Source organism: Dipteris shenzhenensis, chromosome 4 (genome assembly GCF_047967505.1).
Source record: "Dipteris shenzhenensis isolate YYH24624 ecotype China chromosome 4, Dip_SZ_1.0, whole genome shotgun sequence".
NCBI classification, from domain to species: Eukaryota; Viridiplantae; Streptophyta; class Polypodiopsida; order Gleicheniales; family Dipteridaceae; genus Dipteris; species Dipteris shenzhenensis.
The window spans coordinates 34,979,928-35,268,285 of NC_141599.1; the positions used below are offsets into that span (position 1 = coordinate 34,979,928).

The 288,358-nt window shown below is 42.6% G+C and overlaps 2 protein-coding genes and 1 pseudogene across 4 annotated transcripts; 2 read left to right on the forward strand and 1 right to left on the reverse strand.

Moving 5' to 3' along the window:
• Positions 1-88,288: 88,288 nt before the first annotated feature.
• On the reverse strand, positions 88,289-217,409 carry LOC147902764 (uncharacterized). Of its 3 annotated transcripts, none has more exons than XM_087373545.1 (11): positions 217,171-217,409; positions 216,937-216,974; positions 216,763-216,799; positions 180,961-181,039; positions 180,376-180,437; positions 179,700-179,876; positions 146,477-146,635; positions 145,819-145,937; positions 89,379-89,595; positions 88,937-89,101; positions 88,289-88,728 (listed from the first exon to the last, which is right to left on the reverse strand). In XM_087373545.1, exons 1-11 carry the CDS (start codon positions 217,288-217,290, stop codon positions 88,648-88,650), a joined length of 1,254 nt encoding a protein of 417 aa, XP_087229671.1. In that variant the 5' UTR covers positions 217,291-217,409; the 3' UTR covers positions 88,289-88,647. The 3 variants fall into 3 exon arrangements, with proteins under 3 accessions (XP_087229671.1, XP_087229670.1, XP_087229672.1); XM_087373544.1 differs by having other exon boundaries at positions 216,937-216,980; XM_087373546.1 differs by having other exon boundaries at positions 88,607-89,101; positions 216,937-216,980; positions 217,171-217,408.
• Positions 174,288-175,013, forward strand: LOC147902765 (uncharacterized; annotated as a pseudogene).
• Positions 217,410-249,698: 32,289 nt separating the features above from the next.
• Positions 249,699-251,597, forward strand: LOC147902766 (trans-cinnamate 4-monooxygenase-like). The gene is made up of 3 exons (XM_087373770.1): positions 249,699-250,538; positions 250,665-250,795; positions 250,898-251,597. The coding sequence occupies exons 1-3, from the start codon at positions 249,763-249,765 to the stop codon at positions 251,488-251,490; spliced, it is 1,500 nt and encodes a 499-aa protein (XP_087229896.1). The 5' UTR covers positions 249,699-249,762; the 3' UTR covers positions 251,491-251,597.
• The last annotated feature ends 36,761 nt before the right edge of the window (positions 251,598-288,358 follow it).

The window sequence follows — 288,358 nt, forward strand, 5'->3', positions numbered from 1 at the left end:
GACCTATGTATGTAATATTAGTTTTGTGTGTTTTCATTTTACCATGTTATATGTACTGATGTTATTGACATTTTATTTTTATCTTAGCATAGTTGATTTTGGTAACCATCATTTATTACTTGATGCTAAGTATATGTGATTTTGAGTTTAGAGATTTTGTATGCAATAGGGATTCTATTTTTGTTATGTTGCTTGTTGATTTCAATATTATATTATGTTAGGTGTAAAGTGTATAAAACCATGGAGGCCCTCAGGAAAAAGAAAAAGGTGGACATCCATTTTTTGATTGATGCAAGAGAAATGAATCCTTCTTAGCAAGTGAAAGTGATTTAGTAGCTCTTCAAAATTAGGAAAAACACATATGGATTTGTGATTAGATGGGAATATATATCTAGTAGATCCACAAACTTGTCAAGCTCCTCAATTCCATGGGTTTATTAGCTTTATAAACTAATTATATAAGGGTGAGGATGGTTTTTTATGATATTTTCAAAAGTTGATTGCTCATGGAGCAAGTAAACTTCACACTCACTACCAATCTTTGCTTAACAAAAGAGACAAAAGGATTGCAATGTTAGAGTCTTAGAATCAACATCTCATATCATCTATGCAAGCTACAAGCATGGATGATTTTTTCAAGTTAGTTTCATTAAGAAGCTAAACTTTTATATTAATGTTGAAAGTTTCTATGCCCTAGTAAAATAAACATTTGAAAGATTTGCCAACATTTGAAATTTTTATCCCCAAAAATTTAAAGTTTCACAAGGATTAAATACAATTTTTACTTAAAAATTCAAAGGATATATATATAAGTATATTATATCCTATCAATATTGTGAAACTAAAAAAATGGGCTCGATCAACTTTCCCCAAATTTTTATATAAATATATAAGCATAGATTTGATAAAAACATCCATGGCCAATTTTCAGATGGCTATGAAAGAAAAATAGTATGATGGCATAGAGAATAAAATTCAAAAAATATAGGTGAAGGTTCAAACATTAGATGCTCAATTGGGAGAGCCACTGTAAATGCAACTCACTTACAGATGCAAAACACATCTCTAAAAGATGAGATTGGGAAATTGGAAAAAACATTAGCATTCATGAAGGATACTCCTATGGTTCCAAGACTTCAAACAGGAAATTTCATCTAGTGGATGAAATATCCAAGAAAAGTGGTCAGTGGAAGCATCAAGTGAGAGCTTGTAGGATTGTTTCAAAACTCATGTCTATCCATGATGAACTCTTTAGTGCTATAGGCAAAGTGTTTACAAAAAATGTTGGAGTCTGCTATACAACATCCCAAATTCAAAAGTCTAAAATCAAAGATTAAGTTGTGGATCAATTCAATATAACTGATGCATAGGGAGCCTATGATACTATAGGGATCAGTACAAGGGCATATCGGCTCATATTTAAGAGCTCAAATAAAGCATGTCTTTGTATAGGAACAAAAGTTAAAGCCCTACTTCCAAAACCAACCGATATTGATAAGGCAAGGCATGCTCTCAGTTTGGGTCTACTTGAGCCTCAACATGTGTGTAGTACCCCTCAATGAAAAAATAGGAGAAATATGTGAAAATAGACTAGATAGCCATTCATGAAGTGTGAAATATCAACTACATTCTCAAATAATAAATAGAATATCAGTGTCTAAACTACGTTATCATCAACAAAATAATAAACTTTGGAACCCATTTGAGTTAGATTCATCTCGTGAGCCATAGTGATGTTCAAAACACCTTCATAATAGCGAGTCTCTAGAATTTCCATTGATATTGAGGCTCGCTTTTGTTGTGAGCATTCTCATTTGAAAATCTCCAAAACACCGTTTAAAAAATGTAGAGTGTAATTAATAACCATGAGTGTTGCAATGAAAACGCATAGGCTCTTTAACTTAGTAAGATATGATGGAAAATCAAGATATATAGTTGAGGAGAATGAATGCAAGATATGTAGTTGATGGAAAATCAATGGGCAATGACAAGCATTTGATGTAATTTCAGTGGCAATGACAATCATTTATTGTGCACTTTCAATGTTTAGACTGACTAGCATTATTGTAAAAGGATAACTTTACACGTCATGTTCATCACTCATTGCAAAGTAAAAAAGTACACTTTAGGATGAAAACATAACAACTTGTTGATGCACCATTGAAATCCCTGAAATAAATCATGATTCCAAAGAAACTCTCAATTTCTAGCCCCAAAGAGAATGGCACCAGAAAGAATGGCACGAGAGACACTCCTTCAAAATACATTATGAATGTAGTTATGAACATGTTTGCATATTATTCACACACAACAATTACGCACCAATTTACATAGCTGGCAAGAAAGTAGTAATTCCCATAAGTAATGATTGTATAAAGAAATACAATGTTGTTATTCAAAACTCATAGTCTGCAAATAGCTCCTCTCCTGCATGTATGTCATCTATGGATTCAATACAAATGTGATCATATTCTGCAATATCTATGTTCATCATGGGGTCATACCAAGGTGGAACATTAGGGGGAAATACATAACAAACGTTTGGCTTTACATTGGTATTTCTATTGCTGTTAATAAATGCTGCCACATTGCCATATTGAACATCACCAACAATATGCACCATATCCTTCATAGGGACAGTAGGGTCCTCTTGGATAGAGTACTTCTTTAGCCTTGGATGAACTCTACATAATTCCTTCCAGTCTCTGTAGGAGTACTTGTCACCTGCATAATGGAGAATAGTAGTCCCTCTCTTGATGGAGTCATGCACAAACAAGCCCAAGCGAGCACCTATAATGGTTGACTCATGCACCTCGAAAGCCACATTTTTTATCCAGAACACTTCGTTGATAGGGACAGGTAACTTTGGTGGTCCAAATGGATCTCGTTCTGGTATGTACCTACTCAAGCTTGATTTGAACGTACATCTATCTACATCACAAAAGACAAATTCAATTAGCTGCAACAACAGTTATATAGACTTGAGATAAAATCAAAAAACACTTTGACATATGTACCTTCATGAAAAATACGCATTCTGTAGTCGGTTTATGTAGCCCTTAGCAATATATTTCTTGATATAGCGACCTTTGCACCCTAGGTCTATAGCCAATTGAGAAACTTGCATAGCATTCATGCTAGAGAGTTGCGGAGCATTCCTTAAAAGTCTTATTTGGGATGCATTGAGTTTAGCCACCTGGCCATCACCACCATGGGTTGGCCTAGGGTGTACACCCTTTGGTTCTGTATTACCACCTATATCCCTCTCTCTTAGTTGATCTGCAAGAGGAAGATTTCTTGTTTTATATTCCTACTTGGTGACATCACACTGTAGCATTGTGATAGCAAAGAGAATGTTTCAGACATATTTACCAAACCACTCGGTGAAGGGCTTTTCGAGAAACATCGACAAGCTCTTGGTTTGACGCAGAGGAAGGACATTCCTATTAAAGGGGTGTGATGGAATGTGATGCTCAGTCCTTCTTCGATTCCCAAGAATCATCATCTTGAGGGAAGGCCTACTTCATGATGTTTATCTTTAGGAAAGGTGTTGAGAGATCACGCTCAACATCATGTGATTACATGTGCTCAATCTCTGCTTGAAGTGCACGTACATCTTCATCTTCCAATCCTAGCAGACACCTCATATATGTTATTATGGGATTTTGACCCTCAAGATCACCCTGCTTCACCAATGTCAAAATCCTAATCCATTGTTCATAGATGTCATCATCGTATGTGACCATGTGTGTGTCCTTGGTAGCAAAGTTTGCGCCCATCGATACGCTTGCAACTCCTACAAAATTCAATTAAAAAAAATCAAAATCATCTTAGACATTCTTCTAATCCAAATCATGTAATAGAGATAATAATGACACTAGTGCGATTCTCCCATTACCATGTCAAAAGCATGACTTGGTAACTAGAAGAATGGCACTAGTGCCATTCTCACATCAGGGAATTGACACTACTATCATTTCTTTTACAAAGCCATAAACATTCTTGAAATAAAAAATGCATACAAAACAAAGTTTATTACTCACATCCCAACTTTGTCAAGAAATAGTCTTGGTCAAGTCAAGCAAAGACAAGGACTCCATTGAAATGTCTCAACGGGAAATGGAGATTAAGCATGATAGAGCCTTGAAAGAAGCGCTCATCAAGGAGTTCAACTCACGTCACCCTTCACCCCAACATCAAACATGGGATGCCCTTGCAACTTACTTCAAAATTGATTCAATTGTTTATCAGAGCTTCAAGGGTTCATGTGAGTCATGGGTCAAAGAGAAGCTGCAAGTTGGCAAGTCCACACCTGATTTCCCAGAAGCTGCATCAATCTATGTTGATTGGGTGATTAGTTCAATAGAGGGTAACAAGTCTACATCGCAGTCTTGTTTTCCTTGGACAATTATTCAAGTGAACATGGAGATGGAGGGGGAGAGCTTTCTAACACGTCACTCCAAGGGACAACTTCCAATCAGCTTGTGTGTGCTTGACACCTCAGAGGGATCTGCCAAAGGCATGTGTTGGGATAAGGATGCCTTCAAGAAGTTGCTCTGTGGCTTGATGGAGACTGTTGCCACTCCATCATAGTATGTATTGCTATTATTTATGACAATGACAGAGATGGTAAATCTCAAGGAAGCAATGATAGAGGCTCAATTTTGGCATAGAAGGTTTGTGGGTGTTATCCATGAATCGGATAGTGCACAAAAGGGTTTGTCTGAGACCTTCTGTTTTTTGTCATTTGTAAGCTCACATGATGGGTTTGATGGATTTGAGCACATGTTAGAAAACACAAGGTCATACACAATAATTGAGGACAATATTCTTTATTATGATGAGGATGATGAGTATGAAAAAGAGGCGGTTGTGAAGCATGGCATCATCAAGGAGTGCATCAGGTGCTATTGTAGTAGGGAACATGAAGTTGTTGTTGACGTATTTACTAATGGATATGTGGCATTACAAGCATTGTCAAGCAAAAGAAAAGTGATCTCACTGGTGAAGACATCCCAACAGGTGACAGAGGTCAAGGCTATGTGTGTGGCACATGCATCAAATAATCCCCATATTATGACTTGTGACCTTTAACTGAAGCAGATCTTGAAGCTATCCCAAAGATTACATTGGAAGATTTGGAGCAAGGTCTTTAGCTACTCATTTATGCCTTGTGTATTCAGTTTCAAAATAATATGACTTTTATGGATTTTCTCGATTGCACATACTCTCATTATATTAAAGAGATTAAACATTAGGTATGATAAAATTGTGTGACATAATGACATGGGGAATGGTACTAGTTTCATTCTCCCTATGTCGGGTTATACGTAAGAGGTACTATTAACATTTTATGTGACCTCATATGGAGAATGGCACTAGTGCCATTCTCTCTTTGTGGTTATGTAGAAATGGTAATACTATTATGTTCCTTTCTTGAATCTATGTTAGTTGAAAGCATTACAGAGATTAAAAATTGTATAGTATTAACTATGCTACCAAAGTTTGGATTTGGGTGCTTTCTACAAATCTATTGGACCAAAGTAATACAATATCTATGCTTTCAGATCATGCATTGTACATTTCTTTTGGGACATGGGGGGAGGCACTAGTAGTATTCTCTCCTCCCAATGAGGATATAGAGAAAGGCACTAGTGGCATTCTCCATAACCTTATATGTAAAATGGCACTAGCACCACCCCAAGAGAAGAATGGCACTAGTGCCATTCTCTCTATGAGTTCAGAGAGAAAGGTTGCACTATTTGCATTCTCAATTGACCTTTAGAGAGATTGGCACCAATGCCATTCCCCAAAAAGAGAATGGAATCAGTGAACGGCGATGGATAATGTTCGTACTTTATTTTTATTTATTAGTTTCATATGCTTTTGTGCTTCGACATTGTTGAATACACTCTAAAGAATCAAAATATTTCTATATTCCTCAACTTCCACAGGGACCAATGATGCATGGAAGGATATGGAGACATCAAATGTAGAGGACAACATACCACCCAAAATGGGGACTATCAATTATGCGATGGATAAAGGAGGTATAGAAGAAAACATAACCCCAAAAATGGAGAAAATGTCAAGGAATATCATGAATCCTATACTTTTAGAAGAGAACATGGATGAACGTACTGTCTCAACATTGGGGACAAGACTAGATAATCTTATTGTTGTTGCAAACATGTATGAAAACATAGCACCTGACAATTTGGATGAGTCAGAAGCTAGCAACTTCAAGGAGAATTTGGATCTATATCCACATACAATTTCTTTGGATATGCCACGATTAACAATCATATTAGACTTGAATGGCCTGTTATTAAGTCGCTGCCTATTCAAGTCTCCAATACATCCGTCTATTATGCATGGCAAAAATAGTTATATGGTTGTACGTCCTGGGTGCATAGAATTTCTTAAAATCTTGCTACAAAGATTTAATGTAGGTATCTGGTCAATTGCGATGGAGTATAACATACTTGATATGGTAGGAAAGATGCAAAATTATGCAAATGAGAGCCTCCCTTTCTTTGTTATATGGTCTCAGCAAGGATGCTACACTTACAGTAAGATGAGGATAAATAGGCCTGACAAGGTTGGTGTTGAGGCAATGTTCAAACCCTTAGCAAAAATCTCAAAGGCATTTGGATGTGATGCTAGAAGGACAATCCTTGTTGATGACTCCCCATACAAGGCTTGCATTAGCCCTCCATCAAATTGCATATTTCCTTCAACGTTTGATGTACAAGACAAGGATGATAATATTCTACTGAGAGCCAATTGAGCCTAATCGACTATGACTGGTGACTATATAACGAGCTATATAAGAGCAAGCCCGTGAAGCCCATTTCATCACTGGCTATAGCAACCCTGATTCCTTAGCATCTAGCCTCCGTCTTCTACTGTTTCCAGCATGCCATCGAAGCTTCTTTCACAGGAGCACATAGTTGGGAGGCCGTGCCATCTATTGTATCAGTTCTACAGGAATCAAATTTTTGATTCTCCATACTATCTTGTTTTCTCTCTTGCATACGAGATCCTGTTATCTGTTGAGTAGAGACGTGTTATTTTCTTACATGGTATCAGAGCCTGGACTCTAGCAAGAAGATTTGGTAGTGTGTTTCTGTTTGCGAGCAAATTGTGAGAGATGGTCCAGCCCGCAAGACTGCGAATCCCACCCCTCCATTCATAAATTACTTTCTGGACAAGGTTGAAATCCTTACGCCCCTCCATCACAGGTAATTGTCCATACCGATTTGTCTCAATCATGCTGCGCACATCTTTAGTTTCATCGAGTTGTAGTAAGTACGGCATCAACTTACAGAGTTTTTCTCGAGCAGGGACATGGACAAAAATTCCACCAATCGTGAGAGCCATTTGGTTGGTGGAAAGGCCAAAGGGCAAATGCCTGTTGAGGAAATCAGTACCGATGACGATATCGACTCTCTGGGATTCAGAACTCATTACATGTGGCAAGAATTGAAAAGGCATTTATCTATGACGTCCTTGACAATGGAACACAGTTCATGTATAAGATTGACCCCAATTTGCTTTCACAATAATATTCAAGTCAGCCTCTTCAAAACGGTCTGTGCCTCCATGTTGGCCATTGATGATATCTTACAACTTGCTTCAACTGGTGCATTGACAACAATTCTCGCCTTCCTCCGTGTATAGAAACCTTTTCGTTGATTGAAGGCTTCTCCACGTGCTTTAGTTATAAACATCCTTGTAGCATAAATCGAATGTTGCCCTGCGAGAATCCAATAATTATACTCCTTTAACTTTTCCACCTTTATCTCTTCCTTGCACATCGGAGTATTTGTGCATGTGTGGTAAGGCATAAGATATGCACATGTTGCAGGAGGTCGTGCATTCATTGCAAAACTCTTGACCAAGTCATTGACATAGCTGAGGGTCAATGTCCTGTACACATATTGGCTTGGTGCTCTAAAGCAATTCATCACTGGGATCAACACCTCAAACTCCAAACCAAATGGGAAGTACTCTACGTACTCCATCAAGCCTGTCATACTTGTGTCCTTCCTTTCCAATTTCTTTTGTAGTGCCTTAAAGTCAACATCTGGCTGGATTTTCTTATACAGGATGATAGTTGCTTCAGATGATTTCTCACCATGTCCTGTTATATGTGTCTCACCACTCCCCGTTGCATCACCTCCACTTCCAGTTCCATCAGTGACTATTCCCATACCTCCTTGTTTTCCTCCTAAAGTTGTCTCTTTGCCTTTAGCTTCTTCATCTAGTTTATCCCCAATGCTTGTTTTTCCATCTGACCTTATTTCCTTCTCACCTGTTGTTTCCTCCTCACCGGCGGTCTCTCTAGCCTTCTCTTTCAATGTGTTCTGAGACACTTGAGAGCTTGATCCCTCAACATCACTTTTCTTGGTTCTTTTCAAAACTTTTCTACTCTTTTTTATATCTTGCTTTATCCCTTTTGTTACCAAATCAAAGCTTTCTAATATCTGTTGGTTGGTATAATTTTCTGGCTCATTAATCCAACCCCTAGATATCATCGTGTCCTCCCCAGTAGCATTCATCCTCGCATGATCAAAACAAGCAGGATCCAATTGATACACATTGCCACCCAATGTATGAATTTTGAGACAAGGAATGTTGTCTTTCTTGGTATCCTCCATCTCTTTAACTTGTCCAACATCTTCAAAAGTTGTTCCTTGGATGTTCACAAAACAATGCACTTTATGGAGTTTTTGGAGTTCGTTATTGTATATATCCAAAAACCATCCTCTTCCAGAACTAACTCCATCATAAACTGACACCTCTCGAACCTTTCTCTTTCCCTTGCTAGCCATTCTTGCAATGTTCTGTTAACAAAAGAACCAAGGACACAATGAAATGTATAATAGAAAATCATAAGTGTAGTAGGAAATATTACAACTACAATGCAAATTCTATTAACAAAATAACCAAGGCGAAGCAACTTATATATGCATTATGAAAAACTACACCAACACAGTAAGCAAATATACACAATATCAAAGTTAAGATGGTTATAATAAAGAATGGTATTCGTGCCATTCTCCAACATAATATGATGTTAGAAGAGTGTCACAAATGCCATTGAACACATGGATTGTGAGTTTGTTCAGAATGGCACAAGTGCCATCCTCCGTGAGAGTTTGAGAATAATGCCACTGGTGCCATCCTCCATGATGTTAAGGAGAATGGCAGAAGTTCGATTCATCACATGGATTGCAGAGAATCAGAGAATGGCACCAGTGCCATTCTCCTTATGTGAAGGTTATCACATGAGAGTTTTCTCACCTGACCTTCTATTCCAGTGATCATAGGAGAGTGGTGTCCGATTCCATTCCACATGTGAGTTTGATGATCTCAGTGTCATTATGTAGTTGCCAGCATGAGATTGGCATCACTGCCATTCTCCACTAGTGGTAATCTAGACAAACTAAACCTGTAGATTGACATTTCACTAATTTTATTGGCTGCAGTAGGATAATGGCAAAAGTTTCAATGCACATGTGAGTTTGATGATCTCAGTGTCATTATGTAGTTGCCAGCATGAGATTGGCATCACTGCCATTCTCCACTAGTGGTAGTGCCAATGCACATGTGAGTTTAGGATTCCTTGTGCATGTTTTCAGGTCATGGTATGAGATTGGCACCACTGCCATTCTCCACTGGTGGCATTCTCCATAGAGATTGACACAATTCCATATGATATCTACACAGCAGAGACAGTGATCACTACATAGAAGAATGCACATGTGAGGTTAGGCTTCTCCACTAGTGGTAATCTAGACAAACTAAACCTATAGATTGACATTCCACTAATTTTATTGGCTGCACATGTGAGTTTAGTCTTCACAGTGCCATTTTCTAGGGCCTAATAAGAGATTGGCACCACTGCCATTCTCTGCTTGTACAAATGTTTACCCTAATATTCTAGGAGGGGTATTCCAAGGATCATAGGAGAATGGTGCCCAATTCCAATCCACATGTGAGTTTGAGGATCTCAGTGTCATTATGTAGTTGCCTGCATGAGATTGGCATCACTTCAATTCTCCACTGGTGGCAGTCTAGATAAACTAAACCTGTAGATTGACATTCCACAAATTTTATTGGCTAAAGTAGTATAATGGCAAAAGTGCCAATGCACATGTGAGTTTAGGATTCCTTGTGCCATTTTTAAGGTCTTGGTATGAGATTGGCACCACTGCCATTCTCCACTGCTGGCATTCTCCACAAAGATTGACACAAATCCATTCTCCAGTGGTGCCAATCTCTTATTAAGCCCTAGAAAATGGCATTGAGAAGCATGCACATGTGAGTTTAGGCTTCTCAATGCCATTTTCTAGGGCCTAATAATAGATTGGCACCCTGCCATTCTCCACTTGTACAAATGTTTACCCTACTATTCTAGGTGGGCTATTCCAGTGATCATAGGAGAATGGTGTCTGATTCCAATCCACATGTGAGTTTGATGATCTTAGTGTCATTATGTAGGTGCCTACATGAGATTGGCATCACTGCTATTCTCCACTAGTGGTAATCTAGACAAACTAAACCTATAGATTGACATTCCACTAATTTTATTGGCTGCAGTAGGATGATGGCAAAAGTGCCAATGCACATGTGAGTTTAGGATTCCTTGTGCATGTTTTAGAGAATGGCACCACTGCCATTCTCCACTGGTGGAACATAGAAGAATGCACATGTGAGTTTAGTCTTCTTAGTGCCATTTTCTAGGGCCTAATAAGAGATTGGCACCACTGCCATTCTCCCTTGGTACAGTTGTTTACCCTAATATTCTAGGAGGGGTATTCCAGTGATCATGCGATTCCATTCCACATGTGAGTTTGATGATCTCAGTGTCATTATGTAGTTGCCAGCATGAGATTGGCATCACTGCCATTCTCCACTAGTGGTAATCTAGACAAACTAAACCTATAGATTGACATTCCACTAATTCCAATGGGAGAATGGCACTGGTGCCCTTCTACCTTTGTGAAGCCAAAATTTTGAATCAGGACATTCCATTGGGAGAATGGCACTAGTGCCATTCTCCATTTTCCTATTACAAAGCCAAAAATTTTAAATTTTAAATCTGCACCACTGCCATTCTCCCGTTGCAATATCCCGATTCAAAACTTTGGTTGTGCCATTCTCCCCATGCAATGTCGTGATTCAAAATTTCTACTTCACAAAGACAGTATGGCGCTAGTGCCATTCTCCCATTGCAATGTCACGATTCAGAATCTTGGCTTTGCAAAGGGAAAATGGCACGAGTGCCAGTCTCCCAATGCAATGTCTTGATTCAAAGTTTGCCTTCATAAAGGGAGAATGGCACCAGTGCCATTCTCCCATTGCAATGTCCTAATATAAAATTTTGGCTTTGCAAAGGGAGCATGGCACCATTGGCATTCTCCCAAGGCAAAGTCCTAAGTCAAAATTTTGTCTTCCAAAGGAAGAATGGCACTAGTCTGTTCTCCTCTTATGAAGACAAATGTTTTTCTCAAGTCAATGCATGGGGAGAATGGCACTGGTGCCATTCCCCTTTTCAAAGATGGGATATGCAAAGGAAAGCCGAATTCACATGGAGAATGGCACCAATGCCATTCTCCACAATCCCACATGGAGAATGGCACTGGTGCCATTCTCCCCCCGCTACAAGGACAACTTTGTTGGTCTTATGAAATTCTTTGGTTGTAGTTTGTTCATAATCAATTTCCTGTCATCATAATGAGAGGGGATGGCTACTATTAGATGCATGAATCAGGTCATGACAATGGTGAAAATAATTCATGCTTTAGAAAAAATTTTATCAAATTGCTAAAATTTTTAGGGAAATAATTCATGCTTTCATGAAAATTTTGTATAGACTCATTCATGCATTCTAGAGATTTGCACCAATGCCATTCTTCCCCTCTAGAAGGACATATTTGATGGTCTTATGAAATTCTTTGGTTTTAATTTGTTCATAATTAATTCTCCGTAATCGTAATGACAGGGGATGGCTATCAGAAGCGGGGACAAGGTCATGATGATGGTGGGGAATGAAGTGGTTGGAATTGGTGGAGTGTGTGCAATAGATCCGGAGGCCTACTGTAGTGGTGTGAAGACTGGGACAGAAAATGTATCGGTGATAGTGGAGAAGTCTATTAATAGTGAAATGCTCTTGCCATTTCCCACTATGGATGCAGTGCTTGTTGGTGAGGCAATTTGGAGTGTTGTCAAGTGGCCTAAGGGCTCTCTAAAACATGTTGGTGATTCTTTAGATGATGCGGTAATTGAAGAAGCTGCACCAAGCGAGCCTGAGCGACCTTATGTTGAGGCAATGCTAGTTTCTTCATTGGAAACTAAAAATTTCATTCGTGAATCTTGGAAAGAGAAAAAGGTTGTCTTATGGGATGAGAGCAAAACAAAGACCGTGGGGGAAGGTGTGATCTTATATGTTTTCCCGGGAGACTCTATAAACTTTGACCTATTGGGTAACGATTGCATTGGTGTGGGTATTGAAAAGAAAGAACAAATTAGAGGAAGTGACTTAGGGTCTTCTATGCAAGATGTCAGCGAGCTCTCAGCCTAGTAAAGTGGCCCATCAAGCAGATTACCTTACTTGAAGGAAGCCCATTGCAACAATATGTGCCCATGGACCATGTTGCTAGTATAGATGAGTTGGTCAATGATCAAATGTTGAAAAGGGATGATCCAACATCAAAGAAAAGAAGGTACACTTTCATTAACAGGTTGCCTAAACAAAGAGAGCCTCCAACACCAATGTACAAAATGTCACTAGATTCGGTGCAGCAGGTTTCTTCCATCGATTGTTGTGGGAGTAGGTGTTGCCAACATGCAGAGCGAGATCTCTTAATGAATCTAAGGAAGAACTTTTGGGGCAGCTCCTTGGAGTCTCGTACAAACTTTATATACGATGTGTTGTCAACGGCTTGGCATCATGACTACACAAGGAGGATATGCTACAACTTCAGGATAAACGGTCGGATGTCTGTTGTAGAGCATGGTATGAGATGCATGGAATTCCAAGGACATCATTTTATCGATACAGGGAGCAATTTGAGAGTGGTGTGCAGTGATATGTACATGGCAATTCAAGGATTATGAGGAGGAGCAGGGAGCACATAGGTATGGGAAGGGCTCTCATTCAACACTTTGTGGATAATAGCACAGAGCATATGCCTCACAAGAGTAGAACCATGTAGGATGGTTCTAGAGAGACACAGCAAGTGATATCTGAAGTGTATAAGAAGATAGACGTCCTACATGAGGTCAACACTTCACTTAATCAACGTGGTTATCAGAGCCTATCCACATCCACATTTGGCAGGATTTGGAAATCAGACTTAAAAATGTAGCCCTTGCTAAGACGAGTGAATTCTCTAAATGTAGCTTGTGCAGCCAGATCAAGGCTCAATTGGCAGCTACAAAAAGTCAAGATGAGCGCAATTCGCTGATGGAAGAGAGAAAGATGCATATGATACAGCAACAAAGTTGTAGGAACTTATACTATGCATGGCGTAGGTACTCCGAGATGGATCCAAAAAAGTATGTATGCATAATCCATGATAAGATGGACCAAAAAAGATGGCAATTCCAAGACTTTGGGTGAGGTCCGAGGACACCGATTTCGCATGGCAATTACAGGTCTCGCTCATTGGAATGATTACCCATGGGCATGGAAACGGTCATTATGGACACTTCACCCTCAATGGTTTGTGGCCATCTCCTGATGATTGGATCGCTCTCAATTTGTTTGTGCAACCTCGAGAGGATGGATATGCATGACCTTGGAGACCTTGCTACCAATGGGATTCCTAGAAGCAATGCTCGCCTTTTGAATGCTCTATGTTCAAGAAACACTTTGGACTCCCATTATAGTTCTAAAGGTGCACATGTTTCCACAAGTGGAGCTAGCTTGTCTGAAAATGTAGATGTCACGATCACAAATGCAAATCTAGAAACTGTATCGGAAAGTGACCTGAAGTCTATCACAGAGGCCATGACAACTTCCATTGCAAGGGCTACAGACACATGTATGAATTTTTTTCCATCAAATACAAGAGAAAACCCACCCTCTTTATAGAGGAGTGTTGCTATTGAGCAACCATTCCAAAAGTGGCCAGAGAACTTGCTACTCCAACTAAAAATAGATACTTGTTTGCATACCTTCTCTTCTTGTAGCAAGGGGCACTTTCAAGACAGTTCAATTGGGCTTCTTGATGGTAGGGCACACACATGAGGACATTGATGCAATGTTCAGCAGGTTTTCTGAGAGCTTGCGGGTGGGACAAACATTCACTTTCCCGCATCTGATGGATACATTCAAAAAATGTACATCATCTTCACCGGCACCATTTGTTCTTACACGGGTTCCTAACTTCAAGGATTATGTGGATGGCTACCTATGTGATGGGCAAGAAATGCTACTTGGACATGCAAAGCCATTACAATTTCGATTTTACATGCAAGGTGATAGACCAATGATGCAGTACAAGGTGCATCCAAAATCACCGAATTGGATGCCCATTGAAGGGGGAATTGAGCTATGGAAGAAAGATAGTGAGGGTCGATCATTGTTGCCAACAGGTTGTTCGGATATACTGCCAATGGATGCATTTGTGAGAGATCACTTGCAAGTAATATCAGGGATAAAGGATTACACTAAGTTTTGGGAGAGATGTGTAAGTGGAAAGAATGCATCCTATGAGTCCTACATTAGGCTAGTGATAGACTATTGGAAAACCATGATCGGTGAGCTCGAACAGGAAAACATCTCAGAGATAGGAGTGTATAGAGAGTTTTGGCCAAGAACACAATCTCCTGATGAGGAGGATGATATAGATGCTTGCATTAATGATTTCCAAGGCTATGAGGAATGGAATGATCACTATTGTGGGCCTCTAAAAGGTTCAGCCGAGGGAAGAGTTTAGACCAATGGTGGATGTTAAGCAAGGTGACTTCGTCTTGGTGAGGCCATCAGATCCTATATACCCCATATGGCTTGGGGTTGCCATATCAAGTGTCGAGATGGATGCTGCTTCTCCTAATTTCAAGAAATTATTAATTCAGTATTGGGCACCATCAGTTAAGAGAAAGGGGCTCAGTGATGCAGATGCCTATGTTGATTGCTGGAACAAGTATTGGGCAGAGAATAGGTTGGATCCACAGGTATGGGAGTGTATTGATGCAATTGTCTGGTCATGGACATCAAAATCCATAAATAGACCCAAGAAGATCAAGATTCCACAGAGTGTATATATCAAAGCACAGGAGAGCTTGCTTGGTATCAGAGCGTAGAAAATGGTGTCGATTTTCTCCCTCACCGATTGGCCCTAAGGCATTGGTAGAGATCTATGCAACTCCACAAAGACCCTTAGTGGGTGCTCCTAGAATCAATCCTTGGGAGCTAGAACCATTCGATGAAGTAGAGAAGAAAAGACATTGGAGAATGTTTTCTCAATGGAGTAGTTCTTTGGCATGCCAAATTTATGTGTGATAGGGATAAGGATTTTCATGCCTCCATCTTCCTAACCAAGGAAGCTAAACTATGGCAAAAGCACTACAAAGGTGAGTCTCTCTTAGAGAGTATATACACCTTCTTACTAGTAAAATATACCATCTATATACAAAATGAAATTCCTCAAGAGCATTCATACAAATCAATAACAAATCCAAAGTAATTAACATCCTAACAAAATAAACCATACAATAATTCACTCAAATAAATGATTGCTTTATATTTAAGTTGATTTTACATTGAACATAATCTATGTTTGACTTGTTCTTTGTTTCCTAAGCCTCTTATTTTATGGTATGGGGGAGAGAGAGAGAGAGAGGAAAGAAAGTTTTATTAACATCTTTAGGAGGACTCACGAGCCTATGAGACAAAGTACAATTAGTAGAACGACTCATACAACTTGCAGGGTTTTTTTTTTAATGTTTTTTTTTCAAAAAATTCTTTTAAATCGTATTTAATTCCATAAATCCCTAATTAATTCTTAAAAAACGTTATTTCTTATCAGGTCAAAGAAAACCTGAAAACCTGCTACCTTCCACAAGGGACTTTACGAATCCCTTATGGGATATGCTCTAATCATGTAAGGGATCTCTAAATTCCTCAATGGGACTTCAAATCCCTTGTGGGGCATGGATCAAATCTCATAAGGAACCCAAAAACTCCTATGTGGGACTTCAAATCCCATGAGGGACCTTGAACTCCTATATGTAACGTTAAATCCCTTATAGAACATAGATCGGATCTCATAAGAGCCTTTGAAATTCCTATGTGGGACTTGAAATCTCATAAGGGACCCAAAAACTCCTATGTGGGACTTCAAATTCCATAAGGAATCTCCAAACTCCTATACAGGACTTTAAATCTCCCATTTGGAAATTCAAATATTCTGTGTGGGACATTGATTCGCTCCCAAAGTGGACTGCTAAACTTGTATGTGGGACTTTAAACATGATGTTTAGGACTTCAAACATTCCATGTGGGATATTGATACATTCTTATATGGGAGTACCAATTCATATATGGGACTTCAAATGTCATGTTCAACAAGATTTCAAATCTCTTTAATTAACCCTTTTGGAAATTCAAATATTCCATGTGGGATATCTATTTGCTCCCAAATTAGGCTTCTAAACTTGTGTGCTAGACTTTAAATTGATGTTTAGGACTTCAAAGATTCTATGTGGGATATTGATCCACTCCTATATGGGAGTACCAAAGTGATATGTGGGACTTTGTCATATTCAACAAGATTTAAAATATTCATGCAAGATTTTGATTTAATCCATCAAGTGCTATTGGCTAAAGACTTCAAATATTCACACGCGATATTGATTCAAATGTTATGTTTAAGAGTTAAAATATATATGTGGGATATTGATTCAAATTTCATGTATTATTATGCCCTTCTTTATTAGTATTCATCTATTGCTGTGTTCTTCAGCATCTTGAAGTCTCCCACATTGAGCTTCCACGACTACAAAGTTTTCATCTTGGAATTCTAATTTTGTCGTGGGTTAATAATTTGTTGTTTTTCAACTCCTTGCATCTTTCCAAAACCTTGGCAAATCTAGGAAACTTGATCACACATGTAACTCACATATAAAGGAGTTGGCTAGACTAGAGCCAGGCTAAACTTGGGATTATTGAGAGAAAATTCAAGAAACTAGTGCTCTAAGTCCCATGACAAATAGCTCTACTTACCATTTTTTATTATAAAAAAAGAAAATTACATCATTTTTCCAACAATGTGATATTTGTAACTGTAAAATATTCTTGATCCAAAAGTTTTTAATCCATGATTCTATGTAAAAGTAGGGGTTCCTAGACGAGGAAAATAATAAGAAAGAGAAATCTGCATGTTTAGACAGATGGAATTCAAGAAGGGATTTGAAGGCTTGTCAGACATGAAATCTTTGATATTAGATATTCATTGAGAGCTTTCTTGAGTCCTCAAAGTTCCCTTATCTCTTAAGCATGTTTTGATATTCTGTATCCTTAGCTTCCATGCATCTTGGAAGTTCCCTCATCTCTCCAGCATGTTCTAATCTTTTATCACTTATAGCATACCATTACGCAACCTATTGTGTCCTAACTCCCTATCAAAGTGGTCATTCTTAACTTTACCAAGGATAGCGGCATTCTTGTTCTTGTTCGAGTGATTGGTATGACTTTATTTTTTTGGTTGTGGGATTTGGAGGCTGCTACTCTTGGGGCATTCTCTCATTTGAGATGTGATCATAGGCCAGGTATGTGATCATCATGTATGCTTACTTTTTGTTTTTAATCCCTTTATGGTTGTTTCTTCTTAACTCTATGGTGGTCAAGCTTGCAACATTTGTGTTTGGAATGCTTGTCCTCCCACGTGCTCCTCTTCAATGCTAGCAAAATTCTTGCACGGTGCATTTATTTAATATAGGAAATCTCTCGTTCTTTTGTTTCTTGATCCTATCATAGTAGAATGTCATGCTGCCAAGATCAATCATTGTTGTTCTTTGGATTGGATCCATGTAGGTAGCTCCTTCTAGTATAGATCTACATCTATGGCAATATTTCTAATGTAACTTGCTTCTAGTCAACCAATTGATTGGCTTGATAGTCCCTTTCTTTCTATTTCAATTTTCCATCCCATTGTGACTTTGGTCAGGGTCATATTTTTGCATTAAAGTTCTCTACTAAGTATATGAATGTTTATATTTTGAATTTTTTGCTCTTTTAATTGTATTTCCAATCTTTGTACTTGAAAATCTGTACTGTTTGTTGTTTTTAATTTTTGAATTTCCTCTTGCAAGCATAAGTTTTGTTTTTGAAGATTTGCAATCTCATCATTCAATTGCACAATTATTTCTTGATGTACTCAATCCTTTTTTATAGCTTCACTAGTCACTTCATGGAGTGCATCGCACAACAAGATAGAAGGAAATGTAAGTGTTGCTGTATTTGGTGATGTTTGCATACTTGCACAATTTAACTCTTCATCATCATTATGTTGTTCGATTGTGGCATTACATATCTCATCCTCTAATGCATGCTCTATGTATGGTGTATCATGAGTTGTGCCTATTGCATATATTCAAAGAAAAAACAATATTTAGAAATGAAATAAAACATCAAAATGTAATGATTTCAAGTTAACTTGTCAAACTTACCTCCCCTTGATGTACTTCCCGCCGGCTCTGAGACACGTCTTCTCTCATAAGGAGCCCTACTACAGAAGTCTACCTCCCTTCCCATCTCAAACTTTGCATACGATTGTTGTGCAAAGAACATTGGAATGCAACCTGAATGAGCAACTCTTCCACGGAATGAAGTAAAAATCTCAAAAGCATGCTTTCGTATTAATGCATGTGTGCAGTCTTTTATAGCCCAATGTGCATGCCCAGCATAACCCTTTGTCCAAAGTTGCTAGACAACATCCTTGGGGGCAATCTTTTTCACTTCTAGCCATTTGAGTCCATTTGGATTGGAAAAAGGACTTACCATTGCAAAAACACTTTCGACGTCCATATCATGTGTTGCAAAGCAAGCAGCTTCCACTTTAGCATGCAATATGAGAAGAGCCTTTGTACCATCATGTATGCTATGATTGTCTCCTACTTGGATAGAAGAACTTGCCATGACTGATGACCTGTAAGAATCAACAAGTTTTTGACATGATAATCAATTCATATTTAGTTATTGATATTCAAGGTATAGATACACAATTTTAAGGATGCCCAAGAAATAGATACATGAACAAGGGAAAATTGATGATGCTTAGAAACATAAGAAAGATTTTATCACCAAAATATTCTTCCTAATTGAAGCATAATACTATTTTCCTTATCATTTTAATATATATATAAAGAAGATAATATTTCAAAAACTTAATCAACATGTCAATACAACCAAAATGGAAAAATACCAAAGATCTATAATATTACATATGATAACATCCCAAGGAATGTTTTTCATGATACCAAATAATTCAGTTACAAGTATTTGATCTGAAAACCATTGTAGGATCCATTTCATGTCGAGGATGCATGGCAAGAAACCCTTTGAAACCAAGACCTGCAAAGAAGCTATCCACTTGTTCTAAAGGGTAACGAACACATGGATCTCCATTCATCACATTGTCTATAATCCATTCTTTGACCTTGTTTATGAGTTGGATATCTGGGAGTCTAGACACCTTCTCAAGAAGGTGTCTAGAATCCTCATCTCTTTTAGAATCCAACCTAATGCATAGACATCCGTTGCTCGAGAATAGCGTACACTTTTCAATGGATTATGTAGTTCTAGGGCTATCCACTTCATTCCACACCTCCTTCGTACTTCTATTGAAACTTGAGCTTGGAAAGATTCATCACTCTCTTTTTCATTCTTTCTCATTACATCAAATGCCGCTCTGTCCTCTGTGACATCAAGTGCCCTTCCCCAGTCTATGATGCCTATTCTAGAGTCTCCACTAGAAGTGAAGTCGAGGATGATGTTGCTTGCATGCAAATCAATATGCATCCATCGTCCATCATGTAGTGCATGCATTCCTTGTACAAGGGCATGCAAAAAGCTTGGTAAAGCCTTACCAAAATTGCTAATTTGCTCAAGGTCCTTTGGTGCAATCTCTAGTTTAGGAAGCTTCCCTTGAAACCTTTCAAACTTTCTTTTTTCAATTCCTTTTCTATGGATGTATCTAGTGTAACTCCCTTTTTTGAATGGAAGTTGAAGCATGACTTAGTGTAAGCTTCCTCCATTAAATAATGGTGTGATATTCCAAAAAGGTCTTACACTAATGGATGCAATCACACGGACAAGAACAGGATGCATAATTTGCATCACTTATTCTCGTCTTGCTTCACTAGCTTGCCTTGTTGGACTGACCCTTGAATTGTTTTCCTGCATACCAAGTAAAATCCATAAGCCATGTATTGCCTATGATTTTGACTTTATAAGCATTCCCATATCCTCCCTCACCAAGCTTATCTCCCTTTATAATCTCCTTTTTTGTCAGAAATACCATTATATGACAATTCTCAAAGTGAGAATAAGATGCATGTAACTTCAGCTTTAGGCTATGTTCCTCATCTCCAATGCTATCATTTATTCTTTGAGACTTACAATAAGCCATCCTGGCTTTTACAAGTGTTGCATCAATGTCCAACAATCTTTTCTTAGCTTCTTTTGTTTTTGCTTTCATATTCTTCCATGCTGAATCCCATAAATACAAGTTAGAAACATTTATCGAGTCCTTTATTGCCGTTGATGATTCCTCATATGTGGTGATGCTGCATCCTATAAAACTTTCAATCCAGTTCATGACTTGATTCTTCCAATCAAGATTTTCTTGAAGTTCTTTTAAATCCTCTTCTATGAATTCTCTTTGAGATATAGCTATAATTTTATCTTTGAAGAGATGCAAGTTTGCTGAGCTGTTTATTCTTTCCTCCATTTGTGATTGATTTAGTTACCCAATCTCCCTAAGTGTCACCATACACAATATGCATATTGTATTTTCCTTGTTTGCTTGTCCAAGCCTTTATCTCACATTCATTTCTTCTACACATGTATTGCCATTTGATGCCTTATGCACAAGGTGGAGCAATTCTTCAAATTAAATCTGCATAACAAGTAAGAAATAACTCATGATTTAAAAATCAAATAAATGATTAGACATCCTATACTAGAAGCACATAATCATGTAGAAAGAGACAATCATGTACAATATCACTGAGTTTATCCTCTCAGTTCAAAAATAGAAATTAAAATTCACTCAAATATAGAAAATTACATCTTAACATCCAAAAAAAAAAAAAACATTATAAATTTTAAACGGTTTTGCCAAGCAGTGAACTAATTTCATCATCTAAGTTTTCTTCCACTTCTTCTCCCTCAACTACTTGAATTGCATTATCCTAGTCCTCGAGCCATGAAATATACCCTAACAAAAGTTGCACTTCCATTTGGATGATGATAGCATAGTGACATATCTTCTGCTATCATCACTTTTACGTCCTTGTGTCTTAGGAGCCATGATATCTTACTAATAGTTGGGTGTAGTACATATCAAGAATACCATAATTAGCCATTCATTCAATTATTTCATTCATGAAACTATAAGAAGAATGACTTGAAAAAACATTTCTATGGATGATGATGCCTCACAATTCAAGCGATTGTAGCTTACCACTAATGCCCTGTTGAATCCTACATATAAGTCAGGATTGCAGATTAGCCCTAATGCCCCACAACTCCTAGCAATGCTGAACCAAAAGCCAAGAATGAAGGTTAAATTAGAATCCCTATTGAATGATTGTAGTAGCAAGTAGAAGGATTGCATCTTTATCCTCATGCCCCATGACTCCGAGCTTACTGATAAGCTTGGAAGTCAAGCATAAAGGCCAAGCCATAATCAGAAAGAAATTGCCATATGTAAGACAAAGATAGCTTGCTTGAAGTGATTACAACTTGGATTTGATGCCCTATAACCCCTAGCTCATTGATAAGCTAGAAGTCAAGCATAAAATACAAACCTATATTGTACCAAGACGAGTTAAATAAATCCATATAGGCATCATACTTAATTGACTCATCAAGTTTGCATAGGACATTTTGTGAACGATCTCCTTAGACAATACAATCCTAGATTACTATGGAGAAAGCTCATGGTAGGCAACAGAGAATCAAGAAAGAACTAGCAAACGTGGGAGTTTTCTAGAGCAAGTTTCTATCATAATCTCCACTAGCTAAAGATAATCATTTGAAGTAAATACATGATGAATAGCAACGGATGCGTCAATTTTACGAGCAAAAACATATGAGCAGGTTTATCCGAGCGTGTTTTTCAAGAGATTTTAAAAAAAAAGTATTTCTTTAGGAAACATGGTTTTTACACTTTTATTTTCACTAGAAGTAGATCCCTTTATCATAAAAATATCTGAGACTACTAGTCACTCATTCATTTTTACATAACATAATTTTCTTATTTATAGACATCCCTTTGTACCCTTGTTATTACCTTAAAAATGTGTTGAAAAATAATTCCTTTAAGAAACATCCCTCATAATCACTCTCAATGTAATAATACTATACACATTTAATTACTTATGAACACATTTATATCATATGGCAATATCTTTCTAGTGTTTTTATAGCATAAATAACAAGATATTTATGGACATGTTTCTAAAGAAGTTTAAATTACTATAAATAAGTATTAACTTGGTCTTATATATCACTCTCATAAAATACATGTAATATTTAATACTATATATACAAGATTTTCCAAAATATAACCCCATAAATGTGCTCAAATGGGGTGTTCCGATCAATTTGAGTGGCTGAATGACTATATTTGGACATTGGATGTGAAAGTTATGTCACTTTTAAAAGTGCTATCCAAGGTAATTTTGCCAGCGAAACTATCTTTGAAGACCTACTTCAAAGGGGTTTCACTGGCGAAACTAACTGGATGGCTTGCTTCAATGAGTTTTCTTTGAAGAAACCCTTTCATGAAGATAGGTTGAGAGAGGTTTTCAATGTCACCCCCTATTAAGTAAAAGTTATACAAAGGATCATAAGGGAATTTTCATAGAGAAGCCTACTCTACATGTGGGTTTCTTTAAAAGCCATCCCATTATGTTCTCACCATTCCTAAAGATTCACGTAAAGATTTTTGTATAAAATATGCATTGATATAATACTTTGCATATTTCTAAGTGAAACTATGTTTTCTTCTGATCCGTTTTTGCCATAATTTTGCATAGTTGGAAGCTTTCTTTTTCCTTCGCTCGGATGTTCGAAAGATTTTGCTCGAAAAATGCTCGTCCCCAATAGCTGACAAGGTGTAGATTAGTTTAGGAATATGCATAAAGATAATCATTTGAAGTCAATTCATGATGAATAGTTTACTAGTACAAATTAGTTTTAGGAGTATTGAAGAGACTGTTGTGTTTAAGATATACATGATAGAGAAGCTATTTAGTTGGGCATGAGCACGGAACATGTGTGCCTAATTATTATATTTGATGTACTAATCAATCAATGAATTAACTAACTAGTTGATGAATTCAATAAGTTTAATAGCCTAGAATGAGATATAGCCTACCATGGAGGATGCCATGCAATGCTACGTGAAACAAGAGGATTCTTATAATGCACAGAGAAACACCCGTAGGTCACTCTAATGATAGTACTTTGGAGGGTACCACACAAGCTCACATACATGAATGCAATGGCACAAACACAGAGGATGGTTTACTCTCGTGTTTTTTATTTTGATCATGACATGGTGGGACTAGCAGTAAGAAGACCATCAACTCTGCCAATTGCACTGGTGATCAATCCAAATGGTCCTATATGTCCAATATGCCATGATCCTTTTGATAGTAGCATTGGATGGTACACACTTTCATGTGAGCATAGCTATCATTTGGTGTGCTTGGCAAATTCTTTGAAGGCAAGAAGCGCATGTTTCTTATGCAATACACGCATATCAAAGGATTTGTATGATGTGTTGGGTATATCTGAGACTTATTATTCAGATCTCCAAATTAAAGGCATTCGAACAAGCCGTCCTATGGATCACAATTTTATACCTGACTTTGTCGATGGTATGAGCATGGGTTATATCTCTCCTTTATTTCAATAAATCAAATCTATTTTCTGACATTATACGGTGTTGATATTACAATATTATTTCATTTATAATGTGATTTTGTAATCGTTTGTAGCAAAATTCATGTCTAATGGTTATGATTTTCTCTAAATTCCTTGAGGAGAATTTGTGTCCCTCAATGATGATGGTCTTTACATATGGAATTCATTGCAATCTGGAAATCCATGAAAGAAAAAAAAAGCATCATTTTAGAAATATTATTAGACATTGACTCTCTCTCTCTCTCTCTCTCTCTCTCTCTCTCTCTCTCTCTCTCTCTCTCTCTCTCTCATGTCTTCACATGCATGCATACGTGCATACACACACACACGTGTGCACACACACACACACAAATCTTGCTAAATTTTGAAAAGGCTGATTATTTATTATTTAATTGCATACAAGATATTTAAAGTCAATATCATGTCATTGAAACATGTTTTCAAGTAGGGCACCTTCCAATTCAAATTGAAGCACTTTATGGTACCCCAAAAGGTCCCTTATGGTATCCCAAAAAGTCCCTGGGGGACCCTAAAAAGTATATTATGGTATCCAAAAAGTCCCTTGTGGAATATCAAAAGTTTCTTATGAAACCCCAAAACTTCCCTTGTGGTACCCCTAAAAGTCCCCTATGGTACCTAAAATATTCCCTTGTGATGGTACCCTAATACATTCATTATGGTACTCCAAAAGTCCCTTGTGGTTCCCCAAAAGTTATCTTATATTACTTAGAAAGGCCCATGTGTCAACCTACAAATCACCTCTTGGTACCTCTTCAATGTATCTAATTGCACCTTTCGTCGAAGTATCTTATAGAGTCAAAGTGCTCCAACATACCATCTAAGGACTAAGGTACATTGTAGAGTATCCCAAAAAGTTTTTTGCAATACCACCTAATGTTCTTTATGGTACCTTAATAATTCCTTATGGTATCTCAAAAATTCCCTCACGGTACCCTAGAAACTCCCTTATGGTACCCCAAAAGGTCCTTGTGGTACCCTGAAAGTTCCCTTGTGGTATTTGAAAAAGTATCTTATGGTAATCTATAAATAACCTCTTGGTACCTCTTCAAGGTACCAGATTGTACCTTTTGATGTACCTTATAGAATCAAAGTACCCCAACATACCATCTAAAGTACATTGTAGAAGTCAAAGTACCCTAAGGTATGTTGAACTAAAAGTACCATATTGTACCTTTGAAGTACCTTATGAAACTCAAAGTACCTCAAGGTACTATCCAAATTATCTTGGGGTATGGCATTAGCTGGTCAACTGGTCATCCAAATTAAATTCCCAAATTTTATAGAGAATTTTATTCAAAAAAAATGTTTTAATAGTTTTTAATTCCTGAATTAATTCCCATCGATTTAATTCCAGGGTCAACCCCTACATACAAGCCATCATGGGCTGAAGAAAAGGGATCACTAAGGCCCTTGCTGAGTGATATGCTAAGCTAATGATCTCAAAAGCTCAACTCTCAAAAAAGAAACACACTCTTTGAGGCTCTCAAGAGTTTCCAATAGGCAGTGCAAAAGCTCAGAGGCCATATCTAGGACTCATGGTATCTATCTAATAGGATGCAAAGATGTCATGTATCTATATTTGTTGGGTTGTCTCTTGCCATTGGTGGGGGGGTGCAGTCTCCAAGATCTTTATATGTGGTGGGAGACATCAAGGGTGACACCTCGGGTCAGTCAGTTTCCTTTGAGTAGAGCAGGGATGGGTTAGACCTCTATCATGCATGCTCAGACCACCCTCTATGGTACCTGCTCTACTAGTACTCTTCGTCATCTCTGCCCACTGATCCATGCTGCCCTCATGTCGGCTATCTCCTAATCCTCTACTTTGATGTGCTCGTGGCTAACTCAAAGACATAAAAATCCACCCGATTAGTTCTCTATGGTACTTTTTTCTCAACCGATCAGTTCTCTATGGTACTTTCTCCTCCTACTATCTAATCAAATGTAGCAAAGTCTCCCTATAACAAATGTAACAAAGTCTCTCTGTATTACCACATCTCCATCAAAAAAACTCCAACACATACTTGGTCATAGAAGTGGATTAGACAGGAGAGTGGACCAAATCCATGTCCTGCCTGAAAGAACCAGTGGTGGCAACACCCTCAGATTGCATAGTAAGTAGGGCAAACACATAGGAACTGCTTCTCTACCTCACTATTACCAGTGTACATAGTTTGCAAGTCTATTGTTCTCTAGGTATACTACCTGCAACTCTCCTTGCCTCAATCCTCAACTGATGAGATGAGACCCACATCTGTCCTATGGCAATCCTCAAAGCATGGGTGACTCATTTTCCCTTATATTGAGTCCTGATGATCAGTCCATACTCTGATACTCTCATGAAGTGGTCCTGGTAAAACTAGATCTTGGTGGGGAGCTGTTGGTCTCCACCTCAAGACCACGATGTGTATAATTGAAGTAGGTCCAACCATATGATATTATTGATCTCATCGCATAAGGTCAAAAGGGATGGGGAGTCCAAACTATACTGAAATGTGGGGAGGTTCCCATCCGAATTCCCGAAGATTGAAACCATTTAGACATGTGTGAATACCAGGCTTTGTTGTCCTCGTGCTTAGCTAGCCATCGAGATGACTCTAGTGCCAATCTAGGAAGGGTTGATACTCTATGTGGATATGTCAATGTCTGGAAGATGGCATCAATCTATAGTGGTGTAATAGTGAACTCAGATTGTGTATTTAGTGAGGGATTGACAGCTTACTCCTAATCATCTTAGACCCCATGGGAGCCCCATGGTAATTTTTACCCTCTCAAACTTCCACCACTTAGCTACTATCGGTAGGTCACATCCCCAGAAGGGTGCTACATACATGGCCATAGGTCTCACTTTTGTATCAAAGAACCACCCCTTTGTTGGGTGATCTTGAAAGTGTTCTTGGAAGCACTGTCTCTCTAATCATGCTAGAGCCCCCTGCCCTCATGTGAGTCAATAGTGAACTCAGCTTGTGTATTTAGTGAGGGATTGACAGCTTACTCCTAATCATCTTAGACCCCATGGGAGCCCCATGGTAATTTTTACCCTCTCAAACTTCCACCACTTAGCTACTATCGGTAGGTCACATCCCCAGAAGGGTGCTACATACATGTGTTGAGATATCGAGCTCCACTCGGGATATGCCAGGGTGACTGTTGTGCATTTATGTCACCGACCTGTTAGCTGGAGATGCGGTTGGTACACCGCCCACGAATAATAGCTGGATGACAGCTATCCTTATCTACTCTAGTTTGTGGCTCAGTTAGTATGCCACCTTAGTTAGTTGAGTTTGGTTTGAGACCCACATATAGGGTTCTTCTATTTCTTTGTACTAGAGTTCTTTTGGCTTTTACAACTAAGAAGAGGAAAACTGTTTTCAGCCTCCACCTTTGTGTGTATTCCCCCATTGTGCATGTGAGAAAGCCTCAAGTGAGCCTCCTTCCCTCTCTCCCACAATCTTCACATGGTATCAGAGCCTTGTTCGTGGTAAGGAGCTCAAGAAAGCAAGCCAATTTCGTGGTATCCTGGTAAGAGGACCAGTGTTGCTTTCCTATTTCGAGTTTGGGAGCAAATCTCTGCAGGTAGCACAGCCAGAAGTGCAGGAGTGCACTGTTTTAGATTGAGACGCCCTTCGCGGTGTGGCGAAAGCGCAGTATATGCTGCGGGCGAGGCCCTCAGTGACTTTATTTTTCTGATTTGAGGCCGTTTCGGGGCCCGTTTTGAAGGCGGAAGTTCTTCGCAGGCACTCAGAAAAAGGCCCTATTTTTTGCTATGCGACCACTGCTGCGCGGCTAGTCGGTGGTAAGGTGCCACAGAAATTGCATCGTATGCCTGTGTGCAGAGATATTGGGAGTTACAGATTCATGCCTGTTGCCTGTTGATGCAAAATCGTCACTAGGAAGTGACTATGTGGTGAAATACCACTTTCGCCAGTTTTGCAGATCTGCCCGTGTGAGGCAAAAAGCTGTGTTTTTTGCAGTGACAGAATATTTTGCAGTGTTTTGTAATGGCATCTGATTCTCTTTCACAGATTGTCACTGAAAAGCTTGACAAGAATAACTTCCAGGCATGGAAGTTTAGAATGACGAATTTCTTGATGGGAAAAGGCTATTGGGAATTCAGTACAGGAAATGAAGAAGAACCTGTTCTTCCTAATGTTCCCAGTCAACAGGAAATGCAGGCATTCAAAGGATGGCATGAGAGAGCCAGGAAAGTTATGTACTGGCTGTCTATCAGTATTTCGGACTCCATGATTGTGCATATTCAGGATGCAAATACGCCAAAGGAGGCATGGGATACTTTGGCAAAAATGTATAGCACAAATACGCAAGCCAGGAAAATGCAACTCAAACAGGAGTTGCACAATGTGCAGAGAGAAAATTTGAGCATAAATGACTACCACATGAAAGTGAAGAAAATTGCAGATGCACTTGCTTCCATTGGGTCGCCAGTGGATGATGACGATTTGGTTTCTGTGACCTTGAATGGTCTAGGAAAGGATTATGCACAGTTTCGGACATCCATTGCCGTCCGTGAAAACTTTCCTGATTTTGAGGAGTTGATTGCTCTTCTAATTTCTGAAGAGCAGAGAAATGGGGGTGCATCTTCTTCAGCAGGAACTTCAAAAGAAACTGTCTTCTACTCAAATGCTGGTAGAGGTAGAGGCAGAGGTAGAGGAGGCCGATCTGCACGCCGTGGTAGAAATCAGAATATGCAGCAAACGCAAGAAAACCAGTCCTATGCAGGAGGACGTGGGAACTCTAGAGGCAGGGGGAGCCAAAGAGGCCGTGGTGGATGGCAGAGAGGCCAAAATGCAAACAGCAATATTGAATGCTACTATTGTGGCAAAATGGGTCATATGGCTAAGGACTGCTACAAAAAGCAGAATGACATTATGAGTGGAAAATTGCAGCAAGGCAATTATGCATCCTCTAGTAGACAAGGCGATGACAGAAATGAGCATTTGTTTATGGTGCAGCATATGACAAATTCTGTAACAAGTGCAGAAGAAAGCAATGATGTGTGGTATGTTGACTCGGGTGCGTCAAACCACATGACAGGTCACGCTGAATGGATGCAGGATGCAAGAAAAATGGAAAAACCAGGATTTGTGGAGACTGGTGATGATACTGCACATCCTATTGTGCAGATTGGCAAAATTCCTTTGTCTATGCAGGATGGGAAAAAGAAATACTTGTCTGATGTATTTCATGTCCCGAACATCACCAAGAACCTGGTTTTTGTTGGTCAGATGGTTGAGCAGGGCTTGCAGGTCAGATTTAATCCTCATGGATGCTTTGTTGAGGATATGAAAAATAATGGTCGCTTGATAGCAAAAGGAAAGAAGAAGGGCAGGATGTTTACGTTGGATGCAGACATGCCTGAATTGAGTGCAGCAATGTTTGCACATGGGACCGGTGTAGTTGCAGATATTGATATCTGGCATAAACGCATTGGTCATGTTAATATACAGCGACTTAAATCAATGCAAGCCCAAAATATTGTTGCAGGATTGCCAAAATTCAAGGTTGCAGAAATGCACAAGATTTGTGAAGCCTGTCAATTTGGGAAACAGGCAAGGAAACCTTTTCCTAGGCATGTTCAAGAGAGTAAAAAGCCATTGGAATTAATCCACTCTGATGTGTGGACTACAAAAGCTGCATCTATTGGAGGCTGTCACTATTTTGTCACATTTATTGATGACTTCAGCAGAAAACTGTGGGTGTATTTTATGAAAAAGAAAAGTGAAGTGTTTGGGCACTTCAAAGCTTTCAAAGCTATGGTTGAAAAAGAAACAGGCCTGCAAATAAAATGCCTAAGGTCAGATGGAGGGGGAGAGTACCTCTCAAATGAGTTTGCAAGGTTCTTGCAGGAGCATGGTATAAAGCAGCAATATTCATGCAGTCATACCCCACAGCAAAATGGAATTGCAGAAAGAAAAAACAGGCATATTGGAGAGGTATCTCAGGCTATGCTAAATGAAAAAGATCTACCAGATTATTATTGGGCTGAAGCAGTTGCTACAGCAGTCTATATAATGAACAGGACTCCCACTGCAGCAATACATGGCATGACGCCAGAGGAGATGTATACTGGATCCAAAAGCTGAGAAGTGCGTCTTTATTGGTTATTCTCTGCAGCAGAAAGGGTATAGATGCTATAACCCTTCTACACTTAAGTTCATAGTGAGCAGAGATGTTGTTTTTGATGAGATGAGCAGCTGGTATAAACCAGTAAATGTGATGATTGATGTAGATGCACAAAATGGTAATGCTGCACAGAATGCACAGCAGCAATCACAAAATATCAGTGGACCTGGAGTGTCCTCTACCAGTGGTTCACATACTTCGCCATGGACAGGCAGATTGAGATCAGGAGAATCCCCTCAAAGCAATGCAGATAGTGGTATGCAGGTATCACGAAAAGGAAAAGAGAAGGTAGATCAGCCCATGTTTGATGTGAATGCAGGTCACTCTTATGTGGATGGTGAATCCAGTGGCTCAGAACAGAGCATTGATGATGAGTTGGGTATTCCTTCTATTGTTACACCTGGAGTAAGGAAGACCAGGGATGTTTTGAGAGCACCTGGGAGTGAGCCTATTTTGCGCAGGTCTACCAAGGTTAGGTATCCTGTGGATAGGCTGAAATATGACGGATTTACAGCCATTCACTATGCCTATATGGTCAAAGTGATACAGGAACCAGAACCCACTTCTTTTGAGCAGGCCATGGGAAATGAAAAATGGGAGAAAGCCATGGATGAAGAAATGGATGCCTTGGATGCTAATGCTACATGGGAATTGGTGCCTTTGCCTAAAGGCAAGAATGCAATTGGTTGTAAGTGGGTTTATAAGATCAAGCACAATGCAGATGGTTCTGTGAATAGATACAAGGCAAGATTAGTTGTCAAGGGGTATGCACAGACATATGGCATTGATTATGAAGAAACTTTCAGCCCGGTTGCAAGGATGGCAACCGTAAGAGCAGCCATTGCTATGGCTGCATCAAAGGTATGGTCTTTACATCAGATGGATGTAAAGAATGCCTTCTTGCATGGTGATTTGCAAGAAGAGGTCTTTATGGAGCAGCCAGCAGGTTATGTTCATGCTACTCATCCTGAGTTTGTTTGCAGGTTGAAGAAAGCCTTGTATGGCTTGAAGCAAGCACCTAGAGCATGGTCTGACAAGATAGGACAGTATCTTGTCACTATTGGCTTTCAGATTTCCAAGGCAGATTTCTCACTCTATGTGAGAAAAACAAAGAAAGGGATTATGCTGCTGGTCATTTATGTTGATGATTTGATCATCACAGGTGATAGTGATGAAGATATCCTTCATGTGAAAATGCTATTGAGGCAGAAGTTTGAGATGAAGGATTTGGGAGAGCTGCGTTATTTCCTGGGCATTGAGGTGATCAGATCACCAAGTGGGATACAGCTCTTGCAGAGGCAGTATGGATTGGACATGCTGTCCAAATATGGGATGACAGGCTGTAAGCCTATTTCAGTTCCTTTGGAGCAGAATGTGAAGCTGAGCGCAGATGCAGGTGAGCTTCTGGAAGACCCTACTATGTACAGACGCATAGTAGGAAGTTTGATTTACATGACTATTACCAGGCTAGATTTGAGCTATGCTGTTGGGTTGGTAAGTCAGTTTATGCAGGCTCCAAGGAAACCGCATTTGGATGCGGCTAGACGCATACTCAGGTATGTGAAGTCCACATTGCAGTATGGACTATTTTATGAGGCTGGGGTTCAGATACAGTTGCATGGATACACTGATGCTAATTGGGCTGGTAGCATTTCTGATAGACGATCTACCAGTGGATATGTGTTCTCTTTTGGGAGTGCTGCAGTCACTTGGAGCAGCAAGAAACAGCCTACAGTTGCCTTGTCGAGCACAGAGGCTGAGTACAGGGGTGCAGCAATGGCTGCATGTGAGTGGCTGCATGTGAGGTAGCTTGGTTGCATAAGCTACTCTATGATATGCATCAATCTACAGATGGGCCGGTTGTCATTTATTGTGACAACATGAGTAGTATACATTTGGCAAAGAACCCAGTCTTTCATGCCAGAACAAAGCACATTGAGGTGCATTATCACTATGTGCAGGAGAAGGTTTTACTAGGTCTCATTGATCTAGTTTATGTCAGCACAGAGGATCAGGTAGTTGACATCTTCACGAAAGCATTGGGCACAGAGAAGCTGCGCAAGTTCAGAGACCTGCTTGGTGTGCAAGAATTGGGATTGAGCTCGAGGGGGAGTGTTGAGATATCGAGCTCCACTCGGGATATGCCAGGGTGACTGTTGTGCATTTATGTCACCGACCTGTTAGCTGGAGATGCGGTTGGTACACCACCCACGACGAATAATAGCTGGATGACAGCTATCCTTATCTACTCTAGTTTGTGGCTCAGTTAGTATGCCACCTTAGTTAGTTGAGTTTGGTTTGAGACCCACATATAGGGTTCTTCTATTTCTTTGTACTAGAGTTCTTTTGGCTTTTACAACTAAGAAGAGGAAAACTGTTTTCAGCCTCCACCTTTGTGTGTATTCCCCCATTGTGCATGTGAGAAAGCCTCAAGTGAGCCTCCTTCCCTCTCTCCCACAATCTTCACAACATGGCCATAGGTCTCACTTTTGTATCAAAGAACCACCCCTTTGTTGGGTGATCTTGAAAGTGTTCTTGGAAGCACTGTCTCTCTAATCATGCTAGAGCCCCCTGCCCTCATGTGAGTCATGCTTGAGCTATGTGTGTCATTGTAAAGATAGGCCCTGGTAAAATTGCTCCAAGATAGATGTATGGATGTACTATTTCCACTGGCTCCCCTCGGTATGTGAAACTATGTTGCTGAAGTACCGCTCATGATGCGTTGAAGATCATGAACTTGGTTTTGCCAAGGTTAACCATCAAGTCTCTCTCCCTACAAAACAATCAAGAGCCTCAAGATGTTGCTGTAGACTTGTAGCATAGTAGGAGATGAGAACTATGTCATCTGCATATAGTAATATATGTATCATCAAATTTGTAAGCAAGGATCCCTCTCCACCTAGGCAGTCATTCCAGTCATAATGTCATCAATGTAGAGCCCAAAAAGTGATTCCCATATATATCATGTTACTATAGGTTGATTCCCATAGATACCCTATTACTACAAGAAATCCTCTCTCTGGGCTCTGATGAGACTCTGTGTAAAAGATCACATACCCAACCCTTTAGACCTTATGCGATGTTTCTATGCATGTCTCTGAGAAACCCCCTAGATTGGACCAAAGGGTTCCATTGCAATTCCATACAAACATTTGTATTCTACTTTGTGTTCTCATTTCCAATCCTCGACACTATCATATGCTGACTATTTCACCTTCCTCCTTCTCTTCACTTTCTGTTCTATCTTTCTCTCTTCAATGTTCTTATTGTAGGAGGGTGATATCATCATCTAGACAAGTCGTGATACCCTTAATCTTTCCCTCATGCTCATAATAGTAGACTCTATCCCAAAATATCACCACTAATGGCCTTGCTGGTGCGTCCTCTCGACCCACTCTCCAAGCTTCCTCATAAGTTAGATTGATTCCCATTTTGGTGAACCGCATCTGCCATTAGAGTATCCCCTACCGGTAGGCCTCTAATGATTACATTAAAAGATTTGTTATCTCGTCAATTATCCTCTTCATGGGCATCCAATATGATCTCTTTTTTAGGGATAGATGTACCTTTCTTATCCACATCCTTCCATTCCAATATTTTGGCTTCCCCTTTATCAATTTTCTATTTAAGTTCAGCATATGCTTTCCTTGCATTATGGCTTACATGGCTACTATAAGCCTATATCATTCTTGAGATTGGCATTCTCAATTTTGAGATCTTCCACCATTTTTCCTGTCCCATCTAGAGCCCTGTTTCATCTCTTTGACTTGCTACAATCCAATCTCCAATGCATGTATTTTGTCTTGAAGGCTGGTTTTGGGAGATTCCCACTCCATTTTTTCTCTCTTGCACCTCTCTCTTAGATTTCTCCTTCTTCCATTCTTCCTCCAACTTCCCTCCCTACCATTTAGGGCCTTGTCCATGTGTGTTTTCTTAGCCAATGATGCCACATTTGAGGCTTCCAGACTCTCCACCTTCTTAATGAGGGCAACACAAATTTTATTGATGCAAGTGAGTACATTCTCCATAGCCTTATTGGTTTTCCCTACTAAATATGTCTTCATGGCATTCTCCAAATCTTGCGTTCCCCATTTGTCTTCCACACATCCTCACATAGGCATTGGATATAACAACCAACACCCCTTTGTGAAAAGATGTTGCTACTTATTCTTCACTCAGAGCTGATCTCGTTCTTTTTGTTGATGTCTTCTTGCAAGTCTACTACTTTTGGGGGAGGTGGTGTGGTGGCTGGGAGTCCCCTATTTGCTATTTGAGGGGAGTTTGAGGGTGCAAAGTGGATAGGGGAGCCTGTATGAGGGCACATAGTGGAGGCAGCTCTCATGGTACAATAGTGGGCCTAGAACGTGTTGAGTGGCTAGATGTGGGGCTACAAAGCCCCTATGCTATAGTAGGCACCTCTGAAAGACCAATAGGCCCATTGGAGAAGGTTGAAGGTGGAGAATCAGGCTATATGCCCTACAACAAGTAGGATGTAGAGGGGGTCATGACAAGTAGTAGCCATGAAGGCAAGGGCTAGAGAGTCTCAAGATGTTGACGGGTCTGTAAGCGAAGACTGGACTGAGGGTGAATGGAGAGAGAGAGAGAGAGAGAGAGAGAGAGAGAGAGAGAGAGAGAGAGGGAGGGAGGGAGGGAGGGAGGGAGGGAGAGAGGGAGGGAGAGAGAGAGAGCTAAAGAGGAGGGTAGGAAACTAGGGAGAGCCTAAGAGGAGGAGAATGAGGAATTGTGGAAATATGAGGAGATAGTGAGGAGTTTATAGGAATGGATGTGTAGCTTTTGGGTTTCTAAATTTAGGATTTTGTATTTTTGGGTTTTAGGGTCTATGGACTACAACACCCATACCTCATGTCAACATCCTCAAAGTTCTCTCTACATCTCAACCTAATGCTCTTGTTTAGAAAATTGGCAACAACAAGTTGCAAAAACTACCCAACCTATTGTGTAAGCAACACCTTAAAAATCAAAAAGAGATTTAAAGAAATTCTCCTCTAGATCCATTTTCCTCATGGTCAGCTTTTGGAGACAGCTACCCCCACGAGCTTCATCCCAAACATGAGGGATAGTTAGGAATTGATTCTTGACCCGTGTCAATGAACTAGTTCATTGCATCCCCAAAAACCTAATATATGCACAAATGTTGGGGGGATTTCTAACCCCCTCCCTTATCTTTCTCTTCCCCACTTCTTCATGCAATCATTTATTTGAGTCAATTGTTGTATGGTTAATTTTGTTAGTGTATTGATTTCTTTGGCTATACCATTGATTTCTATTTATTTAAATGGTGTATTTTCATACCAAGAAAGTGGATATATATGCCACCTTCCCAAGAGAGAACTCGTCTTTCACTACATTTCATGATTGAATTAACCATATCCAAGTGGGCGTATAAAGTTTGAAATAGATTTTTGTTTTCAAAGAGTCTTTGTTGAGATGCTCAAGTTTATATTTAAAATCATATGTTTTTAGCACCAAGAATGTGACCACCTTTCCAAGAAACTACTGATCTTTTGCTTTTTCCATACAATGAAAATTACCCTATGCAAATAGATGGTTAAATTTATATAGTGTCCTTGGAAGTCCCCACCCATGCCTATGTCATCGTTTTGAGTGCCATCAAATGCATTACCATGAGGTTTCTAAGCACACACCATGGTGCACTGTATCTATTTGAGTTTAGCTTCAATTGTTGAAGTATATGGTGTGGCAAGCCATATGTGAGATTGCCACATGGCCAAAGTCAATTTGAGATCTCCCACATGCAAATTTGGAACTCATGGATGAAGCCATAAAATGTCTTGAGGGTGGAGGCCCTCATATCCCTAGATCCATTTTGAGGGAGAGAAACCCTGTGTGATAGTTGAAGATGCCAAAAGAGTCTACAAAATGAAGGGGAGTAGAAGGTGCACCATGCATTGAAAAGCCTCACATAATGGCATGGACCACTAAAGAGGTTGCATCTCATAAAAGAAACCATACATGCATGGCGATTGGCAAGGAATCACATGGCAATTGAGGTGATAGCACACAAACGACACAAGAAAAGTAGCAGAGTAGTAGCATGTAGATTAATAGCGCATAGACTAATAAGTACAAATGGCAACCCACCAAGCCATGGACAGCTAGTAGTAGCAACCAGTGAAAATGGAAGACCCAACTAGGTAGACTACGGATTAGGAACCAGCAATAGCTAGGGGACCAACAGGGCACGTGCTACACATGCAAACATTAATATGGAAAAGGCACATAGAGAGAGACAGAGGTGCACCATACTATTAATGAGATCAGCAAAAGGCATAATGCAGCAATAGCCAGTTAGGATAGCCAGTTAGGATATAGAATAGTTTGTCATGTGGGGTGGTACACAAAAGTAGAACTGTTCGCTCACACAAGACTGGTAGCACCAAATAGAATAACGTTGACTTGGATGCATATGCAGCCACACATAGTGCAATTCTCAACAAATATGAGGCAAGAGAAACCCATGGTAGCAGTAAATGACCATAGAGCCAAGAGTGTATATACATGTGGTAATAGTCCAAGGCATATGACATGGTATCTTGCCACCATAAAGCAACGAGTTGATCATGTGGCAAATGACAAAGGAGTACCACATATCTAGACTAGGTAGTGCAGAGGTGGAACAAGGACATAACATGTGATCCTGCATATGCAAGGTGGTAGTGATGCACGGATGAGGTACAAGTGTCAAAGGCGATATGAGAAATTGCCTACTGACACGTGGTATGTGTTGCCAAGGTTGAGGAGTGGCAATCGTACCTCTCTCATTAACATAACTCAAGACCATAGATGGGTGGCTTTAGGAGGGGTGTTGAGACATTGGTGTGGCAAGCCATATGTGAGACTACCAAATGGACAAATTCCAATTGAGATATCCCACATGCAAAGTGGAAACTCATAAAGGAATCCATAAAATGTCTTGAGGGTGGAGGCCCTCATATTCCCTTATCTATTTTGGGGGATTCTTCCTCCATGGGTGGCTATGCGGTGGGATTGGGAGCCCCACATGCAACCCATTGACATGTGGCCCAATGAGAGGGCAGCATGTCTCAAGATCTATGATAGTCATTTGATGTGTGGACCAATCAAGGGTGACAAGCATGGGGACAATGAGAGCAAGCAGAGAGTTTGGAGGGAGAGATGAGTAGGGAACCGAGGGAGGGAGGGGTTGAGGGCAAGGAGGGAGTGGGACAGGAAGGACTCAATGTAAGGGGGGAAGCGAGGGGAGGAAGCAGAGGGGTGCCAAGGGTGGAGACAAAGGTGGGAGGGGGTGTGAGAGAAGAAGGTTTCATGTAGTAACAATATGTATACATTGATTAGAGGAAAAACATATGTGTCTACTCCTTGAGCTTATACAAAAATTCAATGAAGCAAGGGCATACCTTGGGTCATAATTGGTGGTTGACTCAATAGAAACTTTATCATTGAGCTGCCTAGTGACCCTAAGGAAAAATTGGTCCTTCCAAGAAAATGTTTTTTGGAGCCTAGAAAAAGCATGATCCAAGAAAGTAAGGTTGATATTTAGGATCCTCAATTGAATTGAGGAAAGGACTAATGGGAGCACTAAAAAATAATGGGACTCTTAAAGCCAAAACATCTATACAAGGAGATGTCTCAATGACTCTTGTAGGTAGTATGTCAATAAAATTTACACAAGGATCAAGAGAATTGGTGGGCAAGATGAGCTAAGAAATGGTTGCAACTAGAATAGCAAAGAAGAGGTGACAAGGAGGCTAGAGATTGAGAAATTGAAGACCCTATAGAGGGCAAGGGATCTAGCCATAGTAGTATGAGCTCTTCAAGTAGCAACTTTGTGAGCATTGCTCAATCCAATTTTTTTCAAGTAGGCAAGAATGGGTAGCTAGAGAATCTAGGCAACATCCAGCTTAAATGCCAACGAATGACAACCAACAACCCTCTAACTCTATATGAATAGGTTGATCCAATGCCCAAAGTGCAAACACTAACAAACTAATCTTCAAGAATGGATCATCACAAATAGGCCAAAAGAGATGATTGGGAGAGCTCTAAGTAAAATGATACATCATAGAGCCAGCCATTTGATGGAATCTACACACTTTCATGTGACAATCAGAGCATCCCTTTCTTCTCCTCACTCTCACTTGCTGTCTCATGATCCACCCTTTCTTTTACCAATTACAAATCCTTATTCTCCCACATTGGAACCATTTTGGTGCCATGTCATAAAGTTCAACCACACATCTATTCCTTCACACCACTCAAGCACGACATCATGCATAGGTTCCACTATGTCATTCAAGCACAACATCATGCATTGGTTCCTCCACATATTCAAGCACAATGTCATGCATGGGTTTATACACATTTTGCTAGTGGCTTGAGAGTTATATAGCACTAGACAATTAACCAAGAGATTCTATTGGACTTTCTCACTTCATTTGGACTTTTTTCTAGAATGGTTACCTCTAGTCAATAATGATCTCCCAGCTCTACATCTGAGTAAAATTATGACACTAGATAGGTCACCTAATCATGGATTGAGCTTTCCTATGTACTAATCACATACTATCTAAGGAGTGTGAAACCTAATTTGCAACAACATGATCAATACCTGCCCTAGGTTCTTGCATAACTACTTTGAGTTGTTCAAGTTTGATGAAAAACTAGGATTGCTTCTTTGCACTAGAGAAGTGAGTTGTTGTGGGAGTCCCAATCCTCTTTTCTTGACGATGAAGCCTCCTTAATGTTGACTTCATGTTTCTAAGAGCCATTTCATTTTGGACCTTTTTTTGTTCCTGGAAAAAGCCTAAAAATTATTCCCAATTGAAAATTTTACTTTTGGAAAATATTCGTCCCAAATCAAAAGTTTACTTTTTCGTACTATCCTTTCCAGGTAAAAAGTTTTTTTACTCACACTATCATTTTACACTTGTAATACAAAGACTAGGAAACATAATTCGTACCTTACTCTATCTTTTAAAAATCCTAATATAAATTCTTATTTTTAAGAATTCACCTTTTAAAAAATAATATTTTTTAAAATTATTAATAATTTAAAATAAAAAGACAAACTAAATCCATGGAAAAACTATCATCGTCTCTCTTGAAAGGATAAATTAAAAAGTAAGTAAATTTTGGAAGTTTATTTAAGCAAGTAAATTTATAGGAGCTGATGAGATTCATTTACCATGAGAGTCCTCTAAAATCTCTGAGATTTAACAATAGTATCAATAAATATCTTTCAGAGTTTTCGAACTCTTAAATCTCTAAGTAAGACTTAATAATAGTGTCAATAAACACCTTTTAGAGTTTTAGAGGCAATAATGGTAAAATCTCAAAGGACTTTATATTGGTATTAACAAACACCTTGCGATAGTTACAAAGGTTTTTTAAGAAATACAAAGTAAAATTACATAAATGAGATGTTTTTTAATTTAACAAAAATTAATTTTACTTTTATTATTTTATTTAGAAAATAAAATAAAATAATTAAATCATTGTTTGATTGATTAACATTTCATTCCCCCCCCCCCCTCTCTCTCTCTCTCTCTCTCTCTCTCTCACCCTTCCCTTGTCCTTCCATTCCCCTCTCCTTCTTCCCTTCCCACTCTCTCTCCTCTCTCCCCCCCTTCCCGTCCCAGCACCTCTTTCCCTTTCCTTCCCCTATCCTCCTCCACTATATTCTCTCTCTGTGTTGCCGCATGCTCCCCTTCCCTTCTCCCCCTTTCTCTCCCTTCATCTTCCCCTCTCTCTCTCCCCCATCCTTCCTTTCATTTCTCCAACCCCCTCCCCCTCTCCTCTCGTAGGCAGTCAAAAATAAAAAAGGGTTTGCACTACCATGGGTAGAATGAGAGGGGAGGGGAGAGGGGGGGTTGGTATGATACTTTGTACAAGACTTAAAATGTATAAGTTTAAGGCCCTTGTACATTATCATGCCCATCAGAGACATGTACATAGGATAGAAGCTCCCCAATGCATAGTTTTTAGCACTCATGCATGATGTATAGTAAGAAACAAGGAAATATGTATGCCCAATCAGGCATAATCTCTTGGGATGACTTTTTAAGCATGGATCTAAATATGTTGCTGCTATCAAGGAATTATCCACTTTTCAAAATAGGGAAGGGTTGTTTGCATATACAAGAATACGAGACCGATGTTTATTGCCAAATACATGAGAATATATATTGCCCAATACATGGGAATATATATTGCCCGATATATATTGCCATTTATATTGTTCGATACGAAATGGCCTTAGCAAAATAAGAAAAATACATGGGAATATATATTTCTCAATATATATTGCGATTTATATTGTTTGATACGAAATGGCCTCAGCAAAAAAATAAGCCAATAGAGAGCTCCACGCATATAAGATGAGGATCAAAATAAGATGTTCTCTAGCTGGCTCATGCGACAATGGGTGGTTGGTGGGTGCCCTGGGCCCCTAGTAAAATGTGTAGCCCATGGCGATATAGTACCACGAAGCAGGCGCAAACACCGAGCAGGGTGCTGGCAATGATCATGAGAACAGCAAGGAGGATCGCCATGACGATGATTGATTACTAAAATAAAATATTACGCTTTATGAGAATAAGATCCATTTCCATTATCATCGTAAACAAATTCCTCGCTAATTGAAAATAATAGGAATATTAATTCAATACACCATTGTAACAAACCTTCAAAACAATTATTGCAAATAGATAATACATGTCCGAAAAATAATTTTATATTATAAATATGTTTGTATACAAAATTCTTCCTCTCCTTATCAATTATGTACGTAGCCTTGGATCAGGAGAGTAGGTTGCACTGATGCCGAGCATGTCATACAACTCACATGCCACAGGAGCGTTGCATGCCGCACATGCACTTCTCACCTTTAAAGTATTCATCACAAGATAGACAAGGTGAAAGCGATGATAACAAGGGAGGGAATATTATCCTATGGCCCTGTTAAAACAATCTTGGTAGATTGGACAACATGACCTGTCCATGATGTATTATAATGTTACAGGTATCGTGGACGGTTTGCACATGGTGAGGCCAATAAAATTGTGACTGATTGCCAAGACTATGCCCCCTTCTTCGATATGTTGCAAGGCGGCTTATGCATGCCTGTTGAGAATAATTGGTTGCTAATATGCACATCTCTGTGTATGCATTGTCGATATCAAGCCACTGGCTGGTTTGAGATAATAATGCATGCAATCTTTCATTGTCACTTTTCACCCGCTCAAGTTCTCACAGCACTCGTCGATGCTCCATAGTTGCATCTCGTATAGTTGCAGCCCTAAATGTGACATCTCGCTTGACACATGCTCCTTGTCTAGCTCCCTCTTCGATATTCATATAGAGGTCTTCAGTTGTGATAGAGGCTACATGTCCAATAAGGTCACATGTAAACTCATCAATTGATGTTGCGTTGGAATTCTTCAAAAAAACCTACAAGTAAATACTCGACATATTTAAATATTATATTCACCTCACATTGGAATTTTGATGCTTTGTGGAGGTTCGACTACCACAGGTCTAGTGCTTAGTGTATGTGGCTCCTCGCATACTCGAGTCAGTTAGGCAAAGTCCACTTCATGACCAAGCACAAACTTTGCACATAGCATCTTTGCAAAGTATTTAAGAATTTCAGAGTGACACTTCTTAGCAAAAATAATCTTCTAGATGCAGGCTACATTCTCTTTCATGGCTTTTTTATAACACCGCAAAATGGGCCATGCCCGTGTCCTGGGGCAACTGTGCCACAATCCCATATAGCCTCTAAATCGTCATTCGAGAAGAGGGCCTTTATAGCCAAGTACTTCATGCCATTAGGGTTGTGGAAAATACTGGCAACGGCAATTGCCTTTGTTTTCTCTGTTAGTGGCAGTTGCATGTTGTCATTAGCCATGTCCATCATAAACTTCATCGCTTCACTAAGGCATGTGCATTCGTGTTGGGCTTTGTACTCGACCTATGTGGATGGTCGAGAGGGTGTTCTTGATGATGATGCCATTGTTTTGGTGAAATTCTAAAGCCTAAACATAATAGCAAAGATACGAGTTCGGGACATGATACATACATACATACAAACACATTTGCTTCTCATCCTATTGTAGAAGACTGTTTTCTCAAAATATCAAAACATAAACCCTAAACAACCAATGACGTTATCCAACATCCATTTCAAAACAGTGTAAAATATAATTTAGGAAAATTTAAAAAGTATAGGACTTGCAAATGGGAATATGATGACATGTCAAAATTGTAATTTATAGATAAGTTTTCATATCGTCCATTGGACGCATTGCATCATTTTCATCAACACGGTGTGCATGAAGTTTAGTTAGCAACAAGTCCATTGTCATCTGTTCCTGAGGCTCATTCTGGCACAAGTGGAGTTTACAATCCCATAATAGCTTTATTGCATGCCCTGAGTATAGTTCATCACTTGACAGTGCGGACCTACATCCCACAAGGAAGTTGGCTATTTCGGCAAGTAACTAACCGACAGCTTAGCAATCTGACATGTCTGACCATGCGCCATTTGATTGAGGTACAGCATCATTTCTTACATAAAGATCTGGTGCAAACCAAGGAAATCTTAACTTTGGAGCAAGTGCTTGAACCTTCTCAGGCTTGCTCTCAATTCTGTGGAGACACCTTCCCCAATCAATAATGCTCACCAGCACAGATTTCCCATCTGGTGTGAAATCTAGCACATAGTTTTCGACATTCAAATCAGTGTGTTTGAACCCCCTCTCATGCACTTCTTTTATACAATAGTGGTGTAAATGGCAAGAGCATTCTTACAGAACAAGTGTGCTTGCATCTGACTCCGTGTATCATGCCATGCATTATGAGGTTGCTCGTGGGGTTGCCTCGCCTTGCCCAGTTTGGATAATCATGATACATGGAAGGTAGGCTCATGAGCATGTCATGAATACTACCTCCATTGAAGTATGGATTGATTAACCAAAGATCGCTAACGTGTGTATAATTAATTGCATGACACATGGCCCTATGCATTGCAGTCATTGCCAGCTCTATCTTCAATGATTATGTGCATGTGTAGTATCATGCCTCAACTTCTTGCTAGCATAAGATAGGGTTGGTTTGAAACCTGTCACACTCTCTATCTTAACCCGATACACTTTTCCTTCCATTCCCCCACCTAATTCCTCAAGAATTATCAATGCAACTAGTGGGAAGTGTACCGTTGTAGAGCACATGTCGGCAAACTTCGTGCAGAGGTCTATTTGTGCCTTGCCATTTTGACTTCTTGTATCTATTCTTTCTAAGGAGCCACTAGAAATTTGGGTATAATATTGCATGGCGACATTCGATAGTCTATCGACGACTGCACCTTTTTCCTTTTGGTTTTTCCTATGAATGGTAGTGCGAGATTCTTTCCGTTCTATGAGCCACCTATCCAGATTCAACGTTGCTGCGTCTCTCAAGGGCTCTTACTTCTTTACCATTTCCCATTGTACAACTATATCACCTAGCACTCTAGGTAGGAAATTTAGTACAGCCTCTTTCTCCTCTTTCCGCTCCACCTCTCTGCCCCTCGTCCAGCTACAATCAAATTGAGCAAGTATGGGCTCATGCATTTCATCCAGTTTAGACTTGGTATGTGGAATCTCTCTTATTTGCTCCTCGTGTAATAATATGTCGAACGCACACCCTGTGGACAAGGTGTTGCAACTCGATTCTCCAAGTGTCTCTCTCTCTCTTTGAAGGGGTGGTTGCCATGAGGAAGGCACAAGTATAGATCTAATTCACACACCAATCATTATGTAAGCACTCGTGAGGTTCTACTACCACGACGATGTGTACATACAAAAACCAACACATAGCAATGAAGTAATTCAGACATTTAGGCCCAATCGTAATGCATTACATTAACACTCAACAATCATTACAAAAACAAAAGCAAAAAAATCAAGAAATAAAATTGAGATCTATGCACACATGCTAACATGAATTTCTAATAGATAATTATAACTTGGACCCTACAAGCAATAGCGCACCTCATACAAATTGTTCCAAGAAACCCTATCAGGCTATAAAAGGAGGATAGGTTATAAAAGATGAAATAGGAAAACATATAACAACAATCACGATGTAACGAACCAATATTATCTAGATCAACATTGTGTGATCACACATCTTGAGCTCATTGGGAAGGTCGTCATCGAGATGAATCCATTCGGCCAAAGCGAGCTATCATCCGAGCAATAACTAGCTCTATTGACAACTACGTACAATATATATGAATATATGATAGTAGACCAAAGCAAGGTGAATCAAACCGACTGAAGCGAGCCATCACTCGGCCTTGATCATGATACTACCTAATTGAACATCACTCAAGACGAGATTAATCCAACCGACCGAAGCGAGTCATCATCTAACCCCTAGTGATAGACATGATACATGCAAACACATATAAGCAAGCATTAATAAGCATCACACATATTCCTCTCTCTCTTTTTGTCTCTCAATTGGGGCAAGGTGAATCCAGCCGGCCGAAGCAAGCCATCACCTGGCCTTAATCATGATACTATTAGAATGTCACTCGAGGTGAGATGAATCTAACCGGCCAAAGCGAGTCATCATCCAGCCCCAAGTGATACACATCATGCAAGCACACACACAAAAGCAAGCAAGCACAAACATATCACATATTTCTCTCTCTTTTCTCTCAGCTGAGGCGAGGTGAATCCAGCCAACCGAAGCGACCTAACTGAAAACAATAGTGAGGCTAGAAGCTCACCAAAAGCCTAAAGGAGAAGGCGGCAAGTAGTGGAAAATAGCAAGGATGCGGGAAACAATGGAAATCAGTGGTGAATTTTGGTGGAAGGTGAAAAAAAATGCTACAAAGGCACCCTTTTATAGAACCCAACTCCACATACCAACTTGTAGGTCTCCACACCAATCAGTGTTTGTGGTCAATGCATGCATGCCACGTGTTTAATCGATGCACACCAATCGGTGTAATCCCAATACACTAACTGGTGTAGTGCTACACTGGTCGGTGTATTGGATACTCGTTTGTATAGTGACACCGATCGGTGTTTTTTTCACTGCTTGGTGTATCCCAACACCATTTGGTATTTTCAAGAAAATACTAGTCAGTGTTGGGATACACCAGGCAGTATATAGCTGATCAACTGGTGTGTGTTGATCAATTATTAAAAACATGGTTTTTGCATTTCGAACGTCCACAAGTGTTTTCAATTCGAAAAACACTTTCTTTTCTCAAAAAAAACGTACTAAAAAAAGTCCCAGCAATGAACTCATCCACTCCCGACAAGATATCCCTTCTATAGTCAAGTGCAATGAAATCATCCAAGTTTGAGTGAACAACACCAATGATATCTTTATCCTTCTCGATGTGTGTGAATTCATCAACCCCAAATAAGACATTGCTTCTGAAATCTTTTGCCTTCATAGTACCACTAAACTCATACACTCGTGATAAGATGTCACTTCTATAGGGATGATTGCATTGAAATTGTCTAATTCTAAAGAGACAACACTTTTGATGTCTTTGCCTTTCTCAATCTACATGAATTCATCCACTCCAGAGTAGGCATTGCTTCTAGATTCTTTCTTGGTACCAATGAACTCATCCACTCCTGATAAGATGTCACTTCTATACTTGAGTCCATTAAAATCATCCACGTTTGAAGGATAAAGCTTGGCTCATTGGCATATTCTTCAAGTCCTTTGAAATTGTAGTATACCTTATCGAATATTGGAATCAACGAGAGAGGAGCTCCCCCCCTGCTACTTCCCGCCATCAGCTATCACCATCACCCACCCCCCACTCTCTAGCTACCTTCCGCCCTGCTGCCTCACGCCTCGCGCCTTGCTGCCTCGACCGTGCCCTGTGCCTTGCACCTTGCGCCCTACTGCCCTGCGCCCGTACGCCCTGTGCCTTGTGCCCTTGCGGCCTGCTACCCTGCGCCCCTGCGCCCTACACCTAGGCCCTGCGTCCTGCGCCCTGCTGCCTCGGCACCCTGCTGCCCTGCGACCTTGCACTCTACGCCCCCGGCCCTACGCCCTGCGCCCTACTGCCTTAGCTGAGCAGGCCTTTTGGCAGCGCCCTACCCAGGTCGCCTGCTGCCTTGGCTACGTAGGCATTCTAGGTAGCGTCCCCCCTTCAGCCAGGGGGTTTTTTTTGTGCCCCCCCTTCAGCCTACTAGCCACCTTTCAAGTCCTCTCCATTACTATTTGCCCACCCCCCCTCCCTTGCTTTAGGTTAGGCAGTTTCAGGGCCCTCTCCAGAATTGTTCGATTCGTGTTCTGGGGAGCTGAGATCCTAGCTGTTTCCAGGCATTGGCGGAGTTGTCTGTTTCAACATTGAGCGATCTGTTTGCATCCCACACAGGCTGAAGACTGGAGCTTTACAGGTTTCTTTTGGGGATTTACTTGTGGTTGGTTGCGAGTTCTTGGTGGGTATTTTCAGTAGGGGTAGCTCCTCCCCTCAGAACAGTGTAAGCTAAGACAATGGAGGACACTAACGCCACTCCCGTCGCCGAACTTGAGGAGATTGAAGTCACAATTTCTTTTCCTCCTGACATTGTGCAAATGATTGAGGTAGTAGAGGAGGGTTTTCATTCTACACACATCATTGGCTTTCTACCCGGTAGAGGCCAACAGTTACGTGATTGGGTGTACACCAGCATGGCCTCTTTGGGTGTCTCAGTTACGATTTTTTGATTGCTTGGCAGAGGGTACTTTTCTTTTGGCCTTCAGTTTGCAGAGCAGGATCAAAGAGTACTTATGAGCTCACCGATTCAGTTTCAGAGCAGAGTCATCCATTTGTGGCCTTGGCGAAAGCACTTCAGTTCTACTTCCCCTGGACCGTGTCAGGTCTCCTTTTGGATTCTTTTCCTTGGACTTCTTGATGAGGTCAGCTCTTGTCGCAGAGCTGTGGAGCATATGGCTAGTGTGGCAGGTACAATCATCCCTTTAGGTGCTAGACCTTCTTATGCTGTCACTTACTGGTACAGGTGTTACAAGGGTTAGACTCATTTCACATTTCCCCCCTCCTCGACCTTTGCCTACTTTGATTTCATACTCTACTGGAGATGGGGTCCAAATGTAGCTCCAGATGCAGCAGAGGGTTTTGTACGAGGGTCTTCCTAATCAGTGTCTTTTCTGTCGGAAGAGAGGTCACTTTATTAGGGATTGCCCCAGTCATCGGCATCGATTAGAGTCTCTGGATACATCTCATCGTCCGAGTGACCCAAAACCTACAGCTCAGCCTCCAGGGGTCTCTGAGCCTGCTTCGACTCATCCAGCAGAGCGAGGAGAGATTCCTCTGGGGGGGTCTCTTGTGAACTCAGAGGACTTGGAGATGCCTCCAGCGAAACAGATTTCACGAAGAGCTCAGAGGAGATGGAGATAGAGGGAGAGTCAGCAGTACGAGCAGCCTCCAAGGGTCTCTGAGCTTGCTTCGACTCTTTCAGCAGAGCGAGAGGAGACCTCTTTGGGGGAGACTCCAGTGAACTCAGAGGACTTGGGGAGGTGCCTCCAGTGGAATAGCTTTCACGGAGAGCTCAGAGGAGACAGAGACAGAGGGAGAGTCAGTAGTACGAGCAGCCCCAGGTACGAGCTCACAGTTGGCAGAGAGTTGAGACACAGGTGCAGGAGACCCCGGAAAGGGGAGATACAGAGCACCATCCATAGACAGGTCTTGACACTGTATAGGAGATAGTAGCTCAGGGAGTTGAGATTTACGTGCAGGAGACCCCGGAAAGGGGAGATGTAGAGGACCATCCGCAGGCAGGGCCTTACACTGTGCAGGAGACAGTAGTTCATGATTTGATGACTCTTGACACTTCTACCCCGGAGGTTCATATTTTGGTTTCTAAGATAGTTATCCAGCAGGAGACTGCTCAGGCTATGGACACGGTGATAGATGCCTCTTCACAGCAGTCCAGTGAGAGAGAGGTATTTCATGACACAGGTCAGAGTCAGAGTCCGCCCCAGGATCTCATGCACCTATATGAGGTTCCCTCGAGACCTCTTTCTCTTCCGTGTCACACAGTACCTTCCTTTGTTGCTATGCGAAGCGTCCTCTCAGACAGCCCTCCCAGTACAGCCTCGTCCTTGTAGCTTTTCACTCCTGGTTTATCCAGATTGTTTGCGAGTGCAGTCACAGATTTCACTCAGTACCCAGACAGGCGTGAGGGTTGGGAGATCCTAGCAGAGGATATTGAGCGAGATTTTCAGTCACCCATGCGTGCAGGCACCTCGTCACAGATTCTTCCTCTCCATCTGACCTATTCCAGGTATAGAGTTAGGACAGCTCAACCCCCTTTTTCAGCTCTTCTCACTCCTAGACCTGACCCCAGGATGGTTGACAGAGATCTGCCTGTGGAGTTTTGGTCCTATTTGGCTCGAGGGGTTTCCACAGACTCCCTCACTAGATTGGAACTTCTCTCGGTATTTTGTCGACGGTCAGAGGAGGTACAGTAGTACTTGGGATCTGTTACTCTATCCAGAGAGGGGCACATTCTTCGTTTCTCCACAGGTAGCTTTCATTTTCGAGGGAGCAAAAGCTAGTCAGCTGAGCTACTTGACAGTGAGATCGATAGACAGCTTTTGAGTATGACTCAGTTTTCATTGGTTCAGCGTATTGTCGGCTCGCAGATTCACTCTTGCCCTAGGACTCTTCGACCTGGCTTCGGTGGCAGGGCCTTTTTGTTTCTGTTCTTTGAGGTTTAGGGAGACCTCGATTTGCCCAGGAGTGCTGGTTGGTTTGACTTTTAGCTCCTCAGTTCACACCAGAGTATTATTCCCTTGGATGGAGCCATTTTGCATGAGTTGGGGCAGATTTGGAGCTTGATCAGAGACCGACTTTGGATTGCGCCGTCAGAGAGAGTCATTTGTGCCACTGCCACTGGCACCCCCTCACTTCCATCCGATGTCTAGGCTGTCCATCATTTCTTGGAATGTGAGAGGACTAAACGGCCGCAGATTTATTTCACATGCAGATGGTCGTAGATCAGGAGTTCCTAGATTGGAGTTGCTTATGGACTCCCTTTGTTTTATTTCCTCAGGGTCCCCTCCAGACATTGTGCTTATCCAGGAGCATAAGCTCTCCCAGGATAGGATTGACAGATGCAGATCCTTACTCAGAGGATAGAGTCGGACATATTGGAGCCCAGCGGATGGTACGAGGGGAGGAGTCTATATTTTAGTTTCAGCCAGGTGGGCCCCAGAGATCACCCAAGAGGGTACACTAGTGGAGAGCAGGGCATGCTATGTCATTCTTCAGATTGAGAGAACAACAGTTGGTGTTCTCAATGTGTACGCTCCCACAGATCCAACCCGTAGATGTGCATTTTCGAGACAGCTCAGAGAGTCCCTTCCTCAGGCAGACACCTGGATTGTTGGAGGAGATTTCAACATGGTTGAATTCTTTAAAGAAAGTTGGGCCAGACAGAGGGTGGACTTTCTAATAGGGAGGGAGTGGAGTGGGATAGTTTTGTTTTGCATGCTGGACTTCATGATGCAGCTCGATTGGATGACTTTCGTCACTTGGCTTATAGTCTCCAGTTCTCTTGGTCTGGGTTTTTCCATGGCTCTCTCTCTTTGGCTAGGCTGGATAGGTTTTATATTGGCCATTGGGGCCATGCCAGAGGAGGACAGATTGGGATCCGCCCGGGTTATGTTTTATCTGACCATGCTCCAGTCCTATTACAAATTCTTCCTACCTCTCGATTGGAGAGCACAGGATTTGTGAGAGTTCCAGACTTTGTTTTTCAAGACACAGAGTTCGTGGAATGGTTGAGAGAGGTTTGGTTGACAGAGGACACTCCTGAGGATTAGGGCTAGTTGATGTGGGTGGAGGAGGCTTTGGCTAGAGTCAGCATGGCTTGCCAGTTGAGGGCAAAAGACGAGAAGGAAAAGCTCAAAATCAAAGATTGGAACGCAAGAGCGGAGGTATCCAGACTTTAGAGATTGATTCAGAGCTTTCCTCATTCTCTTTTCATCAGAGGGTAGCTTTCAAAGGCTCAGGAGAGACTAGAGGAGATTTAGGGCAGGAGGGCCCAGTTCAGGTTTTACTCCCAGCAGACCTGGATCCAGAAGGGGGATAGATGCTCTAGAGCGTTCTTCAGGGCAGTGGGTCAGAGATACTCTTCGGACAGTCTTCGTAGACTTGTGGATGAGGCCGGGTCTCTTCAGACGGGTCCTCATGGTCTTGTTGAGATCACTTCTGATTTCTATTCCACTCTTTACACCGCCGATCCAGTCACCGAGGAGATGATCAGAGCCAGAGATGAGATTTGGAGTCATGTCCCCCATATGGTCTCAGACAGGATGAGTCAGGTTTTGGATAGCCTGCTATCACTCCTGGAGATCACAGATGCATTACATGAGCTACCCAGAGACAGATGCCTAGGGGAGGATGGTCTATCGCCACTTCTTTTTACAGCTCTCTGGGATACGATTGGACCTCATCTACTTTCGGCCTTTTTAGAGGCTCTCGATACAAGATCTTTGGGTGAGGCATTATGCACAGGTATGATTTGTCTCATCCCGAAAGGGGGAGACAAGACAGTCCTACGTAATTGGAGACCCATTACACTTTTAGGGATAGCCTACAAGATCCTAGCGAAGACCTTGGCCCTTTGTTTAAAGCCTATGCTGCCAGATATCATCAGAGCTACTCAGACATGATTTGTCCAAGATAGGAGTATCTTGGATAATATCTTCACTTTTTGGGAGGCCACTCACTAGGCGAAGGAGAGTCAATAGGAGATTGCAGTTCTCCTTCTCGATTTTGAGAAGGCCTATAATAGGGTGGACTGGGGTTTCTTGGAGGGCACTATGAGGAGGCTAGGCTTTAGTGACAGATGGATTTTATGGGTCTCCTCACTTTACTCTCACTCTTCTAGCAGGATGGTGGTCTATGGAGGTAGAGGACCGGCTTTTCAACTATCCAGATCAGTATGATAGGGATGCCCGCTTGCACCTTACCTTTTCCTTTTCGTAGCGGAGGCTATGGGATACTTTATGCAGGCTACCAATCATGGCACTTTGGGCCTTCATCTACCTATCTGACAGGAGCAAGAGCTTCTGGACACTGAGTTTGCTGATGATACGGCACTGACAGCCAAAGGAGATGCATATAGTCTTGCTACTACTGCAGATGCAATTGACAAATTCTGCAAAGCCTCAGGGGGACTTGTCAATTGGAACAAATCAAAAGGCATCTGGACTGCAGCTCAGCAGGATACCCCAGCATGGGGAGGAGACAGAGGCTTTGTATGGATACCCAGAGGCACCTCCACGAGATATCTTGGCTTCCAGGTTGGCATTGAGGTGTCCCCGACGCAACAGTTTGCCCCAGTTCTTGAGAGTATCCAAAGAAAGCTAGCCTACTGGAGTACGGCTAGACTCTCTTTGGCCGGAAGAGTGCTGGTACTCAACCAAGTTCTACTAGCAACTATGTGGTATGTTGCGTCATGTTGGTGCTTTCATGCTGACTTGATTCGTGAGGTGAGGAGATTGCTTCGGAACTTTCTGTGGAGTGGTGGTGATGGTTCTGAGGACACTAGGGCCAGAGTTTCATGGGATATTATCACTTTACCTTTCTCACAGGGAGGACTTGGGATTCTTGATCCGGAGATGTAGAGCAGAGCCCTTTTAGTCAAACTTCTTGTTAGAGGTTTGATTCTAGGAGATCAGCCGCGGAAGCAGTTCCTACTGCATGGGATTCACCAGTGCACCCCCAGAGCAGCAGGTCAGTGGGCAGGTAGAGTCAGTTGGATCTTCCTGACGGACCAGCATTCTCAGCCTTCCTCACCACTTGTGAAAAGCCTTGTTCAGATATGGGATCACTTTCGACAGCACCTCATCAGAGCAGTTCCCTCCTCCAGAGAGGAAATTGCCCGACAACCACTTTACCATATCCCCCTAGTTCGGTACCAGGGATCTTCCCTTGGTACAAAACTCAGGACTCCTTTGGCCAGATGGCATGCTCAGGGGGTTGTGACAGTCGGAGATTGGTTCAGGGAAGGTGTGGAGATGTCAGAGGAGGTGTAGACATGGGCCACTTGGACAGATTGCTGCCACCAAATTATTGATCATGAGAGCTATTCCTCAGGAGTGGAGGGATGTACTTACAAATCCAGCCTATGTTGATCCTATTTCTACTTGGTCAGGTTGTTTTAGTGAGGCTGGGCTATGTATTGGAGTTCGCTTAGACTGGCACCATTTATTTATTTTGAGACGGACTCCTCTCACAGATTGTATCCCACTCAGCCCATGGATCATCAGGAGCTTCTTTGGCAGAGAGTCAAGGTCATTGTTGCCTGGGTAAGGAATGGGTCACAGATCCTTCTAGGTTGACCCTTGCAGAGGATATTAGATGGAGACTTTGGATCTTTCAGGGTCTCCTCTTGCAGAGCTTGGACCCAGGTGAGTGGGCATGGCTTGCTCCAATGACGTGATCGTCCTCTTTCTTTCTTCCAGTACTCGACGAGGGTAGGTTATAGGCTTCAACGGAGAGACTCTCATCACATTCCATCTGCCTCCCAGCATTGGCACGCACAGGGACTTACTGCAGAGCTCTTGCAGAGCTACTGGACTCACTTTTGGGGCATAAGTAGAGCCAGGAAAGTCTCCTACTTTCTTTGGCTCACTATACATAGGGGTATACCTGTTGGTACTTGGCTCCAGCAGATGGGTAGACCCTCCTTGTGTATGCGTTGTTAGATTACAGAGGAATTTAGCAAGCATTGTTTATGGAGTTGCACCAACTCTAGAGTGGTATGGACAAGTATCTTCAGGTTGTTCTCATATGTTACTTCTGAGTCCTTTCTGATGACGTGGAGCGCTGCTCTTTGGGGGAGAGGATCTGGAGCCTTTACTCTCTTTGAGGCAGAGCCAGGAGACCTTGGTTTCTTCATGCAGTGATGCTAGAGATGGGGTCTCATGGAGGCCAGCATCATGGAGCTGTAGGATTTACTTTTGGTACCGATACCAGCACAGGATTCCATGCCTATTTCAGCTGTAGGGTCAGCCTGGGAGGTGATTTCCAGCATTACCCTATGGCGGATATGGTGTTCGCGATGTTCTTTTGTACTTGGGGACCATTTATGCACGGAGGCTGACACTCTCACTTCCATTTGGGCAGAGATTATTTTCACTCTTAGGAGTCAGTGGGAGCGGTGTACAGGCACCTCTTTGGCAGCTCGTGGGAGACTTATATCCTTCATGAAGACATGGGACTACTCTTTATTTTTTCACTTGACCCCTTTTGGGATGTCGTGGCATTTTAGACCACCTCCATGGCTTTTTTGCCACATTGTTGAGGCTAGGGATAGAGTACTTTCTCTCCCACCTGTTGTATGATTTTTTTTGAATGGAATATATCACTCTTATTTTATATAGTATACCTTATCTTTATGATCATTGAAACCACATGTCCTTTTTTAATTTTTAAAAATTGCATGCTCCATCTCAAACATTTTCCTTCCTCAAAATAGGAACCATCCAATGACATTGTGTTATCATCCATACCATCATTAGTAACTTTCACAAATCTCATCTATGCATATGACCACTGATCCACGTGTTTCAAACCCCAAAAGTTGACCTTCTGCTATGTTCTTATTTGCAAATGATATCATTTGCAAAATATCTTCCACACTGAAATCCAAAGAACTGCACTTTGTATTCCCGATGATATGTGTTGGATAAGCCTCATCTCTATCCCATGCAATAAATGATTTATTGAAAACATTATAAGGCATAACATCTCCAAGTGCTTCCATATCTCCATACTTATTCTTTAGCTCAGCATGTGCACTAAGAATCTTTGATACAATAACTGCCACCTTATCTTTGCCAAGTCTTTTAAAGTGAAAATGAGAATTTGGATCATTATCATGGATTCTAGCAAATGCAAATACTTATCTTTGGCAACATAATATCACCTCCATCCCAGGAATGAAATCTGTAGCCATCTTCCTATGGAACAATTATAAAAAATATTAGTCTCTTTTGAATATTTTTCCTATTAGTTGTAACTTTTTATTAAATTACTTTCTTTTATTTTACTTTTACTTTATTTTATTTTATTTTGATGGTGATACAAATTTATGGGTTTTCAATAATGGATTCTTGTTTAGCATTTAACTAATAGAATCTCTAATTTAAACTTGCAATTATATGTTTTAGAATAATACATGATAGTATAAAGATTTTAGGTCCAGCTGATGAGGGACAAGGGACATCAAAAGCTCCCTAAAATTTAAAAATGGATCTAAAGGTATAAGTTTTGTACTTTTTTACATGCTCATGACGACTTTATAGGAACCCTTCCTCTAATTATTAGTAAAATAGATGCCATTGATAGCTACTTCAAAAAGGCATGATTCAATTCTGAGTGGACTACACAACAACCGAGCACTAGTAATTTCCTTCATCTTATTATTAATAAAATAGGGGCCAGTGGTAGCTACTTCAAAAAGTTGTGATTTGATTTTGAGAGGACCACATGACGACCGAGCATAGTGAGAAGTAGCAAGGAGTGGGGGTGACACTTATCACTCATCTAATGCTTCGTAGAATTTAAAAAGATGACAGGAGAAGAGGACACTTGGCAACAATCCAAAGCTTTGTAAAATTTGAAATGATCTAAGGGTGTAAGTGATGTATTTTTTACATGCTCGTGGCAGTTTTTTAGCAACCATTCATCTTAAAATAGGCATCATTTGCAACGGCTTTAAAAAATGAGTGATTCAATGGATAGGTAGTTGTGAGGTTAGTAGGCTATTAAACAACAACCTTCCATCTAATTGTTAGTTAAATAGGCTTCATTTGCAATGGTTTCAAAAAAGGCGTGATTCAATGGATAGCCGATTGTGAGGAACAATTGACGTTAGAAAGATATTTGAGAATCCTCTTTAAAAAATTGTATGAAAATAATCATCTAATTATTATGAAAACAATTGCACTTAGTAGGCTATTTATTAATCAAAAGGAAAGAGAAGGGTAAAAGGAAAGGAAAAGGGAAAACACTAGTGAAAGGAAAGGAAAATCTTAATTTGCCCTATAAAAGTATAAAAAGGTCTTCTACCCTTCATTCTTTTCTCAATCAATTGGAAAAAAAGAGAAAGAAAGAGCAAGGAGAGAAAGAATCAAGGAGAGTCTACATTCCATCTACAAAACTTTCAGCTAGGTATGAAGAATTTAAGTTCATGTTTACTTTCTGTAAATAGCCAAGAGAGAGAAATTGAGAGAGAAGAGAAAGGAGCAGAGAAAAGGAAGACGGGAGAGGGTGGCCATGGCCACGGGAAATAGGGTGAGAGAAGGCGGTTGAGATGGGCGATGGGAGGGCAAGGGAAGGAGGGCAATGGAAGGCGAGCGATGGAAGGTGGGGCGGGGTGAGGCGGCTTGGTAGCCACGAACGATGGGAGGGCAAAGGAAGGATTAGGACACTGAGTAGGAGGCAAGGCGATAGGAGGGAATTACCCCTCCCCTTTCCTTATTCCATGGCAGCCACGGCTACCAAGGAATAAGGGGAGGGTAATCCCCCTTCCCTTAGCAGCGAACGGTGGGTGACGAGCAGCAGTAAGCATGATGAATGGTAGGTGACAAACAGCTGTGGCGAACGGCGGGGTGGCAAACAGCGGTGGTGAACGATGCCTAAGTGAAATGAACGATGGGCAACAAACACGGACAAAAAGCGGCTAAGTGCGGTGAATACTAGGCATCGAACGTCGGCAAATGGTGGCAACTAAGGGGGGCGAATAGCAACAACTACTAAGGATGGCAAACAGGGTCGCAAATAGGAGCGGCTAAGAATGGTGGCTAGGGTGACAAACAGTAGTGGCTAAAGACGGCTAAGGGTGGCTAAGGTGGCGGATGGGACACCAACCAACAGGGCAGTCAACAATAGCATTGGATAGCGGTGGCTAAGAGCAATGGTGGCACATGGTAGTGGGTTCAGGGAGCCAACGGTGGCACATGGCGATTGCTAAGGGCAACAAATGTGGCAGCGACTATGGATCGCAAATGGCGATGGTGTTCAAAGGTTGTCGAATGGATAGAGAGGAGAAGCCAACGGACATTGGATGGATAGAGACTCGAGAGGGTAGAAGGGGACTAGAGAGAGGAGAGGGAAATGAAGACAAAGAAATGAAACGGAGAGAGAGAAGTGAGGGTGTGAGAGGGAATAGAATGAAGACAAAGGAGTGCTACAAAAGTATAACAAAATTAAAGAAAGAGTGTTGTAAGGAGTAAAACTTACCCATGTACTATTATCAAAAAGTGTTTCATGTGTGGGAAGCAAAGAAAGATCTTGTGAAAGAGAATGTTTTGTGTGTCATTTAGTGAGGAAGGGATGAAGACAAATTGGATGGAAGAATGTTATAAGATGAAGGAATGTTTAGGAGAATGTCGGCTCTTTTTGTTTGCACTTCAAATTCAAATCATCCCACACTTTTTGTTTGCACTTCAAATTCAAATCATCTCGCACTTCTGTGTTTTAAGTTCAAATTTGAATCTCCCAAGAAAATCTTCTCCCATTCACTTTATAAATTTGAATCTATCTGCGGTAGATTTGAATCGATTCTCACTCCCTTTCCCTTTTCTCTCATTTCAATTCTCTCCTTTCCAATCTTGTTTTTGGTAAGCTTCTGAGTCTCCTCGAGTTTCTCTTTGAACTCTTCCTTCACTCACATGGATATTAAAATTCCCCTCCCTTATATTTGGTGACCACCAAGAGATGAGTGACCTCCTAGAACCCCTTGTCTTACCCCCTCCCCTCCCCTTACCTAGCAACCCTCCCCTTACTAGGGATCGATTACATCCTCCCCCTCCCCTTATCTGGCATCTCTCCTCCTCCCCCTCCTCTTATCTGGTGTTTCTCCTCCTCCCCCCTTACCCGGCATTGAGGGACGGTAACTATAAGAGGGGACGATCATAAGGGATAAGTAAATATAGTTTATAGTGAAAATTAGTTTACAATTTATGTTTTTAAATAAAGTTTAATTTATTGGCTTGTGTGTGTGTGTGTGTGTGTGTGTGTGTGTGTGTGTATCAGTTTGCCCTGCAACCCCTGTCGGGTTGTTGGGATATCTCAAGGTGTATGCCTCAAGCACACCTTATGTTTCTATGTGTGAGTGCTAGAGGCACAGTTAGGTGCCCACAAGCACAGTTAGGTGGTGGAAAAGCCACATAGGATGATTGAGTGAATCTAGGAGCAGATTAAGGAGATGATTGTGGAGCTTTGAGGTCATCAGTGATGTCAGTGACCTTGTATGAGGTGCCTACTTAAGGACCTCTTTCTTCTTCATTCTATGTGCAAGTATTCTGATTTTGTGTCAACTCTACTCTCTCCTTTCAGTGTTTCAACATGGTATCAGAGCCATTTCATCCCCCTTGAGCCCATTTCTGCCACATCATCATCTTCTTCTTCTTCTTCTTCTTCACCATCTCTCCCTCTTCTCCAAAAATTTTGCTTGAGCTTGTTCTCCTTCAATCCTCAACCATTTCCCACACCCTTTCTGCTGTAGATCCCTCTTGTTAGGGCGAACTTCGGGCTGCAAGCAATTGGAGAACAACCCGCGCTGCTGGTCGCCATTGTAGAAAAGTCGTCGATTTTCTCTTCTGCGTTTTCTCTGCACCTGCTCTGTCTTTTCTTAATTCCTTCCAGGGCAAGCTTCTACATACCTAGAGCTACCTTGTGCTGAAATCTGAGCAGCAATGGCTGCATATTGAAGGAGAAAATAGAGAAAAACCAGTCGACTTTGTTCAAGAAGGTGAAGGCGACCTGACGCATTTTTTCGCCTCTTCTTCCCAGAGGATCTACTGTGGTATACCAGCTTTCTTTTGCCTCAGAAATCCCCCTTTCTTTTGCTTTGAAGAGTGTGCTATGAGCCCTCCAAGTTCAGCTCTCTAGTTTTGACAGTTTTTACATGCTTTTGAAAATGATGCTACATAAAATGCTACTCTAGCATTTCTAGTCTTTTGAAGTTTTTAATAACTTCACTACAAGTGTTGCTTCAGTTTTGTTTTGACTTGCTAGACCTGGTTGTGATTGGAAAGTGGTTATTTCATCCACTTCTATGAAGCATATAAAAAGTAGCATCATTGTTTGAAAACTAGTCACTACTATTTGCTACATCAAGTGGCTATACTTTGGAAGTATTGCAGTTCTTTTTGCCTTGTAAGAGAGATAGACACTGCCCAATATCTGGGTTAGACCCTCTCATGGCTACTTTATATAATCTTGAGAAGTTCAATGGAAAAGGGTTCCATACATGGCAAATGAAGGTAAAATTTGCATTAATGCGGGAGAACTTATGGGGACTTGTCAAACCTTCTCCTACCGCTTCTTCTACGGCCTCAAACGGTGGGGAATCTTCAGCTCCGACACGACCGGCAAGGGATCCAGCAAGAGAAGAAAAAGCATATGGTATAATTGCTTTAGCTTTGGGTGATGATTACATACATCATATATCTGACTTGGAGTCTCCATCGGAAGCATGGCAGAAGCTAGATTTGATTTTTGGTGCAAGCTCTCATATTTCTAAACTATCACTTAAAATCTCTTTCTTTGAATTAAAGATGGCAAGTGATACTACTTTAGCTGCCCATGTCAACTATATGCGGAGTCTTATGACTCAGTTAGCTTCTATCAACTCTCCTATCACCCCTGATGATGCTATGGCAGTACTACTTAAGAGTATGCCTGAAAGCTTTGATCACATTGTAAGCACTTTGAAGAATCTTCCCAATCCAAACCTTGAAGGCATTATCTCAGCTCTCCAAGAAGAAGAAAGACACATGGAGTTAAGGAAAGGCAATGACACTGCTTATGTTATGAAATTCCAGAAGGGCAAGTACTCTCCTTGCAATCACTGTGGAAAGAAAAATCACCTTTCAAAGGACTGCTTCAAAGTTAATCCATGTAAGCACTGTGGCAAAAACAACCATAGTGAGAAGTTCTGCAGAGACAAAGCAAAGACAGAAAATGCAAATCTACTTATAGTGAATTTGCCTCCACAAGATGAGGCATCTCATGAAGATTATGCATTTTAAATCATCCTATGTATGCTCCAGATCACTCTTTTTATGTCAAGGTACTCAGCCTGGATAGTCCTCCAAAATGAATGAAAATAAGTTATTGTGTGTTGTGTGTGTTTTGTAAACACCTCTGGTCACCTTATGATGTAGGCCATGTGTATGTTTTGTTCCATGGTACCTCCTACAGACATTGTGTGCATGTACATGTAGGAGAGATAACCATTGGAAGGTCTGTTTGTATCCCTTTCTATTTACCTTACACCCAAGGAAACCCTTGCTAGCATGAGAACCTAGCCATAGATTTATCCTTGACCACCATGAGATGGCATGAGAAACTATGAGACTAGATGTATCCTTGACATAGCCTGAGGCATCTCCTTGAGGGGGGGTTTGTTGGGATATCTCAAGGTGTATGCCTCAGGCACACCTTATGTTTCTATGTGTGAGTGCTAGAGGCACAGTTAGGTGCCCACAAGCACAGTTAGGTGGTGGAAAAGCCACATAGGATGATTGAGTGAATCTAGGAGCAGATTAAGGAGATGATTGTGGAGCTTTGAGGTCATCAGTGATGTCAGTGACCTTGTATGAGGTGCCTACTTAAGGACCTCTTTCTTCTTCATTCTATGTGCAAGTATTCTGATTTTGTGTCAACTCTACTCTCTCCTTTCAGTGTTTCAACACGGGTTTCGTGCCAACTTTCAGCCTCCTGTACAAACCTGAACATCCATACAGCCGACCGTTCATACAATTTTCTCTGTCCATATAGAATCGACAGCCCCCATCCGTGCAGGTCCTCATTGTCTATATGCTTATGCCTTGTCATCCATATAGACCTTTTGCCTCACCATTTGTACAAATGTCCGTACAGTTTTGACATGTCGTACAGACTGTACGGCTCTATTTTATTCTATTTGTATAGTTTCCCTTGCCATCTGTATAGCTCCTGCAGTCCCTTCCGGTTCTCCAAGCTATCCATATAGGTTCCCATGTCTTTCGTACAGTTTCCCTTGCTATTCATATAGGCTTCTACCACCCCTTCTCCTCCCCTTTTTGCTGTATTTTTCTCCTTGTAGTTCATTTGATGTTAGCCTTCTTCCTTCCGTACAAATCTTTTTCTTGTTTTCTCTGCCCTTGCTTTTTTTCTCTCTTTCCCTCGATCAAATGGCGGACTATCCTTATGAGAAGACTTTTCAAAAAGACAGGTCGGTTTCTAACAAAAAAAAGAAGCAGTTGATGGGTCAGAATGACCCTTTTTATGCCTCTACTGCAGAGGCTCAGCTTGTCCATGAAGTGATGCATGAAGGTTTTGAGGATAGCCGCAAGGGTTGGAAAGATCCCCTTCCCACTACAGGTATCATGGTTGAGGTGGATGACATCTTTGATCCTGTCAAGGAATATGCCAAGTATGCCATTATTATTTTCTTTCTTGGACGTATGCCTACTACTACGGATGTGGGCAATTGGTTGACTAGAACCCTGGGTGGGTGTTATGTCAAAAAAATCCACTATGCAGTAGTGAGAGGTTTTTTTAAATCATCATGGCTGATGGCTGATGAAGAGCATAGACAGGTTTTGTTGGAGCACTCTCCACTCTTTTATGGCCAGCAAATGGTCCATGTCTTGCCCTGGTCTCCTACCACGGATTATCAGGCATTGATTCGACACTGCTGCCTTGTATGGGTAGAGGTTGTGGATTTTCCTCAGTGCATGGCGTCTCTATTGCCAAAAGTTGCAGCTTCTCTTGGCATGGTGGTTTGTCCACCGAGACCAAATGGCAATTGGAATCGCTTTTGCATTTTGTGGGAGACGGATAATCCCACCCCAGCTTCTTATTCTGTTATTGTCAATAATGTTTCCATGGGAGTGCTTTTTACAAGCTGAAATGGGGTCTGTTTGCAGGAGCTTGCTTTGAATGCAAGCAGTTTGGGCATATGGCTTCACAGTGCCCTTCTCGAGCTCCCAAACTACCAATGCAAGCGGAATCAATCCTGCCGCCAAGTAAGAATTTAAATGCCTCTTCTGTGATGAAAAACAAAGGGGTCAAATAGTTTTTGGCTATCCAAGATAGAGGCAAAGCCCTGACTACCTCGAATGCTCCTGCTCCTCTTTCTATGCCTTCGGCATCTCAACCTCAAATGAAGGGCAAAAATTTGGACGAATCATGGCAAACTCCTCGAAAAGTTCTTTCTCCTAGGAGACCTTTGCCATCCAGGACTTGTTGGAATAGTGCATCCTCACAAGGCAAAACCCCCGCTGAAAATTTTGGAATTGGTTTGATGGGCAACGGTCACTGCAGATCGTACCATCTTTCCTGAAGAGGAAGTTGCTGCTCTCTTGTCTTCTCCTCAAGCTAATTCTTCTTCTCAGGGTAGAGGCCTTGACCTTGAGGTGGAGATGCAGACCTAGTCAGCTTGTTTGTTTCTAGTACATACTTGTCCTATGAGAGGGAAGGAAAGAGGGAGAAGTACCACGGGGGGAGAGTGAGAGAGAGAGAGAGAGGGGTAACACAAAAGATGCGGGTGTGAAGTGATGAGCCACACCACAAACTCATAGGTTTTATTAGGATTAGGTTTTTCACCCTATGACTATCTTAAGACAGTCATAGGTGTCATATCTTTAATAAAGGGGTGGCAATGTGCCTTTACCCCAACAACCTCCCACCTAAAGGCCAATGTGCCTAAAGGGGAGAAAAGAATAAAAATTACAGCAATATACAGTTACTGTATACAAGACCATAAAATAAGAATGGTCTCATCCTAATCCCATGATGTGGCGGCAATGTGCAAACCGCTCTGTAGGCAAGCTCTTAGTGAGCAAATCTGGAGGATTATCATCAATATGCACCTTCACAAGCTCAAGTTGCTTGTCTTCCAGTACCTCCCTGATGAAATGATATTTCACATCTATGTGCTTGGTCTTTTGATGAAAGACCAGATTCTTTGCCAACATGATAGCACTCTGACTATCACAATGCAAAACTATCATATCTCCTGTAATGCCCAAATCTCCCACCAACCGAGTAAGCCATATTGCTTCCTTGCAAGCCTCAGTGGCTGCAACATATTCAGCTTCAGTAGTTGATAGTGCAATGCATTTCTGCAACCGAGACACCCATGATATAGCACCTCTTGCAAATGTGAAAATATAACCGGTAGTAGACTTCCGGTTATCTACATTCCTTGCATAATCTGAATCTGTAAAACCGTGCACCAATGCATCCTGCCTACCATAGCATATGCACAAGTCTTTGGTACCCTTGAGATACCTCAAGACACCTTTCACTGCTTCCCAGTGCCGCTTTCCTGGATTTGCCATATACCTGCTGATGACTCCCACCGCAAAAGCAATATCCAGACGAGTGGCAACCATGGCATACATCAAAGAACCAACTGCAGATGCATACGGAACCTTGGCCATTTCAGCCTTATCATCATCTGATCTGGGGCTGTCCTTACTGCTGAGTTTTAAATGTGAAGGCAACGGGGTACAAATAGACTTCCCCCCTTCCATTTTAAACCTCTGCAGTACTTTGTCAATGTACTCCTTCTGTGACAAAAACAAAAGTCCCTTGGACCTGTCACGAGTAATCCGCATGCCAAGAATATGGTTTGCATCACCCAAGTCTTTCATGTCAAAAGACTTATGCAGTTGTTTCTTCAAAGCACTAATCTCATGCTGAGATTTACTGGCAATTAGCATGTCATCCACATATAGAATGAGTAGCATCAAACTCCCATCCTTTGCCTGTTTGGTGTACAAGCAATGATCGGTCTCACACCTATGATACCCTTGGGACTGCATGAAGGCATCAAACTTCTTGTACCATTCTCTTGGTGCCTGCTTGAGGCCATACAAGCTCCTCTTGAGCTTACACACAAGCTCCTCTTTCCCTTTAATAGCATATCCCTCTCGCTGACTCATATAGATCTCATCATGGAGATCTCCATGAAGAAAAGCAGTCTTCACATCCATCTGACATAAATCCATGTCCTCATGAGCAACAAGAGCTAACACTGCTCTCAAAGTAGTCATCTTGACTACAGGGGAAAAAATCTCATCAAAGTCAATGCCTTTCTCCTGCTTAAATCCCTTGGCAACCAATCTGGCCTTATACCTCGGTAAAGCATTTGAATCCACTTTGACTTTGTAAACCCACTTGCATGGCAAAACCTTTCTGCCTGCAGGTAGCTGCACCAAGTCCCATGTATCATTTTGAAGTAGGGAGTCCATTTCAGATTGCATGGCTTTCTCCCACTTCCTTTTCTCTGTTCTTCCCATAGCTTCCTTGAAGCTGGAAGGCTCACCACAATCTGTCAGCATAATAAAATCAGCCACATTATTGGCTCCTAGAACAAACCTGTCAGGAGGCCGTTGTACACGGGTGCTCCTCCTAATAAAATGTTCCGGATTTAGGCTGCTGTCTAGCCTATTCGTCATGCATGACGGGTGGCTATACCACCATATCTGGCTGTTCTACAGCCCCATTTGCTAACATATTCAGTGGTGCATCATTGGCAAAATTATCTGGCTAATTTTCAGCCTGTATACCCTCTTGAACAGGGTTATCTGCAGCAGCCTGCTACTGCATATTAATGGGCATTCTTTGCTGTTCGACATCATCATAAACAACCCTCCTGTATTCCACAGGTTGCACAGGTTCTTTGTGTACACTATCCTCTTTAAAGATGACATCATTGCTGCGTATAATCTTTCGTTTAACGGGATCCCATAACCTGTACCCCATTTCACCTTCGTCACCATAACCCATAAAGATGCATCTGGAAGACTTTGGCTCCAGTTTGGTGCGCAGTTCTTTGCGTATATGAGCAAAGCACTCAAACACATGTAAGTGCTTATATGAAGGTGGCTTGCCAGACCACACCTCTTCTGGCACTTTCAACTCCAAAGCCTTGTTAGCGACCTGTTGATTATGTGAACTGCTGTTTGCACGGTTTCTGCCCAAAAGCCATGGGGCAATGCAGCATAAGACAACATACATCGAACCTTCTCCTGAATAGTTTGATTCATCCGCTCACTTACACCATTTTGAGATGCATTATGAGGGGTTGTGAGTTCCTTAATGCCCTTAGCTTCGCAAAACTGTACAAAAGCATTTGACACATACTCACCCCCATTATCGGATCTGAGGCATTTCAGCCTGCAACCTGTCCGATTCTCAACCTGAGTGACAAACTTCTTGAAAGCATCTAAGGCATCGCGCTTATGCTTCAAGAAATAGACCCACACTTTGCGTGTGGCATCATCAATAAAAGTAATGAAATACTTTGCACCCCCTAGTGATAGCTGTGGCATCTCACACAAATCAGTGTGCACTAGATCAAGCGGTGCTCTATTTTGGGGAGTTCTCCTCTTATGAGGAGTCATAGAATGCTTGCCAAATATGCAATGATCACAAGTAGGCAAATGTGAAAATGAAAGAGACGGCAGATAACCCAAACGTGACAGTCCTTGCATTCCTTTAACGGACATGTGTCCCAACCGGCTATGCCACAATGAAACCTTTGGCAGCTCGGTTACGGCAACAACATGATTACCTACACTGGAAACATAAAGAGGGTACAAGGTATCACTCTTATAACCCTCAGCCACTACAACCTGGCCATCAGTAATCACCCATTTTGAATCCCCAAATGTGGTGTGGTAACCACTGTCATCCAACAAGCCAGTGCTAATCAGATTTTTCTTGATTTGCGGCACATGCCGAACACCATCAAGCATAAATATTCGTCCATCAGGGAATACTATCTGTATACTGCCAATCCCTGCAATTTGACATGCATAGTTGTTCCCAAGGTGAACAACTCCATGAGTACCTGTGTAGGAAGTAAACCACTCCCTATGAGGAGTAACATGAAAAGAAGCACCTGAATCCAAGAGCCAGGTGTGCAAGTCATGGCCATCAATAACCAAAGTATGTGCCATTACAGCAGAAGAGCATAAAAGATCATGTCTGTCACTGTCACTGTCCTCTGCTGCAACATTCACTGCATCCAAGTCATCTACCTTGGCCTTGCCTTTGCCTTTGCTTCCACTGCCTGCATCCTTTGCCTCAGCCTTCTTGGCTTTCTGATCCCGTATAAACTTGAAGCACTTAGACTTCACATGTCCCTTCTTGCCACAATAAAAGCATTCAATATCCTTTTTGCCACGGGACTGACTGCGGGATTTAGACTTACTAGCAGATCTCCCCTTCTGCTGAGTCCTGCCTCTTTCTTGTACCTATAAAGCATTTGAAGACTTGCTGCCCGCATTATTCTAAGCGTGACATTTGAATTAGACAGGGTGGTCTTGAAAGTGTCCCAACTCTCAGGGAGGGTACACAACAAGAAAGTAGCCTTGAACTCCTCATCAAGGTTCAACCCCTGTGCAATCAGCTGTGTAAAGATGGCATTGAACTCACTCAAGTGTGAGGTCATAGCTGTACCTTCCTTCATGCGAAGATCAACCAACTTCTTCAACCAATACACCTTACTGGCTGAACTCTTCTGGGCATACAACTCTGCTAGCCTCTGCCATACGCCATAAGAGGTCTTTTCAGCCTGAACATTGTACACAAGAGAATCATTGAGAGTAAGCATGATAGCAGCCCTCGCGGATAAATCTAGCTCCTCCCACTCATCATCTGACATCCCAGATGGCTTGACACCCTTCACCCTTATGGGCTTAGAAATCTTCTTAAGCAGAAGTACATTCAAACACTGTTCTGCCCATAATGCATAATTGTGTGCCCCTTCCAATTTCTTTATGTTCAGAATTGATGATTCACTTCCCCCTGATGCCATATCAACTAAGGAAAGTACCTGACTCCCTGTAAGTCAAAAAAAACTGAATAAATTTCTGATTTCTCAGAAAAAACCTGCTCTATCAAGAGCCAGGAGCACTCACAATAGTGTTGTTTTTACTGTCAAAAAATCTGCAGCAAAACAGAAAAATTTCCCTCCAGTTACTGTACCTTCTGACACACTGTACCATGCTCAAATAGGCATAAAACAGTAATTTCAGAATGCTGCAGCTGTTCCACAAGTGCTTTAACAGTGCATCATCAGCTAACAAAGCACAACACACTGCTGTCCTGATCACTTCTCCCACCTCAGATGAGGTATTGCACTGATTTTATATGCATAAACCACTTGTCATACACTGTTTTGTTCACTGAAAAAGAGGCTCCAGACACTTCAGCCTGTCACAAACCTGCAACAGAAAATGGGACAAATCCCAAGCAATCACCCTTCTGCCAAGGGGATAAAAGGCATCTGAAGGTCTCAAACAGTAACCCAAGTGCTCTCAAGCAAAATCTGGGCAAAAGCCCCTTGATTTGACACCTGTACCAAGTGAAAAACACCTCAACACTGAGGTAGCATACAAAATACAGCGCTCTCCTGGCACTTTCACTTGACAATGCAATGCATAAACAGCCCTGTGTACACAATAACAACACAGATCCCAACGTACAAACACTGAAGAGAAAATCTTTTGAGCACTGTCAACGATGGACAGTTAGGGACCGATTAAACTCGATGCGCCCTGGCCAAGCGTGGCTCAACTGAGATTTTCCAAGGTGTTGTACACAAAATGTGACCTGCAGAAATGTCACTGAATACACTATGGAAACAAGACCAATGTGGGCTCCCTGGCTCCACACTGCCTCAAGGCATACACTGCATAAGCTCCCAGGCAAAAGCCCTTTGAAAATGTCACCCAAAAGCTGAGATTTGCACTCAACAAAAGCATAAAAGCCCTCTGCAAAATCATGGCATTACCTTCCCGAAACAAGATAACTGTGCAACCACCACACACTATGGTACTAGTCACCTCAAGCACGAGGGACAAGAGTGTACTTGCTGTACCTCAAAAAAACACAGTTTTAAGAACTGAACAGTCGGGAATGCTCTCTCTTTTTCTTCTTTCCCCAAAGAAAAATTGATGTACCTGCTGTACTTTCTGTACCTGTGTACTTGTGCAGGGTACCACTGTACCTGCTGTACCTGTGCAGAGTACAAATCCAAAAAAAATTTTCAAAAAATGTCCTTCCCTGACGCAGCTCCCTGACGAAAAAAAATTCTTAACGCAGTTCGTACAGCGACGTCCGTACAGTACGGACACCTGTACGGTGTCCGTACGGTGGTACGGACGGCCGTACGTCCGTACATGCACGCGCCTGCGTGCCGCCCTGTTCGAGGCCCTGAGGCTGCCTGGGTGCGCACCGGTGCTAAGCACAGCTAGCTGCTGTTGTTGCAGCTGCTGGCGCTGTTCCGCGCCGCCCTGCCCTGCTTGCACACACGCTACCCCGTGTTGTTGTCCCGCACTGCCCCGCTACAGCCCGCGCTGCTGCCCTCGCTATCCCACTGTAGCCCGAGCTACCTGTGCAATGCCAAGCTCCGCCCACGCTGCCTGCACGCTGCTGAGGGCACAAGTCCCGAGGGGGTAGAGGGAGAGGTAGGCAGGGGTGGGGAGGGAGAGATGAAGGCTCTGATACCAGTTGAGAGGGAAGGAAAGAGGGAGAAGTACCACGGGGGGAGAGTGAGAGAGAGAGAGAGAGGGGTGACACAAAAGATGCGGGTGTGAAGTGATGAGCCACACCACAAACTCATAGGTTTTATTAGGATTAGGTTTTTCACCCTATGACTATCTTAAGATTGTCATAGGTGTCATATCTTTAATAAAGGGGTGGCAATGTGCCTTTACCCCAACATCCTATAACTGTAAATATGCTTGACCACATCAATTGCGTTACACTCAATGTACAGGGTTTGTGTGATCATAGAAAGTGGAAACTTGTGTGGATATATATCATACAAAGACAATTGTAGCCAAACATAGTGGCTTTGCAGGAGCATAATTAGCACATGTATGCTGGTCATGTTGGGATAAGTATGGTCAAGGGCTTGCTCTATGGTGCATGTGTGCATCTAGGGGAGTTACATGTGTGTGTGTGTGTGTGTGTTGTAGAGGCATATCTAGTGCTATGATGTGTCTAGTGTGTGACCTAAGTGATGATGTAAGCCAAAGGCCCCCACATGGGAGGTTCCTTTGATTTAGGCTAGTCCCACTGATGTAGGGGCTGATTGCCATTGATTTAGGGGAGGTGCCTACACCATCCTCTCTTTCTATAAAATGGAGGACATTCCTTCATTCTAATACATGGATTTCGCCTCACTTGTGCTCTCACTCTTTGTGCCATGATGCATCTCTTCTATCCCACACTCTTCTACATTTGGTATCAGAGCTAGTAGGCTTTGTAGAACTCGTTTTGTTAGTGCCACCTCATCATCTTCTCCAACACCTCCTTTTGAGCTTTCTTCCTCCTTCCTTCTCAAAATTTGCTTCACTCTATTCTCCCCATTCCTTGTGACTTTTGCCAAGCCCTTCTAGTTGGAGTTTCTACACTATGGGGCGCTCCTTTGGCCTAGAGTATTTCCCTAGATTTGGAGTATTCCACCCACACTAATTCAAGCAATCTCTGACAAAAAAATGTGCGATTCTGCTCCTTTGTTCAACCATTGCCTGAGCCATCCTAGCACAAGTTGGTCCATTCCTAGAGCCTACTGCTGATGAGTTTTGAAGGCCAATGCTTACTGGAGCAAGGAGAAATCTGATAAAAGACGGTCAAAGAAGGTGCAACTCTCCCAAACAAAAAGGCGCACTATTTCAGCAATGCTTTGTGGTGAACTTACTTTGATATTCAAGCTTTAATTTTGCACAGAAAGTCCTCTCAAACTCTTCTTCAGTTGTGTGAATTGTGCCCTCCAAGTTGAGTATGCTTTTTTAGTTTGTAATTCAGTTGGGACTAATCTCTTGTCAAAATGCCAAGCTCTGAAGGTTCTTCTAATGCTAATCACTTGAAGAAGACTACAAGAAGGACAAAATTCAAAGTGAAGAAGACCCCAACCAAGAAACTTTGGGAGAAGCCAACAGGGTATGAATATGCTAAACAATTAGGATTCTCTGAATTTATCTCTAGCAATCTACATTTGTATGGTGAGGGAGATTTTTTTGTTCCACAATATTAGTCATTTTGTAAGAGAGTAAACAATGCCTGACAAAGGTAAGACCCTCTCATGGCTACTTATAAAATTGACAAGTTCAATGGCCAAGGATTCCATACTTGGCAGATGAAGATAAAGTTTATGCCTATGAAGGAAAATCTATTGGACTTAGTCAACAAGGAAGGAACTCAAACCTCTCAGGAAGGTGAATCAACTACAACAAAAGGTAAAGGAAAAGCCACTGACTCTACTTCTACACCTGCAGATGCAAAGAGAATTGAGAAAGCATATGCCATCATTGTATTAGGTTTGGGTGATGACTATGTACACCACATTTCAGATTTGGAATCCCCTTTTGAAGCATGGCACAAGTTAGACATATTGTTTGGTGCTAGCTCTCATACTTCCAAATTAAACTGAAAATTAAGTTCTTTGAACTTAAAATGGAGGGAGATAATGTTGTTGCCCATGTCAACACTATGATAAGTATTATGACACAACTAGCTTCAATTAATTCCCTTGTCACTAAGGATGATGCTATGGCAGTGCTTTTAAAGAGCATGCCTCAGGATTTTGACAATGTGGTTACTACTTTGAAGAATCTTCCTCAACCCTCATTAGAAGACATCATTAGTGCCTTACAAGAAGAGGAAAGAAAGAACACTTCAAGAATGGGCAAAATGCATACAGAGGCACTTGCAGTGAAGTTTTCAAAGAGCAAGTACAAGGCTTGTAAACACTGTGGGAAGAACAATCACCTTGCGAAGGATTGTTATAGAATCAACCCTTGCTCATATTGTGGAAACAATAATCACTGTGAAAAGTTTTGCAATGAGAAGGATTGTTATAGAATCAACCCTTACTCATATTGTGGAAACAATAATCACTCTAAAAAGAGGACTATGACAAATCTGGTTGAAGAGAGAACTCCATCAGCAAAAGAAGCATTCAACTTTGTGGTAAAAGACAAGGACTTTGCCTTTTGAGCAACTTGTCTTTGAATTTTTGTTTATCATCACTTGGTCAAATTTTGAGGTTCTCTACCTAGAGTAGTACTCCAAAAAGAATGTCATGTCTTTTGTAAATCACCTCTAGTCACCATAGGATGTAGGCCATGTGATATGTGTTTGGTCTATCCCATTTTTGTAAACCTTGACACTTGGGTACCTTTCCTAGCATGAGATCCTAGACATAGATTTATCCTTGACCACCATGAGATGGCCATATGTGACCACCATGAGATGGCATGAGAAACTATGAGACTAGATGTATCCTTGACATTGCAAGAGACAAAGCCTTGAGGGGGGGTATGTTGGGATAAGTATGGTCAAGGGCTTGCTCTATGGTGCATGTGTGCATCTAGGGGAGTCACATGTGTGTGTGTGTGTGTGTGTGTGTGTGTGTGTTGTAGAGGCACAGCTAGTGCTACGATGTGTCTAGTGTGTGACCTAAGTGATGATGTAAGCCAAGGGCCCCCACGTGGGAGGTTCCTTTGATTTAGGCCAATCCCACTAATGTAGGGGCTGATTGCCACTGATTTAGGGAAGGTGCCTACACCATCCTCTCTTTCTATAAAATGGAGGACATTCCTTCATTCTAATACATGGATTTTGCCTCACTTGTGCTCTCACTCTTTGTGCCATGATGCATCTCTTCTATCCCACACTCTTCTATAGGTCACACATGACATTTTGCTGGTTATGATATTTTCTATGCTGGGGAGCACTCTTTCTCTAGAGTAGCTTTTTTGGTGAGGCATGATCTTCAGCCCGCTGTGGCCCTCAATGATCGCCATGGTAGATGGATTATTATACAAAACTTGATTCAAGGAGAAATATTTGAATTTGCATCAGTTTATGTCCCTCAATCTTCCAAAGGTCAAGATTTGATTTGGGATGCCATGCATAATTATCTGTGGAGACACTATGCTATGGTGATTTCAACAATGCTCCGCAATCGGGAGATAATACTTCAGCCCACACTCATATGTTGGCTTCTGAACAATAGGCATGGTCTAATTTTTTGGTTTAGCTACATTTGGTGGATCTCTAGAAGGAATTACATCCCACACTCTCAGGCTATACCTTTCAACACAATGCTCAATATTCCTATTAGGCACACCTAGACAGATGGTATCAAATTGATCCATAGCATAGTGATGCCTTTACTTTTGTCAACTTTGGGTTGATCATGCCTTCATGTATTCTGATCGTGCACCTCTTTGGTTGAGTCTCTCCATGCATGACTTTCCTGATGACCTTGCAGAAGGCTTTTGTTGGTGAATAACAGTTATCTGGAACCTCAAGGGATCCACTTGCAAAATGTAAGTATACTATGAGAGTTCAGAATGAGGGGTATTTTTATTCTTAAAACTTACAAAAATATATTTATAGCAGGGGTAATTTTATACACTATTTTAAAATTAACAGGTAGGGTGCATTTATTATCAAATCTAAATTTAAAGATTTTTTTAATATTGTATCATCTAGGATGAGGTATAAGAGCACTCACAATTTGTTGATGGGTAGCTCAAAGTTTTAACGTGCTTAATAGCTCACAATCACTTCATTGCACACCCTCTACAAGTATCTACTTAATCATTTGATATAACATGGAATAGGGAGGAATAAGAGTTGTGTATGTGTGTGTGTGTGTGTGTGTGTATGTGTGTCTAAGAGAGAGAGAGAGAGAGAGAGATTACAATATTCTTCGTGCAGTATTTTTCCACGACATGTTCAAAGCAAAAGAAATTTAAAGGGGTACTAACACAATGTTCTCAGTGTCACTTATCCTCCTCTGTCTTTATTGAACCCATCCTCTTACATGTTCTTTGTGTTTGATACATTACTTGTTTATCTCATCCTCTTTGCATGATGTAGAGAATTCCCATGCTTTTTTTTTCTCTCTTTTCAAATTGGATGGACATGACGTATCATGTAGTGGGAGTTGTGTGTGTGTATATAGGTGTTGCTTTTTTTTGGGGGGGGGTTTCATAGGTTTAGAAGGAGGTGCATTGGTAGTGGCTTGATCAATTGTTTAAGCCTTGGAGTGATCAAATGCTTAGGATCTTATTCTTTACAGTGCTTTCATAATTACGGCATGATAGCTGAGAGCCGATCATGGGTCTCCTATTTTCTTTATACTTTGTAACATGTTTTCGTTCTACTTATCTCTCTCTCTCTCTCTCTCTCTCTCTCTATATATATATATATATATATATATATAGAGAGAGAGAGAGAGAGAGAGCTTCATAAGACTAGAATATACCCCATCTTATGAATTATAATAAAAAAATAAAAAGAGAAAAAGGAAAGGATGGGTTAGTTAGTCCATGGGTAACATTAGATCCTCTAATGTGATAATAGATATTAGAGAACCATAACATCCTTGTTGTAGTAGTTACAAAAGTAGCCTTATCAATCCTTGTACATTTTCCTTACACTCATTGGACTTAGGAAATACATCATTTTCTTCTCTTATCCATTGGGTAGTATGATGCCTCAAAATTCCCGATATTTTTTGGTTGTCTCATCATGCAAGAATAACTTAAATTATAAAAAGTTTCTATTAAGGGGAAGGCAGAAGGGAGGGGAGAAGGGAGAATCAATTTTGGGAAAAACGGCCACATAGACAAAACAGCTTCCAATTAGAAATATCTCCTTGTGATTGTAAATCATGAGCTATGCCAAATTTAATGCCACAATACATCACATGTTACTACTATAAGCAAAGAATTGTAGTTTCTAAGTATTTTGTCAAAATAGCTTTAAAAACTAGCTCTTATAACTCTTTTTAGATCAACTAGGAGCTACCACATGTCCAAACCATTTGCCCACATTGGAGCTACCTAGTTGCTTGGGTTCTTTGCTTTAAAAGATCTGAGCAAGGATGTGGACAGAGATTCTTCAATTATTATATGCCCATGCTTAGGATTTGCACTTTTGTATGTGGGGTAATCCATAGCACTAGGAGAGTTATGTGTCAATGCAAGTAAGGCTCCCTCATTTTCCAAACTCTTTCCATACTTATTTGGTCTATAGAAGGCCCAATTTTAACCTTTTAGACCGCCCCCATTTTACATATATTTGAGGGGTTGAGAAGGGTGAAAGGGGGAGGCAGGACAATCGTTTTTTTAATTGGAAAAAAAAGGTGGCTCCCAAAAGGGTTTCAACTCTCTCCCAAAACTCTCCCAAACGGCTCGCATAGCCCTCTCTCAAACGGAAATAGATTTCTGGATCAACCTCCATTACTATCCCCCTACTTTTGTGCTTGTAGTTGCCTTACCCTCTTGCCTCCACAAAGCATGCATAGGCTAGTCTTGAGCTGTCCATGCTGAAGTTGGTCATCCATTCTGAAAGATGAAAATAGCTCGCTCGAGTAACTTTGAATGCAGCCTGTTCATATTGTCATCACGTTCTTTCAAAAAAAGGACTACAGGAACAGGGACTAAAAAGGAATAAATGAAAAGGATAAGGTTGGGGGTGAGATTTAAGAGGAAATAATGAGAAAGGATTTAAAAATAATTTTGAAAAATTGAAAAATTAAGAGGATTGAAAAAGTGAGCAGGTTAAGGAAGAGTGAGAGGGGAAATCGTGTAAGAAGAGGGGGTTGAAAATAGAAAGGGAGAAAAGGGGGACTAAGGAAAAAGGAGGAAGGGGGGGGGGAACGATGAGGTTTCCCTAAGGTTTCTTCCAATGATATTCGCCAATTCATCGATAGAATACTATATACCACCATTAGTAGAGTTGGAATTTGCAACATTGTCGTTTTTGTCATAAATAAAACAAGGAAGAGATGCATAATGCTTTGGAGAAATTTTATTCTTGTGATTTCAAGATTTACAATGGTGTGTATGCAACCAAGACAAGCAAGAGAGAATGCGGATAAAAGATCCAATGTCTCGAATCATTCCTGTTATGCATGAAAAATTCTATGCCTGTTGGAGAAATCCATACGCCAAAAGCATCAAGCCTCGAGAGAAAGAGTCTACTCCTAAAGCATCACAACAGAGTCCACAGCAAGCATGAGAGTCCACTTCATTGTGAAGCATGTAGATGAGTTTATTTTAAAGTGATGCATGTACAAGTGCAAGGTCGCGAAACTTTGTATTTGTTACTTATAATGTCATTTTGGTTTATTTTATCAAATGTGTGAATACATAAGGGGCATTTGCTCATAGATACATAATGGGCATTTATCATGTATAAATATTAAATGTGTGACTTGTTTTCATTGGCTCATAGTTTGAATACATAAGGGGCATTTACTCATGGTGGACACATAAGGGACATTTATCATGGATACATATTAAATGTGTGATGATGGAAAAAAGAGCATCTTTCAGTCCAATCTATTGTATACATTAAATAGTCTATCATGATAAGAATATAATAATTATTTCTTAGATCTCACTCTATTCAACATTTATTGTCTCACATTACGGTCTTGCACTTGTTACCTCACACTATCTAGTAAAGTGTTCTCGTCATCGAAAACTCCTCCTTCTTAAAGTGGAGCACAACGAAAGCAATGGATCATAAACAAAACACTTTGTTCATGGAGAATGCCCAATATATAGGCAAGAGAGTATACATCTTTGACATCATCGATGATCTCAGGATGGAATCCTTAGATCCTATAATCACTCCCTGATTCTCTCAATCACACCTAGTAACTGACACATCATCAATCACACCTACACACACACGTGTTCACACACTCACTCATGTGATCACACTCACAATCATAGACCTTACGACCCTCGGTATGATCCCATGACATCGATTTGTCCCAACATACCTCCTTACAAATTGATGACCTCACCCCTAGCAGTAGTCTATGGGAACCTCATGGCTTGCCCACCTCTAGTGGCAACACACATGATCCATAACCTAGACTCACTCCGGTTGCATCGGCAATAGACTCATTTGGACACCCTTGCTCCAACATGATCTCACTCCGAATTTGGCTCTTGGTTTACAATTGGGAGAATGGACAATGACTGTGCATGGGAATACCCTTAGACCCAGCAAGGTAAAACATAAGACTCACAATCATTTAAGGGGGACTACCCATGGCAGAGAACCTTATTGACCACACACATAAAAAATCAACTTTGACCATGCTAGGGGAAATTCCCCCCCTTGATGGCAGCACTGCTTTTTTGACGTTGTTTCCATGCCACCATTATGTCACTTCGAGCTTCCTTGGAAAGCTCCTCTTCTTTGATGTGTGTGATCTTCTTGGGATGTTTAATCTTCATCATGGATAAGAGGGCCTTACCACTTGTCATTGCAACAAGGGCAGTGTCTACTCTTGTACAAAGGTAAGGTTCACATGACTCATAAGGCAATACATGAATGTAAGGCAAAATATGACTATCCAAGTGCAAATAGCCTTCAACTATCATGATAGAAACTACATTCATCACTGAGTCACCTTCAAGCATCAATAGGCTACATCATTGTTGTCAATGAAGCTCATCATCCAAACATATACATAGTCAACAAACTGGATAGTAGCCCAAAGCTCAATCTTGAATCGATGCTAGAAGGCATTATATGGGCAGATGACCAAAAGCAAAGGTGAAAAATGATAAACAAGGAAACTTTTGAGCATCTAACCACTTGCAATGCTTCAACCCCCCATGAAGGATATTTGAGAGAAACCCCCAAATCGAGTAGAGCGCAGCTGGAGGCTAAAATTTGCATCAATTAAAGAGGCAATGAGGGGGTTTTTATGCAAAAGTGAAGTTCATAAACCAAGAAATTTCCACACCAAAGGATGGGCGACAATGTACATGCTATTGTTCAGGAGAGCTGTTGCAATTTCGGACAGAGAAATGATGATTTCTACTTAAATACGAATCAACCAAATCTCAAAATTCATGAGCATCAAGCTCATAGCATCACCCAGCTACCCCTAAGAGGAATTTATGAAATTGCACTCCAGTAGGCAAAATTGTGAGCAAAATTGGAGAGTAAAGAATGAAGCAACACAGTCAATGACAGCAAACTTTCGTAGATATGAATGGTGAGAATGTGCACCCGTGTGGGAAAGGTGCATCCGAAAGGATTTAAAAAGTTAACGGTCGGCTATGGAGAAATCAATGTTGCAAGATTATGGCAAAATTGGGGAAAATGATCCACAAAACCCCCCCCCCAAAAAAAAGGAGGGGGGGGTATGTTGGGATAGACATGAAAGAGGTGGAAGAAGGTTGAAGAAGATGATGAGGTGGCACTAGGACGTGGGTGGAGGCTCAAGGAGGGTGGAAAGGCTCTGATACCATGTTAAAGTGAAGCATAACGGAAGCAATGGATCATAAACAGAACACTTTATTCATGGAGAATGCCCAATATATAGGCAAGAGAGTATACATCTTTGACATCATCGTCGATGATCTCAGGATGGATCTCAGGATGGAATCCTTAGATCCTATAATCACTCCCTGATTCTCTCAATCACACCTACTGAGATTGACACATCATCAGTCACACCTACACACACACATGTGTTCACACACTCACTCATGTGATCACACTCACAATCATAGACCTTATGACCCTTGGTATGATCCCATTACATCGATTTGTCCCAACACTCCTCTCTCAATTTATTTAATGAATTTCATTTTATTTAGAGTCTAACTTATTATATATAATAAATATCTCATGATAGGAATCTAATAATTATATCATTCTTGTCTTCATTTAAAGTCTAACTTATTATATATAATAAATATCTCATGATAGTAATCCTATAATTATATCATTCTTGTATTCAATCACTTTATTTCATGCCTTGTAGTCTGCTCCCATTACCATTCTTACACTCTTCTTTCATCTCACAGCCTTACTCTCGAACTCTTCTTTTATCTTGCCTTGGAGTCTACTCCCATTACCATTCTTGCACTCTTCTTTCATCTCATAGCCTTACTCTCAATATTTTCTTCCATCTCACCTTACTCCCTTACTTTCTTTTGTTCCTCATTCCATATTCTCTTAGCTCAAAGCTTCATGGATCTTTTCTAAGTCATCAATCCCGTGGAGGAAGCCATTAGCACCAATAAAGATTGGATCGTCGAGAATGGCGAAATAGAGCAAAGAAAGAGACAACGGCCTCCACTAACCCAGGAGGAAAAGGAGGAGTTTGCTCTTCAGAAGCACCTAGAGAGGGAGGAGAGAGAAAAAATAAGTAGGTCTACTATCAAAATAAATAGTTTACTTTCGTATAGGAGAGAGCTAGTAGACTTTCTAAGTGAGGTTACTTCTCATAGGACTCATTATGGGAGATTTCCACCAGATGAAGCACAAGCCATACGGAACCGAGAAAGTGCTATTGAGGAAAAAATATATAATTCCTTACTTCTCTTCTATATTTTTAACTACATTGATCATGATGAGATGGTCTCAGCATAGGAATCGGTTGAATCTTGGATAGAAATAGCAAATATTAATATGCCTTCTAGTGAGAGGCTTATTGTAACTTTTGAAGGTGTTTGTTAACAAATATTATGAGAGTTTACAAAACTGCTTCTTATCTTTTGGTGTAACTTATCTGTGTCACGTTAAATTTTATAATTTTGATTTTATTTCCTTCAAAAAACTCTAAAAAATTGCTTGTTTTTATGTTTTCATCTGTGTTTTGAAGAGTGGGTTTTTTCTTAAATTTTATCCAAAAACTAGTCCAAAAGTATCTATACAATTTGTACATTGACAAGTCCAAAATTAATGAAATAAGTGATGTTATGTAGTTATGGTCATCTCATGCACTTGTGCTTTTGGCTTGCATAGGATAGTGCTTTATGCATCCATGCTGTGCTTTGCCATTTGTTGCAAATGTCTTACCACTTGCATGCCATCAATATAGGTGTTGTCGAATTGCATATTATGTTTTTGGTGTGACGAGTGCATAGAGCTCATAATACCATCATTTTTCTTGTTTTGATAAAAGGAAAATTCTTCTTGGATCAAAATTTTTGGCTTCTCAAATTTGTAATCAAGAAGGATCGAAATGATGATTTGGCTTTGTGATGATGTGGCATTGTGTGTACACATTCTATTTTAAAGTGGGCTTAGAAGGCATTGTGTTTGCTTATGTTGCAATCGTCTACAAACGGTAGACGATGGCACTTCCATGTGGCAGTGACAACATGGCATAAATTGACATGGAGGGTGTCTGTCTTCCTAGGTGTCTTGTTGTCTATCTTGTTAGGTGTTTGGTTTTCTTGCCATGTGTTAAATCCATAGATTAGCATGGAGGGTGTCTGTCTTGCTAGGTGCCTTGTTGTCTATCTTGTTAGGTATTTGGTTTTCTTGCCATGTGTTAAATCCATCACTTCTTCTCTTTGATAAAATGAGCCTCTGGGTATATATTGTGTTTGTCATTGAGGAAATCTGTCATTCGGAGTATCTTTTTTATGCTTTTGCATTGCAATTTGCCATCTTGCTACTATTCAACATTTTTGGACTTGTGTAAAGTTAGAAATGTCCAAAAATTATGAATACTATGCTACTATGATTTTCTAAGCTATTTTTGAAAACAAAAATTGCGTGAATCAACCAAATACGTACTTGGTTTGAATACTATACATGCTATGAATAATACTATGATTATACTATCCTTCAAATACTTGCCTATGAATAGTGCTATGATTATACTATCTTTCAAGATAAAAATTGCTTCAAATAGCCAAATACTTGCTATGAATAGTATACTAGCTATGATTAACCAAATACTTTAAGCATCCAATTCCATAGGATAATTTTGTTCCTAAGATGCATCAATTGATGACTCTTCTCTTGGAGATGTGGTATACATATCCACCTTCTCGGTAAAAAAATGCACCCTTTGAGTGTAAAACTAAACTCATTACCAGTTTTCATGCACATTAATGACATTCAAATAAATTATTGCTTCATTCCAAATTTTGTTGTACATGGAAGTCTATCTATTCTACACTTTTTTGTACATTCTTCTCAACCTCTATCTCTAACGACACTAAAATTTTCCTCTACATTCTCCCTTGTACTAATAGCCTAATTACTAATGTTTATACTTTAAATGAGGGTAACTTCTAGACCAATCATGGAGGTTTGAGTTGCAGACTCACTACTTGCTATAAGTTCTACCTCTCTACTTGCCCCACCTCTCCACTTCCTTGTCCTACAAAAACACCATGGGTCGCTTCTTAACACAAGCTTATTAGACAAGTGGAACCTCAATGGCTCTTTGCAACACCTTATCCCCCTGCATATTTGTGCACATTTCTATAATTTGCTTCTGACTATATCTAGTTGTTGTAAAGGTATTGTCACTTGAGCTAGAATCATTTTTCTTTGGTTTGTTCTCTTCCATCTCAACATCTTCATCCTCTCTCGCCACTCTTTTTCCACTCAATGAGCTTTTTGAGTATTACCCTTAACTTCTTGCAAACTTTCATTTTTTACTGAGGTTGTGTAGATAAAGTAATTGATCTAATATTTAGTATCTATGATGTTTACATCAATACTCTTTCGTAATAACGTTTTAGCAATAAAACCCATTTAATGCGATGCCATTTTACATCCATCCATCCAATACACTCGTATTATATCTTCTATCAAGGAGGGATGCTTCGGTTCATTGTTTTTTGTACCTTTAATAAATTGGGAAATAAAGCGAGTATCAAAATATGACTGGCAAGTTAAGTACAGATCATAAGTTCAATACCTAGGAATGGACATGATGAAGATGTTATCAATTGTTGTGTCATTCAGGTGAAATGCCTATTGGCCAATATCTATAAAGAGTGTAAGGCACCGGTTGTTTATTGTATCAAATACCTTGGCCACATGCCATATTTTTATAATGTATTATAGTTATAGTCTATAGGGGAAAAAAATGAATAAATGAATAGAAGCCTTGAAACATTTTAAGCTTTGGAGTTATGTTAAGAAATCTTGTCAATTGTGGATAAGGGATATTTTTGGATGTACTATTATTGGCTCTTTTTCTTTTCAACAAAAATTTATGAATAGTCTATATGGGAAGCTAGAGTTGCCACCTAGAGGGGGAATATTATACCCAATGTTATGGCCCATCATCACCCTCCCTAGGTTGCTTTGATGTTCATAAATTTGCAGGTATGGTTAATTCTAGCTTTCATGATAAAAAGCATCAATTCTAGCATACCATTGCCTAGGAGCTTATTTCAATCCATAGAGAGACTTCAACAATTTGCATATGAGATATTTATATCCTAGAACAATGTAACCTTTAGGTTCATCCATGTTGATCTCCTCATCAATCTACTCATTCAAGATACCATTTTTCACATCCATTTGATAGGGTAGATTAAACTGTGCAACTATGGCAATCAATATTCAAACTATTATCATTTTGGGGGAAATAGAGAAAAAGTTTCATCATAGTCTTTTCCATAATTTTGTGGTCTTTCTATTTGTCGATTCGACCATTAGGTGTGAGATGGACTTTGTGCATCCAATGTTGTTCTTGTCTCCTTGAATCAAAGAGATAGAAAATGTAACACTGGAAAAGTAGGAGACAAGAGAGTGTTACCCTTTCATGATATTGGAGCCTTTTATAGATACATTATACGCTCTTCCATAAGCCTCTTGATCTTGATGTTGTAGATGCTATAAAATACTAGAAAAGTATAGAAAAACAATTATGTTGATTAGAGTAAAATAGGTTACAACTTCTACACAATGGTAGTCTACCATCTTTTTTATAGCTCTACCATGTTATTTTCATAAGCTCATGCTATTCTTGAAAAGCGAGTGTGTCTTTTTCATTTGGTAATTATTGTAGTTCCACACTAAACACCCATTCCTTTTAATTATGAAGGATTAAGAAACGACCTTACCAATCCATACGTAGCTTGCACAATGATACACTAGCAACAAATTCTACACTACATTTAGCCCTTGCAACATCATGCCACAGTAATGTTCAAGATAGAATGGTGTGGTATGCACCAGAATTATGACACATTTCTTGCCTTTCTATGCGAAAATTAGTACACCTACACCTATTATCTAAATAACTTTACCCTATTTGTTAATGAATCCCCTCCTACGCATGAGATGGAGAGTTTTGTGACAAGATGCTCTCTCTCTCTCTCTCTCTCTCTCTCTCTCTCTCTCTCTCTCTCTCTCTCTCTCTCTCTCTCTCTCTCTCTCTCTCTCTCTCTCTCTCTCTGAATTTTTCCATGGCTGATCCCTCTTAGAGCTCTATCACGGAGTTTTTTCAACCAGATCGCATGGACCCCCACGAGATGAGGCCTCGACATGACCGTGACCCAGATCCAATGACCCAATAGCTCAGATAGGGGATTGACACAGAGATTACATTTGGGGACATCCCCTCCCTGTTTAGAGTCGGAGACCGAGGGGTCACTGTAGCCCTTGTTAGGTGTAGAGCTATGACCAAGAGATGTGCCAAGACCGCACCCATGAGTGGCCGACAACACTCTATCATCGATTTCATGCCTCCATTGCCTCATCCACCCTGATGTTTTAATGATGATGATGATGATGAGATTGATATATAGTCAACCACTGACATGACTATGTTGTACTTAGGACTTAGTACTACCATTCTACATTTTTTGCATTTTGCATTGGTGTGGATGCTCATTTGTACTAGGTTTTTCACAGTCTCAACTTAATAAACTTCTCTCTCTCTCTCTCTCTCTCTCTCTCTCTCTCTCTCTCTCTCTCTCTCTCTCTCTCTCTCTCGGGGTCAAACAAGGAAATTCTTTATCACCAACCCTGTTTGGCCTCTACATTGACGAGCTCGAGACAATGATGCAGACACGGGGGAGGTATAAAAGCTCTCTTGTTGGCATGCTAATTTGAATATTGTTGTATGCAGATGACGTGGCACTTTTGTCTTCCTCAGTAGAGGGGCTCCAAAGACACCTTGACGCACTACAATTTTTTTGTGAGCCTCATGATTTGAAGGTCAACCTTGGTAAAACCAAGGTTATGATCTTCAATACATCTCGACCCATCATGCACCGGGAGCAATTCACATTTTATAGGTCACCTGTTGAGATAGTTTCGTCATACACGTATCTTAGGATTGTCTTCTCCAAACCCATCTTCACTATAAGACTCTCAGTGGAGGCAGTCTATAGCCCGAGCGATGAAAACCGAGCTAGCCTCATGAAGCGATCAATGAAAACCGAGCAAGAAAAATCAATATATGACATTTGACTAAACCCATCACATGCATCCAACAATTAGAAAGAAGAAATAGCCACAATTTGGCATAATGATTCAAGTAGTAGAATATCATGTGTAAGATGTCATAGTACTACCCATAGTCTTGCTTAATATCGATGTGATTTAAAGTAATCAAAGACCAAGTTAAAATATTACATTGACCAATATGACAAACTAATTTTCAATTCAAAGTCTCTAAGTATTCATCATCAACAAATCAAGGATCATTTTCGTTCTGTTTGGTCATTTGATCACGCTTCTCACCACTACCCTTTCCATTGCTACTGCTTAGCCTAGTAGATCACTACAAACACAATCTACATTGTAAATAGATCTAAACGACCAAAAAATTCAAAGGCATGATCAATGTATGGACATTGAATGTTCTTTAATAAGAATATATTTTTATCAAATAAATTTATGTCTATTATGCCAAAGTAGATGAAACAAATAACAAGAAGTCTATTCATTTTATAATGCAAGAAATCTCTTGCTAGACTATATATATTGAGTGCAATGTTTTATGCATATCCTATCAAAGATATATGATAGGGATCCCATCTCCACACATCTCAAAGCTAGGGGGAAAGCCAAGTAGCACATTACTTGCATGTAAGCATCCCAGTGAAAACATGGTAAGGTGGAAGGCTATTTTAGCTATGTAGCTATTTTAGCACATTACTTGCATGTAAGCATCAGGGTGAAAGCATGGTAAGGTGGAAGGCTATTTTAGCTATGTGCATAAAAATAAAACAAAATATCTATAATTAGATATAAAATCTTTGACTTTATTATGCATTTTATAAAGTAAAGAGACTATAGAGTCTAGAAAGCACCTCTAAGTACTGGAAATTTATAGAAGACTCTAAATATTAGTGCTTTACTACTCAAATAGCAAGTGTCTGCCTAGGACATGCTATTTCTAGCCACCTTACAATGTTTTCATCCAACAAACGTTTTTTCACTAGCAAAGTCCAATCCCATTGCAATGTAATCCCCAACTATCAATTGAAAAGAAATTTGTCTCCATGACACATGATGATATCCATAGGTGAAAAAGGATAAAATATATAAGTGGTGATCTCTTCCACAACAACTCTCACTCCTATGATATTAGTGACAAATATGTTATTTAATCTCACACTATTAGAAATAGAGAATCATCATTATTTTTAAATCATAAATATCCCAACAAAAAGGAGAAATTCCTTAAACCATGATCTTGATTGGTCCTCTCCTCCTTTTCTTTATTAACATAAGGTGGACTCTTACCAAAAAATGATAAAATGAATCCCAACATTCAAACAATCACGAGTACTAATTGGTTCAAATTTAATAGTGAATCCTTTTTCCATTAATCATCACGTTTAGAGTTAAGGATTTTGAGAATGTAAGGTCCCTAAGCACAGCCAAAATACTATGATAATTTCCATCAAAGAGCATAAAACTTAATAAGAAAAAAAAATTCACATACCATTCCCACTTTATCTGCATAATTGTTGTACCCTTATGCACAACCCAAAATATATGCTAATTATTAAAATTTTACCTTTGAAGGTGTAGAAGAGCTTGAGTACTACAAATTTTTTAAAACATCATCTTGCTCAAAGGTCTGTAGCAAAAGTTATGGCCTTTGCAAGCGAAGATTCCATGTATTTTGGGACCATTTTGCACCACATATTAATACTTGGTCTCTACCACCCCTCAATATTTATGATGAGATATGGATATGACCTTGGAATACTGTAGATGAGCTTGAGTACTACAATTTTGGTTCTTACATCATCTTGATCAGAGGTCTATAGAAAAAGTTATGGCCTCTACAAGCAAGATTTTGGGCCTTCTAGGACGACCATTCTGCACCGCGTATTAATACGCGGTCTCTACCAACCCTCAAGCTTTATGTTGAAATATGAACTTCTAGTGGCATAGATGAGCTTGATTACTACAATTTTGGTTTTTAAATCATCTCGATCGGAGGTCTGTAGCAAGAGTTATGGCCTCTGTAAGCAGAGATTTTGAGCCTTCTAGGACCATCTTTGCACAACATATTAATATGCTATCTCTACCACCCATCAAGTTCCATGTTGAAATTTGACCTTGAATTGGTGTAGAGGATAAGGTGTACATGACTATGGATTCTAAGTAAATTTTAAAAAAATTGGATATCCTTAAAATAATACAAAATAATTCCCTCTAGTTTTTAATTTTATTTATGATGCAAAAGGAAAAGGAAAAATGTATTTTCAGAGTCATGCGAAGTGGGGTAAAAAGAGAAGAGGTTATGAGAAAAACATAAAGAATTGAGGTCTTTTGGTGCCGCTACCATTTGTTCTAAATGAGGAATACGTGTAAAGAAATAGAGATTCCACTCCTAGAGGCAAGAGGTAATAAAGAAAGGTAGCTACAATAGGCAATAGGAGGCCAGGAGGCAAGAGAGGCGCCAACAACTTTCAATAAAGATTTTATATGTTTGAGCAAAGGAGGAGGAAAGTTAGACTTTGGTTATATTGATTGAGCTTCAATTAAATTTATGAATTGATCATTAATGTCTCTTATAATGGATGGTTTGCTCGTTTTTCATCGCTCGGTTCAATTACTTTGCTCGGTTATTTCCGCTCGCTTTTTGGTAATCCTCCCCTCAGTGCAGGCCCGCCTGGGCAAGAAATACGCTTCATTGGCTAGACTATAGAGGCAATGCTTCCATTCGCACTTTCAGGATCCATGGACCAAGGGGCTGCTTTTTGACTCCTTGGTCCGCCCAACAGGGATGTATGGCAGCCCTTGCTGGGGGCCAAATTTATCAGATATAGAGTGGGGTCGTGTGAAGTGGCTACAAGTTCTCATGCCATCGCAGATGATTCGCAGAAGCTATCTGTTCCTCACCAGATCATTCAAACGAGTTTGGGTCATCCCCATTATAGCTAGATGCGGCATTTCAGGTCATCAAGTATATGTATGGAGTCAAGGAGTATGAGGATTACACTTCTGGGCGTAGTAGACTACCATGGTTGGCACTGTTCTCCTCTATGGCACTATCAGCTGGAGGTGACCAGAGATGCTGGTATGCACGCATAGCGAGATGGTTTAAGCGACTGGGGCTCCACATGGATAGACTCCCTCCCTTCCAGTTCAGTATAGACGTGCCGTTTTCTCCTCTCCTGTCACATGAGGTCAGCCAAGTCATCTGTGAGGATGTCTTACAGTACACATTCCGGACCTACCTAGGACCGAGCGAGCTTCCTGTAAAGCTCAGCTTCTACAAGGATCATTATTTGCATATCACAAAGAAGGGTTTCATTGACCCACCAGGATACACGCAGATCCACTTACCCCACTCATTGAGGATCTCTATTGGGCAGTTTCGAGTCTCTTCACATAGACTTCGTATCGAGAGCAGCAAAGTAGAGAGCATATCCAAGGAGAGGCGTATGACATACAGGAGGTTGAGATGGAGGAGCACTTCATCTTCAAGTGTCCATGTTTACTATGAGATCCGAGGGCATTTCTACTACCTCTTCAGAGATAGCTCTGGGGTTATGTCCCGATTCCTCTCCTATCCAGACCAGAGATGCTTGACGGCTTTCATTCATGAGGCAGTCAGGCACGATAAGAGGCTACTTCTATCATGGAGACAAGAGCAGACTTCTTCCTTTGCAAATCCCTCTCAGAGCTCTATTAAGGAGTTCTTCCAACCAGATCACACCACGAAGCCCCATGATACAAGGCCTCGACATGATCGTGACCAAGAGCCAATGACTCAACAGCTCAGACAGAGGATTGACGCGCAGATTACACTTGGGGATATCCCCTCTCTGTTCAAAGTCAGAGCCCGACCAATAGGAATTACTATAGCCCTTGCTAGGCGCATAGCTATGACCAGGAGACGTCACAGGGCCACACCTGTGAGCAATCGACAACACTCTTATCGCCGATTTCATGCCTCCATTTCCTCATCCACCCTGATGTCCTAATGATGATGATGATGATGATGATATGTAGTCGACCACTGGCATGACTGTGTTGTACTTAGTACAATCATTTTGCGTTTTTTGCATTCTGCATTGGTGTGGATGCTCGTTTAGTAGCTCCACTCATAGCTTGTTTGTACCAGAGATTTTCATAGTCTCATAGACCCATTGATCTTCCGAAGACTTTAATAGACTCTCTCTCTCTCTCTCTCTCTCTCTCTCTCTACATTTCCTTCCTTTTTCCTCAATATATTTTAGTAGCCATATTGATTCATTTTAAGCAAAAGCAAACAATAAGCCCCTTTTCAAGGAAAAAGCACCCAAAGAATTCAAATAAAGTTTAGCTATAAGATTGGCTTGTTCATGTCTATAAAAACTTAATCGCCTACTATGTGTGTACATTCCTTCGCATCTATCCATAATTTATTTGAATTTGCCTCTTCTACCAGAACATGCACTATAATATGTCCTTAGCCACCCGATTGAGTAAAGAACACCCCTAATCAACCTAAGCAAAAGCCTTGGAAATCTTGTGATAACTATTGGGCATGGCAAGACATAGCGACGAGAGAACCTCTAGAAAGTAATTCTAGATCAAGGGCTAGAGGTGGGAGAGATAGAGGTAAGAAAAAGGAACCTAATTGTGTAGTACCGTCATGAGATTATGGGTACTTCGAACTTTCATAAAGGGGTAGGACCCATGACATGTAATGGTTGCCATGGCCATGCATGAAACATTTACAACTTTAGTAATTGGTGGACATCTAAAGGGAAGGAATCTTGACCCTGACATACTGGTCATCCGTTTAAAGCAATTAGGCTCTACCTTGTGGAATTGTAGGGGCCATGTTTGCCAAAATCCACTGGAATTTTAATTCATATCTTATCCTTAGTACGTCATTTCATCATACATGAACCCAACATGTAGTTAATAATGATTGATGACTATATACACATTATCTAATGTGAAGTTTACAATATGAATTTCAGATACATTGGTGATTGGCCCCCAAGATACGTTAAGTGATGCACAACTTCTATCGGTATACTTCCAACCTTGAAAGACCATGATTATGAATAGTAAGTACACAGTAAAATTGCTAGTAAGCCATATAGAGTGAAAGGTCTCGTCTTGAAGTTTCTATACCATGTTGCTTCAAGCACTTCATGTGCAATAACGATTACTATCTTGAAGTCAATATACCATGTTGCTTCAAGCAACACTTTGTGCATATGCTAACCACGACTATCTCAAAGTCATTATACCATGCTTCAAATTGTGCATGCATAGTTTATGATGTGAACTTAACATTAACACATAAGGGCATGCAAACTCTGACATAACATGCAAATTTTTTGTGAAGGTGGAACCATCCATGTTGGATTGGAAAAATGGGAAATAAGCACTTTGAATAGGGATCTTGACTTCAAATAGAACATTTTCATCTTGTTACTCAATGTAGACTAGAAAATGATGCTTTATCATTGAGTCTACAATAACGTAACCTAATACTTGGACAAAGCAACCTCTTTCCAGAATCTAGGATGTATTATACTCAGCATTTATTTCTTCGAGAAACATTTCCTTTTTTCTTGGATCTCACCGTAATATTCTCTTTCGATATTTCCTTTGATCCTGGATTCACGTATGATTCTCTTTCGATATTTCCTTTGATCGTGGATCTCACATAATTACAATATCAATAATGCCATGATGCATCTTAACTGCATCCATTGACACTTTGGAAGTGAATATCTAACTCTTTTAAATCAAGCTTGTATTGTAGCAGTTGTGCCTTCATAATGGAAACCATACACATGCAGACTCGAGTTTCTTGGCTTTTCCAAGCTGCAATGCAGTCACGCATCTTCCTTAAAGAGGGAAAATATTGGTGAAAGTACAAGACTAATAGCACTTTGAACAACCTTCCCAATGGTAGAGCCATTATGAAAATCTCTTTGCCACTGCAGATGCCACCCATTTTCGTATAACACATTCTTAATTATTAAAAAGAGCAGAACTATATGTAGGTCCAACTCAATCCAATTCTAATTGGAAGTCGCAGATTTATCATATTCATGGTCCCGTGCAACACCTTTATCTGCACAGTTAACACTTTTTAATTGGATATAGCCTAATCCTTCAAATCAGAGCTCAAGTGGTACTGTTATATGGAGCAATTCATTTGAAATGGCGAATGCAGCATAGTACTGCATCCTCAAATTTCTCCCAAGCTGCAATGCAGTCAAGCATCTTCTTTAGAGAGGAATTTTTTTATAAACATAAAGGTATTAGCACTTTAGAACAACCTTCCCAATGGTAGAGCCACTCTGAAACTTTCTGACAGCATCAGGCGCATTTTCAAAATCAAAAGTTTGTCCAACAAAAGGAGCCTTAAGGTTAAAAGACTGCAGTTCTTGAAAAAGAAACTCCAGTTTCTCCACTTTGTCGAACATCCAGATCAGATTGAAAGCCTGCAAAAAGAATCATTTCACAAGTCATAAGTGATTGAAAGCCATATTTATGAAAACATCCCATTCAACTAGCCATGCAGACTTTGGATGCGTTGAAAAGGGGCTCAACTTACCGGTCACAATAGCTAAGAAAGATTCCAACAGAGTCACATAGCATAGAACAAACTAGTTACGCTTTCAAATTTGCACGAATAATTAACCCTCATGGTACGTTTGCTCATTTTCTTGCACTTACCACCCCATGAAAACTGAAGGAAAAAGTCAAACTCAGGCTCACCATGATGCTCTTGTTTTCACTCATCATCTTGAGAGGATCAATCGCAGGCCTCCGAAGGTATTTCCAAGCTAAAGTCAACCAATTCGGGGAATTGCCATGAGGAGTCATGCTGGCCACTCCATATACCACATAGCGACCTCCACGCTCAAGCATCTCATAACCAGGGTAAAAGTAGTCTCCTTGTATAGCATCTAATACACAATCAAAACCTTCAACCCTGTCATCAAGACGACGGCTATCTCAAAATTTTGCTATTGGTTCAAAACTGACACTGTTATCAAGAAACACAAGCACAAAGCATACAGGAATGCATGTGCACACGCACGTGCTGTGCAAGCGTGTGCACATAAATACACGTACATGCATCCACAGACACACATGCGCATGCACACCACAAAGGAGGAGGCACATCCAAAAAAAAAGTGAAGAAGCAGAGTTCTTCAGATCAAAGGTCATATGTTTTCTTTCCTTGTGAACTTTGATGGAGATCCAGTAAGTAAAGAGAAATTTTGATATTCAAAACTAGACAACTCGTGTGAATCCAAAATTTCCACAAAAGACAGATTCTTTTAGCACACTAGTTTAGGAGACCTTTTTGAGAAGAAAGAAATGGAAGGTAAATTTATTCCTTTTGAATTAAAATGTGTATTACGTCTGGACAAATGAAAGGAGGGCCCAAAACAAAAAAGCTAGTCCCACGTGAGGAGAGGTGAAAGCACTCTACACACCATGCTCACAAAATACAGTGTATCCTGATGCTTCCCAAAAGTCCAAAGGAGGGACATAATGCCAACTTCCAAGTCAAGCCATACTCGCTGCTATCCCACTGTGAGGGCGATCTATGCTCTATCTAGCATCTTGCCTGGAACATCTGTCCCATGGCTCCTCAAAACGTGAATGATCTCTGACCAAATTGATAAGATCTCACTTTTATCTACCAGATAATCTCCAATGGCCTGCCTGCAATGTGCACTCTGGAGACAATCTTTCCAAAGAGCACCGTCCATTGAGGATAATAAGAAATCACTGAAGGATGTGTGAATGAAGCTGAAAGATTCAGAGATTGAACTCTGAAAATCTAGATGAGAGAAAATAGTGCACCTTCTACTATGTACAGCATACCATTGTTAAGGCTTTCCTTATGTCCACCCCCCATGAGACAAAGGCGGCAACCTAAAATCAAGCGGCAAATCCCCCTCCAAATATGCCTATGCTGAGTGCAAGCCCCATACACGTGCTTGGCTGCCTCAGCCTTGGAAGAATAGATATGATACATCGGGGAGTTGCCTATCCTCTGAAGCCATGTACCCACCGCTAAACCATAATCCTCTGCCATTGAGCCATGTCCATTGCCTGAACCTGGTAAAGACCATAGAGCCTGAGGTCAGTTGCACAAGTGAAGAACTAAACCCGCCTCTAGGCGACGTTTGCAAGGGACAAGTCTCCTTCAAGAAGGGAGAAGATAGATGGCAAAGAGGAGTCATCGTCATGAATAGGGTTTAAGTAGAGTCTATCATAAACCCTCAGTAACGGCTCTTTGAATGATCAACCTGAGCATCTTTCCATGATTGAATGGTACATAGAGCTCATAATCGCATGTGAATATGGTGCTCCACATCATATGAACATACTAAAAGTATTTTCTTGGTAAGAAGGCAATATGCCTATCACAAAGAGTCCTATGAGTCTCATCTCTGAGCCAATCAACTGATCGTTGATGTATCTATAAATATATAAATATAGATAAATAAAGACAGATAGAGACAGCGACACTTTTTTTGGGGCTGAAATCCATGCATGTCTAAGAGGTCACATGCAATTACAGCATCAAAAGATGTCAATGTAAGAAAGTGAACCGAGGAATCTATCTGTCGAACACATAGACAATCATAGAAAGATTGCCTGAGTGACATGGAAGTAGTAAAGCTTGGAAAAGTTGAATCTCCAAAGACTATGATTTGTGTCTTTCCACAGAGAGACACACACACACTTTTTTGTGAAATCCATGTAGTTTTATATTACAAAGAGCAGACCCCAAAAAGGGGAACTGTAACTACAACATCAGAAAATTTCATTGTAACATGAGTATAGAGGATAATCTATCTGACTAGCACACGAGCAATTATAGAATGATTGCCGTGACATCCAAAAGAAAGGAAACTTGGAGCAAGTGGAACCACCAAAGACTCTATGATTTCTATCTTTCCACAAAGTCCAAAGTCCCCAATAACGAACCCACGGGAAAAAAAGATCAAACCCCTACTTCTATGGATAAATCCCAAATAGCTAGAATTGCTTGCCAAAACAATAAGTAGGAAATCGGGTCCTGAGACGCTGCAGTAGATAGTGAAAAAATTCAAAGTCTCACGACAGTGCCAAAACGAGGCAAAGATTTGCATGGAGCCAGACATTTGTGACAAACCGCAGGAACAATGTGTCTGCGTGCCAAGAGTTGGCCAAATGGGAATAATTGCAAGCATCACCCGCCACAAGAAAACCTGTTGATGAAGAGGAAGCTTGTAGCTCCAAGCTGCCTTAATCATTCCTGCCACCACTTTGCATTATGAATCATGGACCAAATCTGGTTGGTTCGATCTGAAATCCAATGCGGAGGCATTAAAACATTATATAACCTAGCAACTGTAATGTCAGCCAACAAAAAGGACAAGATGATGAACCCAAGCAGTGAAGGACCCAGTCCTTGAGGCAGTCCATGATCTCAAGTTATGGCACTGGCAAGAAAGTTTGATGAATCTGAGAATGTATTGTCACAGAGGTCGATAATGCAGTCCCAAACCATACTGGCAGATCGTTAGAGGAAAAGATAACATAGCACCAATAGCATGTAGCACATCTCCCGCAAACTGAGGCCCCATAATACCAATCAATTACGAGTGTCTCGCTCGCAAAGCCAATGAATGAGCAAATACCTTTGACCAATGCAAAGAATTTCCAGCAACAGAGTAACGATCATGCCATTCAAGATGAGAGAGTGTTTCCTTCCAGTACGAAAACATTCAGGAAACAAAAGGACAACCCTTAACTCTCTCTCTCTCTCTCTCTCTCTCTCTCTCTCTCTCTCGCTATCACTATATATATATATATATATGTATGTATGTATGTACGTATGTATGTATGTGTGTGTGTGTGTGTGTGTGTGTGTGTGTGTGTGTGTGTAAAGTGTGGTGGAGCGTGAGAGCGTGAGAGAGAGCAGGTCGCGACATAGAGGAGGTTCCGTACAGCTCCCCCATCTATCCGTACACCTGTACGGTCGCCGTACAGGTGTCGTATGGCCGTACGACCAAGCACGCTCCTTCCTGCGCAACCCCGTGCAATCCCGCTCCAGTTGTGTGTGTGTGCATTGACATCGCTGTTCTCTTCTGAAGCCCCTCCGTGCGTCCGTACACCCCCGCCTTCTCCGTACAGTCTTACCCCCCTGCCCTCCGTCAGCATCTCTGCCCTGCCCGTTTTGTTCCGTACAGCCTCTGTTTTCCCTGTCAGCACTCCGTACAGTCCGTACGGTCCTGTCTATCAGTACTGTCCGTACAGCCTCCTCTTGTCCGTACTGTTTTCCCTATTTCTCCCGTGCTGTTTGCTCTGTTCAAACCCTGCTGTACAGCTCTAGTTCTCTCTGCCTCTTCATCAATCTTGCCCTGCTTAACTCCATGGAGGACCATCTCAAAAGCTATTCCCAAAAAGGACCTGTCCCGGGACTCCAAAAGGCAGCAAATTGATTTTTCTACTTCAGCCTCTGTAGATGCTCACTATGTTTTCGACATGCTCAAGGATGAATTTCATCACAGCCGGAAGGAGTGGGCCAAACCTCCCCCGGCCCTCAAATATAAGCTGAAGTTGCCCTCTTTGGTTGCTCCTCTCCGAAAGTTTTCTCAGCAAGCAGTCATCATTTTCTTTCCAGGGAAGCTACCTTCAGCAAATGATGTAGCTCAGTGGGTTCAGGCTTTGTTGGGAGGTTGCTTTGTTGAAGGAGTATATTTTGCTTCTCGAGGTTTCTATGAAGTGCACTTTTTGGATGCCTCATATCGTCAGCAGATATTGGAGATGTCCCCTCTATTCTATGGCAGACAAATGGTCCATGTCATGCCATGGTCACCAAATAAGGATTATCACGGTCTCATTCGACATCACTGCCCTGTATGGGTTGAGGTTGTGGATTTGCCGGACTATATGAGGGCTGAGTTACCAAGCCTGGCAGCTACTTGGGGCAAGTTGTATGCCCACCCCGTCCTTTGGGTAATCGAAATCGGTTTTGTGTTCTTTGGGATACAGATCACCCAACCCTCCTTCTATTGCGGTAGAGGTGGAGGATGTCCCCTTGGGCGAAAAATATTTTGACTTGAAATGGGGAGTATTTGCAGGTGCTTGCTTCACATGTCATAAGTTTGGCCACCTAGCTTCACAGTGTCCTGCAGTCCTGCATCAGCTCTCATCTACAGCCATTGCTCCAGAAAATATTTCCCCTCCTACTTATGGTCCGGGGCCTAAGGCTATGCCTAGCAAGTCGGGGGATATGGCATCTAAATCTGCCCCACCCAAAGAAAATGTGATTCAGGTTCCAGCCGAGCAAAAGGACAAGGGAAAGGGCAAAATTTCATAATCTCATGCTGCTCCTCAGGGTGCCTGGCAGCAACCCAAAAAGGTATTTGCGCTCAAGCCTCGACCGTTACAATGTCGCCATTGGGATGCCTCTACTTCCACCCCTGGTCAGGCCTCTACCCCTGCTGATAGCCTCACTTCTCAACTGTGGGTTGATGTGCTCAAGAGGGGCATCCCTGTATGTGACAATGATGAGGATAATAGAGCTACTGATCCAGGAGGCCAAGTGGATGTCGATGTCATGGCTGAGGCTTGACAACTACACCTTCACTATGCTTTTTGGCTCGGCTGTACATACCTTCTATGTCTACTTCAATTACTTGCATTTCATACAACATTCAAGGTCTTTGCAATGTCAATAAATGGAGACTTTTTTGGCACTATGTACATAGAATGCACCCTGATGTAATTTCTTTACAGGAACACAACCAACACTTCTTGGCTGGCCAGCAAGGCCATTTTGCTGGTTAACTTTTCAGGGGTATGCATGCTGGTGAAACATGATATGCAGCCCACGGTTGCTTACAATGACCCCCAGGGTCGATGGATGGTGATCAGATGCATCTGTCATGCTGATCTTTATGAAATAGCATCTGTTTATGCCTCTCAAACTTCTGCGATAAGAGCTCGAATGTGGGCCTCCCTCAAACAATATCCATGGCTGTCCAATGCCTTTTTGTGTGGAGACTTTAATAACTCGCCAGCCATCCAAGACAACACCACTCATCGTTCTCACATGATCCCCACTGAGCTTCGACATTGGGAAGATATGCTTTCTTTCTTGCATGCAGAAGATTTATGGCTCTCAACAAGGGATAGAGATATGGGTTACACATACCATCACAATGCCTTTACTCATTACTGGGCTCGACTTGACAGATGGTACTTGTTGCATGCTCAGCAGTATGCTAGTTTCACATGCCTCTTGCTATCTGATCACTTCCCAGTATGCTTGACATTATCTATAGCACGTTTGACAGATGATATGCCTTTTTTTGGTCGTCGCCTGCTCCATGTTAATGGTGCTTATTTGCTGCATCAACAATTTCAGAACATGGTGAGAGTGGCAGTCCGCCCCCTCCTTTCACATGCTCAGGAGGACATGGATTTCGCCTGGATCAGTCTTACTCATCGTTTGCAGGCTATCATCCAAGATTATGGACGGGGTTACATGAAAAACCTCAGGCTTAAGCTGAAATGGGCTCAATCTCATAAGCAACAAATGGATTTAATCAGCTCTCATAGGCAGCTCACCTCCTCTGAACAGGATTCCTGTGCTTATGCGGTTCACATCATCCATCAAAATGATCTTCGCACATTAAAGAAGTGGCAAATCCGAGCTCGCATGAAACCCATTTTGGATAAGGGCTGCTCCTCCAAAGCCTTCTTTAAAAACCTGCATGCGGATAGGCGAAAGGAGGATATTTGTAGAATTAGGCAAGATGATGGCACTTGGACCACATCCAAATCATAATTGGAATCGCAATGCTCTAGTCATTTCCAGCATCTCTTTTCTCCTCAGCCTAATCATTCAATGCAAGTGAATGCAGCTAGGTCTCAATTTCTGATGCATGTTCAGCCCATATTGTCCCCGGAACGGGCTCGTGCACTGGAGCAGCCCTTTATGCTTAATGAACTGGATGATGCTCTGAGTCATTTACGTAAAGCCAGCTCTCTTGCTTGGGATGGATTGACTGTAGAATTCTTCCGTGCATTTTGGGGTGATCTCAAGAACACTCTGCTTCTTATGATCAATCATGCTTGGGCAAAACAATCTCTTCCTCCTTCTTGGAAACATGGCCTTGTCAAATTGATCCCCAAAAAAAGGTTGTGTGAGACAATGGCTGATTGGCGGCCCATATCTCTTATGCCAGTCATTCACAAACTCATTGCCAAAATGATTGTCCTCAGGGTTCGATTTATCTTGCAAGCAGGACTTCATCCTAGGCAGTATGGGTTTGTTCCCAGAAGACAGATTACTGATAATATCTCCAATGCTTTGATTGCAATTGAGTATGCCAAATATTCTAAACAAGATGTTCTCATTCTGCAAGTGGACATTGCCAAAGCATTTGATACTGTCCATTGGGATTTTGTTTCTCAAACTATGCATAAATTGGGATTTGGCCCTCGGCTGGTCCATATTATTTACTGGCTCTATTCTCATGCCACTGCGCAGTGTTTGCTTGGAGGTGGGTTGTCAAGAGCGTGGACTATGACCCGCTCAGTGAGACAAGGTTGCCCTCTTATTTCGCTACTATATGCCATTGCTACTCATCCGTTATTGTTGCATATGGACCATCTTACAACTACAGGGCAGCTTCATGGCTTGCAAAGTTCAGGGGCACAGCCGTTTCTTGCACAGGCATATGCTGATGATTCATATTTCATGCCCAGGAATTCTCAAAGTGACCTCTCTCACTTGATGTGTACTCTGAATGATTTTGGCATAGCTGCTGGACTGCATATTAACTTTCAGAAATCGAATCTTTTAGCATTGCAAGAAGCTGATTGGCATGCACTTCTCTTGCCAGGCCACATCCTCCCTTCCCATACGCTTGTGAGGCATCTAGGATATCCCATTGGCTGGAATATTACCGGTGCTTCAAAAGATCAAAAGAGGCATTTGTCCACTTGGCCTCTACATGTTCGACTTCGGATAGTACAGTCTATCACTATGGCATACGTGCAATTTTATTTGCCTCTTCTTCCCTGGTCTTTTAAGCATTTGGCTTCCTATATGTCCCAAGCTATGGAGATATTTTGGAAAAGCAAATCTCACAAAAAGGCATTGCGACTTCTTCCCATGCAGGCTGTTTGTTCTCCTAAGACTCATGGGGGACTGAATATTCTCAATCTTCAGTTTCATATGCTGGCAAGAAAGAGCACTATGATTGCTGATTTTTTCCAGCAAAAACAGCCATGGGCTATTATGTTAGCAGCTATGTGTGGAAACATGACGTCCCATGCATATGGGCATTGGATTACAGATCACTGGGATGCAGTCATGACCACATTTCAGGGGAAAATTCCTGGTTGTCCTCTCTCTACTGCTTTTATTCATGATTGGAAGAGAATTCTCTCTTATGCTAAATGGACAGGTGCTTCTTCCCATCATGGTAATTCATTTCGCTTGGAAAGCATCCATTGGAGCAAGGTGTTTGAAATGCCTCTCGCTTTGCAGGCACCTATTAAAGCATATAATCTTATGAAACTCGGCATAAGATTTATCGGAGATGTTGTGGATCAACATGGTTATGTGCTTTCATTCCCACAAGCTTGTAGGACATTCCCCTTGGGTCTGCATCATCGGCCCATTTGGAGAATTGTTGTAGCCATTTGTTCCTGTTCCTCCACTGTTTGCACAGGACAGATTGTTGGACTGGAATCTGACTTCCTTATCCCCTGCTACCTGTTCGCTTTCAATGCATAATATGGCCTTATCGATGGTTTACAGATTTCTTCTTCCACCGCCATGGATTGATAAGCATGCCAACACTCTTTGGAATTTGGATAGGCCTCTATCTTGGTGGCAATCACAACTCAAGAAAACTTGGAAAGCCAAATTGCCATTGAAACAGCGGCTTTTCTTTTGGAGATGTATAGTGGGAGCTTTTTCTATTGGGGTGAAATTCGCAGCACGTCGCATTGCTTCCCCTTCCTGCCCCCGTTGCTCTTATCACCATGAGACAGTTCCCCATTTGTTATGGTCTTGCCCGCACTCTCGGTTATTGATCACTCATGTTTCTCATTTGCTGCAGCTTCGGTTTCCCTCTATCAAATTTGGGAAACTCTTCTGGATGTTTGGATACTTCTCATCCCAGATGTCTCCATTCCTTCTTTTCTTTCACTGGACTCGCTTTTGGGTACTCTCGACTATTTGGACACAGAGATTGCATTCTAGGATGGGACAACAGTCTCCTCAAGCATATGCTTTCTTCAAAATGTCCCTCAAGCAATCTTTATATGATAGTTTTGCTGCGAAGGACTTGGATGTTACTAGCCTTGAAGTGTTTTCTGACTGTTTTTGATTTTTCAATTAGGCTCTCTTTTGGAGTCTAATGACATGTACATTGATCTCATGTTAATAATAGTCACCAGTTTCACAAAAAAAGTGTGTGTGTAAAGTGTAACTCTGAGAACAGTGTGTGTGTGTAAGCTTGAAGGTGTGAGAGCTCGAGAGTGTGAGAGAGAGCAGGTCGCAAGACAGAGGAGGCCCCGTACAGCTCCCCCATCTGTCCGTACACCTGTACGGTCGCCACACAGGTGCTGTACGGCCGTACGACCAAGCCCGCTCCTTCCTGCGCAACCTCGTGCAATCCCGCTCCAGTTGTGTGTGTGTGCATTGCCATCGTTGTTCCCTTCTCAAGCCCCTCCGTGCGTCCGTACACCCCCGCCTTCTCCGTACAGTCTAGCCCCCCTGCCCTCCGTCAGCATCTCTATCCTGCCCGTTTTGTTCCGTACAGCCTCTGTCTGTCCTATCAGCACTCTGTACAGTCCGTACGGTCCTGTCTATCCGTATTGTCCATACAGCTTCCTCTTGTCCGTACTGTTTTCCCTATTTCTCCCGTGCTGTTTGCTCTATTCAAACCCTGCTGTACAGCTCTAGTTCTCTCTTCCTCTTCATCAATCTTACCCTGCTTAACTCCATGGAGGACCATCTCAAAAGCTATTCCCGGAAGGACCTGTCCCAGGACTGCAAAAGACAGCAAGTTGATTTTTCTACTTCAGCCTCTGTAGATGCTCACTATGTTTTCGACATGCTCAAGGATGAATTTCATCACAGCCGGAAGGAGTGGGCCAAACCTCCCCCGGCCCTTAAATATAAGCTGAAGTTGCCCTCTTTGGTTGCTCCTCTCCGAAAGTTTTCTCAGCAAGCAGTCATCATTTTCTTTCCAGGGAAGCTACCTTCAGCAAATGATGTAGCTCAGTGGGTTCAGGCTTTGTTGGGAGGTTGCTTTGTTGAAGGAGTATATTTTGCTTCTCGAGGTTTTTATGAAGTGCACTTTTTGGATGCCTCATATCGTCAGCAGATATTGGAGATGTCCCCTCTATTCTATGGCAGACAAATGGTCCATGTCATGCCATGGTCGCCAAATAAGGATTATCACGGTCTCTTTCAACATCACTGCCCTGTATGGGTTGAGGTTGTGGATTTTCCGGACTATATGAGGGCTGAGTTACCAAGCCTGGCAGCTACTTTGGGGCAAGTTGTATGCCCACCCCGTCCTTCGGGTAATCGAAATCGGTTTTGTGTTCTTTGGGATACAGATCACCCAACCCCTCCTTCTATTCCAGTAGAGGTAGAGGATGTCCCCTTGGGCGAAAAATATTTTGACTTGAAATGGGGAGTATTTGCAGGTGCTTGCTTCACATGTCATAAGTTTGGCCACCTAGCTTCACAGTGTCCTGCAGTCCTGCATCAGCTCCCATCTACAGCCATTGCTCCAGAAAATATTTCCCCTCCAACTTATGGTCCGGGGCCTAAGGCTATGCCTAGCAAGTCGGGCGATATGGCATCTAAATCTGCCCCACCCAAAGAAAATGTGGTTCAGGTTCCAGCCAAGCAAAAGGATAAGGGAAAGGGCAAAATTTCAGAATCTCATGCCGCTCCTCAGGGTGCCTGGCAGCAACCCAAAAAGGTATTTGCGCTCAAGCCATGACCGTTACAATCTCGCCATTGGGATGCCTCTACTTCCACCCCTGGTCAGGCCTCTACCCCTGCTGATAGCCTCACTTCTCAACTGTGGGTTGATGTGCTCAAGAGGAGCATCCCTGTATGTGACAATGATGAGGATAATAGAGCTACTGATCCAGGAGGCCAAGTGGATGTCGATGTCATGGCTGAGGCCTGACAACTTACACCTTCACTATGCTTTTTGGCTCGGATCAGATGCATCTGTCATGCTGATCTTTATGAAATAGCATCTGTTTATGCCTCTCAGACTTCTGCGACAAGAGCTCGAATGTGGGCCTCCCTCAAACAATATCCATGGCTGTCCAATGCCCTTTTGTGTGGAGACTTTAATAACTCGCCAGCCATCCAAGACAACACCACTCATCGTTCTCACATGATCCCCACTGAGCTTCGACATTGGGAAGATATGCTTTCTTTCTTGCATGCAGAAGATTTATGGCTCTCAACAAGGGATAGAGATATGCGTTACACATACCATCACAATGCCTTTACTCATTACTGGGCTCGACTTGACAGATGGTATTTGTTGCATGCTCAGCAGTATGCTAGTTTCACATGTGCACTATGGGTTGATCATTCCCTCTTGCTATCTGATCACTTCCCTGTATGCTTGACATTATCTATAGCACGTTTGACAGATGATATGCCTTTTTTTGGTCGTCGCCTACTCCATGTTAATGGTGCTTATTTGCTGCATCAACAATTTCAGAACATGGTGAGAATGGCCGTCCGCCCCCTCCTTTCACATGCTCAGGTGGACATGGATTTCGCCTGGATCAGTCTTGCTCATCGTTTGCAGGCTATCATTCAAGATTATGGACGGAGTTACATGGGAAACCTCAGGCTTAAGCTGAAATGGGCTCAATCTCATAAGCAACAAATGGATTTAATCAGCTCTCATAGGCAGCTCACCTCCTCTGAACACGATTCCTGTGCTTATGCGGTTCACATCATCCATCAAAATGATCTTCGCAAATTAAGAAGTGGCAAATCCGAGCTCGCATGAAACCCATTTTGGATAAGGGCTGCTCCTCCAAAGCCTTCTTTAAAAGCCTGCATGCGGATAGGCGAAAGAAGGATATTTGCAGAATCAGGCAAGATGATGGCACCTGGACCACATCCAAATCAGAATTGGAATCGCAATGCTCTAGTCATTTCCAGCATCTCTTTTCTCCTCAGCCTGATCATTCAATGCAAGTGAATGCAGCTAGGTCTCAATTTTTGATGCATGTTCAGCCCATATTGTCCCCGGAACGGGCTCGTGCACTGGAGCAGCCCTTTATGCTCTGAGTCATTTACGTAAAGCCAGCTCTCCTGCTTGGGATGGATTGACTGTAGAATTCTTCCGTGCATTTTGGGGTGATCTCAAGAACACTCTGCTTCTTATGATCAATCATGCTTGGGCAAAACAATCTCTTCCTCCTTCTTGGAAACATGGCCTTGTCAAATTGATCCCCAAAAAAAGGTTGTGTGAGACAATGGCTGATTGGCGGCCCATATTTCTTATGCCAGTCATTTACAAACTCATTGCTAAAATGATTGTCCTCAGGGTTCGATTTATCTTGCAAGTAGGACTTCATCCTAGGCAGTATGGGTTTGTTTCCAGAAGACAGATCACTGATAATATCTCCAATGCTTTGCTTGCAATTGAGTATGCCGAATATTCTAAACAAGATGTTCTCATTCTGCAAGTGGACATTGCCAAAGCATTTGATACTGTCCATTGGGATTTTATTTCTCAGACTATGCATAAATTGGGATTTGGCCCTCGGCTGGTCCATATTATTTACTGGCTCTATTCTCATGCCACTGCGCAGTGTTTGCTTGGTGGTGGGTTGTCGAGCATGGACTATGACCCGCTCAGCGAGATAGGGTTGCCCTCTTAGTTCGCTACTATATGCCATTGCTACTCATCCATTATTGTTGCATATGGACCATCTTACAACTACAGGGCAGCTTCATGGCTTGCAAATTCCAGGGGCACAGCCGTTTCTTGCACACGCATATGCTGATGATTCATATTTCATGCCCAGGAATTCTCAAAGTGACCTCTCTCACTTGATGCGTACTCTGAATGATTTTGGCATAGCTGCTGGACTGCATATTAACTTTCAGAAATCGAATCTTTTAGCATTGAAAGAAGCTGATTGGCATGCACTTCTCTGGCCAGGCCACATCCTCCCTTCCCATACTCTTGTGAGACATCTAGGATATCCCATTGGCTGGAATATTACCCCTCAACAACAGATCAAATGGGTGCTTCAAAAGATCAACAAGAAGCTAGAATACTGGCATTTGTCCACTTGGCCCCTACATGTTCGACTTCGGATAGTACAGTCTATCATTATGGCATACGTGCAATTTTATTTGCCTCTTCTTCCCTGGTCTTTTACGCATTTGGCATCCTATATGTCCCATGCTATGGAGATATTTTGGAAAAACAAATCTCACAAAAAGGCATTGCGACTTCTTCCCATGCAGGCTGTTTGTTCTCCTAAGACTCATGGGGGACTGAATATTCTCAATCTTCAGTTTCATATGCTGGCAAGAAAGAGCACTATGATTGCTGATTTTTTTCAGCAAAAACAGCCATGGGCTATTATGTTAGCAGCTATGTGTGGAAACATGACGTCCCATGCATATGGGCATTGGATTACAGATCACTGGGATGCAGTCATGACCACATTTCAGGGGAAAATTCCTGGTTGTCCTCTCTCTACTGCTTTTATTCATGATTGGAAGAGAATTCCCTCTTATGCTAAATGGACAGGTGCTTCTTCCCATCATGGTAATTCATTTCGCTTGGAAAGCATCCATTGGAGCAAGGTGTTTGAATTGCCTCTCGCTTTACAGGCACCTATTAAAGCATATAATCTTATGAAACTCGGCATAAGATTTATCGGAGATGTTGTGGATCAACATGGTTATGTGCTTTCATTCCCACAAGCTTGTAGGACATTCCCCTTGGGCCAGCATCATCGGCCCATTTGGAGAATACTTACAACTATGTTGCAGCCATTTGTTCCTGTTCCTCCACTGTTTGCACAGGACAGATTGCTGGACTGGAATCCGACTTCCTTATCCCCTGCTACCTGTTCGCTTTCAATGCATAATCTGGCCTCCTCGATGGTTTACAGATTTCTTCTTCCACCGCCATGGATTGATAAGCATGCCAACACTCTTTGGAATTTGGATAGGCCTCTATCTTGGTGGCAATCACGACTCAAGAAAACTTGGAAAGCCAAATTGCCATTAAAACAGCGGCTTTTCTTTTGGAGATATATAGTGGGAGCTTTTTCCATTGGGGTGAAATTGGCAGCACGTCGCATTGCTTCCCCTTCCTGCCCCCGTTGCTCTTATCACCGTGAGACAGTTCCCCATTTGTTATGGTCTTGCCCGCACTCTCGGTTATCGATCACTCATGTTTCTCATTTGATGCGGCTTCGGTTTCCCTCTATCAGATTTGGGAAACTCTTCTGGATGTTTGGATACTTCTCATCCCAGATGTCTCCATTCCTCCTTTTCTTTCACTGGACTCGTTTTTGGGTACTCTGGACTATTTGGACACAGAGATTGCATTCTAGGATGGGACAACAGTTTCCTCAGGCATATGCTTTCTTCAGAATGTCCCTCAAGCAATCTTTATATGATGTATGCTGTGAGGGACTTGGATGTTACTAGCCTTGAAGTGTTTTCTGACTGTTTTTGAGTTCTTCCATTAGGCTCTCTTTTGGAGTCTAATGACATGTACATTGATCTCATGTTAATAATATAGTCACTAGTTTCACAAAAAAAAAGTGCGTGTGTGTAAAATATATGCACTGGATATTACCAAAAAAAAAGTGTGTGTGTGTGTGCGTGTTAGTGTGTGTGTGTGTGTGTGTGTGTGTGTGTGTGTGAGAGAGAGAAGGGGTGTGTGTGTGTGTGGAGTGAGTGTGTGAGTGAGTAAGAGGTAGGGGCGGTGGTGTGTGTGGTGTGTGTGGAGAGAGAGGTGCGTGCGTAGGAGCGTCGATCGTGAGGGTCTGAGTGCTTGCTGATCAGCGTCGTCCGTCATTGTTTGGCGCCCGTCTTTTTGTCCATACCATCGTACTGCCGCCGTACGGTTCCCGTACGGCTTCTGTGTCAGGTTACCTTACCATCGTGGCTCCATTCAACCCTGCACGACAGTTCTTACCTGCAGTCTTCCTTCCCAAAGTCCATACAGTCCGTCCGTACTTTTCCCGTTTAATCATTCCGTACAGTCGTTAACTCTTCCGTACAGACTGTCTGTTGTCCCGTACAGCCTGTCAGTGATCCCGTACAGCTTGTCAGTCCTTTCCTGCAATCTCTCAATCTGTCCGTACAGTTTCTGTCAGTTTCTTCGTTGCGTCCGTACAGTGCTTCATCCCAGCGTCCGTACAGCCTGCCAGCCTTTCTTTGTGCCCTATCCAATTCTCCCTGTTTGATATCTGTTCAATCCCTTAGCCTCCATGGCAGAAGCAAACAAGTACTATGTCAAGAGAGCCCTCTCTCCTGAACCCAAAAGACAATTAAGGGAAGCCTCTTCCCCCATAGCTCCTTCTTCTGAAGATGCTTCCTATGTGTTTGATATGCTGAATGATGATTTTCAACAAAGCAGAAGGGAATGGATTCAACCTGCTCCGGAACTCACTTACAAAATGAAGCTGCCATCTCTTGTGCAACCTTTGAAGAAGCTCTCTCAAACTGCAGTTATCATCTTTTTCCCAGGCAAAATTCCCTCTGCTAATGATGTGGGACAATGGGTGAATTCTCTCCTAGGTGGATGCTTTGTAGAAGGAGTCTATTTTGCCTCCCGAGGATTTTATGAAGTTCATCTTTTGGATGCTTTGACAAAACAAAAGATGCTGGAAATGTCCCCTTTATTTTTTGGTCGCCAGATGGTGCATATCATGCCCTGGTCCCCCAATAAGGACTATCAGAACCTCATAAAGCATCATTGCCCTATATGGGTTGAAGTGGTTGATTTTCCAGATTATATGAGAACAGAGCTTCCAGGTTTAGCTATGACATTGGGACAAGTGATCTGTCCCCCTCGTCCAACAGGTAATAAAAATCGTTTTTCCATCTTATGGGATACTGATAGACCGACCCCTTCTTCTATTGCAGTTGAGATTGAGGGTGTTAATTTGGGCAAGAAATATTTCACCTTAAAATGGGGCATTTTTGCTGGAGCTTGTTTTTCTTGTCACAAATTTGGGCATCTTGCTTCGGAGTGTCCTTCTATCCTTCATCCACCTCCTCCAGCTGCTATTCCTCTGCCATCTAATAAAGGAGGTCAGAAGACATATGTGGAAAAGATTGAAGCTAAAGGAGCAAAGCCTTCAGTTCATACAGGGAGCCAGGCCAATTCAGCTCAAAATAAGGATAAAGGCAAAAGCAAGTTAGGAGAAAATATTTCATCATCTCATGACGGATGGCAGACTGCAAAGAAGACGGTGCCTCTCAAACAAAGACCTCTCCAATCTCGTAATTGGGATGCCTCTGCTCCTTCTCCAGGACAATCTTCTACCTCTTCAAGCAGCCCCATCTCAAAGGCTTGGGTCAATGCAGTCAAGAAGGGTCTTCCCCTTTGTGAAGAAGATGATATTATCAGGGAATTGGAAGCTGAGGGTCAGCAAGACCCTGTGGCAATGGTAGAGGCTTGAGGCCTCCCGCTCTTTTGGAGGACCGATCATTCTCTTGTATATATTTTCATGCGTGCTTCTCTTAAATGTTTTTCCTATAATATACAGGGCCTCTGCAACCAGAATAAATGGAGGCTTCTCTGGCATTATATAAATACAACTCATCCGGATGTTGTATGTCTCCAAGAGCATAATCAGCATTTTTTTGCTGGACAGCATGGGTTTTTTTCAGGATATGATATATTCTATTCAGGATCGGAACAATTCTCTGGGCTGTGCATTTTAGCCAGACAACATGATCTGCAACCCTTGATAGCATATAATGATCTAGGTGGACGATGGATGATTATCCAATGTATGATCAATGGAGAGATTTTTGAAATAGGATCTTTGTATGCCTCTCAAAATTCAGCTTCCAGAGCTCAAATGTGGAACTCCATAAAGCAATATCCTTGGTCCTCTAATGCTCTACTTTGTGGTGATTTCAACAATTCTCCTCACTGGAAGGACAATACCACGCATAAATCACATATGCTGCCCTCTGAAATCCAGCAATGGGAACACATGACATTATCACTTCGATTTGCAGATTTATGGACAACAACTCATCCTTCAGTGATGGGATTTACATATCATCATAATGCTTTTACAGATTAGTGGGCCAGGCTTGATAGATTTTATCTCATTCATGCTCAGCAATATGATGAATATACATGTCAGATGTGGACTGATTATTCACAACAATTATCTGATCACACTCCACTTTGGCTCACCCTTTCTTTTGGTATGCCTCTGGATGACTTGCAGCTCTCTTCAGTCAGAAATTTACAAGTTAATCAATTCTATCTTTCTCACGAAAAATTTCAGCATATGATCAGACTGGCTTGCAGGCCATTGCTATCCCATGCTCAGGAGGATCTGGAATTTGCTTGGATCTCTTTCATACATCGTATTCAAAATGTCATCAAGGAATATGGAAGATGGTACTTGGCAGAAACCAGACAGCATATCCAGTGGGCAAAATCATACAAGCAGTATCTTGTACAGATTAGTCATCAAAGATCTCTATCTGATTCTGAGCAGCATTTATTATCTTGTGCTTCCTCTATAATTGATGCCAATGACAAACGCAAGCTGTCTAAATGGTAGATTAGGGCCAGAGTTAAACCTATGCTAGATAAGGGCTGTTCCTCTAAATCTTTTTTCCGGAACTTACATGCACACAGACAAAGCCAATCTATCATGAGGGTAAGGAAATCAGATGGTCTCTGGACCCAGTCTCTCTCTCAGCTTGAAAAACAATGTCTGGATCATTTTCAGCTCCTTTATTCTCAACCATTTTCTTCTGCACCTCAGGTCGCATTGGCTCGTAACAGATTTACTGAGCTTGTTTCTCCCATTGTCTCCCTGCAAAAAGCCTCAATGCTGGAAATGTCTTTTTCAGATGATGAATTGGATGAAGCCCTTAAGCATTTGGGTAAACATAAATCCCCTGGCTGGGATGGTCTGACGGTTGAGTTTTTCGAAGCCTTTTGGCCAGAAATGAAGGGTCCAATTCTGCAGTTTATTAATGCAGCATGGCAGCACCAACATCTTCCCTCAGCTTGGAAGCATGGTCTGGTTAAGCTTGTGCCCAAAAAGATTCTTTGTGAGACTATGGATGACTGGAGACCAATTACTTTGATGCCGGTGATATACAAACTGATTGCCAAAATGTTGGTACATCGGATAAAGGATATCCTTCATGATGGACTTCATCCCAGGCAATATGGTTTTGTTCCAAGACGGCACATACATGACAATATCACTAACACTCTTATCGCAATGGAATATGCTAAATATTCAGATCAAGATGTGTTGGTCATGCAGGTGGATGTGGCGAAGGCGTTTGATACAGTACAGTGGGATTATGTCTCTCAAATCATGCAAAAACTTGGTTTTGGGCCAAAGCTATCTAATGTCATATATTGGCTTTATTCAAATTCTACTGCACAATGCTTTATAGGGAAACATTTGTCTGAGTCTTGGACTCTCTAACGTTCGGTTCGACAAGGATGTCCTCTCAGTGCCTTGCTTTATGCCATCGCTTCACATCCTTTGCTTCTTTATATGGATCACATGGTTGATACTGGACAGCTAGAGGGGCTTCAGATTTCTGGTTCACGACCCTTCATAGTGCAGGCCTATGCAGATGATTCATTCTTCATGCTAAAGAACAGTCCATTGGAGATTCGCCTCTTGATGGATACCCTTTCAGATTTTGGGTTGGCAGCTGGTCTTAAAATTAATTTTCAGAAATCAAAACTCTTGCCTCTCAAGCTTTGTGATTGGCATGCTATTCTGTGGCCAGGCCAGATTATTCAACCGGAAAATATAGTAAGACATTTGGGTTATCCTATTGGCTGGAAAATCAGTAATAAGCAACAAATGTTGTGGGTGTTCAACAAAATTCAGGACAAATTACAATATTGGAAGATTTCCACATGGCCTCTGCATGTACGGCTTCGAATTGTCCAGTCTATTGTTCTAGCTTATGTCCAGTTCTACCTTCCTCTATTACATTGGTCATCTCGAGATCTCTCATCTTTTATGTCTCAAGCCATGGAGATTTTTTGGAAAACCAAGCTTCATAAAAAAGCTTTACGGTTGCTCAAAATGGACTTGCTTTGCTCACCCAGAATGCATGGTGGTTTGAATATAATAAACATCAAATATCATGTGTTGGCAAGAAAGATCACTATGCTCAAAACATTCTTTCAACAAGAGCAGCCTTGGTCTATTATGCTAGCAATTTTGTGTGGTCAGATGCGCACACATGCTTATGGACATTGGATAGTAGATCCATCGGAAGTAGTACTTGGAAAATTTCAAGGTAAAATCCCTGGTTGTCCATTTTCTAATTCCTTGATTCAGGATTGGAAGCAAGTACTCTCTCACATCAAATGATCTCCTCATCCTGCTTCTCTAGCATCATCACTCAGATTGGAGAGTATTCATTGGAGTGCTGTGTTTTCCTCTCCCCTTGCTGTTCAACAACCCATCAGAGCTTACAATCTTATGAAAATGGGTATCCGGTTCATTGATGACGTTGTAGATATGCAAGGAAATATTCTCCTTTTTCCAGCAGCATGTAGACAATACAACCTGGCAATGCATCATAGACCTATTTGGAAAGCTATTGCTGATCTCCTACTTCCTCTGGTTCCGATTCCGACATTGAATGGCAGTGACAGGCTTCAAGATTGGCACCTTCAGTCTTCAAGTCCAAGCATTTCTTCTAAGCCTTTGCAGTCATTGACATCTATACAGGCTTATAGATTAATATTACCTTCTCCTTGGATTGCCCATCATGCTAATTCTTTATGGCATCTGAACAAATCATTAGCCTGGTGGAAAGGAAGATTGCAAATGATATGGAAGTTGAAAATGCCATTGAAGCAAAGACTATTCCTATGGAGATGTATTGTTGGTATTCTCCCAGTGGGAGTGAAATTGGCTAAACGACGAATAGCTTCACCTCTCTGTCCAAGATGTCACCTTGCATCGAAGAGTATTCCGCATTTATTGTGGTTTTGTTCATATTCCAGAGACCTTCTAGATAGAATCTCCTATTTTTTATCTCTCAGATTTCCAGCACACAGGTTCTACAGGTTTTTCTGGATGTATGGCAAACTATCAGCTTCTTTGTCACAATATTCTCTCTTCTTCCACTGGATCAGATACTGGGCCTTATGGACCCTCTGGCTGCAGCGCATCCAAGCATATCTGAATTCTCCTCTTCAGCATCCTTATGAGTTTTTCAATGCCTCATTAAGGCAGTCTTTATATGATGCCTTACATGAGGAAGATTTGGATGTTTCTTGTATTCAACTTTTCTTTTACTGTTTCTGATGGATAGGGCTGTAGCTCTATTTTGAGCACGGCCTGGATGTAAATGAATGTTTTATAATATAAGTATCTTGGTTTTACAAAAAAAAAAAGTGTGTGTGTGTGTGTGTGTGGAGGAGTGTGTGAGCAGGTTGAGAGGAGCTGAGGAGCACGATCGTGCAATCTCTGCGAGCTTGTCACAGTCCGGCGCTCTCCAGTCACCGTCGTGACTTTTGCACGGTTTCCCGTACAGATCGTACGATGTTTCCGTACAGGTCCTAGCCTGCCTCAGCTGCCCCGTACAGGCCCACATCCTCTGCTGCTCTTCCATACCGTTTGTACAATCCCCTAGGTGTGTGTGCGTTGCTTACGTTGTGTAACTGCGATCTCGGTGAGGTGTACGTCGATTTGTGTTTTGTCCTCGCCAGGAAACCTGCGTAGCCCTGTCCGTACATCTGTACGGTCGCCGTACGGCGTCCGTACGTTTTTCGTCTTTTAGTACACTAGTATGTCGTCCGTACAGGCCAGCCTTCCCGTACCACCGTACAGTCAGGCTTTTCTCTGTGCAGACCGTATATCCCTCCGTACAGCTCAACATCGTCTGTACAATCTCGTACTTCCTGCCGTACAGGTTTGGGGCTTTTTGCTCTGGTGTTTTCCCTAACAGTCCTGTGCCAAAATCTTACCTTTCCTTCTGCTATCTCTTCACCAGCTATACTCTTCTTCTCCTCTCTTGTGGGCTCCCTGTGGATATCTCTTTGGGACTGGTTTTTTTGGCTTCCACTACCCTTTTACAGGTCTTTCATTTCTGAGCTCCCTTTCTTACAAAGTCATGGCAGAATATTCATATGAAAAAATGTTTCAAAAGGAGCGCTCCGCTCCCTGCAAGAAGCAAAAGCAGGTTGAGGGTCAGCATGACCCGATGCATGATACTCTTGAGGCTCAACTGGTATATGATGTAATGCATGAAGGCTTTGCAGATACAAGGAAAGAGTGGAAAGACTCGGTTCCTTCAGTTGGCCTCATGGTTGAGGTCGATGAAATTGTGGATCCAGTCAGAGAATATGCTAAGAATGCAGTCATATTATTTTTTCCAGGCCGGATGCCACCCGCTGCAGAGATAGGCAACTAGTTGACATGCACATTGGCTGGCTCTTTTGTTCGTAAAGTACACTATGCAGCCAGGGGCTTTTTTGAGGTTATCATGGTGGATGAGATCCACAGACAAATGCTTTTGGAACATTCACTTCTTTTTTTTGGGCAGCAAATGGTGCATGTTTTGCCATGGTCTCCCACAAGGGACTTTCAGGCTTTAATCCAACACAGATGCCCGGTTTGGGTTGAAGTTGTTGATTTCCCACAATGTATGGCCTCACTTCTGCTTTAGGTAAAGTGGTCTGCCCCCCACGGCCAAATGGCAACTCAAACAAATTTTGCATTCTCTGGGATACTGATAATCCCACACCGGACTCTTATTCAGTCACGGTGAATAATGTGAACATGGGAAGTGCTTTTTTTAAACTCAAATGGGGTTTATTTGCAGGGGCCTGTTTTGAGTGTAAAAAGTTTGGACACATGGCTTCACAGTGTCCAATGAATTAACATAAAATGCCTCGTGCCACTTTGTCAGTTCACATGCCTACCAAAGATGCTCCTGCTCCAGTTGCCAACAAAAATAAAAGCAGTAGACAGCCTTCTGGGAGTCAGGATAAAGGCAAAGCTCCAATGGCTCCCAATGGGAATCTCACTTCACATTCACCTCCTGCTATTCAATCCTCGACCAAAGGACAGCAACCTTCAACTGATGGCTGGCAAAGTCCAAGAAAAGTTATTTCTGCTCGAAGAATTCCACCCCCCCGCACTTGGAATGGTGCATCTTCTAGCGGAAATACCCCAGAGATAAATACAGGGATTGGGATTACATGGGCTGCAGTAACAGCCAACAGAACACTCTTCCCTGAAGAAGAGGTTGCTGCTTTGTTGTCTACTTCTCAGGCGGCCACTTCTTCTCAGGGGCGAGGCCTCGACCCTGAGATAGAAATGCAAGGCTGACCTCATAAATTTGGCTGCTGTACATAGTTGTTACATTACTATAAATATCTGTATATATGACTGCTTACATCAAATGTTTTACACTCAATGTCCAGGGCATGTGTGACAGTAGGAAATGGAAATCTGTGTGGCTGTACATCAACAGATTTCAGCCTGACATAGTGGCATTACAAGAACACAACCAACATATTTATGCAGGCAAGACAAGACACTACTGTGGATATGATATTTTCTATGCTGGGGAGCACTCTTTCTCAGGGGTTGTCCTTCTGATCAAACATGAGCTTCAACCAGTCATTGCTTTAAATGACAACAAAGGCAGATGGTTTGTTCTCCAATGCATTATTAGAGGAGAGGTGTTTGAATTTGCTTCAGTTTATGCACCTCAGTCCTCTAGAGAAAGAACTGCAATTTGGGATGCCATGCAACAATATCCATGGAGATATCATGCCTACATATGTGGGGATTTCAATAATGCTCCACAACAGGGAGACAACACCTCCAGACATGACCATATGTTATCTCCTGAAAGACATGCATGGTCTCAACTACTTTTGCATCTGGATCTGGTTGACCTTTGGAAGGAATTGCAGCCTTTGTCACCGGGCTACACTTTTCAACATAATGCTCTTTCCGCTTATCAGGCACGTCTGGATCGATGGTATAGTGTCGCTCCCCAACAAAATGGGGATTTTACATGCAAAATGTGGATTGACTATGCCTTTGTGCATTCAGACCGTGCATTCAGACCATGCGCCATTATGGTTGCAGTTATCTTTTCATAATATGCCAGATGATCGATTGCCACAAAGGAGACATCTAATCATAAACAATAGTTATTTGCAACATGCTGATTTCAAGGCAATGGTTGCTGAAGCAGCTCATTGTCTTTCCTCTAGCAGCCATATTCACGTTGATGGTGCCTGGGATTCTTTTATTTCTAAAATGCAAGTGGTGATTAGAGCTTATGGCAAGTCTTACATGAAGACTCTGAGGGAAACCATTGCTCAGGCCAAATCCACTTGTCAAGACCTCACAGAACTCAGTCATCATCGTTCGTTGTCCATGCATGAGCAAACAACACTATGCCAGGCCAAACATTGTCTTAAACAAAATGATCACAGGAAACTGGTAAAATGGGAGACTAGAGCAAGACAAAGAGCCTTTACAGATAAAGGCTGCTCTTCCAAAGAATTTTTCAAAAGTTTACATCAGAGGAGGATCAAAACAGAAATTTGCAGAGTGCTTATGCCTGATGGATCATGGACTACTTCACGGGCACAGCTTGCTTCTGTTTGTGTGCATTATTTCTCTCAGCAATTTGGCTCTGCAGCTCCTCCCTCGCAACAGATTTTGCTTGCACGAAATTTACTGTTGCAACATGTTTCTCCTATCATTTCCCCTACTTTAGCTTTGGAATTGGAGGAACCCTTTACCGAGAGGGAACTGTCAAATGCGATCAAATCATGTGGCAGATGGAAATCTCCAGGATGGCATGGTTTAACAGTCGAGTTTTTTCTAGAATATTGGCCTATTTTGAAGCATTCATTGCTATATATGGTGAATGCTGCGTGGCAAAATCAGAAAATGCCAGACACATGGAAGAGAGGTCTTGTTAAACTCCTTCCCAAAAAACAAATTTGTGAGTCTTTGGCAGACTGGAGACCTATCACTCTTATGCCCGTAATCTACAAAGTCACTACCAAAATGATTGTTGATCGGCTAAAGGGGTTTTTACATGATGGGTTGCATCCTACTCAATATGGCTTTGTCCCGCGTAGGCATATCACAGATAACATTGCTAATGCCTACATTGGAATTGAATATGCCAAATAATGCTTTATAGGGAAACATTTGTCTGAGTCTTGGACTCTCGAACGTTCGGTTCGACAAGAATGTCCTCTCAGTGCCTTGCTTTATGCCATCGCTTCACATCCTTTGCTTCTTTATATGGATCACATGGTTGATACTGGACAGCTAGAGGGGCTTCAGATTTCTGGTTCACGACCCTTCATAGCGCAGGCCTATGCAGATGATTCATTCTTCATGCTAAAGAACAGTCCATCGGAGATTCGCCTCTTGATGGATACCCTTTCAGATTTTGGGTTGGCAGCTGGTCTTAAAATTAATTTTCAAAAATCAAAACTCTTGCCTCTCAAGCTTTGTGATTGGCATGCTATTCTGTGGCCAGGCCAGATTATTCAACCGGAAAATATAGTAAGACATTTGGGTTATCCTATTGGCTGGAAAATCAGTAATAAGCAACAAATGTTGTGGGTGTTCAACAAAATTCAGGACAAATTACAATATTGGAAGATTTCCACATGGCCTCTGCATGTACGGCTTCGAATTGTCCAGTCTATTGTTCTAGCTTATGTCCAGTTCTACCTTCCTCTATTACATTGGTCATCTCAAGATCTCTCATCTTTTATGTCTCAAGCCATGGAGATTTTTTGGAAAACCAAGCTCATAAAAAAGCTTTACGGTTGCTCAAAATGGACTTGCTTTGCTCACCCAGAATGCATGGTGGTTTGAATATAATAAACATCAAATATCATGTGTTGGCAAGAAAGATCACGATGCTCAAAACATTCTTTCAACAAGAGCAGCCTTGGTCTATTATGCTAGCAATTTTGTGTGGTCAGATGCGCACACATGCTTATGGACATTGGATAGTAGATCCATCGGAAGTAGTACTTGGAAAATTTCAAGGTAAAATCCCTGGTTGTCCATTTTCTAATTCCTTGATTCAGGATTGGAAGCAAGTACTCTCTCACATCAAATGGTCTCCTCATCCTGCTTCTCTAGCATCATCACTCAGATTGGAGAGTATTCATTGGAGTGCTGTTTTTTCCTCTCCCCTTGCTGTTCAACAACCCATCAGAGCTTACAATCTTATGAAAATGGGTATCCGGTTCATTGATGACGTTGTAGATATGCAAGGAAATATTCTCCTTTTTCCAGCAGCATGTAGACAATACAACCTGGCAATGCATCATAGACCTATTTGGAAAGCTATTGCTGATCTCCTACTCCCTCTGGTTCCGATTCCGACATTAAATGGCTGTGACAGGCTTCAAGATTGGCACCTTCAGTCTTCAAGTCCAAGCATTTCTTCTAAGCCTTTGCAGTCATTGACATCTATACAGGCTTATAGATTAATATTACCTCCTCCTTGGATTGCCCATCATGCTAATTCTTTATGGCATCTGAACAAATCATTAGCCTGGTGGAAAGGAAGATTGCAAATGATATGGAAGTTGAAAATGCCATTGAAGCAAAGACTATTCCTATGGAGATGTATTGTTGGTATTCTCCCAGTGGGAGTGAAATTGGCTAAACGACGAATAGCTTCACCTCTCTGTCCAAGATGTCACCTTGCATCGAAGAGTATTCCGCATTTATTGCGGTTTTGTTCATATTCCAGAGACCTTCTAGATAGAATCTCCTATTTTTTATCTCTCAGATTTCCAGCACACAGGTTCTACAGGTTTTTCTGGATGTATGGCAAACTATCAGCTTCTTTGTCACAGTATTCTCTCTTCTTCCACTGGATCAGATACTGGGCCTTATGGACCCTCTGGCTGCAGCGCATCCAAGCATATCTGAATTCTCCTCTTCAGCATCCTTATGAGTTTTTCAGAGCCTCATTAAGGCAGTCTTTATATGATGCCTTACATGAGGAAGATTTGGATGTTTCTTGTATTCAACTTTTTTTTTACTGTTTCTGATGGATAGGGCTGTAGCTCTATTTTGAGCACGGCCTAGATGTAAATGAATGTTTTATAATATAAGTATCTTGGTTTTACAAAAAAAAAAAAAAGTGTGTGTGTGTGGTGAGAAGTGTGTGAGAGAGAGCGTGGAGAAGCCTTGCAGAACAGCTCTAGAGGCTCCCGCACCAGCCCGTGAGCTTCAGCTCCTTGTTGCGCTGCATCAACGCCCAAAAATCGGTCTTTTGGAGCAGTCATCAGCCGCCGTACAGCCCGTCAGACCTCCGTACAGATTCCGTACAGCTGTATGGCCTGTACGGACAACTCCGCCTGCTGCAGTTTGCTGCTCCCACTTCATCTCCGGTTCCTGGATCGTTTTCCACGCAGGGTTTTGCCTCCGGACTACATCTACGCACTGATCTTGAAGGCCTTCGCTCCCGTTTCTCTCCTCTTGAGTCTTTGGGTCTGTTGCACCTTTCCCATCGCCAAAATCTTCCCTTTTCCTCTAAAATATAGTTCATCTGGGGTTTTTTACTGGTTTTTTCTCTCTTTTTCCTCTACAAAATTGTTTTTTATCCTCTCTCGACCTCTACATCCCTCTTTACATACTCTTTTTCTCTTCTCTGTGGGCTTCCTGTGGGCTTTTTTTGGGACTGGTTTTTTTTCCTCCACTACCACTTTACAGGTACCTCCTTTCTGAGTTCCATTTTTTACAAAGCTATGGCTGAATATTCCTATGAAAAAACTTTTCAAAAGGAACGTTCGGTTCACTGCAAGAAGCAAAAGCAGGCTGAGGGTCAGCATGACCCGGTACATGATACTCTTGAGGCCCAACTGGTCTATGATGTCATGCATGAAGGATTTGCAGACACAAGGGAAGAGTGGAAAGACTCGGTTCCATCAGTTGGCCTCATGGTGGAAGTAGATGAAATTCTGGATCCAGTCAGAGAATATGCTAAAAATGCAGTCATTTTATTTTTTCTAGGCCGGATGCCACCTGCTGCAGAGATAGGCAACTGGTTGACTCGCACACTGGCTGGCTCGTTTGTTCGCAAAGTGCACTATGCAGCCAGGGGTTTTTTTGAGGTTATTATGGTGGATGAGATACACAGACAAATGCTTTTGGAACATTCGCCCCTCTTTTTTGGGCAGCAAATGGTGCATGTATTGCCATGGTCTCCCACAAGGAATTATTAGGCTTTAATCCGACATAGATGCCCAGTCTGGGTTGAAGTTATAGACTTCCTACAATGCATGGCCTCACTCTTGCCTAAAATTGCAGCATCTTTAGGCAAAGTGGTCTGCCCACCTGTTACCTTATCACACGACCACCTGTCGACAGGCGTTGACCACATGACGACATCTGTTGACCACATGTTGACCATGTGTCAACACAAGTTAGCCACGCGATCACACGGGTTCATCCAGGAGTACTGTCCGAGGCTGTTAACCACAGGTCGACACAGGTCAACCAGGAGTACCGTGTCCAAAGTGATCTCATCAAGAGCTGCGCACATGGAGAGTGAGCTTAGCACATGGAGCAGTCAGGAGTATTTATATTACACAGTGGTTCAATGATACAGTGGTGCAGTAGTGCGGTGAACTAGCTCACCTGCACATGGAGAATTTATACCATTGGGTTGGCAAGTAAGGGAGTCAGAAAGTCGCCGAAGCCATCAGAGGTGCGGTGAACCAGCTCACCTGCACATGGAGAATTTATACCATCCGGCTGGCAAGTCAGGGAGTCAGGAGGTCGCCGAAGCCATCAAGAGAGCCAGCGGCGCAACGGCTATCCCCAACAGCTAAGGCGATAAGAGGATGACCAATGGGAAGAAAGGGGGGAGATTCTCAGCGAAGAAGGGACCCTCCAAGGCGGGGGATGAAGATGAAGGAGAAGGGAGAGAGAAAGGGGGGCATTCGGCATTCGGCACGGGAGCGAAAGGGAGGAGAGTGAGGAGAGATAGAGGCTAGAGCTACGAGCTCGCCAAGGAGCGAATGTGAGAGACTTGTGTATACCCTTTGTCTACTATGGGGATAGACCTGTGTATTCTGGTGATTTGCGGCTTGTGTATTCTTGTGACTTGCGACTTGTGACCTGGGGACACGTCCAGTGATATGTACATTGGCCAATTCGGTCACTTTCTCATCTCTTGTCTCTTCCGGATATGGGGATTGTTCACCAGTGTAGGATTTTCTTATTTTGCTTATGTTGTGGAGTTCACCGGTGATTGTCACTTAGCATAGTGTCGTCGTTCACTGCAGTATAGCATACGACACTCGCACACTATTGCACGGTGTGCTCTGCACGATCCATTGCATTAGAGCATTGCACAACTCATGCTTCTCACACCAGTGGCCTTTGGCCTCCGGTAACACCTCCGGAAGGATAGGAACCCCTCCCCTCAAACAGTTTATGGCGATCACGGTGGGACACTGCTGGTATTGAGTAGCACGAGAGAAGTCGTGATCTAGGGTCCTAGAGAGAGGTCTTATGCCGAGTAGTTCTGAAACCTTTGAAGGAGCTAGTGAGAGAACTAGGAGGTACTTGAGGAGAGTGGAGAAAAGACTTCCGGCAGACCAAACTAGGTACAAGAAGCATTACGTGCGACGTAAGTTTGCGAAGCCCTCAACTCGAGCACAAAGTGAACCCACTGGAGCAGTAGCCAGAGCAAGTAACTTCATCGACACTCTCATTGACTTGGATCAACAGGGACCCTGGTGGTCAGATCCGGACTCCGGAGAAGAAGAAGTGCAAAGCGGAGAACAGGTGAAAGAAGAGGGTACTAAGGACGAGGGCTCCTCAGGAACTCATCAAGGTCATGGAAGCCCCTCTTCTCTTCCTGCAACGATGTCTTCATCAACCACCTCTTCTACCGGAGTGGTGACTCCATCTGCTCCTGCCTCAACCTCTTGTGGACAAGCTGCGACCTCCAGGCTCCTAGCTAATCCTTCTTCTACATCTATTCCATTGGGGGGTACTTTTGCTCCGGCCATGCCTTTACCTGCCACGATGGTTTCATCTCCCTTTCCATCCACACCGGTGTTGCCTTTTCCACCACCTCCTTCCTTCCCTTCTGCCTACTCATCCATGACTTCAGCTCCGTCCCTCTCTTTCCCAAATGCTCTCCCATCCTCTTTCACCCCCACATCTTCCATGTTCTCACCCTTTCCCTCTGCAATACCGAGACCCCCCACTTATGCGCTACCATCTGGGTACACTCCCTCTATGACTACATCAGTAGTGACTTCCCCATTGTGGTCCTCCACAGGAGGAGTTGTCGGGGTGGTCTCCTCCTTGGGAACACCAACACTCATTACAGCCCCATCGGGACTCCCTACAACTCTTGCATCTTCTCCAACCTCTCGGGTGGGGATGGCCGTTCTCAGTCCCTCAGACAGGGCTAGACTTCTTGAGCTACTCAACAAGGTCCACGTGAAGACTCAAAAGTTCAAAGGCCACCTCCATGAGGATGCGGAAGCTCATGTGAGGAAGTTCCTCACAGCATGTAAAGCTAAAGGTGTGGAGAATGAGCATGCGTTCCTTCACATCTTTCCTTCGTCATTGGAGGATGCAGCGGATGTATGGTACAGTCAATTTCCTCCGGACCACTTCCAGACGTGGACAGACCTAAGGGAGGAATTCTTACGCACTTTCAAGTTGGAAACATTCGAACACATGATTGTCCAAGAGTTGTCCACTGACACCATGAAGCCTGGAGAAAGCATCTCTGAGATGTACACAAGGATGAGGGTCTTGGCGGCAAAGATGTCTGTGCCACCTAATGATGCTGTTATGAAGGGATGGTTTTTGAAAGCATTACCCCCTTCCATTGCTATAAGGTTGGTGGATAAACTCCCTGAACATGCCTCACTTCAAGACTTCCTAAAAGAAGCTGTCAAGATGGAACGGTCACAGTTAAGCTTTGCCTCATCAACGAATACGACCACCCAACTCCCAAGAGAGGAGGGATCATCCGCATGGCAGCAACTCAAGAAGGAGTTAGAAGAAATTAAAGAAGGCCTGAAAGATAGAATAAAGGTGGATGGCCAATCGTCCTTTGAGGCCCAAATTCGAAGTGGCCTTTGGTGCACCGAATGCAAGGGTTCTAACCATGGTTACTGGGAGTGCCCCTCCAAGCGAAAGGTACCTACTTCTACCTCATTTTGTACATTTTGTGAGATCCATGGACATGATGCCTCTGAGTGTAGGTACCTTAAAGGATTAAGGAAGCTTCTTTCAGAGTATACCTCGGGGGAACCTCTGGTTGCTGCAGTCAACAGAACGGTACCCATAACTTCTCGTCCAGCAGAAGTATCTCCTGCTCCCCCTCTTGCACGAGCATCTGAGCCACCTCCTCCTCCTGTTATGCCACCTCCATTGCTTCCGACTCCCCCTTTGCTCCAAGCTCCTGCCCCCAATTCAATTGGTTCCCCTTATTTCTATCCTCAGCCATACTATGCCCCGTACCAACCACCTATGTCAAGAGGTGGCTATGGACCCTCTTATCAACGCGGTCGAAGGGGTGGTTTCAGAGGTGGACGCGGAGGTGCAGGCAGGGGTACAAACTTTAGAAGACCCATCATGTGTTACAGATGTGGCGAGTACGGCCACTACCAAGATGATTGTACACAGCCGTTCGGGGGACCCTCTTGTACACAGTGCAACACAAATGACCACTACACCAGAGATTGTCCCAATAGAAGAGTGGAACCCGCATCCCAAGTGAATATGGTTGATGTAGTAGTGGCGGGGGAGGGCAACAATCCCCATTTGATTGGCGCAGTGTTGGGCGCTGTGACACGGTCACGTACAAAAGGTGACAAATGTAAGGGTGACTCAGAGTCAGCACCGGAGACCTCAGCACCAATGAGTTCGACAAGTGTTCCCCCACCGAGGTCATTCTCCTCCTCCAAGGTACACAGTACGTCCAGGAATAGACCACCCATGCTGGCTTCTGATAGTGATTCAGAAACAAACTCGAAGGGCCCACAACCATTAAGGTCAACCACTAACTCTGGGAGTGCCTCATCCTCGGGGGATCACTCTATGCCTTTGAGGTATCAGGAGGTAGTAAAGGGTGTCACGAGAGATCTTCAAACAAGTTCTGAAGATGAAGGTAGCACACCTCAGCTTCCATCCCGCAAGTCCAGAACTGTGAGGTTTGCAACAGAAGTGACAACCCTCGGACAGTACCGGGATAAGGAGGAACGAGTAGATCCTCCCACTTTGTCCTCAACAGCACTCAACAGAGAAGAGGCTATGGGGACAAGATCTAGTTCTGCCCAGGAAAAAGGGAAAGGAGTAATGGAAGAGAAACCACTGGAAACAATGACTCACAGTTCAGACCTACATCCACATCCTCGTGTAAGCTTCGACCCTCGGCCAAAGGCTAGGAGGATGAAGTTGCAAAAGGCTAATGCTAGTGTCCACCACTACTCCTTGTTTGAAGATCTTATGAGTTTCAAACCCAACCTCACTCTATGACAACTTTGCCTATTGTCCCCCCAAATCAAGCATCAGACTATTACATTTCTGAATCGCCTCCCAGGAGGTCGACACAAGGGATCTACTCCGAGTGGGCCACCACCAGAGACATTACCGGCTCAGCATGGGTCTACACCGGACCACTTCTCTGCCTACGCTGCCCTCACTTGTGAACAAAGTCCCAAGCTCACCGTGGAGATCCATGGAGTGGAGCTGAAGGACGTCTTCCTCGATGGTGGGGCAGCTATGGTGGGGCAGCTGTGAACATTATGCCAAAAGGTACACTCCAAAAACTAGGGTTGAAGTTGACAAGTGATGTTCACTTTCAGGTACGCATGGCTGATCAACGCAGAGTAAAACCAATGGGTGCAGTCAAAGGTGTTCACATGAAGATTGGCGGAGTAACTTTTCTCTCCAATTTTGTTGTCCTTGATATGACCGAAAATGAACAAACTTACCCTCTACTTCTTGGTCGGCCATGGTTGCGGTCTTCAAAAGCCATTCAGGATTGGTCAACTGATGAAGTTCGATTGCCCCTGGGATCGACATCCCTCGAAATAGATATGGTCACAGGGCAAGCAAGGCACATACCAATAGAACTAGGAGAGGAGGATTTTGAAGAACAAGCCGGAGTCGAAGAGGAGCATTGGGCCTGTGGGGACTGGCCCAGGGGTGGTGACCAAGGTATCAATGAGGAGACAACCCTAGAAGGATTTGAAAGTTTGACCTACTTGTTGGATCGGGCTGATCAAGAAGACGAGGAGGCTGTCATTTTGGATTGGATGGGAGCCCTAGGCTCATTAGCGGTCAACATGGTGGAACTATGCCAACAAGAAGATCAAGAAGAACACCTACTTGCAGTATCAGAAATCCACCCAGAACGACAGGGTCTGGCTGAACTAGTTTACGAAAGGATGCCCTTTGGACTTTGCAATAGTCCACACATGTATAAGAGAATGGCCACTAGGGGTACTACAGTGGACACCACACATCGTACTGAGGACAATGATGGTACTGTAGTAAACATTGAGGATCGTCCAGTGGCCGACATGGAGGACATTGGTCAAAATGATGCTAACAATACTATAGGATACAATGAAGGATCTACTAGGGACGAGGCTAGTAGGGCACAACCCACCAATGGTACTTCAGAGTACAATCATGGTATTACAGTGCACAACCATGGTACTACGGTGTACAACCATGGTGCTGCTAAGTGCAATGATGGTGATAGAGAAAACAGGAACACTAATGAAGACGAGACTGATGATGATAGTGATTTAGACAAAAGTGACATAGACATTGCTGAACTTGAGGAGAATCACCACCAACAGCTTAAGGTCTTGGGCGGCGGACCCAGGGTGCATACCGGATACAGAGATGAGGACATGGCCGATCTCACTTTGCTTGACCTTTTCTTATCAGAAGCCGACCACCCCTCAATTCAAGACCGTCCGGAAACCACTTATGAGGTGGAAGGCTTACCTTACCGGGGCATGCTGAAATAGTCACCGAGGCATCGAAGGCACACAGCATCTGCAACATCTACTGATTCTACATCTGAGTCAATGCCTGAGAACCCCCCAGTTACTTACCCCTCATCTTGGTTGAGAGAAGTGGAGGGGGACTTTCCCCTTGAAGATACTCCAGCACATACAGGACTGAGAATGGGTGAACCAAGTACCTCAACATCCCAATGCATTGCCCCTGTTGATGAGGCACGGAACTGGCGGTATCTCAACATTGGAAGTGAGGACCAACCCAGGCATTTGAAGTTAGCCACTTGGGTCTGGGAACATGACTATCTTCTAGGTGCAGTCACCGACCTTTTTAAAGAATTTGTGGATGTCTTTGCTTGGTCCTACAAGGATCTAAAGGGGGTGCCCGCTGATTTCATGGAGCATAGCATCGACTTATATCCCGATGCAGACCCTGTGATTAAAGGTCCATACCGCATGAATCCCAACTACGGCACGGCAGTCCAAACAGATATACAGAAAATGGAGCAAGCAGGATTAATCTACCCAGTGGATTACTCCGATTGGGTCAGTGGAATTGTCATTGTACCCAAAAGAGAGACCGGCAAACTTAGAATATGTGTTGACTATCGGAGTTTGAATGCTGCAACACGACGTGATAGGTTCCCTCTTCCTTTCACAGATAGAGTGTTGGAGACAGTGGCAGGACATGCTTTATACTCATTCATGGATGGATATAGCGGGTACAACCAAGTTCGAGTGAAAGAACAGGATCAGCCCAAGACTACCTTTGTCACTCAATGGGGAACATACGCCTACCGAATGATGCCCTTTGGACTATGTAATGCCCCGGCAACCTTTCAACGACTTGTAACCAAACTCTTTCAAGAGAATATCGGTAAGTTTCTTGAGGTATTTCTAGATGACTTAATGGTAAATCGGCCTCCCATCTTGATCCGGCCATACAAAATGATCATCTACATAAGTTGAGATGGGTCTTTGATAAGTGCAGAGAAGTGCGCTTGTGTTTGAACCCTGACAAATGTTTCTTTCTCGCACTCCGAGGTGTTCTCCTTGGTCATATTGTTTCTGCTGAGGGCATGACCACGGATCCCGCAAAGGTAGAGGTGATCATCTCATTGCCCATCCCTCGTACACCCAAAGAGGTGAAGTCCTTCTTAGGGCATGTAGGATATTACAGAAGGTTCATACGTTTCTATGCCGACATTGCTATTGCACTGACAGAACTCCTACATCAAGACCGATCGTTTGTCTGGGCCACCCCACAACAACTAGCCTTTGATGATCTGAAGCATCGCCTCGTGAAGGCCCCCATCCTCAGGCAGCCTAATTGGGATGTAATTTTTCATGTCCATGTGGATGCTAGTGGGTGGGCAGTAGGTGCTATACTGGCTCAACCTAACCAGGATACTAAGATTGATTTGCCCATCTACTTCGCGAGTCGACAACTCAATGGAGCAGAACGCAATTACAGTACCACAGAAAGGGAGGGCCTCGGCATGGTTTATGCCATGACCAAGTATCGTCACTACCTCTTGGGCAACAAGTTTGTGATCATCACTGATCATCAAGCTCTTAAGTATTTATTGAATAAGCCTACTCTTGGTGGCCGGATAAGCAGATGGATTCTTCTCTTTCAAGAATTTGAATTCGACATTGTGGTGAGGGCTGGGAGACTGCATCAACCTGTAGACCACTTGTCTAGGTTACATTCCGGGGAACCAGCCAGTGGTATCACCGATGACTTACCCGATGCGGGCTTGTTCGGAATAACAGAACTACCTGATGAATGCCTATTTGCGGTGGACTGCTTTCCACCATGGTATGCCAACATCGTACACCTCTTGTCTACAGGTGGCTTTCCTCCAGGATTAACTCCAACAGAGAAACGCAAACGGATCCTTCAAGCTGCTCCTTTTAAGTTGATTGCAGGTCAATTGTACAAGCTTGGGAAGGATCAGATCTTGAGACGGTGTGTGCTTCCACATGAGACACAATCCATTCTTAAAGAGGCACATGCTGGCATAGGTGGAGGGCATATGGCCTCAGATGCTACTGCTCGTAAGATCATGCGAGCAGGGTTCTAGTGGCCCAAGCTCTTCCGCGACTGCCATGTTCATGTGACCAGATGTGATTCATGTCAACGAGCGGGTCCCAAGCCTACGAGGCGTGAGTACCTCCCTCTCAAACCATTCACTCCGGTGCCTCCCTTCTATCGCTGGGGATTGGATTTCATTGGACCCATCTCTCCTGCCACACGCCGAGGAAACAAGTATGCTCTGCTTGCCACCGACTATGGAACCAAATGGGTCGAAGCCAAGGCAGTCAAGAACTGTACAACCCAGGTAGTAGCCACATTTCTATATGACCAGATCATCTCTCGGTTTGGTTGTCCTGTTGAGTTGATAAGTGATAGAGGGTCTCACTTCCTAAATGACACCATTGCTGCACTAGTTCACCTGCTTCAAATAGTTCACAAATTTTCATCTCCCTATTACCCACGTGCCAATGGTCTAGCTGAGAGCTCAAATCGCACAATGTGCGGGATCGTGCATCGACTTTGCCTAAATTCTCTAGCCGATTGGGATGACGTACTTCCAGCTGCTTTATTCGCCTATCGAACGGCTTACAAGGTGAGTACTGGGTATTCACCCTTCGAGCTTATCTATGGACTGGAGGCCGTTATGCCTTATGAATTTCATCTTGACACTCACAGGATTCTTCCAGACAAAAATGACAACCTTGAAGCCTGCACAATGGAACGCTTGTGGGATTTGGAAGCACTGGCAGAGCATCGACGTGAAGCAGTTTTCGCTCAAGAAGTTTGGCAGAAGCGACAAAAAGCTTGGCATGACCGGAACCTCAGAAAAAGGAATTTCAAAGTCGGAGATTTAGTACTCTTGTATTCCAGTAAGTTTCTCAAACACAAACCTAAGTTTGTGAGTGGTTGGACAGGTCCATTTCTCATTGCCAAGCTTATCCCAAGTGGCGGAGTCTACTTGGCCACTTTAGAAGGCAGACTTCTACCTGCCCCGGTGAATGGGTCACGCATCAAGAGGTACCATGATCAATGAGAAAACACCCTCCTAATCCTTCTCCTTCCTGGTGACATCTTCTCCCTCTGAGTGAGGGCCACTTTCTCTTTCTACAAGGGTCCTCCTCTCTGCCCCTAGTGCCACTTTCTCTCTCTACATGGCTCTTCCTCTCTGCCCTTTGTGCCAATTTTTCTCTCTAAATGGGTCCTTCTCTTTCCACCCAAGTGTCACTTTCTTTCTCTAAGTGAGCCCTCCATTTTTCACCCCGAGCCACTTTCTCTCTCTAAGTGTGACCACCTTTTTTCATCCCGTGCTACTATCTCTCTCTAAATGACCACCCTTAAAATGCGGCCTCCCTTTTTCACTCTGTGTTACTTTCTCTCTCTAACTACGGCCTCCCCTTTTCATCCTGTTTTACAAAATCCTTCTCCTTCTACCTTCTCTCCAACTCCTACCTCTCTCTTACAAAAACCTTCTCTTTCCACCCTCTGTCCAGCTCCCTACCTCTCTCTTACAAAAACCTTCTCTTTCCACCTCTGTCCAACTCCCTACCTCTCTCTTACAAAAACCTTCTCTTTCTACCCTCTGTCCAACTCCCTACCTCTCTCTTACAAACACCTTCTCTTTCCACCCTCTGTCCAACTCCCTACCTCTCTCTTACAAAACTCTTCTCTTTCCACCCTCTGTCCAAGTTCTACCTCTCTCTTACAAAACTCTTCTCTTTCCACCCTCTGTCCAAGTTCTACCTCTCTCTTACAAACACCTTCTCTTTCCACCCTCTGTCCAAGTTCTGCCTCTCTCTTACAAACACCTTCTCTTTCCACCCTATGTCAAACCCCCCTACCTCTCTCTTACAAAACCCTTCTCTTTCCATCCTCTGTCCAAATTCTACCTCTCTCTTACAAAACTCTTCTCTTTCCACCCTCTGTCCAAGTTCTACCTCTCTTACAAACACCTTCTCTTTCCACCCTATGTCCCACCCCCCACCTCCCTCTTACAAAACCCTTCTCTTTCCACCCTATGTCCAACTCTCCACCTCCCTCTTACAAAACCCTTCTCTTTCCACCCTCTGTCCAAATTCTACCTCTCTCTTACAAAACTCTTCTCTTTCCACCCTTTGTCCAAGTTCTACCTCTCTCTTACAAACACCTTCTCTTTCCACCCTATGTCCCACCCCCTACCTCTCTCTTACAAAACCCTTCTCTTTCCACCCTATGTCCAACTCTCCACCTCCCTCTTACAAACACCTTCTCTTTCCACCATATGACCAAACCCCTACCTCCCTCTTACAAATACCTTCTCTTTCCACCTTTGTCACACTCATCTCTTTTTCTTCCATCTTCCATCATCCTGATGCACGTCCAACCTATTTTTGGCACTTAGCTAAATGTGGCAGATATGCTAAATTTGGCAATAAGCTAAATTTGACGAATATGCTAGATTTAGTGGATATGCTATTTTTGGTGGATAAGGTTAAGTTTGGCGGATTTGCTTTCTGGCTTTCTCTCCCCTCCATTGGTTTCTCCACCCTTTACATACCACACTCACAAGCGCGCTAGTTGGGTGGCCAACTATCCTCCTCCCAACTCTCCTCTCCTTGGCAACCAGCTCGCTCCCTCTCCACGCAGCTCCCTCTCCTCCCCTTCTCTCCCTCTACTACCCGCCACCCCGCCCCTACCTGCCCTCTCCCCTCCTGCGCAACAGCCCCCCCCCTCTCTTCCTCTCCTCACCACCCTGCTTCTCCCCCTCCTTCCTGCGCAGCACCTCCCTCCTCTCCCTCTACCTGCCCTCTCCCCTCCTGCGCAACAGCCCCCCCTTCTCTTCCTCTCCTCACCACCCTGCTTCTCCCCCTCCTTCCTGCGCAGCACCTCCCTCCTCTCCCTCTACCTGCCCCCTCCCCTCCTGTGCAACAGCCCCCCCCTCTCTTCCTCTCCTCACCACCCTGCTTCTCCCCCTCCTTCCTGCGCAGCACCTCCCTCCTCTCCCTCTACCTGCCCCCTCCCCCCCCTCCTGCGCAACAGCCCCCCCCCTCTCTTCCTCTCCTCACCACCCTGCTTCTCCCCCTCCTTCCTGCGCAGCACCTCCCTCCTCTCCCTCTACCTGCCCTCTCCCCTCCTGCGCAACAGCCCCCCCCTCTCTTCCTCTCCTCACCACCCTGCTTCTCCCCCTCCTTCCTGCGCAGCACCTCCCTCCTCTCCCTCTACCTGCCCCCTCCCCTCCTGCGCAACAGCCCCCCCCTCTCTTCCTCTCCTCACCACCCTGCTTCTCCCCCTCCTTCCTGCGCAGCACCTCCCTCCTCTCCCTCTACCTGCCCCCTCCCCCCTCTCCTGCGCAACAGCCCCCCCCCTTTCTCCCTTTACCCACCACCCTGCCCCTCTCCCCCTCTCCTGCGCAACAGCCCCCCCCTTTCTCCCTCTACCCGCCACCCTGCCCCCCCCCCCTCTTCTGCGCAGCCCCTTCCCCCCTCTCCCTCTACCTGCCTACGTCCCCCTCTCCTGCGCAGCTCTCCCCCCTTCACCTCCCTACACCCTCTGCATCTCCCCCTCTCCCCTCCTAGCTCCAGCCCCCCTCCTCCCCCCTAGTCTACATCCGTCCTTTTACTCTCCCTCTCCACCGACACCCCTTCCTCACTCTTTTAATCTCCATCGAAGCATGGGCCTGCACTGGTGGATCTGCTAAAGTATTCTCTCGTAGCAGATTCCGGGCTTAACCTCGACATCAACACCTCCTCCTTCCTCCTTGCCTCTCCAGACCTCGACATCGACACCCCCTCCGTACTCTTTTCCTCTCCATACGACGCCATCGTTCATGCCTACCCGTGCCTCTCGCCACAAGTACAAACCCAGATTACCCCGCGATACTTTATTCGTTGACTTCCATCGGGCTCGAGCAGGCCACACGACAGGATCGGGACCATCTTCCATGGCATCACTTGGCAAGCGCACCACTGATGACCTGGGTACCGGGTCTACACCACAAAGCACTTCGAAACGACCTCGAGCAGTTGCAGATTCACCTCCCTCCGACAGGATCACTATCATATCGGATGAGGAGCTATCCCCCTTTTCGAGTTCCTCTGATTCAGATCATGGAGGCTCTGACTATCTGCCCCCCACAGGTACAATCAAAACACCATCCAAGGCATCCAATGGGCACAGTGGTCACAGTAACGGTGGCGGTGATTTGGCCCCACAAAGTACGGCTTGTGATCTTCCACCCCCAGCTTCATCCTCCTCGATCATTCGGGTGGTTTTCAAACCTTTCCTCGATCCCACACTCAAGCTGTCTAGCATCTTGTCACCTGATGAGATAGCCCGCATGTCTCTCGTGGAGTTTGATGATGTCACACTTCCCCCGGTGAATGTCCAAATGTGTACTGCGTTCATTCAGTCTTATGACTTTGCAACAGACACATTCGGGTTCTTGAATTCCCTTCACATGTTCACTCCTAGTCTCGTATCCACATATCTCCGTCTTCCCACACTTCCCTTTTTGCCACCTCACACCGGCTCACCCACATTCCTGTCCTTCTTGTCTACCTGTAAAACTCATCGCAGAGGACATGAGTGCAAGAAAGTTCTCGAGGGAAACAGCCGAGAGGCGCTTCTAGCGAGGTATTTGTTCACACACTTCTACTCTGCCCCAGGCCACTTCTTCATCACCAAGGCGATCCATTCTGCCTTAGACTCCATTCTCTTGGTCACTCCCTATGATTTCGCCTCACTCTTCTACTCTGCCTTTCGTAACACAGTTCGCAAGCGTCGGGGCACATATACCTGTACTTATGGGCCCCACCTCACCTTCTTACTTCATCAGTGGAAGGCCAACCCTCCTTCCATTGTCACAGGTCGCCTCCCTTCATCATCTCTCCCCTTCTATCACCCCCTTTTCCACATCGTTTACTGTCACTTCTAGTGTTCCTTCTCCCGGGACTGCCTCTTCTCCTCTTTCGCTCAGGAGGACACCTCGGCGAGCGCCACCTCATGAAGTCTGCACCGAAGCTTCTTCAGTATATTCTGTTACCGGTGCCCCAGGGTTACCACCAGTGACATGTCTTGTATCTCCATTAGTCGTGCCCGTGCCAGGACTTGCCTCTCCATCAGTCACACTTGTCCAGGCTTCTCCAGGGATTGCACCAGGTACACCTCCTGTTGTACCCGTGACGACGACTGTTGTACCCGGGACTTCCTCGACAAGTGTATTGTTACGCAGGACTGCAGCTGTTTCATCTTCACCCCCTACCACTTTCACCGATGCAGTCATCACCACAGTTCAGGCGACCTCTGACCATGTTTTGGACCAAGTATTGGACCTGAATCTTAGCCTGGGACCCGACTCCCACTCCCATGGGCTTTCTCAGGAGATGTTATCCCAGGGTGTACTTCACATTTCAGCCTCCCCAGGCAGAGACAGGACTAGAGACGGGAGTGGGAGCCCCTCTCGCGGAGATGCTCCATCGGCCATTTCAGCATCAGAGGAGGTATTTGAGGGAGGGATTCTGCCCAAATCTGTGGATTGCCCACCCCTTCATGAAAATGATATGTTCACAGCTTACATAGCTGCTTCATCGGGCCCCCCTCTTTCAAATATTTCCCTGGTGGAAAAACAGAATGAAGATTACAGCCAACTACTATCTGTCCTTCCCAAAAAACGCTCACCAGTATGTGGGGAAGAGGAGGATCTCACTCAAATCTTCACCATTCCCTTGCAGGACTGCCTCGCACAGAACAAGAAGATCTCCAGGGCCCCAACATGTTTTGTGCACTTGGACAAATTGGCACCTACAGGAAACCTGTCAACCGAGGAAGAGGGAGCTCTTCCTGACATGTTTGAGGAATTGGGGGACGTCATTAATTTGGCGGACAGGATGAATTACAGCGACAGGTATGCGTGGATGAAAAGGTCCCTGCATCTTGCTCAGCGTATCATGGATGACACCTTCACGCAGCTTGGGACAGCGGTCTTCAATTCCACAGGTTATGCTCATAAGCTCCTCTCTCAACAGCAACATTTAAAGTTAGAATTCGAGAGAGCTCAGGCAGCCCAGCAGCGCGCCACTAGCGTGACACTTCGACAACAGGAGGAAAGGTGGCAGAAAGAGAAGGACTCAGCAATACATGAGCGTGACATCGCTTGGAATATTCAGAAGGCTGCCCTTGAGGATCGCCTCCATAATCACAGGCAGGAATGGGAAGCAGCAATGACATCTTTACGCAACCAACATGCTGCAGCTCTGGCAACTTTGCACAGCCAGCATGTCACGGAGGTGACCAGATTTCACCAGGAGATTACCAAGTTAAAAGAGTCTTTGTCTTCCTCCGAGATTGCCAAAGAAAAATCAGAATCCAGAGTGGCTGAATTGGAAAAGAAGCGTTCATCCATGGAGAAAGAATTCACAGCTCTTCGAATGCAGTTGGCCACCCTCCAGACTTCCCAGTCCACCTTGCAAGAGCAAAAGGATCATTACTACCGGCAATACCACCGATATAAAGACAAGTATGAAAATCTGAGAAATGTGATGGACACGCTTGAGTGTGAGGAGGAAGCACCCCATCCACAGATACCTATGACTGAGCCAGAGCAAAGGGATGTGCAAAAAGCCACAGAGCCAAATACGAAGGCGGAAGAGGAGAAGGCAGAGGAACAGGCTGCAGCTTTACCACCCTCTGTAATCTCATAGAAGGGTTGATACATGGCTGTTGGTGTTTGGGTTTTTTTTTTGCACTCTTAGATTTTGCCAAGCTGTTTGGCCCTCACTGTAAATATCAGTGTTTTACCTCAAGATGTACTCAGTTTTTTCTGCAATTTTCCATGCTGTCCCTTATAATACAGCAGTTTATTTTTCACATTTCAACTTAATACAAATCTTGGATTACTCCCACGGCCAACCACATGGTCTGTACTCTTTCCTTTTCCCACTCCATCACCATATCCATGGTTTGAAAGTTCATCTTTATTTTTCTTTGACGGATTCGTCCAACCTTTCTATTCACCGGGATGGTGAATGATAGTGGCGGGGGAAACTGTTACCTTATCACACGACCACCTGTCGACAGGCGTTGACCACATGACGACATCCATTGACCACATGTTGACCATGTGTCAACACAAGTTAGCCACGCGATCACACGGGTTCATCCAGGAGTACTGTCCGAGGCTGTTAACCACAGGTCGACACAGGTCAACCAGGAGTACCGTGTCCAAAGTGATCTCATCAAGAGTTGCGCACATGGAGAGTGAGCTTAGCACATGGAGCAGTCAGGAGTATTTATATTACACAGTGGTTCAGTGATACAATGGTGCAGTAGTGCGGTGAACTAGCTGACCTGCACATGGAGAATTTATACCATCGGGCTGGCAAGTAAGGGAGTCAGAAAGTCGCCGAAGCCATCAGAGGTGCGGTGAACCAGCTCACCTGCACATGGAGAATTTATACCATCCGGCTGGCGAGTCAGGGAGTCAGGAGGTCGCCAAAGCCATCAAGAGAGCCAGCGGCGCAACGGCTATCCCCAACAGCTAAGGCGATAAGAGGATGACCAATGGGAAGAAAGGGGGGAGATTCTCAGCGAAGAAGGGACCCTCCAAGGCGGGGGATGAAGATGAAGGAGAAGGGAGAGAGAAAGGGGGGCATTCGGCATTCGGCACGGGAGCGAAAGGGAGGAGAGTGAGGAGAGATAGAGGCTCGAGCTACGAGCTCGCCAAGGAGCGAATGTGAGAGACTTGTGTATACCCTTTGTCTACTATGGGGATAGACCTGTGTATTCTGGTGATTTGCGGCTTGTGTATTCTTGTGACTTGCGACTTGTGACCTGGGGACACGTCCAGTGATATGTACATTGGCCAATTCGGTCACTTTCTCATCTCTTGTCTCTTCCGTATATGGGGATTGTTCACCAGTGTAGGATTTTCTTATTTTGCTTATGTTGTGGAGTTCACCGGTGATTGTCACTTAGCATAGTGCACTCGTACGTCGTCGTTCACTGCAGTATAGCATACGACACTCGCACACTACTGCACGGTGCGCTCTGCACGATCCATTGCATTAGAGCATTGCACAACTCATGCTTCTCACACCAGTGGCCTTTGGCCTCCGGTAACACCTCCGGAAGGATAGGAACCCCTCCCCTCAAACACCACCACGGCCTAATGGCAACTCAAATCGATTTTGCATTCTCTGGGATACTGATAATCCCACACCAGGCTCTTATTCAGTCACGCTGAATAATGTGGACATGGGAAGTGCTTTTTACAAACTAAAATGGGGATTATTTGCAGGGGCTTGTTTTGACTGCAAAAAATTTGGACACATGGCTTCACAGTGTCCAATGAATCAACATAAAATGCCTCCTACTGCTTTGCCGGTTCAAATGCCTACTAAAGATGCTCCTACCTCTATTGCAAATAAAAACAAAGGTAGTAGACAGTTTTCTGGAATTCAGGATAAAGGCAAAGATCCAGTGGTTTCAAATGGGAATGTTTCTTCACATTCACCTCCTGCTATTCAACCCTCGACAAAAGGACAGAAACCTCCAACTGATGGATGGCAAAGTCCAAGAAAAGTTATTTCTGCTCGAAGACTTCCACCCCCTCGCACTTGGAATGGTGCGTCTTCTAGTGGAAACACCCTAGAGGTCAATACAGGAATTGGGATCACATGGGCTGCAGTGACAGCTAGCGGAACACTCTTTCCTGAAGAAGAGGTTGCTGCTTCTACTCCTTAGGTGGATATTTCTTCTCAGGGGAGAGGCATTGACCCTGAGATAGAAATGCAAGGCTGACATCATGAAATTTGCTGTTGTACATAGTTGTTATATTGCTATAAATATCTGTAAATATGACTGCTCATATCAAATGTTTTACACTCAATGTCCAGGGGATGTGTGACAGTAGGAAATGGAAAAATGTGTGGCTGTACATCAATAGATTTCAGCCTGACATAGTGGCATTACAAGAACACAACCAACATGTCTATGCAGGAAAGACAGGACACTACTGTGGCTATGATATTTTCTATGCTAAGGAGCACTCTTTCTCAGGGGTGGTCCTTTTGATCAAATATGACCTTCAACCAATTATTGCTTTAAATGACAACAAAGGCAGATGGCTTGTTCTTCAATGCATTATTCGAGGAGAGGGGTTTGAATTTGCTTCTGTTTATGCACCTCAATCCTCTAGAGAAAGAACTGCAATTTGGGATGCCATGCAACAATATCCATGGAGATATCATGCCTTTATATGTGGGGATTTCAATAATGCTCCTCAACAGGGTGACAATACCTCCAGACATACTCATATGTTAACCCCTGAAAGGCATGCATGGTCTCAATTCCTGATGCATCTGGATTTGGTTGACCTTTGGAAGGAATTGCAGCCTTTGTCACCTGGATACACCTTCCAACATAATGCCCTTTCTTCTTATCAGGCACGTCTGGATTGATGGTATAGTGTAGCTCCGCAACAAAATGGGGATTTTACATGCAAAATGTGGATTGACTATGCCTTTGTGCATTCAAATCATGCACCTCTATGGATGCGGTTATCCTTTCATGCTATGCTAGATAATAGATTGCCACAAAGGCGACATCTGATCGTGAACAATAGCTACTTGCAACATGCTTCTTTCAAGGCCATGGTTACTGAAGCATCTCATTTTCTGTCTTCTCGTAGCCATATTCATATTGATGATGCTTGGGATTCTTTTGTTTCCAAAATGCAAGTTGTGATTAGAGGTTATGGCAAGTCTTATGAAGACTCTGAGGGAAACTATTGCTCAGGCCAAACTCACTTGTCAGGACCTCTATGAACTCAGCCATCTTCGTTCGTTGTCCCTACATGAGCAAACTGTTGGGATATCTCAAGGTGTATGCCTCAAGCACACCTTATGTTTCTATGTGTGAGTGCTAGAGGCACAGTTAGGTGCCCACAAGCACAGTTAGGTGGTGGAGAGCCACATAGGATGATTGAGAGAATCTAGGAGCAGATTGAGGAGATGATTGTGGAGCTCTGAGGTCATCAGTGATGTCAGTGAGCTTGTATGAGGTGCCTACTTAAGGACCTCACTTTTCTTCATTCCATAAGCAAGTATTCTGATTTTGTGTCCACTCTACTCTTTCCTTTCAGTGTTCCAACATGGTATCAGAGCCCTTTGATCCCCCTTGAGCCCATTTCTACCACATCATCATCTTCTTCTTCATCTTCTTCTTCACCATCTCTCCCTCTTCTTCCAAAAATTTGCTTAAGCCTGTTCTCCTCCGATTCTCAGCCATTTCCCACGCCCTTCCAGCTGGAGATCCACCTTGTTGGGGCGAACTTCTGGCTGCAAGGAATTGACGAATCTTTGCTTCTACTCGTCGCCATTACAGGAAGGTCGTCGACTGTCTCTTCTGCGTTTTCTCCCAGTACACTTGATCTTTCTCTAATTCCTTTCAGGGGGGGCTGGTCCATACCTAGAGCTACCTTGTGCTGAAATCTGAGCAGCAATGGCTGCATATTGAAGGAGAAAACAGAGAAAAACCAGTCGACTTTGTTGAAGAAGGAGAAGGCGACCTGACGCGTTTTTTCGCCTCTTCTTCCCAGAGGTTCTACTGTGGTATACCAGCTTTCTTTTGCCTCAGAAAGCCCCCTTTCTTTTGCTTTGAAGAGTGTGCTATAAGCCCTCCAAGTTCAGCTCTCTAGTTTTGACAGTTTTGACAAGCTTTTGAAAATGATGCTACATAAAATGCTACTCTAGCATTTCTGGTCTTTTGAAGTTTTCAATAACTTCAATACAAGTGTTGCTTCAGTTTTGTTTTGACTTGCTAGACCTGGTTTTGATTGGAAAGTGTTTATTCATCCACTTCTATGAAGCATGTAAGAAGAAGCATCATTGTTTGAAATCTAGTCACTACTCTTTGCTACATCAAGTGCTCATATTTTGGAAGTCTTTCAGTTATTTTTGCCTTGTAAGAGAGATAGACACTGCCCAATATCTGGGTTAGACCCTCTCATGGCTACCATATTTAATCTTGAGAAGTTCAATGGAAAGGGCTTCCATACATGGCAAACGAAGGTGAAATTTGCATTGATGAGGGAGAACTTATGGGGACTTGTCAAACCTACTCCTACCGCTTCTTCTACAGCCTCCAATGCTGGAGAATCCTCAACACCAACACGACCAGCAAGGGATCCAGCAAGAGAAGAAAAGGCATATGGTATAATTGCTCTTGCTCTAGGTGATGATTACATACACCATATCTCTGACTTAGAGTCTCCTTCGGAAGCTTGGCAGAAGCTAGACATGATTTTTGGTGCAAGCTCTCACATCTCTAAACTATCACTTAAAATCTCTTTCTTTGAATTAAAGATGTCAAGTGATACTACTTTAGCAGCTCATGTCAACTATATGCGGAGTCTTATGACTCAATTAGCTTCTATCAACTCTCCTATCACTCCTGATGATGCTATGGCAGTGTTACTTAAGAGTATGCCTAAAGGTTTTGATCACATTGTTAGCACTTTGAAGAATCTTCCCAATCCTAACCTTGAAGGCATTATCTCTGCTCTCCAAGAAGAAGAAAGGCATATGGAGCTAAGGAAAGGCAATGACACTGCTTATGTTATGAAATTCCAGAAGGGCAAGTATACTCCTTGCAATCACTGTGGAAAGACAAATCACCTTTCAAAGGACTACTTCAAAGTTAATCCATGCAAGCACTGTGGCAAGAACAATCATAATGAGAAGTTTTGCAGAGCCAAAGCAAAGACAGAAAATGCAAATCTACTTACAGTTAATGAGCCTCCACAAGATGAGGCATCCTTTGAAGATTATGCATTTTAAACACATCTCTATGTATGCTCCAGATCTCTCTTTTTATGTCAAGGTACTCAGCCTGGATAGTCCTCCAAAATGAATGAAAATAAACTATTGTGTTTTGTGTGTTTTGTAAACACCTCTGGTCACCTTATGATGTAGGCCATGTGTATGTTTTGTTCCATGGTACCTCCTGCAGACATTGTGTGCATGTACATACAGGGGAGATAACCATTGGAAGGTCTTTTTGTATCCCTTTTGTTTACCTTACACCCAAGGGAACCCTTGCTACCATGAGAACCTAGCCATAGATTTATCCTTGACCACCATGAGATGGCATGAGAAACTATGAGACTAGATGAATCCTTGACATAGCCTGAGGCATTTCCTTGAGGGGGGGTTTGTTGGGATATCTCAAGGTGTATGCCTCAGGCACACCTTATGTTTCTATGTGTGAGTGCTAGAGGCACAGTTAGGTGCCCACAAGCACAGTTAGGTGGTGGAGAGCCACATAGGATGATTGAGAGAATCTAGGAGCAGATTGAGGAGATGATTGTGGAGCTCTGAGGTCATCAGTGATGTCAGTGAGCTTGTATGAGGTGCCTACTTAAGGACCTCACTTTTCTTCATTCCATAAGCAAGTATTCTGATTTTGTGTCCACTCTACTCTTTCCTTCCAGTGTTCCAACATGGTATCAGAGCCCTTTGATCCCCCTTGAGCCCATTTCTGCCACATCATCATCTTCTTCTTCATCTTCTTCTTCACCATCTCTCCCTCTTCTTCCAAAAATTTGCTTAAGCCTGTTCTCCTCCGATTCTCAGCCATTTCCCACGCCCTTCCAGCTGGAGATCCACCTTGTTGGGGCGAACTTCTGGCTGCAAGGAATTGACGAATCTTTGCTTCTGCTCGTCGCCATTACAGGAAGGTCGTCGACTGTCTCTTCTGCGTTTTCTCCCAGCACACTTGATCTTTCTCTAATTCCTTTCAAGGGGGGCTGGTCCATACCTAGAGCTACCTTGTGCTGAAATCTGAGCAGCAATGGCTGCATATTGAAGGAGAAAACAGAGAAAAACCAGTCGACTTTGTTGAAGAAGGAGAAGGCGACCTGACGCGTTTTTTCGCCTCTTCTTCCCAGAGGTTCTACTGTGGTATACCAGCTTTCTTTTGCCTCAGAAAGCCCCCTTTCTTTTGCTTTGAAGAGTGTGCTATAAGCCCTCCAAGTTCAGCTCTCTAGTTTTGACAGTTTTGACAAGCTTTTGAAAATGATGCTACATAAAATGCTACTCTAGCATTTCTGGTCTTTTGAAGTTTTCAATAACTTCAATACAAGTGTTGCTTCAGTTTTGTTTTGACTTGCTAGACCTGGTTTTGATTGGAAAGTGTTTATTTCATCCACTTCTATGAAGCATGTAAGAAGAAGCATCATTGTTTGAAATCTAGTCACTACTCTTTGCTACATCAAGTGCTCATATTTTGGAAGTCTTTCAGTTATTTTTGCCTTGTAAGAGAGATAGACACTGCCCAATATCTGGGTTAGACCCTCTCATGGCTACCATATTTAATCTTGAGAAGTTCAATGGAAAGGGCTTCCATACATGGCAAACGAAGGTGAAATTTGCATTGATGAGGGAGAACTTATGGGGACTTCTCAAACCTACTCCTACCGCTTCTTCTACAGCCTCCAATGCTGGAGAATCCTCAACACCAACACGACCAGCAAGGGATCCAGCAAGAGAAGAAAAGGCATATGGTATAATTGCTCTTGCTCTAGGTGATGATTACATACACCATATCTCTGACTTAGAGTCTCCTTCGGAAGCTTGGCAGAAGCTAGACATGATTTTTGGTGCAAGCTCTCACATCTCTAAACTATCACTTAAAATCTCTTTCTTTGAATTAAAGATGTCAAGTGATACTACTTTAGCAGCTCATGTCAACTATATGCGGAGTCTTATGACTCAATTAGCTTCTATCAACTCTCCTATCACTCCTGATGATGCTATGGCAGTGTTACTTAAGAGTATGCCTAAAGGTTTTGATCACATTGTTAGCACTTTGAAGAATCTTCCCAATCCTAACCTTGAAGGCATTATCTCTGCTCTCCAAGAAGAAGAAAGGCATATGGAGCTAAGGAAAGGCAATGACACTGCTTATGTTATGAAATTCCAGAAGGGCAAGTATACTCCTTGCAATCACTGTGGAAAGACAAATCACCTTTCAAAGGACTGCTTCAAAGTTAATCCATGCAAGCACTGTGGCAAGAACAATCATAATGAGAAGTTTTGCAGAGCCAAAGCAAAGACAGAAAATGCAAATCTACTTACAGTTAATGAGCCTCCACAAGATGAGGCATCCTTTGAAGATTATGCATTTTAAACACATCTCTATGTATGCTCCAGATCTCTCTTTTTATGTCAAGGTACTCAGCCTGGATAGTCCTCCAAAATGAATGAAAATAAACTATTGTGTTTTGTGTGTTTTGTAAACACCTCTGGTCACCTTATGATGTAGGCCATGTGTATGTTTTGTTCCATGGTACCTCCTGCAGACATTGTGTGCATGTACATACAAGGGAGATAACCATTGGAAGGTCTTTTTGTATCCCTTTTGTTTACCTTACACCCAAGGGAACCCTTGCTACCATGAGAACCTAGCCATAGATTTATCCTTGACCACCATGAGATGGCATGAGAAACTATGAGACTAGATGAATCCTTGACATAGCCTGAGGCATTTCCTTGAGGGGGGGTTTGTTGGGATATCTCAAGGTGTATGCCTCAGGCACACCTTATGTTTCTATGTGTGAGTGCTAGAGGCACAGTTAGGTGCCCACAAGCACAGTTAGGTGGTGGAGAGCCACATAGGATGATTGAGAGAATCTAGGAGCAGATTGAGGAGATGATTGTGGAGCTCTAAGGTCATCAGTGATGTCAGTGAGCTTGTATGAGGTGCCTACTTAAGGACCTCACTTTTCTTCATTCCATAAGCAAGTATTCTGATTTTGTGTCCACTCTACTCTTTCCTTTCAGTGTTCCAACACAAACAACACTATGCCAGGCCAGACACTGTCTTAAACTCAATGATCACAGGAAATTGGCTAAATGGGAGACTAGAGCAAGACAAAGAGCCTTTACAGATAAAGGCTGCTCTTCCAAAGAATTTTTCAAAAGCTTGCATCAGAGGAGATTAAAAACAGAAATTTGCAAGGTGCTTATGCCTGATGGATCATGGACCACCTCGCGGTCACAACTTTCTTCTATTTGTGTGCATCTTTTCTCTCAGCAATTTGGTTCTGCAGTTCCTCCCTCACAGCAGGTTTTGGTTGCACGAAATTTACTGTTGCAGCATGTTTCTCCTATTATTTCCACTACTCAAGCTTTGGCATTGGAGGAACCTTTTACTGAGAAGGAACTGTCAGATGCAATCAAATCCTGTGGCAGATGGAAATCTCCAGGATGGAATGGTCTTACAGTCGAGTTTTTTCTAAATTATTGGCCTCTTTTGAAGCATACATTGCTACATATGGTGAATGTTGCATGGCAAAATCAGAAAATGCTAGACACATGGAAGAGAGGTCTTGTTAAACTCCTTCCAAAAAAGCAAATTTGTGAATCTTTGGCAGACTGGAGACCTATCATCCTTATGCCAGTCATTTACAAAATCACTACAAAAATGATTGTCGATTGGCTAAAAGGGTTTTTACATGATGGGTTGCATCCTTCCCAATATGGCTTTATCCCGCGTAGGCATATCACAGATAACATTGCTAATGCCTATGTTGGAATTGAATATGCCAAATACACGCAGCAGGATGTTTTATTATTGCAAGTTGATATTGCCAAAGCCTTTGATACTGTTAAGTGGAATTTATTTCATCGACTATGCAGGCATTGGGTTTTGGCACAAAAATGCAGCAAGTTATCACTTGGCTATATCAAGATAGTAAAGCTGCCTACATACTTTCAGGGGATATTTCTACATCCTAGACTCTTGGTTGTTCTGTTAGGCAAGGATGTCCCCTAAGTGCTTTACTTTTTGCCATAGCCACTCATCCAATGCTTCAATATCTGGACCACCTTTTGGACACTGACCAGTTGCATGGTTTGGAGATTGCTGGCAGTCATAGCATGATCGCTCAAGCATATGCTGATGATTCATTCTTTACCCCAAAAAATACTCGGAGTGATCTGTCCATGATTATGCAAGCTCTTTCTACATATGGATTGGCTGCTGGTCTTCGGGTGAATTTTCAGAAATCGAAATTGTTTCCGTTGCATGAACAGGAATGGCACAGTCTTCTGTGGCCTGGGGAAATTGTCCCCGCTTCTCAATTCGACATCTTGGCTATCCTCTAGGTTGGGGACTCACCCATTCCCAACAAACTGATTGGGTGTTAACAAAGTTGAGGGCAAAACTTGAATATTGGAAGCTTGCAACTTGGCCACTACATGTTCGTTTGCGAATCGCACAATCCATTTTGATAGCATACATACAATTTTATCTGCCTCTCATTATGTTCACTAAGGCAGAGCTAGTTTCCTTTATGTCAACTATCATGGAAATTTTCTGGTGTTCAAAAAATGGCAAGAAAAGTCTCAGATTACTCTCTATGCATCGTCTCTGTTCTCCAAAGATGCACGGGGGTCTGAACATTCTCAATATTCAAATGCATTTACTTGCTCACAGAGGAAAAATGATGTTGCAGTTTATGCAAGGAGATCAGCCTTGGGCTTTCATGATCCGCTCTCTTTTATTACATATTCATACTTCTGTCTTGGGCATTGGCAGCCTACTCAGTGGGATTTCCTGTTTGGCTCTATCCAAGGCAAGATCAGAGGCTGCCCTTTTGTTTCTCGCCTGCTTCTCGATTGGAAACATATCTTATCCCACTTGGAATGGCATGGCCGAGATTCTCTGTCGGGAAACTCTTTGAGGGCTGAGAATATTTATTGGTCTAAATTATTCCACCCTTCTTTGGCCATTCAAGAACCCAGACGTTCTTATTTTCTCTCCTTCAAAGGCATTTCATCTGTGGCGGATGTACTTCAGGATGATGGCACACTTTTATCTTTTTCTATGGCTGCCAGCAAATACGGTTTGGGAGCTCATTATCGTCCTTTATGGCATAGGATTTCAGCAATGCTTCAACCGTTCTTGCCGGTACCTCGCTTGGAACTTCAGAATAGGCTTGAGGATTGGATTTTACACTCTTCCTCCTCTTCAGCCCGTCCCTTGAAGCTCTCACATATCACAGTGTCATCTCTGTATAAAGTGTTATTACTTCCGCCTTGGATTTTTGACAGAGCAAATACTGTTTGGCATATGGATCGCCCACTAAAGTGGTGGAGAAAACGGCTACGTCTCCTTTGGCATTACAAAGTCTCTCTTCGGCAACAACTTTTCCTTTGGCGAGTCCTGCTTGGCATTTTTCCATCTGGCCAGTTACTCGCACACAGACATATTGCTCCAGCTGTTTGTCACAGATGCCTGCACTCTACTAAATCTGTGCTTCACATCTTGTCGTTCTGTCCACATACTTGTGACTTCATCGCTCTCATCCGACAGAGGCTTCGAGCGAGATTTCCTACTGCTACTTTTGGCAGGTTTTTCTGGTTGTTTGGTTTTCATCAAGCGAGACAGGGTTTTGACTTATTTTTTGTATGGGTACGCTACTGGGCACTATGGACTTTATGGATGGACAGAAATCATAGAGTCTTTGGTGATTCACTTTTTTCATCTTTTATTTTTTTCAAACGATCTCGGCAGCAATTATTCTATGATTGTGTTCAGACTCGTTTGATTAATCAGGATGTGTATACAGCTTATACTAAGATCTTTAGTTGAGTAGTAGTTACTCCATTTTCAAAGTAACTATGAATGTAATTATTTTACAGCAATAAAAGATTTCTTCTCACCCAAAAAAAAAAAGTGTGTAAGTAATTTTTATTATTTGTAAAATTTATTTATGCACTTGCTCCTTGAACCAACTCAGGAACTCAACTTAGGGACGATCGAGGAATTACACACAGCCATGGTAAGTGCTCATTTATTGGATGACCATCTCCAAGAAATCAGGAACCTGTTTGTGCAATATCAGGATGTGTTATATTATATTTATTTACTTATTTTTTCTTTTATTTTATTTTTTCCAGAATAGAGGCTGTATGAGGATTCTCCTATCCTGGTATATGGCACAAAGAAACGCTCAACTCATCTCAAATGCAAAGAAGGGAGGGATCAAATACAAGGGGAGTATTTGTGAGCCAAGGAGAAATGATCTAGAATGGAGGAGCTCATGTTATAAAAAGGATCGTCTCCAAGTTTGAAGGTATTGGAGAGAGTGCCCTCACCATTACTTTGTGCCTCAAAAAGGAGACCCAAGCGACTCATACTCTCATGTCCTCAGCATCACTTCTAAATACCATAATAATGTGCATCTGCCTCATACTTTGAGGATCAAATTCGGAACAAGAGCCACATACCATAAACCTACAAGTAGAACTTGGTTCAAAACCAAGCCTCTCTACAAGGGAGAGTCGTGCTATACTCCAACATGTGAGCTTCTTCCTTGTTGTCCCTTGAACTAGGGCAAATTGCGGTCACGAAGAAATGTCCAAAACCACCTAAAAGCCCCAATGTATGTAGAACATCTGGGGACCCAAGTCAAACCCCAATGGGGCGAGTTGGCCTCTAGACCTCATTCCAAAAGCTCCTTGCATCTCCTATTAGGCAGTGAAATGTCTAAGGAACACCAGCTTCACATAATTATGGTTCTAAGAAATGGAGCTCCCTGCCTGCGCTCGAGCTGGTGCTTGGCACACAACTTCTTGTGGGCAAGATTAGATGGCAAAGGAATACTAGAGCCAAGGTCGCCTAGCAATGGTGATCCTTCCCCCGTCAAAGGGAGGAAATACATCATAGACCCAAAGATGCAGAGCAAGGCCCTTCTGGGCAAGCTAGTAGAGCATGGACCCATCCCAGTCTTGAAGCCCTAGAATAGAGAGGACTTCTCAAAAAACACCCCCCACACAAGTGTTCAATGGTAGTAGTCTCATCGGTGGATCTTCTCAGACGCCCCCCTCATAGGGAAGGGCTCACTCCTCATGACGAGTCTACATAGAATGTGGTAGCGTCTGTCGGGAGGACTCATTCGGGCGAGCCCTCAGTGCTAAGAGAAGTATGAGTGCCAACCCCTTTTATGGCATCTGGAGGTTCAGGATCACAAGGGCCTCATGCGAGGGACAATGGATGCATATTGGCTGGGCACAGTGGGACAATGGTCTGGCCAGTCCTCCGGAGCTAGAGTCATCTTCCCACTAAGACAGAGGCACGGGCAAGAGGCACGGGCAAGAGCACTCTCTCACCTAGGGAGGGCAAGCATGCGGATGCTAGAGATGTACTCTGCCATCCTGGAGCCTTGGAGGGATGGACTTTACAGAGCCCCAGCTCCCCCGCATTGGTATGGATAGTTCTCTAGGACAAGGGTGCCCCTAAGGATCCAATATTTACACTGAGCCCTTGAATCCTTTTGCTCCATGCATTACAAAGTGGGGTCGGGGGACTTCTAAAGCCAGAATCAGACGGAGACCCCGAGATGGATGGGGCCCACGACCTGTAGAGCGGCAAAGGATCAAAGTAGTGGGCCACTTCGGCAAGGGCTGGACCATCGACCAGCACCAGTCAATTTGGGTCAGGAAGGAGCAGGTGGCGCCTTTGGTTGTGGGAGAGCAATCCCCTTCGCGAGTTATAGTGGGATCCGGGTGAGTGGTTTTGGCTGTCTAGAGTAGGGTGCTCAGAAAGAGGTGTGGAGGTGCCCTCCTTTTTGTACACAACACGCATTGGTCATGGCCTTCAGCAGCCGGAGGCAGTCACCCGAACTCCTTCGAGAGAGTGAAGCAAAGTGTCTCCCAAGGAGGACTGCTCAAGACTGATGAATACCTTCTTAAAATTGAAAAGAACAGCTGTCTCATTATGAGTCTTAAGCGCACTGAGTGATCTTCCCAAAAGTAAAATAAATTATCCAAAATACTCTAGTCTTGGATAAACCGTTTTCACAAGCAACAAATGATGTTTGGCATAAGAAGCCTAAATTGTATTGCAAGGGCTTTAGCCAAATCTTATATGTCAAGAATTGTGATTGCTCAACAAGGTTTTATCTCCCTCTAAGGAGAAAGATGATTGAACCTTAGAGTAACTCTTGAACAAAGTTCCCATATGCAATCCCTCATGGAAAGCTCCGAAAAGATGAGGCCCTTCTTAGTGGAAAGCTGTTCATCACTCAGACGTTTGTCAATGGGTCACAAAAGAGAGCCTCATCCAATGTTGCCGAGATCAAAAGAAACATCCAACCTCTCTAGCATGCAAGGAGGTTGCCACCCTCAGCATATCAGATCAAACCAACTCTCTAGCCTCTAAGATGTATGCTTCCTTTTCAGAGGAAAGGAACTTTCTATTAATGATTGGAAAAACTATGTGGCACTGATCATGAAAGCAAATCAAGTAAGAAAAACTAGCTGTCGACCAGCGTTTCACAAAGGGATGAATCTAGTTTATGTTAGCACATAGGATCAGGTAGTTGACATATTCACGAAGGCATTGGGTGCAGAGAGAAGATGCATAATTGCCTTGCTGCAATTTTCCATTCATAATGTCATTCTGCTTTTTGTAGCAGTCTTTAGCCATATGACCCATTTTACCACAATAGTAGTTGAGTATAGGGGTGTAGCAATGGCTGCATGTGAGGTAGCTTGGTTGAATAAGCTCCTTTATGATATGCATCAGTCTACAGATGGACCAGTTGTCATTTATTGTGACAACATGAGCAATATACACTTGGCAAATAACCTAGTCTATCATGCTAGAACAAAGAACATTAAAGTGCATTATCACTATGTGCGGGAGAAGGCTCTAGTACTAGGGGATCTTTGAAACAAGGCTAACAACCAAGGTGGAGGATTGTACAACCAGCAAATGTCTCGTTCTATGAAAATGTAAAGACACTTCCATGCCAAGCCTTCAAGAAATGTGTGGACTCTCGGGTCGCCCGAGATATCATCTTCACTCAATCTCATATGGCACGCAAGGTATAGATGATATCTTGCCAAATGGCAGCAAGGGTGGCCACCCATCACCGAACAGCAATAGGCGCCCAGATGTTCCAAGCAGTGATGCTGGACACCATCTGCCAAACACTATCCTCTGGTGAAAATACTCACCGATGTCGAAGAGGAATCGCAACCTGAACCTCAATCCGGAGGACTCTCTGTCCCTGACCTCAAAGAATACGCACCATTCAATGTGAGCTAGTAGATGTGCTTCTTCCAATCAATAACCGGATTCGAGAACGACAAGCCCTTGCAAGAGCTATATCTGCATGAGCTAGCTTGGTCGTTCCTGAATCAACATGCTTACATCAAGATGTAGAAAAACGGTTGCATTTGCATTGGTAATCAAAATACTGTAGTACTTCTCAAGGGTGCTTATATATAATATCCAAAACACGATTTTGTGCTTAAACACTGGCATAGCCACCCAAAGTAAGCCTAAGACACTTAACAGGTGCAACTCGCAGAACTATTAAGACAAAGGCACTCTACTTCACATTCCTTACACCTTTTCCACCAATGCTTCTAAAATATTTATTGATTGCTAAAGAGTCACTTAAAAAGGAGGACATCTCATTGAGTAATCAAGAGATTTCCCTGTGATTTCGTTCAAGAAAGAAGACTGTATTACCGATTGATCTACACTGTACAGGTAGAGCTCTAAGTTCTGTAGTTCACAATTATGTCCTGAATCTATTGAATGAAATGTATGTGGTTTAAATGCTTAAGTTCAATGTCTTCACGAGCCATGAGCATATTTGTACCAGAATTGTAGGCTTTCCTTAAGTTCTGACACTGTATTCCTGCTTGATGCATGCCAGAACATCCCAACTGCTTTAGTAAGAGAAAAAAGACGTGAATGAATCCTGGGGAGCCAATAAATAACTTCCATGTGCAAAAATATAGACAATGTAACAAACTAGCTGTGGGAAAGGAAGTACCCCATTTGTGCTAAAACAGACACAAGCTGCTCTTTAAAAATACGATTTCCACCCTTCCGCACAATGATCCTATCTTTTGGTAGAAAGTCAGCACCCCAGTAATTTAGTAAATGCTGCACCTGCCTTTCCAACAAAAAATTGCACAGAAATCCAACTGGTATGAATCCAATTTTTTCCATTTGTATCCGATTATCTAATGTAAGGCAGATTTCATCCCTAATCTTAGACAACAAAAAAGGGATAAAACATCCTCCCTAATACGATCAATAAACCACTGGAACTCCACAGTGTACAACCCTATAATGGGAAGGTAAGAATAAAAATAAAGGTATGACAAACTTGACAGCATCATTGGGATGGATAAAGGAGAAACAAACTATAAAGATGCTGGCCTTGCCTTCACACAAAATCTAAGCTTCTTTGACGGATCAAAAATGTATTGAGTGCAGCCTGCTTGATGTATCCTGCTAAGAACCATATAATGTGGGGCATTGCTCATCTTCTTACATTCGTAGTTACATTTGAATGTTGTATACTGCTTTACATACTTCTTCATCAGTCTACCATATATCCCATCTTGCAAATTGATAACCAATGAAAATTATTGAAACAAGAAGACTTATTCAGAAATAACTACATCGTCAGCTAGAATAAGCACCTTATTAGCATTCCCAACGGTTGCAACTACATTTACTTTGAGATGCTTGCAAATGCCAAGGGCAATAGCTCCACACCCTCCAGCCGCTGAATGAAGAAGTAGAGTCTGCCCTTGTTTCAAATTCCCTAACTCAAAAAGAGCATATGTCATTGTAAGTCCCTATGCACAAGCAAACAAAAACCAGTAGCAAGAACCGAAGTTAGTATATTTGGATGTAGATGGTAGAATGGCATGCGAATATGTCCAAACATACTCCAAGTCCAGCATTATAAGCAAGTAATACAGTCAGAATATGCCTTTCCAAAAACTGTAGGTGAAAACATTCAAGTTGGCCATAAGGTTTGCTCACACTATTCTCATGTAATCAACAACAGCATCAGCAGTCAATCGCATAAGTTGCGTGTATCAAGTGAATCCTGGATGAACCTCTTATGCCATATTTAGAATATCGACATTAGTTTATGCTGTGGAACAAGAAGACACCTACTCTCACAAACAATGTCAAGTTAAACCATAAATTGTTGAAGTGTCTAACAATTCATAAATGAATGTTTTAACTGTGCTACCACACTCCCGCCAGTGCAGCTGAAAAGGAACCTCATCAATCTCATAAATATTAGGGTATATCTTGCCTTCCTGCAAGATAATTGGCACTTATGGCTATCAAATGCTGTAGCATTTTGGGTATTTTTAATCTTCATATTTTCCAAAATTCTTTTGACCAAAACCTACTTCGTTGGAGAAGCACATGGCAAGGGCTATGCTGAATCTGCCTCATCTTGGGCCTTCCAATTGCTTAAGCACCTCAACTCCCTTTGGTAAAATCATATCTACAAAATGGTCTATTTGAAGATTCTTTCCTGGGAAAATTACATTGGGCATTCCTTTCTAGGGGTAACCCGCAAGGCAACTCACACTAAAGTAATCTAAGGATACAGAAAAAAAAAGGACTCCTAAGAGAGCCGTCTCCCCACCTTGAATAGCCATAGAGTTGGTCAGTGCATCCTTTGATGGATCTAAGAGCATACTATAAAGGGGAGAAAAGGAGAGAAAAGCATCTAACATTTTAGAACCTCCATACATGAGAATAAAGGACTTTGAAGCAAATTCTTTTCATCTCCAAGAGTATCTCTATGGCAGGATTCTTCTTGGAATAGCATGCCATTCAAAGAACAATGTTTACATGAGCCAACTTTATCACTTCATATTGTAGCTTGTATATACACATTCTTCAATTTGTAACTCCAACTCTATGACTCTTCGGGCCCACACCTTCCATCTACCATCTTAACTATGTATCTATGACCAAATGGGATAGTTTTCACCTCTGTCACAAGCATGCATATGTGGACGTGTGTCTCTAGAGATTTTAGCTTAATTAACACTTGGATCATGTCTCTAGAGATTTTAACTTAATTATCACTTGGAATTTAAAATAGTCATTCAATTGAGAGATAACGTCAAATCCACACGAGCGAGAGAGAGAGAGAGAGAGAGAGAGAGAGAGAGAGAGAGACGTCCTCGGAAGGCCTCACGGACCCATGGGACAAAGTACACCAAAAAAAGAGGAACTCATACAAACCTCAGTGGGCTGAAGAAAAGGGCGTGCTAGGGCCCTTGCTGAGTACTATGCTACGCTAAAGAGCTCAAGAGCTCGAAGCAAAACTCAAAACAAAACCAAACTGAAAAATGAGACTCAGAAGCCGAAACCTGGCACCGTGATGGCTCTCTGGTGGGCAGCAAAGATATCTCAAATCTACGTCTATCGAGTTGTCTCTCGCAGTGGCAGAGGACGTGGTCTCCTTGACCTCTGTATCCGATGTGCTATGCCAAGGGCAATGCCTCGTCTTTGGCGGTCTTCTCTCTGGAAAGCTGAGATAGGCCGGACCTTAATCGTGCGTGCTATTGGTAACTCTCCGCATCGCATGCGGCCTCTGCATCCCTCGCACGGCAATGTCATGTCATCTCTCACCACTGATCCATATTGCCCTCATGTCAGCTAGCTCCTCCTCCTACACTCCACCATGTCCTAGAGGAGAGAGAGAGACACAGAGAGAGAGAGAGAGAGAGAGAGAGAGAGAGAGAGAGAGAGTTTATTAGAGTCTACTAAAGACCAATGGGTCTATGAGACTGATAGAAAACCTGATACAATGAGCAAAAGGGTGGAGCTACTAAGCGAGCATCCTAACCCATGCTAGAGAAAATTGTGTAGACATAGTCATGATATCATCATAAATGTCACCATAACCATAGACATCCCTGGCATCACCATCCCCATGGAAGATGCAATTTGATCGAATACAATATAATACAGTGCATGAAAACGTCAAGATCCACCCGATGACGGACTAGGCACTATAGGCAAGAAGCCAATAAGAGATCAATGTCTACCGTCTGGAGTAATCCGTCGTGCCCTCTTATCAGCTACCAGATGCCTGATGAGCACCACAGTGACCCCGATCGGCCGTATCCCAAGTCTCAAAATAGAAGAAATGTCAGTGAGTATGATATGTGCATCTGTCCTTTGTCAAGTGTGCCACATCTCGATCTCCGGGTCTCTGCCTCTCTTGCAATCTAAACTCTGTGATCAAACTCTAGGATGGACCATGCAAGGCCTCCCGCTCCTGTCTCCGAGATGCCATCTTGGGGTACAAGAGCCGTAGCCCCTGACTCCATACCGTTATGTGATGACTTGAAATGCCACATTGAGTTGCAATAGAGATGCACCGACCTCAACCACATGGCTCTTGACTCCGTTCCGGTATATGAATGCCACATCGAGTTGTAGAAGAGATGCACCGACCTCAACTAGAACAACCTAATGTGGGACCCATAGCTTGCTGTGAATCATCCGTAACAACAAGGAACTGGGAGCCACTCTACCAAGCCCAATCTGTCTCTAATAAATCAGGCCCCCAACAAGCGCTGCCATACATGCCTGCTAGACAGGCCAAGGAATCATGAGAAGAGACTTGGTCCGGGCATCCAGGACGTGAAAATGGAAGTATTGCCACTCTAATCGAGAAAGTGTGGCATATCCCCTCGGCCTGCATCACCGGTCGCATAATGAAAATCAGGCCAAAGAAAAGAACCCCCAAGTATGCGACCTCCCTCGGTAACCCATCCAACATGAACTCCTCTCTGTGTATGGCTGCTCGGGATGTGTTGAAGATCGTGACCTTGGTTTTACCAAGGTTGACATTTGGGTCATGTGACTCACGAAAGGTGTGCAAAGCATCCAAGTGTCTCTGGAGGCCCACTAAGGATGAGAGCAAGACCACGTCATCTGCATATAAGAGGATCTGAATTAAAGGGCCAACGAGAGAGCAACCAGGCTCCCCTAGTGTCCCCATGAAAGTCTCAAGCTCACATCTATGTAGAGGCTAAACGAGGTCAGTGTGACGACGACAGACAACCTTGTTTGACGCTAATAGTGCTCATGATCTCCTCGTGTCAGTTCGAATATTGCCTGAAACCCTCTCATAGAGTGCCATTGTTACGCTCTAGCCGAGGTAGCATGACCTCGGAAGAATCAGTCGACATTTCCCTTATAGGATCTATTTTTATAATATATGTGTTTGCGCTTTATGTAAATGATCGGGAGGGATTAATGTCAAGGTCCTAGGTGAGGGCTGATAGCACCAGACTAGATAGATCTGAGACCAAGGGCCTAGTGCAAAGATTGTGCCTAGGGGCAAGGAATTAAATGCATCCCAAGAGAGGGGTGAAATGTTGCATTAGGAAGGCCCTATATGGATGACATGTGGCATCTAGATCTATCTAGGGATTTGGGGTCTGTCAAGGCTTGTGAGAGAATGGAAGAATTGTGGATTTACGTGATTTCGAAAAAACTCTTTCTCTCTCGCTGGGAAGCCTTGGTAGAATTGGCTGGGTGGATAATCATGGTGCTACTCCCGTGATCAGTAAGTAGAAGCTAGGATAGAGAAATCAGGTTACATTTGGTATCAGAGCCCAAGGTTGGGAAGGAGAGAATGAATTGACGCTGGTCAGCGGAAAGTCCTAAGGGAGACACCGATTGATGCAGCGGCCCGTGAGCGGCGAAATTGAAGGCTGGCTGGTCGACGAGCAGTGACGGGTTGATGGCGCATGTAAGAGCTCACAAGCGGGATGTTCGACAATTGCCCAAGGATTAGTGTTGGCCGTCGCGTGGGCAGGGATTCACGTGAAGGGTCGCGTGAGCTCGTGAAGGACCTGTGTGCACGTCGTCCGGGGGAGTGGCTAGAACTGTCGGTGCACGGATTGGTGGTTTGGGAGCGCTGGTGGCGAATCACCCGAGGGTGACGACGAGAAGACTGCCGACGAGATCCGTGAGGAGCGGCGCTCACGTGGAAGGTTTGACGTGCTGCAGTGATTCGACGCAGATGGTCCGTGGGCTGGGCGATATATTCGTCGACAGTCCGTAGGTTGGCGTGGACAGCACAATCTGGAGGATACGCGACACCAAAGAAGGCTTTTTATTCGCAGGCAGACAGAGCGTGGAGGTTGCAGGAATTGGAGACTCGAACTGCTTGGAACAAAAAAAAAGGGGTGTGGCTGTTCGTGAATGACCAGGAAGCTCTCTTCAACCCCCATTAGTTTCATGTTGTTTTTTTTCCCCTCCTTGATTTAGCCTGTATGAGGCTTTAATGCTGTAGTAAGGACAGATTATGCTTGAGGATATGCCTGTGGGCTTCAGTCAGAGTAAAATGCAGTAGTTTCCCTAGTATAGGGAAAGGCGGGATTGAATATATATGCCTGTGTCAAATACGTAATTAGTGTGCATGTCAGATTGCAGGAGTTCCCTAGTATAGGGAATTGTGTTCAGAGTGTCAATTTGTGATTACAGTGTTCTAAGGGTGTTTATAAAAAAAAAAAAAAAAGCCCCAAAACAAAACACCTACTGAACTAAATGGAAGCAGAAGAAGGAGCTTCCAGGAGGGACCCTGGTGAATCAGGAGTCCGGCCGACCCAGCAGGGATCGCGCCCAGTAGCTCACACTTTATCTGGCAGGATTGCATTGCTGGAAGATGCCTTGCAACAGTTGTTAGCGCAACAATTACAAGCCAATGCAGGGCAGTCCGAGCTTAGGAGAGCGATACATAGTATGTCTGCCAGACCTTCTCGAGAGGAGAAGGGAAAGGCTCCAATGGAACCGGAGTCTAGTGTCCATACGGTCGAGCCTAGGAAGGCTAAAGTGCCAATTATTGCCAATTACAGACCGGAAAAGTATTCTGGTCGGATGAACGACCGTAGCTCCGATGTCATTGAGACCTGGCTACACAAATGGGACGAGGCGTTCGCCATTTGTGAGATCAGAAATGACATCAAAAAGATCCGCGAGGCCACCCATATGTTTAGTGAGGCAGCGGATCGGTGGTGGATTAAACAACAAAAGGATGGCATAGCATCCACTACCTGGGAGGGGTTTAAAAGAGAGTTTAGGAAACACTTCTTACCTCCTGACGAAGCATCCCGAGCTTGGGATCAATATAGGAACCTTCGTCAGAGAAATTTATCAGTGGCAGAATACACTGATAAGTTTCGAGAGAGTGTAATGAAGGTTGACGAACCCCTGCCTCAATCAATCCAAGTGAAAGATTTCATATTTGGATTGAATGATCGAATAAAAATGGAAGTTCGGGCTAAGTACGCGAACACGCTAGATGATGCAATAGCTATAGCCCTGAACTACGAGGATGCCAAGGGCAGCAAGCCAAGTGGGTTTGCACAGGTCGGAACCCAGTATGGGTATCCGAAGAAATCTGGGTTTAAGAAGAAGTGGACTAGTAAAGGGAGTGGTTCGCAGCCGAGTGGTCAAGCCAAGCAGGCGAGACCGGCTGAAACTCCTAAACCAAGTACCACCATTGGAGTGAAGAGAAAAGTAACTCCAATGGCAGCCCGGGCTTGGTCTAAGTCTCCCTTGAACACGGAACAAAGGGAAAAAGCGAGGAGAGAAGGCTTATGCTTTGGTTGCCTTCAACCTCATCAGTGGAGAGATTGTCCACGTAACAAAGATCGTCGGATGGCTGAGATGGTGATCTCAGAGTGCGACGTGGAGATGCAGGGGAGTCCCAGAGCGGAAGAGATGCAGATTCAGCTAGCGGGATCTTCTCAGAGGTTAGTACCTTGTTTGTTATGTGTGTCTGTTACTAAGTTAGTGACGAGTGCACCTGATAACATCCTATCTAAGCCCGCAGCAACGGGGTATACGGCCTTTAATGATACGGAGTTAATTAAAATGAAAGAGCAAGTAGCCAGTCATGATGTCATTGTGTTGTTTGACTCAGCGTCAACTCACAATGTGATTAACTCCAAGCTCGTGAAGAGGCTGAAATTAAAGACAAGTCCATCTGACTATGCGTATACAGTCAGGATGGCAGATGGAAGTTCAACTGAAGTATGGGACCAAAGAGTTACCCAGTTGGAGCTTCGGATTCAGGACTATGTTGAGAAGCTTGATTTTGAAATGACCAAGCTTGCTCATGCGGATATAGCCCTGGGAATGGCGTGGCATTCTAGCAAGAATCCAGCCATTGATTGGAAAAAGCACGTATATCAATTCAAGATGAATGATGTGCTTTATGTCTTGCGAGGTGAAAAAGATATACCTCAGAGACCGTTGGTTTCCGTGATGGAAATCAGAAAGGCTCAAGTAGAGTTTTTATACCTTTAAACAGCATCGGTAGAGTCGGTGGATGAGTCTTCGGCTAGCACTGATGTTACGCAAAGTGGTGAGATGGCCAAGCTGGCTAATCTTATAACAGAGGAGTTCTCTGAATGTTTTAGGGATGAACTACCTTATGGGTTACCTCCAGAGCGGAAAGTTCAGCATAAGATTGAACTGATCTCGGGGGCAGAACCTGTAAATAGACCTCCCTATAGAATGAGTTTTACTGAAGAAGCGGAGGTGCGTAGGCAACTGGAAGAATACCTCAAGTTGGGGCAGATTCAACCAAGTTTCTCACCTTTTGCTTCGCCAGTGATATTGAAGAGGAAAAAGGATGATACGTTTCGTCTCTGTATAGATTACAGAGCATTAAATAATATCACTGTTAAGCACAGGTATCCGATGGCTCGGATTGATGATTTGCTAGATGCATTACATGGAGCCGTGATTTTCAGCAAGATAGACCTTAAGTGCGGCTATCATCAGATCCGGATTAGAGCCGAGGATGTGCATAAAACCGCTTTTAGAAGCAGGTTTGGTCATTATGAGTTTTTGGTAATGCCTTTCAGACTTACCAATGCTCCAGCGACCTTCGTCATGCTTATGAACGATTTACTACGTCCGTATATCGGAAAGTTCGTAGTACATTTTATTGACGATATCTTGATATTCAGTAAAAGTGTTACTGAGCATCGTGAACACTTAAGGATAGTGTTCAGTACTTTGAGGAAAGCCAGTCTTTATGTAAATAAAAAGAAAACTATACTGTGTATGGTTAGGCTTGAGTATTTAGGGTTCATAATTACTCGACAGGGGGTAGAGATGGATCCGAAGAAAGTGGCTGCGATACTAACTTGGCCAATCCCTCAGAGTCTGACCGCGCTACGATCATTCTTGGGATTTGTCCAGTTTTATAGAAGGCATATCAAAGGATATTCCGGAATAGTATCGCCATTGACTGATCTGACCTCAGATAAAGTACCTTTTATTTGGGGACAGAATCAACAAGAAAGTTTTAACACCATAAAACAAGCTGTGGTCTCAGGACCGGTGTTAAAAATAGTTGATCCCCAGAAACCGTTGTTCCTAGAAACCGATGCAAGTGGCATTGCGGTAGGAGCAGTCCTCCTTCAAGAGGGAAGGCCAGTAGCCTTCGAAAGCAAGAAGCTTTCTCCCTCTCAAAGGAATTGGCCAACTCATGAATTGGAGTTGTATGCTGTTATCCATGCTTTGAAAACATGGAGACATTATCTGTATGGTTCAGAGTTTTATGTGGATGTGGATCATGATACTCTGAAACATTTTTGTAAACAGCCTGACTTGAGGGGCCGCCAAGCTAGGTGGGCAGAGCTCATGCAGGAGTTTAATCTAACGATTCGGTACCGAAGAGGAAAAGACAATAAGGTAGCTGATGCGTTGTCTCGCATTATGCACAACCTGAGTTTCACGGTATTAGAGAGTGCTCTAATGACCGAGATAAAAGAAACTCAGAAGGTGGACGAGTTTGTCCAGAGCTTATGGCTTAAGGCTCATGTGTTAAAACCCGGGGAAAGTGAAAAGGATGACCTGGCATCCAGAAAAGGCCAAACTTATGCAAGATATACCATAAGGGATGGTATGCTAGTTAGAAATGGCAAGGTTGTAGTACCTGGTCAGAATGATCTCAGGCAGAGAGTCATTCGACAATGCCATGATAGCCCGTGTGCGGGACATCCAGGAGTCGAGAAGACATATGATCTCGTGAAGCGAGATTTCTTTTGGCCAAAGATGAAAAAGCATATTCATGAATATGTGACACGGTGTTTCTCGTGTCAGGTAAGTAAGGCCGAGCGGGTGAAGCCACCCGGACTTTTACAGCCCTTGGAAATATCACTAAGTAAGTGGGAGAGCATTTCCATGGACTTTATTGTAGGGTTACCTACAACACAAGGAGGGTATAATTCTATCCTTGTGGTGGTTGATCGTCTAACCAAGATGGCTCACTTCATTCCGACTAGAGAGTCTATTAGTGCCCCGCAAGTAGCGGAGTTGTTTATTAGACATATATTTCGTCTGCATGGATTGCCTAGATCCATAGTGTCAGACAGAGATGTCAGGTTTACCGGTCACTTTTGGACAGCGGTATTCGAGACACTAAGGACTGAGTTGGGAATGAGTAGTGGGGATCATCCTGAGACGGATGGTCAGACGGAGAGAGTCAACCAGATTTTAGAGGATATGCTGAGAGCATATGTGTCATTAAGGCAACATACATGGGACAAGTGGTTGCCATTGTTGGAGTTTGCCTACAATGATCGAAAACATTCATCTACTGGGTTCAGTCCGTTTGAACTGAACTATGGTTATAGGCCAGCCAATCCGACTATAGTTGGAGTACCTCAGAAAGTGCCTAGTGCCGCGAACTTTGTAGTTCAGATGCGGGAGATGCTAGCACTTGCGAGAGCTAACATCCGCCAGGCTATGGATAGAGCCAAGGTGTATGCGGATGAAAATCGGTCTATAAGAGTATTTGAAGAAGGAGAAAAAGTTTTTCTCAGAATTCCTTCGCACTCGAAGTCGTTGACTTCAGGAGAGTGTGCTAAGTTATCACCTCGATACTGTGGGCCGTGGTTAATTCTAAAGAGAATAGGCAGTGTAGCCTATAAATTAGAATTGCCACAGGGGTGTAAGGTGCACCCGGTTTTTCATGTTTCACGTTTAAAGAAATTTTTACATACTGGTGACTCACTAATCGAAGGTGTGGTTTTGTTTCAGGAGATAGAGGATATTGCAAGGCGCAAACCAACAAGAATCCTGGACCGAGGAACAATGCAAATACGAAATCGGAAGATACCCACGGTGTTGGTTGCATGGCATGGTCAGCCTCTATCCGAAGCTACCTGGGAATCCGTATATCAGTTGCGGAGAGTGTTCCCAGACTTTATCATCGAGGACGCTGATGTCTGAAGAGGGAAGGAATGTTACGCTCTAGCCGAGGTAGCATGACCTCGGAAGAATCAGTCGACATTTCCCTTATAGGATCTATTTTTATAATATATGTGTTTGCACTTTATGTAAATGATCGGGAGGGATTAATGTCAAGGTCCTAGGTGAGGGCTGATAGCACCAGACTAGATAGATCTGAGACCAAGGGCCTAGTGCAAAGATTGTGCCTAGGGGTAAGGAATTAAATGCATCCCAAGAGAGGGGTGAAATGTTGCATTAGGAAGGCCCTATATGGATGACATGTGGCATCTAGATCTATCTAGGGATTTGGGGTCTGTCAAGGCTTGTGAGAGAATGGAAGAATTGTGGATTTACGTGATTTCGAAAAAACTCTTTCTCTCTCGCTGGGAAGCCTTGGTAGAATTGGCTGGGTGGATAATCATGGTGCTACTCCCGTGATCAGTAAGTAGAAGCTAGGATAGAGAAATCAGGTTACAGCCATAACAGCCCAAATGATCTCCTAATCATAACCCAAATCTTGCAAGCGTCTGATAAGCCAAGCTCTCAGCATTGTAGCAAAGGCTTTGCGAAAATCCACAAACCAGAAATACACCCTATGCTTCATGTCATGGCTTCTCAATGATATCTTGAGGGTATGTGACTCTAGAATCCCATGATCGTGGCAAAATCCACCCTGTTCCTCAGCCCTGAGTCACTCCATATGTGCAAATCGGTTGACCTCTATGTCAAGTATTGATGCAGAAAGCTTGAACATGACATGCCCAATCATAATGGTCCTATAGTTTTCACTGCTCATGGGATCCCCTACTTTGTGAATGGGGATGATAGTGCTAAGGGTCCATGTGTGAAGGGAGAGTAAGTAAATTGCTTCGTTACCAAGCTTTGCTAAGTACTCCACATGTCTCTCTACTTTTGTTCATGTATGCTATCTCCCATGTCTATCCACTGACCACTGGTAAAAGGGACCATGGGCTCTAGTGTGTCTCTGTATAAAGGCTACGTCTCATCTTGCATAAGACTTCAAGAAATTCCCTAGCTCTAACCATAAGGTACCATTGCAGTTCCAAACAATGGTACAAAAGGAAACCACCACCACATCTACCTCATCCTTAGCCTCTGTAGATTCGACTTCAGCCTCACTACCAACGTCCTCGATCTTAGCCAAGCTATTTAATGAAGCTGTTTGCTTGGGGTTTCCACGCACCTGGACCATCAACACTATCTCACCCATCCACAAGGCAGGGGATCCCATGAACGCGGAGAACTACAGGACCATTATGATTGGACATGTCATGTCCAAGATTTATGCATCAGTACTTGATTATGAGGTCAACAGATTTGCAGAGTGTCGAGGACTCAGAGCAGCAAGACAGGCTGGTTTCAGACGGGATCATGGGACCATGGACCATATTCTCGCGTTCAGATGTATCTTCGAGGAGGTGAGGGCATGAAAGCAGAGGGTTTATTGTTGCTTTGTGGATTTCCGCAAGGCATTTGACAGTGTTCCGAGAGCCCGCCTCATACGTTGCCTACAAGGAAGATGATTTGGGCTGTCATGGCACTTTATGAGCGAGTTTCAGGCAGAGTCCGGACAGGATCTAGATGAATAGACGAGTTCATGAGTACTATCGGGGTCAAACAAGGGTGCCCATTATCAGCTACCTTGTTTGGCCTCTACATCGATGAGCTCGAGACAATGATGCAGGCATAGGGTAGGGTAGGATGCTCTCTTGCGGGCACGTTGATCCAGATATTGCCTTACGCAGATGACGTGGCTCTCTTGTCCTCCTCAGCAAAGGGGCTCTACAGACATCTGGACGCACTGCAGTCCTTTTGTGAGTCTCATGATTTGAAGGTCAACTTGGGTAAAACCAAGGTTATGATCTTCAATACATCTCGAGCCATCATGCGCGATGAGCATTTTACATTTGATGGGTCCCTTGTTGAGGTAGTTTCATCATACACCTATCTTGGGGTCGTCTTTTCGGACCCATCTTCACTATGAGACCTGCGATGAATGCACACTTGAGCAGAGGATATGCTTCATTGGCTAGACTAGAGAGGTAGTGCTTCCGCTCTCACTTTCAGGATCCACGGACCAAAGGGTTGCTTTTTGACTCCTTGGTCCATGGCAATCCATGCTGGGGGCCAGACTTGTCTGATACAGAGTGGGCCAGGGTGGAGTGGCTACAGGTTCTCATGTTATCATGGATGATCCGTGGTAAGCCATCCGTCCCTCACCAGATCATCCGGGTGGAGTTTGGGTCACCCCCATTACAACTAGATGCTGCATTTCAGGTCATTACGTATCTGTACCGAGTCAAGGAGTATGGGGATTAAAGATCCGGGCGTAGCAGGATACCATGGCTAGCATTGTCCTCTTCTATGGCACTTGCAGCAGGGGAGACCAAAGGTGTTGGTATGCACGCACAGAGAGATGGTTTGCAGGACTAGGGCTCCACATGGACAGACTACCTCCTTTCTAGTACAACATGGATGCTCCTTTCTCCCCCCTCCTATCACACGAGGTTAACCAGGTTATCCGTAAGGATCTACTACAGCTACACACATTCCGGACTTGGTTGGGCCCGAGTGATCTTCCAGTGAAGCTGGGCTTCTATAGAGATCACTTCTTACATATCACAGCAGAGGGTTTCATTGATCCACCAAGATACACGCAGATTCACCTACCCCACTCGCTGAGGATCTCTCTTGAGCAGTTTCTGACCTATTCGAAGTGGACTCGAGGTAAACAGCAAGGCAAAGGTAGGACCCGCCTCAGCTTCTTCAGCATCTATCTCTACCTCAACCTCAACCTCAACTCCCGCTACAGTGTCAGTTTCGTTTTCAGCTCCAACCTCAGCTCCCTCTATCTCTATCTCTACTTTGACTTCAATCCCCGCTTCAGGCCTAGCTCTAGTTCCAGTCTCAGCTCCATCTACATCTACGATCAGTCACATACTCATGCCCATGGCGCCGGTTGTTGTTCGCTTTCCCTCTTCTCCTATTACAGCTCTCGCATAGCTTATGACCCCTACTTCGGAGGTGTCATACACTGTGCTGCATTACGCTTCACTCTCCCCTCTCCCTCTCAGTCAACCCACCCTCCCACACCCTGTTGGGACTACCTCATCCATTCCACTGTCATTTCTGTTCCTCACTCAGCCACCGTCTAGTTTTCGGTGCCACAGTCACCACAGTTTCAGCATGGACATGGGTGGACTGACACACCAGAGGCCCGTGAGACCCTACTCACGAAGATACATAGTTTTCGTGAGCGTGAGATGGAGCTGGCTCGCTTCGCATGGGAGCAGGTCCGCTTCAACCAAGAGCAGAGCCGCATCATACACACAGGAGCAGGCGGGTCTTATTCAGGGACTCAGACATGATATCATGCAGCTCCGACAGGAGGTCATAGCCATACACACTGCCCCAGGGAGTACCTCGGTGGTCGAGGCACAGATTGCGAGCATGCAATCTGCTATTGAGGAGACTTCCAGATGGGTTGACGTGGCCAAATGGGAATCCGCAAGGGTCACCGTTTCGGCTACCCTCATGGAGCAACAGCAGAGAGCCAGTAAGGCTCTCAACATCAGAGTACGCGGGATCCCACGCACTGAGGCTACACCGATGGTAGATGCGACTGCGTTCGTGACTGCTACCCTGGGTGTGGCTGAGCACAAGATAGAGAGGGCGTGGCGGGTGGGGAGAGATCCCAACCAAGAGCAACCCCTGATCATACGATTTCATGACACTCAGGCACGACTTTCAGCTCTACGACGTAGGTCAGTCCTTCGAGATCAGCCAGCGATCTCCATGGATGAGAACCTCACACCTCTACAGGTTGAGGAGAGGCGCTCTTTGCTGCTGCAGCGGGATCAGGCCTGAAAGGAGGGGAAGTGGGCAGTGGTACGAGAGAGACGACTTCTTACAGGCCCCCGTAGGACCCTTGCCCCCTCCCCTACATAGGGAAGCGGGGCCTATGAGACTCAAATATCCGAGACCCTGTCCTGCACCATTTGGAACTGTAATGGTACCTTATGGTCAGAACCAGGGAACTTCTCATAATTCTATACAAGCCACGACATAGTCTTCTATACAGAGACACATCAGAGTCCAGAGCGCCCTCTCCCAATAGTCAACAGATATACATGGGAGTCTGCCTACAGAGATGAGACGAGGGGTACAGGAGGAGTTCGAGGTTCAGGTGGAGTTGCAGTCCTTTTCAGATCCACACTTCGGGGAATCATTTCAGTAGAGCAGAGAGATACACATTCCAGATTTCTTTGGATCCGGATACGACACACGGACAGCCAGGATACGTTTGTCGCAGTTTGCTACTTCCCCCCGGAGACCTCCCACTTTGCCAGAGATATTCGAGGTGATTATGAGACATCCCCATTTGCTATCCTTTATCAGTCCATCGTTGACTTTTCTAGCCGCGGAGAAGTCCTTCTAGTGGGGGACTTCAACGCGAGGACAAGGACCCGTCAGGTACCACTTCTTGATTTCAGAGATGATTCCACTCTACTGGCAGATGTTGACCTTGAGGAGGTAGGTATGCTACGGGTTTCGGCTGACAGGCGAGGTCCACTCTCATCCTATGGGCAGGCCCTATTAGACCTAGGCAGAATACATGATCTCATTATCTATAATGGTCTTGACACAGATGGCCCGCTTCAGGTGGTTTCACATGCTTTCCACATGGGGGAGGCTCCAGTGTTGTTCATTACATCATGGGATCCCCTGTGGTTCTTAAGACACTCGTGTCTTATGATAAGACACTTAAGACACGTGTCTTACCTTAAAACACCTTTAGACACTCCTGATTATTTTTTTTGGGGTCAGGTGTAACAACTAACATTGAGTTTGACTTAACCATGCTATCATTGATGGTGACTTTGGATCCAGCAGTGGTAGTGACCTCGTAGATTCCACTTAGGCTGAATCTTGAGAGATGTTGACTCTCGAGAGGCGAAAGTTTCGTTTCGATTATATGTATCAAGATGCACATTTCATTCATGTCACATCTGACTAACTGTTGCCATGCTACCTACGTTTATTGATCTATGATCTATTGATTTATGCAAATTTCATTCATGTCACATCTGACGGATTGACTGTTGCCATGCTACCTACATTTATTGATCTATGATGATTGGTATATAATCTATGTAGCCCTCTAGGCTCTTGTTAAGTTGTTTATCTGGATGTTTGAATATCAAGATTCAATTGTCAGTTTAAACCTTTAAAGTCGTGAGTCGTGACTTGCAAGGTCTTGAGCTATGACTCTGACCAGGAGATCATTTGGGCTGTCATGGCACTTTACGAGAGAGTTTCTGGCAGAGTTCGGGTAGGATCCGGGTGGACAAACGAGATCATGAGTACCATCGGGGTCAAACAAGGGTGTCCTTTGTCGCCTACCTTGTTTGGCCTCTACATTGACGAGCTTGAGACAGTGATGCAGACATAGGGGGGTGTAGGTTGCTCTCTTGCGGGCACGTTGATCCAGATTTTGCTCTATGCAGATGACGTGGCTCTCTTGTCTTCCTCAGCAGAGGGGCTTCAAAGACACCTAGATGCACTACAGTCCTTTTGTGAGTCTCATGATTTGAAGGTCAACCTGGGTAAAACCAAGGTCATGATCTTCAATACATCTCGAGCCATCATGCGTCAGGAGCAGTTCACATTTGCGGGGTCATCTCTTGAGATAGTTTCATCATACACTTATCTTGGGGTTATCTTCTCCGGACCGAGCTTCACTATGAGACCCGCGATGTAGGCACGCTTGAGTAGAGGGTATGCCTCATTGGCCAGGCTAGAGAGGCAGTGCTTTCGCTCACACTTTCAGGATCCACGCACCAAGGGATTGCTTTTTGACTCCTTGGCTCGTCCAACGGGGATGTACGGCAGTCCTTGTTGGGGGTCAGACTTGTCGGATACAGAGTGGGCCCGTGTGGAGCGGCAGAGACTCTCATGCTATCACGGATGATTCATGGTAAGTCATCCGTTCCTCACCAGATCATTCAGGCTGAGTTTGGGTCACCCCCTTTATAGCTAGATGCTGCATTTTAGGTCATCACATATCTGTACCGAGTTAGGGAATATGGGGATTATACCTCGCGGCGTAGCAGGCTACCATGGATAGCTTTATCCTCTTCTATGACACTTGCAGCAGGAGGAGATCAGAGGTGCTGGTATGCATGTACAGAGAGATGGTTTGAGCGACTGGGACTCCACATGGATAGACTACCTCCCTTCCAGTATAGCATGGATGCTCCATTCTCTCCCCTCTTATCACACGAGGTCAACCAGGTTATCCGTGAGGATCTACTACAGCTACACACTTTTCGGACCTGGTTGGAACCGAGTGAACTCCCAGTGAAGCTTAGCTTCTACAGAGATCACTTGTTACATATCACAGCGGAGGGTTTCATTGACCCACCAGGATACACACAGATTCACCTACCCCACTTGATGAGGATCTCTCTTGGGCAATTCCGGGTCTCTTCACACAGACTTCGCATCGAGAGCGGCCGAGCAGAGCGACTACCCAGGGAGCAGCGCATATGCACACTATGTGACATACAGGAGGTTGAAACACAGGAGCATTTCATCTTCAGGTGTCCTGTAGGCTGTGTACTATGAGATCCGAGGACGTTTCCACTGCCTCTTCAGAGATAGTTATGGGATTTTAGCCCATTTCCTCTCCTACCTAGACCAGCGGTGTTTGGCAGGTTTCATTCATGAGGCACTTGGACACCGCGAGAGGATACTCCGAGCACGGAGATAGGAGCAGATTTCTTCCTCAGTTGATCCCTCTCAGAGCTCTATCACGGAGTTCTTTCAGCTAGATCACATGGACCCCAACGAGACGAGGCCTCGACATGACTGTGACCTAGAGCCCCTGACCCGAGAGCGCAGACAGAGGGTCGACACACATATCACACTTGGAGACATCCCCTCCTTGTTTAGAGTTGGAGCGCGACTGACGGGGGTCAGAGTAGCCCTGGTTAGACGCAGAGCTACGACTTAGGAGACGTGCCAGGACCACACCTCGGAGTGGCCGACAGCACTCTATTGCCGACTTCATGCCTCCACTGCCTCATCCATCCTGATATCTTGCTGTTGCTGGGGATGATGATGCTGAGATTGATATATAGTCGACCATCGACATGACTATGTTGTACTTACGACTTAGTACTGCCACTCTGCATTTTTGCATTGGTATGGACGCTCGTTTAGTAGCTCCACTACCACAACTCGTTGTATCAGGATTTTCACAGTCTCATAGACCCATCGGTCTTCCGAAGACTTTAATAAACTTTCTTTCTTTCTTTCTTTCTCTCACTTCACACAACCTCCTCTTGTTTTTTCTCTGTCTTCTATTTGTACAGCCTGCCGTATAGCTCCGTAACCGCTCCATACAGCTCGCAGGACATCTCCGTAACCCCTCCGTACAGCTCGTCGCATTTTCTCCGTATTGTCCGGTACAGTTCCTCGTAGCTCCTCCGTACAGTCCCAAAGCCTCCCCTCCAGGGCGCATCGAGTTTACTCGGTCCCTAACTGTCCATCGTTGACAGTGCTCAAAAGGTTCCTCATTGAGTGTTTGTATGTTGGGATCTGTGTATGTCATTTCTACACAGGGCAGTATATGCATTACACTGGTGGATGATTTTGTCAGAGAGATTTTCATATTGCATGCTACCTCAGTGTTGAGGTGTTCTCCACTTGATTCAAGTGTCAGATCAAGGGGCTTTTGCCCAGACTTTGTTTGATAGCACTTGGGTTACCGACAGAGATCTTCAGATGCATTTTCTCCCCTTGGTATAAGGGTGATTGCTTGGGATTTATCCCATTTTCTGTTGCAGGTTCTGTGACAGGCTGAAGTGTCATTTTTTTTTCTTGGGTGTTTGCCAAGTGGTTTATGCAATTTAACTCAGTGCAATACCTCATCTGAGGTGGGAGAAGTGATCAGTACAGTCAGTACAGTAGTGTTTACAGCAGTGTTTGTGCTTTGTCAGATGATTATGCACTGTTAAGCACTTGTTGAGCAGCTGCAGCAGTCTGAAATTACTGTTTTTATGCCTCTTTGAGCACGGTACAGTGTGTCAGAAGGTACAGTATTTGCAGGGTCATTTACTGTTTTGCTGCAGATTTTCCTGACAGTAAAAACAGCACCATTGAGAGTGCTTCTGGCTCTTGAATAGAGCAGGTTTTTTCTGAGAAATCAGAATTTTTATTCAGTCTTTTTTACTTCCAGGGAGTCAGGTACTTTCCTTATCTGATATGGCATCAGGGGGAAGTGATTCTTCGATTCTGAACATAAAGAAACTGGAAGGAGCACACAACTATGCATTATGGGCAGAACAGTGCTTGAATGTTGTTAAAGAAGATTGCTAAGCCCATAAGAGTGAAGGGTGTCAAGCCATCTGACATGGCAGCTGATGACTGGGAAGAGCTTGATTTGTCTGCGAGGGCAGCTATCATGCTCACTATTTCAGACACTCTTGTGTTCAATGTTCAGGCTGAAAAGACCTCTTATGGTCTATGGCAAAGACTAGAAGAATTGTATGCCCAAAAGAGCTCAGCCATTAAGGTTTATTGGCTGAAGAAGCTGGTTGATCTTCGCATGAAGGAAGGCACAGCTATGACCTCACACTTGAGTGAGTTCAATGCCATCTTTACACAACTGATTGCACAGGGGTTGAATCTTGATGAGGAGTTTAAGGCTACTTTCCTGTTGTGTACCCTCCCTGAGAGTTGGGACACTTTCAAGACCACCCTGTCTAATTCAAATGTCACTCTTATATATGCTGATGTAGAGAGCTCTCTCCTTATGGAGGAGATGAGCAGGAAGAATAATGCGGGCAGCAAGTCTTCAAATGCTTTGCAGGTACAGGATAGAGGCAGGACTCAGCAGAAGGGGAGATCTGCTAGTAAATCCAAATCCCGAAGTCAGTCCCGTGGTAAAAAGGATATTGAATGCTTTTATTGTGGCAAGAAGGGACATGTGAAGTCTAAGTGCTTCAAGTTCATACGGGATCAGAAAGCCAAGAAGGCTGAAACAAAGGATGCAGGAAATGCAAGCAAAGGCAAAGGCAAGGCCAAGGCAGATGATTTGGATGCAGTGAATGTTGCAGCAGAGGACAGTGACAGTGACATACAAGATGTTTTATGCTCTTCTGCTGTAATAGCACATGCCTTGGTTATTGATGGTCACGACATGCACACCTGGCTCTTGGATTCAGGTGCCTCTTTTCATGTTACTCCTCATAGGGAGTGGTTTACTTCCTACACAGGTACTCATGGAGTTGTTCATCTTGGGAACAACTATGCATATCAGATTGCAGGGATTGGTAGTATACAGATAGTATTTCCTGATGGACGCATATTCATGCTTGATGGTGTCCGCCATGTGCCGCAAATCAAGAAAAATCTGATTAGCACTGGCTTATTGGATGACAGTGGTTACCACACCACATTTGGGGATTCCAAATGGGTGATTACTGATGGCCAGACTGTAGTGGCTGAGGGTTTTAAGAGTGATACCTTGTACCCTCTTTATGTTTCCAGTGTGGGTAATCATGTTGTTGCCATAACCGAGCTGCCAAAGGTTTCATTGTGGCATAGCCAGTTGGGACACATGTCTGCTAAAGGAATGCAAGAACTGTCACGTTTGGGTTATCTGCCGCCTCTTTCTTTTTCAGATTTGCCTACTTGTGATCATTGTATATTTGGCAAGCATTCTGTGACTCCTCATAAGAGGAGAACTCCCCAGAATAGAGCACCACTTGATCTAGTGCACACTGATTTGTGTGAGATGCCACAGTTATCACTAGGGGGTGCAAAATATTTTATTACTTTCATTGATGATGCCACACGCAAAGTGTGGGTCTATTTCTTGAAGCATAAGGGAGATGCCTTAGATGCTTTCAAGAAGTTTGTCGCTCAGGTTGACAATCGGACAGGTCGTAGGCTGAAATGCCTCAGATCCGATAATGGGGGTGAGTATGTGTCACATGCTTTTGTGCAGTTTTGCCAAGCTAAGGGCATCAAACAGGAACTCACAGCTCCTCATAATGCATCTCAAAATGGTGCAAGTGAGCGTATGAATCGAACTATTCAGGAGAAGGTTCGATGTATGTTGTCTTATGCTGCATTACCCCATGGCTTTTGGGCAAAAGCCGTGCAAACAGCAGTTCACATTATTAACAGGTCGCCAAACAAGGCTTTGGAGTTGAAAGTGCCAGAGGAGGTGTGGTCTGGCAAGCCACCTTCATATAAGCACTTACGTGTATTTGGCTGCGAGTGCTTTGCTTATGTACGCAAAGAACTGCGCACCAAACTAGATCCAAAGTCTATCAGATGCATCTTTATGGGTTATGGTGACGAAGGTGAAATGGGGTACAGATTATGGGATCCCGTTAAACGGAAGATTATACGCAGCAATGATGTCATCTTTAAAGAGGATAGTGTACACAAGGAACCCGTGCAACCTGTGGAATACAGGAGGGTTATTTATGATGATGTTGGACAGCAAAGAATGCCCATTTATATGCAGCAGCAGCCTGCTGCAGATCACCCTGTTCAAGAGGGTATACAGGCTGAAAATCAGCCAGATAATTTTGCCAATGATGCACCACTAGATATGCCAGCAGATGGGGCTGTAGAACAGCCAGATATGGTGGTACAGCCACCCGTCATGCATGAAGAACAGGCTGGACAGCAGCCTAATCCGGAACATTTTGTTAGGAGGAGCACCCGTGCACAACGGCCTCCTGCCAGGTTTGTTCCAGGAGCCAATAATGTGGCTGATTTTATCATGCTGACAGATTGTGGTGAGCCTTCCAGCTTCAAGGAAGCTATGGGCAGAACAGAGAAAAAGAGGTGGGAGTGGGAGAAAGCCATGCAGTCAGAAATGGACTCCCTACTTCAAAATGATACATGGGACTTGGTGCAGTTACCTGCAGGCAGAAAGGTTTTTCCATGCAAGTGGGTTTACAAAGTCAAAGTGGATTCAAATGCTTTACCTAGGTATAAGGCCAGATTGGTTGCCAAGGGATTTAAGCAGGAGAAGAGCATTGACTTTGATGAGATTTTTTCCCCTGTAGTCAAGATGACTACTTTGAGAGCAGTGTTAGCTCTTGTTGCTCATGAAGACATGGATTTATGTCAAATGGATGTGAAGACAGCTTTTCTTCACGGAGATCTCCATGATGAGATCTATATGAGTCAGCCAGAGGGATATGCTGTTAAAGGGAAAGAGCAGCTTGTGTGTAAGCTCAAGAGGAGCTTGTATGGACTCAAGTAGGCGCCAAGGGAATGGTACAAGAAGTTTGATGCCTTCATGCAGTCCCAAGGGTATCATAGGTGTGAGACCGATCATTGCTTGTACACCAAACGGGCAAAAGATGGCAGTTTGATGCTACTCATTCTATATGTGGATGACATGCTTATTGCCAGTAAATCTCAGCATGAGATTAGTGCTTTGAAGAAACAATTGCATAAGTCTTTTGACATGAAAGACTTGGGTGATGCAAATCATATTCTTGGCATGCGGATTACTCGTGACAGGTCCAAGGGACTTTTGTTTCTGTCACAGAAAGAGTACATTGACAAAGTACTGCAGCGCTTTAAAATGGAGGGGGGGAAGTCTATTAGTACCCCGTTGCCTCCACATTTAAAACTCAGCAGTAAGGACAGCCCCAGATCAGATGATGATAAGGCTGAAATGGCCAAGGTTCCGTATGCATCTGCAGTTGGTTCTTTGATGTATGCCATGGTTGCCACTCGTCCGGATATTGCTTTTGCGGTGGGAGTCATCAGCAGGTATATGGCAAATCCAGGCAAGCGGCATTGGGAAGCAGTGAAAGGTGTCTTGAGGTATCTCAAGGGTACCAAAGACTTGTGCATATGCTATGGTAGGCAGGATGCATTGGTGCATGGTTTTACAGATTCAGACTATGCAGGGAATGCAGATAACCGGAAGTCTACTACCGGTTATATTTTCACATTTGCAGGAGGTGCTATATCATGGGTGTCTCGGTTGCAGAAATGCGTTGCACTGTCAACCACTGAAGCTGAATATGTTGCAGCCACTGAGGCCTGCAAGGAAGCAATATGGCTTACTCGGCTGGTGGGAGATTTGGGCATTACAGGAGATATGCCAGTTTTGCATTGTGATAGTCAGAGTGCTATCATGTTGGCAAAGAATCCGGTCTTTCATCAGAAGACCAAGCATATAGAGGTGAAATATCATTTCATTAGGGAGGTACTGGAAGACAAGCGACTTGAGCTTGTGAAGGTGCATACTGATGATAATCCTGCAGATTTGCTCACTAAGAGCTTGCCTACAGAGCGGTTTGCACATTGCCGCCACATCATGGGATTAGGATGAGACCATTCTTATTTTATGGTCTTGTATACAGTAACTGTATAGGAGACTGAAGCTGAAACTGAAGCTAAAGCGGAGGCCGAGGTGGGTCCCGCCTTTGCTTTGCTGTCCACTCCGAGTCCACTGCGGTTGTAGTGCGTGTTCACATCTTCGAGTTTCAGTTGTGTTTGTTTCTTGGCTTTGTTGTCGTCTTTCTTGGTAGCTTTATCCCTATCCTTGCTACCTTTCCCCATTTCGTAGGACAGACCCGTGTTCGGTGTAGGACTTAGTCTTTTTGCAGGGGCGTGTGGGAGCAGGAGCATGTACGCCTCCCTCATGACGAGAGAACCCCCAGGGGGTTGAAACAAGGCTATAGGTCAGGGTGGGGCAGGGGCTGTAGGAGGGTATAGGCGGGGAGGGCTGAAGGGGTGAAGCCAAGAGGGAGGGAGGGTGGCGAGGCTAGGTGGGGAGCCAAGAGGGAGGGAGGGTGGAAGGAGGGTGGAGCAGAAGCGGGGAGAGAAGGCAGCGAGCGGGGGAGCTGAAGGCAGGGAGGCAGCGGAGGGAGGGAGCTGCATGCGAGGAGCTGAAGGAGGGACGGGGCTGCAGGCGAGGAGCTGCAGGAGGGCGAGGCAGTAGGCGCGGAGGGGCAGCGGGGCTGCAAGCGAGTGGGGGAGCAGGAGCAGAAGGGCGGGGAGGGTAGGGGGGGGGGGGGGGGGGGGGGTTAGCAGGCGGGGCAGCAGAGTGAGAGTGAGTAAGAATGTGAGTGTTAGTGCATGCACACGGGATGTGGGGGTGTGTGTGTGTGTGTGCACACGCGCGAGTGTGCGTGTATGTGTGTCACATAGATTCCTTTGTCTACTTGTCTTCTTATGATGTTTGTAATTGAATGTTCCCTTTTGGAAACTGCTTCGAGTAATATAGAAATACATGGATTTCAATATTTTTAAAAACAAAAATGTGTGTGTGTGTGTGTGTGTGTGTGTGTGTGTGTGTGTGTGTGTGGTGTATGTGTGTGTGTTTGTGTGTGTGTGTGTGTGTGTGTGGTGTGTGTGTAGTGTGTAAGAGAGAGAGAGAGAGTGAGATTCCATGCTAGCCCTCATGCTCCCATGCTACAGCTGCTTGTTTCTCCCTCAGTTTGGCACCCTCGAGGTTCCTTTTGACGTCCGTTTTCTGTCCGTACGCTCTGTCAAAAAATCCGGGAAAAAAAAATCGTACTGTCAAAAATCCGTACAATTTCATCCGTACAGTCAGAAAAATCAGTACAGTCCGTACAGTCGGGGAGGTCCATACAGTTTGCTTGTCAGGAAAAAAAAAATTTTACTGTCGAAAATCCGTATGATTTTTGTCCGTACAGTCAGAAAATTCCGTACAGTTTTGTTCGTACAGTCGGGGAAGTCCATACAGTTTGCCTGTCAGGAAAAAAATAATAATTTATTTCGTACTGTCAAAAATTCGTACGATTTCGTCCGTACAGCCAGGAAAACACCGTACAGTTTTGTACCTGCTGTGCTTTCCTCCTTGTAAAGCGTTGCTGCTTCCAAGTTTTTTCCTTAACTCGAATAGCGGATTATTCCTATGAGAAAACCTTTCACAAAGCAAGTCAGTTTCCAACAAGAAACAAAAACAGGTGATGGATTTAGATGATTCCCTTCATGACTGTGCTGAGGCTCAGCTTGTTTATGAGGTTATGCATGAAGGGTTTGAAGACACCCGTAAAGGTTGGAAAGATCCACTTCCCACCACTGGCATTATGGTGGAAGTGAATGATATATTTTATCCAGTTAAGGAGTATGCAAAGCATGCCATTATAATTTTCTTCCCAGGACGGATGCCTGCTGCTGCAGATGTTGGGAATTGGTCGACTCGAACCTTGGGTGGTTCTTATGTCAAAAAAGTTCATCATGCAGCGAGGGGCTTTTTTGTCATCATGGCTGATGAGGAGCTCCGTCAGGTTTTGCTCGAGCACTCTCCTCTTTTCTATGGCCAGCAGATGGTCCATGTTCTGCCCTGGTCTCCCACCCGGGATTACCAGGCATTGATTCGGCATCGTTGCCCTGTTTGGATAGAAGAAGTGGATTTTCCTCAATGCTTGTCTTCTCTTCTACCTAAAATTGCAGCTTCCCTCGATAAGGTGGTATGTCCACCACGACCCAATGGAAATTCGAATCGCTTCTGCATTTTGTGGGATACAGATCATCCCACTCCAGCTTCATATTCGGTCACTGTGAATAATGTTTCCATGGGGGAGTGCCTTTTACAAGCTCAAGTGGGGGCTGTTTGCAGGTGCTTGCTTTGAATGCAAGCAATTTGGGCACATGGCTTCACAATGCCCTTCCCGAGCTCCACGGATGCCAATGCAAGCTGAAATGGTTCAGCCTTTGAATAAGAATGCAAATGCCTCTTCTGTGGTCAAAAACAAAGGGGTCAAACAGTTTTTCTCTGTTCAAGACAAAGGCAAAGCCCTGGCTGTCTCACATGGTAATGCTTCTTTTCCTATGCCTTTGTCCTCTCCACCTCAGGGGAAGGGGGAAATTTTTTTGACTGATGGATGGCAAACTCCTTGCAAAGTGATCTCCCCCAGGCGACCTTTGCCTTCTCGGACTTGGAGTGTGGTGCATCCTCTCATGGGAAAACACCTGCTGAAAACTCTGGTGTTGGCTTGACCTAGACTGCTGTGACTGCAAATCGGACCTTGTTTCCTGAAGAAGAAGTTGCTGCACTTTTGTCCTCTCCTCAGGTTGATGCTTCATCCCAGGGCAGAGGCCCGGACATTGAGGTGGAAATGCAGACGTAGACAGCCCGTTAGTTGCTGTACATACCTGTCCCATAACTATAAATATGCTTGATCATCTGAAGTGTGTTACTCTCAATGTACAGGGAATGATTGCTTGCAGACCCGCTGCATAGATCATGAGGTCTTTTCGGCATATACTGAAATTTTCAGTTGATGTAATTGTGGCACCTTTTTTTTGAGGTTGCTACTCATATAATATAATCAATCAAAGATTTCACAAAAAAAGTGTATGTGTGTGTGCGCGCGCGACCCTGAGGCAATGGCAGAGGCATGATGCCTCCTTTTCTTTCTGGGGACTACTCATTTCTTGTACATATTTTCATGCGTGCTTCTCTTAAATGTGTTTCTTACAATATACAGGGCCTCTGGAACCAGAATAAATGGAGGCTCCTTTGGCACTATATAAATAAAACTCATCCAGATGTTGTGTGTCTGCAAGAGCATACTCAGCATTCTTTTGCTGGCCAGCATGGGTTCTTTTTAGGATATGATATATTTTATGCAGGCTCTGATCAATTCTCTGGGGTGTGCATTCTAGCCAGACATGATTTGCAGCCATGTGTAGCATATAATGATCTATGTGGCCGATGGATGATTATCCAATGCAAGATCAATGGAGAGATTTTTGAAATTGGTTCCTTGTATGCTTCTCAAACTTCAGCTTGTAGAGCTCGAATGTGGGATTCCATAAAGCAATATCCTTGGTCCACAAATGCTATACTTTGTGGTGATTTCAATAATTCTCCTAGCTGGAAGGACAATACCACACATAATTCCCATATGCTGCCCTCTGAAATTCAGCAATGGGAACATATGACCGCAGATTTATGGACAGTAACTCACCCTTCAATTTTGGGATTTACATATCATCATAATGCTTTTACAGAATATTGGGCTAGGCTTGATACATTGTATCTTATTCATGCTCAGCAATATGAGGATTATACATGTCAAATGTGGACTGACTATTCTCAACAACTATTTGATCACTCTCCACTTTGGCTGAACCTTTCATTTGGCATGCCTCTGGATGATATGCAGCTCTCTTCAGTCCGACACTTACAGGTCAATCAATTATATATTTCTCATGAAAAATTCCAGCAAATGATTCGATTGGCTTGCAGGCCATTGTTATCTCATGCTCAGGAGGATATTGATTTTGCTTGTACACCGCATTCAAAACGTCATCAAGGAATATGGAAGATGGTACATGGCAGAAACCAGGCATCATATTCAATAAGCAAAATCACACAAGCAGTCCTTAATATAGATTAGCCATCAAAGGTCCCTTTCTACTTCTGAACAGAGTTCATTGTCTTGTGCTTCCTCCATAATTGATGCTAATGATAAACGCAAGCTTTCCAAATGGCAGACAAGGGCTAGAGTTAAGCCTATGCTAGATAAGGGCTGTTCCTCAAAATCTTTTTTTCGGAATCTACATGCATATCGACAAAGTCAATCTATCATGAGAGTCAAAACATTAGATGGTATTTGGACCCAAACTTTATCTCAGCTAGAAAAACAATGTTTGGAGCATTTTCAGCTGCTTTTTTCTCAGCCATCTTCTCCTACTCCTCAGGTTGAATTGGCTCGAAGCAAATTTCATGATCTTGTTACTCCTATTGTTTCTTTGCCAAAAGCTTCATTGCTGGAAGTGTCTTTTTCAAATATTGAATTGGATGATGCTCTCAAACATTTGGATAAACATAAATCCCCTGGTTGGGATGGTTTGACGGTTCAATTTTTTGTAGCCTTCTGGCCTGAATTGAAGGGTCCAATCTTGAAGCTCATTAATGTAGCCTGGTAGCATCAACATCTTCCTTCAGCTTGGAAGCATGGTCTGGTCAAGCTTGTGCCCAAAAAACTCCTATGTGAGACTATGGCTGACTGGAGGCCCATCACTTTGATGCCTGTTATATATAAACTTATTGCTAAAATGTTGGTTCTTCGGATAAAGGATATTCTTCATGATGGTCTTCATCCCAGGCAATATGGTTTTGTTTTAAGAAGGAATATACATGATAATATCTCCAATACTCTCATCGCAATGGAATATGCCAAATATTCAAATCAAGATGTATTGGTCATGCAGGGGGATGTGGCAAAGGCATTTGATACCGTACAGTGGGATTATGTCTCTCAAATCATGACTAGACTTGGTTTTGGGCCAAAGATAGTTAATGTCATTTATTGGCTTTACTCAAATTCCATTGCTCAATGTTTTATAGGGAATCATTTGTCTGAGTCTTGGACTCTGGGACGGTCAGTTCGACAAGGATGCCCTCTCAGTGCTTTGCTCTATGCTATTGCTTCACATCCTTTGCTTCTTTATATGGATCTTCTGGTTGATACTGGACAGCTAGTGGGGCTTCAGATTCCTGGCTCGCGGCCTTTCATTGCACAGGCTTATGCAGATGATTCTTTCTTCATGCCAAAGAATTGTCCTTTGGAGCTTCGCTTATTGATGGATACCCTTTCTGATTTTGGGTTGGCAGCTCGTCTAAATATTAATTTTCAGAAATCAAAACTCTTGCCGCTCAAGCATTGTGACTGGCATGCTCTCCTTTGGCCAGGTCAGATTATTCCTCCGGAGAACATAGTAAGACATTTGGGTTATCCAATTGGCTGGAAAATCAGAAATAAGCAACAAATGTCTTGGGTATTCAACAAAATTCAGGGCAAATTAGAATATTGGAAGATCTCCACTTGGCCTTTGCATGTTCGGCTTCGAATTGTCCAGTCCATTGTTTTAGCTTATGTCCAGTTTTACCTGCCTTTATTACATTGGTCATCTCGAGATCTCTCTTCTTTTATGTCTCAAGCCATGGAGATTTTTTGGAAAACTAAGCTTCATAAAAAAGCTTTGAGATTGCTCAAAATGGACTTGCTTTGCTCTCCAAGAATCCATGGAGGTTTGAATATTCTAAACATCAAACTTCATGTGTTGGCAAGAAAGATCACTATGCTTAGGGTTTTTTTCCAGCAAGAGCAGCCATGGTCTATTATGCTGGCATTTTTGTGTGGCCAGATGCGCATAAATGCTTATGGGCATTGGCTAGTTGATCCATGGGAAGTAGTACTTGGCAAGTTTCAAGGTAAAATACCTGGTTGTCCATTTTCTACTGCCTTGATTCAGGATTGGAAGCAGGTGCTCTCTCGCATCAAATGGTCTCCCCATCCTGCTTCTATCACTTCATCTCTTCGACTGGAAAGCCTTCACTGGAGTGCTGTTTTTTACTCTCCTCTTGCTATACAACAACCAATGAGAGCTTACAATCTCATGAAGTTGGGCATCCGGTTCATTGATGATGTGGTAGATACTCACGGGCGTATTCTCTCTTTTTCGGCAGCATGTCAAAAATACAATCTTGGGATGCATCATAGACCCATATGGAAAATTATTGCAGATCTCTTACTCCCTTTTGTTCCGATTCCATCTTTGGAAGTAAGAAACAGGCTTCAAGATTGGCATCTTCAGTCTCCAAGTCCAGGATTATCTTCTCAGCCTTTGCATCTATTGACTTCCATACAGGCTTATCGATTGATTTTACCTCCTCCATGGATTGCTCATCATGCAAATGCTTTTTGGCATCTGAATAAGTCTTTAACTTGGTGGAAAGGAAAATTGAAATTGATATGAAAGTTGAAAATGCCCTTAAAGCAGAGACTCTTTTTATGGAAATGTATTGTTGGTATTTTTCCAGTGGGAGTGAAATTGGCTCAAAGAAGGATTGCCTCTCCTCTTTGTCCATGATGTCATCATACTCCTAAGAGTATTCAGCACTTATTGTGGTTTTGTTCAAATTCCAGAGACCTTCTGGACAAGATCTCCTATTTTTTATCTCTCAGATTTCTAGCGCACAGGTTCTCGAGGTTTTTCTGGATGTTTGGCAGATTATCAGCTCCTTTGTCACAGTATTCTCTTTTCTTTCATTGGATCAGATACTGGGCCTTATGGACCCTCTCGCTTCAGCGAAAACATGCATTTCTCAATTCATCTCTTCAGCACCCTTATGAGTTCTTCCAGGCCTCATTGCGACAGTCCTTATATGATGCCTTGCATGAGGAAGATTTGGATGTTTCTTGCATTCAGCTTTTCTTTTACTCTTTCTGATGGATAGGGCATTGGCTCTTTTCTTGAGCACTGCCATGTTGTAAAATGGATGTTTCATAATATAATGTTTTTAGTTTCACAAAAAAAAAAAGTGTGTGTGTGTGTGAGAGAGAGAGAGAGAGACCGCTATTGGGCACTTTGGACTTTATGGACAGACCGCAATTGTAAAGTCTTTAGTGAACCCAATTTTTCTTTGTTTGCTTTCTTTAAGCGTTCTCTGCAGCAATCTTTCTTTGATTGCTTGCAGACTTGCCAATGAGATCTTCAGTTGATGTATTTTCTAGCACCTCTTTTTTGAGGTGACTATTCTTGTAATATAATCAATCAGAGCTTTCACTATATTTAAAAAATGTGTGTGTGTGTATGTGTGTGTGAGAGAGAGAGAGAGAGAGTGTGTGTGTGTGATAAGATAATATTTCAAAAGAAAAGAGAGTGATAGAATTATTAGTGTGAGAATGTAAGAGTGAGTGTAGGGAAAGTGTGAATATGTGTGTGAGTGACTTAGCAGGAGAAAACGAGAGGAGAAAGGGTGAACAGAAATGGGCCAAAGAGGGACAAACAGAGAAAAACGGGCAGAAAGAGGGGCGAACGGAAAATAGGCAGGAGAAGGGGTTAGCAGAAACCAACAAAAGTAGGGGCAAACAGAAAAAAACACGCAGAAAGAGGGGTGAACAGAAAAAATGGGTAGAAAGAGGGGCAAACAAAAACGGGCAGAAAGAAAGAAAGAAAGTTTATTAAAGTCTTCGAAAGACCGACAGGTCTATGAGACTGTGAGAAACCTTATAGAAGCCAACTGAAAGGGTAGAGCTACTAATCGAGCATCTACACCCATACAAAAGCAAAAACTATATCAAAATAGTAGTCATCACAACATCAACATCATCATCAGAGCAACTGTCATCAAAGTAAAAGTAAAATGTTCTCCAAGGTCATTGTGGTCCCTCCCTCATCAGGAGTGAGGGAGCGATAGCATGAAATCAGATATAGAGTGTTGCTGGAACCCTTTGGATGCAATCCTACGCTATCTCCTGGTCACGGCTCTATGTCGAACAAGGGCGACAGTCACCCCTGTCGATCATGCTCCCACTCTGAACATGGAGGGAATGTCCCCAAGTGTAATCTATGCATCAACCCTAACCCTCAGCCTGATCTGTCGTGTCAATGGTTCTGGGTCCCGATCATGCCTAGAACCTATAGTGGGGTGGGGTCTATGTGGTTTGACTGGAAGAACTCCGTAATCATGCTCTAAGAAGAGTCCACCACGGTACGCTCCTCCTCTCTCCGAGATATGAGTAGGCACTCTTGATGCCTAACTGCCTCATGAATGAACGCGGCTAGACACCTCTGATCTGGAAAAGAGAGAAATTGGGATAACAACCCAGAGCTATCTTTAAATAGACAATAAAACAGCAAAGCCAACTCTCAAAACAAAACAAAATAAAACCGTGCTCTGATCCCATAGTAAACTGGGCACCTAAAGATGAAATGTTCCTCTGACTCAACCTCCAATAGGTAGCACAGAGTGGAGGATTACCAAAAGGCAAGCGTCAAAAAGCGAGCGAGCCAAAAAAAGCGAGCAATAAAAAACAATAAAAGATTTATAAATCCCCCATTTCAGTAGCAAAAAATAATAACTTATTCAAAAGTCCATATGTTTCCTCAATGCTAGAAGGTTAAATATGCATATAACTTTCTGAGCCACTAATACTAATTTCACATCATCCATGAGATAGTTTGTATGTTCAATTTCCAATTCATTGTTTGTATTAAAGACAAACCCTACAGCAACTACAATCAAGTTCTCTCTTTCCACTAGAGTAATTGAGATCATCAATGCAACCTTCCACACAGGTGGAGTGTTTCCAAGGACTCCTTGCATGGATTAGTCTAGATTCCATGCATATGTAAATGCTTAGCTTTTTTAACTATGTTCACTCTTGGAATGAAACCCATGTTTCTTTGTTAACCTTCCCTAATGATTTATTCTTACCTCCCACTAATCTAACCAATGCAACAAATTAACCACAAATTCATATTTTGGTGCATTAAATTTTACTAGATGGTGCACAAAGACATGATAATCATCTAAAGTATGCCTTGCCATTTGATTTGATATGTAACATGACCCTATTTGGACTTGTAAATCAAAAGATACAAGGATGTGAAAATGTCCTCTTTTGGGCCAAAACAGGGAGCGCGAAAATGTCCTCTTTTGGGCCAAAACAGGGAGCGCGTTAACTTGCAAAAATACAGGGGCGCGAAAATGTCCTCTTTTGGGCCAAAACAGGGAGCGCGTTAACGCGCTCCCTGTTTTGGCCCAAAAGAGGACATTTTCGCGCTCCCTGTTTTGGCCCAAAAGAGGACATTTTCGCGCCCCTGTATTTTTGCAAGATGTCAACATATGATTTTTTTTACCCAAAAGATGAGATTTTAACATCCCTACATCTTTTTTTTGTCAAATATAAATGGCATAATGTTACATATCAAATCAAATGACAAGGCATGCTTTAGATCAATATCATGCCTTTTTGCACCATCTAAAAAAATTGTGTGCATTAGAATATGAATTTTGTGAAATTCTATCCAATTTTTGCACCAAGTTTAAAGCAAGGTTTCCCATAATGGGGAGCGAGAAGACACTGTCTATTTTGGCAAAAAAAAAACCAAAATTTAAAATCCTCTACCTTTTAATTGCACTCTGGGGATCACTCTTCATAAACCCATAAAGCAAGCAAGCATGTATTAAAAATTACCCCTATTCTTGCAATTTACATTTTGTCATGTAAATGGTTGAACCCATGTATGTGTTTACATTTTAAAATATCTACATATATAAATTACATTAAGTTGCTCGGGCGGTAATCTACTACGTCGAGAGGTGTAATCTCCGTATGCCTTGACTCGCTATAAGTAGGTAATGACCTAAAATGCTGCATCAAGCTGTAATGGTGAAGATCCAAACTCAGCTTGAATGATCTGGTGAGAAACAGACGGCTTACTGTTGCGAATCATCCGTGATAGCATAAGAATCTATAGTCGCTCCACACGAGGCCACTCAGTATTTGACAGGTCCGGCCCCCAACAAGGGCTGCCATACATCCCTGCTGGTTGAACCAAGGAGTCAAAGAGTAGACATTTGGTCCGAGGCCTAAAAATGTGACCGGAAGCACTGCCTCTCCAATCTGGCCAACGAGGCATATCCTCTGCTCAAGCAAACAAAAATGGAAGACAGACAAAAACGAGGTCAGTTCGAGCAGAACGGGATAGGCAGGAACAGTATGGGTTAAGGCAAGGGAGTGCAAGCCTCAAGGTCAGAATGAGCGAGGGTGAGGAAGGAGCAGGGCAAGGCTTGTGACAGGGAGTCATACTGTCTGTTCTAGAAATTTGACCTTAAATGAATCAAAAGCTGAAATAAATTGATTGAGTCCTTATACACTTCCACGTCTTCTTTTGTCTCTTCTTCTCCTCTCTCCTCCTCTGCCTTGGAATCAATGGGCTGCTTCTTTACACATATCTCTAGATGAATTCAGGAACATGCCCAAACTTATCCTCTGAAAACGAAACAAATAGTGCAATTTCAATCTCATGGCAGTCAGCGCCCAACGGTGCATGTAGTAGACCATAGTACAAACAAACGCTCTCAAACATATAATATCCATACACCCACGCATGGTAGGGAGAAAGCCCTTCACAAAATGCAGAACAATAACATCTGACATCAACCATGTGTCATAAACATAATGATTCAAAGTCAGGAATATCTCATTACTCACGAAAAACCAGAAAAGCATATCCCATATACACGTATGCTGGCCTAAAATTGCATTGAGAGGAACGGACTTTGCTTGGCTGACTAGGCACAAGAAAGGGGAACAGACAATTGGTTTGAGGATAAAAGACATTGCATGCTTATCTAATGAAGAATATTTGATGCACTGAACCTACATTCCAGGTTTTGAAGAATACTCAGAAAGGCATAGTTAGCATTGGCAGAACGACAAAGCCAACCAGAAATAAAATACTAACGAAATATTTTAAAAACAAACTTTGGTGTTAATAAGCTAAAAAGTTAGGCACGTGACATGTTTAGCAACGAAAAATTATTTCTTATTCTGTATGGAATACTTCAATTCTGAACAATCAAATATAATCATTCATACATATCCATTGGCTTTTAGCAAGTCAGCAGAAGACCACCTAAGGAAGATGAAAAACAAAAGGTCAATGAAAACCATTCACAAAGGCATGGAAAACATGGACGTTGACCCTTTTGGACGGGGAAAAGTGCAGTAGTGTTTATTGTGTCCAAAGAGGATGATGTGAAACCTGGACAGGGAAAGCAGCTGCTTCAGCCAAAGACCAGCCATCAGGCACATCTCGTATATACTTCACATCGGCATTTATGTGAGAAGCATATGCACCAAACCTTGTAACACCCATGACTCTTTTGCCCACCTGCTTCTCATCTATTCCCTCCCCTACAGCTTCAATTACACCTGCAAACTGTTGCACAAACACCTCATGAATGTAAGTGCTTTGAAGGCTTAAAACACTCAACAAGCCACATGAAATATTGAGAGGAAGTACAAGATAGGGCAATCCCAGAACAAATAGGACAAGAAGGCTTGATTTATGTATATTCCTTTAAACATAGTGTATGCTTCAGGGCAGAAAAAATTTAACATAAAAGAATTATATGAAGAGCAAAGGTTTTAAAGAGTGAATTCCCATGAAAAAAGCAGGTGAAGGAATGTACGGAGGGGAAAATGCACAGACCCATCTAATAAAAGACAGCCCACCTAAAATTCTGTTGAGATAGAGCTTGTGTTACTTTTGTTCTACTCACTTGTCAGCCTTTCAGTCATGATTTCCACAAATCAAAAGGTAATTTGAAAAGAGTGCTTGATATCTTTTAATTCTGAATAGTCACCCAGTAAAACTGCAAGGATAGGGGAATTTGAGTAGTTATGAGCAGAAAAGCTAGAGTTAAAGCTTGCTCTACCTCAAGACCAGGTGTGTAGCTCCCTCGAGGTGAAGCAGAATACAACCCAAGGCAAGTGAACACTGAAATCGTTCAAAAATATGCATAAGAGACCATCTGTTGGGATAACTTGGTGATTGATACAATCTTAAAATGAAAAGAATTGAAGTAAAAGCAGGATTTAACATCTCCCAACGGATTGCTAGCAAATTGGTAATACTAGCATGAAATTGAAGTTTTTTTGAATTAAATCTTTTCTCCTGAAATAGGCACTTGTACCATGTAAGGGAAATCTCACACATCATCTCTACACTCCAAAGTGTACCACAAATTTAAATATGGAACTCTAGCCCCATCACAGGAAAATGGGAAACATTGATACATGTAAATATGAGAAAACAGTGATCATTAGAGAAGAGCTGCACAATGCACAGCTGTTAGCATGCAAAGCCTTGTGACAGGCTTCTCACACTGATTACATTCTCTAGACACATATGAGCAATTTATACCTCAAAAATGAAAAAACAGATAGGAGATAATATTTGCAATTTTATTCCTGAGGCACAACTGCTGCAAGGGAACAGTGTAAGGCCTAAGAGATCATACCATCTGCAAAGTTGAGGCCAATTGTTTTAACTGCAACTCTGACTTCGCCGGCTCCAGGAGGAGACAGCTTTTCTGCAACCTAAAGACCAACTTAAAATCAGTTCAGAAAAACAAAGGTCATATTCAACAAAGACATCACATTTCAAATTGCCATAAATAGCAGCAGCAAGCCAAAAATAAAGCTTAAATCCAAATTACATAGCAGAAAATAGTTCAACAAGAAGATAAACAAACACAGGACTTGCCATGTTCAGGACTGATAAACCACAAATCTTGCCCATTAAAACCTACAATGAAACCAACGAGACATGCGCTTTCTTTGGATGGACAAATATGCTTGCCAACCAATATTTGACTCCAAATTCAATGCCAGAATCTTATTTGAATAAAACTTCTCAGCAAAATAAGAATAACCATGACTAATGCTTCAAGCTTCATGTTTTCTATGTCTATTATTGTAAATGCCAAAGTTAAGTGCTTTGAAAGATAGTCCACAATGGATGAGCTTGTCCCATTACTGCAGACTTCAAAGACATGAATTTAAGCCTGTGGACGAAACTACTGGAAAAAATATGGGAAAGGACAACAGCCAACATTGAGTCAAGATATATCAGATTTGGTGACAAAGAACCAAAAATTTGACACAATCCAACAAAGAAACAGTTATGCTAGCATTTCTACCTTTGTCTACCCCCTAAGAATGTTCTCAACCAGATAATTTGACCAGAGAAGGGGGCCAAAACATGCTTCATCCCTGGAATTGAGAAGGATTTGATGGATTAGCAGTTAGTATTGGAATGGATAAGACCAAAAGTCTTTCCACACACACCTACGTACACAAGATGTGAATCTGCTTAGTAACTGATCACCAACTGAAACGGTTCTATAAGTTGTAACCTCTCTCTCGATGGAATTCATTTATTATTTTGTGCGCATCTCTCCCGTGTCCTCTTGTAGTCGCCATGGCTTTCTTGCTGAGTTTTCTCAAGCCTCTTGGCCCTTCGTCTCTTTCTGACATGGTATCAAATGTTCTTTTCTCTCCTGAGACCTGTGCTCAGCCCATCCCTTCAGCTGCCCAGCGTCTCCCTGCTGGTCAATCTATCTATGGCACTATCTTTACTTGTAAGAATCCTTGACACTTCAGTCTCTCTCTTTACCTGTTTGTCCATGAGAAGGCAATTCCCCAAGCACTGCTCCTTTCCTGCTACACCGATCTAACCTAAACGGCTTCAGTGATGACCTTCCTATGAGCACCTCCGTCAACATATTCAACCGCCAAATTACCTTCTGCTAATCCGTTCAAGTCACACGCGATGGCCATATTTCTCCAGGCCATGCTGTCGAGGTGCCCTTTGCTCTTGCCCTCGATCGTGGCATCCAACACTTTGGTAATGACACCAATTTTACCAGAGGCCCTCTTGCAAGCTCCCGCACAGGCGCCGTTGCTCAACCTCCCAGTGACCATACTCTGAAGCAGCCCCCTGTAAACACCTTCCATGTCGCCTCTTTGTTTGAAGGCGCTCTCTCTATGATGACGCGTATTTCCTCAAGCGCTCACCCAGATGAATTGCACTACTTTGTTGCATTTCCTCAAGAAGCTCCTTTAATGGATGGATCCCTTGAAAATCGTTCGAGGCCCTCCTGCAGCAAAATGGCTCAATTCATGCCTTCATTGCCTCTCTTGCCTGTGAAGGTGGCTATGTTTCCAATTGCTCCCGCAACGGATGGGCTGCCATTCTTCCACACGTAGCTCCCTTTGTCGACGGCCTGCTTGCAACTCTTCACCTCTCATCCTACCAAGAAAGTAGCGCTCTCATTCTGCACAGCCAAATCTTCTCTAGCTTCTCAAAGGATCGTGCTATTGCGACAATGTTTCATGGATCCCTGCCTAACAACAACGGCCTCTATGCTCAGCCAGTGTCAATTTCTCACGACGGCATAAATCCTGCGCAAAGTGCTATTCAGTCGTCCGTTTCAGCAAGTTTTTATTCTTCCGTGTGGCACAGCAATAATGTTTTCTATCTTCAATATTGTCCCATTGCCCATAGCTCGGACGAGCGATCAGCTATCTCTCTTCAGGGTGCAGCCAATATTCACAAAGATTACTTTGTTGATGTTCTTCTCCTCGCGGCGGGCGCTCACTCCTCCATAGTCATTGATCACCACACTGCATACTCAAGTCGTTCATCATCGAACTACATCAACAAGCTTGACAAAATTGGAGCTTGGTGTTTCTCTTGCTGCTTCTCTGCTCAGCCATCATATCAATGCAGCTGCCATTTCTTGATTTGTAGCAACTTAGTTGCCAGCTTAATCGATAGCTCCCTTCAATCAGTCCAGTCTCCACATGGCGACCTGTACCTCTGCGATCTTGCATACAGTAATAATGGCGACCTGTACCTCGACGGACCTATGGCATGCCTCTCTACAAGTTATCGCATGCATTCTGTCAATCTGGGCGGACCTTTTCTCATGGAGATAATTACCTTCAAGCATGCTCATTCATTAGCTGGATTTCACCCCCTTAACCTGCCTTACTGTGTAGTCTCTCTCTGCTCACGATGCAAACAATCTCATGGCATTGACAATCTTATCTAGGTTCCATTCTCTGGCTTCACCCTTGCAGACAGCCAATTAACATTGCGAGCACATGTCGTTGGCACACCAGATGGCAGCCTTCTCCCCTATCATCCCCTTACGTATAGTTCTAAAGCTGGATGTAGGGGCTGCGTGTATCTTGCATTTGCAGAAAATTCTAAAGATAACGTGCATGTAATTCTCTACGGAGAGGATTATCTAATGGTTTATCAATTCTACTCATCTACTGCAAGTGACAAGTTCACACTTCCCTCTCACTTGCGGGGGAGTAATGGTGATGTTCAAGCTCAAAAGAAGCTGAACACTGAAGTAAAGGCAGTTCTTCACGTTTCAAAAGCAGTAATTCAAGAAAGACCCACTCCAAGAGTGAAAATGAGATGTCCCAAGGTTCGACCAATCTAGGTGAAGATCAAATTATTATTGAAGAGCGATATTGCTAAAAAATCAAACATTATAGAAAGAGGACTTCCTTCTTCCAAACAGAAGTTCATCTATGCATTGCAAAACGAAGAATTGCAGCCATATTACTACCTTTGGTGCAAAATTTGAGCTCTCTACATAATCCAGCAAGTTGTGTTACATTTGAGCAGTGCCCTATAAGTGTGACCCCGTATAAGAGGGAGGGGGGGGAATGGGTGTGTGGACAGAACCATTGGGGGAGGCGGAGGGATGGAGCAACAATGGCGGAAATGCCGCTCACAGGGCCCCTGTCATTTTCTCTCCTCTATCTACCATTTTCATCTTCCAGCTTCCACTTCCCTTCATCTAGCTCCACCTAAGAAGGTTTATTTAAAATTTTTGCCTATGGTGAGATTTGTATGGGACTTTATGCAGTATCCCTCAGTCTGGCAGGAGGGAGCTCTCATGGCAACCCCCTTGACTCCCACTCTCACTCCAAGGCAAGCAATTGGTCAAGAGCCCTATCACATACAAGTTACCCTGAACAAACCAAAATTTCTAAGCCTGTTCAGCAACATTAAACCCTGCCTCAAGCTTGCAAGATCGTCACCACCCAGCTAACGTAGAAGCCTTAGTCACCCACGTTCAATTTTGGTAGCTTGTAGAAGCCTTAGTCACCCATGTTCAATTTTGGTAGCTTCCCAGCATGGGTGCCACACTGGTGCCATGTATCCAGTCCTCTTGCAACTCACACCAAGGACCTCATAATGCAATGTTTGACAGTTGGGTTAACCCATATAACTCATACCACCCACACAAGGTCTTTACATGAAAAACTACCCATTTACATTTATGTACAACCTTGCATTTATGTCAAAACCACGCTATGGCCTTGCTAGAGACTCATTGACAACTGACCCATCCGAGGTCATGTTGCATTCAAATTGGAATGCAAAATTCCTTTTCCTATTTAGGAATCAGTGTCCTTGATGATAACATCAGGGAATGCTCTCCGTATCACTAAACAGATCCCCCTATAACCTCTGATAGAGGTTGTCCATGCCATGCAGCCAACACTTTAGTATCTTCCCATTGTGAACTTGCATTTCTTCTTGGTCCAGGGTTCTTGTTGGTCTACACTCCACATCACCCTCTATCTCTTGTAACATAACAATGTTGGAATAGAAGTGTCAATGGCCCACCTGTTAGCCCCCAAATGAGGAATGCAAAGGGGCTTGACACTTGCACAATGTTGGGTGTAGACTGTGCCACATGGGCCCATTTAGGGGGATCAAGAGAGGCTGCCACATGGGCAGCAATCGTAAATCCTTCTTTTTGTTATTTTGGGGCAGCCAATGAGGCCACCCTGGACAGTATATACGACTGGCAGAGCTGAGCCATATGGGCTGCTGGGCAGGCCTGCATAGGTCCTGGTACAGTGTGATGGGCAGATGGGCTGCCATACAGCCAGCACAAGGCACCACCCTTGATGGATCATAAAGAAAAGTTTCCCCTGTATTCATCAGATTGAAATGATGATGGAGTTCGCCCAGACTCATTGTAGATACAATGCAAATATCTCAGACAGTTGTGGTGATTGTAAAATGTACAGTGCAAGCTGTTAAAATAATGCACTGATGTAAAATATTCTGTTTTGATTTTCCAAACCTGTGCTTTCCTTTAGCTCTTTCCTGCTAGAATTCTCAATACAGGCCAGAAAATGGGAGCACAGGTCGGCAGACCTGGCTGCTGGTCAATTCAAATACAGACTGGGTCGGCAGACCCTGGTCTCATTTTTTGACTGGCCACTCGGGCAGTCTGAGGGAGCACTTGAGCTCCTATAAAAGGGACCCCTTGGGGGTCCAAAATCACTTCATTCAGGGAACAGTCCCTCATCCATCTGGGGCAGGGGTAGTCCTTGGTGCATTCCTTCAGCAGGAAGGAGAGCACAAGTCTATAGGAGGGAGCAGCCTGAAGAGCTCAACCTTAGAGCAAGCTACTGAAGCCTGACTGGAAGCACATGGTATTTCAGAGGAGATCCTCTACAAAGGGTATAGCATACGAGGCTGGTGGTGGTGCCTTACCTCTGCAGAGTTTGCTGCAGGTGTTCGTACACTTTTGGAGCTCCTTTTTTTGCAATTGTTTTCTATCTTCTTGTGTGTGCACATGTCTTGAAGTGAGATACATTGGGTCTTGTATCATGGCATATCTTCCACACTAGATGTCTTGGGTTCTTAGTTGGTAATTGTAAGGACATTGGTTTATCTACATGCTATTTTAGCTTTGCTATGCTATAGACAAGTGTAGATTTGTTTTCCAGCAAGGTATCAGAGCCAAGGAGGTGAACATCCTTGGTGGCAAAGCCAGGTAGCTCACTCCAAAGATCTCTCCATTAAAGAAAGGTGACTTGAATTCAGGAGGTGTGTTGATCAATGGTCCCTGCAAAGGGTTTTAGGTTTGATGGAATCTTCAAGGAATCTACAAAAGTATCCATGGCGTCTCGTATGCCTATTCCCAATTTTGGAGAAAAGAAATTACTGACGTTTAGAATGATTGAAAATAACATGAAAACAAAAGCGGGGAGCTGAACAGCCCGCTTTTCTTTTAGTTTTGAAAAAAGAGTTAAATTGGGTATGCATGTGCTTTTTAAGTAAGGAATTTAATATTGCAACATTGTAGGAAACAATGCATAAGTGTAAGTGGTTCCTTTAGTTTTTTATGTTTAAAATAATTCATTCACACACACACACACACACAGATTTTATTTCTGTTTTTCACTCTCTTTTGTTCTTGATTTTGTTTGTTTATTTTTGTTTAGTCACCTTTCTTCTTTGTTTCTTGTTATTTTTCCCCATTTTTTAATTGAAGTATTTTAGTAAGCACGAAGTTTGCCCAAGATGTAGAATTTTGGATTTTAGAACCAAAAAAAAAATCCTGAATATGTATGATTTTAGTAAGCACTAGGTTTGCCCAAGATGTAGAATTTCGGACTTTATAACAAGAAGAAACTGAATTCGTACGATTGGATATAAAAGAATGGAATCTGTCCAAGCCTCAATTGCTAGAAGAGCTGGATCTACAGTTGTCCCAATAACCATTGATCATGCCTCAGCATTTCTGAGCACCCAGCTTTGACCTCATCTGGATTTGCCTTCATCACTATCTTGCTCATCGTGTCCTTAAGGTCCTCGGGCTTGATCTCAACATCCGTAGATAAAAGAATTCATATCTAAGATTGTGCATACTTTTTTCATTACTTTTCTTGGATTATATCCCTTGTGTATTAGCAAAGTGATCAAATTACAACATGAAGTGATAAAAGATTCCTTAGCTGTACAAATGCAAGAAAATCTACAGAATTGGAAAGAAATGACTCCATATTTTGCCAAATCAAAAACGTTTTGAGTCATGTGAGGTATTTTTATAATGTGTAAACCACTATATTCAGGTTGTTGACATTTATCAAATATATCAACCTCTAATCAACCTCTAATCCTATGGCAGATTGAGAGAGTCTAAGATCTAAGAAAACACAAGAATCCTTCTTGAAGTGCAGTTAAGTTCACAAGAGTCACGTTCCTTCTCCAAAAGCACAAGTGCATAAGTCTTGAAAGTCAGGAATATTTGATACAAACAAATCATCTATTCAACGCCTAACTGAACTAAGCTTATGTAATATAAAAGCGTAAGTATTTATAAAGATAAGACTTGCATAAACTCAAATTCATAAGTGAAGAGATAAAAGTTTGCTAAAAACACAGCACAATGTTGAAACACAGAATTGTTGTCACATGCACCCTTGGACTTTACATTGTGATACGCTGGCTGCATCATCAAGTGTTTAGCAAATCCCTAAGTAGGTGATTTGTCGTATGCCGTGCCCCAATGCGAGCCCTTGTCAGGGGACATGTCAGGCACAAGCTATGTAGGTCAACTTCCAGCCTTACGATCACTCACATGTAACTTGTACCCACTGGAGAACTAGTTAGAATAGTTAGGTTCAGCCTAGGTCAGTAGATAGAGGCAACCTTAAAGGCCAGCTCTAGGCAGGCCACAAGGGCTAGCTTTGGGACTAACTACCCTAGCAATCAACAAAGGCTGCCCGGTCAAAAAGGCTGCTTGGTCAAAGTCAAAATTACATTTGTAAGACTAGAATATGTCCAATCATATAAATTTGGATTTTTTGTTGTTCTAAAGACCAAAAATCTACACAAAACATAAAAGAGAAAATGGAAGAGAAGAAAAAAGAGGAAAACAAAACATTTTATGAAAAACAAAAGGAAGACATACTTAGCAAGCAAAGCAACACTTATGTCGTCATCAGTGCCCAAGCATAAGCAGGTATACTGGGTTCTAAAGACCCGCGGAGTCTCTTGGGCAAAAGTTGTCTAGTCAAAGGCTGACAGATCAAAGGCTAATTGTTCAAAAGTTGTCTAGTCAAAGGCTGACCAATCAGCCTTTGACTGGTCAGCTTTTGAACAATTAGCCTTTAAGTTGTCTAGTCAAAGGCTGACAGATCAAAGGCTAATTGTTCAAAAGCTGACCAGTCAAAAGCTGATTGGTCAGCCTGACCAGCCATATATAAAGGGCTCCTTGGGCCCTTTTTCAGGCATTCAGTTCTGACAGCCTCTTCTCAGTTCCAGCCCCCCTCTGCAACCCCTGAAGAGCCTCAGCATCTACCCCTCCTTGGTCACGATTGGAGGCAGCAGACTCCCGTAACAAACAGTAGGGATTGGACAGCATATGGTCAAGCTTTGAGCAGTCTGTTTCAGCAGCTTTTCCTTTCAGTTTTACAGCTCTTCCTCAGCTCACCTTTTCAGCTCTCATCTCTCAACTTTCACCCAATTCATCTCACACTCACGCTCATGCTCATGCTCCCTCGCCCCTCGCTCCCCGCTAACCCCTCAACCACCCCTCGCTCCCCGCTACCCCCACTCAGCCCCTCGCTCCCCTCAGCCACCCCTCGCTCCCCGTTACCCCCTCACTCAGCCACCTCCCTCCCTCCTTTTCCACTCATCCACCGCCCCCCCCCCTTCTCTGCTTCCCTCACCACCTTTCAAAAAAAAAAAAAAAGAAACAGAACCACCTTTAAAATTTAAAAAAAATCCTCGCCATCTTAGCCTCTCCTCCTCCTCCACCTCTTGGCTGCCTCTCCACTTCAGGCTTCCGCCCTACCTCTCCACCACCTCGCACTGGACGTGCCTCCCATTATGGGGGGGGGAACCGGTGCTCCCGCTCCCGGGTGAACACTAACACTAAGATCTGCACTCGCACCCCAAGAGAAATGGGGGACAAAGCCAAGCAAAATGAAAATAACAATAACAGCAAAAAAAAGCAAACGACACAACTGAATTTGGAGGATGTGAACACACGTTACAACCGAAGTGGACTCGGGGTAGACAGCAAGGCAAAGGTAGGACCTGCCTCAGCTTCTTCAGCCTCTATCTCTACCTTAACTCCCGCTACAGTGTCAGTATCGTTTTCAGCTCCAACCTCAACTCCCTCTATCTCTGTCTCTACTTCGACTTCAGTCCCCACTTCAGGCCCATCTCTAGTTCCAGTCTCAGCCCCATCTACATCTACGATCAGTCACATACTCATGCCCATGGCGCCGGCTGTTGTTCCCTTTCCCTCTTCTCCTATTACAGCTCTCGCACAGCTTATGACCCCTACTTCGGAGGTGTCATACACTGTGCCGCATTACGCTTCACTCTCCCCTCTCCCTCTCAATCAGCCCACCCTCCCACACCCCGTTGGGACTGCCTCATCCATTCCACTGTCATCTCCGTTCCTCACTCAGCCACCATCCAGTTTCCGGACTCAATCCCACTCTTTCATGCCACTGTCACCACAGTTTCAGCATGGACATGGGTGGACTCATACACCAGAGGCCCGTGAGACCCTACTCACAGAGATACATAGTTTTCGTGAGCGTGAGATGGAGCTCGCTCGCTTCGCACGGGAGCAGGTCCGCTTTAATCAGGAGCAGAGCCGCATCATACACGAGCAAGCTAGGGCCATTCGGGAGCAGGCGGGTCTTATTCAGGGACTTAGACAGGATATCATGTAGCTCCGACAGGTTACAGCCATACACACTGCCCCAAGGAGTACCCCGGTGGTCGAGGCACAGACTACGAGCATGCAATCTCCTATTGAGGAGACTTATGATGGGTTGACATGGCCAAACGGGAACCCGCAAGGGTCACCGTTTCGGCTACCCTCATGGAGCAGCAGCAGAGAGCCAGCAAGGCTTCAACATCAGAGTACGTGGGATCCCACGCACTGAGGCTACACCGATGGTAGATGCGACTGCGTTCGTGCCCGCTACCTGGGTGTGGCTGAGCACAGGATAGAGAGGGCATGGCGGGTGGGGAGAGATCCCAACCGAAAGCAACCCCTAATCATACGATTTCATGACACTCAGGCATGACTTTCAACTCTACGATGCAAGTCAGTCCTTCGAGATCAGCCAGCGATCTCTATGGATGAGGACCTCACACCTCTACAGATTGAGGAGAGGCGCTCTTTGCTACAGCAGCAATCAGGCCCAAAAGGAGGGGAAGTGGGCAGTGGTACGAGAGGGACGACTTCTTACAGGCCCCTGTAGGACACCTGCCCCCTTCCCTACATAGGGAAGCGGGGTCTATGAGACTCAGATATCCAAGACCCTGTCCTGCACCATTTGGAACTGTAATGGTACCTTATGGTCAGAACCAGGGAACTTCTCGGAATCCTATACAGGCCATGACATAGTCTTCTATACAGAGACACATCAAAGTCCAAAGCGCCCTCTTCCAATAGTCAGTGGATATACATGGGAGTCTGCCTACAGAGATGAGACGAGGTGTTACGCTCTAGCCGAGGTAGCATGACCTCGGAAGAATCAGTCGACATTTCCCTTATAAGATCTATCTCTGTAAAATATATGTTTGCGCTTCATGTAAATGATCGGGAGGGATTTAATGTCAAGGTCCTAGGTGAGGGCTGATAGCACCAGACTAGATAGATCTGAGACCAAGGGCCTAGTGCAAAGATTGTGCCTAGGGGCAAGGAATTAAATGCATCCCAAGAGAGGGGTAAAATGTTGCATTAGGAAGGCCCTATATGGATGACATGTGGCATCTAGATCTATCTAGGGATTTGGGGTTTGCCAAGGCTAGTGAGAGAAGGGAAGGATGTGATTTTACGTGATTTCGAATGCAGATCTCTCTCTCTCGCTTGAAAGTCTTGGTAGAATAGGCTGGGGGGAAAATTAGGGTGCTACTCCCGTGATACGTCAGAACAGGCTAGTATAGACACAAGGAGGGTGACAGTTGGTATCAGAGCGCAAGGCTTGGAAAGAAGAGAATGGACGAACGCTGGTTTACGTAGCTGTCGCAGAGCGTGAGAAAAAAAAAGAATCGACGTTAGTCAGCGGAAAGTCCGAGGGGAGACACCGATTGGATGCAGTGGCCCATGAGCGGCGAAAATGATAGAGCTGGCGTGAGGCGAACAGAGTTCAGTGTTGCAAGTGATTCGACTGCTGGTTGTGTTCAGTGATCGTTGGTAGAAGTCAGAGTACAGATGACTGGTGAGAGCTGAGAGCAGGCCGTACGTGCAAGCTGCGGGATTTGAATTCCAGGAAGCACTTTATCTATTTTCCCTTCTGGTTTTTGTTATTCCTGTTTTGTCGGAAGCAGTTAGACTTTTGTGGTTGTAGCAGAGGTCGCAGTTTATGATGCTATAGCAAGAACAAATTATGCTTGAGCAGATGCCTGTGTGCTTCAGTTAGAATTAGACTGCAGGAATTTCCCTAGTATAGGGAAAAGCGCCATCTGTGATATATGCCTGTATTAAATGCTTGATCAGTGTGAATGTGGGATTGCAGGAATTCCCTAGTATAGGGAATTGTGTTCAGAGTGTCAGTACCCTGAATTGTGTCAGTTTGTGATTATAGTGTTCTAGGGGTGTTTTTTTTTTTAAAGGCCCAAAACAAAACACCTACTGAACTAAATGGAAGCAGAAGAAGGGGCTTCCCGGAGGGACCCTGGTGAATCAGGAGTCCGGCCGACCCAGCAGGGATCGCGCCCAGTAGCTCACACTTTATCTGGCAGGATTGCATTGCTGGAGGATGCCTTGCAACAGCTGTTAGCGCAGCAATTACAAGCCAACGTAGGGCAATCTGAACTTAGGAGAGCGTTACAGAGTATGTCTGCCAGGAAAGGCTCCGATGGAACTGGAGTCTAGTGTCCATACGGTCGAGCCTAGGAAGGCTAAAGTGCCAAATATTGCCAATTACAGACCGGAAAAGTATTCTGGTCGGATGAACGACCGTAGCTCCGATGTCATTGAGACCTGGTTACACAAATGGGACGAGGCGTTCGCCATTTGTGAGATCAGAAATGACATCAAAAAGATCCGCGAGGCCACCCATATGTTTAGTGAGGCTGCGGATCGGTGGTGGATTAAACAACAAAAAGATAGCATAGCATCCACTACCTGGGAGGGGTTTAAAAGAGAGTTCAGGAAACACTTCTTACCTCCTGACAAGCATCCCGAGCTTGGGATCAATATAGGAACCTTCGTCAGAGAAATTTATCAGTGGCAGAATACACTGATAAGTTTCGAGAGAGTGTAATGAAGGTTGACGAACCCCTGCCTCAATCAATCCAAGTGAAAGATTTCATATTTGGATTGAATGATCGAATAAAAATGGAAGTTCGGGCTAAGTACGCGAACACGCTAGATGATGCAATAGCTATAGCCCTGAACTACGAGGATGCCAAGGGCAGCAAGCCAAGTGGGTTTGCACAGGTCGGAACCCAGTATGGGTATCCGAAGAAATCTGGGTTTAAGAAGAAGTGGGCTAGTAGAGGGAGTGGTTCGCAGCCGAGTGGTCAAGCCAAGCAGGCGAGACCGGCTGAAACTCCTAAACCAAGTACCACCATTGGAGTGAAGAGGAAAGTAACCCCAATGGCAGCTCGGGCTTGGTCTAAGTCTCCCTTAAACCCAGAACAAAGGGAAAAAGCGAGGAGAGAAGGCTTATGCTTTGGTTGCCTTCAACCTCATCAGTGGAGAGATTGTCCACGTAATAAAGATCGTCGGATGGCTGAGATGGTGATCTCAGAGTGCGACGTGGAGATGCAGGGAAGTCCCAGAGCGGAAGAGATGCAGATTCAGCTAGCGGGATCTTCTCAGAGGTTAGTACCTTGTTTGTTCTGTGTGTCTGTTACTAAGTTAGTGACGAGTGCACCTGATAACATCCTATCTAAGCCCGCAGCAACGGGGTATACAGCCTTCAATGATACGGAGTTAATCAAAATGAAAGGGCAAGTGGCCAATCATGATGTCATTGTGTTGTTTGACTCAGCGTCAACTCACAATGTGATTAACTCCAAGCTCGTGAAGAGGCTGAAATTAAAGACAAGTCCATCTGACTATGCGTACACAGTCAGGATGGCCGATGGAAGTTCAACTGAAGTATGGGACCAAAGGGTTACCCAGGTAGAGCTTCGGATTCAGGACTATGCTGAGAAGCTTGATTTTGAAATAACCAAGCTTGCTCATGCGGATATAGCCCTGGGAATGGCGTGGCATTCTACGAAGAATCCAGCCATTGATTGGAAAAAGCACGTGTATCAATTCAAGATGAATGATGTGCTTTATGTCTTGCGAGGTGAAAGAGATATACCTCAGGGACCGTTGGTTTCCGTGATGGAAATCAGAAAGGCTCAAGTAGAGTTTTTGTACCTTTGCACCGCATCGGTAGAGTCGGTGAATGATTCTTCGACTAGCACTGATGTTACGCAAAGTGGTGAGATGGCCAAGCTGGCTAATCTTATAACAGAGGAGTTCTCTGAATGTTTCAGGGATGAACTACCTTATGGGTTACCTCCAGAGCGAAAAGTTCAGCATAAGATTGAACTGATCCCGGGGGCAGAACCTGTAAATAGACCTCCCTATAGAATGAGTTTTACTGAAGAAGCGGAGGTGCGTAGGCAACTGGAAGAATACCTCAAGTTGGGGCAGATTCAACCAAGTTTCTCGCCTTTTGCTTCACCAGTGATATTAAAGAGGAAAAAGGATGATACGTTTCACCTCTGTATAGATTACAGAGCATTAAATAATATCACTGCTAAGCACAGGTATCCGATGGCTCGGATTGATGATTTGCTAGATGCATTACATGGAGCCGTGATTTTCAGCAAGATAGATCTTAAGTGCGGCTATCATCAGATCCGGATTAGAGCCGAGGATGTGCATAAAACCGCTTTTAGAAGCAGGTTTGGTCATTATGAGTTTTTGGTAATGCCCTTCGGACTTACCAATGCTCCAGCGACCTTCCTCATGCTTATGAACGATTTACTACGTCCGTATATCGGAAAGTTCGTAGTACATTTCATTGACGATATCTTGATATTCAGTAAAAGTGTTACTGAGCATTCTGAACACTTAAGGATAGTGTTCAGTACTTTGAGGAAAGCCAGTCTTTACGTGAATAAATATACTGTGTATGGTTAGGCTTGAATATTTGGGGTTCATAATTACTCCACAGGGGGTAGAAATGGATCCGAAGAAAGTGGCTGCGATACGAACTTGGCCAATCCCTCAGAGTCTGACCGCGTTGCGATCATTCTTGGGATTTGTCCAGTTTTATAGAAGGCATATCAAAGGATATTCCGAAATAGTATCGCCGTTGACTGATCTGACCTCAGATAAAGTACCTTTTATTTGGGGACAGAATCAACAAGAAAGTTTTAACACCATAAAACAAGCTGTGGTCTCAGGACCGGTGTTAAAAATAGTTGATCCCCAGAAACCGTTGTTCCTAGAAACCGATGCGAGTGGCATTGCGGTAGGAGCAGTTCTCCTTCAAGAGGGAAGGCCAGTAGCCTTCGAAAGCAAGAAGCTTTCTCCCTCTCAAAGGAATTGGCCAACTCATGAATTGGAGTTGTATGCTGTTATCCATGCTTTGAAAACATGGAGGCATTATCTGTATGGTTCAGAGTTTTATGTGGATGTGGATCATGATACTCTGAAACATTTCTGTAAACAGCCTGACTTGAGGGGCCGCCAAGCTAGGTGGGCAGAGCTCATGCAGGAGTTTAATCTAACGATTCGGTACCGAAGAGGAAAAGACAATAAGGTAGCTGATGCGTTGTCTCGCATTATGCACAACCTGAGTTTCACGGTATTAGAGAGTGCTCTAATGACCGAGATCACAGAAACTCAGAAAGTGGACGAGTTTGTCCAGAGCTTATGGCCTAAGGCTCATGTGTTAAAACCCGGGGAAAATGAAAAGGATGACCTGGCATCCAGAAAAGGCCAAACTTATGCAAGATATACCATAAGGGATGGTATGCTAGTTAGAAATGGCAAGGTTGTAGTACCTGGTCAGAATGATCTCAGGCAGAGAGTCATTCGACAATGCCATGATAGCCCGTGTGCAGGACATCCAGGCGTCGAGAAGACATATGATCTCGTAAAGCGAGATTTCTTTTGGCCAAAGATGAAAAAGCATATTCATGAATATGTGACACGGTGTTTCTCGTGTCAGGTAAGTAAGGCCGAGCGGGTGAAGCCACCCGGACTTTTACAGCCCTTGGAAATACCACTAAGTAAGTGGGAGAGCATTTCCATGGACTTTATTGTAGGGTTACCTGCAACACAAGGAGGGTATAATTCTATCCTTGTGGTGGTTGATCGTCTAACCAAGATGGCTCACTTCATTCCGACTAGAGAGTCTATTAGTGCCCCGCAAGTAGCGGATTTGTTTATTAGACATATATTTCGTCTGCATGGATTGCCTAGATCCATAGTGTCAGACAGAGATGTCAGGTTTACCGGTCACTTTTGGACAGCGGTATTTGAGACACTAAGGACTGAGTTGGGAATGAGTAGTGGGGATCATCCTGAGACGGATGGTCAGACGGAGAGAGTCAACCAGACTTTAGAGGATATGCTGAGGGCATATGTGTCATTGAGGCAACATACATGGGACAAGTGGTTGCCATTGTTGGAGTTTGCCTACAATGATAGGAAACATTCATCTACTGGGTTCAGTCCGTTTGAGCTGAACTATGGTTATAGGCTAGCCAATCCAACTATAGTTGGAGTACCTCAGAAAGTGCCTAGTGCCGCGAACTTTGTAGTTCAGATGCGGGAGATGCTAGCACTTGCGAGAGCTAATATCCGTCAGGCTATGGATAGAGCCAAGGTGTATGCGGATGAAAATCGGTCTATAAGAGTATTTGAAGAAGGAGAAAAAGTTTTTCTCAGAATTCCTTCGCACTCGAAGTCGTTGACTTCAGGAGAGTGTGCTAAGTTATCACCTCGATACTGTGGGCCGTGGTTAATTCTAAAGAGAATAGGCAGTGTAGCCTATAAATTAGAATTGCCACAAGGGTGTAAGGTGCACCCGGTTTTTCATGTTTCACGTTTAAAGAAATTTTTACATACTGGTGACTCACTAATCGAAGGTGTGGTTTTGTTTCAGGAGATAGAGGATATTGCAAGGCGCAAACCAACAAGAATCCTAGACCGAGGAACAATGCAAATACGAAACCGGAAGATACCCACGGTGTTGGTTGCATGGCATGGTCAGCCTCTATCCGAAGCTACCTGGGAATCCGTATATCAGTTGCGGAGAGTGTTCCCAGACTTTATCATCGAGGACGCTGATGTCTGAAGAGGGAAGGAATGTTACGCTCTAGCCGAGGTAGCATGACCTCGGAAGAATCAGTCGACATTTCCCTTATAGGATCTATCTCTGTAAAATATATGTTTGCGCTTCATGTAAATGATCGGGAGGGATTTAATGTCAAAGTCCTAGGTGAGGGCTGATAGCACCAGACTAGATAGATCTGAGACCAAGGGCCTAGTGCAAAGATTGTGCCTAGGGGCAAGGAATTAAATGCATCCCAAGAGAGGGGTGAAATGTTGCATTAGGAAGGCCCTATATGGATGACATGTGGCATCTAGATCTATCTAGGGATTTGGGGTTTGCCAAGGCTAGTGAGAGAAGGGAAGGATGTGATTTTACATGATTTCGAATGCAGATCTCTCTCTCTCGCTTGAAAGTCTTGGTAGAATAGGCTGGGGGGAAAATTAGGGTGCTACTCCCGTGATACGTCAGAACAGGCTAGTATAGACACAAGGAGGGTGACACGAGGGGTATAGGAGGAGTTAAAGGTTCAGGTGGAGTTGCAGTCCTTTTCAGATTAACACTTCGGGGGATCATTTCAGTAGAGCAGAGAGATACACATTCCAGATTTCTTTGGATCCAGATACGACACATGGACAGCCAGGATCTGTTTGTCGCACTTTGTTACTTCCCCCCGGAGACCTCTCACTTTGCCAGAGATATTCGAGGTGATCATGAGACATCCCCATTTGCTGCCCTTTATCAGTCCATCGTTGACATTTCTAGCCGCGGAGAAGTCCTTCTAGTGGGGGACTTCAACGCGAGGACAAGGGCCCGTCAGGTACCACTTCTTGATTACAGAGATGATTCCACTCTACTGGCAGATGTTGACCTTGAGGAGGCAGGTATGCTACGGGTTTTGGCTGACAGGCGAGGTCCATTCTCATCCTATGGGCAGGCCCTATTAGACCTAGGCAGGATACATGATCTCATTATCTATAGTGGTCTTGACAGATGGCCCGCTTCAGGTGGTTTCACATGCTTTCCACATGCGGGGGGCTCCAGTGTTGTTGATTACATCATGGGATCCCCTATCTTCACATCTCGCATTACTGACTTCACTGTAGCACCTCTCCCCCCAGGGGCTGATCATACATACCTTTTCTTTCGCATCTCCACCTCCCTTCGCACAGCACCTTCCCACCCCACTCAATGCTTACTCCACCTACCACGATATACGCTTTGATCGGGATCACTCACCTTCTTACTCTGACCGTCTGTACATACTTCTCACTTATATTGACTTCATACCCCTTTTAGAGGATCGTGCTGCCCTTGTCACCCGCTCACTACACGAGGCTGCCATTCACGCTTTTCCCCACACCAGCCGCTCCACCTGCCCACCACCCCCTGGAACCGTACCCTGTAATAGTTGGTACGATGATGAGTGTAAGGCCTTACGCCGTCAACTCAGATTCGAAACCAAAAACAGTCTTCCGAGCACACCAGATACGCTACGTGAATACCGTAGACTGGTACGGAGGAAGAAACTAGACTTTGTTCGTCGAAACGAGGAGGAGCTACTGAACATTTTGTTTAGTAACAACTCTAAGAACTACTGGCGGAGATTTCTAGAAGGACGGTCCCCTCCGCCACTCACTGACACCCAGATCTGGTTTGATTATGCACGCACACTTTATGACATCCCAAATCAGCCAGTCCCTAGCCTCTCACACATGCCTCGTCCCACATCCTGCACCCTCTTCACTAGAGGAGGGGTAAAGGATGTTGTAATGAAACTTCATAATGGTCGAGCCAAGGATCATGAGGGACTATGCACTGAGTTCATTGCATATGGGATTAACCTCCTAGCCCCGATCTTAGCAAAGCTTTTTAATGAAGCGGCTTGTTTGGGATTTTCACACACTTGGACCATTAACACTATCTCACCCATCCACAAGGCAGGGGATTCCATGAGCCTGGAGAACTACAGGACCATTATGATTGGACATGTCATGTCCAAGATTTATGCATCAGTACTTGACTCCGAGGTTAGCAAACTTGCAGAGTGTCAAGGACTTAGAGCAGCAGGACAGGCCGGATTCCGGCGTGATCATGGAACCATGGACCACATTCTGACGCTCAGATGTATAATCAAGGAGGCGAGGTCACGGAAGCAGAGGGTTTATTGTTGCTTTGTGGATTTTCGCAAGGCATTTGACACGGTCCCAAGAGCCCGCCTCATACGGCGCCTACAAGACTTGGGTTATGACCAGGAGATCATTTGGGCTGTCATGGCACTTTACGAGAGAGTTTCTGGCAGAGTTCGAGCAGGATCCGGGTGGACAGATGAGATCATGAGTACCATCGAGGTCAAACAAGGGTGTCCTTTGTCGCCTACCTTGTTTGGCCTCTACATTGACGAGCTTGAGACAGTGATACAGACACAGGGGGGTGTAGGTTGCTCTCTTGCGGGCACGCTGATCCAGATTTTGCTCTATGCAGATGACGTGGCTCTCTTGTCTTCCTCAGCAGAGGGGCTTCAGGGACACCTAGACACACTACAGTCCTTTTGTGAGTCTCATGATTTGAAGGTCAACCTGGGTAAAACCAAGGTCATGATCTTCAATACATCTCGAGCCATCATGCGTCAGGAGCAGTTCACATTTGCAGGGTCATCTGTTGAGATAGTTTCATCATACACTTATCTTGGGGTTATCTTCTCCGGACCGAGCTTCACTATGAGACCCACGATGCAAGCACGCTTGAGTAGAGGGTATGCCTCATTGGCCAGGCTAGAGAGGCAGTGCTTCCGCTCACACTTTCAGGATCCACGCACCAAGGGGTTGCTTTTTGACTCCTTGGCTCGCCCAACGGGGATGTACCGCAGCCCTTGTTGGGAGCCAGACTTGTCGGATACAGAGTGGGCCCGTGTGGAGCGGCTACAGGTTCTCATGCTATCACGGATGATTCGTGGTAAGTCATCCGTTCCTCACCAGATCATTCAGGCTGAGTTTGGGTCACCCCCTTTACAGCTAGATGCTGCATTTCAGTTCATCACATATCTGTATCGAGTTAGGGAATATGGGGATTATACCTCGGGGCGTAGCAGGCTACCATGGATAGCTCTATCCTCTTCTATGGCACTTGCAGCAGGAGGAGATTGGAGGTGCTTGTATGCACGTATAAAGAGATGGTTTGAGCGACTAGGGCTCCACATGGATAGACTACCTCCCTTCCATTATAGCATGGATGCTCCGTTCTCTCCCCTCTTATCACACGAGGTCAGCCAGGTTATCCGTGAGGATCTACTACAGCTACACACTTCGGACCTGGTTGGAACCGAGTGAACTCCCAATGAAGCTTAGCTTCTACAGAGATCACTTCCTACATATCACAGCGGAGGGTTTTATTGACCCACCAAAATACACACAGATTCACCTACCCCACTCGATGAGGATCTCTCTTGGGCAGTTCCGGGTCTCTTCACACAGACTTCGCATCGAGAGCGGCAGAGCAGAGCGACTACCCAAGGAGCGGCGCATATGCACACTATGTGACATACAGGAGGTTGGGTTTGCACCCTGAAGACTTACAAAAAAATAGGCAAGGGCATAAGTTCCTTGATTCATCTAGGTCTAAGGGCGTAAGTTTTGGCAGACAAGTTCATTCTGTCAAAAGACATTCTAGGTAAAACTTTTTACAAATAAAAATAAAATTATTGGAACATTTGTCCATATAAGATATGACAAATTTCCTACGGAATTGTTGAAGAAAAGTTTTATCTTTTTTAGAAAGAGAATTACTTTGCTTTGAGCAATTAACTTTTGAAAAAAGCAAAATTATTGGAACATTTGTCCATTTAAGATATGACAAATTTCCTATGAAATTTTCAAAGAAAAGTTTTATCTTTTTTAGAAAGAGAATTACTTTGCTTTGAGCAATTAACTGAAGAGACTTCTTCAAGGTTCAAAGCAACTTTCTTCAAAATCTTCCATTCCAATAAGATATGTTGAGCTTCTAAACTTTCTCTATTTGAAAAGCAAACCTTGAGATTCCATTATCAATAGCTTTTAAAAGGCAAGACTCTTTGAAAGAGGACAATCGAAATTCCGTGCCTTTCATGAAAAGTCTCTTAAGTTACTAGAAAGTAAAATGGAAGTATCAGCTATGACTACATATTCTAAATCAGCATCAACAAAGCTTTGGAATCTTTTACTTTTACAACAACAAAATTCTCCAAGGATAGTTGATTTTGTTTGCTTTGAAAGCCTTTTACCTATTTCTCCATAGTTGAAAGCCTTTTGTCCTAAAGTTTTTACATATTTCCAAGCTACTATTGGATGCTTTCAAATTCTTCTCGCATAATGAGGAAGAGAATCCATCACTTCAAGAGACTTCGAAATTGAGTTCAAGCCTACTTTATCAAGAGAAGGAGAAGTAAATAATAATAATCAAGAGTTCCTTATTTAGATAGAGTTCTTTGGTGTGAAAAGCGGGTTTTAGTTTTGAGAAGCAATCCAACGAAAGTTTATGTTGGATATAATGGAGATTATTTACATCCAAATCCTCAAAAGAGAAATTTTCCAAGGTGTATAGAAGTTTGAAAAGAACTTTGACATTATATCTTTCAAAAACTTTTATTGAAAAAAGACCCAAAGACATTAGTCTATCTAGGTAAAGTAGTCTTCCCTTTTAGTCTCGAGAAGCAAAAACTCTTGGAGCTCAAGAAGTTCAAGGAAATGAAAAAGGAGGAAGAGGAAGTGTGGGAAGCAAATCACAATCATCATATTAGATTGCAGGAGAGCTAGGACAATCCCGCAACATAACTTTTGGTTTCCATACAAGGGTAGAGTATGACTTTGTTGGTAAAGAGAAATGTTAAAGGGCTTTGTATGAGTTCTCCACACTATAGGGGTCTTTTTCGAGGTTCTTTTCCTCTTACGATAAGTTGATTTTCCTTCCAAATTAAAACCTCTTGGGAAGAAAGTGTGAAGTTCTCATCCAAAACAATTGACGAGGTAGAGCAACCTTGTAAAAATCATTGGCATTACCCTCCATATGCTGAATAGGAAGCAATAAAAATATTCAAAACCAGATTTTGCCACTGCCGCATATAAGCATTTTGAATTCTCAACCAAGGAATTCTTCCTGTGAACTTTTCTAATTTCCTAACTTTTTTGTTTTGATTTACTGAGCTAAACCCAACTAAATCACCTACCAAAGAGACATGACCATCACTAGCATTTTCAATGTTGCTCATTGAGGTCAAGCGATCCCACATTAGGGAACTTGTTTGCACTCTCCCTGCCCATCCCGAGGCAGTTTCTCCCTTGCCATATCAGTTTTTTGTTGTTCTAAATTCCAAAATTCTACATTGAGAATAAACGAGAAAATGAAAGAGAAGAAAATTGAGCTAACAAAACATTTTAAAAAACGAAAGGTAGACACATACCTAACAAGCAAATCAATGCTTATGTCGTCATCAGTGCCCACGCAGAAGCAGCTATACTGGGTTTCTAAAGACCCACGGTGTCTCTTGGGCAAACCAAGTGCTTACTAAAATACGTCAATTAAACAAAAGGGAAAAATAACAAGAAAGGAAGAAGAAAGGAAGAAGGCGACCAAGCAAAAATAAACAAACAAATCAAGAAACAAAAGAGAGCAAAAAATAGAAATAAAATCTCTCTCTCTCTCTCTCTCTCTCTCTCTCTCTCTCGACATCAGAAAGTCTACACATGCTTTGTAGACTTTCGGAAGGCCTTCGATACCATCCTGCGATCTCATCTGATCACGAGACTACGTGAGCTACATATCTCGGACTCCATGATCTGGGGAGTCGTGAGTCTATACGAGTCTGTTCGAGGGAGAGTTCGAGCCCCAAGAGGTATATCGGATTGGGTGGACAGTACTATAGGGGTGAAGCAAGGCTGCCCCCTCTCCCCAACGCTCCTTGGACTCTACATTGATGAGATCACATCTTTCTTAGACCGTCTGAGGGGGGAGGGTTCGCCACTGGCTGATCTCATGATACAGATACTGTTATATGCAAATGACATAGTACTCATATCATCATCAGCAGAGGGCTTACAGAGACATCTGGAAGCCTTGGAGGTGTTCTGTAGAGAGAGGGACTTGACAGTCAACCTTGGGAAAACCAAGGTTTAGATCTTCAACACCTCACGGGCGGTGCTTCACCGACACAGTTTCACATACAGAGATGCCCCAGTGGAGATAGTGCAATCCTACACATATTTGGGTGCAATTTTCTCAAGACCCCTCTTCATGATGACCCACGCCGCTAGAGCACGGCTCACACGAGGATGGGGCGCATTGGCCCGTCTAGAGAGACAGTGTTTCCAGGCCCACTTCCAGGACCCTCCGACAAAGGGCTGGCTTTTTGACACCCTCGTTCGACCGACGGCCATGTATGTTGCACCCTTTTGGGGGTGTGACCTCCCAATAGCAGAATGGAGGACATTTGAGAGGCTGCAGGTTCTCATGGGCTCCAGGATGATTCAGAGTAAGCCCTCAGTCCCACATGAGATCATATAGGCAGAGTTCACGATGACACCCCTTCAAATTGATGCCATCTTCCAGACAGTGACATACATCCACAAAGTTTGGGCCCTACCTCACTGGAGACTACCGAGAGTGGCCTTACAAGGAGGTGTTGCATGCATGGTACAGGAACACATGGCAGAAAAAGTCAGCCTCCATAAAGTGGACAAATACAAAAGATACATGTGGCTGAAAATAGAGCTTGGTAAATGCCCTTTCTTTCTTGCAGGGTGCTACATACCTCACCATGAGTCACCCTTTTACATCTGACACGGAGTGGACCCTAGTGATGCATTTGAAGCACTATGTCTTGATGTGGCTGAACTCAGAGAAAAGGGTCAAGTCATAGTAATGGGAGACCTTAATGCAAGAATTGGTCACCTACAGTTTCAGCCCATCACACATTATGAAATGGATAAAGAATCAGTCATAGAAGTGGACACCATGTGGCAGAGACCATCCGAGGATGACACCATCAACACACAAGGCAGAGCACTTAGATGCATGATTAATGGGCTGCACATGCCAGTCTTGAATGACTTTGCAAACTCACTGGCTGACAAGTGAAAAGAAGGTAAAGCTGGAATATTACCAAGACAACATAAATCCCACATGTTGGTCTACATACATGTCCATAGAGACTCATGCTCAGCCTTATATTAGCAAACCTATCCCCCTTCTATATCGCAGAAACATAGCCAGGTTTCGTACCAGATCTCATACATTTGCAATTGAGAAGTGAGCTTGGATGCATCGGCCCAAACATGCTAGAGTCTGTACCCTTTGTGACATGCAGACAGTTGAGACGGAGGCACATGTGGCTCTACAGTGCCCCCAATATGCACATATCAGGGAGGACTACCAGCAGATACTGGAGGACTCCACTCAGCTAACATCAGTTCTCTCTACTGCCTCTCCGGCAGCATTGGGATCTTTTGTCACTCGTCTTTTTACCTGGCGTCGGGAACTCATAGACTCCTGACCCCTCTCCTTGAGGAGACTCTACTTTACATTGTATTGAGACGAGTCCCATGGGTCATTTTTGGCCCCCGAGGACGTTAAAAGACTCTACTTCTACTTCTACTTCTTCTCTCTCTCTCTCTCTCTCTCTCTCACATATATGAATGAAAAAAAGAATGCATGAATTATTTAAAACATTAAAAACTAAAGAAACCACTTACACTTATGTAGCGCTTCCTACAATGATGCAATATTAAATTCCTTACTTAAAAAGCACATGCCTTTTCTTCCTTGCTTGATGAGAACACAAAAGATTGAGCTTCCCTTGCTTCCGGCAATGGAAAACCTATCTACTTGCTCAGACTAGCCAAATCTAAATTACTTTCAAATTATGTCAAAATCTTTGGACCGTTCACATCCAAAACAAAATGCAATTAGTATATCCTGCATTCTACGTATAACGTGGAGGCTAGCCTACCGTGGTCTATGGGATTTATTTGGCTAGTAAATTCTAATTGAAACACCCAGTTCTCAATTGACTCGTCCTGATAGCAACAGGGAACCTCATTACCAATCAAGATCATGGGAACATTCTTATTCTTCTCAAAAATTCGCTCATCCAGTGGTATCTTCTGACCATCTAGAAGAGTGTTTAGCCGATTTAAGTTAGTTTCATAGCCCACAAACTCATCGATTACCCACAAGTCAAGATCTCTATCTCCCCTGTAAAATCGTTCAACCAACAAGGTACAAAGATTCAGAAATTTGCTCAATGCCTGAACGAAATTCGTCTTATTAGCCTTTGGACTACCTACAAAAAGCAACTGCCTTTGTCTTAGGTATCATGCCCGACACAAATTAGATTCCACGGCATGCCATCGCTCCTTCAGCTCATCCTTCAAATACACTTCATCACCCTTTTCCTTCACATAAGCTAGAAGGCGACCAAAAATCGATGAGGTTTCCTTTAGCGCCTGCAAACCTACAAAAGTACTTCACACAAAGTTATAACTTGATAGGCATTCTGAACTACCACATCATCTTCCATTACTTCCTTCCACGTACTCTTACTACGAAGCAGCTTTGCTAGATCGAGACCTCGACATTTACCTCGAGAAGAGTTAGCACGCTCTCTAACACAATCTAACGATCCCTCCCCCCACACCACAAGGGTTTTATATTCCTTCAGTAAATAGCTACAAATTGTATTCCAACCTTTATGAAAACTCACATGGCATTGGCGACCCTCAAATTCAAGGAAAGCTTTACGTAAAATAGAGCTTTCTGGATACTTATTAGTATTTTCATTCCAAATACCCACATGGTAATGCAAAGCGACCCGAGAGATGTGATCCTACCTACTGACAATTATAATTTTGCATACAAATGTCTTAACTAGGCGTGAAATTATCAATCCTATTGATAATTGGTCACGCTCTGGCTTTTTCGCATGCAATAGGGTGAATAAAATATATTACATAGGCTATTTCGTGCTAAAGGGGTTGTTTTTGACATGACGTGCTTTTCATTCTTTGTCGTATTTGGAGCGTTCCATTGATAACTACTATCTGTGTGAGAACCAATATCTGTGTTACTGTCAGAACAAAATCCAAAACAGTGGCTGAGAGGGAATAAGTAGTAGTAAAAGTGTGACGTGTTCCAACAGAAAACCCAATTCTAGCAACGTTTCCAATACCAACAGCGTGAATTCCATTTGCAGCAAATCCAATTCTGGGGACGTTTCCAATACCAACAGTCTGAATTCCGTTTCCAATACCAACTGCTGCTCTCCCTAAGGCCATGGGAGCTGCTCCTCTACATTTTCCAAAACAAGACATGGTCATTTTGCTTGGATTTTGAATCAGGGCCGCAAAACCAATATAAGCTATTCATGTGCTGCAAGTGTGGGTCAAACAAACAGTTGAAGGAACAAAAGATAATTGGGTGATAAATAGCAATAGGATGGAAGCGGCTTCCTCAAATTGCGAATTGATTTTATTTGTTATTTCAATCTCTACTGTTTCGAGTTCGGAATGAATATTAGTATATAACGAGGAAATATTAGTAGCTGTGCGTCTAGTGGGTTTTGTTTCCCCCAGTCAAAATATTTTAAGTGACATTTTCGAAGCGACTTTTAGGGCACATGTGGTGTTACTACTTTTGAACTCCATCATCATGAATCAAAGAGACTTAGGGAGAGTATAGAAGATGACAAAGCTAGGCTGAATATATGGGCAAGGAGGAGTAAATAGGGAATGGGCAGTCCTCCAGAAGTGAAATAAAGATGGCAGATGTAGCATGCAACTAGTAGGAAAAACTGACTTGATGGGACGGCAACCCTTGCAAGAGTGAAGCAATTTTATGGGCAGCGTACCAGGTTTACAAAACTCACCCTCAACAGCTCGAAATAGCCTATGAATTCCAGAAAAGCATCATGTGCTCATGTGCTAAAAAAGGCACTAGGAGATCCAAACATAGAGGCGATTTGACTTTTATACACATCCCTTAGCATAGGAAGCCCAAAAAAGCGTGGATTGTTTTTTGCAACGATTCCCCAAGAAGCATACCACCTACAGAGGAACAACCTCGCATCCAATTTTCGGTCTCGGAAATGAAGACCTAGTTTTGACATCCAATTGCCGATCATGGTGGCACATGTTTATCCAAAAGGATATAGCCACCTATGAATGTACAAAGGGATGTCAGATCATGTAACAAAGGGAACCAAGTGTAAAGCCTGTCGGAAGACTTCAAACTTGGGACGAGGAAATGCCTTTGTAAACATATCTGCAATGTTGTCCTCTGTGGGAAGATAGGACAACTCTGTCTCCTGCTAACAACCGCTCCCGAACATAATGATAGTGAACTTCAATATGCTTGGTACGCGCATGAAACACTGGGTTACGCGCAATGGCCAAATCACTCTGGCTGTCAGTGTAGACAATAGTGGAGGATGTCTGGCGAATACCAAGATCTATAAGTAACTGTCGAAGCCAAACACTCTCTACTGTAGCAGTGAAAGCTGCCCTGTACTCGGCCTCACACCTAGATGTGGCAACTGTTGGTTGCTTCTTGCTGAGCCAAGAGATACATGAATTGCCAAGCAAAAAACAATTGCCGGTGTGTGACACTCTCGTGTCGGAACATCCTGCCCAGTCACTATCCATGTAAGCATGCATATGATAAGTGAACCCTGATCACCATAGAAGAGGGCTAAATCCTAAGTGCCTCTGAGATATCTGAAGACTCTCTTCACTGCCTGCCAATGCTGTGAACTAGGCATGTGCATGAATCTGCTGAGCTGAGATACTGCATACTGTAAGTCAGGTCTGGTGTGACATAAATAAATAAGGCATCCAACAGCCTGCTGATAAGAGTGATATCACATGGTGGGCTCCCATCATGAGCTAAGAATTTAGAGCCAGGGTCCACTGGAGTAGAGATTGGCTTGCAATCATTGAACTGAAAACGATCAAGGAGCTGTCCAATATACTTAGACTGTGACATCATGATACCCCCCTCAACATGAGCAAACTGAATGCCCAAATAATAGTGGAGCTGTCCCATGTCTGACATTTCAAAAACCTGCTGCAAATCAGCCTTGAAAGCTGCAATATGCTGATTATCTGGGCCCGTGATGAGCATATCATCCACATATAAAATCAGCACTAAAAAATCAGATCCACTCCCATGGACATAAAGAGTGGGTTCTGTGGGGCTATTCTGGAAACCAAGAGATAGTAAGTGTGCATGAATTTTGGCATACCATGCCCTAGGTGCCTGCTTCAAACCATAAAGGGCTTTTCTAGGCCGGCATACCTTGTTTTCAGAATTAACAACCTCAAAGCCAAGAGGTTGTGTGACATAGACTTCTTCATGCAGATCCCCATGAAGAAAAGCAGTTTTGATGTCAAGCTGGTGCACTTGCCAATGATGATGGGCTGCAATGGCAATGACACATCTAATGGTAGTAATCCTTGATGTGGTCTCCTCAAAGTCAATGCCTTGTTGTTGGGCATACCCTTTTGCAACAAGACGGGCTTTGTGGCGATCTATACTACCATCAGATTTCTTTTTAATTTGTAGACCCAACGGGTACCAATGGCATGCTTGCCGGGAGGGAGATCTACTAATTCCCATGTGTCACTTTTGGCAATGGATTGTAACTCAGCTCTCATTGCATCCATCCACTCTTTGCTGTCAAAAGCATCTTTATGGCACAAAGGCTCTTCATTGCAAGCTGTAGCAAGGAGTGCAAACTCCAGAAAGCGACCATGCATCTATCTATTCCCTAATCTTGTCTGGGCAGCAAAAGGCTGATCTTGTTTGCTGTCCCTCAATGTACCAAGAAGCCATATGGGAACTTGCCTTTGCTGTCTATTGACAGCTCTTTCTTCAATCACTGCATCATGAATAGTGGGATCTTTTTATGCTGGAAGAGAAATCTGCAAATCAGCATGGAGTACTGGCTGATCATTGCTTGTTGAAGGGCCTGTAGGAGGCTCATGTTGCTGATCAAAGTCCTCTTCTGAGGCTGGCAGAGGTAACCAAGATTCAAAAGCATCAAACATGTCAACTTTTGGTTTAGCTTTGCAGTCCACAAGAGGAAAAGCTGAATGTTCAGCAAAGATTACATCTCTACTAACAATAATCTTCCTAGTATTTGGTTGGTATAACCGATACCCTATGCTCTCTTGGATGTAACCAATAAATATGCATTTGATGGCTTTGTCATCAAGCTTATGTCTCAGCTGAGATGGTACATGAACATATGCAAGAGACCCAAAAACTCTCATGTGTGAAAGTGAAGGCTTCCTGCCTTTCCATGCTTCATAAGGTGTAACAGTCTTCAATGCCCGTGTAGGTGATCTATTCAGCACATAGTTGGCACACATCACTGCATCAAGCCAAAATTTATTGGGCAAAGACTTGGCCTTAAGCATGCATCTAGCCATCTCCATTGTGGACCTGTTTTTCCTTTCAAAAACAGGATTCTGCTGAGGAGTGTAAGGAGTAGTACATGAGTGAGTAATGCCCCGTGAAGACAGAAATGCATCAAACTCCTTTGAGATATACTCTCCCCCCCTATCTGTGTTGAGAGTGACAAGCTTGCATCCTAATTCATTCTCAAAACCATATTCAGCCACCTCTAAAAGCATCAGAAAACTTCAGATTTGGCTTTTAAAGGATATACCCAGCAATATCTTGTGAAATCATCAATGAGAGTCATAAAATATTTGTACCCCCCAATGGCATTTGTCCTCATTGGGCCACAGACATCACTGTGTACTAGCTGCAATTTCCTTTGTGAGAGTTTTGGACAATTCTTTTGAAAAGAAAACCAATGCATCTTACCCAAAAGACGACCCTCACACACATGTTTGGAAACTGTGTGAGTTTGAGGTACATCATTTGCCATCTACTGTGAATGTAGCTTTGCAAGAGCTCTATAATTAAGATGACCCACTCTCTCATGCCAAAGATGAGTTTCAGCAAGCTGTGAATCTGAAATAGCAAATGCTTCAAGAGAAAGTGCAGCCGAGTGATGATCAAGGTGATAAAGCCCCTTTTGCAAAGTGCCAGTGAGAACTATGGCATTGTCATCACGAAGATCATAAACTAGGCATCTGTAGCCGTCAAAAATCACTCTGAAATCTGAAGTGGCAATTGCTGAAATTGAAATCAAGTTGACTTCAATTCCAGGCACAAAAAGAACATTTGTCAGAGTGACAGGATGGCTTGAAATGGATGTGAGCTGCACATCTCCAATTCCTTTTACAGCATATGAAGCATTATTAGCACATGTGACAGTCCCCCCTTAAGGTGCATCTGCTAAAGAATGAAACAACTGTCTGCAAGATGTGACGTGCTTGGAGGCACCACTATCAATATACCAAGACTGAGCGTCATTAGCAGTAAAGAGTGCATCAGCTTTGGAGGGATCAAATGAGCAATGAACAGCCCATGCCCAATCATCCTGAAGAGCATGTGCATGTGAAGCCTCTGTTGGCTCATGGGATTCAATAGCATGTAAGGCATTAACTGTCAATCCTACTTTCTTTTTCTCCGAAGCAATGCGCTTCCTGCATTCTGAAATGTCATGTCCAGGCTTGCGACAATAGTTGCATTTTTTCTTCTTTGACTTATCTGCTGTATTTTTAGATGCATGGGAGGAATTACAGCTGCTATGCGCAGATTTAGGCTTGCCCATAGGCTTGGAAGCCTTGCCTCTTCCTGTCTGCTGTGAAGCAAGTGCATGATCAGGAATAATGGCTTGTCTATTAGCTCGACTTTGCTCTTCTGCAAAAGCAAAGTAACTAGCTGATCAAAGAATAGTGGTCTGGATTACCCATGGCCACTAATCGAAGGGTTGTAGCAAACCCTTGATATGTATCTGGCAATCCATTCAATGTGGTACTCACAAGCTGAGAATTTGGCACCACCTCATCAATGTTGGCAAGTTGTTCCATGAGGACCTTGACCTTTGTCAGGTATGCATCCATAGAATCACCTTCATTCATACTAACTTCCTGTAATTGCCTTCTCAAATATGCAACACGTGCCTCATTGCGAATCTAATAAAGAGAAGCCAATTTGTCCCAAGCATCCTTTGCTGTCGTGCAAGACCGGATGTGCGGAATAATGATTCTCTTGCATGATAAAGCAATACATGAATGTGCATTTGCATCTCTTGCATCCCATCTTGACTGTTCCTGAGTTGGAAGAGCAGCAGCAAGAGTGCTAGAAGATGAGGCATCAGGAGGAGTACCCCCTGCAGAGGGACCAGCAGTAGAGGCAACCATTGTAGCATTGGCTGGCCTCAGATCAACCCTAGAAACAATATTCCACAAATGCTTTGCAACAAGAATATGTTTCATGAGATAAGACCACATCGGATAGTTGGTGCCATCCAACTTATCATCTTCACGAAGAATGCCAAATAGATCTTGATTGTTCCCAGCCATAGCAAATGTGATACCCTGAAAGAGACCTGAAAACCCAAAAGCCTCAAGGCTATCACTGCAAAGAGCTGGCTGTTCAAAAATGACAGCAAATATCTGCAAATTTCCAACCCAAATCAAAGGGCAAATGTAGATCTGACCCAAATGTGACTGAGGCAAGCAATGTTCACTGCAAAAACAGCAAATCTGGCAAAAGCCCCAAATTTAATGAGGGCAAATAGGCCAAAAAGAGGGCAAATGCAAAAAAGCCCCAAAGTTTGCTTAGATTTTTGCAAAAGTGACCCAATGTATGATAATCTGACTAAATGTCATTCAAAAAAGACTTAATGTCTGAAAATCTAACTCAATGTCCTGCAAAAGTGACTCAATGTTCTCCAATCTGTCCCAATGTATTGCAATCAAAAGAGAAATTGCAGACCAAATCCCAAAAAAAATAGCCTCAAGGCTTGCAACTGCAAAATTAGGACTTGCTGTCCACAAATTGACTGCAAAAGTGCACCTGTCCCAAAGTTTGAACCTCAAAATGTAGGCTTTCCAAGCTGTTGAAATGGCTTGAGAAGATTTCAAACAGTAGAAGGAAGATAAGGAGAGCAAAAGCCCTCAAAAGCCCCAAATTTTGAGAATACTCTGCAAATAATTTCACACGTGCCAAACCTATACTGAAATCCCGAGAATAGTACGATCTGTACGGACAGAGCAGGTATGTGACTGTACGGTATAGTGTACAGAGCAGAATGTATGGCTATATGGTAGTTGTACGGAGCAGGTGACTGAATCCAATGTACGGATGTACGGATGCAATTACAAAGGCAAGTACGTTGTACTGAACAGGTACATTGCTAGTACGTTGTACGAAAACTGTACGGAGCAGGTACGTTCCCACATGCAGGTATGGCGTGTCAAGTACGAAAATGTACAGAGTCACAATCCGTATCTGCTGTACGGCGATGCAAATACGGATCTGTATGTCTGCTCACATACGAGCTGTACGGCGCAAGTACTGAATGCAGTACGGAACAGGTACCAGACCTTCCGTATGCCTGTACGGAGAGATGTACGGCACATGCTGAGTACGGTCGTCCGTGTGTGTAGGCTGAGTACGGTTGTCCGTACCGTACGACTGTACGGAAGGGAATGCAGGGAGTCCAGGGGCAGGAAGACGAGTCAAGCCTTGCACTAGAACCACCAGGAGATGGCCTACAGTACCGGACTAAACCAAATGAGGACTCACTCATAGAACTGAAACATATTGGGAAACTGGCGAGGCTCCCCCCTTCAGGTGATCTTCAAGCTTCTCGATGACTACTAAGCTTGTCCTTGTAGGAGTTGAAGTTATGGTTGAACCACTTGACGCGGCTTCTTCTGCACAAAGCTTCTAGTAACGCGGGCAGTCTTCCTTCTTATGGCCCGACACATGACAATGGAAGCATCGATTCTCTTTGGCATAGAGTGCTTGTGTCGCTGCATCCACGTACCCACCATATCCGTTGCTGTCCTTCGCCATCCAGGTCTTCTTCTGCTGCTGTCCATTCCCACCATCACCTGATATGGAATCCTAGGGCTTCTTACTATTGGCTTGCTTAGGTCCTTGACCCTTGTGTATGAGCTCAAAGTTTTGAGCACGCTCATATGCACACTCGTAATCCCATGGCCTGAAACTTCTGTTGACTTCTTGTAAGTATACTTGTGGTGTAATGATCCCGGAAGATGCTCAATTTGATTCTCCTCTATGCATACGGACGGAGGAAGATTCATCGTGAGGGAGACATCTTGGGTTTGCTATAGTACTCTGTCCTATTGAGTCCTGACTTGAGCCCTCTAAATTACTGAAATCAAAGGTCGAGGCGGAACACCTCTAAGCCAAGAAATGAACTTTTACACAAGCCTGGGATCTTGACATCCAAGCCTTGGTTCTGATTATCTGGTCGGACTTCAAACTGGTGCCACCATCCTATCCCCAAGATGATCCGCTGCCTACGTAGATGCAACCCTGAGTGGCCGACTCTCTACCCACCCTGAGATCTTCAGAGTGGCTGAAGCTACCTGCATGTTGCTCTCTATCTGCTGCCCCGGAAATGCACCACTCAAGGCAATGCGTTGGTGGAAATGTATAGGTCACCTCCCCGTTTGTAAGCCCCCATATGAGGAGAGCATTTGGGAGGTTTCCGAGAGATGGCCACATGAGCAGCAGCATGGCTACCATGGGGGCAGGGATCAGACAAAAAAAAGAAACATACCGGGAGACAAGATGGCATATGGAGCTGATGGACAGAGCAAATGGCAAGCCCTTGTGGCATGGATCAGGCAGATCTGGAGCAGCACAGCATGGCGAGGAAACCCGGGGTAGAGGCACCTATGTAGCGGAAGACTGGGGGCAGGTGTATGGCCTGCAACAGGGCTTGCAGATGGCGCAGATAATTGCGGGACTTGCAGCAGCAGGGTCGGCTACATGGAGGGGCTGGTTGGGCTGGTTGGAGCCAGCCAACCAGGCCAGATATGAAGCAGATCTAAGGGCTGGGTCAGTGTGGGCCAAGGGCCATGGTTTTGAGAGCCCCCTTGGGGCATTTTTTGGCAGACACAAAGTCGGCCATCAGGTCGGCTGAGGCAGATCCTTCTTGGGTCGGTTTTGGGGCACGGGGTCGGCCATTATCCCCCTGCCTGGTCGGTTATTTTGAGCAGGGCTAGAGACCTTCATAAAGGTGCCATATGAGACTCCATATCACATCACCTAGAGCAGGCTTCCAAGGAGCAGCAAGGAGCAAAAGACCAAGCATCTTCTCGGCCTCATCCAGGAGGAGAGAAGAGGGCTGGAGAGCTGCAGACTAAGCTTGAAGGGGGTGCCCACACCTAGGCTGAGGTTCCGGACAGCAAGGTGGAGGGATCCTTTGGACAGAGAGTCTACATATGCTCAGTGGAGCACACGGGCTCAAAGATCTAGAGGTGCTAGGCATTTAGTAGGAGAACCTTTTGGTATTGTATCTTGTCCAATTTGTGGATGGATGGAAATATGAAGTGTTGCTTCTATATTTGTCTCTGAGCACAATCTATTTGCTAGTCTGCACATACTTTTTTTTTTAGTAAAATCCAGTGCAGTGTATTTATATTCTCATAAATTTACAAGATGGGAAGTCTCCAAAATGGAGAGTATCCCAAAGATCAGAAACATAGAAAGAAAAGCTCTATGCAAGAAGCATGTATATCACCCTCATGGCAAGCATCATATAAGGATTGCCGCAATGAGGCTCGGAAAGATTCATATGACTTGTGAATCTGCCGACCCAAGTATGCCAAATTATGCTCACTCCAGATTGTCCAAAGAGCCCAATATCTCACCCATGAGAGAAATAGTGAGTATTGAGACAAAGACCTCATAAATCTACCAAATAACCAAAAGTGTTTCCCAAATCTGTGACTCGGGAAACGGAGCCGAAGATGATCTGAAATTCTCCCAAGGAGGTTCCTAGAACCCGGGCAGTGCCAAAGCAAATGAGGGACAGTCTCTGAAGGAGCCTGGCATCGTAAACATGTGGATGGTGCAATGTGACGTTTGGCAAGTGTGATTCCCACTGACAATGTGCCAGTCATGCATCTCCAAAGAAAAAGTCTTTGTTTCAAAGGCATTTTACACATACACATGAATGTTGTGAAGTACACACACTTAATGAAGCATTGATTCCATAGTAAAACACTTCCGCATGTAAATCCTGGGCTAACTATCAGTCTTCCGCTGCAGGATACCCTCTATGTGAGAGTTCACTTTTCGAACATAGGTTCCGTTGGCACAAGAGTCAACTAAGCCCCCTTAGCTGCTTTGGTGGAAATGGTGTCCTTTGAACTGCCTGAATCTGCCCGCTCCTCGATGACTACTGAGGTTATCCCGGTAGGAGTTGAAGCTGTGGTTGAACCACTTGACGCGGCTTCTTCTGCGCAAAGCTTCTAGTAATGCCGGTAGTCTTCCTCCTTATGGCCCAGTACATGACAATGGAAGCATCGGTTCTCTTTGGCATAGAGTGCTCGTGTCGCTGCATCCAAGTACCCACCATATCCGCAGTTGTCCTTTGCCATCCAGTTCTGCTTCTGCTGTCCATTCCCACCATCACCTGACGTGGAATCCTAGGGCTTCTTACTATTGACCTGCGACCTTTGTGCATGAGCTCAAATTTGTTAGCAAGCTTGTACACACTCTCGTAATTTTGTGGCCTGAAACTTTTGACATACCACTGAATGTATGTACGCAACCCATGGAGGAACTTGCTCATCTTCAATTTTCCTCCAACTGCAACTGTATAAACACTTAGGTGAACTTCTTGGCGTAATGATTCACCATTTTAGTATCCCCTGACACATCTCATAGAACTGACTCTGAAGTATATTCAAGTACTGAGGTGGCAAGAACCGTGATCGGAGATCTCTCACAAATTCTGGCCATCTGTAAAGAGGTGCCTCCTCGTCTGCATCATAGTGGTCTTTCTGGCACTTGAGCCACCGAGTGACCGCCTCGCCTATATGATGCATGGATGCTAGGATGCACCACTCGTCATCGTTTGTAGGCACGGTCCCAAAGTTCTTGGGCTTCCTGGTCTTGGAGTTCCTTGGCTTCTCGAGCCTCCTAATCGCGTTCCTCTTTCGCCTCCCGAGCTGCTATATCACGCCCTCTAGCGGCCTGCTCACAATTGTCCCGCATTTCTTGAAGCTGAACCATGCGGTTGAAGAGAGTCTCGGACTGATGTTGCTGCATCTGTATCATGGCCATCATGGCAGACATTGAAGTATCTGCAGGGTTCTGTGGTGGTAGGGGTTGGAAAATGGATCCCACCTCCACACTCGTCTTGGACTGCTCATTAGTACTCATGGTGTCCTTACCGGATCTTGTCTGGACCATAAAAGAGTGGGGCTGTCCCTAAACTGACCCTCCCTATCTCAGGAAAGAAAAATTGAAGCTCTGATACCGGGCCCAGAGGATTGAATACTACAACTATAAAGAAACAACTACTGTATGGAGGGAGACCCCTCACCACAATAGAGACAACTAAAGAGTGTTGTACCGGACTGGACTAACTAAAGGAGGGCTGCCCTGATCTTCATCCTTGGAGTAGCCGTTGCTGAGGGCTAGCGCAATAGAAGACTTGATGATGAACGAGGCCAATGGGCTAGCCTTAAATAGCCTTTTAGGGCAGATCGACCGGCCTGTTCGGGTCAACGCCGACTGTTGACCATGTTGGTCAAAGTCAACGTTGACCAAACAAGTCGCAGCTTTTGACATTTTGACCAAAAAGTCAAACCTGTATTTTTTGACCTGCATTGTCTTCTGAGGCTTCCTGGCAGTATTTGATGGCACTGCAGCCTGTAGGAAGCATGCCACGGGCTGTGTATGCCCGTGACATTTGTGACACAACTAAATATTTTTCGTCCCCATAAATATTTATGTGGCTCAAGCAGTTGCGGGGGGAAAAAAAAAACAAGGCCCGATCCATCTTCAACGACGAGAGATGCTCTCCACATGGACTTGCTTAACTTTGCTCAAATAGGCACTTCAAATAGATACTTCTTCCTCTATTTCACTCAGCAAAAGCCAGCTCCTTTCCTAAGACCACCTAATGGAAACAGGACGAGAACATGCAAAGGAAAACAAACTTAATTTGCCAACCTCTGTAAGTGACGGACATGCACGCAATTCCCAGCATGGACTTTCGAACTCACCAGCTGCAGGTCCGATATTCTCCCCGGCCTTTCAGCCCTGCAATTGTCTTGCTTGCATGAGCAGCTGAGGAAGAATTCTTCATAGGTGGATGGGGCAATGCTTCAAAATGCACATAATATGGTGGTGGGGTTGAATGGGAAGATTAGTCAAAATTGGCAATTCAATTTACATACCGCCAAATCCGACGAGTGACAGTCTTTTGAATGCCTTCCTGCACCTTTAGAGGAATGTGAGCAACGTGTGAGTTTCTGAGGGAGAACTTGAAAAACTGGGAAATCACTTGTCTCAACTAACTCTCATCTTTTGGACAAAACCCAATTGATGTCTGATAAAATGAGGATTTGGATTTGCAAAATGCTTATATGTATCATGGGCATTGCCGCAAGCAATTTTACAAGGGCGATTACCTGCTGTTGCAGACTGTCCATTCCAACTGCATCAATGCGTGATACTGCACTCAGGGAAGCACCAGCCATGTAGCTAGCCAGTTTGGGAGGCAATTTCTTACACACAAGGTTTGTGTACATTCACGGGCAGGGAGTGCATGCGAGGGTGAAAGAAATATTGTTGGAAGCGAGCATGTGCATTGAATTCATTTATAAGTTAATCTTTCGCGCATATGGGAGCCCTCGATTTCAGCCAAAAGGTTATTGGTGGATGCTGAGTTCACACCAATCACTCACTCATGGAGAAGGAAATAGAATTGGAGGATGGTTGCCACAGAGTGTATTGATGCGGTGGTCTGGTCGGGGACATCAAAAGCCATAAATAGACCCAAGAAGATTAAGATTCCACCGAATGTATGTATCAAAGCACAGGAGAGCTTGCTTGGTATTAGAGAATAGAAAATGGTGATCATTTTCTCCTTCTTGATGTCCCAAACTTTCATTTTTATATGTACTCTCATGTGATATCGTTGTTAACCTATCGATGCATATTTGCATATTATTAATATGACAATTTTCAAAAGCTGTCTTTCACCAACAACTACTTTGTTTCTAGTGGTTCACTTTCCATGGTGTTTGTTAACACCACCAATTGGTGTTTATTAATAGCTCAAGTAAAATATACACGTTGTCCCCAAACGGTGTTTCTTAACACCACCAATACATGATTTTCAAACTCTACCACGAATGCTTTGTTCCAGTTGTTATACCCAATGAAACGTTTCCCAACCAATGAAGTTTTTCATAATCATTGGCATTTTCAAATAACAGTATATTTCAATATTGGCAAAATTCCCACAATCAATGAAAATTTTTCCAAATTTAATGAAACCTTTCCCAAATTTAATGAAATCCACCGAATTTCAAAATTCCCAAAGTGCAACTTTTATCCCATTTTATCTTTACAAAAGACAAGGAGCTTGAATTGCAGAAGGTCAAGCCCGAGCCTGACGGTGGCAAGGAAAAGGAGACCGAAGGGAGGAACCAGCCCCCTTCAGGAAAGAGCAAGAAGAGCCAAGCATGTAACTAGGAAGCTCAAAGCAAGGGAAGAGGAAGAGACATAAAGGGAGGGCCGGGCCCTTAAAGGAAGGAATCATACCCCTTCAAAAAAGGAGCAAGGAGGGTCGAGCCTATAATCAGGGAGCTCAAAAAAACGACCTGCTGAAAGCAATGTGGAACCAAAACCCTAAAGGAAAGGAATCTTTGAGTTGTAATCTTATGGAAAGGAGTCTTTGAGATGTAATCTATGTAATCTATTGATTTATTAATGTTCTGCAAAGTTTACTTGGGCAATGTATCTGTTTTAGGATAACACTTTGGCCAACCAATGCGGTGATTGGTTGCATACTAGGAATATAACAGCCACCAGTGCAATGGTTTGCTTCTATTATTATTAATACAAGATAAGATGAATGTCATGCAATTCATTCATTTAGGAATTGTGGATTAGTTATGGGATCTCATATTTCTCAATGTAAGTGCAGTTGCTAAGATATGTGTATATACATATAATAATAAATGTATATGTATATATATGCAATATTATAATATTTTCAAATTAACTGAAGTGATGTTCTCCCAGCTATGTGACCAGATAGTGTCCTTTGATTACCATAATGTGAGACGAAATATTACGATTAAACAGGGTTAAAGATTTAAAATAAAGTGGTTGGATAATGCTAATGAGAGAGGGAGAGATGTTCTCCTAGCTATGTGACCAGATAGTGTCCTTTGATAGGCCAAGGACCATAATGTGAGACGAAAGATTTCGATTAAACGGAGTTGAAGATTTGAAATAAAGTGGTTGGATAATGATAATGAGAGAGGAAGAGATGTTGCTATGATGACGGAAGCACTTAGTACGACATGAGAATGCTCTGATTCTGAAAAGTGTCAAGACAAGCCAAGGACCGTAATGTCATGCCAAATATCTACATATATCTATATGTCTATATATATTCAATTTTATAGACAAAGTGATAAAAGTGATGTTGTACAAAGCTCCAAAGTGATTGAAGTGATCCTTTTCCAGGACAAGGATCATAAATTCAGATGAAAGATTTTGAATATCTATATATATCTATATGTCTATATATTGTAGAAAGATCATTGAAATTTGCATGATCTTCTATACAATCTAGTGAAGGAGCAACTAAGAAACATAAATGGAAAGCCATGGTAGCAATGATATTTCCTCATCCTATGCCCTGCAGAGGACGAAGCCATTTCGCAATGGGTCCCTAAGTAACCCGAGATTGTCATACAAGAGATTGACCGATTGGAGGAGGTACTTATTCTTTCACAACGTCAACTCGAGATTGTCATTCGAAAGATGGATCAATTATAAGAGGCATTGTGGGAAGGCCTTCAATATTATATGGGCCCACAGTTTGCGAAGTACGTTGTTGAAGGCTCCCACTATTCTCTGTGTCATGCCACTATCCTAAAAGCCTTGTGTGAATATAATGTTCTTTAGAGATGGCGCACTTGATCTCTTGGAGCTTTGGCTACTCTGTTTTTTTGTTTTCACCCGTCTTTTTTCCTTTTTTTGACTTCAACCTCAGAGTCACTTTTTCATTATTAGATTTGTGTCTGCCCATGAAGGCCGTGCACTCCATGGCCCAACTCCTCCAACTGGTGTGAATCGATGACTTTGATGTTATTCATCGGCCTCTGGCTCGCAACATGCGGTAATAGACTACTTATCTCGACTGGAGACTTCATGGGTCCATTCAGGCTAGCTGCTGCCCGCACACGGAATTGTTACACGTTTGTAGCAATTGATTACTATACCAAACAGATGGAAGCCTGGGCTTTGCAAGATAACACCACAAATTCTATCACAAAGGAGTCTTCAACGGTCTCTAACCGATAGTCAGTTCTTGTACACATGCTATTCCTAGCATTCTGTCTCTGTTCTTTCCATATTATGTATGAGCTCTTGCTTCGAGAATAGAGAGTTACGCAGTGTTGTGATCCTCTTGTCGTGTTCTCTATATTCGTTTAGTAGATGTTGTGCAGTTTGTTCATTCCTATTTTCTCATAGCGTATGCATTGTATTATGACTATAGAGTGTAGGTAATTACAGTTAATTACTAGGATGGTGTTAGAAGAATCTATGTGAACTCCTAAACTAATGAATTGTAAATGAATCCTGAACCTTAAATGAAGGAATTGTATGAATTCATGAAGTGTGCAGGAGATTTCATTGAGCCAGGTGTTCTCATTCTTGTTTCATATTACCTAACATGTCCACATCTCCGCATTTGGCTGAGGTTGATAGTCATCTCTGTTAGTGTGTTGGAACTCTAGCAAAGATATGCAGAGATAATGTGCGAGTAGAATAATACTAGTAATAATAGAAGCAAACCACCGTGCTCATGGTAGTGAATATCCTAGTGTGCAACCAACCACTGCACTAGCGACCACTTATCTTGTATTAAAAGGGTGATCAAACCCTAAAAGGACCCAAGGAATATATATCCAAGATTTACCCTTATACATTTTGAATTGACACAAAAAACCTACAAACTATATACAATAACCTCCAACATTTCTTGTCACCTAGAAATGTTTCACATGTAAGAAATATTTTCTCAATCCTACAAAATTTTAGGCAATTTAGTTATATTTTTACTTTTAAAAAATACAAATTCTCAAGAAAAACCTTCAATATTTTGAAACCCCAAGTTTTGTGATTTGTTGAGAAACATGTTTTCTATGAACACTGTTGAGATTGTCATTGTTGTTCCCTGCTAGACTAGCAATGTGGATGCACCATATCTAGTAATTGAAGTGACATGTTGAGAGCTTTCATCGTTTACCTTGATTGTGATTCGTTGCAATGGGTTCTTGCTCTCCTTCAGGTTGTAGCGTCCTATTGCTTCTCTCGCCACCTCTTTGTTGCACACCTTCACGATGCATCCATGGCAAATCCCAAACTCTCTCCATTGGTTAAATTGCTAGATTTTTTTAATTCCTTGGTGAGAGGTTGATGATGAACGTCTTCTCCTCTTTGTTCGTTTTTCACTTGCTTGGCCAATGTATTTGAGGTTGATACAGGAGCCTTCTGTTGGTCCATTATCCTTGTTTGAAGTCTATTAGCCATGACCTCCTTTGTGTCATGAAGGTTTTGCTTATGAAGGTGAATGGATTGAACAATGTGAGTGTGAGGGAGGGAAGAAGAAAACTTGTTACAGAGAGTGTGCATTTTGTAGTGTCGAATGATGCTTCCCCCTCTAATCATCTGTATGATGCACTGCTACCCTTACGTTTGGTACAAGAAATTCCACTATCACTACCCCTCTTAACCGAATGTTAGTTGGGAAGGCATGTGCCTCATTGTGACCTTGCACGACGTATGATGAGCCCGTAGTGCAGTTTGCAGCCTTCATCACATTTTTGTTTACCATCTTGTGAACATATCCTTGAGCACCTTGCTCATGCCTTTGCTTGACATTCGCCTTTGGATAGTAGTGGTAGACACCTGAATTAGGAACCCTTCATCAGCATTGAATTAATGAAGTGAGCCCTTCATCCACGACATGATTTCAATAGGGAATCCAAACTTGCGTAGGACAATTTCATATAAAAATTTTACTATGCTTCAAGCACATTGAACCTTAGGGCCTTTGGTTCAACACATTTGGTGACATAGTCAATTGCCACCATGATGTACTTGTTCCATCTTAGATGCATGGCAACTTTGAATGGTCCTAAGAAATCTAGTCTCCACTTTGAAAGGGTTCTCGTGGGTATGTTAAATCAAAAGGCATTTGATCTTCAAACTTCAGTTGGCCCACTCAGTGGTATATATCACATCTTTTGCAATGCTTTGTCACATCTATATACATTGTACTCCACCATAGTCCATCATTTAATATCTCCCTAACTATGGCTTCGGTCGTGACATGACCTCATGCAACTTCTTGATGACCTTCATCCATCACTATTATCCTTTCATGTGCAAGAACACATCTTCATAGGATCATACCTTTCCTTTTAGTACATATGTCATGCAATGAATGTATACTCCAAGATATTTGTGCAATTCTTCCCTTCAAGCTATGTTGCTCAAAGACATATTGCATGATTTCCACATGTCTGTCTTCATGCATTGATAGAGCAAAAAAATTTCATCAGGTATCTCATCATCTATGTTCCCTTTTGATCTTTGTTCGGTGTGGGACAAATAGTCTACCCCATAATAAGATGAGCCAAATTTATGAAACTATCTTGAAGTTGAACTATTGCCAAGAGAGCATCAATATAAGTTTCATGATCATTTTGTTTATCAAGTACATCAATGCTTGATTATTCAAAAAGTACATTCCCAAGGCTTCCCTTTCACTTATGGAGTAATTCTTCTCTGCCACAAAAAGCTCACCGAAAATTTGGCTTGCATAGAGGATTGAAAAATCCATGCTTTGATTGAGTTAGAATTGACCCAAGTGTCATTCATGATACATCAATTCTCACATAGAAAATCTTATTTCAATTGGGATTTTCGACAATCGATGCCTACACACACACACACACACACACAATGTCATAAAGCAATAAAATGAAAAGAAAAACTAATAATCTATTTCAATGGGACACACACACACACACACATCTATTTCGTGTGTGTGTATGTGTGCATGTGAGTGTGCATGTGCATGCACGTGCATGCGCGTGTGTGTGTGTGTGTGTGTGTGTGTGTGTGTGTGAGAGAGAGAGAGAGAGAGAGAGAGAGAGAGAATCTCATAGTGCAATAACAATGACAAGAAAATGTAATAATTTTATTCACTGTGAATGTGATACACACACACATTCTACCCCTTCCTCTTTTTTTCATTTCTTTTTCCTTTCCTCCCCCCCCCAAACTTCCCTACTTTTCCCTATTCACCCCGTCCCTTTTCCTCATTTCCCCCTAATTTCTTCTTTATTTGCCCCCTTTTTTCCCAACTTTTTAAATATTTCTTCCTTTCTCTTCCCTTCTGTAATGATTTGTCCCCTAAATTTTAAATCATCTCTCCTATCCCTTTCTTTGCATTTTTTGGGTTTTTCTTGGTTTCTTTAATTTTTTCTTATGCTTCCTGCAAACCTCCCCCTCCTTTTTTCCCATTTTTCTTTCTTAAATTTTCCCGCTTTTCGATTTTTTCCTTAATTTATCTCCTAAGCTCTTCCTTATTTTTCCTTTTTTCTTAATTTGATTTATCCTTTATTTCCTTCCCCATTCTTATTCTATTTCCCCTCAATTATTCTCTAATTTTTTCCTCTTAATTTTTTCCTATTCTCTATTTTTCCTTAATTTTAAAAACTTTGCTTAATTATTTCATCTTATTATACCTTTTTAGTTTTCCTAGTTTATACTTTTTAATGTTTTCCTCCTTTTTTCTAATTTTCCTATTACCTTTTTATTATTTCCTTCTTGCTTTCCTTAATTTTGTCTTTTTTTAAAAAAATCATTTTCTCATTTTCCTTAATTTTCTTTACATTTTTCCTTGTTTCTCTAAGTTTTTTCTTAAATTTTATTACTTCTTTGCTCTTCTTATTCTCCTTAAAATTCAAAATCTTTGTCACATTAGTTCCTTGATTTCTTAATTTTCTACTTTTGTTTTTTGTATTTCCTTAATTTCTCCTAATTTATCTATTTACTTAACCCTTCTTTCCCTTACTCTAAACCTTTTTTAGACCCAAACCCCAACCTCCTAATCTAGCCCTAACTACACCTTATCAAAACCTGACCTACCCGGCTCTCGATTCTCCCTTGATTTGTGCCAAGGTTCCCGACCCTTGATTTCACCCTCATGGTATTCTCCCCTCGTGCGATTGTCTAAATCCCCTTGGGATGATCACTCCATTTACTCGCATGGGTAACTTCTCCATCTATTTAAATCCCCCCTCATTGGGATGCACACCCTCACAAACCTCTCAAAGCCCCCATCTTCTCTTACTCACAGAGTCCAAAGCCCTCTACTTCCTGGAGATGTTGTTAACACTCCCATGCAAAGACCTTGCCAAAAATATTGGGTGAGAATCTCTCTATAACTTTTGGAAACCCACCATTTGTTATCACTTGGCATGCTCCTATCAATGCCTCCATCAGTCTTATGAGCTATTATGGCCTACTCCAATCACTTAGGAGTACTAGGTTATGCCATTCACCTATTAGGGCTTTGTTGCAGATATTTGAGTTCAAGCATTGAAGTTGAATCCATTCCAACTAGGTGACAACTATGTCAGTGAGCTGACCACGTGACAGAATGGTCCCAGTTAAGTTTTGCCTCAACACACACTTTGATTGCCCAGCTTCCAAGAGAACGGGGCTCATCGGCATGGCAACAATTGAAGAAGGAGTTAGAAGAAATCAAAGAAGGTCTAAAAGATAGAACAAGGGTGGATGGACAATCACCCTTTGAAGCCCAGATAAGAAGTGGCCTCTAGTGCACTGACTACAAGGGTTCTAGCCATGGCTACTGGGAATGTCCCTCAAAGCGTAAGGTACCCACTTCGACCTCCTTTTGCACATTTTGTGAAATTCATGGACATGATGCCTCCGAGTGTAGTTATCTTAAGGGGTTGAGAAAGCTTCTACTAGAGTATGTGAATGGGGAACCCCTACTGGCTATAATCAACAGAGTTGCACTGCCCACTTCGGGACCAGGACCTCTAGTTCCTGCCCCTATGAAGGCACCTGAACCACCTACCCCTCCTACCATTCCACCTCCACTACTTCCTAATACTCCATTGCTCCAAGCTCCTGCTCCCAATCAGATTGGGACTCCGTACTTCTATCCTCCACCCTACTATGCACAGTATCAACCACCTATGTGAGGGGGTGGCAATGGATCCCCTAAACAATGCGGTTGATGGGGCCGCGGACGAGGAGGTACAGGCAAAGGTACCAACTTCCAAAGACCCATCATGTGCTATAGATGTGGTGACTATGGCCACTAACAAGATGACTATACACAACCATTGGGGGACCCTCTTGTACATATGCAGCACAAATGACCACTACACCAAAGATTGTCCCAATGGCAAAGGGGAATCAACATCTCAAGTCAACATGGTTGATGTAGTAGTGGCAGGGGAGGATGACAAACCCCATTTGATTGGTGTAGTGTTGGGAGCTATGACAAGGTCACAAACAAAAGGGGACAATAGTAAGGATGACTCAACATCAACATCAAAGGCCTCATCACCAACCAGTACCAACCCAATTACTAGAGGATTATCCCCACCTCCTTCCTCCATGGTGGATAGTGGGCACAATATATGCATCACCCTTGTCCTCTCCTATTAGTGGATTAGAGAGAACTGAAAGGGCTTCACAGCCATAAGGGCTTGTCACTAGCTTTAAAGGTACCTCAATTCCAAGTGAGTAATCTATGCCTTCAAGGTACTAGGAGGTGGTTAAGAGTGTCACCAAAGATCTTCAATCTAGTCTAAAGATGAAGGCAGCACACCTCAATTTCCTTCCCACAAGTCCAGAACAATGAGGTTTGCAATGGAAGTGACAATTCTAGGATAGAAGTGTGAGAAGGAGTCACAAGCAGGCCCATCCACTTTCTCCCTAGGAAGCACATTCAATAAAGAGAAGGAGATGGGGTTGAGGCCCAATGGTGCCCAAGAAAAGGGGAAACGGGTGATAGAAGAGACACCACAGGAGACACTGATTCAAAATAAAGAGTTACATTCTCTCCCTCACGTGAGCTTTGACCCTTGACTAGAAGCTTGACGGATGAGGGGACAAAAGGCTATTGCTACTGTCTAGCCCTACTCTTTGATTCAAGGTTTGATGGATTTTAGGCCCAGCATCACCATACAACAACTTTGTCTATTGTCTCCACAGATCAAGCATCAAACTATTGCATTCTTGAATTGCATGCTAGGAGATCAACAAAGGGGATTTTTTTATGGCGGGCCCACACTAGAGACAATATCGGTTCAAGACGGGTTGACACCAGAAAACTTCTCAACCTATGTTGCCCTCACGTGTGAACAAAGCCCTAAGCTCATGGTGGAAATCAATGGGGTAGAGCTAAAAGATGTCTTCTTGGATGGTGAGGCAGCTGTGAACATCATGCCAAGAGATTCACTCCAACAACTGGGTTTAAATTTGACAACCGACATTCATTTTCAATTGCACAATGTGGATCAATGCAAGGTGAAGCCTATGGGGGCAGTCAAAGGTGTTCACATGAAGATTGGGGGAGTTACATTCCTATCCAATTTTATTATACTTGATATGATAGAAGGTGAGCAGATGTATCCTCTACTCCTCGGTAGACCATGGTTGCAATCAACAAGGGCCATTCAAGATTGTTCAAGTGATGAAGTACGGTTGCCCTTGGGACCCACATCCCTAGAAATAGATATGGTTACTGGTAAGGCTCGTCCACCGACCTGTGGAACTTGGCGAAGAGGAATTTGAAGAACAAGCAGGGATGGAGGAGGCACGATGGGCACTTGGGGATTGGCCCAAATGGAAAGAAGAGTTGGCCTATGTGGAGGACTCATCCTTCCAAGATAAAACCTACGTAACAACAGCCTGAGATGATGGTGAGAGCTTGATGTAGTTGTCAGAACATGTTGGATGAGATGAGAAAGAAGCTGTCGTCTTGGATTGGATGGGGGCCCTGAGATCCTTAGCCATCAACATGGTGGAGTTATGCCCACAAGAGGATCCTGAAGCCTATCTTGGTATTTCACGAATGGTGCAAGAGGTAAGCCAAGAAGCATCTACACCTGGTTCAACTAATTCAATGTATGAACATATGCCTTTTGGCTTTTGTACATCAACAAGCATACCCCAAGTTGACCATGCCCGGGATTGGAGGTATCTCAACATTGCGTCTTGTCACTGGGTAATTATAGTGACACCCTTGTCACTCCAGCTCACCATGAACAGTGTTGTCACCACTCCATCCCCTTTCACCTTGTTCACATACTCTTCACTCTATTCACCCTAGTTACCCGTTTCACCATAATCATTCTTCACTCTTCACTCTGTTCACCCTAGTTATCTGTCGCTGGGTAATTCTAGTGACAGCCTTGTCACCCTAGTTCACCATGAACACTCTTGTCACCACTCCATCCCCTTTCACCCTGTTCACACACTCTTTACTATGTTCACCCTGGTTATCACAATGACAACCTTGTCACCCCGTTTTACCATGATCACTCTTGTCACTATGTTCACCATGAACACTCTTTTTACCACTCCATCCCCTTTCACCTTGTTCACATGCTTTTCACCCTGTTCACTCTGGTTATCACAGTGACAATTTTGTCACCCCATTTCATCATGATCACTCGTGTCACTTGGTCATTCTACAGTGACAACCTTGTCACCCCATGATCACTCTTGTCACTTGGTCATTCCAGTGACAACCTTGTCACCTCGGCTCACCATGAACACTCTTGTCACCCAACTCCATCCCCTTTCACCCTGTTTCCACACTCCACTCTGTTCACCGTGGTTATCACAATGACAACCTTATCACCCCATTTCATCATGATCACTCTTGTCACTAGGTCATTCCATTCCTGTGACAACCTTGTCACCCCGTTTTGCCATGATCACTCTTGTCACTGGGTCATCCTGTGACAACCTCATCACTTGGTCATCCCAATGACAACCTTGTCACCTTGTCATCCCTTATCACCCCCTTTCATCATGTTCAACTTAGTCATCTCCTTGTCAATGGGTCAGACTTATGACCACCTCGTCACCTTGTAATCCCAGTGACAACCTTGTCACCCCGTTTCGTGATGGACACTCATGTCACTTGGGCATTCCAGTGACAACCTTGTCACCCCTTTCACCATATTCAAATTAGTCCTCTCCTTGTCAATGGGTCATCTTGTGACAACTTGTCACCTCGTCATCCCAATGATGACGTCGTCATCCTAGTGAGGCAACCTTATCACCTCGTCGTTCCAATGACAACCTTGTCACCTCGTCATCCTAGTGATAATGTTGTCACCTCATCATCCTAGTGACAACCTCGTCAGCTCATCATCCCAGTGACAACCTTGTCACTTGCTCATCTCAGTGACCACCTTATCACCTCGTCATCTCAGTGACCACCCGTCAAGTCTTGGAACAACTCTTGCTATTTTTGGTGATACTTCCTAGAATTGGTGAGCTCTCGCTATGTTGGATAATTTGGAATAAAGTTGGCTATTTTTATCGAGCCTTGCTATTTTTAGCTCACCCCCCTTTATTTCAGCCACCACTCACACTTTGTATGCTCTCTTGCACCATTTGGCAGCCCAGGTGCCTCCCTATCATCATCTGCTTATCCTTTGCCAACCTCTCCCTTCCTACCTGCCTCCTTTGCTCCACACTCTCTTCCCTCTCCTTGTGCCACACCCACCCCTTTGCTCCACTCTCTTCCCTCCCCTTGTGCCACACCCACCCCTTGCTCCACCCTCTTCCCTCCCCTTGTGCGACCCTCCCTATTCCACGCACACCCCCCCTCTCCCTCTTGGCCTCCCCTCCCCTCTCTCGCCTCTCCTACATACCCCCCCTCTCTCCCTCTCGGCCTCCCCTCCCCTCTCTCACCTCTCTTATGCCCCCCTCCCTTCACCCTCTCAGCCTCCTCCTCCCCTCCCTTCGGCCTCCCCTCCCCTCTCGTCTTTGCTATGCACACCCCCTCTCACCCTCTCAGCCTCTCTTATAAGCACTCCTTGTCTCTCCTATGCGCACCCCCCTCACCCTCTTAGCCTTCTCCTCCCTTCCCTTTCCACTCCCCATCTCGGCCTCCTCTCCCCTCCCTCTCTATCATATGCACACCTCACTCTCCCTCTTGGCCTCCCCTCCCCTCTCTCACCTCTCCTACGTGCACCCCCCTCTTGCCTCTCCTACCCCCCCCCTCACCCTCTCAGACTTCTCCTCCCCTCCCCTCCCTCACCTCTCCATCTCTGCCTCCCCTCCCTTCCCTCCCTATCCTATGCACACCACCCCTCTCTCCCTCTCGGTCTCCCTTCCCCTCTCTTGCCTTTCCTATGTGCACCCCCCCTTCGCCCTCTCTGCCTCCTTCTCTCTTCCTCTCCTCTCCCTCTTGGCCTCAGCTCTCTTGCCTCTCCTACAAACACCCCCCCTTTTCACCTCTCAGGATCCCGTCCCCTCTCCTACACACCCCCCTCTCACCCTCTCAGCCTCCCCTTCCCTTCCCTCCCCTCACCACATTCCCTCCCCTCACCCCTTTTATGCATCACCCAGTCGTCGCTTCACACCTTCTCCTCACCTATCCTACCTCCTCCTCACCTTTCCTACGCCACTCCCAATTAGCTCGGGCAGGTTCATGCGAGAATCTTGTCCGAAGTATAAGCCTCTTCTACCCAAGGATACCCTCTTCAATTTGTTCTACGCTATGAGTTCCAAGGTGTGGGGAAAGGAGGGAAAGGGGCATTCTATGATTGTAACATAACAAGAGAGTGACAAGGAGGTGTGAGTCAGGAGCTCTCGTAGTGTAATGTTATGGTATCCTGCTGTATTTCTCTTCTACTCTGAATACTATGCTTCCCTCCATCTCTGTTCGTAACTCTAGCTCTAAGCGAGAGAGGCAGAGAGAGAGGAGTGCTCACAATATAGCTACCTGTACAGTAAGTGTATTGACAATGAACATGAAGATATACATGTGAACCCCTTAGGGTTAGGATTAGGGTTAGGGTTAAGGTTTTCTCCTAAGGATGCTGATCATAACTAGATCCAAGGATGCAATGTGGCATGAGTGAGCTGATGTTGGAATGTCCTAAAGATTGATCTGCTGATCTGTACTACTCATGGAAACTCTATTCAAGGAGATGATGTGCCCCGTATCAAAGGTGAAAGCATCAATGATGGATGTTGGAATGGAATCACTTGAGGATCTAGATGCACTGTGGTATAAATCTCTACATGCAATTGGAGATGTGAGTGCCTCGTACTACTGAGGACTTACTTGCTGAAAAATTGCATGACCACTAGTGAACTCCTACTACGTATATGCATCTATGGAAGAGGATGGAGTAAATTCCATGCATAAAGATGATGGCTATGCATCTTAATAGATGAGACTGCGTCATGCTAAGGGCTTACAATCAAATTTGCCTCATGCTGAGGGCTTATTGTTGAATGTGCCTCTTGATGAGGGATTACCAAGGAATGTGCATGATAAAAAACTGTAGGCTGATCCATGCTAGCATCCGAAGCATCTACATCTGATCTATCAAGATCAATGAGGCTCAAGTCGGCATCATAGATGGTACATACCTTGTGGCAATAAATGATCGAAGAAGGTTCTCTTTCCACTCACGGATCTCGTTCGGAGTCATGATTGGTGTATCACCATCTGTGTGATGAGAATAACTCCATACTGGAGGCGGTCTGGTGCTCTATGCAAAAGGCTTACCCATGAACCGACGAGAGTGTCTACCCATGAGAACATTGTGTGAGTTGCCACTAGGGGCTTATGCTAAATTGTAAGGAACCAAGTCATGTGAGAATGTGTATGCCAAGGATCAAGCCTGTAATGAATGATGACAACTATTGCATGTTGGGAGTACCCAAGAGGCTGTACTAAAGGATGATGTATGTGTGTAGGAACCAATGCCAAAAATAGTCAACAAAAGTGACTGTATATGGGTGGCATATGTGCAATAATCTTGAATCCGAGGAAGATCACTCTGCCAAGTGTCACTTTGAGTGATGAACTGCCGAATGCCAGGTGTATTGAGCTAGTGTTAGATGTGTGAAAGTGAATACTAGTGATAGATCTGATGGGACTAATGCCAAAGGGAACTAATGGGGTAAGGTGGCATGACAGCTTGCTTGGCTTGGTGTAGTTGGATATGGCTCCCAAAAGGATAAGCCAAACTTTGTCCAAGGAGGGGGTCCAAATTGATGATGTGGCAAGGTGATGACATGGCATTGTGTGTCACATGCAGAATGAAAATGTGTGCCTGTGAGGCACACTGTCCTGAGAAGGCATTGTGCCTAGGTGGACTATGTGTTTATATGAAGAGGCTAGGAGTGCCTGTGGAGAGGCAAGTGTGCCTAGAAGGCACTGCCATGTGGCATGCTTATGTGAATTGTGTTGGCTAGGGAGCCATGGAGGTCAACCAATTCATGCTTGAGCGTTGGAGGCATCCTTTGTTGTAGGCTATTACAGCTATTGTTCAGACTAGAGCGGTGGAGAGCCAGGTAGCCATGGAGTGCATTTGTTGGAGATGAAGGCTGAAGAAGACCGTCGGGTTGGCTATGGGATGCACTGCCTATGGAGGCCTCACAATCTGGTCATCAGTACTGTAGAAGGTGCTTAGGCCTAAGCACTGCTAGCTAGCTATTGTGGAGTTCATCTAGTCATAGGGACTTGTTGCAGTCGGTTGACGGAGGAGCCATGAAGAGCTAGAGTTGGCTGAAGTGTCCTACTTAAAATGAGCATTTTGGCTTGTAGTATGGTTGAGGACACCGCTCATTTGAGGTTTCATTGCCTCTGCTGTGAAGCTTGCTTAAGGAAGGCCTGTCCAAGGTCACTAGAGCGTGGATACCATGATAGCAGAAGTGAAAGCGGGAGAGAGAGAGAGAGAGAGAGAGAGAGAGAGAGAGAGAGAGAGAGAGAGAGAGAGGAGTGCACACGATATAGCTACCTGTACAATAAGTGTATTGACAATGAACATGAAGATATATGTGAACCCCTTAGGGTTAGGGTTAGAGTTTGCCCCTATGCCCTATGTAGATGGTGCAATTTACACCATCCTCAAGACATATGGTGACCTACATGCTTAAAGTTACAATACATATAGATAAAGTTTAGGTCTCCCTATTGTATCCTTTATTTTGTTCCTCCCTCTCCTTCGAAAGTGGCATGTGGTGACCTACATGATCATCTAATCTCCCTCTTCTTCTTTGCCTCAATCACCAATGCCCTTTGACATAATATTTAGCATTAGGTCATCCTTGGAAATGAGTAATTTGGTATCTACTATGACTCGGTGTTTCTTTTGGCTAGATCCCTTTCTTGCTTGATTTTACCTCCTTGCTAACTTTGCCTTTGGTCTCACTCACCCACTTTTTCACCACTTGCATTCCATTCATGCCAGTCGGTGTATGACTTGCACCCTCGGCTACTCGGCATGCCCTGGAACTACTTCAACTCTACTGGCTTCCTTGGTCAATCCCAGGTCTTCATTTGCCTCTCCTCATGTGAGTAAAAAAGATGAGACCAAACTCGCCACTCCTCTATCTCCCTACCTCCAAACTCTTTGCCTTTTTTCTGACTTGAAGGGTTGATAGTTCGGCTTTGCTCTTGAAGCCGATTTGAGCTTCTTTCTACTAGCTATCATGACATAAACATTTTTTGTCTCTTCACCCAAATCGTATTTATTCCTACCCTCGTCATTCCTCCACCTCCCCTACTCTCCAAAAAAGCCACTCTTTTAATATCCTCTCCATGCCCACTCTCCCTATTGAAGCAAGACATTGCTTATCCAGCCCCAGTAGGATCACCAAATGCTAATTGAAAAATTGCCTCCTTTTGGGATTTTGCATTCTAGATTTATGGATGAAGATAGATTGAGAGAGGGAGGCTTGCATTGTTCTTATGGCATTGGGTTTCTATTCTCCATGCACTATAACTAAATAGAGTTACGCTCATTGGCTGCCTTCCAAAACCTTCTCTACATTTAACCATGATGGGGCCAAAAACTCTCCAAGAAGGACCCACGATCAAGCATTGCATAAAGCAACATGAGGAGGAAGGGTGGAGTGCAATGCGTGGTCATATCCTTGATCTTGTTGTCCATCTAGCTCAATATGGAGCAATCATGGAGATGGGCCATCAAGAAAAGGCTCAATTGAGTGAAGAAGACCCAAAAGGTGGTGACGAAAAAAAACATCTTTGTTTATTTCGTTGTCCACACTCTAGCCACTCTACAATCTGAATTGGAGAGAATGACTTGATCATAGGTCTGAACATGGGCAAGGACATTACTACCAAATGAACAAGTTCTCAATAATTGAGGTGCAAAAGATCTACGATCTCTTTTACAAATGCCGGTTCCCTCCAACCTTGCCATGGTAAGAAAGGATATGCCAACAATTCTACAATCACACCTAGTAAATAGAGCCATGAGGGGAACCTCAAAGGAGAGTTGGGGCAAATGTTGAACCTTGAAGCTAACATTTTGGGGATTCATTTGAGGCCAAAGATGAAGCAAGTAGATGGGGCTCGCAAATGAAGAATGAATGGAGATGGAAGCAAAAGGATTTGGTAAAGCGGGGAGTAGCTAGAACTAATCGGTCAACATGCAATTCAAAATTTTTGGACTTGTGTAAAGTCCAATTTGAGAAATGGACTAAAAAACAGTCCAAAATTTTTTAATATACTAGTAATTTTGTTTTTTGAACTAGACTTGACAACTCAAAACAAAAGATTTGGTGATTAAGTACTAAGAACATCAATGCATAACCAAATCTCTTACAAAGGTGGTCTACATAAACTTCTTCATAACTTCTTATGAATTGAGCTACTATCACCTAAGGACATCAATAGATGACCAATTCTCTTAAAAAGGTGGTGTAAATAAACACCTTTATGTATAAGTGGTGTGCACACACCTTTATGACCATTTCTTTTAGAAAGGTGGTATACATAAACCCCTTAGAAAGGTAGTGTACATAAATCCTTTTATGTGTAAGTGGTGTACATATACACCTCACTTGGTATTAAAAAACCCCCTTAACTATAAAAATACATTGACATGAAGTTTAAAATACACCATCAAGTATAAAATGGACCTCATAAACAATCTTTATACACAATAATGAGAGTAAAGAAATAAAAAAAGGAGTTAAATTTTTATTAGATATTTGCTTTATAGCCTTACCTTTTCCTACAACGTGATGTACTACTTCTTACTGCCACGGGCCTTCTCGTATGATGAGTGGAACCTCCTTGACTCTAGTTGACAATTGATCACCCTTATTCTTTGTGCGGATTTCTTCTTAGCATAAGTCATTGGATTTAGAGCTTTCATCCTCATCATCACGTGAGCTAAAATCATCACCCTCAGACTCACTACCCTCGTCTTTGACATTTTCCTCACTACACTCTTCTTTGACATTTTCCTCTTCAAAGAAGGTAGTGCAACTATAATATGTGTCAAAGAATTCAATCTGATGGGGGATATCAATGACATTTACATTTCTACCTTGGCATAGCAATTTCTCAGCAGCAAAACCCATTCGATACAATGCTACTTCCCACCCATCATTCAGTAAATTCTTTGTCATCTCTAGTATCACATCAGGATGCATCGGCTTTTTATGATCCACCATTGCTGCATCAAGCTTAAACTTATATGTCCTCAAAGTAATGAAGCTCGAGAGTCCTTAAAGGAATTTTGATTAGATTGCCACCACCCTTGGATAGGAAGCACATCAAGAAAGGCTGCAAGACTTGACTGGTAGTGCCTTCCAAGATAGTCATATGATTGCTTAGGACTATACCATGGTATACTTTTGAAAGTAAATACCCAAATGCAGATGTCAAACTCGCATACAAGGCATCCCTTTGTGATTCTGTCACAATCAGGACCAACGTTGATCTTTTCTTATCTGCCATAGGACCTTCTATGACAAGTTCAACTATCCGTGACACTGCAAGGTCTTGCAATTCATCTATGAAAAATACACATGGCTTCTCCCAGGCATGACCGCTCATTGTTATGAAATGCTATGTATCAATGCCATTGATGTGTGCAAAATTTGTATCATGAGAAGCTGAATGGAGAACCTCATTTAAACCACCAATTGCTCTACCTTGGGCAGTGGACTGCAAGGCCTTTTTCTTGATGTCCATATATTCTGTCTCAAGAACCTTTGGCATTTTAGCTCTTAGATCCTTTGTTGGTGTGGCATCTGGATCCATTGAAGCCAACTACTTTCTAGCCCATGTCTTATCAAGGAGTTGACCTAGGCTAAGTGCTTTCTTCTTAACTTGCCAGCTAACTCATCATCAATTTCAATAAAAATAATAGTGCCAAGAGAGCAGCCTCACTTTGAATCATTCGGGTGACCACTTCATCCAAGTTGCTATGCTTGCTCTTCTTTCCAAAGAAGCAATCACCGCTTAGGATCTTCTTGCATACTTCTTCTGTTATTGCATCTGGAACAAACCTTAATGCTCTCCACCAAACAATAGACATCGGTTTCATTATTTCTTTCCTCTGAGTTGCAGTGTGCTCTGGTGCCTCAAAGGATATCTTTCCTGTTTCATATGCTTGGCAAACATCCACGATGCTCTGAAACACTGAGTCCTCATAGAAGACAATGCAAGTAACATCCCTGTATCTTACAACGGTGGTGTTTAGATCCTTTGCCTCAACCTTATTATTTGGTATGCCTTGCATATTGCTTACAACACCTTTCAAGCATCTATAGAACCGAGTCCTCTTTGCCATGTACTCAGATGTAGGTCTCCTGCCCTTCACTGTTTGTGGCTTTCCACAACCCACCCATAACTCCCTTGCCTTTATCAGGATCTCATAAAGAGAAGAGCTTTTTTTCAACCTAAATGGAGCAGAATTCAGCCTCTCTGATTCTAGAATGTACTACAAGTCATCGTTAGATATGCATACATGACAAATGACCCATCGAAACTTTTCCATCCACTCAATTTGTGGCAAATTTCCTTTTCTTCCCTCATCAAGGGCAATCCTGCAAGCTTCACAAAAGTGTTGCCCATCAATGGGCTCAAACCTGCATCTTTCCAAGAATCTATTCTTTGCCAGCATGTATCTCTTCTCGATGTCAGTCCCATATCGACTTTGGTACAAAGCCTCTTCACGAACAAAGTCACTCCTTCTAAAGTTCTCAAAAGCATCAAGAAATCCATGCGCTTTTGAATTGTGACATCAGGCAATGTAGGATCATCTTCTTAAAGTCTCTTAAATGCCATAGGACGAAGAGTGATATTAGTGGCAACTGGAGTTCTTGTTTTCCTCATATCTTCATATAATTTGCGTGCAAATGTCTTACCTAGCTTTCTTTGATTTGTGAGTGAACAACGAAGCTCGATCAATAAGCATTGTGGCCACACTGAATTGTGAAAATCCCCAAATGTACCCCTCATCCTCTGGAGGATGTAAGTCTGCCACACTTATAGAAAAGTCTGCAAGACTTGTATCTGCTTCTTGCAGATCCTCTTGATCATCACTATCCAATTTTTCGTGTTTTAAATAACCTGCACTTAAATGATCTGCACATGGAGTAGGAGTTATTTTGGCTCTCTTTCTGGGAATAGCTATGGAACTTGAATCTGCTCCACGATCACTCCTTCTTATTCTTGTAGTTGCAGTAGTCGATGGTGTAGGTATAGTTGGAGATACTATAGTTACTGCCACAGATATTGTAGTTACTGTGGGGGTTAAAGGTCATTGTGCCTTTACCCCGGTTATGTACAATACTCAAACACATATATAAATGAATGAAAAAGAAGATTAGGGTGGTTCTGCACCCACCAAACGTGTGTGGCTCTCTGTCTCTCTCCCTCCTTCTTCTATTCTTGCTTCCGTTGAGAGCACTCTCAACTGGTATCAGAGCCCGGGTGATCTAGCTGAGCGTGCATGAATGCTTGGAAGCTCAGCAGCTCTGTGGGAGGAAGGAGAAGCTCTGTGGAAAGCTTTGTGGGGGACTTTACTTGCATTCAAGTGTGCAGAGACCTTGGAGGAACCTTTGGAAAAGTCACTTTGGCTTTGCGAAGTGGTTTTGAGAGCCTGTTAAGTGGTTTCAAAGAAAAAGTCGTTTTTTTGAGCTTTTCCCTGTTCCGTTCGATGACAGAGACTCCGTATTGACTTGCAGAGGCAACTATTGCTTGCTTTTGGTTGTCCACATTACTTCAGGAGCTTGGAAACACCTTCATTCTTGAATCTGGGGTCATTTCATTGGATTTCTGACTCACTGTGTCAGTTCCTGCGTTTTTTGCCCGGGTGTTGGAACTCAAGTTTGGAGCAACCATTTGCAGATCTGTTAGTTCCGGTGGACTCAGGAGGTCCTAAAACTTTTATGTCGCTCATCATTCACACTCCGGTGGAGTTTACAAACAGCTCTGTTTCAAAAAACGTTTTTCAGCCCGTGTGTTGGACCCAGTGATTGAGACCACGGTTTCCAAAACCGTCTATCCCATTGCATTCTGGACACCCAAAAACCCCTACCTATCAGTTCTTGCGCGATTCGGTGGAGGATTTTCAGAGTTATAGATCTCTGTGTATTCGATTTCGTCTCTCTGTTATGCATTTTTCATAGTAAGGTTTTGAAACCTTAGATTTATGCCACATGGCAGTGGATAAGTGTTGACTCCCATTTCTCACTCATCGGTTAGGATTTTGGAGTTCTGGCAGAAGAGAGATATTTGCAGATTTTCTTGCTGATTCCGATTATGCAATGGTGCCCATGTTTTGAGGCATCTCAGGCTCTATTTTCAGTAGCGGTCATTACCGTGGGACTATGATTTCTTGAGCATACCTTATGCAGATCACTCTGGTTGCAGTTTGAGCTGTGTGCGCTCATTCGTGGTATGCATTGGGTTACAGTGGATGATTTATAGGCCTTTTGGATGCATTGCGGTCCTTATTGGATGCGCTGATAGGCCCAAATTGCCTTGTGGGATGCTATTTTTATGGACGCTTTGCACATGGATGCTATTTTAAGCTGAGGGACAGCTTTGACACATTGCAGGTGATGCACTGATAGTGCTATGCTCTCTTGGATGAGATATTATTGATGCATATGCCAGTGGACGGTGTTTATGCTTGAGTCATTTGGCACTTATTGGCATTCTCTTTTGGGCCAGATTTGCTCATATGGATGCATAGTATATGCACATGAGTCAGATGCATCTTTTGATGCTTTGAGTTTTTTTTGGTGATATTTCACTCTATTGTGGCATACACATTTGGGTGCATCTGGTATTTGGTGTGATTCTCTCTTGCAGGCACTAGCATTTGAGATTTTGTTTCATTTGCATCATGGCATCCTCTTCCATGTCTGAAAAGGAGTTTTTCAGCATTAAAAAGTTTGATGGGACAAACTTTTCTTTATGGAAAGAACAAATAAGGGATGTGCTTATTCAAAAGAAGTAGATTAAACCCTTGGCAGGGATTGAAGCTAAGCTTGCAAATATGTCTAAGGATGATTGGAATGAGTTGGATGCGTTAAGGATGATTGGAATGAGTTGGATGCGTTAGCAAAGTCTACTATTAGACTTCATCTTGCAGAGTCAGTTTATTTCACAGTAGTAAATGAGCAAACTATGGAAGATTTGTGGAAGAAACTGTGTACCACTTATGAGAAGGAAACTGCCTCTAATAAAGTTTACCTCATGAAGAGGTTGTTTGAGCTGCAGATGAAGGAAGGGGTCTCCATTGCTTCTCACTTGAATGAATTCAATATTATTTTCAGCCAGCTTCAGGCTCAGAAAATGAATTTTGAAGCGGAGACTAAGGCAATATTTCTCTTATGTTCATTGCCATCCTCATGGGATACCTTCCGTACAGCTGTCAGTAACTCTGCACCTGGTGGAGTACTGAAATTTGATGATGTTGTGGGTAGCTTGTTGGCCAAGGAGATTAGACGGAAGTCTATGGATGGCAACAAGCAGGATGCAGCCTTAAATGTGCAAAGGGGCAGATCACAGTTCAGGGGGAAGTCCCAAGAAAGAGGGAAGTCACGTAGCAAATCCAGGGCACAGAACATTGAGTGTTACCATTGTGGCAAGAAGGGCCATATGAAAAAGGATTGCTACAAGCTGAAAAGAGAGCAAAAGGATAAGAAAAAGAAAGCAAATTGGGGTGCAAATCAAAAGGAAGAGACAAGGGAGGACAAAGGAAAAGTGAAGATCAAGGAGATCAATGCAGTCACACATGATAGTGACAATGACGTTCTCTTCATGTCTAGTTTATCTGCAGAGTTGCTTACCACTTCAGATGATGCATATTCCTAGGATTGGATTTTGGATTCTGGTGCTTCATTCCATGTTACTCCCCATAGGGAATGGTTCTCCACTTATGATAGTGGGTTGTGTGCATCTTGGAAATGACTATGCATGTGACATAGTGGGAGTAGGTGACATAAAGTTTTCTTTTGCAAATGGGTTTGCATTTATTTTGAAACATGTGAGACATGTGCCTAAGTTGACCAAGAGTCTTATTTCAGTGGGTCAGCTAGATGATGCTGGTTTTCACACCACTTTTGGCTTTCAGAGTTGGAAAATTCAGAAGGGCTCTATGCTTTTGGCCAGGGGTGCCAAGTGTGGGACTTTGTATCCCTTACATGTATCAGGGGTATTTGATCATGTTGTTGCAATAACCGAGCAGCCAAGCACTTCTTTGTGGCATTGTAGGTTGGGGCACATGAGCCAGAATGGAATGAAACTCTTATGCCGTTTAGGTTATGTACCGCATTTGAGTTTCTCTGATTTTGAATTTTGTGAGCACTATCTCTATGGGAAGCAGACTAAATCAGCCCATAAAAGAAGGGGAAAGAAAGAGTTTGAAATGCTTGATTTGGTGCAGTCAGATGTATGCGGTCCCATGCCTACACGGTCATTAGGCGGGGCTGAATACTATGTGACATTCATTGATGATGCAACTAGGAAAGTGTGGGCTTATGCTATAGCTCGGAAGAGTGATGTGTTCTAGGTATTTCAGAAATGGCTGGCCTTGGTTGAGAATCAATCAGGTAGAACGCTTAAATGCGTACGGACTGACAATGGTGGAGAGTATCTCTCTCATGACTTTCAGCATTTCTGTGATACACGTGGGATTAAGAGGGAGGTCACATCCCCTCGTACTCCAGAGCAAAATCCAGTTGCAGAATAGATGAACCGTACCATTCAAGAAAGGTTACAATGCATGCTTTCCAATGCAAGTCTTTCTGGTGGTTTTTGGGCTAAGGCAATGAAGACTGCAGTACATGTGATCAATAGATCACCTAGTAAGAGTTTGGATGGTGGTATTCCTGTAGAGGCATGGAGTGGCAAGAAGCCCTCTTACTCTCATTTGCGTATATTTGGGTGTGAGGCATATGCACATGTGCCAAAAGAGCTTCGAAAGAAGCTAGATCCTAAGTCTAGGAAATGCATCTTTCTGGGTTATGGTGAAAGTGGAGAGATGAGCTATCGTCTCTGGGATCTAGAAGCAAAGAAGATCATACGCAGCCATGATGTGGTCTTCAATGAGAAGAAGATGCATAAGGCACCCATGAGGGATGTGAAAATGAGGAGAATCACTTTCCAGGATGTGAATCCACCTGTATATGTTGATAGACAGCAAGCTGTCCATGCACCAAATGTGCAAGAAATGGTACCACCGAGTACTCCCACAGGTATACAATCAAGGGTAGATGATGGATCATCTATTGGTGGAAATGATGAGCCAAATGTGGCTGATATGCAAATGGGACAGCAAGCTGAAATGCCCTTGAGAAGATCATCTAGAGTATCTAGACCACCTGATAGGTTTGTTCCAGGGGTAGACTATGTGATGCTTACTGATTGCGGGGAGCCTTCTTGCTACAGAGAGGCTATGATAAGTGAGGATCAACGCGAGTGGGAGTATGCTATGCAATCAGAGATGAGTTCACTTATGAAGAATAAGACTTGGGACTTGGTTTCTTTGCCACATGGAAAGAAAGCATTGCCATGTAAATGGGTCTACAAGATGAAGGTCACAGGTGATGATGTGCCTAGGTACAAGGCCCGTTTGGTTGCTAAAGGGTTCAAGCAAGAGAAGGGTGTGGACTTTGATGAGATATTCTCTCCAGTTGTGAAGATGACCACACTTAGATGCATGCTTGGACTAGTGGCAGTAGAGGATATGGAGCTTATGCAGATGGATGTCAAGACAGCTTTCTTGCATGGGGATTTGCATGAGAAAATTTACATGGTGCAGCCGGAAGGCTTTGAAAAAAAGGGCAAAGAGCATTTAGTTTGCAAGCTGAAGAAGAGTCTCTATGGTCTTAAGCAAGCACCTAGAGAATGGTATCAGAAGTTTGATGCTTTCATTCGGTCCCAGGGTTTTAGAAGGAGTGAAATTGATCACTGCCTCTACACTAAAAGGGCTAAGGATAATAGCCTGATAATCTGGGCACTATATGTGAATGATATGCTATTGGCTAGCAAGAATACTTATGAGCTAGATGCATTAAAGGCCAAGTTGCATGAGGCCTTTGATATGAAGGATTTGGGATTTGTAGGTCATATTCTTGGTATGTGCATCACGCGTGATCGGAGTAGGAAACTCCTTTGGCTTTCACAAAAAGAGTATGTTACAAAAGTATTGCAACGTTTCAATATGGAGGGGGGGAAGGCAGTGAGTACTCCATTGCCTCCATATGTGAAACTGAGTCATACAGATAGTCCCAAATCAGATGAGGAGAGGGCCATGATGGCCAAGGTTCCTTATGCATCAGCAGTTGGGAGTCTTATGTATGCTATGATAGCTACTAGACCAGACATTGCATTTGCAGTGGGAGTTGTTAGCCGGTATATGGCTAATCCAGGAAAGAGGCATTGGGAGGCAGTTAAGTGCATCATGAGGTACATGAAAGGTACCAAGGAGATGTGCATCTGCTTTGGTAAAGGAGACATGCATGTACTTGGGTACACAGATTCAGACTATGCAGGGCATGTGGATAGTAGGAGATCCACTTCTGGTTATGTGTTCACCTTTGCACGTGGTGCAGTGTCGTGGATGTCTCCAACACAGAAGTGCGTTGCTTTGTCTACCACAGAGGCTGAGTATGTTGCAGCCACAGAGGGTTGCAAGGAGGCTATATGGCTTGATCGGCTAGTGGGAGATTTGGGGATTCATACAGGTGTACCGACATTGCATAGTGATTCCATGAGTGCTATTCAGCTAGCACGGAATCCGGTCTTTCATGCAAAGACCAAACACATTGAGGTCAAGTACCATTTCATCAGGGAGGTACTTGAGGACAAGCGCATAGAGCTTGTCAAGGTTCATACAGATGATAACCCTGCAGATATGCTGACGAAGAGTCTACCTAGTAAGCGGTTTGAGTATTATCGTGTATTGATGGGCATTGGATAGTATGCTCACTAGTTGTTCTCCCTTAAAGGCACATTGTCCTTTAAGTGGGAGGTTGTGGGGGTTAAAGGTCACTGTGCCTTTACCCCGGTTATGTACAATACTCAAACACATATATAAATGAATGAAAAAGAAGATTAGGGTGGTTCTGCACCCACCAAACATGTGTGGCTCTCTGTCTCTCTCCCTCCTTCTTCCATTCTTGCTTCCATTGAGAGCACTCTCAGTTACTCTTCTCGGAGATACCATAGTTATTGCCACAGATATTGGTGGTACAACTTGAGGGCTACATGTTATAGATGGCATACTTATTGCTGCTGAAGGTAAAACACTACCACTTAGAAATGCATCACACATTTTCTTTAATGCTTCGAAGGCACTAAGTAATCCTTGGGATCCCTCAATTGAATCTAGCAAAGGCTTCAAGAAGTGCTTGTGCGTAACTCGTAACTTGTAGACCACATCGTCATTCTTCCCTTTGCACACAACTTCTATAAAATTGTTTTCTTCAATGTTGATGGTTGAGACCATGCCACCATTTCTTACTACCTCTGGAGAATATTTCATGCTTGATACATTCTCAACAATGATCATGAAAAAATACTTTGATTTGCGCTCCATAAAATACCAAGCATGTTCAAGATATTTGAAAGACACCTTGGAACCAAAATTCAAAGCCATAGTTTTCTACAAAGCAATCAAAAACCAAAAAATGAGAATTACAATGATTTTCAACTCAAAATATTAAAAAAATTGCTAATTAAATATTTAAATATTAAAAATTCAAATTTAATTGAAATTTTAAAAGTTCAACTATATTTTTTAATATATATTTTATTAAAATTTCAAAAGTTCAAATATATTTTTAAAAATATATATTTATATTTCTAGATACTATTTTTTTATCTAATATTTTTTTACATAAATACTTTAATTCAAAATATTTTATAAACAGATAAAAAATTTTTATTTAATTATTTTTATTTTTATTTTATTTATTTAAATTTATTTATTTATATATCTATATATTTATATTTAAATTTAATTTTTTTTAAATGTTTTTAAAATTTATTTATTTATTTAATTTTAATTTGTTATTTAAATTTAATATAATTTATTTTATTTTTAAAATTAAATTAAATTAAATTTATTTAAATTTAATTATTTAAAATTTATTTATTTATTTATTTATTTTTTGGAGGCCCAAAGGGCTCCCACTTAAGGGAGGGTTAATCCCCTCCCCTCAGGCCCCAAGGGCCCCCTTTTACGCGTGCAACAGGGGCCCTTGGGCCCTTAGGGGAGGGGGTTACCCCCCCTAACCTATTGCATGCGCAACAAGTTAGGGGGGTTAATCCCTCCTTCTCCCTTCTCTCCTCCCTGCCTCTCCCCTCCCCGCTTCCTTGCCTCCCCCCTCCCGCCTCCTTGCCCTCGTCTTCGCCTCCCCCCTCCCCTCCTTCGCCTCTCGTCTCCCCCTCCCGCCTCCCCCCTCCTGCCTCCCCCCTCCTCGCCTTCGCCTCCCTCCTCCTCGCCTTCCCCTCCCCGCCTTCGCCCTACCTCTCGCCTCCCATCTTCGTCCTCTCCTCTGCCTCCCCGCCTTCGCCTCTACCTCTCCTCCCCCAAGCTGGTCCCCACCTCCCCGCTCCCCACAAAAAAAAAGGCCCTCTGCCTCTCCGCTGCCCACCTCCCCACTCCCAAAAAAAAAAGGACCAAAAAAAAGGATCGAAGGGAAAGGGGAGGGAGGGAGACGATTTGTAATTGAAGGGGGCAAGCAGGAGAAGAGGGGAGGGGGAAGCGGGAGGAAAGGGGAAGGGAGGGGAGGGAGGAAGGGAGGAGAGGGGAAGGGAGGGGAAAGGGGAAGCGGGAGGAGGGAAGCGGGAGGAGAGGGGAAGGGAGGGTAGTGGGAGGAGAGGGGATGGGAGGGAGGGAGTACTTGGGGGGGGAGGTGGTGGAGGAGCTCGAGGAAAGTTGTGAGAGAGAATGAGGAGCAGTAGAGTTTTATAGGAAATGGGTAGCTTTTAGGTCGTTAGCTTTTTTTAAATTTTTAGGTTTTTTTCTAAGAATTAAGTTTTTGTAAATTTGAATTTTTTTTTCAAATCCGATTCTTTTCTCAAAAACCTGTTGTGTATGCAACAACTTTTGCATTAAATCTTTTTTCCCACAAATTTCCCTCTTTACCTCAAACTCTCACAACCTATTGTCGCAAACTCAAACTCTCCCAACCTATTGGACACGCAACAAATTTTCAAAAAAAATAAATTAGAAAACAATCTATTACAAATTTCTCTCTTAACCTCAAAACCACTCAAACCTCCCTACCTATTGCGTATGCAACAACCTTAAAACAAATTTTAACCATAAATCTTTCTAAAACCTCTTCTTATGACACTTTATTAATATGAGAAATCCATTTATAATATTTTTACTCCATAATATAATAAATTTTTATTAACTAATGTTAAAATATAAATTTGCTAAAAATATATATTATTAATCTATAAATTAATATAAATATTATATAATTAATATATAAATATTATAATTCAAAAAATATAACAATGAAAATATTTTTAAAAGGGAGGTCTTCTAGCATATGTGCTTTATATAATACTTATTCTTCAAACAATGAAGAATTAGTGAATGTATTTGTTAGGTAGTTCTTAATATGAAAAATCTCTACAATATTCTTCCTGTTATTAACTAGATATTAAATTTTAGTTTTAATAAAAATATACATTATTAACTTAAAAACTAATATAAATATAATACAATTATTGTATATCTTTAAATAAATATATTTTTATATAATTAATATTATACATTAATAACATTTAAAATTATGTATATTATATAGTAATAACCTTTAAATTTTAAAAAGTAGTCAATCAAAGAATTGAATTAATTTTAAAAAAAAGAAAATATTAAATTTTACACACATGGAAGAAAAGCATGTATAATACTTGTTAGTTGAAGAATGAAGAATTAGATAATGTATTTGTAAGGTAGGTATTTAAAACCATAGAATCTAGAAGAGGTTTAGCATACTTGCTTATCTTTATTACAACATGTAATACTTTGCAAAAGCTTTAAGGCTTTGCACAAAACTACAGTATCATTGAATCCATATCATTTTTCTATTTTAGCCAACCTGGAATACATATTTCTTCTAAATATTTCTTATCACATACTTCTTCCTTAAATATCCATGGTATGAATCCATGATATGGAATACATATTTCTTTTGAATATTTCTTATCACATACTTTTTCATTTCTTCTGATACACCATGCAGCATGAATGTAAGAAAATATTAATAGGTGTGCTTTTAGCCTATGTGCTTGTCCCTAATCAATAGAATACTTTGACTAGGTAGACTTATAATTACTTAAGCCTTTGCAAAGGATCGTACCTAGTATTGGATATAAACAAAACACTTTGGAAAGCATATAATATATAGTCTATATATATCTAAACTAAATACTTTGGAATGCATATTTTATATAGTCTATATACCTTAAATCTTACATCCTAAATCTTAAATCCTAAAGTTCCCTAAATCTTAGGTTATATAATCTAAGCTCTTAAACTTATATAACAATTCTAATCCCTAAACCCTAAACCTTAAACCCTAACCCCTATAGCTTAAATTCTAAAACCTAATTTTCAGATCCTAACCCTAGATTCTAGACTCTAAGCTCATGACCTTATATACTAAACCCTAAACCCTAAACCCTAAATCCTAAACCTTAAAACAATAATCATAAACCCTAAACCCTAAATGCTAAATCCTAAATCCTTATCCCTAAACCCTATACCCTTAACCCTAGATCTTAAACTCTAAATCCTAGATCTTAAACCTTAAACCCTTAGCCCTAAATCCTAAACCCTAAAACCATAATCATAAACCCAAAACCCTAAACACTCAATCTTAAATCCTAAGACCTAAATCCTCAACCCTATATAGTAAACCCTAACCCTAAAATACAACCAAAATTTAATGATTTTTTTCAATTTGTACAATAGGTTTGATATATCTCCCAACCTGTTGCAACTAGAATATGTTAATGGTGCACCAACCTATTGCAAAAATCAAGGAATTTTCTTGATTTGTGCAATAGGTTGGATATACTCCCCATCCTGTTGATTCGTGCAACAGGTTGGGGGTGAGGGGTATATCCAACCTGTTGCACAAATCAAAAAAATTCATTAAATTTTGGTTGTATTTTAGGGTTAGGGTTTAGGGTTAAGGATTTAGGATTTAGGATTTAGGGTTTAGGATTTAGAGTTTAGGGTTTAGGGTTTAGGGTTTAGAATTTAGTATTTAGGAGTTTAGGATTTGGGGTTTAGGGTTTAGGGATTAAATGTTTAAAGTTTAGGATTTACAGTGGTTAAGATGTTTTGGTATTAATTGTTTAAAGTTTCGGATGTAAGGTTCAAGTTTAATGCCTTCTCTACTGCTAGTTTTAATATAAAAGTTATTAAGTAATAATAAGCTCAATGATTATTTATTGTGTCTTTTTTGAGTTGCTAATCTATTTTTGTACAGTAAATAGGTATTCACCCTATCAGAGGGTATGGATGTGGTGTTATATAAAAAGAATGAAGTGGTGGCTCTTGGAGAAATTCATAGTCTTGATCCTATGAATGTGTGTCATTTCCAACGTTGTGGTGAGAGAAGATGTGTAGTGATAATCACCAACGTTGTAAATCCTGAAGTACATTTAAAAAATCCACATGGAGACTTTGAAACGTTGGGAGATATCTTACAATGTGACATATTTGATATGCAAGCACATAGTATGCTCTGGGACCAAGACAAAATTGTTCCAAAGACATACTTTCAAGATATCAAGAAAACTTATTTTGAGGGGGAAAAAGTAGAGATGTTATCTTGCTCCAAAGAAGTTTAAGCAATTGGCAACTTTAAGGGCTATGCTTAGAGATTTCTTTGTATAGTGGAGATAATTAAGTTGACTCGTGCAAGTGTCATTCAAAATAAAATGGATAGTACTTCACATCTAGATGTCCATAATACTACGTCTCATCTACAAGTTCATAGTACTTGTAAATGGAGGTTAGCTTTCTTAAAATCAAGTTTGCCCAAGATAGTTTCCTTCAATGTCATGGAAGACACAACAGAATATTATCAGAAGAAAAGGACTATAACACAAATGGGACCTAAGTTGATAAGAAGCTATAGTAGTGATCAAGAGTATCATAGTGGCATGCTCACAGGTATTGAGGACATTATAGTAACAGATGTTGATGCAGAAAAGGTTTCTTGTGTTACAACTGACTCAAATATACTCACTGGTATAGAAGACTTGTTCTGTGTTACAAGTGACTTAAACAGGCTCACTGGTATAGAAGACTTGTCCTATGTTGTAAGTGACTCAAACAAGCTTACTGGTATACCTGTGTTGCAAGTGACTCGAACAGGCTCATAAGTATAGAAGACTTGTCTTGTGTTGCAAGTGACTCAAACATGCTTACTGATATAGAAGGCTTGTCCTGTGTTGAGAATAAAAAGATGGGACCACAAAGAAAAATACACACAAAGATCGATGGGATAAGTGATGCAACAACAGGAATTGATGATATTAGTGACAATGATCGTGATTATTAGTAGAGACTTAGTACCATTGTAGTCAAACTAGATGGAATTAGTTCCCATACAATCGAGCTAGGTGTCCTACGTCTACTTTTCCCCAATCAAAAGGTCTAGTGTTCAAGTCATACACTAAGGGTTTTTCTTCATTATCCATTCACACATAATTATGTGAGTTTAGGTTATTCCCAAAGCCTTGGCATGTGTTTTAGTGCTATGACCATTATCTACCTTTTCCTAGGATAGGGCCATTGCATGTCCTAACATGGATCTTGCCTTATGAAATATGGCAAGATCCATAAGACATATGATGAATTAAAATACATATATGATTCTTCTCATTCTCTCTATTTATTTAAAGAATATAGAAGCTTTACATCAATCATGGTACTGCATACCAACATTCCTGTTGTACATATAGATGCCCATACTAGTGCATGTAGTCATCATACTAGCCACTCAATGGATTAAAGATGCCTAATCCAATTTGCATTATAACCTTGACCCATGATAAGATAAATTTTAGTCCTTACTTGGAGATAAAAGTATGGACATGAGGCGCCATGAAAGGTTCTATGTGGACAGGGCATGTGTGCCTACCATGTTGCAACCACGTGAACAAAGCTATGAAAAAAGAAGGGAGATCATCATGCGAATAGCAACAAGTGAAAGGTACAAAAGGGTGATGTTGATTGTATGAGATTAAAGGGATAAGAATAATAGATGCATAACAGCAAGTGAAAGGAATAGAAGGCTGATGGTTGATTTTTCTATTTTGAGAGCTAGCGTTTTGTGAGTCACGCATGTACACCCACCATACATGTGATGGAGAAGTGTTTCCCTGCGCCTTAACATGTATTGAGCAGTGAGCTCAAGTGTGGATCCCCATGGCTCTCTTTTCTATGAAGTGAAAAAGTATTTCCCTCCATCGTAACATGTATTTGAGCACCATCTCAAGCGTGGATTCCCATGGCTCTCTTTTTTATGAAGTAAATTATTTAATCATTCATAAGGCTTGCCCAAGATCAAAAAAGCAAACAAAAAGGAAATGGTGTGCAGGAAGACTAGAGGAGGTAAAGGGGAGAGAGAGAGAGAGAGAGAGAGAGAGAGAGAGAGAGAGAGAGAGACTCAACCACTTTAAAGTTTGCATTCAAGTCCAATGAAGAAGAGTAAACATATTGTCCAATTGCAAAAATGTACTTCCAAAAATTCTAAAAATGCCTAATTTCAGCTTTCCCAAATTTGAAGCGTTGCTAAGGCTACCCTGAGGGCAAGCCAAGTTGGCTACCCTGAGGAAAGGCCAAAAAGTGTTTCCCTCTACCTTAATACGACTCTAGGGTGAGAAATTGAATGCCAACTACAATGATCTTCTTTGGGAAAACGGAGCGAGGTGCAATGGATATTAAGACCTTTGAGGGAGGCTACAAATAATGAAGTAGGGTTTTGTATGGGAAAGAGTGAGCAGAGGGAGCTGTGTGAGGGTCGTGCAAATAATGAAGTAGGAAGTGTGAAGCTAAAAGTCTATGTAGCCATTTTACAAAGGGAAGGTGACGTGGGGAGGGAGGGACTGAAGACGTGCAGGAGACGAAGGTTATATATTGTAAAGGGGAAGCAAAAAAATAATAGGCGTTGGACGTGGTCACATGGGAAGACTGGGTCAAGGGGAAGTAGAAAAATGCAAAATAGTCACGCGCTGAATGAAAATCTTAATATAGGCAAAGCACGCTCTTTATACCACCCAGTCCCATTACAATCTTGTGCATTCGGCCACGTTGACTTCTTCTTCTTCTTCTTCTTCACCACCTTCATAATATACTTCATCATCTTCTTCCTTTGGAGCTCCTCCCATCGCCATAGCCATTATGGACCTCTTCTCCCTCCTCCTCTCCCTCCTCGCCCTCTCCCTCGCTTCCCTCTCCCTCCTCTACCTCTCCCGCCCCAAACTCCGCCTCCCCCCTGGCCCCTTCTCCTTCCCCATCTTCGGTAATTGGCTCCAAGTCGGTGACGACCTCAACCATCGTAACCTCTCCGACCTCGCCAAAAAATATGGTGACCTCTTCCTCCTCCGTATGGGCCAGCGTAACCTCGTCGTCGTCTCCTCCCCTGAACTTGCTAAGGAGGTCCTCCACACCCAGGGCGTCGAGTTTGGGTCTCGCACCCGCAATGTCGTCTTCGATATCTTCACCGGGAAAGGCCAGGACATGGTGTTTACGGTCTATGGCGACCACTGGCGGAAGATGCGGCGCATCATGACTGTGCCCTTCTTCACTAGTAAGGTGGTGCAGCAGTCTCGAGTCCACTGGGAGGAGGAGATAAATTTCGCCATTGAGGATCTGAAAGCTCGACCTGAGGCTGCCACCACTGGCGTGGTTATTCGGAGGAGGTTGCAAATGCTCATGTACAATAATATGTACCGCATGATGTTCAACAGAAGGTTTGAGAGAGAGGATGATCCCCTGTTCCTCCATCTTAAGCGATTGAACGGCGAGAGGAGCAGACTTGCTCAGAGCTTCGAATATAACTACGGGGACTTCATCCCAATATTGCGGCCATTCTTGAAAAGCTATTTGGCACTGTGCCAGCAGGTGAAAGATGAAAGGCTGGGGCTCTTTAAGAGGTTCTTCATTGAGGAGCGAAAGTAAGTCTCGCCTGCTATTCAGATCTCCCGTGACATTAATGTTAGCATTTTGTGGTCACAATCGCCTAATCTATGTCTGTAAATATTGCTTCTGAGGCCCTGAATTTTTGCTGCTTCTCGTAACAGGAAGCTTACTAGCGTGAAACCACCCAGTGTGGATGAGAAATGCGCTATCGATCATATCCTCGACGCACAGAAAAGTGGCGAAATCAATGAAGACAACGTTCTTTACATCGTTGAGAACATCAATGTTGCAGGTGAGATCTCGACTTTTTAAAATTGATCAAGCCCCGTTCATTTTCCCCTAAATTTTTCTGAGGACAGCCATTGATCTATGTTATGTGTACTCCAACCTTCAGCTATCGAGACTACCCTGTGGTCTATTGAGTGGGGAATTGCGGAGCTGGTGAACAACCAAGACATTCAAAAGAAAGTCCGCGATGAGCTAAACACCGTTTTGGGCCCTGGCGTCCCCATCACCGAACCCGACACACCCAAGCTACCATACCTACACGCGGTGGTGAAGGAAACCATGCGGCTGCACATGGCCATTCCTCTGCTGGTGCCTCACATGAATCTGCATCAAGCCAAGCTGGGCGGGTACGACATCCCAGCGGAGAGCAAGATCCTCGTGAATGCGTGGTACTTGGGGAACAACCCAGAGTGGTGGGAGAAGCCGGAGGAGTTCAGGCCGGAGAGGTTCTTGGGCGAGGAGAAGATCGATGCGAGCGGGAACGATTTCAGGTTTCTACCGTTCGGGGTGGGGAGGAGGAGCTGTCCAGGGATAATATTGGCGATGCCGATTCTGTCGTTGGTGCTGGGGAGGTTGGTGCAGTCGTTCCAGCTGCTTCCACCACCCGGGCAGAGCAAAGTGGACGTGACGGAGAAGGGAGGGCAGTTCAGTCTTCACATCGCCAACCACTCCACAGTCGTTTGCAAGCCCATCGTCTGAGGCAATACTCTTCTGGCTGTTTTTGCGGTGTGTGAAGCTCAACCGTCTCTACTCTACCTCCTTCCAACTTCACATCGACCTTGCTGTAGCCTTGCTCGGATCACCACACTCCACTCTCAGTTCTCTTTCACATCCTTCCTCTAGCTTGCCTCTGATCACCACACTTTGTTCTCTTCTCTTTCTGTCTTATCAGCCGCCCTACACTTTGTTAGCACTGCGTTCCAGGCAAAAGCTCTACATTCACTTTTGAAAACAAAGTGTCCCACGCCACCCATCGAGTGCGTAATCCCGTGCCCATGCTCAGCGAGGTTCCATCTACCCTCTCCTTACTTGCCATCCATTTGGTCTTCTATTTCTTTTCAGATCTCCTCTGATCTTATCTTATATTTAATTTAACTACCGAGTTGTATCTCACTGCTTTCGAGTTGTACTTATGTTTTAATAACATTAATACCCCTACTAAAAGAACAATCGAATTGTACACGTGCGCTGGCATCTTATGTTTTAATACCATGAATACCTACTGCTGTAGCAGGGTAGGCCACGGGCGCTGGCCCCTTTGTGATGGCCACCTTTTGTTGGTCCTTTATTGCGGGATTGACCACCCCCTTTAATTTCAGTCGGCTTTTAGTTATTTATATATACAAAGAACAATCTAATTTCATACTAAAAGGGAAGGAAAAAGAGCCTCGTTTTTAGAAAATTAAAATAAAGCAAGCCCACTTAAATTAAGAGGGTGGGTTAGGCCCAAAGAAAACGCCCTAATTATAAAAATTGAGCAAGCCGTAGGCCTACTCTAAATGCAATGGAGACATATATAGCACGTTTATAACCCCATAGCTATCTCAGCCACTGATGCATTCACAAGAAAGTCATGTCTTTCAAAATCATTTAGACTTCACAAGCAGTTGTAGCTTGAATGAAAAGATTCTGGACATCTTTTTGATTAGCCTTCTTCTTTAGTGCTAGTCTTCGTCATGGTTGAGTCTGCCCTTAACCTTCGAAGTGCAGACAGACACTCAATACGAAGATTTTGTATAAATGGATGCTAAAGTATGTCGGTGTGTGGATTTGTATGTATAAGAGCATATTTTTATACTATGGTCTACACCCATTGTTGGGCGCTGATGACATTAGTGGGAATGTCATAGTAGCTAGTCTTTGCTATGCGTGATGGAGTTTATGGTTTTCAATCTTAAGAGTGACTATCGTGATATTGAAACTACACTATGTTGTGTTTTCAGAAGATGAGTTTGGGAATGTTCCTAGATTCATGTAGGTATATGTCTTTCTAGAATCTTAGCAACATCCACAAGCATGCTCTCGGTACCTGTAGACCTGTATCCTCTCTGTAACCAACAAGAACGTTAGAGCCAAAGATCACGTGATTTTTTATACATCAGATGGAGAACAAAACGTCAAAACACCATGCCAAGAGGGTAGAATGGCATCTGTTCATGTCACCCAACAACCCCATCCACCAATTAGAGCCTAGCTAAAAGCTCAACATTAATCCGCTTCTTCTGATTACCATCTCAAGTTTAGACCACATCGTATGAGCTGACACACATCTTCACATCAAATGAATAAGAGATTCCGTATTACACAATGGGCAAATTGGATTTACTGCGAACCTTTTTGCTAGCTTTGCTCGGACTGGGATCCACTGATGGAGCACCTTCCAAGCTATAAAGTTCAGCTTGCCCCGCTTACACCCAGACCAAACCTCCTTCATCCTTTTTCGCCACCACCCGTAGGACCGACGTAACCCCCACTTCCTATTTAGATCCGGGTAAAGCTACTGAAAAACTCACAACATTTCTATACAAAACTCTGGCCAAGATCTTTTTGAGACAAGTCTTACGCAAATACCATTCGGATAATCTATAAGACTTCTACTTAATACAGTTAGTAGGCCCCTTCTGAGGTAGACTACAAAGAATTCACTGCACAAAAGCTGTTTCTTGCACAGATAGAGAAAAGGCATAGCATATATCACCAATCGGCATCCAACCGCCTTTTGCTAACACCCAAATCCGAGACCAATATCTTAATGCTTTCTTGAAAATGTTTGCCACTTCCCTCGCTCTTCTATTAGCTTCCACACTACTGAGTTCCCTAGCCACCTCGTTGTCCAGTTCTTGAAACCACCTTGCAAACTTTGGACCACTTCTTGGCATAATATTCGGATGGTTGCGAGCCCACATCCTTACCATTCTCCTCGGGACCGAGTCATTCAAAGAAACATTTTCGAGATCATGGTCTTGCTTTATTAAATGGGGTGTGGGGGGTTGAAGAGGAAAAAGTCCTTAAGCATTATATTAAAAGGGGGGGGGGGATATTGAAAACTATAAAGGCTCATGAAGACCCATTGCATCACAATCCTAAGAGTGTTCAAGCATTAATATCAATTTTTGAAACATGTAGAATACCTATGAGAACTTGTGCAAATCATGGGACCTTCTAGAATAAAGTCCAAACTAAGAGAGAAAGTCCAATAGAAGCTTTTGGTTAGCTGCCTAATCTTTTCATTAGTTGTCTGGTGGTGCATGTAACCATCAAAACTTGTAGGAACCCATGCATGACCTTGTGGTTGAATAATGTGGAGGAGCCTGTGCATCATGCTCTTGTTGAATAATGTGTGTAGGAATGGGCATGAGTCACAAATGGTATACATGACCCATATGAAACTTTGTTATTATATGGAATTGATTGAAAAATGGTCTATCCAAAGCCTATTGATCAAGCTTAGCCTCTACACTCTTCGCATACATTTCAACTATTGATTCAAATACCTGATGTGGTTCTCTTTGCATCTTGTGCTGATATAGTGAATCGATGTGAATGTATTATTGGCTTCTCAAGGCTGGGATGCCCACATAAATGCCCCATTTTTAAATTCAAATTGCCCAGAATTTGATGCAATGTCCTATCATGTTTTTAGAACTCTCTCATCATGTTTAAAATTTGAAATATATCATCCCCTATCAAATTCAACATGATTTTTCCAAAGTCCAAATGCTTGTCCAACTAGCACCTACCTTCCATCTCCCACCTTTTTTCATTCCATTTTCTTTATTTTTGGGTGCATTTTCACCTCCCACCTATTTCAAACCCTAAACTCAACAGTTGTCACTTTTTTTGAGTTAGAAGCTCCTTTTTTTGTTGTCCACCACCTTTGGATAACCTTTCATGTCATGATCTTCCCAAATCTCTTAGATTAAGAGTTCCCTCCTTACCCTCCTTTTTAATTGTCCTAAGGAGATTCTATCTTGAGTTTGAATAAGGTTTCCTTCACAATCTTATCACTTTTTCTCTAATCAAAGTTTCTTTCTCCATCTTGAAATATTGGGAGTAACAAACTATCAAATCTTTGAGGATATTTCTCTTTGTTTTGTTGTAATAAATGAATCACTATGCCTACAGCTTGGAACTTGGGGTGTGCTATTAAGAAACCCTAGATCTATGACACACATTCAAGGGTATTTAAAAGATCCCTTTATCTATAAATTCAGCATGCATAAAAAGATCCCTTTTTTATATAAATTCACATTTGGAGCACATTCCAAGCATCAAGCATGACGAGTATATAAGGAGGAGTAAAAGGGATCCAATTCCATGATTCCCATCAACTTGAGTGTAACACTTGTGGTTTTGAGTCCAGAGTTGAATCGTGCGTTTATAAACTTATTGAGTAGGTGTTGTCAGTGTGAGTCATGGTAGTACCATGAATGGTTAACGATAGGTGTTCCTTACATAGTTGATGATGAGCTAAGAGAATGAACATGTGAGGAAGGTTTGGGTGTCTAGAGTTCATCTTCTTATGCAGTTATTATTGCCTTGTACAATGAATAGAACACCCATTTCTTCAAAATACTAAGTAATCTGTGAGCAACTGCCCCATAATTGCATTTCAATTCCCATTTATTCATCACCCTCCTTTGGCTAAAAACAAACACACTGCATGAGGAATCATGAGCATGTAGAGTCCATCTTCCACTAAGTGATGAATGCTTACTTTAGCGATCTAGAAATAGGCATGCGACCTTTGCACAAACCTAGAGCATAGACACTCTGGATGATTTCAACCCACATGTAATGAGCATCACAATTTATATCTAATATTATTAGCGATCTTGCTATAGGTATGTTTACATCGAACATGCCAATGAACAAAGATGCTCCAAAGATGTGGATGGAGGCTATAAGTATGATGGAAGAATGTTTACTTCGAGAGCTAACTCCAAACTTTTAATGATGACTCTATGTTCTTATTCAACTGGTTGTCCCATGAGCCCTTCACTTGTCTAGGTGGTGGGGAAATTGCCTTTCCCAAATAACCAAGAGCCATGCAATGAATTGGGAGCTATTCTGGTGAGGTGCATTGTAAGTGAAAGAGCAGCTGAGTAGAGAACATGAGGTAGATAGTTGTCTTTGAAGCGAATCTAGAAGTGATCAATAAATGGGGTAGGGAGAGAGAATTGTATTATGTATGGCCAATTGGCTAGATAGAATAGTGTTTTGTGGTACTAAATGCACTCAATCCTTTATCCGAAATAACGGACCCTTCCTACTTTGATCTGTGGACTATTTATAGAGAGGAAGAATTTGACATTCAATAGACCAAGGTAGCAGGTACAACCCATTTATAATGATTGATTTCTAAATGTTGTACCTTGGCATCTACCCATTGCTAGGTTTGATTTGGTCATCAGATCATTTACCCTGTGTTTGACAACTTGCCACTTAAGGGCCATGGGTATTGACTTACGTCTAACCACTATTGTCCCTTGTGTTTACTCTAGCCTAAATGATGCTTGGTAGACAATGCAAATTGGTGGGCTCATTATGCTCATTGCTTCACCTATACCTTTTGCCACTTACTGTATTATGTCTTCTGATTGAAGAATCTTATTGTTGGGTCCTTCGCTCAGAGTCTCCCTTTGTCTTTTAGCTAGAGCCCATCTTCATTCCTCGGTTCGAGTGCTTGGCTTGGGCTTCAGTGCTAGTTGAGTCTCAGGGTTTAGTGCTCATCCCAACTTTATTTCAACCTACATCATTGTAGCTTTGATCTATATGAGTTGCTTCCATAGCCAATTAGTAGTTCATCCTCTAAACTAGGGTTGCATAAATCAGTCAAGTAGAATGCTTAGATGCCTACGGACTGATAATGGTGGAGAGTATATCTCTTATGACTTTTAGCATTTCTGTGATACACGTGGGATCAAGAGGGAGCTCACATCTCCTCATACTCTAGAGCAAAATCCAGTTGCAGAAAAGATGAGCCACACTATTCTGGAAAGGTTGCAATGTATTTCCAATGCAAGTCTTTAGGGTGGATTTTAGGTTGAGGCAATGAAGATAGCAGTGCAGATAGCAGTGCATGTGATCAATAGATCACCTAGTAAGAGTTTGGATGGTGGTATTCCTAAAGAGGCTTGGAGTGGCAAGCAGCCCTCTTACTCTCATTTGCATATATTTGGGTGTGAGGCATATGCACATGTGCCAAAAGACCTTCGAAAGAAGCGAGATCCTAAGTCTAGGAAATGCATCTCTCTGGGTTATGGTGAAAGTGGAGAGATGGGATATCATCTCTGGGATCTAGAAGCAAAGAAGATCATATGCAGCCATGATGTGGTCTTTAATGAAAAGAATATGCATAAGACACCCATGAGGAATGTGGAAATGAGAAGAATTACTTACCAGGATGTGAATCCACCTGCTTATGTTGATAGACAGCAAGCTGTCCATGCACCAAATGTGCATGAAATGGTGCCCCCAGGTACTCCCACAGGTACACAATCAAGGGTAGTTGATGGATCATCATCTATTAGTGGAAATAATGAGCCCAATGAGGCTAATATGCAGGCAAGATAGCAAGCTAAAATGCCCTTGAGAAGATCAGCTAGAGTGTCTAGACTGCTTGAGAGATTTATTCTAGGGCCAGACTATGTGATGATTACTAATTATGGGGAGCCTTCTTGCTATAGGGAGGCTATGATGCACGAGGATCAGTGCAAGTGGGAGTATGCTATGCAATCAGAGATGAATTCACTCATAAAAAGTAAGACTTGGGACTTGCTTTCTTTGCCACATGGAAAGAAAGCATTGCCATATAAGCTATGCAATCAGAGATGAATTCACTCATGAAAAATAAGACGTGGGACTTGGTTTCTTTGCCACATGGAAAGAAAGCATTGCCATATAAATGGGTCTACAAGATGAAGGTCACAGGTGATGATGTGCCTAAGTACAAGGCCCGTTTGGTTTGTTAAAGGGTTCAAGCAAGAGAAGGGTGTGGACTTTGCTGAGATCTTCTCTCCAATTGTGAAGATAACCACACTTAGATGCATACTTGGACTTGTGGCATTAGAGGTTATGGAGCTTATCTAGATGGATGTCAAGACAATTTTCTTGCATGGGGATCTGCATGAGGAAATTCACATGGTATAGTCGCAAGGCTTTGAAGAAAAGGGCAAAGAGCATTTGGTTTGCAAGCTAAGAAAGAGTCTTTATGGCAAGCAAGCGCCTAGAGAATGGTATCAGAAGTTTGATGCTTTCATTCGGTCCGATGGTTTGAGATTGATCACTGCCTCTATACTAAAAGGGCTAAGGATAATAGCTTGATACTTTTGCCACTTTATGTGGATGATATATGATTGCCTCAATATGTGAAACTGAGTCAAGCAGATAGTCCCAAATCAGATGACGAGAGGGACATGATGGCCAAGGTTCCTTATGCATCAGTGGTTGGGATTCCTATGTATGCTATGATAGCTACTAGACTAGACATTGCATTTGTAGTGGGAGTTGTTAGCCGGTATATGGCTAATCTAGGAAAGAGGCATTGGGATGCAGTTAAGTGCATTCTGAGGTATATGAAGGGTACCAAGGAGATGCGAATCTACTTTGGCAGAGGAAAGATACATGCACTTGGGTACACAGATTCACACTATGCAGGGCATGTGGATAGTAGGAGATCCACTTTTGGTTATGTGTTCACCTTTGCAAGTGACGCAATGTCATGGATGTCTTGCACACAGAAGTGCATTGCTTTGTCTACCACCATAGAGGCCGAGTATGTTGTAGCCACAGAGGGTTGCAAGGAGGCTATATGGCTTGATCAAGTTTTGGGAGATTTGGGGATTCATACACATGTACTGACATTGCATAGTGATTCCATGAGTGGTATTCAGATAGCATAGAATTTGGTATTTCATACAAAGACCAAACACATTTAGGTTAGGTACCATTTCATCAGGGAGGTACTTGAGGACAAGAACATAGAGCTGGTCAAGTTTCATACATATGATAACCCTGCAGATATGCTGACAAAGAGTCTACCTAGTTAGCAGTTCGAGTATTGTCTTGTGATTATGGGCATTGGATAGTATGCTCAGTGTGGATATTCTCCCTTAAAGGTACATTGTCCTTTAAGTGGGAGGTTGTGGGGTTAAAGGCCACTGTGCCTTAACCCCCGTTATGTATAGTACTCAAACACACACACACATATATATGGATGACATAGAAGATTAGGGTGTTGTGCACCTACCAAAACTTGTGTGGCTCTCTTCTACCTCTCCCTCTCTCTCACCCTCTTTCGTTTCACTTCAGTTGAGAGCACTTTCAACTTCCTATCACCAAAAGTTTACTCTGGGGGTGGCTCTGGTGCATCTTCCTCTTCCTTTGGCTTCTCAGGATCTTTAGTTGTCAATTCCTCATTGATGGTCATCAGAACTTTGGGAAATTTGATGACCTTTGCCTCTGCTTGAGATGCTATTTCTTCAAAGATTGCATCCCTCTACTCATCAATATATGTCTCTTCACTAGGTCAAAGAGATGGCACTCCTTATATTCTTCATAGTGCTCGACAAAACACACTTTTTGCTCTTGGAATCCAACTTTTTCCAACCATCTTTATGCACATGTATGGATGCATCAGATCCAAAAATCCTCAGATGAGGGATAGTGGGCTTCTTACCATCATATGCTTCATAGGGCATCATATCTGCAAACAGATTTGGTCTTGCTCCTATTGAGGATGTGAAAAGCAATATTCACTGCTTCACCCTAGTAAGCTTTTGAGAGACTTCTCCCTTTGATCATGGTCAACCTCATCTCTATAGTTGTTTGGTGCTTTTGCTCAGCAACTCATTCTATTGAGATGTGTGAGCATAGGTAAGCTGACGCTTGTAGGTAAGCTGACGCTTGATCCCATGCTTCCTATAGAAAGTGTTAAATTTTGTGGAGGTGAATTCCCCTACTTAATCAGTGTGGAATGCTTTGACATCCTTCCCTATTTCCTTCCCTACCTTGGCCTACCTATCTTTGAATTTCTCAAATGCCTGAGACTTCTTGGCCATGCAATATGTCCATGGATTGTGTAAATGAGTTGGTTGACATTGGTCCACAAATGTCAAAGTGGACCCAACTTTGATGGCCCTTAGCCCTTGATGTAGCCTCTTATGAGAATCGCTCCTAAGGGACTTCCACCTATAAGATCCTGGTAGACTTTCTCTGTGCTTCCTAGAGGTGGAAGTCCCTCCACCATCTTAGACTTTTGCGTTTCTATGAGCTTATTGGAAATGGCATTAGTTTAATCTTGATGGTTGTATCTAGAATGACTTCTATGATTAAAGCTCATAAGTGGCACACCAAGAGTGAAACATGAACGTGGTAGCCTTGTGGGCTTGTCTTTCTACCTCAACACACCTTGCAATTTTGTTTCGATAATTCTTGGCCTAATGGGTATGTCCAAAGGGCATTATGGTAAGACACAACCTATTAGTTCCATTAAAGTTGTGTAATATGGAGAGAATGCTCTAGTTTTATATGGAGCTTGAGCAATTTAAAAAAACATCAGTCTTTCTTATTGGTAAAGGAAGCCACCGATAGATTATGCAAGTTGGAGACACATGAAGTAAGGTTATGGTGGGACTAAACGGCTCATGTTCTTTCAAAATTTGTTCTTTCACGATTTTTGAAGCAGAATTCTAGTAGTGGCTTTAGAGGAAACATGTCGATTTGATGTAATAGTTGGAGACATGCAAAGTAAGGTTATGGTGGGACTAAACGACTCATGTTCTTTCAAAATTTGTTCTTTCACGATGTTTGAAGCAGAATTCTAGTAGTGTCTTTAGAGGAAACATGTCGATTTGATGTAATACTTGGCCTTTGACACAAACCATGGGAGGCGGCTGGATGACATTCATGAAAGCCCCACTATCAGTCTCCATAAACTTCGTCGATCCCTCCATAGCAACCACACTCTATGCAAAAAATTGAGCTCAAAAGAAATCGAGTGCGTAGTTGCTCGTAACACACTATTTTATAGCGTTGACAGAAAATATGGACCACAAGGAAAATCTCACAACAGCTAGACCCGCATGAATCCTCTACAATATTCACAATCAATTGCAGGTCGTATTGAGTTGGAGGACATAACACCGTTGTAAATAGTCAAATTTGCCATCCTCTAGTTCTTTATCTATAGAATTGTGCCCATAATGTCAACACTTCAATAATATGTAGGACGCCAAAAAATGCCCAAGAACATCGCACAACTCCACTGACGAATATTGTGGGTGACCTCAGTTGTGGGAGAGGAGAGCACACACAAAGGGATAGGAGACACCAAAAGTGGTGGAGCAAAAGCTACTCCAGCTTATTCCTCTTTCATATATATATATGAGTATACATGGGCACTGTACAAGTGGGTGGGCACACTTCCCAGGGTTTTAGAAGGAGTGAAATTGATCACTGCCTCTACACTAAAAGGGCTAAGGATAATAGCCTGATAATCTTGGCACTGTATGTGGATGATATGCTATTGGCTAGCAAGAATACTTATGGCCAGAAGCAATCCCCTCGAGCTTGGCTTCATAGGTTTGATACCATTATGAGAGCTCAGGATGTGATGCGCAGTGAGATAGGTTATGGTCTCAGTATTCAGGAGGTTGCTATCCTTCTGAGGTTACTTGCCATATGGTTCCTTATGGGCAGGGATGCTTTGCAGTGGGAGCTGCATGATCTTGATGATGTTTGTCAGATACTTGGTTATTTCAGTATGGACAGGGGGAAGTTACTGTGTACTCCATTGCCTGTATTGGCTCCATACTTGAAACACTGCAGGTTTGACGATCACAGATCAGTTGAGCAGCAAGTTATGGTTGATATAGCAGCCATAGTACTTCATGCATCCATGACTGTGTTGAGACTTGATTCTCACATGTTTGCCATTGGGGCTACACTTCCAGTTCTTGTTTCCGTTGCAGTGGGAGGTGGTAGCATGATTATGGTAGATTTTGGCAGTAGGGAAGCGGTTGTGGACATCAGGTCCTTATGCTTCCAGGAGCAGCATGCAGGTGATGCAGGTTGGGTAGACCAGCAGAGGTCTATTGTAGGGCATGTGCTTATGGTCACAGGTGGTACAGAGACATTTTCTTTACACAGTGACAGTTCAGGTGCTATGGACTTAGCACAGGAGCATGTGGTGGTGAGAGTTCACTCTCCCAGTGAGATCTGGCATGAGATCTTGGTTGACAGGCATCTACAGCTTGTCATTTTCTATCCTGCAAACCTGATGTCTGCTAGCAGCTTATCCTCTATGCACTTTACACATTGTAAAGTGCCGATGGGCATAGGATGACGGTGTGGTCATCTTGTTTTTCAGCCTATGGCTGATTGTATTATATGTGTACTATACTCCCTTAAAGGCACACTGCCTTTAAGTGGGAGGTTGTTGGGGTAAAGGGCAGTGTGCCCACCCACTTGTACAGTGCCCATGTATACTCATATATATATATGAAAGAGGAATAAGCTGGAGTAGCTTTTGCTCCACCACTTTTGGTGTCTCCTATCCCTTTGTGTGTGCTCTCCTCTCCCACAACCTCAATTCTCTTATCTACTAACATGAATGTACTACTTGCACTAACATTCTTTTTTGCTCGCATCTTCACACCGTTCTAGATCCTCTTTGGTGGATCCTTCGCTGCTAGATTGTTGCGCATATCCATGCTTCTACAGGAGAACCAACAGAGGATGAAATTGAGTAACGTAGCTTCATTTTATTTGGAGGTTTCATAGGGTTATGCCACCAAATGCAAGATAAGAAATGCATGCATGCACTCACCAACCAATATATGGTCCAACACTAGACAAGTGGACCAATATGAGAAATAACTCCAAAAGGACTCCAAAATCCCCTAATTTCTTCTTTCTACATTTTGAAAAATTGCTAAGGCTACCCCCAGGGCAAGCAAAAAAGAACGCCAAAAAAAATTATTTTCTCTCTGACAGAGAACTACTTGGAGTTATTCAAGCATTGAAGCACTAGAAGCCCTTCCTTTATGAATGGACTTTCACGGTTCAAATAAATCACCAAGCCCTGAAATGGCTTCAAACAATGGAAAGCTCACCATGGATTGATTGGCAATCTAGATGGAGTTAGATTTTTCAATGATTTGGGAGTATGATTGAATATGTCCCTATATATAATAACCTCGTTGCTGATGCTCTTAGTAGGAAAGCATCCATTTGGATAGTTTAGGGGGCCAGTGTGTGCATGATGCATAGCTCCCACTTTAATTACACATAATCTTGAGCTCGTAAAGGCCATCCTTAATGATACCTATTTATCAATCATTGGTCATACAATAGATGAAGCAACATTCGGCAAAATCTCTTCCTCATTCCTTACCAGGGATCTCCTTGTCTCTTGAAGCCAATAAGATTAAGAATCCATGGCAAAAAATTTGGAAATAGTTAAAGACCACCTCGCCAAAGCACAAGCACCATACATGCACCAAGCCAACGAATCCTATCGTGATGTCAGCTTGAAGGAGGGAGAATGGGTTTATGTAAGGATTTGTTAGAAATGTCTCTGCCCCACCTGTGCCCCAATTTGAGGGGACAAGGGGGAAGGAGACTATACGGGGATGGGGGGTCGAGAGTACATTGCTGCCTGAGGGTAGCACCCTACGTGGAATAGTGCACCAACATCACAGGCCCATGCAAAGCCATTTGCAGCACTTGTGTACTAACCAGTAACAGCCAAAAAGGCCCAACATATGGGGCCTTATATAGGCCAAAGGGCTGTGGCCTAGAAACCAACCAAAAGTTGGCCATTTTGGCCCTTCTGGGAGTCGGTGCAGTAGACTAGAACTGACTTGAAAGTCAACTAGTTCAAGGGGCTTGCTACCCACCTATATAAACCCCCTCCCCCCCAGCATTGATAGCCAACACTCGAGAAAGCATGTAGGGAGAGGAGTAGACTCAACTTTTGGTTCAACATCTCTTTGCCATTTGTTGCTCACCTCTTGAGCTTTTGTCAACCCACTATTGTGGAAGAATATATATGAGTTTTGTCTCTATCTCTCTTTGGGTGTTGTTTGAGCTATGATCGGGAGTGTGAGGAGTGAGTGATTCTATCCTTTACTTTCCAACATGGTATTAAAGTAGGGTTTCCAGCTCTAGAATAGAGTTCCTCAACAGCAAGAAGGTGACTCCAATCAACACTCAAGTTTATTGCATGGTCAATTTCTCTTCAGCAAATTCATTTCAATTTGTTGTTCGCTATTACAACAAGGATTCGACTGTTGCCTGTTCATTCCCTTCTCTTCCTTCCTTCTCCCCCAGATTTCTCTCTTTCACCATTCCAAACTTTGGATATCCAAGGAAACTAGATGGGTCAAACTACCCAATCTAGAAGGTGAAAATCCAAAGTCATTTAGTGGCTCAAAAGTTATGGAAGTTGATAATGGGCATGGAGGCAAAGCCAAAAGAACTGTTGGACAACAAGGGAAATATTCTCATTCCAATAGATGGAGATGAGCTTGAAAGTTGGGAAGATAGAGATGCCCACTCTGTAGAATTAATCATAGGGACCATGGCAGACTCTATTATTCCGCACATTCAGATGGCCAAGACATTTGTAGAGGCATGGGCTATTCTGAAGGATCTATACAAAATAGACAACACATCTCGTATCTTGCTTCTTCAACAATCTGGATATGAATGAGGAGGACAATGTTCATGACCATTTGACAAAAGTCAAGCTGGTAAGGGACCAGCTCACAACAGTTGGTCAAAAGGTAGACTCAAGTCATCTAGCGTTGCTATCGTTACACAAGCTACGTCATAGTTTCAAGAGTTTCATGACTATGGTCACTGTAGAGCACCTAACCTCTCACATTCGAAGAGCTTGAACCTTTATTATTACAGGAAGAGGCTTCAAAAAAGCTATTTACTCAATCGGAAAAGAAGGCTCTCGTGGCAAGGGGCAAGCTTGGCAAGGTTAAGTTTAAAGACTCACAACAAGACCAAGGATGCAGAGAAAAAGAGGCAGATGAAGTGCTTATACTGTGAAAATCTTGGTCATTCCACTGAGGAGTTTCACAAGAAGAAGGCAGACCTCAAGCAAAAGAAGGAGTCCAAATCCAAGGAGGAGCCAAAGACCGAATCGGCAAACGTCATGACCGGCACTCTCTTATCATCACTGAGTACCGCTCCACCTATGTAGTCAATGAAGCAAAGGAAGGCTGGTACATGGATAGTGGAGCTTCAAAACCCATGTCCAAGAAGAAGGAGTGGTTCAAATCCATGGAAGGTACGCATCTCGATTCCAAGGTCACTGTGGGGGATGACTAAACATGCCCTATGAAGGGTGTTGGTAGTATTCCATTCATCATGACTACAAGAAACAAGGAGCTGATTTCTAGTGTATGGTATGTACCGAATTTGTGCAAGAACCTTTTGTATGTCAGCCAGATGGACAAGCACAAAATGGTCTTATTCAACAATGGCAAAGACACTGTCACATCCAAGGCAAATGGAAAGGTGGTGGCTCAGGGAGTCGAGGAGCATGGGCTATATTGGCTCAATGCTCTATTGGTGCACGGGGACCATGGCAGATCCAAATTGTGGCATGAACGGTTTGGTCACATCAATTATGGCACTCTCGTCGAGATGCAAAAGTCAAAGATGGTGGAGGCCTCATCACGGGCCAAGAAGCCACTCGAGTTGGTTCATTCCGACATCTTCCAAGTTTCATGAACATTGCCATTCACATCCTCAACAGAACCAAGATTAAGGCTATTGCTAACATGACTCTATATGAAGCTTACTATGGTAAGAAGCCAACAATATCTCATTTATGGATTTTTGGTTCTAAAGTAGGATACAGTGAAGAATACAAGGCCTATCGTCTTTTTGACCAGGAAAAGAAGCAGATCCTTATCAGCAAGGATGTGATCTTTGAGGAAATATTATAGGGAGCTGCTCAAATGCTTTTAGATGGAAGATTGCAAAGCAGCAATGACTCCCATGGAACCTAGTGTGAAGCTAGGTGTGCATGATCCATCTCAGGAGGTTGATTCATCATTGTATCGACGCATGGTGGGGAGTTTGCTTCACCTAACCAATACTAGATTGGATATTTCCTTCTCAATTGGATTGCTTTGTCAATTCTCTACCACACCCAAGAGGGCCCATTGTGATGCAAGTATGAGGGTGATGAGGTACTTGAAAGGTACCTGCACCTATGGCATCACTTACACGAGAGGCATTGAGTTGGGAAGTTTTTGTGATAGTGATTGGGCAACTGATACTTTTAGTGCAACTTTTAGCCCCTTGTGCACCTTTTAATCCCTTTGTAGCTCCTTTCCTTCTCTAGCAGCCTCCATAAAGAATCCCCAAGCCACCGTATGATCAAGCCCAAGGAGAGGGTGGAGTTGTAGAGCAACAGTTTCGGGTTTGAGCCAACACAATAAGGGAGGTTTGCATTTTGTTTCAGCAACTTTCCCTTTCTATTTTACAACTCTTTTTAGCTCATTTCTCAGCTCTCTCATAGCTCCATATCTCTTAGCATTCACTCGATTCTCTAAGATCCATATCTCTCGGTTTCTATCCTCAATTTCACCTCCATTCACTTCTCTCACTCACGTAGTCCTACTACATACTCGTGGACTTTGATAGCCTCGCACAGTGGTCTAGGCAGCATTGGGTACTTGGTCATGGCTGGTCTGTTTTCTTAGGCAATTGTGGGTCAAACTTTCGTGTTCAAGGTGTAAGCCTCCGAGTTGCATTCCGTGCTCTTGTGAGGAGTGTCTTTTTTATTTTGAGGTTCTCTAAGTTTAAATAAAATTGGAAGGGGATCCTTAGTGGTTACAGGGACCCAATTGGTTGTTGTCTCCATTCCTCTAACCCTAAAACTCTCTCTCTCTCTCTCTCTCTCTCTCTCTCTTCCTCTCTATGGTGCATACGCATGTGCCTTGCAATAAGGTTGAAAGGTCTTGCTCTACGATTACATGATTGTTAACCATTGCATGTTAAAAGCATCTTCTTGGATCTTCATGGTTGTGTATTGGAGGTAACATTAGTATATATATGAATGCATGCCATAGACAATTGTGTGCAAGAAAATATTAACGTTTATGATTGTATCTTGAGAAACAAGTCTTGTATGCCTAAGCTTGAGTAATGTTAAATCCCCTCAAGCTATGATTCATGAGTACTATATATCCATTTGGAGCATTCTCTTGCTTTCTACGTTTTACTGCATGTCATTTCAACTATCATATGCATCAAGAATAAATTGTGCTCCTTCAACTCAAGGTTCGGTCAATGCACAAGGGGCTCTGGGAGTTTGTGGAAGGGTATAAAAAGAAACCTGAACACCCTACGAACCTAAAGAAGTGGACCAAGGATCAAGACCATGAGTTTCTTGAGGAGCTTATGGATTGGGAGGATCAAGACTCAAAGGCACACTCAATATGGCACACACCATCAAATTGGAGGTTTCTCCAGTAGTGCAAGCCCTCGATAGTGCCTATGAGGTTCGTCCAAACAAGAATATCTTTATGTGAGGGAGTCAACAATGAGAGTTGTCACTCTTCAAGGGTAGCTTTACAATTTGGAGCTCCCTAGTGATAGTACGATGTATCCCTTCCTAATATAGGCTAAGGTTCTCCACGACTAGCTTTTGTTTATGGGAGCTGCTTTGGCATCTTTTCAATTAGCAGCATTGATTCTCACGAAGCTTCCATGAGCACATGACATGGTCTTTGATGCTGGGTCACGTCAAACCAATTGGATTTTGATTACCTATGCTCGTTGTTGCTTGAGGAGTCATCAATTTTATTATCCCAAGGCAAGTTGCAGGTCACTCCAAGTGGCGACGAGGCCCTTATATCTTAGTACAAGGCTACGAAGAGTAAGAGAAGGTGCTACAAGTATGGCAAAATAGAGAATTTGGTGAAGTATTGCAAGTCCAAGGTAATTCATAGGATCAGGACTCATCGCCAAACTCAGACTAAGTAGGTGGTTCCAAGGTGGCAACAAGCAACAAAGACTATCAAGGACCACAAGATAGTACTAGCTATCTAACATTAAGGTGTCTCCCCCATGGGTCGTAGCAAGAGAGGGCATGTGGGTGGGAGAGAGGTCTACTTCTAGCCCTAAGGAAGTGAGGTAACAGTGTGGAGCTCTGGACCAGATGAGTTCGAAGTTCATTGCTTGGGGTCACAATGGACGGATGAGTTCGAGTTTATTGTTTAGGGTTCCTGTGAGTGATGAGTTCACCACCGCCATAAGAATGTTGGGTACGGTGTGTTCCATAGCTCATATTACTCCATTGGGAACTCGGTGTGATTGGTTTGGGAATTCATAGTAGTGGACGACTCTTTTATGGTTCGAGATGGCACTTCTTCGAGGATATAGGCTATCTGAAGCAATCTTCTCAAACACTTCCACAATGCTAGAGGGTCAAAATGGAGTCTTCATAAGCTTGCTTCTTCATATTATTTGTACACCATGAGTTGCAAAGAGGGTGTTAGAGTTTAGCATCTCATGTGTGCAGTTAGTGAGTGAGGGCTTCTATGTGGGTGCGCCGGCCCCTTTGAGGATCGTGTCACTATATGATTATGCATATTCATATGCTATTTTGCAGGCACATTGGCCCAAGTTGTAGGGTCCTGTAGCCCATATTATATGGCAAGTAGGCCACTCTGTATGGCAAGCTACCTTGGCCACCCTTGGGGCCTAACTTAGGGCTAAACCTTGGTCAGGTTAATTTCCCAATATGTTGGGCCAATTGACCCAGCATGTGTCAATTGACTGACCCTAGGGTCGACCATGTGGCACCCCATGGATCAACCAACTGTAGGCCCTATTTATAGGGTCTATCCTCACACTGGTATTTGTACCTTTTAAAGCTTGTTTTCCTTCTCTATTTAGGTTTTCCCCTTATGTATATACAGTTTATGTTCTCTCTCTCTCTCTCTCTCTCTCTCTCTCTCTCTCTCTCTATGTTGTATGCTTCTGTACTCACATCTCTCATAGGAGGAAAGCTTGAGAGAGAAGCATAGTTTCTCAGATTCAAACCCAATAGAAAGTGGCATACAAGGGAGCACATATAAAGATGTGCAAGATTGGCGAAATATGCAAGATTAAATACTATGGGAATTCAATCTTATTATGTCAGAGCTTATTTTAATTTCCAGTCCTCTCAGCTTCATGAAGTGGAGGTTAGAATACCTCTCATTTAATATTCCTGTATTGAGGTTGCTAAAGTTTTTAAGCAACTTGAGGAACTACTGTGGGAGTTAAATGCACTTATTGCTACTAGGAGCAAAGGATAAAAAACATGAAGTTTATCTTCCCTCTTAGGTTGAGGCAGGAAATAATCAAGAAGCAAGTTGATCATGAGCAAAGTGAGACATTAATTCTCATGACAGAATGTCTTTCTAATTATTATTCTTGTGCTCACTACATGTAATGCAATGGCCATAGAGGAGATGAGTGCATCGAGTGGCTCCAATGTGGCGATTGGTGTCTCTTTGTATGCAAACACAAATTCAAAAATGTAGCTTGTTGGGTAACCTTTCCTAAGTCATGTATAAAGAAATTGTATTTACCCACTAAAACATTCTCCTCCACCCCAACAGAAGGAAAAAATAAGCTCCCTGATAAAGGATCTTGAGAATCAAGAGGAGCGGTGACTCCTAGGTAATGCAAAATTAGCTCACAAATTGGGTTGCTCCACGATTTGTCGTGCAACCTACCAATTGGCCTATAGTGTGGACTAGCTCGGTGATTTATTTATAGCTAGCTTACTTGGAGGTTGATGGGACATCTATCCACTATTCCTATTGAAGGGATTCAATACACAAGGGAAGACTATCATGGAATGGCTCAAGACAAGATGGATGATTAGATCCCCAAAGGATGGGGTTCCTCAAGTAAGGGATCACTATTATGAAAAGAAGAGCAATACTCATATAAGTATAAGCCTTTTTCCATCTAGCATTTTTTATGAGTTTAAATGTTATGGTTGTTAAAACTTTGGAACAAACATGCAAAGAAGACCACTTCTCATATAAGTAGAGCTCTCCAGAGAGTGTTTGCCTCAAACTCAAAGGTGGGATTGTTCCATCTAGCATGGCTAACAAATTAAAACTTTGGAAGAATTATGACATAATTCCATCACCCAAGAATCTCAAGAGAGGTCCTACAATACCCTTGCAAGGCGAGTTGATTGCAAAATTACTCCTCTTAAGGCTTTGGAGTAGCCACCATGGATAGTGCCATCACCCAAGAATCACAAGAGAGGTCTTGCAATACCCTTGTAAGATATGCATGAAGGGAGTTGTTGATATGGAAAAGTCCTATAGACCTTCAAGGGGAGGATGTTTCTTTGTTTCATGTCCTCATAATTCTCTTACTCTCGGTACACAAAGCAGACTTGTCTCCCAAAGGAGGATATCTTCAAGGAAGAAGAGGGCAGAATTAATAAGATATAATTCTACCTTGCTTGTAGATTAGCCTCATCATGCATAACACTTTCACAAATGAAGTTTCTACTAGCCTATTTGACCAAGGAAGAGGCAAAAATGCCAAGAGAATGTTTGGGAGTTTTTGGATCACTTTTAAGGACCAAAAAGATTGTACATTTTTTTGTAATTTTTGTAATGAGAATATAGTAGTAGTGACTCAATTATGCAGGTTTTATTATCAAAAAAATTGGTTGTTTTAAAAGAGATGCAAGGATTGTAAACTATGTTGTTGAGTTTTCTATGCAATGAGAATATAGTACTAGTGCGATTCTATATCTTTGTAATGAAAATAAGTGTTCACAAGTGTCCAGGGGCAGTGCCTCCTAATTTAGGAGTACTTTTGGATGCAAAAGAGAAATTAAACGGTTTTGTGAAGGTAAAAAGCTTTTAGGATGATCACTAGAAATGGCAACTTGAAACACATAGCAATTTAAAAGCTATACGTGGAAATTCACAAAAGAGTTTCAATCCTCCACTACGACACTCCCTCTATGGTGGCAATGCTAATAAAGTAGTACATTTTAGGCTATAGATGTGATTTCAAACCCCCAAAAATGACATGGAAATTGAATTAAGACCACTTCTTTTTCTTACCGTGCGAGAGGGTATTCATAAGGTAAATTTCAACTTAAATGCAATTGGTCATCTATTGATGTTTTTAAGAAATGATAGTTCAAAGTACAATGTTAATGAAAAGTTTTTGACTTTGCCCTTCCAAACAAAAGATAGATTAATCATAGGAAATATTTGATTAATCTTAAAATTGTATATGAGTGATTAAACATAATAAGTTTTCTAATAATTCTAACAAGTATCTTATTTGATTAATCTTAAAAGTAATTACCTAGTGATTAAACTACTAAGCAATTATCCCATCACACTTTAGTATTGAAAGTTATCTCATTACCAATCTATTTATCATCAGATCATAAGAAGTATTTATGGAAGCTTAGCAAATACTTGGAGTTTTCGCTAAACTTCGGTTTTAAAATTTAGCCAAAAAGACACATTACTAGAGTACTCATAATTTTCAAAGTTTTTTTAGTCCATTTTTTAATTTTGACTTTACACAAGTTTTTAATAGTATGTTATTTGTGAATATCCAATGCATCTAACCATAGTCATAAACAATTGTATTTGGCCATTGCACATTTTAAATAGTCAATGCAAGGTGTACTAACTGGCATAAACGAGCCACAAAATCAACAATGGTCATGCACATTCATATTATTTGTTACTAACATTGTTTGAGGATATGATTTCACACTTTTAAGACTATGCTCATCTAGCCAGAATGGATTGCTATTGGGAAGCACTGATGATATAACTTCCATCTTGGTGTCTTGTAAGTAGATGGGTGCAATTTGGTTCATTTGCCAAGTCACCAAATCATGGCAAGCATGGTTGTACATTAGTGGGTGATACCTACCCACAATGAAATAGTCCATTACAAGAGTCAAGACTTGTGAGCATATTTGTTAGTTCCAGCAAAATCTATGACTAATTACTACTAGCTTGGTACTCTAGACAAGGATCTTGTATCATACTAAAAATATTTTGAGCATTAAAGAATCAAAGAAGCAATAGACTCTTCGCGGATTAGGCGAGTAATAGTGAACACGTCATGAATAGTGAAAGTGATGTATATTGTAATTATACAATCATTAGAAATACACTTCAAGGAGGAGGGTACCCCATAAGAGAAGAGTACAAGGCATTTATACCTATGATTCATTCAAGTGATTACATTTGTTGTACTACATGCTCCCTAGATATTTTGTAAAAGATTCCTTATAGAAACACATATTGTAGATTGCAATGCAACATTAAAACAAGTCTCAAGCAAGATGAAAAGCTACTTCAAGATCTTTGGCTAAACACAAAGCAACAAGTGCCGTCTGATGAAATGGAAGGGGACTCACATAAGCTCTTAAAGTAATACTTTGGGCAACACAATTACATTACAAGAAGAAGGGCTAGACAAGGATTATTGCATAAGTTTTTCTCTCAGTGCACCATAGCAAGAATAGAGGAGATTTCATCACACTTATGTCGAGAAAAGGGAAGGCCTATACTTCATGGATTGGTAACATGAGGGAGAGATGCTTGGATGAAGCATTTTTTCTTGCTTATAATCCTTATTTGGAGGTGTGAAAGAAGTTAGGATTGAGATGAGATCCATTATATTTTAGGGAAAAACACTTGAAAGGATCAATAAGTGCATGATTGAGGGTGTTCTTGGCATCCCTCTACAATGTCATACATTCACTAGTGGAAGAAAGAAGGCATATTCCAATAGAACTTAAGCTTGGAATTCTCAAGTGATGGTGAAATATAGATTCAAGGAAGGAGGGGACAAGACACAACACAAATCTTTTTCAATAATAACAAAGCAATGCAAACACAATGCACACAAATCAATAGTTATGCTAATGTACCAAGAAACAAAGATAGATTACTTTACATACAATTTCTTTTGTAATGTCTCTTCCACACTTGCATGATCTGGTGCAAATAAAGGAGTACTTTGGAGAGGGAGCTCTCTATGAAGAAAAGAACTCCATATAGAAAAGAGTAGAAAAGATACGACCATGGAGGTAGGAAACTCCACAGAGATGATGGAGGAGAAAAAAACAATTAGTCTAGCACAAGAGAAATAGGAAAAGTTGGAAGATATCCTGCTAAAGTAGCAGGAAATTGAGATCAATATGAAGTCCGCACTTGGAAACAATGGGGCAAAAGATACCTATGGCAAGCTAAGATATCTGTTGGATGCTTTGGATAGAAATCTTAGCAAGCTTCCCACTGCAATAAGGCTAAGACATATAGTTGACAGTTCTTAATTTAAAAGTAAGGCAGAATAGATTCAAAAGCTCAATTTAGATTGCAATTTATTGGAAACTAAGAAAGATAGACTCAAGAAAAAGATAAAAATTTTGCTTGAAAGCTCTAGAGGGAGGAAAAAGGAGTTAGAAAGTGAAAGAGAGAGGTTATTGTGGACAAAAAGGTAAAAGACCTGGATGTTGACAATTTGGGTGATTGGCAATCTAAGTTCAGGAAAATTGAAGCTGAATTTTGTATCAAACAAGATTCATGCAAGCAAAACCTCAATGCTTGCAATTTGGTTGGAAGGATGAAAATCAAAGAAATAAAATTGAAAGATAAAGAGGTAGAGCTACTAAAGTTGAGAGTTGTACATTAACTCATCACTCTTAAGACAAAAATGCATAAACGAGCTTAAAAATTCTAGCCACTACGAGGTTAATGGGTAAAACATGGGGATAGTTGAAGGTGGTAGAAAAAGAGAACAAAAGATGCAATTGGTACATAAGGGGCGAGAGTGGATAAACTTATTACGAGGAAGGTGGTAGGATGTGGCTATTGAAGAGATAGATGAATTTGATGATTTGGAGGCAAACAGAGCAACCAAGAAAGGATGAAGATGAACTCTATATTGACATTTTGCAAGATCTCTTAGATGATGGAGGTACTCATAGAGTGAAAATACATACATAGAAAGCTTCTATGATTGATTGATTGGGGCAATAGAGATATGGATACAATGGATGGATAAAGCATGAAGGGTGTGGCTATGGACGGAAAAGATTTACATTGATTGTTGCAATGAGATGGTACGATTCTCAACTGCGCAGGGCAACGGCTATGGCAATGGAAGAGGAAAGCTTTACAAATAGGCTATGGTTATGGTGGAGAAGGAGCTTGAGATGTTATGGCTATAGTAGATGAGGAGCTTCATCAGCGACATGATTAAATAATATGTGGGTTGTGTGTGTATGTGTTGATTGATAAGTTCTCTGCTTATATGATTGAATTGATATACTATCATAGCATTACTTTGTTTCCCTACTAGCAGTAAGGAACAATTACTTTTCCATTCTAGAGGAAGCCTCCGTTTTGTTTATTACTCAAAGATATTGGCATACTATGATCTTGGAGGAAGATACAAATGTTGCATAAAGTGATCATGAATCAAGAAGTTTGGGATAGATTGTGCTCTTGCCTCTCATTAATTGATTGGCTTGATCATGCATATAGGAAGTGTTCCTTTAGTCTAGCTAGTAGAGTCGGTTGGCCCCTTATTTAAATCTAGTTTTCTCAATAACCAATGGAAGAAATAGAATGTACTAACAGGAAAGGGAATAATATGTGAAATCGCATACTTTTGTTAAGCACATCTTTTATGATAGTTCTTCTACACTTGGATTAGTAGGGCCTCCTAAAATGTCACTCCAATGAAATTATGTTTCTAAGGCAAGGGAGCAATAGTGAAATCATCTACTTTGTTAAGCACAACTTTTTTATGATCCCTCTAAAATTGAATTGGAAAGGCTTCAACCTTTTGTACCACTCCAAAGAAATAGCTTTCATCTAGGGAGATATAGCCTTGTGTTTATTGTGATTTAATACTCGATACAACTCATGATAAAATTTATAAGACTATGCTTCACTCTTTCTTACAAAAAACCATGCCAAAGATTTCATATTGAAAATCTGATGGATAAGTTTGTCGACTCACCTACATCCATCCACAAAAATAGACATGTTAGAACATGCATAGGACTGCAAGCTTCAATACCAATGCATAATTATTATCCAAATCCATCCATTTAGACTTGAAAAATCCAAAGTTTGCAATCATAGTTCTCAAAATTCTCGGTATTTCAACTAAAAATACGAAGATTTTGTAAGAAATTCCCAAGTGTAGAAAACTTAACAAAATTTGTCCAAAGGGAATTCCTTTCTTTGCTTCAATAATGAATTAAGGCTAAGGGGATAACTAAGAAATAGATAATTATGAAAAGGCTCAAATCTATGCACCATAAATATCATTAGCCTTAAAGTCTCCTTCCGTAATGCCTTCTCATTTCTACAAAAGAAGACAAAGCAAAAATTAATAATACCACCCAAAAAATACACGTTCGATACATCTTTGTACTTAATCACCCCGTTTGAATGTGTGCTTTGGTGGTACTGTGCTAAGTTTTATCAGAATCGATTAATCATCAACAATTCCACAATATCCTAAATAATGAAGTCATAATTGCTTAGTATGTAAGTATATCAAAGGGAAGGGATGAGAAAATCCGTTGGGTGTGCCATTGAAGGCGTTTCTCCATTATTATCAATTTTATGGGGTTGTAATTTGTAAAACGGCTCATAAGAATAGTATGAAAACAAATGTTAAATGAACCCTCAGCAGCTGGCACCATGTTCAGAATTAGCAAGCCAATCACAGGCTTCAATGTATATTAAGCTAATGATTATAACGAAAGGATGAGGATAGGCCCTACTAAGAGGACTTACATTTTGTCCATAAAACTACAGGGGTCCTCAAAGGTTCTCTTGAAGATGTAGTACTTAAATGGGCCAACAACTATCATGTAGAGTCTTCTTCTTAATGCAACAAAGAGATAGTACATGCTTTTCAACATATATATAGCCAAGGGGCTTTGTATCTTAACCTTGTAGAAAAAGCTAAAAAATCATGAAAAGAGTCACCAAATCTGGGTGTTTCGATACAGTGCATTCCATCAAAATGAAAAATTCAAAGTGGGACTTTTGCTCTTGCAATATCTCTCTCGATATAGGTAGGATACTACGCAGTTCCTTCTAACCTTCCATAGTATACAAACAAGATTTGTCCAAGTCATCCCTTCTGTGATATATGGCTTCAAGTCTAACCTTCTATATCTAACCTTCTATATTATACAAACAAGATCTATCCAAGTCATCCCTTCTGTGATATATGGCTTCAGGTCACATCAAACAAGAGCCATATCACAAAAAAGCAAATAGACCGGATATATCCCATGGCAAAGAAGAATCCTCTAACAATTTGCAAATATGTTAATTCTCTCTTGTGAAACATAAGCATTTATAATCTAGTAGTTCCTAGCATTGAACAACATAAGTACTAGTTCGTTTATCACAATCTACACTTGCAGACATTCCAAGAAGTATAGATCTCAGTCATTTTCCTACCAATGCAAAATAGCATCGATATGTCAATCATGTATTTGTAAAAGTGAAGTTAGATAATGTTCGGCTATGAATCAATAATCTCCATAGTCAAGAAGAAGGCAGAAATGTAGAAATACCATAGCTAAACAAGGTCACTTTCTACCACAAAATTAAATCAAAGAATTTCGACCTCTTAACGAATAGTTCCTCAAAAACTTGTGATGAATGGAGGTTATTGCGATGAATGGAGGTTATTGCGTGCATGACACGGGACAAAACAATGGGCGTAAAATCCCTTGAGTGTTGCAGTTACAATGTGAGAGCTCTGTAACATGCTCTTTCCATATAGCTACAAAATGGGTTAAACAAGAGCAGGTATAGCGAGTAAAATGGGTTAAAAAAGAGTAGGTATAGCAAGTAAAATGTTTTTAGAATAGCATGATGACTCATAAGAGGTTATGCTACTCCCAATCGTATTTCAATAGAAAACATTTTGAGTAGCATCAAACCCCACTCAATGTAATGAATCCTCAATGCACATACATTCGGCCTCAGGATATCCAAGGGAGATGGTGTTTGTCTTTTCCACACGTAGATCCACCATCGCTCCATCTCCTGCAAGTGAAGGCAATGTTCTACGAGGAACTCTGCTCATGACTCAAACCCGATCCCTTTTCCTCACTAACAAATGGCATATCCTCCAAGGGGCCTTGCCAACATCGAACCTTTCTGGCAGGTAAAGCAAGCTAGGCAAAGCTAGACACCTGCCTTGTCAGGGATTTTGAAATATTCCTTGAGACCACCACCCTCTTCCTCCAAGGCTCTGTCACTTGCTTCGCTTGCATCCTAGTACCACTTGCCTCTTCCTTGTATCACCGTCTCCCTCTCTGATAACTTCATTTATGTGAGAAGGAAACATCATTGTCAAGGTACCTAGAGAATGATCTGTTTCGGGGCATTTGCTTCCGATTTAGATGAAGAAGCATCATAATTTAAAGAAACCCAATTTTTTTTGCATGGGTTGTTTTTGACACATTTTTCCTCTATTCTTAGCTCTATCATCGCTCGCTATAGTACTAGCACTATTGGAGAGAGTTGCGATGACAGATTGGTAGCTTTTTTTAATTGAGAGTCTCGTGAATCGTGTATAGAATGAAAGAGTGAATTGGCAGTATACTTTGCTTAATTGGGTATAGAATGAAAGAGTGAATTGGCAATACACTTCGCTTAATTGGGAACTTCAGACAATATGTATTAAGCTTACCTTATGTTTAGTCTTTGACGATTCTAACAAAAGCCCAACTAACATTGACAATGAATAGAGTACTTGGGGGCTTATGTCATGGAGGGGGAAAAGGAGGGAAATAATGATGGCTATTTTGGATGCTTTTCCCTTTGAAGAGTATAATTTGGATGTTTTTCCTATGATGCATGACATAATGACCCAAGGGAAAATGAGACATGCTATAAAGGAAATGTCACATCCATGGTTCCTTGGCCAGCACTAGAGCACTTTTTCAAACCCCGAAATCCTATAAAGCCATGTGGCACATTCTGAAGCATTAGATGTCACATCTGAAAACAACCTCACATCTAAAAAACAACCTCCTTGCTCTGAAATTCCAAAGACAACATAGAGGGTTGCCTAACGCAATATTAGATGAGGATAGAAGATTTCAGATGCTTAAAGGATCCTTTCCTCTCGCATGGTTTCTAACACAGTAGAAACAAGTAAAAAGGAGTTGGGGGAGGCAGAGTAGATAACTTGTTACTGAAGCTATGGAGGGCCTCCCTATTGCCCAGCCACAAAACAAGATCGCGTCACGAAATAAATTGCATCTAGTGGTAATCAATTTAGCTGCGCTGTGAAGCAACAAGAAGAATTTCATGAAACTAAGTGCATCTAGTGCCACTCAATTTAGCTCAGCTGCTACTGCTGCGAAGCAACAAGAATAAGTTAAAAAGTGCGCGTCAAGTAATTTCATCTATTGGAACTCAATTTAGATAGGTTTGGAGGGCCTGTTGTTTACATAGCTGCGAAGCATAGAGCATGTTAGTGAATTGAAGGTGCCAACAAACCAAGTTCTATGATGGCCCTGTAGTCTACTGCGATTGGTTTCATCCTCTCTTCCATCCATCCTCATCGCATCACTTTAGAGGCTTCGCATTCTACTACGACTAGTTTCATCCTCTCTTCCTACTATCAATATTTATTTGAGCCAACATTGTACTGTGCTTGAAGATATATTTGCATATCGTCAACTTTCTCCCTCATTCCCTCGAAACTGGCTTGGATTTCCCTTGTCAAACTTTCAATCACGCTGAACAACAGGTCGAACTGGCACTCCTAATCTGGCCTTGTAGTATCTTCTAGTTGCTTCTTCTCACCCCCATAACTTTTATCATCCTTGCTCTCATGCTGAGGGCTCCTAGATTTCCAGGGGATCTAGCTTCCCGAGGGGGACGCTCTAGACCTTAATTGATCTGTGGCAACCTTATTCACTTTGCTTCACACGCTATCAGCAACCGCGAATCTCGATTAGAGCATTACTAGAGATTGTAGATGAGAAGCCATGCTAAGAGGTTTGCACATAAACTTTGATTCACTAGTTGTTCATGGAGGATACTTTTTCTTATTGATCCATAGTTCTTGTTGATGTGCTCCTTTGAGAATTTGCAAGCCATCCAGTCACCTTTAGTCTCATGATGAATGTCAAGCCTTAAGAGTTGTATTCGTTGGTATTTTACAAGCCATACAATTATATTCTTGTTGAAACATGAATCTCCAAACATTGCAGTTCCACCATAGACCCACACAAATAAGAAGAAAACTTGCTAGGACTGGACAATTGCAGGAACTCGCAAACCTTGTTGAAATTTAGCAAAGTTGGCATTGCTCTAGCTTCTGTGCGACTTGCGAACGTGTCTACCTATAGGAATAGGATGACTTTTACTGATTCGTCTAAAATTGTCAATCAAGACAAAAACATCTTCTTGGCATTCACGATTGTAATAGCTTCACAAAAGATGCCAGACTGTGCCAATTAAGATGCTTCTAAACGTAAACAATCATGAGCTACAAAGAAACCCACTTGTGATAGAGCAATGCTTGAATCTTAGGAGCATGCATCAATTTGACTACAATTGTTTCAATATCAGATTGTTCGCTTGTAGCAAATTGTTGAAAAATGGAAGTCAATATCCCAATCCCACACTGAACACTTACTGCTTGTCTCTCAATGTATCTTGCTACACACTAGTTCAAGTATCTATGGATGCTCTTCTTTGTTTTTGAGTTCTCTTCCTTCTATTGCTTGCCATGGAGTAACGGTGTTATCTCTACTTATGTTTCATTAGGGAGGTTAAATGTTTACTCTGTATTCTCTCTGGAATTATAGAACAACTTCAAACACACATGTTTGTATTATGTTCCCTTTAAGTACCTAGATCAACGATGTTCGTGCCTCCAAATTGTTTGCATTTGCCTTGTTTGACACAAAAGCAATCTTTATCATTTCAATGTTTTTCATTATCTAGCTCTCTTTGATCACAACCTTTTAATCTCTGGTATTGTTGAGGATGGAATTGGTGTCTTGCCACTCATATAGTAGTTACCATACATGCTAGAGTTACCATGTGTGATCATCATGCTAGAGTTACCATACATTTTATGAGTTGCTCCAAGGAAGGATTGCTGTAGGGCTACCTTGAGAATCAATTGCATTGCATGGTTGATGCATAGAGGACTATTGCAAGAGGCTAGAGGACAATATGCAAGAGGCTATTCACTAGCAAGGGAGTGAGAAAATGTGTGCCAATGAAGGGGGGGAGGTATGTTTCAATTCTCCCCCTTAGAATTTTGGGGACTGCATGGGAGCTAGAGTTCCTACAATGACAAGTGGAGCCATGGTTCATGCATGTTTCCCCCCACAAGCTACCATGTGCCCCCTTGGCATTTGGTGGGTTAAATGGAGACAATTAGTGGTGTGGGGGAAGAGTACAGGAAATGCGGAGGGAAGGGGGACATGCATCCGTGCAACGGGTGGGCTGAGAGGCAAGGATTGTGCACGGTTCATGCAAGACTGTCCCCACAGCTTGCCATGTGCTCTCTACCACCTTCGTGAGTTACCACATGTCATGATGACTGCCACCACAAGATGCCCCATCAAAAGGCCATGTGTCATGCCGAAATTGTGGACTAGCTTATTTTAACCATTCTTTATATGACTAACTAAAATTCAATTTGGGTGATCAATACTGCTTCAATATTACTTCTATTTTCAATTTAGGTGAAACTACCTCAAAGGGAATAACAAAAACCAAATAAAGAGCCTTTAATTGTATGATATGTGCAAGATTTTTGACATGATGGAAAGGTCAAAAGCTTCATGTGTCACTATTTCCTAATTGCAATAAAGGGTAATTGAACAAGTTTTCATTATCGTTTCGAGTCTAGTTAAATCGATTGGATTTTGATTGTATACACTTAACATTCTCTCTGTTCTAGTGGTTTTGAAGTGCAGGAACAAGACACACACTCTTTGTAGGCATTATGGGCGATGCAGCTTCCACATTCTAAAGCATCCTTTCATAGCCTACCCCAATACTTATAACTAGAGCATTAAGGCAATTTGTGGCAGACGAGGAGGCAAGAGCAAGGTACCTTGCCTGTGAGTTTGTCTCAACCATCATCCTCCTCGTCTACTTTGCAGCTACCATCGATCCAATAGCCAATAAACAGAGTGAACTTACCAACCATTGATAGTTCATGTAAGTACGACATTGCAAGACTATTTTAATTTTGCTCAACACATCCAACACTGGATGTGCTCTCACATATGCTACACCTCCAACATTGGTGGTGATATTTTTCAAAATGGGGAAAAGGCACGTTCCCCTATGATTATAAATTTACGGAGAGAGTTGTGCAGACTCTCCGCTATACATTATGTATGGATTTTCTTTTTTTCCCCCCCTTTCCCCTCTCTTCCCATCCTTGCACACATATTCTAAGGAGCACATTCTTCTCATGCACATTTATAGTACTTTAGGATTCCAGTAATTATCCCTTTACTCATGCTACTCAATTTTTGGGCATTTCCCAGTCTCGTTATCATCTGCTACTCAAATTTTGGGCATTTTCCAATCTCATGGCCATCTGAGATAGAGTTGGAACAGTTTCCATTACATATATTTAGCCATTGATGTCTTGGGAAATCATGGGTGGAAAGCATCTTTCATAAGTTATCCATTAGACATTTAAAAGAGACATATTAAACCAAACCTTCAATAGAAATGTCTAAAGATAAGAGCAAAGTTGAGAACAGAAGGCAATAGAACCTACATCATATGAGCAACATAGCCAAGAGCTCGACTGCTACTTAGAGCTCTATACTTAATGCTTATTTGCCATTATTGATTTGGTCACACCACCACCTCCTGAAAGGAGGTGGAGTAGGAAAAGTATACAACTTCAGAAGTCATGGGTTCTAATACTAGATGTTTTTGCAAAGGTACAAAGCAACTTAAATGTAGCTCGTAAGTGGATTGCCGTTATGCCTTTACTAATATATGCATTCGAGACACATTTATTCTAGTATTACAATAAAGTTCTTAAATGCGATACCCTTGCTTGCTTGTAGGGGTCTCATATTCATGTACACCAGCCACCATTATTGATTTGGCCATACCACTAGAGCCTCCAAGGATGCAAAGTATATAGGATTTCATAGACTCATGTGTGGACTGTGCCAAGATAAAAGAGTCATTGGTCGCGGTGATAGAGGCTCTCACCATGTTAAAATGTAAGCTTGACATAGTGGATAAGTAGACTACTATTGAGCCTTTACTAAATCATGCATGTGTTTTAATTTTTATATCACTAGTAAATGATAGTCTATTTCAACATTTGGTTTCTTCATGGCTATCTTCATGAATTTTACAAGGGCAAGGAGAAAGTGATGGAGGGGAACCATAAACCTTCATGGCATATGGATGGTAATGCTAGAATCTTGATATTTATATCTTTAAATATATTGTTGGCTTGAAAAGTATCAATGACATCATTGTTGCATCTTGTATGTATAGGTGGGCATGACTACCAAGAATTGAATGAAGGTTCACACGTAGTAGAGGATGTGATGGTGGAAGGCATAGAGGGATACCCAATGTCACCACAAGCCAAAGTTGAGGAACATGGGAACCTACAAGGGTTGTGTGACCTCATCATCGTGCCCATTCGAGACTCAGTCCCACTCGACGCGAGCTACGACAAATGGATTTTGACAATGGCAAAGCTCAAGAGTAATAGCTCCATGAGTGACCACTCAAGAGTTGTATGCCATTTGGTGGGTCATTTGACTTATATCAAATTTGGCCACCCATTTGACTTATTATATGAGTTGTATGCCATTTGGGAACCACTTGACTTGTTATATACATTTGATTCATGTTGCTTACATAATGACATGAGTTATATTATGGTTACATAATGTCATGAGTCTATATAATAGTTTAAAGTATATATTTGGCTTCTTTTTTCATGAATGTACATGACATTGGGGTGAATGTCATGAATATAATGTACATTCAGCCACATACGGTACATGAGATTAGCTCATATGATTTTTTTCATCGTATCGTAGGGAGAGATTATTAACATATGGGCTGCATATGGGGGATAGGTGGGACTATCTCTATGGGTGAGGGATACTTGAATACATGAGATAGATATAAGCTACATATTGGGCTGAATATAGGGTGAGGCTTATGTTCAAGGGAGGGATATAGGGATATAGAAGGTAGGTATTGATGCATATGGGGGATGTATATGGGCTGAATGTATCAACATCTCTTGAATTATGGAGATTATGCTTTTAATTCAAGGCATCTATTATTACATTCTATTTTTCAAGTTCAGACTCTAATGCAGGTTGTCCAAAAGATTGGAGGTGTAGGCTAAAAGAAGAGATGCTTGATACTTTGATGATCAGTTTTTAGTCCCCCATATAGATTATGCTTTCTAAGCTTGAGAGGATGAACAACTGCCAATATTTCCTTTTTATAAGTGATGTACATTAGTTCGGTACCTTGAAGCTTATAGCTTTCAAAGGCTATATAGAATGACCCCATTACATAAGAAGTACTTAAATAGACCCACCACCAGCATTGGTGTAGACCACAAAAAAACTCTTATCTGAATTAAGAAGAACTAAGACTTAACCAAAGATTACCACTTCCTTTAAGTTTTGAAATGCTAGTTGAGGTGTCACATGCTGTTTAAAAACAGATTGCTACTTTAAGGGGTTATCAAAGTTGGAGCAATTTGGGTAAACTTTCAAATAAACCTCATATTGTAGGTACAATTTCCAAGAAAGATCTTAACTCATGAATACTCTTGGGAGTAGGCTACCCTTGAGTCTTTGATGGTATTAGTCTTCTTGGCATCAACCACGACCCGCTTATTGGATATTACATGACCAAAATAATCGATTCTTCCTTGAAAAGCTCACTCTTTTTGGCATTAAAGGAGAGCTAGTTTTCCACAAGTAATTTCACGACTTTATCCAAGCTGTCCTTATGGTCTTTGTTGGCCTTACTCAACACTAAGATGTCATCAACGAAAACCACGATATTGAGTATATGGTTGCAAAACCCTTCTCATAAATCTGCAAAATATTGTTAAGGATTTGTAAGAACCAAAGTCATAATCAAGGACCCGTAATGGCCTGTGGGCGTACAAAAAACTATTTTGTATCATCTTCCTTCATTCTTACTTGGTGATACCCTGACTTAAGGTCTAGCCTCCTGAATGCATTGGTGCCTTTAACAAATCAAGCACATCATCCACTTTTGCAATTAGATACCGGTTCTTAATAGTCACTTGATTTAGAGCTCTTTAGTCAATACACATTCTAAAAGAGACATCTTTCTTTTGAACTAGTGGATAGGTGCACCAATGGTCCATACCTCGGGTCGAATCAATTATTTGCCAATAATTAAACAATCTAATGCTCCACTCTCTCCAACTCTACACGATTCTTTGGTTAGAAGCTTTACATGGAGGATTTCATCCAAGTTCCAGTTCAATACAATGATCCTCCGGACCACTAATGGGGGCAACAAGGATGAAACTATCTGCAAAACAATCATCATAGCTTTAAAGAAATGCACGCTTTCTTTTTCTTCAAGAGTTGCAGGCTACTTTCCATCCTTAAGATAGATATAATCACAACCCACACCCTTTTTGAAGGCTCACTTCGCTTGAGTAGTGCTAATGAGTTGAATGGGCAAAACATCTTTGTCTCCTCGATTAAGGGACTTCTCCCCTTTAATAATGGTACATTGATGTGTATGAGGGTCAACATCATACGGAAGTCATAATGCCAAGGTTTCCCTAAAATCATGTCCACTTCAGGTATAGTGGGATTCTATCCTCATGTCTTTGTTGGGGTACGAGATGATGTTGAAGATCCAAAGCACTCACTTATGCACAATTGGTGGCATGATTCCTTCACTATTGTCAAAGGACTATTTGAGCCAGCCATCATCCATGGGGATAGGAGTATTCCAGGTATACCTTTGATTTCCCAATTCAAGTAGGTCGTGTTGTCTGCAAAGGCACATTGTGTGTGCTTGTTTATGTTCATTGCAAGTAGAATGCAATTTAGACAGCTCCTCCATTGGGGCAAGCTGATCTCATCTAGGATTTTCAAGACATCATGCTCCAAGATCGATCTACCACCCCAGCTTTCGCCTCACATACTTGACAGACCATCGTATCAAGTTAGTGCCAGACTCCACCCCACCAAGTAAGTTTATGTATCGTCTTTCTAAATCCATGGAGGGGTAGTTAGAACAATAGTTGACTTAGTTAGTGCATGCTGGGTTTATCTGGCCATCTCCCATATTGTTTGTATAGAAAAAGGATAAGTCAACACAATTATGTGTTGACTATAGAGCACTGAATAAGATCATAGTCGGCAATACGTTCCCAATGCCTTGCATTGAGTACTATTATGTGTTGACTATAGAGCACTCAATAAGATCACAATCACCAATAAATTCCCAATGCCCACATCAAGTACATCTTAGAGCAACTAAATGGTGCAAAATATTTTTCCAAGAGTGGTTATCATCTGGTCCGAATCTTTGATGCTGACATCCCAAAGATAGTGTTCAAGATAGAGCGAGGTCATTACAGAGTTCATGTCATGCCATAGTCTCAATAATGCACTGCCAAGTTTCAATGAAATGATGTCATGTGTAATATTTAAACATATAGGAGTGTGTCTCTTCATCTTTTTACATGATATCCTGATTTTTTCAGCTACAACGAAGCATCACTTAAAAGATGTACGAAAGGCCATTCAGCTTTTGCCCGACAATCAACTCTACCTTAATGCTAAAAAGAGTGAGTTTGGATTGATGGAAATACAATCTTGGGCTATATCATCAATGCAGATGGCATTCACTTCAACCCCAAAAAGCTTCAAGCCATCACAAGCTAGGCAGTCCCCGCGATGGCTTAGGAGATTTGTCCTTTGTTGGGTTGTGCCAGAGCTATGGCTCTCATATGCCCAGATTCTCCACCACTGCAAACCCCTAATGGATTTATTAAAAGGGGTTAAGACAGGCTAGCAAAAGATTCTTCACTAACACAAGTGCCTTGAGGTCACGTTATGATGGGACTGAATGGCTCATGTTCTTTCAAAATTTGTTCTTTCACGATGTTTTAAGTAGAATTCTAGTATTGCCTACCAATTTTGAGAGTCCCGCATTGGTGAGATTTTCCCACTTTCCTTAGTATAAGAACTTGGACACAAGCCATAACAAGTTAGACTAACTATTAGGAATCTAAGATGAGCATGACTATCATAACCCACCAAGAAACTTAAGATCCCATGCTTGAGTCATTCTCTTACTTGAGGATAAGACTCTCACCTTTTTCTTTTCCCATATTTCACTTCTTATCTCTCCATCTTAAAGCCTAACCCCACACAAGAACTGCCAATTTCTAGGCTAAGGGAAACTATGCATTTTTAGCTCACTAGTTTGCAATTGTTGAGGATTTGCAAGATTTGTAGTCACAAACTTTTAAATTTTCCTACCTATCAATGATGGTAAATCTATTGAAATGGTAGTCACCAACTTTTAAATTTTCCTACCTATCAATGATGGTAAATCCTTTGAAATGATTGCTACTGGTCTTCAAAATAGTCACTATAGAGGTCTCATAGGTTAAAATGGATGCCTTGAACATCATAATGGGCTACCTCAAATTTCATGCATGTGGTTTGGGCCTTAGTTTATGCCAATCCTTCTTGTCCCTTCCTTTCCTTCTTTTTCTTTTCCTTGTTTGTCTTACTTTCATTTCCTTCTTCCTGCTCTTTTTGTGTGTCTCCTTCAGAAAATCTAGCTATGAGAATATCCACAATAGTGTCATAATTTATGAAAACATATATAAATGTAATGTTTTGTATAAGGCATCTTAAACATAAAAACTAGCATGCAAATGAAATCGATCCCAACTCATTTGAAAGAACATAGATTCCTCATATGAAGAAGAAATACTACAAGAAGTTGCTAAGATACAATTGTAACAATGGGAATTTCAATCAAGCTCCATTGAGCAAAACTTACATAAAAGGTACATTTTTTGGGTACTCAACCAATTTGGAGAGTCCCACATTGGTGAGATTTTCCCACTTTCCTTAGTATAAGAACTTGGCCACAAGCCATAACAAGTTAGACCAACTATTGGGAATCTAAGATGAGCATGAATGCTCATAACCCACCAAGAAAGTTAAGATCCCATACTTGAGTCATTCTCTTTCTTGAGGATAAGGCTCTCACCAAGCCTTCAAAAGTCAAGCCTAAAATTTGTAACTATGGAGCCAAACAAAAAATGATGCATAAATGCCTAATAAATGCATTAAAAAAGTATAACACTAACATGCCAAGCAACTACCTTATCAACAAGAAACTCAAGTCATTGCTCATCTTACAATATCTAGGCTCCTATGATGCAAAGGCTATGTGCAAGCCACTAAGTCTATACTAGAATCCTTGTGGCTCGGGCTTAAATTAATGACATTTTTCAATATGATGGCCCTTTGTGGTCTTGGTTGCAATTATTCTTTGGAGCATCTATGGGCTTTGGCTGGAGCAAAGGCCTCTAAGGCCATTTGCTTATACTCGAGTATTCCCTCTCTTAGACTCAAGCCACATAGCTCATACTTGAACCATGGCTCTCCTCTATGAGCCTTTATTGGCCTCTAGAAGTCCTTAGTTCTCTTATAGGCAACTTGCGAGAGCGAATCTACTCATTTATGCGTGTGTATCATATATTTCTTATTATACTCAAGTTCCTCAAGCCTATAAGCAATCCATTGACTCCATACTTGAGTCCACATAAGAACTGAGTCTAGATTTAAGCCCTTGTCATGCCTTTTCATGCCTTAGGTTCTCTAATGCACTCCCATGCATAAACACAAGACCACCTTCCACCACATAAGCACTTTCTCTCCATGGCTATACGGTGCATGTGAGCTTGCTCAAGCCCCATACTCTTATGCTCAAGCCATGGTCTCCCACTATGGGATGTGGCCTTTTGTATCTTCAATGTTGCACCTACAAATATGTCATGGCACACTAAAGCCTTTCTAGAGCCTTGAGTGGCCTTGCATGTGCTAGTGACTTGCATCCATGGGCTCATAGAAGCTTATACTTCATGCTCAAGTTATCAGGTGACTAAGAATAAGATCTTGCAATATTATTCCATTTCTTTTGATCTATTGTGCCCCTTAGGTCCATTATGGTCTCTTGAGCACTTAAAAGAGCTTGACTCCCACTCACACAGCATCATGTGTTAGCTTAATTAATTGATATGATTCCTCCTTTACTCCATTCATCTTATTTAGAATTTGGCAACTCGAGTTTATGGGAAACCACTCATGCACACATTTTTAACTCTTGTTGATACACAAAGGCCTACTCCTGCCTCTTGAGTACAAAGATCGAATATTTCCTCTTGAGAACTTAGATGTGCTTGCCTT

What these genes read in the sequence shown, in the direction of transcription:
- LOC147902766 (XM_087373770.1), top strand. Translation starts at nt 249,763, where the DNA reads ATGGACCTCTTCTCCCTCCTCCTCTCCCTCCTCGCCCTCTCCCTCGCT. An exon ending in TTCTTCATTGAGGAGCGAAA is followed by an intron (nt 250,539 to 250,664) that starts GTAAGTCTCGCC and finishes TTCTCGTAACAG; the next exon opens with GAAGCTTACTAGCGTGAAAC. An exon ending in TGAGAACATCAATGTTGCAG is followed by an intron (nt 250,796 to 250,897) that starts GTGAGATCTCGA and finishes TCCAACCTTCAG; the next exon opens with CTATCGAGACTACCCTGTGG.
- LOC147902764 (XM_087373544.1), bottom strand. Translation starts at nt 217,290, where the DNA reads ATGTACACAAACCTTGTGTGTAAGAAATTGCCTCCCAAACTGGCTAGC. An exon ending in GCTACACACCTGGTCTTGAG is followed by an intron (nt 179,877 to 180,375) that starts GTAGAGCAAGCT and finishes TTTGTGCAACAG; the next exon opens with TTTGCAGGTGTAATTGAAGC. An exon ending in GTGGCTCTACCATTGGGAAG is followed by an intron (nt 88,729 to 88,936) that starts GTTGTTCTAAAG and finishes TTAACTGTGCAG; the next exon opens with ATAAAGGTGTTGCACGGGAC.